This window comes from Leucopleurus acutus (assembly GCF_964270905.1).
Source record: "Leucopleurus acutus genome assembly, chromosome: 16".
NCBI classification, from domain to species: Eukaryota; Metazoa; Chordata; class Mammalia; order Artiodactyla; family Delphinidae; genus Leucopleurus; species Leucopleurus acutus.
The window spans coordinates 72,354,995-72,643,352 of NC_139158.1; the positions used below are offsets into that span (position 1 = coordinate 72,354,995).

A 288,358-nucleotide genomic window follows, 5' to 3' on the forward strand; every position below is an offset into this window, starting at 1 on the left:
AAGCCTGTGCAGAATCAAACAAATCTTGGTTATGGAAGTGTAAGTCTCAATTGAATCTGATAAGAAGACTTGTAAAGCAAAGGGAAGTAATCTGGAGAGCACAAGTACCTGGAGATTTTAAAAGCTGGGCTGAAACTGCCTCCTTAGCAAGATAAAGAAGAGAAGGTTATAGAATGTTAACGTTGCTGTGACTGTAAGAAGACAATGAGAGACTTCCCTGGTGGTCCAGTGGCTAGGACTCCAAGCTCCCGATGCAGGGGGCCCGGGTTCGGTCCCTGCTCAGGGAACTAGATCCCACATGCTGCAACTAAAAGATTCCGCATGCCGTAACCAAGACCCAGTGCAGCCAAATAAATAAATATGAAAAAAAAAAAAAGACAATGAGCCAAGGGCATTATGGGAAACCAGCTGGATGGGGGCAAAAGCCACAGGTTAGATTAAAACCACACATGTACCAAACTCCTACAACAGAGCTCCCCAACCGGTCCGCGGCCTGTTAGGAACCGGGTGGCAGAGCAGGAGGTGAGTGGCTGCGAAGGAGCAAAGCTTCATCTGCTGCTCCCCATCGCTCCCCATCGCTGGCTCTCATTACCGCCTGAACCATCCTCCCCTCCACCATCTGTGGAAAAATTGTCTTCCCACAAAACCAGTCCCTGGTGCCAAAAAGGTTGGGGACCACTGTCTTACAAGATAATAGGAGCAAACCTTGGGTGTGCTAATAACTTTTTAGATACAACACCAAAGTCACGATCCTCAAAGGAAATAATCAATAAACTGGACTTCATTAAAATTAAAAACTTCTACTCTGCAAAAGACAATGTGAGGATATGAGAAGACAAGTTACAGACTGGGAGAAAATATTGGCAAACGACACATCCGATAAAGGACTGTTATCCAAACTATACAAAAACTCACCAATAAGAACACAAACAATCCAATTAAAAAGTGAGTCAATGGGCTTCCCTGGTAGCACAGTGGTTAAGAATCCACCTGCCAATGCAGGGGACATAGGTTTGAGCACGGGTCTGGGAAGATGCCACATGCCGCGGAGCAACTAAGCCCGTGAGCCACAACTACTGAGCCCGTGCGCCACAACTACTGAAACCCACGCGCCTAGAGCCTGTGCTCCACACCAAGAGAAGCCACCGCAATGAGAAGCCCGCACACCGCAAAGAAGAGTAGCCCCTGCTCGACGCAACTAGAGAAAGCCCGCACGCAGCAACAAAGACCCAACGCAGCCAAAAATAAATTAAATAAATAATTTTTTTTAGAAGTCTTTAAAAAAAGTGAGTCAAAGATCTTAACAGACACCTCACCAAAGAAGACAAATCGATGGCAAACATGCATAGGAAAATATGTTCCACATCACATGTCATCAGGGAAATGCAAATTAAAACTACACACCTCTTAGAACAGCCAAACTCCAAAACACAGACAATACCACATGCAGGTAAGGATGTGGATCAAGAGGAATTCTCATTCATGTCAAAAGAAAATGTTCCTTTCCTACTTAGTGGCTTTTCACCTCCTACTCTGCCCATATCAGATCCTAGGACTATAGGTTTTCTGGTTCATTGGTGATATAACCTCTTTTTATGCTGGAAATCCACCACTTGTGCAAGTGATTTAAGGTACAATGAGCTGCACAGATTAAACAAACAAACATGTCCTAAGCACCTATAATCTGCCATGTTCTTTTAGTTATATTTTTACTCCCAATTTACAGCTGAGGAAACTGGAGCTTCAAGAGGATAAGTGACTTGTATGATTCCACTTATTTGTTTCAAAAAACAGGAGGAACTAATTGACAGGGTTAGAACAGTAGAATGGGTAACCTTTGGAGAGAAGGGGTAGGTAGTGATTGGGAAGGAGCACAAGGGGACAACGACTTGTTGGTAATAATCGACTTCTTGACTAGGGTGTGCTTATCTGTGTGTGTTCACTTTGTGATAATTCATCCATTTGTACACTTATGATTCATGATTTTTTTCTGTTTGTTATACTGATATAAATATTGTTAAAATTTCTCAAACATACACTATTGCTAAAATGTAAACTTTAATAGATGGCTGAAATTTAAAGTTGAAGAAAGTTCTCCCAACATAGAACAAAAAGACAGAGATGGAAAAGACCAAGAGAGAGAAAATGTGAGAAAAAAACTAAACTGTGTCAGATGCAATACAGTTTAAACATTCTAAGTTTTCCCTGGATTTAAAAAATATTCATCTAGGGAGTTCCCTGGTGGTCTAGTGGTTAGGATTCAGTGCTTTCACTGCCATGGCCCGGTTTCAATTCCTGGTAGGGGAACTGAGATCCTGCAAGCTACGCAGCACAGCCAAAAAAAAAAAAATCATCTGTGAAGGAAAAAGACTCAGACCAGTATCAGATTTCTCACCAGAATTCAAAAGCCAGATGCCAATAATGCAGTATCTTGAAAATTCTAAAAGAGATTTTTCACCTAGAATTCTATTCCCAGGCAAACATAATCAAGTGTGAGAGCAAATAAAGACATGTTCAGACTTGCCAGGACAGAAATAGTTTATCTTTTTTGTAATCTGTTCATTTAAAGGATGGACAAAACATTAAAGTTCTTGATTGTAATAGTTGCAGGACAGAATATGTTAACTACATCAGTTAGGAAGTGCATGTTTAAGCTGCAGTGACAAATAACCCCCAAACACTCAGAGGCTTAGAACAACAAAGATTTATGTCTCCCTCATATTACATGTTGATTATACATTGCCGGGGTTGGGGGTTGCTGAGAGAGGGTCTTCCATATGGAATGTTGCCAGGTGTGGCAGCAGGTGGGAGAACATGGTATCTGCATCTGGGGGTTGGGGGTGGGAGGAGCTCACACCAGCCATTAAATGCTCCAAGCCTAGAAGTAGCAAAGGTCACTTCCTCCCCCAACCCATTGGCCAGAATTAGTCACATGGTAACACCAACTCAAAGGGGTGGGGAAACATAATCCTCCATGTGTCTGGAAGGAGAGACCCCAAAAGAGGGGAACTCTGGAAGTGTCTACCACAGTAAATAAAATGACGCTTTAAAAACAAAAGTGAGGCTGACAAAATGTGGAAAATAGAAACAGCGAGAGAAAAGAAACGCTGCTCATACCTTCATCTTAGAAAGTGGAGTGTCAAAAGATATGGTCTATGGGATAAAATAAGATAGAGGTTACGCTTATTGAATTTATGAAGAGAAATGAGAACGAAAAATAAGTATATAAATATCAAGCAGGTGGAGAAAGCAGGGATTATAAGCACACTTTACAGACAGTAAATATTATCTAGCTATTGTTTATAATTAGGGAGGTAATCACCAGAAAATTAAAATGATTAAAAGAGGTCGCCTCAAGGGAGTTGGGGGTGAGAGTTTGCTTTTCATGGTAAACTTTCCCGTGCTGTTTAATATGTTATCATGTATATGAATGTATTCAGGCTGTCCAGAGAAACAGAACCAGCAGGAGATACATGTGTATTGATAGATATGGATATAGATACAGATGTGTATACATCTAAGATCTGGTCTGAGTCTAGAGATCTGAGAACCTGGAGTTCCAATGTCCAAGGGCAGAAGAAGATGGAGGTCCCAGCTCCGGAGAGAGAGCAGATTCACTCTTCCTCCACCTTTTTATTCTAACTGAGCTCTCAATGGATTGGAGGATGCTCATCCCCGCAGGGGACGGCCATCTTTACTCAGTCTATTGATTCGAATGCTCATCTTTTCCAGAGACACCCTCACAGACATACCCAGAAATCATGTTTTGCCAGCTATCTGGGCATCCCTTAGCCTAGTCAAGTTGACACATAGAACGAATACATACCTGTTTATGCTCCAGTTGGGCATGTGTGGCCTGGTCTTATTGGAGGAGTCAGGCTGTGGGACCAGGATGAGAATGGACTCATGACCTGTAGCCCAGGGCCCTGCACACCACCCCTGTGGTCTCAGAAACATAACTGCATTTGGCTTTGGACATTAGAGCAAAGAGAGCCATTTGGGAGGAATTGAAACATTTCCTCCTGTACAAGTTGTTTCTTTTTATACTGGCCAGTCCAAGGTGTTCTGACAAAGGTCAAAAGTATTTATTTTCTTGGATACTCCAGGGATGAGAGTGAAACGCACGTGAGGGTGAGCCAGAGCGGGGTGGGGGGTTGGGGAGGGTTGGGAGGGAAGAAAGAGGAGTTTTGCCAACTTTGACAGCTGAAAGGACTTCTTTTTATCAGAGGAAATGGTTGGTTTGGGGGCATGGAAACAACCTCTGGTTTTCTATCAAGAACAGCAGAAATTACAACGTGGGAAAATTAAGAAATGGTTGAACAGACACATGATGTGGTCAAGGTCACTCTCCATTGGGCCCCGCCCACCTCCCCAGCCTTCTCTCCCCCTGCTCCCCACCCCCATCTGACACCTGAGCTTTGCCAGTCTGCTAGGTTCTCTAGCATGGAACTCCCCTGGACTGTTACCTCTGCCTGGACTGCCCAACCCCAGTTTCTTGGCCTGCTGAGCCTTCATGTAGGACTCAGATGGGGTACCACCTCCTCCGCAAAGACCCCCTCCCCACCCCCACTCCTCTTCTCTGCCCCATTACAGCATGTGTTTCCATCATTACACTTATCAAGCTGTGTCAAAACTACCTATCCACCCATCTGTCTCTCCCACTGGGCTGGAGATCATACAATGGACCCTCAGGCTCAGATCTGGCACTCAGACAGAATCATGGCCTGCACCGTTTGGGCCAACATCACATTTTTTAATTTTTTTGCATTCATTGCCAAAAATTAAACATTGAGAGATTTCACATTAAAATCCAGATTTCTGGCTTCTCTTGACAAATTGGAAATCCAGCAACATGGGTGCACTTCTTCACCGTTGTGATGGGGGTCCCCTTTGGATAGAGCATGGTTTCTCCATTTCTCCACAGTCCCCACCATGTCCTGTTGTCTCAGCACTGAAACCTCATATCAGAGCCATTTGTCATAAATCTTGCAATACTGGTTTTGTTTGTTTGTTTTTTACAGTGGATTAAAGAAGAAAGTAAAATATTTCTTTTACCCATGTTCCTTCCTCACACCTGGCCCACTTCCCTCATTTACATCACCAAACCAAATCCCGTGGGTACCTGAGCTCGCCACTCTTGCACAAATTGAATGGATTGTGGTAGGAATTAGGTGGGATGATTCCCAAAGGGAGATCAAGGGGAAAGGTGCTGGGCAGGCAAAAACAAGAGCTGTCCACTCAACCCCTGCCTTTAAAGTGGAGGAAACTGAGGTGCAGAGAAGTTAAGCAATTTTCTCTGAGTCACACAGCTAGGGAATGGAGGAGTTGGAATTTGAATCCTGTCTGATACTAAGTCTCAGTTTTTGTCATTGCTTTTCCCGTTTGGCTTGCAATAATTTGTTTTGTTTTGTTTTTTAAATTTAAACACACTCTATAAAATTTTTAAATATATAAAATTATAAGGAAGAAAGTAAAATCCCCTGAAATCTTATCACGCTATATAGCTACTGTTAATATTTTAATGGGCATCTTTCAGGCATGTCTTTACACTCACAGGCAACAGAAGAAATCTTTTACAGAAATCAAATAATAAATATTCCTTACTTTTTCAAAGAAAAAAATTGCACTGAATCTATAGACCCATTTGGAGGGAATTGACATCTTTACAATATTGAGTTTTCTGACCCATGAACAAGAAATATCTATTTATTTAGAACTTTCATTTCTCCCAGTGACGTTTTAAGTTTTTCAATTTACAGGTCTTGCACATATTTCTTTAAATTTATTCCTAGCTATTTGGGTTTTGTGATACAAGTAAATGGTACTTTTTTCTTTTTGATGTTATTAAACAAAGTTTTGTGTTAAATTTTTATGGTAAATAAAAATTCAGTTGACTTTTGTATACTGACTTTGTATATGGTGATTGCTAAATTTACTTTTTTTAAAATTTCATACTTCTTAATGGCTGAGTATTTAGTCCATGGATCTTTCTTTTTTATATAAATTTATTTATTTTTGGCTGCATTGGATCTTCGTTGCTGTGCGCCGGTTTTCTCTAGTTGCAGTGAGTGGGGGTTACTCTTCATCGCGGAGCAGGGGCTTCTCACTGCAGTGGCTTCTCCTGTTGTGGAGCATGGGCTTTAAGGGCTCAGGCTCAGTAGTTGTGGCGCACGGGCTTCAGTAGTTGTGGCGCACGGGCTTAGTTGCTCTGCAGCATGTGGGATCTCCCTGGACCAGGGATCAAACCCATGTCCCCTGCACTGGCAAGTGGATTCTTAACCACTGTGCCACCAGGGAAGTGCCGCTAAATTTACTTTTAATTCTAATAGCTTATTGGTAGATTTGGATTTTTTTTTTCCTCATGTGTGTAATTTCTTCCTTTCAAATCTTTTATTTTTGCACTGGCTAGGATCTCAAACACAATAATAAATAGAAATAGACATACTGGGAATCTGTTTCTTTCTTGATCTCAATGGAAATGCTTTCAGTATTTTCCCATTAAATATGGTATATGTTATTTGTAGAAAATCTTTACCATATGAAGGAAGTTCCCTTCTACTCCTAATTTCTTAAGTTTTTTTTTTAAATCATAAACTTATGTTGAATATTATCAAATGCTTTCTTTGCATCTACTGAGATGGTTGTTCTCCTTATTCTGTTAAAGTGGTAAATTGTATGAGTTCATTTTCTAATGTTAAACCAATTTTATATTCCTGGAGTAAAGTCATATTGATTGTGATGTAAAATAATAATACTTTAAATCATGGATATCCTTTTTTTAAAATTAATTTATTTTTTAATTTATTTTTGGCCATGCCCCACAGCTTGCAGGATCTTAGTTCCCTGACCAGGGATCGAACCTGTGCCCTCAGCAGTGAAAGTGCTGAGTCCTAACCAGTGGACCGCCAGAGAATTTCTGACATCCTTTTTTAATGTGATTTTTTTTCTTACCTATTCTTCTACTTCTCTTTTCCCATCCTCCATTAATCTTTCTAACTTACTCCACACCTTCTGGCTCAAGGTAACCCATGACAACAACTGATGTGAACATTTACAGACTTTTCTCCAAGTCAGTATAATCTCTCTCTCTCTCTCTTTCTCTTTCTCTCTCTCTCTCTCTCTCTCTCTCTCTCTCTCTCTCTCTCACACACACACACACACACACACACACACACACACACACACCCCTACCTATATAGAAGTTCAGCTCTTAATTCCTGCAGTTTTCACTTTAAGGGACAGTGAATCACTAATGGTGGCATCTGGGATCCAGAGACTGGTTGTTGAGAGACAGAGGGATTTCACCCATGGAGGGATCCCTTCTTGGCACCCCTAAATTGCACTGCTGGGGTGATCTTCAGGTGAGTTTATTCCCCCACGGCTCTGGAGTGAGTGAGAGTAGGCTGAGGGTGGGCACCCTTTGTCCCACCAGGATCTCAGCCGGCCTGGTCTCATGGCTTCCAGGAATGCTAGCTGGCCGGCTGCAAAGCAGAAAGAGCTACAAAGTCGTTTCTATCGGGAGCTCCTGAATCCAGGCCAGCTAACTCCTCCTCCCCACAAGCCCTCAACACCTCCTTTATGGATTTTTTTTCTTTTTTTCTCCTACTCGGCAATTTTAACCAGTCCAAGAACCAACTGCTGTGCCTTCAGATCAATAGCCCTTGGGAAGGACTGCGGATGGTCTCTGGGGAGGCACCTCAGCAGCTCCTGCAGAAGAATCATTTCCTTCCTGACTCAGTTTCACTCAAATCAAGCTTCTTCCGCTTTATTGTTTTATTAAAGCAGCCTCCATCAGGCACGTTGGCACCAAGTCAGGACCAGAACGAAATCAGTGGCTAAAACTTGTCTTTTTATCTCTCAAAATCCAGCTTTCTAGCTGGGGCTTGGAATTTTCTTTTCTTCTTTTCTTTTACTTTCCTTTTTTGTTTGTGTCTTAGTCGCCATGATGTTTTAGAAGGGATTTAAAGCTGCACTTTGGCTGGAGTAAGGTCTCAGCAAGCATGCGTTGAGGAAGGGATGAAAGAATAAATGATGGAATAATCAGCACTTGGTAAATGATTGATGAAGGAGAATCAAATGAGATGATGCATGTGAAACCGGTATGTAATCTGTGAATAGTGAGAGTTGTTAACTGAGCTGGATAGGATTTGTCCACTGGCGCCACCTGCTGGAAAGAAGTTAGCACAACAGGACCATTTCTCTTTCAGTGAGGCATGAAGACACTGGCTTCTGGAAATGCAGGCAACGGGCTGAGCAAAAATGGAATACATTTCAGCAAAATCTAACACGTGCCAGATATCGTATGATTTACAGCATTATTTCTCTTCATCCTCATTGTAACCATAAGAGGCATATACTATCATTTTTTCATCTTTAGAGATTAAAAATCTGAGGCTTATTGAGGCTTATAGTGAATGTATAATGTCTAAGGCCACATAGCTCGTGGGTATTTGGGATAAAACTCAAAACCCAGTTCCGTCTGACTTCAGAGCCTGTTGTGGGTTAGGTTCCCCAGGAATAAAACTCCGTGGAGGTATGCATGCAGGAAGATTATTACAGAGTGCTTTCAGGATCATATTCAGAGCCTGTTGCCTCAGCAGAGGCCTTAGCTGATGCCAAGGGATAAGGATGGAGCTAGGATGGCATGGAGGCAGGACTTTGGGACTCCCACTTCATCCAGTCATTGGATGTAGAACTTGGACTAGGTTGCTTTCTTCAACCAAGGGCAAATCCTCAAGAGGGACTTGATTGAGAGCTGTCAGCAGACTATGCTAGCAGCAGCTGGGGGAATATAAGTGCCTCAGTCCTGGAGTGGGGGGGTCTGGGCAGCATGCCACAGTATCCACTACAGAGCCCATGTACTTGTCCCATCTGCACTGCTGCTCAAATAGGGGGAACAGCTGACAGGTAGCCAAGGTCAATGTCATGGGTAGTGGGAGGGGGGATTTAAAGAGTGAAAATGGTTCTGCCCACCATCCACTCAGTGAACCTGTGACCCAGGCCATATCTGCCATCCAATTGCCATAATGGATGTATTTTGACCAATTCATACAGAAATAATATATAGATTATTTTATGGGTGTCAAGCTGTTAACAAAGAAGTAAAATGCAACGTTCAACTAACTGGGCGAGTGGTTGGTGATGCCTTCCTTGACCTCCTCAAATAAGAAATGGAAGAATCGAGGGCCACAAGTTGACAAATACGTTAGAGCAATTGATTTAAAAATCATTTTATGGCAAATTAAATTATTTAAAAACATTCCGCTCCCTCTCCCACACCCCCTCCATAGGAGGAGTGGAATTTGATGTTGGGGGATGCTGGCCGTGGTTGTGTACGTATATACTTCCCCACCCACTGACCTTAGGCTTGGCCATGTGACTTCCTTTTCCCAATGGGATGTTAGCAGTCATTGACACAAGCAGAGGCTTGAAATGTGCTTGCGTGGTTGGCCTTGCCCTCTAGTGCTTCTGTTATGTAGGAGAACATGCCCTGGCTGCTAGATCAGCCAGACTGCAGACTTACTTTACATGAAAGTAAATGATTGTTGTTTTATATCACTGAGTATTTTTTTACTGGAGTATAATTGCTTTACAATGTTGTGTTAGTTTCTGCTGTACGATGAAGTGAATCAGTTATATGTATACATATATCCCCTCCCTCTTGGACCTCCCTCCCCCCTCCCTGAGCCCATCCCACCCATCTAGGTCATCACAGAGCACCGAGCTGAGCTCCCTGTGCTCTACAGCAGGTCCCCACTAGCTCTCTATTTTACACATGGTAGTGTATTTATGTCAAACCTAGTCTCCCCTTTCATCCCACCCTCCCCTTCCCCCACTGTATCCACACGTCCATTCTCTACGTCTGTGTCTCTATTCCTGCCCTGCAAATAGGTTCATCAGTACTATTTTTCTAGATTCCACATACATGCGTTAACATACAATATTTGTTTTTCTCTTTCTGACTTACTTCACTCTGTATGACAGACTCTAGGTCCATCAACATCTCTACAAGTGACCCAATTTCATTCTTTTTTATGGCTGAGTAATATTCCATTATATATATATATACCACATCTTCTTGCAGCACTATTTACGATGGGCAGGACATGGAAGAAACCTAAATGTCCATCGACAGATGAATGGCTATATCACCGAGTTTTGAGTGGCTTGTTAGGCAGCCTTAGCTAATTGATACACATTTACAAAGTTGTGGAGGATAACACACATGGATGTATCGATGATAATTTTGACTGTGTATGATTTTTCTTTAAAAACTGACCTTAGTCTCCATATAGGATATAGTCATAGAGGATATGACTCCTGAGCTTAAACATGGAAAAAATGGGCCAGGCAGTATTCTGAGCATCTGTGGCAGAGACCACTAAATGTCCCCTAATAAACATCTTCACATTTATTCCTTCTACAAAGAAATGAGAAACTCCAGGGACCCCAAACTATCAGGAAACAGGGATATAATATTTGTAGAGTCCCCAAAAAGGTGACACTAGTATCTATTAAATTTGGCCATGAGGATACTGGACAAGGAAGAGTGTCCCCAAGGGAAGAGCCAGGGGTCATGGAGGTCAAAGTACAGGTACACTCCTCCTAGAAAGCAGGACCAACTCACCTGCCAGAGAAGGGTGTCTGTCCAATTCCTGGACTTTTAAAAATAGTATTTATAGATCATCTCCCTTGTGCCTAGGCACTTAGCTCCCCAAATAAAATGAAAATCTTCCCAACCTTCCTTATAGCCAAGTATGGCTATGTAACTGAGTTCTGTCCAACAAGGTGTAAATCAGGTAATCACATAGCAGATTCTAGAACCTTCATTAAGAGACCACTGGGTTGCACCCCACACCTCCACCTTTTCCCTCCTGGTCTCTTCTTTTTTCCTTCTGGTTTGGATGCAGATATAATGGCAGGAGTTGGAGCAGACATTTTGGACCCATGAGGTGAGCTTGGTCCAAATGAGCAATTAATGTAGGATGAAGGAACAAGACTAAAGGAGCCTAAGTTCCAGAAGACTTAATGGCACAAACCCCCAAATCAACCCCATTGTTTCTACAAACAGTAACAATAAGATCTCTTTCCTTCTAATTAAATGTAAGGACTATGAACTGTCAATAGTAGGATGCTGTATCAGTTAGGGTTAGGTTATTTAAACCTAAGCTGTGCTGGAAAAGACAGTCTGGGTTCCTGCATTATCAGCAGAAGTCCTCACTAATAATTAGGGCAACGCAAATTAAAAGTGCACTTTTAAGTAGCATTTTTTTTTTGTTTGCTTATCATATCGGCAAACAATTAAGTCATTTCCTGTTCTGTGGGTAAGAGAACAGGATAGATATCTTCTATTTGCTCCTCCAGGTTGGCTTTCTATTCCTTCCACCTCCTCTGTGTTCCAGGAGGCAGGCCAGGACGGGCTAGATAAATAGACTCCTTGGCTGTCTGTCACCTGCTTGAGGTCAGCCCAGTAGGAGACCAGAGGGAAAACTGATTTGAGGCATTTATTCCCTTGACTCCTTCACTATAGGGCCATATTGCTGGCTTCACCCATCTCTTTCCACATGTCTCTGCTAACTGCTCCCTCCTTTTGCTCGTTCAGGCCTAGCCTCACTGCTATCAGTCTTGGGATACTACTCTATTCTTTGTCAGTAGTCCTTTTATTAAACTTTTGAAATTCTCCTAATGAGTATGCCGTATTCGGATACAGAGAGAAAACTGGCAGTTCCTTTGGAACTATTCATGAGCTATTCATGAGCAATTCCACTTCTCTGTACCCACCCCAGAGAAACGCTTGCACATATGTACAAGGGGCAAGTACTGGGATATTGCTACAATTTTGTCTGCAGTAATAACAAATTAGAAACAACTTAAATGTTTTCAAATAGGGAAATAGCTAAATAAACCATAGTATATCCATATTACGGCATATGAATGCAGCTGTTTAAAAAGGAGATGGAGGGACTTCCCTGGTGGCCCAGTGGTTAAGAATCCACCTGCCAAGGCAAGGGACACGGGTACGAGCCCTGGTCCGGGAAGATCCTACATGCCGCAGAGCAGCTAAGCCCGTGTGCCACAACTACTGAGCTTGCGCTCTAGAGCCCACCAGCCACAACTACTGAGCCCATGTGCCACAACTACTGAAGCCCACGCGCCTAGAGCCCGTGCTCTGCAACAAGAGAAGCCACCGCAGTGAGAAGCCTGCGCACCACAATGAAGAGTAGCCCCTGCTTGCTGCAACTAGAGAAAGCCTGCGCATAGCAACAAAGACCCAACGTAGTCAAAAATAAACAAATAAATAAATAAAAAGGAGATGGGTCTATCTGTATAACATGGAAAGACTTCTAAGACATATTTTTGCATGAAGAAAGTAAAGTTCAGTATTGCAATAACTTATATTAAAATGATACCTATTTCTATAGTTTTATGTACTCTATAAAACTACAGGAAATTTTTCACTGTCCCTCTCTATGGAAGGATTATACACCCTCACTGAAGTAGGTTTGGCTATATAATTTGCTTTGACCAAGGAAATGTGGGTGAAAGAGACATGAGACTTCCAAGTGGAAGATTTAAGAGGTCCCACCATTGTTTCTTTTCTCTCTGCCTTAAGATTAGCATAACCTACCTGCTTTTTCAACCTGTGTCCAGAGATACAGCTGAAGCCAACCCATGACAAACATGTAAGGATCAATAAATAAACCTTTGTTGTTGTAAGGCACTGAGAGTTTGAAGATGTTTGTTATTGCAGCAAAACCTAACCTCCCTTGACTAATGCATGCTGCTATATAATTGATATTTGGTTACTTTCTGGGGAGGAGAACTGGCATTGAGGGTGGTGATCACAGGAGACTTTAGTTTTTATCTTTAATATTTTAGTTGTCTTACAGTGAAATATATTCATGCATCACCAGGTAATAAAAATATATTATTTAAAATGAATACAGCAGGTGTTTGCTTAAAATTAAATGCTACAAAATATCATTCTTAAAATACACACACAAACACCCAAAAAATTAATGGTTCTTTTTGCCCAGCTGGAACTCTGAAGAAAGAGACTGGAGGAGGATATTTCTGTGAACCTTCCAAGGCTAGAGGAAATACTGGAGTGTGACGATGCCTTGCCACTTCCTCAACAGGTAGAAACTTGCAAAACCTAGACCACTGTGAAACTTATTTCTGATTCAGCTATCATGAAACTGAAACACAGATTCATATTTGTTTTCATTAATGATGCCTACCTTTCCAGTGGCTTCATTTATGTGAGAGCCAAGGTGATTATGTGACCAAAATTCAACCCAGTGAGTTTGGAGAACTCTGGCCTCCTTGACACAGCCTACTCTTGTCTGGCAAAGTTAGTGAAGCTATTGGAGCTGTGTTTCTGATTACACCTATAGAACTCACTCCGTCAGGAGTTCAGCTTCTGTTTCATTAAAATGAAAGGCCAAAATTGGTTGGATGAATATCAGTTGGATGAATATCAAAGTCCTCATGTAAGTTGACATGTCATAGACTACCCCATAATTTGAACTTCTTATTCAAGCCACACAACAACCTTGCTGTCGTTGAACTCTACCTTTGAGCCAAATGTCAGTGGCCAGACTCCCTGATCCAGTGCCCAGTCCCCAGCTTCATGAGGTCAGGAAGTTACGGTGGCAGCAGCAAGAGTAGCAAATGTGACCTCTCAACCACAGCTATGGTGACTTTGAAACAAAAGTCCCCCTGATTTCAGCAACCCCAGCTCTTCCAACGAGTTTGCAAGCACCTAATTCCCTATAATAAATCCTTTTCTGCTTAAAATACCTAGAGTGGTTTCTGATCCTGTCTCCTGCACAGAACTCTAACCAAATACAGGTTGAAGGATACTATTCAGAAAGTAGACCCAAACACAAAAAGGTAAAAAAGTAAGAGAGAGGGAGAAAAAAAATAAAATTAGAAAATCATTCCAGGAGCTCAGATATCCAAATAATTGGAGTTCCAGAAAGTGAAAACATAGAAAACAGGGAGATGAAGGAAGGAAATCCTTGAAGAAATAATTCACAAAAATATTTCAGGGCTTCCCTGGTGGCGCAGTGGTTGAGAGTCCACCTGCCAATGCAGGGGACACGGGTTTGTGCCCCGGTCCGGGAACATCCCACATGCGGCGGAGCGGCTGGGCCCCTGAGCCATGGCCACTGAGCCTGCGCGTCCGGAGCCTGTGCTCCGCAACGGGAGAGGCCACAAGAGTGAAAGGTCCGCGTACCGCAAAAAAAAAAAAAAAAAAAAAAGAGGGAGGGAGGAAGAAAAAGAAGGAAAGGGAAAGGAAGGGAGGGATGGAGGTAAGGAGGCAAAAAGGAAGAAAGGAAGGAAGGAAACCCACTGGGTGACTCAAGGCCATTAATCAGAATATTAGGAACAAAAATTTCAGAATATTAGGAACAAAAAGAAACATTGGGGGAGACAAACCAGGATCTTACATTACACATTTATGTAAGAACCGATGAAATCAAAAACAAACAAAATAAAATCCAAACTTGACAACACCCAATGCTGGCATGAGTATGGAGCAGCAGGAACTCTTTCACTGCTGGTGGAAATGCAAAATGGTGCAGCCACTTTGGAAAACAACTTGGCAATTTCTCACAAAGCTAAATATAATCTTAACACATGATCTAGAAGTCATGCTCCCAGGTGTTTATCCAAATGAGTTGACAACTTGTGTCCACACAAAAACCTGCACACAGATGTGGATAGCAGCCTTATTCATAACTGTCAAAAGCTGAGTCAAGATGTCTCTTAGGAAGTGTATCAGTTTCACGGGCTGCTGTAGCAAAGTACTACAAACTGAGGGCTTAAACAACCAAATTTATTCTCTCACAGTTCTGGAGGCTACAAGTCCGAAATCAAGGTATCAGCAGGGCCATGCTGCCTCTGAGATTTCGGGTAGAATCCTTTCTTGCTTATTGCTAGTTTCTGGTGGTGGTTACGGATCCTTAACATTCCTTGGCTTATAGCTACATCACTCCAATCCCTGCCTCTGTCATCAAATGGTATTCCCCGCTGTGTGTGTCCATATGGCCACTTCCTCTTTTTATAAGGACATCAATTATATTGGATTAGGGCCCACCCTAACGACCTCATCATAACTGGATTACATCTGCAAAGACTTTTTTCCAAATAAGGTTACATTCACAGGTACCAGAGATTAGGACTTCAGCATATCTTTTTGGAGGACTTGAGCCAATCCATAACAGTAGGTGAATGGGCAAATGGTGGTACATTCATACCATGGAATATTATTCAGTGATAAAAAGACATGAGCTATCAAGCCATAAAAAGACATAGAGGAATCTTATATCATAGTATTTAGTGAAAGAATCCAGTCGGTGGAGGCTACATTACTGTATGATTCCAACTGTATGACATCTGGAAAAAGCAAAACTAAAGGAGAAGTGATTGCCAAGGGTTGAGGTGAGAGGAGAGGGTGAGAGTTGAATAGATGAAGCACAGGGGATTTTTAGGACAGTGAAACTGTTCTGTATGATACTGTCATGGTAGGTACCTAATATCCATTTGTTGAAATCCTTAGACCTGTACAATAATAATGAACCCTAATGTAAACTACGGACTTTAGTTTAAAATGTATCAATATTGGTTCATCAATTGTAACTAATGTACCACACTGATGTAAGATGTTAATAATAGGGGACATTGTGGGTGGGGAGAAATTGGGTATATGGGAACTCTCTGTACTATCTGGTTGATTTTTCTGTAAACCTAAAACTGCTCTAAAAAAATAAAGCCTATTAATTTAAAAAAATTCATTATGGAATCTAAGGCTCCAGTATCACCTCTTCAAGGGAGTCTTTCCTGCTCTCCCACCATACTCTCAAGATGGGTTAGGGGCCCTTGCCTCCGACTCCCATAATCCCCTGGCCATATATATTCCTATGGCTGCATAGGCCACATTGTATTTTAACATCTCTTTGTGTCTCTGTTAGTTAATAGCTGTGGTTTGCCGACTCCTGGCCTAGAATGCCGAGGTGGTGACAGCAGCTAATCCGTGCAACGTTAGCAGGCACCCAGGGATGCCTGGCAAAGAGCAATCCTGTTCCCTCCATGCGCTGTTGTCATTGGTGGTGTAATTACCATGAGCTCTCCGACCCTCTAGGGTATTTATTAGATGGGGCCTAAGGTCATGTTACATTAAGGTTTACTTCGACCTGAGCAGTCTCTGGATTATGGATCTTTGGTTTGCCAAAGATGGATTCCCACAGGGAAGTTTTTGCACTTGGGTCCAAATCCTATGGTTTTGATGTCAAATCCATGCTGTTTACATTACCCAACACCCTCTTTCAATTTTGCTCAAGTTAAAAGGTGGTGTATAGGGAGGGTGGGAAGGAGGGAAGAGATATGGGAACATATGTATATGTATAACTGATTCACTTTGTTATAAAGCAGAAACTAACACACCATTGTAAAGCAATTATACCCCAATAAAGATGTTAAAAAAAAAAGGTGGTGTAGTAAGAGGTCACTGGCACAGATGCCTATATGACAGACAATGTAAATGAAGAAAGCAGCCTGGGGGGGGTGGGGAGGGGACCCTGGCACTTTGACAAGTCCAGACCTGATCTAGAGTGGGCAGCCGTTCCTTGGTTTCAACCAATTGCCACACAGAAATGTGGACACAGTGTTGCCAGACAAGGCACAGACCGCAAATTTCTGTTCACAAAGAAATCTCTCAGTCTTTAAAATGTTGGCAACTAACACAAAAGATTTAGAAAGACTGAAAGCTGGCATACTGGGAGGATAAGGAATCATCCAGTTGAACTGGGGGTTTGTGTTGGGGAACAACTAGCAGGGAGAAGCTGAAGGATAAGGGCAGCTTCTGGAGAACCTTGATTGTCGCACTCAAGGAGCTTATCAATTGTCTTCTAGGTCTGAGTAATCACCAAAGGATTTAAGCAAAAGGACACAATCAGAATGGGGTTTTTCAAAGATCACTTTGGCAGTTGATGGGAGCAGGACTGAGGCTGGGGTGATGTGTTAGAAGCCATCAATAAGCTAAGTAAAGGTAAAGGAGAATTGACAAAGGCCATCTACTTTGTTTTATCTCCTACCAGGCTGTAAACTCCAAGACAGCAGGGCCCTGTCTGTCTTGTGTCTCCAGGACTAAACATAAAGCCTGGGCTTCCCTGGTGGCGCAGTGGTTGAGAGTGCGCCTGCCGATGCGGGGGACACGGGTTCGTGCCCCAGTCTGGGAAGATTCCACATGCCGCGGAGCAGCTAGGCCCGTGAGCCATGGCCGCTGAGCCTGCGCGTCCGGATCCTGTGCTCCGCAACGGGAGAGGCCACAACAGTGAGAGGCCCGCGTACCGCCAAAAAATAAAAAAAACCCTAAAGCCTGCTTAATAAATATCTATTCATTCAAAAGAATGAATGAAAGGGAAGGAGTAGAGGTGAGGCATTTTGAAAAACTGCCTTGGGAAGAGCAGTCACAGGAGTGGGGGAGCCCGTGGAGACCCGGTTCCTTTCCTTAAGCTTTCCTCTAAGATCCTGGGGAGGGGTATTCAATTAAGAGATCACACACACAGGCTTCCAAGAAAAGGCCTTCGCAGGTCCGATTCCTGGCCTCCTCAGTCCACAAAAGGAGGAAATGATCAGTACCTTGAAGGACTGAAGGGAGGGCTAAGCTTAAATTTAGGGATGAGCAACGTCTGTCCTTCCCTAAATCCAGTATTCCCAAAGTACACAGCAAAAGGGGACTGACTTCAACCTCCGACCTCGTGAAGATTACTTTTTGGGTGGGGTGGGAACCGATGACCTCGGAGACTCTGAGCATGACCCAGGCGAGTTCCAAGCCTAAGCCTCAGGCCCGCCGAACCCCAAACCTCGCCCAGTCTCCCTCGTTCCCACACGTCCCCTTTCTAGATTCCCCCTCAGCTCCGCCTCCACTCCTTCCACCTTCTCTTTCCGCTCCCCGCCCCCATTTCCGTCCCCCTACGCCCGCCTCCTCCTTGCTCCCGGCCCTGACCCCCGCCCTCCCCCGGCCGCAGCATCCCAGCTCTCAGCTCTCCTTCCTCCTCCCTCGGTCGGCGCCCCTCTAGGGCGGCCGGGGCAACCCCGTGCGCCGCTCGCCCAATGAGGAGGCGGTGCAGGGGCGGGGCTCGGGCCAGAGCGGAAGTGGTGACCGGAGCGGAAGTGGAGCCGCCGCCGCCACCGCCGCCGCCGCCGCCGATTCCGGAGCCGGGGTAGCTGCTGCCGCCGCCGCCACTGCAGCCGCCGCCGGAGGAGTGGGCTTGGGAAGGAAGCGGTCACCGCTCCTTCGCTCCGCTCTCAAGCGTCTTTGCCCCCCTGCAGTCCTCCCACGGTGAGTGCGGCGCGGTGTCCGCCTGGGGCCCCCGGGGGCCCGAGCCCAAAGCTCCCCCACCACCGGCGGCGGTGGCGACGAGGTCGACCCCGCGGGTGGGCCCTCGGGGCGGCGGCGCGCGGCCTCCTCGGCCCCGTGCGGCCGCTTGCGACGCGGGATCGGCCTCGCCGCGGCCCCTCCCTGTTTCCGGGGCCGGGCCCTTCGTTCTGGGAGAGGCCCGGGCCGCCCTCGCCGCCTGCGTCCCCGCCCGGCGGGCGGGGTGCGGCACCGTACCGGGCTGGAAGGGACATCGAGCCGCGGACCCCCGACCCTCCCTCACTACCCAGCTTCGATCCCCGCGCGACCCCTCCCTGCGCCTTGAGCGGCCAGAACCGACCCTTTCAGCCCTGTCACCCCTGCTCCTCGCTTTCCGGTTTCCATAAATGAAAATGTAACCAAATGCGGGCGAGCTCTCGATCCCCAATGCCCCTGCTCGACTCCCTCTGGATGGGTAAGGGGTTTAACCTTGGGAGAGAGCAGAGGGAAAACCCCCTCCCACTTTGCAGTAAAGCCATTTCATCATCGTTCGCTGGTTTGGGAGCCTGGCAGGACCCGAGATTCCCTGGGAGGCACAGGATTGAGGTTTGAATCAAGAAAATGCATTTGTTGGAACTGGTTATTGAGTCAGGCGCGATCCCCAGGAAAAAAAATGTCGGAAGCTGAGAATCGGAATATTTTCCCACGGTATTTACCGTCATTTAATGCCAGAGTCTTTTGTGTCCTCGCCCCAAATTCCCCCATACTGTGTGTTAGCACGTTTTTAGGACTGAAATTTTCCTGGTGGCCTCCCTGGTGGTGGCGAAGGGGTGGGAGTGATTAGGCCCCTTTTCTGCACAAGATGAGTACATCTTTGTCTACTGCAAATGGAGAACTCACGTGTAATGGGGTTTTCAAAGGTGGCAGTATTGGTAAGACAGTTCACCAACCTTTCTGTAAAAATTCCTGTCTCTTGTCCTTGTCGTCACTGCTTTTCCCTTTGGTAAGGCTACACAGCATCAGGTTCTGATTTTGCTTGCCCTGTGTGAGAGACAGAATCTGGCAAGATGTTGTTATGAACATATAAAATCTGGCGGCCACAGGAGCCAAAACAGAAAGATGAAGCACTTGGGAGAATATGAAAAATTTTCTGCATTTCTCACTCTGTCTCAATTGTTCGTATGAAACCACACACATACGCAGTTTATAGAACTAGACACATGGGTACTCAGCTTTTTGCCTTTTCATGTTAGAAATTTATATGTGTTAATGATTCTCAGTCATTTCCTTCTTGACTGCTTCTAGGGCACCCCGTTTCTTATTTAGGAATATATCAGTTGCCGGAACCCTCGTTTTTCTAGGATCTGTGTCCTTAGCACACATGGTGAGGGTAAAACCTGTCAGTTTTATTGGACTCAAGTTAGAATTTTACAGGTGATCTTCACAGTGGAATGCTTATAAACCAGTAGCAACTGCTGAATTATTTCCCAAGCCTCTCCTTTCAATGAGATGAGAAACCATTCACCCATGTTACAGATGAAGTCCTTATGAGAAATGAGATGATCTGACCTAGACCACACACCTGGTTTCCAGGTTGAATCTCCTCTTTCATCAGTAGCAAATATTTACGGCCTATCAGCCCCTGGAGTACAGCTCCTACCCTATAATCTTCTGTACATTTCCCATCATGCCGTGCTTGTGTTACGTTGGAGCCATTTTAGAACCGGAGCTCTGTGGATCAGGGAAGCAGCCTCCACAAAACCAGGCTGAGCACATTCCCCTAGTGCTAGTTCTGGAGGCAGAGTCTCCAGAGGTTTGGGCCACTGCAAAAAGTGCATTTTACCCATTTGGCTGTGGATATAGAAGCAGAAAGTGCACTGGACTTGGAGTCAGATAAGTTTGATTCTGCTCTTGCCTGCAGCATTTTATAGTAATGTGGTCTTCAGTGTGCTGCTTAATCTCTGGTTCCTGGTTTCTCTGTCTCCAGAGTTGTCAAGAGACCTTTTTACAGACTAAATTGTTAAATATAAGCTTTCGGTTTTGTGTTTTCATCACAGAGTTCACTGTTAAGGGCTTTTTTCCCCCTTGGTTGCATTCTACTTTGTATACATGTTGCTTTCAAAAAACAATACATTTTTCTGGAACAGTTTTGTGTAGAGCATCTTCAGTCTTTCTGAGCCCATTTTCTCATCTGATCAGTGCAAATGGTAATAGTCTTTGATGTATTATTGTGACAAACTCAATAATTAAAATAAGGGTGTGAGATATACCAGGTGTTTAATAAATGTTGCTTGACTACATTCCTGAATATACATATATATACACATAAGACATATGCATATATGCTATAGAGCATAGGCACATACAAAGTCCTTCCATATGATTTATTCATCAACTGATGAGGTAGCATCAAGCTGTAATAATAACAGCTACCATTTGTATGTGCCAAGCTTTGTTCTAAGCACTTTACACATTTACTGAGACTTCATAACAGCCAATGTTAGGTAAGTACTGCTAGCCCCATTTTACAGTTGCGGGAACTGAGGCACAGAGAAGTTAAATAATTTTCCTGGGGGTATACACACACCCAGCACTGGGTAAGTGCTGGAGCCAGGAATCAAACCCAGGCAGTCTGGCTCTAATGATAGATTTCTACTTGTGGTAGAACAACACATGTGTATTCTTCATGTGAATACCATCTAGTAGTTAATTTTTCTTTACCTGTATCTTATTCAAGTAAATGTGTTTGGACAGGAATTTTAGCTATTTTTGGAAATAGATATAGTATAGTTTCTTGGGGGGCGGTAGTATATTCTGGCATACAGGGAGGATACTGCTGGTGTGCATTAGGAAGCAAGCTTGTGAAAAACCCAGTTTTTCTAGTATTTGCTTCATACTAGGGAGAAGATTCATCAGCTACTTTGTGGCACACTGATTTATCCAATCCTAGGTTTTAGTAGAATTTGGTCAGGAGCAAGTATCTATATCTACGTAAGTAGAGAAAGAATTCTAAATTAAAATGTCCTATTATGCTATCCACTATTTCAGTGGCATTAAACTAAGCAGTTTTCCTTAAATGAGGGTACCATAGAGAATGAACTAAAATTTACTTGTAAAGGGAATTTAAGTTCCTAGGTTCCTACATTTTTCTAAGGACAGGTGACCGCAATTCACACTAGCTAGGAGGCAAGAAATTAGTTGTATAATAGCAATTTTTAAGCTTTAAAACAATCTTGGTCTCTACATGAATAGATCCTAGTCTTCTCTGTGTCATTATGGAGAAACTAACAGAGCTGGATTCTGAGGGGATTTTTCTAAAGGGACTACTTAATTTAGGGAGGAAAAATGGATGAAAGTACTTTCTGTTTTGTCATGTGTATGCTAAAAGCCAATCATCTTTCCGCTTTCTCTGCTAAAAGATCTTCTAACATAAGCATAATTATATGTTTCTGATACTTACAATGAGATGAAATTGATTGATGGCCTTCAGATCAAGGCATTTCCAGCAGACTGTAGGTTAGTAAGGTGACTTTAAAATAATCTGACCAGCCCTCTATTGTGTAAGTTTTTTCCTGTACTGGTTAGTTTATTTCATTGTTTTCCCTAAGAGACCCAACAATAAAAGTTATTTCTGAATGGCCTTGACCAGAGCAGAGATTGCAGGAGACAATAAAGTTGATATGAGCCCTGGCCATTGTTATTGTTTGCCCACAAAGCTCACCTTAAAGCTTGTTTGACAGTCTGATGAGTTTTTGACATATGCTGTTTTCAACTAATTTTATTTTGATTTTTAAAGCTAGATAAATTAAGTCTAATTCTCAAACCTGACTGTAATAACTTTGTATGGTTCTTCAAAAAAGTGTTCATTCTCTCTTTTCCTTAAGTAATCATTAAGAATCATATTGATCTTTAGGAGGCGGTGCTGCACAGAGGAAAGAGCGTGTACCAAATATACCTGTGTAACAGGTTATTGGGACAATGACACCTGCCCCTTAGGATACTTATGATTAAAGGAGTTGATATAAACCCCTAACTTTTTGCAGATTTAGGCAGACCGTAAATGATGGGTATTTTGTTGCTATTTACTAAACCAATAAGCTGGTGTGGCTTTTTGTATAACTAATTGGTTGGACTTTTAAATAGAGGAGTTCAAGGGCTTTTTGAAACTCAGTTTGAACCTAGAGGTGTAACAATGGGTACCTGAGAAACGATTGGTCAGAGAGCATAGTGTTGTCTCCTGACTGGAGCTGAGATGGCTTTTTTCAAAGAGTAGTCTAAGACAGAGTTTAAATATAGTCTGTATTTTATAGGTCAGAAGTGGTCTGCTTACCTCTGTCCACATAGGAAATAGCAGCCTTGTTCACTTTAAAAAACTGCATCAGTTGATCAGGTAGTTTCACATTCAGTGTGGCAGGCATTGTGCTACATGTTGGGTGCCCAAAGATAGAAGTTTGGGTTCCTACCTTAAGCTCACAATCCAATGTGGGAGCCAACAAAGACATTTACACTAAATTCTGATCAGTGCTACTTTAGAAATAGGCATATGTAAGTTAACATGTGCCTTCCTTTTAAAAGTCTTAGGGAGAGCCATCTGGATTGAAAAGAAATGAGATGTGTAGTAAGTGTCCCTTCACTGGCTGACCGTTTGTAGACTTCTGTGTGGAATGTACTGTAGCTGCCATTTTAGCGCTTACAGTGTGCAGAGACTGTGCTAAATGTTTTGCATCGTGATCTATTTTACTCCTTACAAGAACCCTCTTAGGTAGATTTGCCTATTTTAATGCATGAGAAAACTGAGATGCACAAGAGATCAGGTAATCTATGGAGTTGGTGTGTAGTACTGGTAAATTGGACTGGGTTCCATTATGTTGGTGGGCCCAAAGCCTTTGAACTTATTCACAAGGTTGACCAATTGGATTATCCTTATGAATCAGAATTAGCATATTTTAATTTTTTATTCTGTTCCATTGATCACTTCAAGCCAAGAGGTCAATTTATTGTCATGTCTGCGATTGATTCACATTGTATGAGCTTGGGCATATCACTTAACACCTCCATTGTTTCAGGTTTAATTCTGGCTAATTGGACATAATTAACAATGATATTCAACAATTGATATGAAAGAAGGAAGGGATTTTGAAGCAGAAGTGATGTTTCCCTCCACAATTCAGTGTTGGCAGGATATCAGAGCTATTGCCTTTGTATTTTAGACATGCTGTGTTTCATTTTCTAACAAAGAGCCTGCAAGCATGTGAATAGAATTAAATTTATTAAAGGACTCTGAATTTTGTGTGTAGAATGGCACACAGACCCGTTTTTAGAGCGGTGTTTTTCACTGAGTATTAAAATTCTTTGAGAGCCAGGAGTACTTCATTTTTTCGTGGTAACACCCACTAGACACCTGGCCCCACTGACTCTCTCAGTCCCTCCCACAGTAGTTTGGCATCTGCTTTTCCTTCAGCAGAGTAACTCCAGGACTGTAACTTTGACTTGACGGTGCTGTGGGTGCTGTGTCTGGGGCGGTCTGTCCGTGAATGCTCTTGAGGATTTACTGTCAGTTCCTTACCCCGTGGAACTTTTTAGCCTAGATTTTTCTTTTTTTAACATCTTTATTGGAGTACAATTGCTTTACAATGGTGTGTTAGTTCCTGCTTTATAACACAGTGAATCGGTTATACATATACATATGTTCCCATATCTCTTCCCTCTTGTGTCTCCCTCCCTCCCACCCTTAGCCTAGATTTTTAAGGTGCTCCTGTCAGTTTCCTCTCTCCAGATTCTTAACTCTTCTCAGTTCCTCATCTACTTTGGCCTGTGATTTCTTTTTCATCTAAAAAACCATACATGCACTTTATTCATACATCTGTATTTCCTGTCCCTTCCTGGAGCCCCCATTTTCTGTCCTACACAGAACCCCTCCAACCCATAAAACCAGTCAGGACCCAGCCCCTTTGAAACTAAACCTCCTCCTTTGAATTCTACCTGGTTGCTTCTTCAAGGGGAAGCTTTATAATCTTTAAGTATGTCTGCCCTCCCTTCTCATGTTCCTACCCTGAGAGTTTCAGCTCTCTGAGGGGAGGACCGTGCTATTCTGAACTCCAAACGAGAGTTCTTGGAAATACTGGTAGTTTTTTCATTTGCAGTTATTTCAACACACATTAAATTATATACATTGTATTTTTGTGATGTAGCTTAAGAGTGAGAATATATGCCTATTTATTAAGCCTTTACTTTTTTTTTTTTTTTTTTTAATTAAGCCTTTACTTTGACCAGTACTGTCTAGGCATTTTATGTATATCATCTTATTTGATAGCTATTAATGTTTCCTTTTAACATTTGAGGAAACTGAGATTTGGAGACATTATTTTAAAAATTACCTAATTTCTCTTTAGAAGCCCAGATTTGTTGTATGTAGGGCTTTCCTAAAAACAGGTCCCAGTCATATGGGTTTCATGTTGGAGCTTCAGTAATCCTGACACCTGATAATGGAATCCTCGTTTTAAATTTCTAGCAAATTATTAAACTCAATTAAAGCTCAGTATTTTAGAATTGAGCATGTTCTTTTCCTTGAAAACAAAACATAGCTGAAGTTAATACTTCTCAAGGCCACATTTCCTAAGGTCCTTTGCAGTGCTTTTTTAAAATATGGATTAGCAGTGGATAGTCATTTTTATTTTAATTTTTGTCCCTTCTTATCCTTGGATATCTCCTTCTGGCCACTGGGAAATGACCTCTCAGGATTCTGTCCTGGGCTAGAAAAATATCCCTCAAGCAAAGGGTTGAGATAGAGGGGCTAGGTTGGTTCATATATACTTTTGTTTTAGCATTCACTGTCTGACTTAGGGTTTCATTTACTTGAGGGAAATCCTGTTATTTCATGGGCAGCTTTAGAATTATTCCTCATAACATTCTTTAGGGGATATTTTACAAAAATGGAAGACTGTTGTGCAGCTCCCGCCACTCCATACCTCTGTAACAGATCTTTCTAAGACATTAAATCCCTTCTTTTGACGGCCATGTAATCTTGTGCCAGATGTGTCTTTTCAGCCACTCCGCTGTTGGATATTTAGACGGTTTCCCATTCTCCACTAAGCAGTTGCCGGTTTAATCAGCAAATGCTCCCCAGTCCTCTGAAGTGCTGCCTGCAGTGACTGAGAGATAGACGCCCGTGCTTGAGAGCATGTCAGCATCTTCCTGATCTGGGAAATCTCTTGGTCTACCGCAGGGTTAGACCTCTTGTGGCGCCTCATACATTTGTCCCCTCTGGTATTTTGACTCTGTACCGTTAGTGCCAAGCCTGATGAGGAGACTGTAGCCTTTTAAGGCTTTTTAGGAGCAAATGAAGGCCCTCTTGCCAGTGTTTTTCTTGGTGGGTCCTCAGTTCAAAAGTCTCAGGAGAAAAGTAGGCCCTGATTATAAACCATCACTACTTGGCACCTCTTAATGAAATCAGGAACTAATGAATGAAAGTGTTACAGTTGGGACTTCCCTGGTGGCGCCATGGTTAAGAATCTGCCTGCCAATGTAGGGGACACAGGTTCGAGCCCTGGTCCGAGAAGATCCCACATGCCGCGGAGCAGCTAAGCCCGTGCGACACAACTTCTGAGCCTGCGCGCCTGGAGCCTGTGAGCCACAACTGCTGAAGCCCGCGCGCCTAGAGCCCGTGCTCCGTAATGAGAAGCCACCGCAATGAGAAGCCCGCGCACTGCAATGAAGAGTAGCCCCCGCTCGCCGCAACTAGAGAAAGCCTGCGCAGCAACGAAGACCCAGTGCAGCCAAAAATAAATAAATAAATTTATAAAAGAAAGTGTTACAGTTAACAAGTGTGTCCATTCTTCAGGACGTTGAGGGGTGGAGTCTTATCAGGAATATTACATCGTAACATATTCGCTTCCTGTACAAGATTAGACTTGTTTTTCCTTCTCATGGGTTGTCTTCTTTTTTCCTTAATTCCAAGCTCACATTTATGGGCTAAAACAGTGATGTGTAGGTACTATGAGAGGAATAACAGTACTTCCAATTTGTTGTGCACTATGCACTTTTTAAAAAAGATTTCCACATTTATTATCCTTTGATTCCCTGCACCTCGTCTTCAGAGCACCTCTCCTGAGGTAGCTGCTGTTGCCTCCACTTCAGAGGTTGGAAGACTGAGATCGACCGAGCTCACACGGCTGTGTAGTGGCAGCCTCTGCGCTTACACACAGGCCTCTTGCCACACCACATACAGGTAGCCTCCCAGTAATGACCTGCTGAAAAAATTCACAGATACTTACTTGAGTATTAGTTTTATACTTGGCAAAGTTTTAGGCATTAGATGAGAAATGAATGTGAAGCTTTCCTTTGGGGACATAACATGTAACACTGTTTGTAAGTGGTATACCACTCATTACTTGGACCATAGAACATATAGAACAGAGGCCTAGAGAAGCCTGGACTGTGTAAGAGGCTACGAGTGTGTTTGGATTCGTGGGCAGGGTAGATCAGTGGGGGCTGGGATATTCAAGGAAGGCTTTCTAGCCCTAGACGGATGGATAGAGTTTACATAGGCAGGGAGTAAACGGGGGGCTTTCTAGATGAAGGGGACTACTGAAGTAATTTCAGACAGGTTTAAGCATGATGATTAAGGGTATTCGGTGATGTCCAGCCTGCAAGAAAGGTACATGTTGGAGAACAGTGGATGCGAAAGCCTAATACATACAGAGGAGCCGAATTATGAAGGACTTGGCAAGCCAGGTAAGAGTTTAGATTGGGTGGAGTAGCCAAAAGAGAGTCATCCGAAGTTGCTGAGTAAGAGTCCGGGTATGACTAAGGGTAATTTTGAAATCAGATGCAGAGGTACATGGAGTGAGGTACGGATGTAATGAGGACGTAATGTGCTTGTGAAGAATAGGTGCTTTGAATTATTTGAGAAGAGACAGAACTCTACCAGATTTGCAGCTTTAGGATCTGCTCGCTCATTCAGCGAGAATTTGTTCATGCCAGTTCTGTGCGAGGTGCTGCGGAGGGTGTGCCCTAAAGGAGTTGATGGTGTGGGAAGGGGCGTACGCGATACAGACAGATAATTGTAGTGCTGAAGAAATGTGCTGAGACATTAAGAGAAGTATAGATATTTTCAGCTCAGAGCAGTGCTGTCCAATAGACACAGGATGTGAGTCCCACGTAATTTAAAATTATCTGGTAACTGCATTTTTAAAATGGGGGGAAAGGATGAAATCAATTTTCGTAATTAAAAAAATTTAACTCCAGGGATTTTCCTGGCGGTCCAGTGGTTGGGACGCGGCGCTTTCACCGCGTGGCCCAGGTTTGATCCCTGGTTGGGGAGCTAGAATCCCGCAAGCTGTGCAGTGTGGGCCCCCCCCCCGACAAAAAAATTAACTCCATATATCCGAGACGTTTCCGTTTTAACATGTGGCCAGTGGCTGTCTGATTAGACAGCTTAGGTTAAGCGGCCTAAGAAAGGTTTCATAGAGGGGATGCCATCTGAGCCGTGCTCTGAAGAATTTTATATGCAGCATAAACGGGAAAGGACATTCCAGGCAGAGGGATGGCTTGGTGAGCACAGACACAGAGACGGAGAAGCACGTGTAAGAAAACCATTTTGGGAGAAGCCTGGGGAGATAGCTTGGAAAACCTTCACTGACAGGGGAGGAAATCTGACTCTCCTGTCAGTAGTAGGGACTGTAAAGGATTTTGAGCAGGACGTGACTTGATCAGAACTTTAAAATGGGTCTGAGAGCAGATGTGAAGGTTAAAGGTAACGAGAGGCTGAAAGCAGTGGGACTAGGGAAAGATGATGGATGGGAGGTTTATTAGGGATGTAGAAATAGGAACAATTTCATTTCTCCCTTGTCTGCTGCCTTCCTCCAAACGCTGGGTGTTGTGTAACCCATTTCCTGTTGAAATTGGTCTAGCTGCTTCAAAATCCATGTTATATAAGTCAAAAGTTATGTAAGCAGTAGGCATCAGGACATTTAGCTATGGATTCTGTTTGTTGTGAGTCGTTGGGTGTGTGTGTGTGTTTAGAGTTTTCTAAATAGATGACTGCATTCTTTAAGGCATGCGTTCAGTTTTACCATATCATCACGGTTCTCAGTCTCCAAGAGCTTTTGCAGTGATCCCAAAGAAGCCCGAAATAGTTGGCCCCAAACGAGAAAGGCCACATTTTATTTTGAGAAATAGGGCGTGTACATTTGGGAGTTCCCAAGGAGTCGTCAGGATTCTTGGGAGAGAGATGATTTAACTTTTAATGTTTGGGAAGAGAAGTCGGGGGGTTGAGGGGACCTTAGTTGAGGGGCCTGGTAGAGCCAAAGAGTTTCATGGCATCCCTTAGGGCAGTGCTAATTGCATTTCTCTATTACTCTTTTGTAATACTGCAGGGATAGCTTAGCGTTGAATTGGCTTTGACCAGGACTTTTATTAATTGGAACCTTTCCTGGGTAGAGTTGCACAGGTGCTGTTTCTGTACTTTGGAGTGGGCCACTAGGTGACTTCTAACTCTGAATTAGTCTGCAAACTGGAAAACTTCTAAAGTTCGTTGAAAGTTGGCTTCCCTCTGCCTCTCACTTTTAGGGATCATAAAGTAGGGTTGTTTAAAGATGGAGATAGTATCCTGATCAGAAAGATGTTACGATTGAGAAAGTTAGACGTATGGAGGAAGTATATAATTTTAAGAGGATGAATAGTGTATTTGCGATGGACTTTGTATTAGAGTAGGACTAGGTTGTGTTGTGTGTGGTAACTAGCAGCCCCCACATCTCAGTGGCTTCACGTTGCACGTCCAGTGCGGACCTGCAGGGGTCTCTGTACTGCATGGTCACTCACGGACTCAGGCTACAGAAACTGCTGTTTTGTGACAGCACCATCTAGATCGCATGGCTGCTGTGAGAGAAGAGGGCCTCACGTGGTTTTTTGCAGTTTCAACACCTGGAAGTAGCGTCATTTATGCTTATGTTTCCTTGGACAGAACTAACTGTATGACCCCTCCGAAGTGCAGAAGGGTTGCTGGGAAATGTAGGAGAGTGGATGGATTATTATCTCTGTTGTAGTCTCATTCTGGTGATGTGGGTGAAGTCAGACGGATCAAGGTGAGATCTGCTTCAGAGTGTAAGGTTAGAATCAGCGAGCCTTACATAGGACACAGCTATGAATATGATTTAGATAATAAGTTGTGGGAAGAAAACTCGCAGTTCTGAACTAGAGAACCAACTCTTTCTGAATTGTCTAGATTTAGGGTGTATCTTAAAATCGTCCTCCATCTAATAAAACTTTTTTTTGTGGTAGGGTCCTGTCTGTAGAATTTCTCCCTTGAAAATACAGAAATGACTTGAGGCAAAGCCACAGTCTTTTTTTTTTTTCCCCCCACAGTCTTAAATTGTGATACAATGTATAAAGTGATAAGAGAATTTGTTTTAAAAATATTGATATTCTTACCACTGTTTAAAGTAGTATTTTATCTTTTTTACACCTTAAGATATTAGTGTACTTTTACACTGTGGCACAGGTGGATGTACAATTGAAATTTAAACCAACAGTACATAAAACTAACTCTTACTGGTTAATAAATAATTTTTTAGCTACGTGCTATCCAAAAATTATTGCACTCTATTAATGGTGATTATTATAGTGGGGAATTGACTAAGATGAGGTGCATTATTTAAGAGGCATTCACTGATTGGTGTATAGAGGGTTTGGTAAAATGATAAACTGCAATCACTAAGACTTTTGTCTATTTCAGGAAAACTTGTGCAAACTCAATTATGGTTTGCACTTCTGTTGCTGTGCATCTTGGTGAATACACCCATATCTCCTGCAGCCTGTACCACGTACAGAGTTAGTGCTTGATATTTGTATATAACGTCTAGACTTTTCACAGTGCTTTCACATAGATGAGGTCATTTGCGCCTCACAGTGGCCCTTGGAGAGTTGGGAATATTCTTATTCTCCAGTTAGGAAACGGAAGCTCTCGGAGGCTGAGTGATTTGACCAAGGTCATGCCACTTGTAAGTAGCAGAGCTGGTGCTAGGTAGAGCCAAATCTGCCTGCCTCAAGTCTGTGCTCTCGTGGACAGTGTGTCCTTGTAACAAATTTAGTGCGCCGCAGAAGATGTGATAAAAATGGCTCCTGTTTTTTAGGTACCTGCTGCTTCATGGGCACTGCCAAATATAACACTGAAAGTCATACCTTTTGCTTTAACATTGATTGAAACAGTCGTCCCACTTCAGGTGTTTTTCCACATACTTTGGGGAAAAACAGCAAAACCAGATAATTCTTGAAAGAAGAAAAGGACTTATATTTAAATAAGATTCTAAAGAATTAAGCCGTCTCTGTGCACTGAGGAGGCAGATTAGGAAAGTGGAAGAAAACAACTCGAGAGAGACTTGAGTTTGAGTTCTGGCTCTCTACCACCTCCTAGCCCTGGGCACGCCACTTGCCTCCTCTGAACCTCCATTTCTTCACCTCATAGGAGGGGGCAGGATTGTTGTGAACATATCTGCCCTGTAGGACTGTTGGGAAAATTGACCAAAATAGTAAAAAAGACGATAGCAAAGTACCTAACCCTGCAGGCGTTCATGCTCGATATTACTGAGGGCATTTGGAAGTAGATGCTTCCCATTTAGGTATGTTTCCTTCCAGATGGGTTGGAAGAAGATTCATGTGTGCATTTCCTGGACCCCGAAGCCTGACATTCGCTTTCTCTCTCTTTCTCTTGCTCTTGTTCTAGGGAATGACCATGGATAAAAGTGAGCTGGTACAGAAAGCCAAACTCGCCGAGCAGGCGGAGCGCTACGATGACATGGCTGCGGCCATGAAGGCAGTCACAGAGCAGGGGCACGAGCTCTCCAACGAGGAGAGAAACCTGCTGTCTGTTGCCTACAAGAATGTGGTCGGTGCCCGTCGTTCTTCCTGGCGTGTCATCTCCAGCATCGAACAGAAAACAGAGAGGAATGAGAAGAAGCAGCAGATGGGCAAAGAGTATCGTGAGAAGATCGAGGCAGAGCTGCAGGACATCTGCAACGATGTTCTGGTAAGAGGCCGGTGTTCCTGTTCTAAACGATTTCTAATAGTATTCATTTCATGTACGAATGCGAACTCTCAAACAGCTCATGAGAGAAAGGTGTCTGAATACACTGGGAAGCTGCAAACCATTTGCAGCTAAGTTTTAAGCATACGATGTGATTTTTTTTCTTACCTCTTACCTGATCAGAGGTTGCTCGTCTCTTATGGAGTATTTTCCTCTCCCTTCCAAAGACCTCTGAAAAACAGGTACACTTGGTCAGCATCCCTCCATCTTTTCTTTAGAAGTTGAGGCCAGAGAGGCAGGATTTTTGATAGATGCAGCCACAGAGAGGCTATTCTCTGTATTAGTCTGATGGCAGTGCCATCTCCAGTAGGGGAGAGAGGAGCAGAAAGCCGACCTGCCTTTTAGCCCCTCCCCAGTCCCTGCACAGCGTGGAGTCCAGTTTTTGTCTGAAAGGTAGCCGTGTCCATCAGTTCGGGCCTGCATTCCGAAGGCAGATCAGAAGTGGTTTGGGGATTCTCCTCTCTGGTGTTTTATATAAGCCTTAGTCAGACGACTGATTCCTAACTGCTTTCCCTTGAGCCACAGTCTGGGGTTGGATGGGAGGGGTGCATATCCTAGAGCAAATCATGATCATATTGTCTTTCCCTCACATCCTGAGCCCACTGGGAACTTTCTTTTTCTTCCAGGTGAAATCAGGTAAAAATGAACAGTGAGGGCTGCTTTGAAGGGAAAAGGAATTCACACTTGTGGATCTACCTCCTCCCCTGCTGGCTGCCTCTCCGAGTTACTGCCCTTGACACCTTTCTTTTGAAAACCAGTACAAAGCTTGTCAGCCTCCAGGCAGCACTCATCCCTAACCCATAAGGAGTTACACCCTGTCTGTCTGCAAGGAGCACTAAAACGACTGCTGCCCGCGGCTCCTCCCTTTGATCGAATCCCCTTACAACTAAGCTCTTGCGTTGAGCTGCTCTTTTTGCTAGAGTCGTGGTGTAAGAGTGTCATGGCTAAATTTGTTGCCTGTTGGTAATTGGGGGTTTGTTAACGGTGCACTAATTCCTGAATGTTAGGTACATCTGGTATTCAGATGAAGTATGGCATGCATTCCAAAGGCAAGAAAGTTCCCTAATTCCTGAACTGTAGACCAGCTTTTATGAGCATCTGAAAGAATGTGAAGAAAAGCATGGTACTTACTGCCTCTTAACCAGTTTTTCAGGATGCCACATTCTAAAACAACTCTTCGAAAATATTGCTCTGTATACGAAGCTTGGACTCCTTCAGAACTGCTTTTGTTGTAAGCATAAATGTTTAAAGGAATTTATTATTAATAATAGTATTAGCTACTTTTGGAGTGCTTACTGCGTGCCAGGCAGCGTGTTAAGCACTTTGTGAACACTGGCTCATTTATCCTCATAAGTACGCTGGGAGGTGGCTAATGCTTCCCTGTGTGTAGCTGAAGAAACTGAGGCTCAGGGCGATTAGGTCGTTTGTCCAGGGTCATACAGATAGTAAGCAGCAGAGGAGGGATTTCTACCCAGGTCCGATCAATTCGAAACTTAGTTCTTGGCAGGTTTGCCCTATTATCACCTTTTTTTCTCCCAAAATGGAAAGTTTTTTTTTTTTCTCTAATTACAGAATTAATACAAGTTCATGGTTTTTTTTTTAAAAAAAAAGCACAGGGCAGAAGAGTATAAATAAGAAAATAAAAAATCACTTCTAATTCAACCACCTAGAGAACCATTATTAACATCTTGATAAATATTCTTCCAGACTTTTCCCTTAGGTATTTCTGTGCATGTACACATATCTATCTTAATATTAAAATAGGAGTCACATGGTTTTTATTATCTGCTTCCTCCCCGACCCCCCACCCCAGACTTCTTTTGGAGAACCTTTCCAAATGCCTATGTAGCATTCCATTGTATGGCTATACTTTAATCAACCCCTTATGGACGGTCAAAGTGATTTTTAATAGACAAATACTGGCATCTGTTATGACCTGGGCTAAAACTATTTAAAACCTTTGGATGAAAATTATGATTTTTTTCAATCTTCCAAAAAATTTATTTAGAAGTGGTAGTGTGTATCTTGAATCTCAAACATAGTTTTAACATCTTGTAAGTAATATTTCCAGAGTCTTAACAGAATGTGAATCACTTTTTAGGAGCTGTTGGACAAATACCTTATTCCCAATGCTACACAACCAGAAAGTAAGGTGTTCTACTTGAAAATGAAAGGCGATTATTTTAGATATCTTTCTGAGGTGGCATCTGGAGACAATAAACAAAGTAAGTAACTTTTTTTTTTAAAAGAAATTTGACCAATAATGGAGCCAGTCTTCATAATAATTTGAAGTTTTTGCTTTGTTTGTAGTCAGAATTTAAAGGACCACAGCATTGTGCTGACCAGTGTTAAACAGGGTCATGGGAGTTGACAGATGTATCTAAGGGGCACGTATGGGGGGCATTAAAAGTGTGGTGCAGTAGTGCATTTAAAGAGGTCTTTATTTTAAGGATTATTTGGTAGCTCTCTTTTAGAGGTGAAACTTTAAAATGTTTGGTAGAACGAAACCATCATAGTAAATAGAGATGCATTTCTCTTGTCGTATACATGCATTAGTGTAATGGTGACAATTATAGCTATGCCTTATTAAGTGCCTCCTGTGTGTCTCATTTATCCCTCACACAACGCTAGGAGTGTAGGTGGGAGTCTGTCCTTTTTTTCTGATAAGGAAACCAAGGCTCACAGAGGTTTTCACTTAGTCCAAACCACACACTTAATGAATAAGAGTTGGGGATTCCAGCTTTGAGTCTGACTCTGAAGTCCATGATTTTTCCATCAGAGCTCATTGTTTTCCATGTTCTATCTTGTTCAGGGTTATTTCTGTATTTCCTAACTGCTTTTGTAGACTTTGTCATCATGGTCTTTGTTTTTCCTCAAAGCATTTAATATGGTACTTGGATTAGAGTGCACATTTAACAAAGGATTGTTAATCGAATGGTAGAGACACTGACCCTCGTTTGATAGCGCATGTGCTCCAGCCCAGTTTGGTAAGATAATTTGATAGTGGATCCAGCATATGATGCAATCTGTGAAAGACCCAACCTTTCATATTTTTTATCTTTCTTATAGCCACTGTGTCAAACTCCCAGCAGGCTTACCAGGAAGCATTTGAAATTAGTAAGAAAGAAATGCAGCCTACACACCCAATTCGACTGGGCCTGGCACTTAACTTCTCCGTCTTTTACTATGAGATTCTAAACTCTCCTGAAAAGGCTTGCAGCCTGGCAAAAACGGTGAGAAAGACCCTCTGTGGTTTCTCTTTTTTTTTTTTGGCAGAATTTTTATTTTTAATTTAAATTTATTTATTTTTTATTGGGGTATAGTTGTTTTACATTGTTGTGCCCTCTGTGGTTTCTGATCACAGTAAAACTGCTTGTGCTTTTTGGTACCTTTTTTTAATTACCTGAACATAACTCATTTTCTTGGACTTTTGTGAAGATTTTTTGGGGGTGGAGTATATATCTTTTATGGAATAAATACACACCTATTGCTGCTTGACTTCTCAGTGCCTTCTGCTGATTTTTGTTTGTGTTGTTTGATTACTCTTTTGGGGCTGGGGGTGGTTGTGGACAACCCAGGGAGAAGGTAGTTTGTTGTTTTTGTCACGCTTTGGACTGTAGGCCTCCACTGTATTGTACATTGTCATCCTTGTACCAAGATTGGAGGTTATGGCTTGTAAAGGAAGGAAATCAGATCTTGTTTTCTTTGTTAACTGAATTACCTCCTGTCTTCTTTTGGTAACCCAGCTGCCTTTTCTACATATTTTTGTAGTCTTTCAATATGCACACTCTTTTAAAATTTTTTAGTTGGTAAAAATGTGTGAAATGAATGCTCAAAGTTCCATCGCTTAATTGAATCAGATTTAGTGGTGTGAACTTCTGTTCTCCATTTATCCCTTGTATCCAGACCTTTTGAGTTTCAGCTTAAAGAAAAAGGGCGGATTACTAGAAACGTCTTTGGTAATTGAAAAATCATGTGAGTTTGCTTAGAATGAGTGTGCTGGGTTAACAGTAATACCTGTTGACTTAATAGGTAAAGGTCATATCTAGGAATTTTTGTCATTTTTGGTTGACGCTTGGTAAACCAGCATCATGTGTTTGCTGACATAACTAGCAAACAAGGTAACAATGACCTAGGTTCCCCCAAAGTACTGTACAGAAAGAGAAATGATAGTCACTTGTTAGCAGAAAAACATTGGGCTAAACTAGTTCCAAGGAACCTGTGACTTCTTTGCTGAAGGCTCTTTGTTTTAGGCATTTGATGAAGCGATTGCTGAATTGGACACACTGAATGAAGAGTCTTACAAAGACAGCACCCTGATCATGCAGTTGCTTAGGGACAATCTCACTGTAAGTACTGCTGATGCCATGAGTGCTTCTGGAGGGCTTATAGCTTATTCCCATTCCTCTACCTCGTAATTCACTCTTGCCTAAGACTCAAGAGGGGATTTGTACCCTGTAAGTGTAGTTAAGTTTTTTAATTGGTTATAAGTGCCTACTGAAGTTTTGACCTTTGCCATCACTGTCTGCAGTAATATAGGAAGAATTTTAAACAGTTGAATGAGATGAGATGATACACACTGGGCCACCTCCCTGAGGAAGCTTTTAGTAGCCCTACTTTGTTTATAGCTCTGTTTTTCTTTTGCAGCTGTGGACGTCGGAAAACCAGGGAGATGAAGGAGATGCTGGGGAGGGAGAGAACTAATGTCTGTTGTGCTTTGTGATCTCTTCAGTGTCACTCTGTACCCTCCACGTATATCCCTTTGTGCGATAAAAAAAAAAAAAAAAAGAATCGTACGTCGACTTTCAGTTTTTCACAGCCTCAGCCTAGCAAAAATGGTCCATGGGATAAGCAGCTGGTATTTGTATCTAAAACTCAGATTGGTCACATAAATGCCACGGCATTCTGAAGTTTTGATTTTGATGAACATTGACAGGATTACTGTGTGTTTAATTTTTTAAAAAAAACTGAACACTGTGATTATGGGGTTTTGTAATTTAGCAGAACTCTTACTGGTAGAAAACAAAATAGACCTGAATTATGTGTAACTTTTTGGAAAGTTTAATTCAATTCAAAAACAGTCAGTGAAACACAGTTCCATTGTAAAGTTGTACAGAAAGTTATAGAGATTATATTGTGACACTGGGACTTGGAGTGAGACACCTCTCGTTTGGCATTCGAGTTTCATGGTAATTCACAGTGATTCTGCCTGTTCTGTTCAGGGCTTGTAGACACTTGACCCATTGGGGCTGTTGCCACTCAAAGGTTCATGACTGCGGATGGCCACAGTGTCTTCCTCTGAGGACAGTCGAAGCCAGAAATTAACATTCTTGGTGGCAGATACCTGGCTTAGGACACCATGCAGAGGTCCAGTGCTCACAGGCCACACGTGATTCCAGCCCCTTTCCTACAGCAGCATGTTACTGATTGGCAACTTGTGCTTCCATAGTGGAATCTGTTTTCCCTGTAACCACGAGCTCAAGAAGGAAAAAAAAAAAGCCGTGTATCTTATGAATGGCCTTATCTGTTTCCTGGGTAACATCTTTAAGAATAATGTTCTGCAGAGATTGCCTTTCACTTGAGGAGTAAGTACTCAGTCTTTAGGTTCTTCCTGGCTCGGGGCTTTAAAATTTTGAAATCTAAACATTCTTTCCCACTGTCCTTTTTGACTATTGACTTTGGTTTTCTCTTCTCTCTCTCAATTTCTGTCCTTCAGCTTCCTTACATTGTTTTCTTTGTGCATTCTCTTTCTCTTTGCCTTTTGCTCACTGTTTAGTACTAGATGAGTAGGGACAGGGGACCTGGAGGGGGTGAGGGATGTTGATGAGCACTTCGGTGAGCCAGCCTTGCTTCAGAGAGTTGAAAAGAGCTTCCGCATCTCAGCTCTGTCTTCTTCCAGTTCTCAGAACGGTGGTTGCTCTTCAGTCACACCAAGATCTGACTCAAAAAAGTATTTTTAACTATCCATGGTTTCTCCTTACATTGCAGCCAGCCCTGATGATGCTTATTAGCACCTGTCACCAGCTCTCCCAAGTGTACCCATCCTGTCAAGTTCACAGACACGTTTCAACAAGACCCTGTAATGCAGGGAAGTTGCATGAACATTGCGATGGGGAGAGTTGGGAATAGCCAGGCCTACCAGTCTCACAGTATCCCCCCCCTCCCCTGAACATTCCCCATAGCCGTAGTGTCCATCTGTTTGTCCATCTGCTGAAATGAGAAACATTCATGCACTGATTTCAAACAAACCAAAAGGAAAAAAAAGAAAAAAAAATCCCTCTCCTTTCTAGCTGAACAAAAATGTGCAGTTAATACTTGGCGCTTGAAAACGCAGTAGTGAATGTGGAACGAGCCTGTCTGTATATCTGGTAGCTCTCTCTTGCTTTGTTTTTCCTCACCAGTATTCTGCCTCACGTTTGCTTCTGTGATGGTTATATTGCCTAGCAAGCACACCTGTGGTTGTGAAAATAGTATAGCAAAAAAGAAAAAACCCCGGTTATTGATGTACTCGATTTGTGTATGTCTTTTAAACAGTTCTAGTTTCCACCTTACACGGAATAATCAGGAAAAGTGTAAAAACTCAAAAGTGAAATAAAAAATTTTATCAGTTAGTTGGCCTGTGCATTGATGTGTGGCGCCGCCTGTATCACCACCAGAACTAGCTAACTGTTCGGATCACACTTACTTAGGGCTCTGCTCCTTAAAAGGAGGGAGCAGCTTCATTTCATCCTTTAGAACCAGAAGTCGAGGGCCTGGGAAGAAATTGCCATGAATTAACACAGAGCCTGTACACCTTCCACCACAAACCATCCAGGTGTTAGGTCCTCTGTGGCTTCTAAGACTTGATATGGACTGTTAACTTAGCATCCCACTCACACAGCACCACCACCACTTCCTCTTTTTTAAAAAACTCTTGAGATGTGCCCAAGCCAGTGAGAGATGGTAGCGTAAGTCCTGGTCATCTCCAAGGTTATACGAGTCTCTCACCTGTCCTAACACTGTCTAAGACAGCCCGTGGCACCGAGATTCCTCATGGGATTTGCCCCCATCTAAAAACATCCACATTGGGAATTCCCTGGTGCTCCAGTGGTTAGGACTTTGCGCTTTCACTCACAGGGCCCAGGTTCGATCCCTGGTCAGGGAACTAAGATCCTGCAAGCCACAGGGTGCAGCCAAAAACAAATAAACAAAAACGTCCACATTCCCACAAGGATCGGGGAGGGGGTCATGACGGAGGTATTTAAGCCCCAGATTAGAATTGGTTGTTAACTTTCGTATAGGCTGGGCAGCCAGACCCATTTCTGCTCCTGGCTCCCAGGCTGTTCCACCTGTCTTGCCCAACCAGAGGTCAGTGGGAAGCTACCTGTTCTATTGAAGCAGGAACTAGGAGAGGCCCAGTGAAGTATCCGTCCACAGTGGACTGGACCAGCTTCTTTCAAAAATGACCCTACACCACAGATTGGGGCTGCAAACTGAGATTGAGGGAGGGGTCTTGGTGCTTGGTTTGGGGCCACTGCCGTGACCTTGTTCTGTTAGGCCCCTACTGTTTCCATAGAGGCTGGGCCCCAAAGAACTCGGTGAGCCTTCGTGGTGGAGCGCAGGTGGAGTGGATTCGTTGAGAAAGGTGCTCAGGATACGTTCCACGAAAAGGTCTTGGCAGTAGAAGAACCAGGGTCAAGAAAGGCCTTCGTGGTCTACAGTTCCCACACGGAGCCTTCGGCCCCAAACCACCAAGCCGGTTCGAGAAGGCTGGGACTAGATCCGGACTGTCTTGAGAGAAGGCCTCCTCTCGGGAGGGTAGGTACGCAAGTTTTGAAACAGGGCATCCTGCTCGCAATTTTCCCGTTTGCGTGTGAGACGTGCAGAGAGCCCACGCTCGCCTTTAATCCTTGTGTAAAGGGAATCCTAACTCCACGGAGAAGGGAAACGGGCGCAGGAGAACAATGACTAATGGGGATTAGAACCCAGGTCTCCTACCGTGGTATCCCCGCCCTCTCTGCGCCGCTGGCGCCGGCTCGGAGCTCCCCCCACGTACCCGCAGCCCTACCCGGGGCCAGGTGAGGGCTCTCCCCGCCTCCCATCGCGGGGGCAGAGATGCCCCCCACCTGGGGCTTCCAGAAGGCTGAGGGGTCCCAGGTGCGGGGCGGGGTCCGAGCGCGCCCGCGATTGGCGCGCGGGGCGGCGGGGGAGGTAAAGGCCAGGGGCAGAAGGGGGTGGGAAGAACCCGGCCGCCCCGCGCGCCCCCGCTGCCGGGGTGAGCGCACGTGGGCGCCGAGCGCGGGGCCGCGCGCCCACCATGAACTCCAGCGGCCCGGGTTACCCGCTCGCCTCGCTCTACGCGGGCGACCTGCACCCCGACGTGACTGAGGCCATGCTCTACGAGAAGTTCTCGCCCGCTGGCCCCATCCTGTCCATCCGTGTGTGCCGCGACGTGGCCACCCGCCGCTCGCTGGGCTACGCCTACATCAACTTCCAGCAGCCGGCCGACGGTGAGCCCCTGGGGGAGGGGGGCGGACCGACCCACCTACAGACAGGCAGACAGGCAGACAGCATCCCAGCCACCCGCGCGCGCTTTCATCTCTGGCTAATCCTGCAAAATCTTCCATTTTGCAGCCAGGGAAACTGAGGTCCAGAGATACAAGGCCTTGGAAGGGGCTCCGAAAGGCCCCGGGGACAGGAACTAGCAGTTAGTGTGCTCCTACTGTGTTTTACTGGTGCTCCGTTTTCCGGAAGAGCTGTTAAGACAGTGAAAACAGCCAAGGGCTTTGGGGTCAGCCAGACCTGGGATTAGAAAGCCGGCAGCTGTGCGGTTTTGAGCAAATGAATCATTCTGAGCTTCAGTTGCCTGTCTGCAAAAGGGGGGAGGTACCTGCTTTGTAGAGTGATTGGGAGGATGAGCAATTGAAAGCACCCGGTGAGGAAGATGCCCGAGAAGACACGGGTGATGAGCGGGGCAGCCGGGAGAGCTCAGCCTCGGGCTGTGGCCTTTCCCGGCAGCCGGACCCGAGGTCTGCACCAGGCGCCTCCACCTTCGGGAACCGAGAAAAGCTGCCTGCGCTCCAGGCTCCACGACCTGTTTCTCGGAGCTGATAGGTTTGATCAGAGCTTGTCAGCTAGGCGTTGAGTGGAGAGGAGAGAGATGAGAGCGCAGGGTTTTGTTGGAGCTCTGCCACTAGGGTGCGAGCTTGAGCAAGATTTCAGGCTTGGCATCTCTTCATCTGTAAAGTGGGGCTAAGCCTTATTACCCAGTAGCATGGAAGGAATGGAGGGCTTTGTCTATGAAGGAGCTCCAGTATCACGTGGGACATTGTAAGCCCTCGGTAAGTGCTAACCCAAGAAAAATCATAATAACTATAGCGTTCAGGTGTAAGACTCCAGAAATATAACCCAAAAAACCTGCCCCAGCCAAGTCCAAAAGCGGGTGCCTTTACTCTGAGTCTCCTGGGGGGATGGGGAGGTTCCCTGAGCTGGGAGTTTGCTGTGATGGTTCTGCCGGTTTCCCAGCAGGTGGTAGAGCTGGATTCCTGGGAGCCTTCCCCTCTGCTCTGCTTTACCCACCCACTGCCTCTTGCCATCTTCCTCCAAGCCCTGTGCAACCTGACCTTTTTGCCAGACTTCATACATGGAGAAACTGAGCTCCAGACAGCAGAAGGATTTTACCCCTGGATGTTTATGGCAGGACTAGGTGGAAAACCCAGACTTCTTGAAATTTGCCCACTGAGTATTCCACAGTTCCCCTCCAAACCCTCTGAAACCAGAGGTGTCCCTGAAGCAGGGGACAGCATACCATCTGACAGAAGGATGGGCATAGGCTGTTGTTTTTAGACATACTACTGTTTACCAGACACCTATTTTGTGCCAGGCACAAAGTACAAGGCGCCTTGCACACCTTATTTAATTTTCAGTCTGTCTGACAACCTGGAGGCAGGTGGTATTCTCTCCCTTTGTTAGATGTAGAAAGGTGGGTAATATTATCATCATCCCCTCTTTACAGGTGTAGAAGTGGGCTCAGAGAGGTGATGTTCACTTCCCCGAAAGCCATACTTCCTTGGGATCAAATCTCAACTCTGCTGCTCAGCACCTCTGAGCTTCAGTTTCCTCAAACTGCTGCCACCCTTGTCATAGGGACCCTCCTGATCTTTCCCCTTTCTGAGCCTCAGTTTGCCCTTCTGTAAAATGGGGATAGGAATTCCTGCTCACGTCATTATGGTGAAGAGTTGAAGGAGATCCTACCTGGAAGGTGGGAGGAGCACCACACACATGAATTCTTTCTGTTTATCCCTCCTGAGGCTTCAAGCTCTTATCCCAAGTGAGACCCAGACAGTGGCTCTTTTCTTTTTTCTTTTTTGGCTCAGTTCCCAACTACGCTCCTTGGGGCTCAGGGAAAGAAAATCCCCTTCACTAGCTCCTTTCTCTCCTCTTGTCCAGCGGAGCGGGCACTGGACACAATGAACTTTGAGGTGATCAAAGGCCAGCCCATCCGCATCATGTGGTCCCAACGAGACCCAGGACTTCGCAAGTCGGGTGTCGGCAACATCTTCATCAAGAACCTGGAAGACTCCATTGACAACAAGGCCTTGTACGACACCTTCTCCACCTTTGGGAACATCCTCTCTTGCAAGGTGGGTGTGCCTCTTGAGGGGGGGGGGTCTGTGTTAGACACCTGTGTGGTGGTAGAGGGATACCAAGCAGCACCTCATCGGTAAAGAGCCAGGTTCAGCAAGCACGTGAATGGTAGTTGTTCTCAGCTGTAGCGGTCACCTACGTATCAGCTGGCTCTTGCTGTGTAACCACCTCCTAACTTCATGGCTGTCAACAACTGTGATTTATTCCGCTCGTAATTCAACCGTTGGCGGTTGGGGCTGAGTTCAGCCGAGCAGTTCTTCTGCTCTTGGCTGGGTTCCTTTGTTTGCCCACTGAGAGCTGGATGGCTCTGCTTCTAGGGAGTGGGTGGTTGTCAGCTGGACCGACTCGGCTTTCCTCCCTGTGGGCTTTCATCCTCCAGCAGGCTAGCCCAGGCTATTCTCACGGCAGTAGCAGGGTCCCAGGAGACAGAGTGGAAGCTCGCCTGGCCTCTTGAGACCTAGGTTCAGAACTAGCACACTGTCATTTTGTTGCGTTCTACTGACCAAAGTAAGTCATGAGAACAGCCCGAATTCAGAATGAGAGGGCAGTAGAAATTATAGGACAAAGCAAGTAGATACAGGAAGGCCATGATGGCAATGGACCAGACCTTGTCTGTAACATTTCTCTTATAATAGAATGGAAGTTTCCTAGGAGTAGGGATCTTGTTCTTATTCACCACTGTATCCAAGTACCTGAGATGTGAAAACATAGTAGGTGCTCAATAAATATTTGTTGAGCTAATGGCTGTATCATCATTTGGGAAGGGCTGTGATCATTTCTCTGACTTTGTAGTTGAGGGTCAGGGGCCATGCAGCAGATCAGTCTGTCCTGACAGGGCTTAACCCTGGGTGTTTTGCCCGCTAGATTTTCTAAGGGTGGCTGGTCAGTTACCCTGCAGCCTTTGGCATGTCCAGCCCTCTGGGGAGGCAGCAGGGGGGATGGGGAGTGATGGCATCCTCTGTGTTAGAACTCTTCCTTGACTCCTACTATGTGCCAGGCACAGTCCTGCAGTTCTCAAGTGAGGCCTCACCACCTCCCTGTGAGTGAGGGGATATCCCTGTGACTCAGAGGGGCAAACAGACTGGAGGAGGTGCAGCAGCTGCGAAGGGCATGCCATGATAGACAGAAAGGGCTGTTTCCTGTCTTTGAGGATCAATGGAAAAGAGAGAGAGTCTTAACTGTGTGCTAGGTTCTTACAGTGGTAACAGCAGATTTATCCAGAACTTTCTATGTGCTAGATTTTCTGCATACACATCCTCACAGAATTTCCCAAAATGGCCTCTTAAGATGCAAATAGGAGGATCCCGGAGTTACCCTGGAGGGCAGAGAGGCTCAGAGTTGGGGTTACTTGTTCACAGTTATATATTATAGGGGTGGGAGGTCAGTGGCCAAGGCAGGATCTGAACCAATGGGTTTGCTGGCTTAGCTGAAGCTAACTTAACAGGGAAGAGTATGTCTGTTTCCATTATCCAGGCCTTGAGGCTTCCTCTGGGCCACTGAGGATTGGACAGAAAGTTCTGTGAGACTCGGGCAAGTCTTTGCAGGCCCAATGAAGCCCTGTTATGGGCCTGGTTAGATACAAGGCATTCAGTGTGGTCCGTTCCCCTGGTGTTTGCTTTTAGGTTTTATGAGGATGGCTGGTCAGTTACCCTATAGCCTCTGGCGTGTCCACCCTTCTGGGGAGATGGCAGGGGTAGGGGGAGAGGTTGGGAGTGATGCCTCCCTCTGTGTTAGAACTATTCCTTGCGTGCTACCAAGTGCTCTCAGGCTGGTTGGAGATGGTGAGACTTTTAGGAACAGCTGGACATTGGGCTCTGAGGGGAATGCATGGGGATCCGGGGAGTCAAAGACCCAGAAAGGAGAGTGCCCTGGGGCTGAGGAAAGGTTTCTGAGGCACTGTGGAACTCCACTAGGCTTGGGGTCACGCCACTCAAGTTCAAAGATCAGCCCAGCCTACCGAGCAGAGAGCCAGCATGACATAGTCATCCAGACCTTGGACTTCGGGGCCAAGTGTCCTGGGTTCAAATCCTGCCTCTTCCACCTCCTGGCAGTGTGGCCTTGGGCTGGTTGTTTAACCTCTCCATACCTCAGTTTCCTCTATAAAAGGGGGCAGTGGTAGAACCTACCTCTTAGGGTGGCTGTGAATGTATATTAACTCACATAATCTTCACAATATAGATAGCCCTTGAAAGAGTAGCGAGCATCTCATTAAGCATCTATAGGAATCAAATAGTTACTTCTGCTGGCTGGCCAACCTCGGACAAGTCATTTATTCCCATTTTCCCCAGTCGGGCAGCTGGGGCTCAGAGGTTAAGAACTGCCTGGAAGGGTTCTGATGACAAATATAACAGTATGTGATGCCCTTAGCAGGTGCTTGGCACAGAGTGGAACCCAGTCAATGTGATTAAATCTGAATGACAGGCCTGGGCTTGAGTTGAAAGCAGAGGGACCCTGCTTGGGGCTGGAGGGGTGCGTGTTGGGTGTGGACTTGGAAGCAGGACTTGTGAAGGGCCAATTGGAGAGCCTTAAATGCCACGTTGGTATAGTTCTGTGGATTATAGGAGCTACTGGAGATTATTTCCCAGAGGGACATGATCACAGTTACATTTTGGAAAAAGCGTCCCAGTGGTCAGCCCAGAAGCTGGGTTGGGAGGCTGGGGTGGTGGTCGAGGCAGAAAATGTCACTTAGTTGAGCCGGGGCGGTGGCGGCAGGGATGAGTGGAGCCATGGACCCCATGAGATGGTCATTAGGGGTCTTAGTGCAAGTTCAGCCAGAGGGACAGGAACTCTGTGAACTGAAGATCTTTCCCATTCGCGAGGTCTGTCCTAACTTGAGTCGAGAGCCCTACAGAATGGGGGTAGTATGTTTGTGGGTCTTTTCAAAATTTGAAACAAGTTTGCTGTTGAAATAATAGATTAATTGGTAAAGTTTAAACAACCTGGAAAGGAATAAAGTAAAAAAGCTTTTGTCGCTTTCAACTCTAGTTCCCGGAAATAATTATTAACAGTTTTGTGTGTGTCTGTTTTAAAAATTTCCCTGCCAAGATATGGAAGCAACCTAAGTGTCCATCAATGGATGAATAGATGAAGACAATGTGGTTTATATATACAGTGGAATACTACTCAGCCATAAAAAAGAATGAAATTTTGCCATTTGCAGCAATGTGGATGCACTTGGAGGGCATTATGCTAAGTGAAATAAGTCAGACAGAGAAAGACAAACACTGTATGATATCACTTATATGTGGAATCTAAAAATTACAGCAGACGAGTGAATATAATAAAAAAAGAAGCAGGCTCACGAATACAGAGGACAGATACAGAGAACAAACTAGTGGTTACCAGTGGGGAGGGGGACGAGGGGCAATATAGGGGACGGGGAGTGGGAGGTACAAACTATTGGGTTTAAGATAGGCTCCAGGGCTTCTCTGGTGGCGCGGTGGTTGAGAGTCCACCTGCCGATGCAGGGGACACGGGTTCGTGCCCCAGTCCGGGAGGATCCCACATGCCATGGAGTGGCTAGGCCCGGGAGCCGTGGCCGCTGAGCCTGTGCGTCCGGAGCCTGTGCTCCGCAGCGGGAGAGGCCACAACAGTGAGAAACCTGCATACCGCAAAAAAAAAAAAAAAAAAAAAAGATAGGCTCCAGGATGTATTGTACAACACAGGGAATCGAGCCAATATTTTGTAATCACTGTAAATGGAAAGTAACCTTTTAAAAATGGTATATAAATGAAAAATAATAATAACCATCCCACACTTTCTCTCTTCCTGCTTTCCTTCCTTCTTTCTTTCCCCTCTCTTCCTCACTTTCTCAATCTTTCTCTATTTCTTTGTCTCTCTCGCTCTCACTTTCCAAAAGTTTCCCCTAAATATATATTTCTTGTGTTAGCGGAAACACAATTGAATGTTACCAAAAAATGCCAAAAGGTTTCTCAAAAGCATAGATGCCCACTTTAACCCAAATGGGCTTGAGTTTTTCCCCCCACTTAACAGTATACCTTACAGGTAACCCTGCCAGCCGTGAAATCTACCACATTCTCTTCGACTATGCACATACAGCAGACCAAGATGAATATACTGTAATTTACTGAACCAGTCTCCTCTGGATGGATCTCGGGTTGTTTCTAACTTGCAGTTAGAAACAAAGATGCAGAAAGGGGGGAAGGTGGCTGGAATCTAATCCTTTTATCCATTGCTTTAGGAAGATCATTAAAAGCTGGTCTGTGGTATAGATGAGATCTGCGTTCAGTTTGAGGACTCTATCCCTCCTTACTGTGTGATCCTAAGCAAGTAGATTGACCCCTTTGAGCTTTCGTTTCCCATCTCTAAAATAGGGCTGTTGTGCGAGATAGGATTGTCTTCGCAGGCACAGAGCAAGCACTCAGATATTAGTCGTTATTGCCGTTGCCATTCTTGTTCTCTGTTGGATGCTCTTCATGTCCTGTTTCCCTGTGGCCCAGGTGGTGTGTGATGATCATGGCTCCCGAGGCTTTGGCTTTGTGCATTTTGAGACCCACGAGGCTGCACAGAACGCCATCAGCACCATGAACGGGATGCTGCTGAATGACCGCAAAGTGTGAGTGGTGGGATGTGGGTGGCGCCAGGGCTAAAGGAGCAGAATCACGGTACCACCAACTTAGGACCCATAGTACTGCCACCGTCTAATGGGCGCCTGGCACTGAGCAGCTGGTGGTACTCTTCCTGGCAGTATGGCCTCGGACGTGTTGCTCAATCTCCCAGGGACTCCCTTTCCTCAAGTAAAACATGGGGCTGCTGGGATGCATTAGAGGAGTTCTGAATGGCAAATGGGGCGATGCTTTAGAAATTCTAGCAGGAACAGCTAATGGCCACATCATCAGGGGACAGAGTGATTTTTGTCTGTTCTCCAACCTTCTCAGCATGGCTGTGAATTTTATTAAACCTTTTGTTTCCTGAGATCTGGGGACAGGAAGGAAGGTTGGCATATGCTTAGCCTGCCATTTTCATGCCTTTAAGTTTGGCATCATCCCCACTTCACAGATGGGAAAGTTGAGGTGCAGATGCTGGAGAGAATCTGCTCTGGCTGTTGCCTCCCCCAGTTCTGGTTCTGCCCATCAGATGGCCCAGCCCCATGCCCGAGACTGATCAGTGGAGGAAGCTTTGGGGTGGGAGATGCACCCAGAGTCATTTTGTCCAGAGTTTCTCAGGGTAGCCTCCTGTCAGTGAACCAGAACTTTGACGGGCTTTTCCCAGTTCTCCAGAAGTGTGTTTCTATCTTTGTCAGCTTTCAGTTTACCTGTTTTCCTTTGTCACTCAGTTTCCTTCAATTTTTGGTGTCAGCTATCACTCGTTTGTGCTAAATGTCTTATATCAGGGGTCCCCAACCCCCGGGCCGTGGACCGGTAGTGGTCTGCGGCCTGTTAGGAACTGGGCTGCACAGCAGGAGGTGAGTGGTGGGTGAGTGAGGGAAGCTTCATCTGCAGCTCCCCATCGATAGCATTACCGCCTGAACCATCCCCCCATTGCTCACATTACCGCCCAAATCATCCCCACCCCTGTCCGTGGAAAAATTGTCTTCCACAAAACCGGTCCCTGGTGCCAAAAAAGTTGGGAACCGCTGTTTTATAGGTACCATCAAATTTTCTTATGCTTGCTTTGTTTTTCTTAATCTAGGATACTTTCCTAGATGTGTTTATGTGGACTTGGAAATTACAATTTTTAAAATTCATAATGTATTTAAATGATTTCAGTGCCCCCCTCCCCCACCCCAGCAATACTGGCATAAACTACATCTGGTTCTCTCACAGCCACTGCACCCAGTATGTGTTAAATGAATAAGCAAATCCCTGTGATGTGAGTTTGATCCCCAGTTTTACAGGAATGAACACTGAGGCTCAGAGAGGTTAAGTAACTTGCCCAGGGTCACACAGCTTGGTAACTGCAGAGCAAGGATTCAAGTCCTTGTCTGTGTGACTCCCAGATTTGTGCTCTTATCTCCTGAGCACTCAGCTGCCTCATTTGCAGTACGAGATCCTGTGCATTTGCCCCAAGAATGAAGTCATCTTAACCTTACGCTGGAACATAGAAGCTTGGCTGTTGGAAGTGGTCAGTCCTTGGATGTATGCCATCTAAGGAGCATTGCCCTGCCCAGTCCCTTGATGAGGGGTACAGAGATCCTGGAGGCCAGCGGCAATTGACTCAAGTGACCCAGGCTTACTGGGTGGGCCGGGGCAGGGATGGGGGTGGCCGACGGCAGCCATAGGCAGCTGCCTACCCTGTTGGCGTGTCCACAGCTTCGTTGGCCACTTCAAGCCCCGACGGGAGCGGGATGCAGAGCTGGGAGCTCGGGCCATGGAGTTCACCAATATCTACGTGAAGAACCTCCACGTGGACGTGGATGAGCAGTGCCTGCAGGACCTCTTCTCCCAGTTTGGTGGGCGTGTTCCCCAAGGGAGTTGGGGATCACTTCTCTTCTACTCCCAGCTTGGGTGCCCCCTGGGGCTTCCTGAAGACTTGGGAGAAGGGAGGGGACATCTCAGGGCTTGCCCGACTCCCCTTTGAGACAGGTTGTCCTTCCTAGGGAAGATACTGAGTGTCAAGGTGATGAGGGATGACGGCGGCCACTCCCGCGGCTTTGGCTTTGTCAACTTTGAGACGCATGAGGAAGCCCAGAAGGTAGGAACCTCCCTATGGCCCTGTTTCTTGGAGGAGGTGCGGAGCCAGGACTAGGAAGAAGGGAGATCAGGAGCAGAGGGCTCCAGCTGCCTGTGGAGGAAATAGTCCCTCCCCAGCATGGGTCCACACAAGCCAGGGCCCTTCCTGCCTGGGGTGAAGGCAGACGCCTTCAGCCTCCTCCGGTTGCTTCCATAGCCTGAGCCTGTCTGGCTTTTCATAGAATATTGCAGCATGGGAGCTACTGGGGGCCTTTGAGACAGCCATTACCCTCTTGTTGAATTGATCGTGGGATTGAGGCCAGGGAGGGGGAGTGCCGTGTTATTTCTTGCTTCCGAGACTTTAAACATATTGTTTTCTCAAAACACTTCCCCTCCCCTACTCTTTAGACCAATGCTGTCCAATAGAAATATAACATGAGCCACATGTGCCGTTCAAAATTGTGCAGTAGCCACATTAAAAAGGGTTAAAAAACCCCTGCAAATTTAATAATATATTTTATTTAACTTATTCAAATTATCACTTCAATGTGATATAATGTTGATATAATTGATTGTGATGTAATATTTACATTGATAAAAATTGAGATTTTTACAGTCCCTTTTTTGTACTACGTCTTTGAAATCTGGTACCTCTAGTCCATGTCAGTTCAGACTAGCCATTTTTCAAGTATTCAGTAGCTGCATGCAACAAGTGGTTGCCATGTTGGACAGCGTAGCTGTAGATTATTGATGGCTCTCAGCTTATACTTTTCCCTCCTTTAGGAAGCCACCTCTTCCTGTCCTCAGTGCTTCTGACAAGGTGCCCCTCCTGTCTGTCTCCATCGTTAGCTCAGATCTCCACGGATAGAACTGAGGGCAGGGGCTGGGTCTCATGTCACCATTAAATCTCTAGCATTTCACTGCTGGTAGGTACCAGATACATATCTACTGAGCAAGGGAATGGTACAAGGTCTCCGCGTGAGTAATAAAGCAGGGATAATGTCCGATTTTGCCTCCCACCATGAAGCTCTTTCCGTAGCTCCTGCCCCATTAAGATCACTGGTCATGGGAGAGCTCAGCTCATAGTGGATTCTGGATGGAGACCTGGATCCTGGGGCCACCTCGATAGCAGCCACTTCTCACTGAGCACTTACCACAGGCAAGGTGCTACCTGATTTTGCAGACACTGTCCTGTCTCCTCCCACCGGTGTGGGCTCTACTGTGGTTATCAGGTTCCACCAGGTTGTAGCTAGGAGGAGAGAGCACTGGGATTAGAACCAACTCTTTCTGGCCCTGAAGTTTTGTTCTTAAGTAAAGGGCTCCTTTGAAAGGTAACTTCTTGTGTCTCCTTGGACATGTCCCACCCTCTCTGTAGACTTTGGTTGCCCCAACTCTAAAATGACAAGTTGGAGTAGAGCAGTGAAGCTGGCAGGGGAAACCGTAGACTCCAAGGTCTTGGAGACTTTGGTAATGACCTGTTTTTTGCGGTTTTCTTTAAGATTTATTTTTTATTTATTTATTTATTTTATGCTGTGTCGGGTCTTAGCTGTGGCACACAGGATCTTCGTTGAGGCATGCGGGATCTTTCGTTGCAGCACGTAGGCCCTTTGTTGTGGCGCACAGGGTCTAGAGTGTGTGGGCTCTGTAGTTTGTGGCACGCGGGCTCTAGTTGAGGCGTGCAGGCTCAGTAGTTGTGGCGCACGGGCTTAGCTGCCCCACTGGCATGTGGTGTCTTAATTCCCTGACCAGGGATCTAGCCCACGTTCCCTGCATTGTAAGGGGGATTCTTTACCACTGGACCACCAGGGAAGTTCCCTGCCAATGACCTTTAAGACTGCTACGGAGCAGGCAGTTCTTGGGCCCCCAGAGTGTTTTTACATATATTTACATATGTTTGCAAGTCTAGGTAGGGAAGCAAGTCATTATGTGAAAATATTTACTAATGAACTGACCACTTAAAAAGTCAGTTCCCTTTCAAATATTTCTCCTCCCTAACACCAATGTCTAATCCAAACCTTTGCGTCAGTACTCACAGTGGGTCTGATTTTTGCAGATAAGTCAATGCCGATTCAGTTCATTATTAGTGGATTGCAGAGAGACATTGCACGTCTGTTTTTTTTTTTTTTTTATGTGACACCAGGTTGGGTCACCGCCCCTGAACAAATTTAGTAAAAATTTCTCTCTCCCTCCCTTTTTTCTTTTATAATTTATCTTTATTTTTATAGTGGAGTATAGCTGATTTACAATGTTATGTTTCTTTCTGGTGTATAGCAACTTGATTCACTTACACAGAGACATCTATATCTACATATTCTTTTTCAGATTCTTACCAGTCTTATACATTCTTTTTCGGTGATTACAGTGTGTTGAGTCAAGTTCTATGTGCTATACAGTAGGTCCTTATGGATTAAGACATCGCACGTCTTGCAGAAGATGTAGGAATTCATGCAATCGAAGCCACTGACGGTTTGGGGTGTGGCAGGCTTAGGCCAGTTAACTGAAGAAAAGAAAACTCAAGGTTAAGAAGCAAATGTTTCTAAAGTCCTCACAGCAGAAACGGTTCTCTGTGCTGTGAAACCCAACATGAAGGACCTTGATTACGCCGTCACGCCCTTTGGAAAGAATTATGCTTGATGCTATGTTCTCATCGTCAGTGTGTAGTTACAGTTAGAACCTAAATGTTAAATCATGGGAAACTTTGCAAATTTCAATTTCACTTTTTCAGGTAGAGCCCAAATCAATTTTTTAAAATTCTATAGTTTACTCTGAAATTCTGTCCCATGTTTTTAAAAAATGGATTCACTTTAAATGGCCTGGATTCTGGTACTAATTATTCTCAGCTAACAAGGCCAGCCTGGCTTGCAGGTGGCCCCGTCTGGGCCCAGAAGATGGGACTGGAGGACAGGGCTAAGGCCAAGGCCTCATGGGGGTGGTTACCAAGCCCCCTGGCTGCCTCTTCTCTGCACAGGCTGTGATGGACATGAACGGGAGGGAGGTGAGTGGACGGCTGCTCTACGTAGGCCGGGCCCAGAAGCGGGTGGAGCGGCAGAATGAGCTGAAGCGCAGGTTCGAGCAGATGAAGCAGGACCGGCTGACCCGTTACCAGGTGAGGGACAGGCTTCCTGTGGGGCAGTTGCTTCGATGTGAAAGTGTCTGTGTGTGGGCAACCCTGAATGCGACTCCCTCCTCCAGCAATCCCGCTTCTGGGAACTTGGCTTTAGAGATGCGGGGAGTGGGGAGGGGCTGCACCTTCCAGGTGATGGACTTGCTGAGTGATGGGTGAGGTGCAGGGGTGCTGCATGAGACTGAGAACTGGAGGCTTGGTGGGCGGGGCTTCCAGTGCCCCCTTGGCCCATGTAAGCCCCTCCCCCCACCCCAAGTCATTCTGGGGCTTGGAGGGCAAGGGGCACATCTAGCAGGTATCCTTTCCTTCTAGGGCGTGAACCTGTATGTGAAGAACTTGGATGACTCCATCGATGATGAGAAACTGAGGAAAGAGTTCTCTCCCTATGGAGTGATCACCAGTGCCAAGGTGAGGGCCGGGGGCACCCACGGGGGATCGGTAGCCTTCCCCTCCCATCCTCACTGCCCACGCGCACCCCCATCCCCGCCCCGGGGCTTCCAGGGATTTGGTGCTGCGCTGCTCCTTCTGGAGTTTGGGAGCTGGGTCTGACCCCGTTGGAGTTTGTCGTCCATCTGCAGCCTTGTCTGGGCTGGAGGGGAGGAGGGTAGAAATACAGTCCCAGTCACACAGCTGGACTTGCTGGGGCTCACTGTAACCAAGGTTCATCCAACAAGCATTTATTGAGTGCCTACTGTATGCCAGAGTACAGAAATTTGTGTCTCAGAATTTCCATTGACTTTTGTTGTCTGGCCTTGGCTGGTGACATAACCCCTTTCCGGGCCTCAGTTTCCCCATTTGGAAAATGAGAGGCTTGGGCTGCATCATTCTTCACTCATTCTTCCCCACGTATTGAACAGCTACCGTGTGCCCTCCTAGCACCAGAGATGTGATGTTGGCTCTGTGACCTTGAGCAGATGTCTTCCGAGCCTCACCTATAAGATGAGGGTGGGCGGTGGGCTCCCTGGATGGTTCTGAGCCCTGGCTTCTCATTAAAATACCGTGGAGAGCTCTTAAATAGACACCCGAGTCAGAGAAACTGAATGTAGAGCTCTGGGCATCTTAATTTTAAAAGCTCCCCACGTAATTTTAAGAAGACCTAGTGTTCGTTCATTCCATACTTGAGCACCTGCTGTTTTGCCAGGCCCTGTGGGAAGCACACAGGAATAAGTCAGACGTAGTCCTTGCCCTTGAGTAACTTATAGTCTAGTGGGGAAGTCGGATGCATCACTAACTCAAATCTACTGTAGGGTGGGGTGGGGTTGGGGTAAGTGGAGGAGGCAGAGCTGCAGGAGCTCAGCAGAACAGGAAGGAGGGCTTCCTATAAGAAGTGGCAGTGGCAGCAGCGTTTGACTTGACTGTGAGGAGGTAGGGAGCTGCGGGTGGGAATGAAGGACTTTCCAAAGAGGTCAGTGTGGGTGACGGGGCTGAGGACCTGCACGTGTGGTGTGATGGTTGGGCTCTTAGGACGTGGTCTAGAAGTTCTTTTGCCTGTTGAATTCAATTTAAAATGTCCTTCAGGGAGCCTGGTATTTGGAGAAGAGGTTCTAATAATTTTTGAGTTAAGGACGTTTTCCCCAAAAAGTGACAGAAAGCTGTGGGACATGTGAATTAAGCATCAGGAAATCTGATTAAATTTATCAATCAGTAATTGATAAATCTGATTTATAAAAAGCTCTGGGCCCTCTTTCCTGGCAAATGCATACTTGGTGTAGTATTATGGTTGGAAGCTGGGATTTTAAAGTTAATCTGAAGTAGGTCTAAATCCCAGTCCTACCATTAACTACCTGTAGAGCCTGAAGGAAGTGACATTGCCATTTGGACCCTTTTTACCCCATCTGTAAAATGGGAGCAACATGATCTACTTCTAGAGGTGTCCTGAGAACTAAAAGGCCTGCAAGTGGAGCACCTGCCCACGATAAGTAGTGAAATAATGATCTAGTTGTTCACATACCTGGCATATAATTTGAGATTCACTGACCTCCTTGAGGACCCCTTGAATGAAGGGAATTGTACAAAATCTGGATTGCTTACAGTTGATGCACAGTGGGGTGGACCATCTTGTTATAAAATGGGAATTTTATATAAGTTTATATGTACTTATAAAATTTAATATATTTTCTATTTTATAAAATAGTGATTGAAATGAGATAATAGTGTTATAAGCAATTTGTAGAGATTAAGTTCATAGTAAGCTCTGCATGAGTATTTTTTATTATTTATTTTATTTATTTTCTATTTATTTAGGCTGCATTGGGTCTTAGTTGCGGCACGGGAGATCTTCACTGAGGCATGCAGGCTTCTTTCTAGTTGCGGCGTGCGGCTTTTTCTCTCTCTAGTTGTGGTGTGTGGGCTCAGGGTGCGTGGACTCTATAGGTTGTGGTACGCGGGCTCTCTTGTTGAGGCGCGGGCTCTCTAGTTGAGGCACGTGGGCTCAGTAGTTGTGGCATGTGGGCTTAGTTGCTCCGAGGCATGTGGCATCTTAGTTCCCTGATAGGGCTCGAACCTGTGTCCCCTGCATTGTAAGGTGGATTCTTTACCACTGGACCACCAGGGAAGTCCTTGCATGAGTATTAGTTGTACTAATTTTATCTTCTTTAAAACTACCTAACAGAAGTTCTTATTAATTTGCTAAGACAGTATTTTTGTGCCAAGAAAATTTGGCTGTCTCATAGAGCCTATGGACACCTTATCCCATGGAGGATATGTTTAAATGCATAAAAGAAAACTCATAAGATTACAAAAAACAATTGGATTGAAATATATTTGTTAAAATATGTTCTGCTTTATTAAGGCAGCAAACTATAAGATCTAGGGGAATTCCCTGGCAGTCCAGTGGTTAGGACTCCGTGCTCTCACTGCCGAGGGCCTGGGTTCAATTACTGGTCAGGGAAGTAGGATCCCACAGGCCACGTGGTATGGCTGAAAAAGGTAAAAAAAAAAAACTATAAGATCTAGTGAAGTAGTAATGAGCCTAAAAGATTTTGAGATCAGCAATAATTAATGCGATATGAAAATATTCTTCTTGACAAAGTCACAAGCACAGCTAATGCTACTGTATTTTTTCTTTGCCTATATTCAAAATAGAAGGAAATGCTAATGTAAAAATAAAGATGCCATTTTCCCCCCATCTGAGTTCACAGACCCCCAGAATTCTATCCATTGACCTCCCTGAGGGGATCTGTGAACGCTCAGGTCGAGGCCCCTGTATGAGTAGCAAAGTGCAGCTGAAAATCATTGATGTTAGAGCATGGGCTCTAATAGAGCAGATTTAAAATGTTCTCAGCTCAGGTCCTCATGGAGTCAGGCCAGTGTCTCAACCCTAAAAAAAGATCAAGAATCGTATATGCAATATGGATGGGATCCTTGAAGAGAAAAATGTTAGAAAGTCCAGTGAAATCCAAATGAAATCTGCAGTTCAGTTAATAGCATTGTAGATAATAATAGTATTGTACTAATCAGTCAATACTGTAGTTCTGTCCCACTGTTAACATGGTACATTTGTCAAGCTAGGTGAAAGATATACAGCAACTCTGTACTATTTTTGCAACTTTTCTATAAATCTAAAGTCATTCCACAATAGAAAGGTTATTTTAATAAAAAATTTTTTTAAAAAAAGGCTTAAGAACCTCTTCCCCAGACTCCTAAAGAACGTGGCTCTGTGCCTTGCCGAGGCAGTGGAGGTCTACCAGCACCGTACATCAGGTTTGAGTTGTGGCTAATGTATGACCCACTGCCTAGGTGAGTCATCCTTTTTTTTTTTTCCTCCATAATAGTAAGGAATTTTGTTTCTATCGCAAAGAAAATTAACACAATAAAGCACCAAAAATACAAATTCAAATTATTTTCCTATTCCATACAAATCTCTTTCATGGAGTCTCTAGGAAATATAACTCTTAAGAGCATCTTACTTTGTCCATAATTCACAAATAAAACCCGAGGAGTAGTTGAAATGCAGAGTTTTCATTATAGTGACCCCTACAGAAAGGTTTAAGATTGTAGCCTGGCCGAAGAACCCTGCCCCTAGATATTAACCTGTCCCAAACTACCATCCCACTTCCTTTTAGCCGCACAGGCGAAGGCAGATACAGTAACGATTTAAGCCGGCTTTCCATCACCGCTTAGGAAAATCTTTTCAGAAGGAAAATTTAGAGATCAAAATTAACTCTGAAATGCAGCTGTTCTCCCTAATTCTGGGGAATGGTCTAGTAAACGATGAGCAGCCCTCATTAGCAAGTGGACCGGTCTTGGACAAGTCACTCTGAGCCTCACTTCCGTCACCTGTAAAGTGGGAGTGGCCATGCCTCCCTGCTCAGGTGGCTGCACCTGTCGAGTAAGAAGGCGTGTCACATCTTCTTTATCCATTCATCCGATGATGGCATCTGGCATACTGTGGGCCTCAGTAAATGTGTGGGTGAGAGAGGACCCCCTCTTAATCGCAGTTTCTCCTGGGTACCCTCAGTACTGGGCTGGGCCCCCCAGGGGGTGGGGAGCGTGGCCCCCGGAGTCTTCCTTCTCCACCCCCAGCAGCCCTTGTCTTGTCTTGCTTTTAGGTGATGACAGAGGGTGGCCACAGCAAAGGGTTTGGCTTTGTGTGTTTTTCCTCTCCAGAAGAGGCGACGAAGGCCGTGACAGAGATGAACGGGCGCATCGTGGGGACCAAGCCACTGTACGTGGCACTGGCCCAGCGCAAGGAGGAGCGGAAGGCCATCCTGACCAACCAGTACATGCAGCGCCTCTCCACCATGCGGGCCCTGGGCAGCCCCCTCCTGGGCTCCTTCCAGCAGCCTGCCAGCTACTTCCTGCCCGCTACGCCCCAGGTGACCTCCTGTCCGCATCCCTTCCCTGACAGCCAGGTGGGGCAGGAAGATCAGAGCTTCACAGGCAGACAGAGATTCCCAACATGCTTCAGCTGGAAACTCACTCGGCAGGCGGCCGTTGTCACCCCATCTCTAACAGGGGTAATTTTGTCCCTGTCAAGCAATGCTTCCCGATCTGGGAGAGAATCGTGAATGTTATGCTGAAAGATTCTCTGCAGTCAAATACGTTGGGGAAATATTGCATTAAGCCAAAGAAGCCTTGATTTCTTTACTATGTACCTTCTTCTATCCTGATATGCCAGTAGGCACCATGACTTTCCCAAACTGGCAGAGTACGTAGCATTCCCCCAGCTTAGATGATCATTTTTGTGGGACGCCTGCTAACATCTCTCCTGTATGCTAATGTTCTAAGGGGCCTGGTTTGGGGAAGGAGCTTGTGTGACCTGGAGGGAGTAGAAAGATGTCTGTAGAAAGATGAATGGCTCCGAGGATGGGAACATTCCTCCCCCTTAGCAGTTCCTCAGGCTGGCACAAGTAACAGTGGGATTGTCGCCCTTTTATGCAGGTCACTGGGCTAGTAGTACTGATCATCAGGGGCAAGGATTGAGCCTGAGGTCTTGCCCTGAAGGGGTCAGGGCTAATGGACCTCCTGATGTGGGAAGCCGGAGCCTTAACCCCAGCTTTGTGGGTCTATAATGACCAGTCCCCTGTAGGGGACAGTGGAATTCCCATAGTGGTGTCCCTGAGGGAATGCAGTTTCTCACCTCCCCTGCTGCCAGCCCCCCTCACTCTAGGTCTTTCTGTCCCACACAGCCTCCAGCCCAGGCCCCATACTATGGCTCTGGCCCACCTGTCCAGCCTGCCCCCAGGTGGACGGCCCAGCTACCCAGACCCTCGTGTGAGTGACCCAGCCCCTGCCCTCCACATGGGTCCCGTGGGGCAGCGTGTAACACGGTGGGTTAAGGACACGAGCTTGGGGGTCAAGCCTGGCTCTGCCACTTCCCAGGGTGTTAATTTGGGTGGGTCACGTCACCTCTCTGAGCCTCGGTTTCCTTTTGTGAACGTGGGCCTGAGTGAGATGTGTGTAAATCACCAAGGACAGGGCCGAGCCCGTAAGACACACACGCAGCTGTTACCTTCAGTGAGCTCCAAAGGCTCTCCTGATTTGTGACGGTGAAAATTCCTGCAAAGCTGAGAAAATAATACTCCTTTGGCACTACTGTTGATGAATGGTCCTCCTCTAAGAGTGACGTTCACCCTGACCTGAAGCTGCCCTGGGGGACCAAGCTGTGTGGTCCTGGTACCTATGCTTCTTGGGGTCCTGGGTAGACAGAAGTTGGCTTTGTAATTGCAGATTTCCAACGCCCTCCCCTGGAGTTCTGGGTCTGCCAGTGAATTCACTCCTCTTATCTGCTGCAGAATGTTCTGGTTCCCCTTCCCATCCCCTTCCTCACCCCAGAACTGTCAGGGTGCAGCGTGCCCGCCTGATTGTCCCCCTCCACCTAAACTTTCTCCATATTCTCTATGCCGCAAGCCGCCTACCCGCCTGCGGCCTCGGTTGTCCAGCCAGCAGCCGTGTCTCGGCGCCCCTCGTTCCCCATCGGCAGTGCCAGGCAGATCTCCACCCACGTGCCGCGCCTGGTGCCCCACGCCCAGGGAGTGGGTGAGTGTGGGCAGGGCTGGGAGGAATGGAACAGAGGGCGGGTGCGGTGGTGGGTAGGGGCTTGCTCCTGGCAGGGAGTCAGAACGGGCTTCCACGGTGACCCTGCCGCTGGCCCCCTTGGAGGGCAGTGCCGGCATCTGAGGCCGTGCAGTGGGCTCCAGGGTCAGGGTCCTACCGACCCAGTTCCGGGGCTGACTCACTCTGTGGTCATGCTACCTACTGTACCTGGTATCCTCTTGTCTAAAATCTGGGTGAGGGACTTCCCTGGCGGTCCAGTGGTTAAGACTCTGAGCTTCCACTGCAAGGGGCGTGAGTTCGATCCCTGGTCGAGGAACTAAGATCCCACATGCCGCGCAGCACGGCCAAAAAAAAAAAATCCAGGTGAAAGCAGTATTCCCGTCGTGTTATGCGGGTGAAAGTGATCACACGTGCAGGGGCGCAGCACCAGATCTGAACCTAAGTACTGCGGCAGCTGTGAACAGGGGAGCAGGTTTGGGCTCCAAGGCAAGCATCCGTTCCTTCATTTGGCAGGTGTTTGCACGCCTGTGTGCTGACCCTTTACTCGATGCTGGGGATTCTGCGTGAATGCTGGTTTTGAGGTGTCATGCCTTTGGGTTGCTGTCGGCCTTACCATCCCTGCTTATCTCTTACAGCCAACATCGGTACCCAGACCACAGGGCCCGGTATGGCAGGATGCTCTTCACCAAGGGGGCCTCTCCTGACACACAGGTGTTCCTTGGCAACACACAACACCCACCGGGTAAGGCTGGCCCAGCTGCCCACTGAGTTTGGGCTCTGGGGGTGCTTGGCTCAGAACCCTGTCTAAGGTGCCGGCCCTGTCTGGGCCTTGGTTTTCTTTCTATCCTTGGCTTGTAAAGTTTCCTTTATGAACATGTACCATCAGAAGAGATATCCCCACCCACCACCCACTAACAGAGGGGAAAAAAGACCAGGATCACATTTTGTTTGTTCATCACAATTTGCTTCGCCTGGGTTATTACCCAAATTAACTTGGGTTTCCTTAGTATTTACTTAGTAAGCAGCGAGGATGTGATCACTCTGCAGAATAGAACTGAAAATATCTTCTGTAATTAAGAGCTGTGTATTTATCTCCCTGCCCCCTAAAAAACTCTCCGAGTCAGCATTTTCAGATCCTGTCTAGAATTTCTGTGGGTATACTTCAAACTATTTCTTGCAAAATGAACAAGAGGAGGCTTTAGAGAGCAAAATGGTTTTAAAGTTACCAAGATGCGAAAGGGTCAGAAATCACGCTGGGGATGCGGCCGTAAAGCTACCTGATTAAAAAGTGCTTTCTTTAGCACCAGGTGGTCAGTAACGTGTGGCTTTCACTTGACAACACGCATAGGGTTCCTAGCACCACGGAACACGTCTGCACGTCACTTTGTCGTCTAGTCCACCGTGCCCTTGTTAGGGATTCTGTCCCGCCCGATTGTCCATACCTTGCCCCCTGCTCCCCCTCTTCTAGAGCCTTCCTGGAGGCCTGTGCTCACCCGACAAGGGTAAGTGTTTTGAGGCCTTGCCCATCCATGTGGTTAAGGGATGTGTCCCCGGCACCATGTGCAGGTCCAGGAGCCTGCTGTGCGTGTCCCCGGACAGGAGCCCCTGACTGCGTCCATGCTGGCCGCAGCGCCGCTGCACGAGCAGAAGCAGATGATCGGTGAGTGGCTGGTTCCTCGACCCTGGAGCAGGAAGGGGGCGCCACCAGCCGCCTTAGCTGGTGGGAAGTGCCTTGAGTGGAGGTCAGACGTGGGGACGAGGTCCCCAGCCTCGTGCTGACCCACCTGCCGGGCGGACTTGCCCAAAGGGCCTTTACTTCCCAGGACCCTGTTCATCTTGTCTTAAGACCCTGGTCAGACCAGATGGTCCCGAGATCTCTTCCAGCTCTGCTGTTGTGTGGCTTCGACTCAGGCTGGGAGAGACCCCAGACGTGGGGAGATGAGGGGCCAGGAGGGGGAGCAGAAGGGTAGGGTCTTGGGTTTCTGCCAGGAAATGGCCTCTAAGGTGGGTGCTGTGGTACCTCACGCCTCTCGTGATGGGAAGAGGCTGTCACCGAGTTTCGTCGGTCTCCCAGTGCCCACGGCAGGGGGGAAGAACATAAACGTGTCCTGGGAAACAGGCATTGTTCCCCCTGGCCCCTGATCTCCTGTGCAGTCCATCTCCACCCCGGCCTCTGTGGCGGGCCCTGCTTAAGGAGGCCGCTACCTGCTGAACGAGTGAGCGAGCTTGCTCTGGTTCCCAGGCTCTTTCCTTCACCTACACCTCCAGGCTCTTCTCGGAAGGTCCCCAATGCCACCATGCCATTGTTTGCTCGGCTCACTTGGGGTTTTGCCACTTTACTACCCACCCCCAGAGAAAAATTCTAAATGGGCTTCATGGCGGTAGAAGGCTCTGTAAGCAGTGCCCTGGAAACATCTTCACTCCCCTTGTGGGGGAAGCCCTCCCCCACCACTGGAGGCACCTCCAGCCCCGGCTGCACCCTCCACACGTTGCCCAGATGGGCTGACCACCACCACTAGGCCCCGTCACTCGAAGTGCCCAGTGGTGGAAGGGAAGTTTATCTTGTGTGCTTGGCTCCCCTGTCCCTCCGAGAAGTCAAGTTCAGCATTATTGCATCCCGTCTAGAATTTCAATGTGATCCTTCAAGTGATTTCTTGCCAAATGAACAAGAGTAGTCTTTTTTTTTTTTTTTTTTTTGCGGTACGCGGGCCTCTCGCTGTTGTGGCCTCTCCCGTTGCGGAGCACAGGCTCCGAAAGTGCAGGCCCAGGGGCCATGGCTCACGGGCCCAGCCGCTCCACACCATGTGGGATCTTCCCGGACCGGGGCACGAACCCACGTCCCCTGCATCGGCAGGCGGACTCTCAACCACTGCGCCACCAGGGAAGCCCCAAGAGTAGTCTTTAAAACAGCAACCAGCCTTGTGTCAGGGCCTATGCAGTGTACTTTACATGTACCGTCAAATTTGATTCTTCACACTAGCCTCCAAGGCGGGGTTGGCTATGCTCACTTGGGGAAGAGGCCCCCGAGAGTGTTCAGTGACACACCTGGAGGGAGCAGTTCTGGGACAAAAACCCGATGCCCCCTCTGCTGCGTTCCACAATACCACCCCCGCCCTGGGATGCCCGGGCTGTCCGCCAGGCGTGTGCATAAGCCTCAGAGGCTCTTCCGTACAGGTGAGCGTCTCTACCCCCTCATCTACAATGTCCACACCCAGCTGGCTGGCAAGATCACGGGCATGCTGCTGGAGATCGACAACTCGGAGCTGCTGCTCCTGCTGGAGTCCCCAGAGTCCCTCAGTGCCAAGGTGGGCTGGAGCCTGCGAGGAGCGGGGAGGCCTGGGGGCAGAGGAGGGTTACGGATCAAGGCCTCTCCTAGGCGAGCTGGTAGGCTGCTGCTTAGACAGGTGAAGTGTATCTTCTTGCTGAAATCAGCTAACACCCGCAGAATGTGGAGGTGGCAGAGGGCCTTGGTGAAGGGCCGGCTACTTCAGCCCCTGCGGCCTCCCTGCAGCTCCCCAGGCAAGACTGTGCGACAGGGCGCTGTGTTCTGACCCAGCCCAAGGGTTAGGGTTCCCCCAGCCGTCTGGCAGTGTAGAAGGTGGCCGTGGGTCTCTGCCATGGAAGCCAGTGAGCACAGTCAGAGGGGGCGGCGGGGCTGGGCACGGGCCTTCTCGCGTCCGGTGGGCCAAGGCGGGAAGGCAGGGCTCTCCCAGGACCCTGCTGGAGCAGCTGCACCAACCCCTCCCCCGTGTGTCCCACAGGTCGAAGAGGCCCTGGCGGTGTTGCAGGACCACCAGGCCACGGAGCAGACCTGAGTGCACGTGCGCCGGGACCAGGTGGGTGGTGGTCAGGGGAAGGGTGCCGAAGCAGCCAAGCCCAGAAGCTGTACAGAGCTGGGGAGGGACGTTCACAGATTCCCAGAGAACGCTGTGGTGTCGCTGGCTTATCTCGGAGGCACCAAGAGGTTCAGGGGAAGCTGTGACGATCAAAGGCAAGGAGGACAGACTGCGTGATGGGAATTGGCATGGACTCCAGTGCCGCCCGCCCCGGCGGCCTCGCTCAGAATAGGCTGGCCCTCCCCCGGGCACCGCCTGGCCCCACGCAACCTGCCGGAACGCCTGGCTTGGGCTCGTCTGTGTCCTTGCTTCAAGACTGGGTGTCTGCCATGCTTTAGAAACATTTATTTTTTTCATCCCCAGAAAATGGACTCCTTACTCCCTTGGCTGACAAGAGAACCGCATTTCCTGCTCTTGGCTCTAAGGCCCTGTGAACCGTAACTTCCCAACTGGGCTGTATCTGCACTTGAGCTTTTTGTGGAATGAAGGCTGGTCACCCAGCCAGCCTCTTACGTGTTGCTTTGTGCATTAAAAGTGCTGCAAACTCCGTCTTGTCTCCCAGGAGGCCTTCTTGTGTCAGAGGGAGGTGGGCAGAGCAAAGGGTAGCCTTGACTGGGCTGGGGCTTTGGCTGTAAGAAACAGGAACAGAAACCCAAAGGCGCGCTGCGCTAACGCACACAGAGGGCGTGTAAACCGTGCACCAGACAGAGCAGAGCTGCCAGGAGCTGAGCAGGACAACCTGTAAGGGCCCCAGAGGAGCAGCCGCCACCCACCAACCGTGCGGCGGGGGGCTAAGCGGTCGTCACACAGCACTGAAGCTGCTGGTGCCCACGTGTGCACGGGGGTTCTGGGTGCCCGGCCCAAGCAGCCTGCAGGGCAGGGTCCTCTGGAAGCAGTAACCGCTTCTTCGCTCTGGGCCGGCTGACTAAGGCGTTGTGTCACAACTCCACTCTTGTAGAAAGGCTTTCGGTTACCTTCCCAGGTTGTGATTTCCAGGTTATGCCGGTCTACCTGCCTCCTGTGTTTTCATGAGGAAATCAAGCTGCTTGCCTTGCGGGCCTCAAGAAGAGAAAGTCAGTCTGTTGTGACTAGATGGCATCTCTAAACCTGCCTAAAATCGGGTGAGCGTCATGCCTGCTTGCGAGGCAGCAAGAAAAGGGGGTGCAGCTGCTCGCTTTGAAATGGTCCCCAGGCCAGGCCCCTGGAGTTTCTGTGACTCTAAAATCTGCTTCAGCCTGGAGGTCTGGTTGCTCAGAGACTCGGCCCTTGGAGGGGGCGGAAGCAGCGTGCTAACAGCTGAATGTTGCCCAGAGCCGAATGGGATGGGGGAGCAAAGGGACAATACGAACCCTGTCTGCCCGGCTTTCTGGAGTCAAACTTCTCCATTAAGATGAAAACAATTTAAGCTAAGACACAGTCCGGGCAGGCAGGGGAGGCGCCCCAGCCTCACCCATACCACACCTCGTGAGGCTGAAGGGCGCTCCCTGGCCCGGTCCTCCCAGCAGAGGCCTTCCCCAGTGCTGTTCCGTCTGCTTGGATTGCTCTTCCCTCCCCTCTTCACCTGCTGTGATCCCCACATTAGAACTTAATTCAAACTTGACTTCCTCAGGGACCCCTTTTCCTCCACGGGGTCAAACCTCCCTAGTTGAGGAAAGTGTTGCGACCACTCCTTCAGAACACTTAAGCCGGCCGCGGTTTCACTCTTGTGTGAGTAACTTCCTGCGTCCCATGGGACAGTCAGCCCTCTGAGAGCAGGGACCGTGTCTATTTACTCACCGCTGTTTCCCCAGCACTATACGTAGGGCCTGGCCCATGCAGACATTCCAGTAAATCTGATCAAAGAATGGATGAGTGCTCCATAAGCAGTCTTTTTTTTAAATTATTGCAAAGTTCCAAAATGAACCAAAACTGAAAAAGCATAAATGAAAGTACAACAGACGTTTATGTAGAAAACATTAATGCAGTAGCTTCAACACAGGGTTCAACAGAATCAGTCAGTTCAGTTCAGATTAACGTCAGCATATTACAAGGAACTAAGAAGCCTCGAGGGGTCCCTGCCTGAGACGGAAGGACACTGACTTCCAGGAGGCCTTTCTCCCTGTCTCGCCTTCCGAAGTGGCAGCCACACCTTCTGGCTCTTGAAACAGCTCAGGCGCCTCCACGCAGGGGGTGGCAGCACAGAGCCACAGACAAAGCCGGCCAAGGGCCAGGTCCTGCATCCCCACCAAAGGAGGGCTCGGCCAAAAGGCACTGGGGCTTAGAACACAGAGCGCTGTGCCAAGGACCGGGCAGGGACAGCAGCGCTGGAGACCAGCTCAACAGGCTGCTTTGGGTGTAGGCGGGTCAGGGCTTCCCGGTGCCCCCCACGCCCCAGCCCAGGTTGCTCAGGTGGACCACGGTGAGGGTGCCTGGTGACGCTGGAAGGGCAACTCGCTCTGGAGCGTGCTGGGCAGAGACAGAGCCGAGGGCTTTGCCTATGAGGACCTGTCTGTGTGACCCACTCGCTGTCTGCAGCACAGGGAGTTCGGAACAGGGAGAGACCTTTCCAACAAAATGTCTTGTTTTTGACTACACTGAGCGTAATGTGAACAGGCAAGTCCTCTTGAGGGGTGGGAGGCCACCACATCTCTGAGGGGCAGAGGAGGGTGCTTCGGAGCTTGCCCTGGGGCATGCCGGGTCCCGGGAGCAGGCACGGAGGAAGGTGGTCAGGCAGAGGTGTCCTGCTGCCCCTCTGGGTTTTCAGTTTAAGCTCCGGTTAACCTCCTGCCGCAGCTTCTGTGCGGGACCGTTCCTGGGCTCAATCTGCAGGAGGTTGTTGATGTCCGCAAAGCTGGCTTTATAGTCCTGAGAGGAGAGAGAGGGTGTGGGGATGGAGCCCTGGCCCAGGGAGACCAGGCGGGGGTGGGGACCGCTGCTGAGCCCGCAGAGGGTTTCTGCACCCCAGGCTGGAGGCCTGCCTGGAGCACCCGGGCCCCTGGACCAGAAGGCACGTGGCAGGTACGCCTCACCTTAGCCGTGCTCTGGAGGTGCCAGCACAGGCACAACTGGCTGGAGCCCTGTTGGTGCCTCCGGCCAGAACCTCTTTACCTTGAGTGCCTTGTAGGCTTGAGCCCGTCTGTAAAACGCCTTCACGTTCTTTCCGTCCAGCCTGAGGGCTTCCGTGCAGTCCTTCACGGCCTCCTTGTACTGCTTCAGCACCAGATGGCAGAGCGCCCTGAGGGGAAAGAGCGGGCCACGCAGCGGTCTGAGGAGCGCCCTGCGGCTCCCCGAACGCACCGTGCTGGGTGCTTCCTACCTCCCTCAGTCCTCACAGCCACCCAGCCCCCTTCTGCAGAGGTGACGCGGCTCAGAGGGTTGAAGGGACGCGCCAAGCTTCCACCACTACAGAGGGGCAGACCTGGGACTCAACCCGGGCTCGAATGACCCGAGATCCTGACCCTGTTCGGTGCTATTGTTCTCTCCGCCTTACACTCCCACACTGTACTCTTTCAAGCTATAAAAGGCTTCCCGAAACGCTCCCCTTGATAAAAAATTATCTACCTCAAGAAAAAAAACAAATACACAGGCTCTAAGTAAATAGCAGGCATGCTGACATGTTAGGGGTGAAATGTAAAGATGTCTACAACTTACGCATCAAAGATGATAAAGTGGATCAATAGATGGCTATAGTGACAAAGCAAATATAACAATATTCTTTTTAACTGAAGCGTACTTGATTTTATAACAATGTTTATGAATTTAATTGGGAAGTATATGGGTGTTCAATACATAATTCATTCAACTTACATTTTGAAAATTTTCACATTCTGCATCAACTGGGCGGGGGGAAAGTATATATTTGTATCTCTCTCATTCAATTTTAGTCCTTTCCCCCAAAGATAATCACTAAAAACAAAACAGATATCCATTCCACCTCACTTTTTAATGGATACGTAGTATTCACTTGTATGTACCATAATTTATTTTATTAATTCCTTATCAGTAGACATTTTTCACTGTTTCCAGTTTATAAATAAACGATGCTACCATGAACATCCTTGCGCATAAATCTTAGACGCCTATGAGGAGGGACTGCTGCATCAAAAGGTACATACATTTACATTTTTGATTATTACCAAAATGCTCTCCAAAAACCAGCTGACCCTTGAGGAACACGGGTTTGAACCACGCAGGTCCACTTATATGCAGATTTTTTTCAGTAACAAATTCTACAGTATTACACCATCTGCATTTGGTGGACTCCATGGATGCAGCAGAACCGCAGATACGAGAGGATGACTGTAAAGTATGCTGAGATTTTTTGACTGCAAGGAGGGTCAGTGCCCCCAACAGCCGCCTTGTTCAAGGGTCAAGTGTACTTAAGAACAGTTACTAACAGAGACTATTTTCCTGCAACTGTACCAACCCTGGGTCTCAACCTTTAACTTCTGCCAATATGGAAGAAAATAGCATCTGTTTTAATGTAGTTGCTTTAAATATAGGTAAAGCTGAGTGTCTTTACATAAGATTTTTAAATCTTATGAAATAAAATTTATCCAACTTCTTTCATGACTTCTGTGGGTCCCCCTCCACCACCACCAAATACCTTCCCCACTGCAAGATAATTAACCCACACACTGTTCTAGAACTTAATGGTTTTACTTTTTACATTTGAAACTGTGATCCACTTAGAATTTATTTTAAAATAAGGAGTGAGGGTAGGGATTCGGGTTCCTTTTGAACTCTCTCCAGCCAACCCAACACGATTTATTGGATAATTCCTCTTTTTTTCCCACACTTTATCATATCTAAATTCTCTTATGCTGTTATTCTTTTCCTGACAAATTATGGAATTATTACCAAGAATGTAAAAAAATTCTAGTATTTTCACTGAGATTGCATGGAACTTATAAATCAACTTAGAAAAAGCTTCTCCTTGTAACAATTTAAAAGCAGGCACAAATTCTGTGGCATTCTTCCCATTGAAGAGGTCCTATGTTCTTTCCTCTTGAATGTAGGCAGGTTCTGTGACTGTTCTGACCAACGAGTACAGAGGAACGTATGAGTCCCCGTGGTCGGCTACAGAGGTCTGTAGCGTCAGCCTGTTCTCTGGGAACACCTGCTCTTGGAGCCTTTAGCTGCTATGCGAGAAGCCAACTACCCTGAGGCCACCATGCTGTGAGGACACTCAAGCCAGCATATGCGACAAGGCTGCCAGGAGAGGAGAAGAAAGGCTCCAGCTTGCTCTACCAGTTCCACTCCCCAGCCATTTCAGTCATCCCAGCCCTGGTGCCGGATATGCAGAAGTGTTTAGATGACTCCAGTCCCAGCTACCATCTTGTTGACCCTGAATGACAGACCCGGAGTAAGAACTGCCCTTTCCGAATTCCTGGCTCACGAATCATGAGCAAAATAAAACAGCTGTTGTCAGCCACTAAGTTTTAGAATAGTAGTCCCTGATCTGAATTTGAACATAGAAGAATTCTAAGGAAACTAAAGTGTTCTCTCAATGGACTCTGGTAATTTAAAGAGTTAGCCAAATTTCTGGGAAGTAGAGGAACCACAGTATAAGCATTAGGTACTATTTGGTGACTTCCTAATATAAATGTTGCAATGAAAATGATTACATATGAACTCCAAAGATTATATTCAAGATGTGAAAAACACATAACTTTGGCCTATAAAATAAACACCCTTGGCTTTTGGTAAACAGAATGATTTTGTATCCAATCAGAAGAGTTTTCATTATGAAGGAGACAAGACAAGTGAGTGAAAAGGAACTCAGGCTTTGGAGTATAAACACCTGACTTAAATCGCAGCTCCACCATGTATTAGTTGTTTAACTTTATGATCAATTCTAAAATTAAATGATCTGGGACCATGACCTAACCTGAAGGACTAACCTGAAGGACTGCTGTGAGTACTAAATGAGACTCTTCGGAGGTCCATTCAGGGCCTGGCAAAGTGTAGGTGCCAAGTACCTGACAGTGATATCCACTCAGGTATCAACTGTACAGACAGAACCGGAGCCTAAGGTGATGCACTGGTCCATACAGATGCATATGTGCGAAGTGGAGCATTAAAATGGCATCCAGGATGTGGTATATTCCGCCACAATGGATAGGAAACTGATCTGTATAAAGTTTTCAGTCTTCTAAATTAAATTTATACAATCAATGTAATTACATTCAGTCTTCTAAATTAAAGTTATACAATCAATGTAATTACAACCAAAAGCCCAACAAGATACAGTTTGGAATTTATCACAGTGAACCTAAGGTTTAGCTAGAAGATCAAAGCTGGGAAAATAGCCAGGGATACCCTGATTAAGAAGATTAAGGAAAAGACCAGCCCTACAAGATATATTGCAAAGCAACAGTAATTAACAGTGTGGCACAGACATATTTGCATGAAAACCAGTATTTAAATAAAATCAGTATTTAAATAAAACACTGTCCTGAATGTGGTAAAAATCCAGGAAAATGGGTTAATAGAGGTCTCCAGCAACATGAGGTAATAAGCAAGGCCAGAAAGCCCACAGAAAGAGGAGTTAGAAGATGATGCTGGACTTCCCTGGTGGCGCAGTGGTTAAGAATCTGCCTGTCAATGCAGGGGACACAGGTTCGAGCCCTGGTTCAGGAAGATCCCACATGCCGCGGAGCAACTAAGCCCGTGTGCCACAACTACTGAGCCCGCGTGCCACAACTACTGAAGCCCGTGTGCCTAGAGCCCATACTCTGCAACAAGAGAAGCCACCGCAATGAGAAGCCTGCGCACCGCAACGAAGAGTAGCTCCCGCTCGCCGAAACTAGAGAAAGCCCGCGCGCAGCAACAAAGACCCAACACAGCCAAAAATAAATAAATTAAAAAAAAAAAAAAAAAGATGCTGCTGCCCAAACATGAACAAAGGGGCTGCAGCCCTTTTTCCCGAGTTAGCCTGGCTGACTGAGGCACCTGTGTCCAATTGGCCAGTAAAACCACAGATCCAAAATGCCAAAATCCATGCTTTAAAACTAAAAGTTCCCTTTTCAACTCATTTGGCAGCAAAACCTGACCTGAACTTACATGAGGCTGCTTAGTCTTTCTTTACACCATTCCATGTGATCCTGGAATTTCCGTATGTTTCACTGCAGAAACACTTAACGATTAACTTCCGCGAGATGCCCAGACCCTGCTGGAGTGTTATGGGACTCAGCATATGCACTATGATACCTTCCTAAAATCGGAAACACATTTTATCCCAAGAGTTTTGGGTAAGGAATGGTGAGCCTATAGGAGACCCAAGATTTCTGAAATAAAGAGTAATGTTGGGAAGGAGAAACAGACTCACAAGATTTATTAACGACTTATAACAAATGTTTGGATCAGATCTGGTCCCTTGCTGAATGTTTCAAGCTTCTGACAGTAAAACTAACAGATCTCACTGGAGCCAGGTTCCAATTCTGTCTCCGCCATTTACTGGCTGGGTGAGCTGAGGAAAAGCCCTTCCTGCTCTGAGCCTTGGTTTTCTCAACATTAAAACAAGATGAGCATCTACTACCAACACCTTTGAGGGCTACTGCTGAGCAGGGACTCCTACACAATAAAGAGACAGTACCCTGGCTCCCAGGCTCTCACTGTTGGTGGAAAGAATCACCGACCACTGGCAGCAGCTCAGGGCGCAGGCCCTTCTATAGCGCCGCAAGTCCAACCCCTCAGGCTAGACTGGACCCTTCTCTCTTGCTCAGGCCAGGCAATAGTTAATCCATACCCTGGGTTCTGCCCTGGTCCTCGCAGACAGGCAGTGCCGAAACTTCTAACCAGAGGGTCTTGGAGAAGCCCACGGGGTGAGAGTCGGGGAAGGTGCAGAGGCTTTGATACTTGTGTTGGGGGTGTGTCTGCATAGCAAGCCCATAGCTTTTACTCACATCCTATGTTTTCCTGGTTAATGAAAATTTGGGGGGTGGGGGGGCGAACAAAGCCCAGGCTCCCCTTGGGCACCCCTCAGTTTCTACCCTTTAAGAGAGTGAGTGCCACTGGCAACGCCTATCCCACCATGACCAGAGTGTGAATGCATGTTTTGAGCTGTAACACACAGGCATACCTCGTTTTACTGTGCTTCACAGATATTTTGCAGATATCAAAACTGAAGATTTGTGGCAACCCTGCATCGAGCAAGTCTACTGGCACCATTTTTCCAGCAGCATTTGTTCACTCATGTTGATAATTCTCACAATATTTCAAACTTTCTCATTACGATTATACTCGGTACAGTGATCTGTGATCTGTGATGTTACTACTACGACTTGCTCGCATGATGACTGGCAATTTTTAGCAATAAAGTATTGTTAAATTAAGGTACGTACGTTGTTTTTTAGACATAATGCTATTGCACATTTAACGGACTATAGTATAATGTAAACGTAACTTTTAGATGCACAGGCAAACCCCAAAACTCGTGTGACTCGAGTTATTGCGATATTTGCTTTACTGTGGTGGTCTGGAACTGACCCTGCGATATCTCCGAGGTATGCCTGTACTGACTAAATGCTGGGATGCAGAGCCCATCACAGTCTAAGAGAAGACTACGGGAGAATGTTCAGTGTCCTGAAATCTTCCCAGGCCAGCCGTGTGGAAGGTACCTGTTGCTGTACGTGGCGGATTCCAAGTTACTAAACCAGAGGCTCTCATTGTACTTCTCAATCGCTTGCTTATGGTTCCCCTTCTTTACAAGCTCATTGCCTTCCTCCTTCAGAACTCTGGCTCTCTCCACATCCCCAGCAGAAGGCACTAGATACAAATTCAGAAGAGGAAAAAACCATGGAGCAGGTGCCCAGCTGAGCTCCAGGAGATCTCTTGGGCAGCGTCTCTTCTAAGCCGTCTACAACGCTCTCTCCCCAGAGCGTTCCTGCACTGTGTAAAGCATCCTGCCTGAGTAATGAGACCCCCGATCAATGGCTTCTGGGATGTTAAACAGTTTTTCCTTTGGAAGAGATTGGGATTCCTGATATAAACATACTTTTACACACACAATGATACACAATAAAAAGTAACCCAGGTTCTGGCCTCAGCACTGCCACTCAGTAGCTGGAAGTCCTGTGTGACCTACCTAATGCTTCTGGACCTCAATTTGCTCGCCAATACATTGGGGGCAATATCTACTCCACACAGGGCTACTGTTAGGATGAAATGTGAGAAAACAGGAGAAAGTGCAGAGCACCCTAAAAACTTAAAGTAGGAGAATAAGTGAGAAAGTATTTAAATAAACAAGCATCTGGTTAAAAGGGGTGAAGATCCTGCACTTCCAGAAAAGGGCAGAGGTATCTGCTACTCCTCAGTTGTTTTGGTCTGAGCCTGTGAGTGTTCTCCCCAACTCGACACCTGCAGCTGTGCCCCAGCCTTCGGGGTGGCGGGGTGGGGAGAGGGAGAAAGGGAGAAAAAGAGAGAACAAGGTGAAATGCCAGCTGCTCCACCTGGCCTTGGGGCCCTCCACTGCACCGCCCCAGTTAATTATTCCAGCCCCAGCTCCCATATAACCTGCTTTTTCAATTTTTAAAAACTATCTTTATAAAATACTCAATACTTATGACAAGGGTAAGGTTTTAGGAATAAAACTAATACCCTTGAACTCATCCCTCACCTTAAGAAACAGAACATTTACTAAGACCTTTGAAATCCCGTGAGCCTCTCCCACAATCAATCCACCCCAGGAGGAAACCATCGTCCCCAATTCTGTGCACACCAACCCCCCCGTTTTCTTGGTTAGTTTAACTATATATACAATCGTATTTATAAACTATTTATTGTTCATGTTGTTTTAGAACTTCACATAAAGGAATACCTAATTCTATGTATTCTTTTTCCCCTCAAAATTATATTCCTGAGATTCCTCTGTGTGGATGCATACACCTGTAACTCCTTCATTCATTCCCACTGCTGCAATGCAACTGATTTATCCGTTCTACTGTTTATGGACTCTTGGGTTATTTTGCTTTTCGCTCTTACCAAATTTTTTTAATTAAAAAAATATATTTATTTATTTTTGGCTGCGTTGGGTCTTCGTTGCTGCGCGCGGGCTTTCTCTAGTTGCGGCGAGCAGGGGCTACTCTTCGTTGCGGTGCGCGGGCTTCTCGTTGCGGTGGCTTCTCTTGTTGCAGAGCACAGGCTCCAGGCACGCAGGCTTCAGTAGCTGTGGAACGCGAGCTCAGTAGTTGTGGCTCACCGGCTCTAGAGCGCAGGCTCAGTAGTTGTGAGGCACGGGCTTAGTTGCTCCGCGGCATGTGGGATCTTCCCGGACCAGGGCTCGAACCCGTGTCCCCTGAATTGGCAGGAGGATCCTTAACCACTGCGCCACCAGGGAAGTCCCTCTTACCGAATTTCTGCTCTGAACGTCCTTGTACGTGTCTCCTTGTGCACACGTGCAAGAGTTTCTCTAGAAGCAGAGCCAGTGGGTTGCAATGCGCACACATCCTCAGCTTCACCTCGGCTCTGCAACGCACCCCACGCTGCCCCATGCTTGTCCCCGCTAGCCACCAGCGATGCCCCACCACTTCATTCGCTCACTCCTTCCACTGCCTCTGCCAAAAACCCCCTTCCCTTCGCGCCTGAAGAGCTCACCCTTTCAGGCCCAGCTCAACCTGTCACCTCCAGGAGCCTTTCCCCAGCTCTCCCAAGCACACTGATGGCAGTTCCCGATTTGAATTCCTCAAACATTAGAGACTCTAAAGCACCTGTTCTTCCTCCTGTATTTTATTACTTTTTAAAATTTATTGAGATACTATTTATCTACCATAAAATTCACCATTTTAAAGTGGACAAATCACTGATTTTAGTGTATTCCCAAAGTTATGCAACCATTACCACTACCTAATTCCAGAACGTTTTCATCACCTCCAAAAGAAACCCCATACCCATTAGCAGTCCCTCCCATTCCCCTGCCCCCATCCTCGGTAACCACCAATCTACTTTCCGTCTTTTAGGATTTGCTACTGTGGACATTTCATCTAAACGGAATCATACAATATGTGCTCTTTTGTGACTTCTTTCACTTCGCATAGTGTGTTCAAGGTTCATCTGTGTTGCACCATGTATCAGAATTTCCTTCCGTTTTATGGCCAAGTGATGTTGCACTGTATGGATATACCACATTTTGTTTATCCATTCATCATCTGAGGGACATTTGGGTTGTTTCCACTTTTGGGCTGCTATGAATAATGATGCTGTGAACATTTGTGAACAAGCTTTTATGTGAACGTGTGTTCGATTCTCTAGGAGTGGGACTGCCGTCGCGTAGCTCTTAAGTGTATGTTCGTTTTAATGCATCTCATGTGAAGCCCTTTACACACATAAAGCTTTCAGCCCCGGCTTGGGACTTGAGTGAGCAGATAGGAACCTATCTCACCAACAACACGTGGTGGGGTCCAAGTCAGCTGGAAAGCCCAGCCAGAGTCCCACTAGCAATTCTCTTTCCTCTCTCCCGTGCCCTGAGAGGCTCGATGGCTCCTTCAATTCAAGATGCTGTGTATTTGATAACAATTCAGAGGGCTGGGGTAGGGGAAGTGGTGGCAGGAAAGTTTCTTTTGACACTGATTGTAAGATACCTCCTGATTTTAAAAAGTTAACTTGTTTGGGGGAGGGGAGAGGGATTACTGCATTTTTAGACTTGGGGAGATTAGTCTTACATTTAAAGGTTACCCCCAGAGGCCAACCCAGCATTTTTATAGAGGAGGAAAAGGAGGGATGGCTCCACAGCTCAGACAACAGTGCAGGCCAACCCGTACTGCTGAGGCTGCAGAGAGAAGGGGTGTAGACACAGAAGTAGCAGGCAAGGCTGGGCGGTGGTCCCTCTACTGAGCATCTCTGATGTGGCCTCCGGGGGCAGCCCGTGGAGAGAAAGGTTACTCTGTGCTACGTCAGACACTAAGCAATAGGGATCTGTTCCTTAATTCTCCATACCATGGTGTCACAGGAAAGGCTGAGGAGCTCCAAGGGGCAGAGCCCAGAGAACTCTGGACTCCAAGCCCAACCCTGTTCCTTCCATAATGCCACGTATTACTTCACCTCCCTGGGCCTTGGTTTCCCGATCTGTGCAGTCAGGAGAGTGATCCCTTCCCTGCCTGAGTCACTCTGTCATTATCAGGACCAAACAAAATGAGTTAATAGGGAGGTGAGCATTCTTTAAAATGACGGACACGTGGGTGATGACGTATCACGGGCCTGGATTCATTTAAGCTCATTTATCTATTCATGCCACAGATATTAATAAGCACCTGGTTAGAGTTCAACCTCAACTACCTCTTAAAGTAACTACCACTACATTTTTATTACCTACTGTACACTTTGTTTATCTAAGTCACTCTAACCTCAGAAGAAGCTCCTTAGGCTTCCCTCCTAGTACTCATGCCTCCTACTCCCTGCCCAATACTCACGCCTTCCTGAAACCTGGGTCTTTACAGTGGTCTCCTTCTCGGGACTCTTTCGACGCATTAATGTTTTGGCCTTCCTCCTGTATTTTAAATTGCTCTGTTTATGCGTCTCAGTCTCTCACTGAGCCGAGAGCTTCCCGAGGGCCTCTCTGGGCCACACTGCTCAGCACAGGGCCTGGGACACACCTGGCTGTGACTCCAACAAAAGAATGAAGTAAATGGTAGGTGCACTGAAGGTGTCGAGTTCATTAGCGCCCCATGTTCTCGTTCTAGGGAGGGAATTCTCCCCACGGCCAGATAGGTTTCCTCCTGGGAAGGGGAACGACTCCTGCCCTCCTGTACACCTGACGCAAGGCTCCAGCCCCGCCTCCTCTGCACCTCCCATCCTCAATACCTCACTTGCTGGGCTGGGAGGACTCCCCTGGAGCATTTTAAGAGTTTCCAGTTGCCCCTGCCTGGAGAAGGGCCTCTTGTTTTTATAGAGCTGAGGTGGACAGTCTCCTGTTTGGGGCTACCTGGCTTTGATCTCCCGTCTCTTACTCATCCTCCTCCAGGGACTCATACAGTGTGTGCGTTCCTCTAGCAATGGAGGTGGAGCAGATGGCATAGAGCTGAGCTCATCACAAAATCTCAAGCCCTGGTCACAGTGACTAGTGTAGGGAATGGCCTGTGACCACATAAGGCCAAAATGAATTAAGAAAAGAGGAGCTAGGGCTTTGGGGGAAAGAAACCCTCTCTTAGGTAGCTATCAGAAAAAGAACTCTTTCCCTCTGGGTCATGAGGCATGGCACATGGATGCGAGTCAGTGAACTGCTACAGCTGTTGTACTACTTTGGAGGGAAGACTGCCTGCAGACAAAGACGATACACATTAGAGAAGAGCGCAGACGGAAGTGCAGAGAAATGGAGCCAGAGTCTGATGATGTAGTGAGCTGCTGGAGCAAGCCATGCCTGAACCTGAACTCCAGGCCTTTTAGTTATATGGGCCAATAAATTCTCTTTATTATTTTTACCACATGAAGTTTTTCTGTTCTTTCAACCAAAAACATCCTACATGATACATCCAAATGCTGCCGGAGGAATGAGAAGGGAACTAACACCGTATACCTGTGTGCCAGGCTGGGAGCTCAACGAGCCTCATATCACCTAATCCCTACACCTGTGGGGTAGGCTTTCTCATCGCCCACTATAGAGCTGAGGAGACAATCTCTAGGAGGTTAAGGCCTTTTTGTTTTTTACTTTGTTTATAGGATTTTTAAAAGAACTCATCTTACACGAGGCCAATTTTTACAGGATTACTCTAAAGAAAGTGGCTCTGGGGAGACTGGACTCTCTCCGGGCAGGAAGTCACAGCTTACCTCTGCTCTTCGTAGCTGTGGTTTCTTTGGATTTGCTTTTAGCTGTCTCTTTGCAGTCTCCCGAAGGCATACACTCCCACCTCTTCTGAGCGGAAACAGGCACCAAGGGGATAGAGGGCAGCTTCTGGCGCCACTCGGGCCCAAAGGAGTCCATAAGAGCTCTGGTCATTCTGGAAAGGCAGGCAGGATCACAGAGAGGTTTCCAGCTGGGTCAGGAAGATATTCCTCCTCTCGTAAGCCCAAAGGAGGTATACGAGAGCCAGTTATCATCTGCCCCTGGTTTGAACCATCTCTTTGCACCCTTCTGACTCGCAGCAGGAAAGGAACAGGAGCCTGCCACCATATACGTCTTCTCAGGTCTGCCACCACGACACCCCCTCCCTGCCTGGCCCTCGCTTGTCACACTATGTTAACTTCAAAGGGATGATCTGGTGCTTGCTAAGGTAATTAAACCTGACCCCCAAGGGACCATGCATGCCCCAAGAACCACATGTTTTATATTTTCTTAATGAATCTATTACAAGGCCATGCAAAAACCTGACATTTGATTAACGCTCAGAGATTTTTTTAAAAATGCAAATCTTACGTCATTCAAATTTTAAAATCTTTCAGTGGTTCCCATTTCACTAGGCTGGCAGGGCCTGAGGCCTGGTGCCCTCCCACCCCTCCGTTTTTATCGTGTGCCACACTGCCTCTCGATCCTCACGCTCAAGCCTTTGCATGTGCTCTCCCCTCCCCCCAGAAGAATCTCCTCCACTTCCCATTCCCCACTCCCACCTTCTAGGCTCAGGGACCATGCTGGTTTTGTTAACTGATCTCCAGCACCTGGCACATTACCTGGCACCCACGAGGGCCCATTAAGTAGGTGCTGAGTGAGTACATGAAGCTGACTGTAACTTCTGCTCCTACAACAGTGTTCCTGTGTTACTAGAATGAAGAGCTCACAGACTGGTATCACTAAATACTCAGGGGCTCTAAGCCCCCAAAGCTGTTGTTCTGATCGGCCCAGCTGCTTCAAAACTCTACCCTCCTCCACCGTTCTCCCTAACCCTCCACCTTGGACTTCCTCACACCCTAAACACAAACCTACCTGCACGGGCACACAACAATTCCTATTTCTCTCCCATCAAAACAGAAGAGCCGACAGGGCCAATCCCTCCACCTCGGCTCGGGAGCCATCTTTCCCTGCCTCTCCTGGGCCGCACTCGGCCGGCACTGCCCTCTCCCGCACCTGCATTCTTTCTCTCTACCGACCCCAACGCTCAGCAGCTAGCTCCCTCCTCCCGGACGGACCCCTGACACGGCAGCTACACTGCTCTGCCCCTTCCCAGCCAGGCTCCTTAGGCCCACTGCCATTTGGCTTCGGATCCCATTGAACTGCTTCCATCAGAATCACCAGTGACTTCATTCCTAAACCCCGAGTCTACGTAAGCTCATCGAAACACCTGATCTGAATGACGTCTTCATTCCCCTGAAACGCTCCTGCCTCCGTGATGCTAAATGCTCCAGTGTCCTCCTCCCGCTCCCGCTGCTGTTCCTCTGTACGTCCCTCAAATGCTGGATTCCTCAAGCTCCTTCCTCTTCCCCCCACACACTTGCTGTGGTGCTCTGTTTTTTCCCCACAACCTCAAGCGGCCCCTATGCTGATGACCTTCGGATCTCTATGTTCAGCCCGTATTTTTCCCCCTTTGCTCTGAATGCATGTAAATGCCCAGCCGGCTTCTTGCTTCTCTGGTCTCCGCCCCACAGTCACCTCCCACTCAGGGTGTCAACCACCTGGACGCCTCCTCTCTTCTTCCCTTCCCCCCACCCTCCAACCGCCAACACTTGTTGAAATACCACCTGAGTGTCCCCTGAATTGGTCCCACTGTTCTCTATCCACCATCTCTCCTGGATTACTGCCCGCCCCATTCCTATTCTGTTCTCCTTCATGGTCGACACAGCGGGCAGCCACTCAGCTTTTCTCTCAAATCTGCTCATGCTGCCCCCCCCGCTAAAGACCCTTTCACGATGCCTCACTGTGTCTGGATTAAATCCAAGCCCCTGGACACAAGGCCCTGTGTGATCCGGCCTCACCATCTTTCCTGAACCGAGCCGCTCGCGTGCAGCACCATGAGCGGTGGACTTCTCGCAATCCGTCTAAGGCCTCCTACTCACCCACCTGGCACGCGCGGCCCGTGCTCCTTGCGGGCCCTGGCCCAGAGCACTACTCATCTCTCTGTCTCAGCTCACCTTCTCTGGACAGCCCTCTCTGGACTCCCCCGGCTGTTAGGCGCCTTCTACCACAGCACTCATCACACTGCAGGTTTGCCTATGACTGACTGCCATCCTCCTGGAGACCAGGAGCTCTACTAGGGCAGGAAGAGGTATGTCTCAGTCATCGGCCCAGGCCCTAGTGCAAAGTCTGGTACATAAGTGGCAGATTTTGTTGAATGATAGAGACTAAAAGGAAGCAGAGAGAAAACAAGTCAAGCCAGAAAGGACGCACTAAACAGATACCATGGAGTCCTGCTCAGGGTTTCTGTTAGTGTGGTGTCTGGCTTTCTAACAGCCCATGCAAAGAGGGGAAACATGACCAGCTACCCAAATGAGGGCATCTGCTCAGAAGACCAGAAAGACATTTCACCTGACGGGCCTTGCGAAGGGGTCACAGTACAATATACTGAACCATATCCACAAACAACAGCCCTACAGCCTGGGGTGACAGCTGCTTGTTCTGTGTCTTACTTTCCCCACTCTAGTTAGCTCTTTGGAGCAAGTGGGGTCTATCTCTTTTTTATATTGGTATTCCCCACTGAACCCGGCTTAAACAGAGCTCAATTAAGTACGACTGTGTGAACGCATTTGAGCATCTAGGCAAAAAAAAACCACACAAAAAACCCCAAGACCCCCACAACTCAGTAATTCTGACCCCTTAAAAACCTGCTAAAATACAACAGCAGACTGTCCTTCCACACTTTCTGCACATGCTCATTAGGAGTTTCTAAGGCTAGCCCAAAGGGATCCTCCCAGAAGACGACCAAAGCAATGGTTCCAAGCTAATCAGGGAGGACAGGACATCTCAGAGAGACCGACCACAGTGGCTCAGGCTCACCTGCTGCTGCCTTCCAAGGCTGACGTCACACTGTCATCAATCTGCAGCACGGTCAGGTAGTCCATGTAGGCCAGGGTGTACTTCTCCAGAGCCTCGTAGGCTGACGCTCGCCGCAGCAGGGGCTTCATGCCAAAGGGAACCAAGGCCAGCGCTCTAGGACAGGAGGCAGAAGTGTCATCGGGCTGCTGAGTCACCAGGGCTCCCCGCCGCAGTTCCTTCCAGATAGGGCATCTGCAGCACTCAGTACACGGGAGGTCATTTCTGACAAGACAATGCTAGATGGTGAAGTCTTAGAAGAGGGACTTTTCAACTTAGACTGAAGTGGAGTAGGGAAAGAGGGCAGAGAACCACTACTGTTGTGAAATGTGTGCGCGTGTGCATCGATTTTCATAGCTGCAATCCCCCGAAATCAAGAATAAGTGTCTTGTAGCTTTCATGCTTCTATGTTTCTATAGAGCGTGGCCAAGTGGGAATAACAAACAGGCTTTGGAGTCAGATGGGGCAGTGTCTGAATTCCACCTCGGCCACTAACCACGTGGCCCCAGGCGAATCACTCTACAGCCTCAATCCTCCACAACCCAGTTCTAGCCTGGGAAGGATGGCTGACTTACCCCACAGAGTGCTTATGAGCGCTCCACGAAGGAAACCTAGCACAGGGCCTGGGAAAACCAACTGAGCACAGGCTCCACGAGCATGCTCACCCTTCTCCTCCTCTCCCACCTATCACCAGGGCATGAATCTAAGGCAATGTCATAGGATATCAGAGCTGAGAACACATTAAGGTACATGTGCTAGCTTAGCGATGACCATGAAGGCAATCTCAGATTGGCTTGAAGAAGAAAGTATGAAAAACTGTTTAACGTCCTCTACACCTGGTCATTGCTTACTTCTTTCGAGGCTATCTATTAAGCTCCATCCCTCTTTCTTTCCCTCCCTCCCTCCCTCTCTCACCCACATCCACCCCAGAAAAAAACCTGAGCAAGCCAGTCACTAGTCTGCAACTCTACCTCATTCCCAGGTCCCAGATCTCACAAAGCCTTAATGGCCTACCTCTAACTGCCCACCCTACTCCTTTCAGCAGCAGAGCTGAGGCTCCAAAGACACAAGTCAGGGGCCACAAGGACCAAAGACAGCTTCCTATTCTCAGTGACCTGCTGACACTCAGTGACAGTTCCTAATATCTGTCGCAGAGGTAACTTGGTGGGACCAGAGAAGCCCAGCCTCCCCTCCCGAGCCCCCAGCACCCCAAAGTCAGCCCTGCCCGCTCACGAAGTGCAGTCCTTGATGCAGTCTATGCAGTTCCCGTCCTTCAAGTGGCATGCTGCTCGGTTGGAGTAGAGAACACTTTCTTTTTCTGGGTCTGAAGAACCTGCCCAAGTGGAAGCAGAAAGTGCACTATTAACAGGCTGGGAAATGGATGCCTCAGGATATCAGGAGTGCATCCACACCCTGAGCTCTCTGGGGTTTAGTAAAGGGCAGCAGAGATGACTGTAACCCCATCAGGCTTGGTGGTCTGATGGGCTGGCAAGTCTGGCAAGGGAGTGAGAACACCCAGCTTCCTGCCATTCACAGGGCATCAAGCATCTGCTCATTCACTCAGCTCAGCACTGAACGTGGTACCAGGCCAAAGATCAAAATGAAACAGCTCAAAGAAATCCACGCTGTAACTACCTGGGGTGTGTGTGTGTGTGTGTGTGTGTGTGTGTGTGTAAACCCACGTTGTAACTACCTGGGGTGTGTGTGTGTGTGTGTGTCTGTGTGTGTGTGTGTGTGTGTAAATCCATGCTGTAACTACCTGGTGTGTGTGTGTGTGTGTGTGTGTGTGTAAATCCATGCTGTAACTACCTGGTGTGTGTGTGTGTGTGTGTGTGTGTAAATCCATGTTGTAACTACCTGGTGTGTGTGTGTGTGTGTGTGTAAATCCATGTTGTAACTACCTGGGGTGTGTGTGTGTGTGTTAATTTTAGTACAAGAAGCGTGTAAATCCAATAAAGAAGAAAGAGATGAAAATGTCATAAATGCTATGATAAATCGATCGAACAAGTGTTATGGGGACACAAAAAACTAATTCTACCTTCGCAGAGAGGACTTTGCCAAGTCCTCTGGGTCTGGCAGGACTACAGAGAACTTAATCAGCAGAAGGGCTCAAGCTATGCCATGGGGAAGAAATCATTACTGCCTTTCCCTAAAGGCAGTCCTTATCCTTAGGAATCTCAGAAAGCTCAAGTCCTTTACTGTGGCCACAAGGATTTTCATTTTTAAAAATAATTTTTCAACCACTTCATACCCACTAGCATGAGCCATAATGAAAACAAAAAGTGGAAACTGTCAAGTGTTGACCCAGTGATTCCGATCCCAGGCATATACCCAGAACAGAAAACAAGCTCTCCTTTGAAAATTGTGAGACATATGGAAACCAGTATAACAGACAGTTGATATTCATCACTAAACTCAGCATACAATCTATTTGTTTCCACCTTTTTGTTTTTGATATGACTAAAGCTCCACTCATCCCCACCCTTTTCCCTTTGCCCGCTTCCCAGTCCCCCAGAGGTTGGCATAATCCTGAACTTGGTATGTCACATTCTCATGTATGTCTATCTTTATTACATAGGTATTCACAGGCAAGACACAGTATCACTTTCTTTCTTTGTTTTTGGCCATGCCGCACGGCACATGGGATCTTAGTTCCCCGACCAGGGCTCAAACCCTCACCCAGTGCAGTGGAAGCGCAGAGTCTTAACCACTGGACCGCCAGCGAAGTCCACTTCCTTTTAAAGCTTTCCCTAAGTGGCATAACCACTGGACCACCAGGGAAGTCCCTGTCCTTTTAAAGCTCTTCCTAAGTGGCATCATATTGCCTCTCCTGCAGCTTGCCTTTTTCACTAAGTATCATGTTACCATACTGATGCATGATCTCTTTCATTCAATACCAAATATAATAAAATTATCTTCTTTTTTCTCTTATTTTTGCCAGGCCCCGAGTGAGATAGCAAAGTACAGAGATAAGTAAAATACATCCTTGCCCTTAAGAAGCAAGCACAAGTATTCAAAACTTGCAATCCATCTCAAGTTACCAGAGCACGGTTGCTCAGAAAACAGCAGTGGTGTGGTGGAAAGGGCATCAGAACCTACAATCCAGCCTGCGATCCTGCACAAGTCATTCAATCCCCCTGATCACATGTGCTCACCTATCGGATGAAGGTATCATTTCACAGACTTGCTGGAAGGGTTTGTTGTATTAGGTTGCTCCCTGCTCTCCTTTCAAGATCAGGGAAACTGATCAGGGAAATCAAGGGACTTGCCCATAAATTACCTAGAAAATCAGTAGTAGGATCAGAACCAAATTCTGGTCCCCTGCTGAATCCAGACATCAGGCCACCTCTTTTTGGGGCCCAGAATAAATCCATACAAAAAGACAAGTTTTTCCAGGCCAGCTGGGGTAGGATGAAAGAAGAAGGCAGAAATATCAATACCTCACATTCCTCAACAACTTTATTAAGTTGAGATGAAGAGCTGGGCCTACAGAGAAGTGTTCTAGAAAAAAAGACAGGGCAGTGGGGCAAAAGAGTGGATTGAAACTGCAAAAATTCAAACAAAAAAGACTGAAACTTAGAGAGGATTTAGAAAAAAGTCTAGCAAAATGATTAAAAACTTGGACTTGGGAATCGGAGAGACCCACATTCAAATTCTGCCTCTGTCATGTCTTCACTGTGTCAGCCCAGAAGAGGCAATTTAACTCTTCTGGATCCCTCATCTATAAAGCGTCTTACCCATAAGTTAGTATGAAGATAAAAAGGGGTAATGTCGGGCTTCCCTGGTGGCGTAGTGGTTGAGAGTTCACCTGCTGATGCAGGGGATGCGGGTTCGTGCCCCGGTCCGGGAGGATCCCACGTGCCGCGGAGCGCCTGGGCCCATGAGCCATGGCCGCTGAGCCTGCGCGTCCGGAGCCTGTGCTCCGCAACCAGAGAGGCCACAACGGTGAGAGGCCCGCGTACCGCAAAAAAAAAAAAAAAAAAAAAAGGGGGTATTGTCTATAATGTCTAGCAGGTACTCAACAAATGCTAGCCAAGGAAATGAGAAAGAGGAGGAAGGCAAAGGGAAAGAGGTACCAACGAGGGGCTGAAAGGGGTTCCAATGAGGCTCTGGGATAAGACATTCTGGAGAGGCTTTGGGCAAAAGGCCGTTGTTGGCTGAAATGAGCCGGAGGCTGGGAGAACTGGTAACAAAAGGTTACTCCTCTGTTGAAAATCCTCCAGTAGCTTCCCATCAGGGAATAAAACCCAAACTCCTTATCATGAACTGCTATGTAAAATGCCTACACAATAAGGTTCTTCCTCTGTAACTGACCAAGTCTTACTACTTCCTCCACTGGCTCCCTGTGCTTTGGCTCCTGGAACACACGCGCTGATTCTGTCTGGGGCCTTTGAAATTACGGTTCCTTCAACCTGGAATGCTCGGCACCCAAGACTTTGTGCAGTTGGCTTCTTCTCACCATTCAGATATCACCCCAAATGTCTTCTGCAAAGAAGTTGTCTTTGACCTCCCATTCTTCATAAAGGAGCTCCCCAGTCAAACCTATCACAGCATCACATCTGTCTTCTTCAACAGCCCTGATCATTATTGCACAGTTGTTGTTTGCTATTTACTAGCTTAAGATCACACCTGTGGCTCCCTCACCAACAAGGATGTATGACCCTTGAGAGGAAGGACCTTCTCCATCTTATTATACACTCATTACATACAGGTGCTGAACAAATGTTAATTTAAGTAAAGTCTGACCCGTTGAGGAGAATGAGAGTTGCCTCAGGGATCAGAATGAGGTCTAAATATCAGAATGGGGTCCAATAGGACAATTAAAAAGCAGGCAGCTCACACACCTATCAGGATGGCCACTATCGAAAGAACAGAAAGTAAAATGTGTTGGTAAGGATGCTGAGAACTTGGAATCATTGTGCCCTGCTGGTGGGAATGTAAAATGGTACAGCTATTATGGAAAACAGTATGGAGGTTCCCTGCCCCCTCAGATTAAAAATACAATTACTATCTGATCCAGCAATCCCACTTCTGGGTATGTATGCAAAAGAATTCAAAGCAGGGCCTCAGAGATATCTGCACATTCATGTTCATCATAGCCAAGAGGTGGAAGCAATTCAAACGTCCATTAACAGATGAATGGATAAAGACAATGTGGTATATCCACACAATGGAATATTATGCAGCCATAAAAAAGAACGAAAGCCTGTCACATGCTACAACATAGATTATAATGTCATAGAGATTATTCAGTCACAAAAGACAAATACTGTATTATTCCACTCGTTTGAAGTACCTAAAGTAGTCAAAATCATTGACATGGAAAGCAGAAAGGTGGATACCAAGGGCTGGGGGGAGAGGGGGAATTAGTGTTTAGTGGGTACAGAGTTTCAGTGTTGCAAGAGGAAAAAGTTCCAGAGATTTGTTGCACAACGACGTGAATATACTTAACTCTACTGAACTCTACACTTACAGATGGTTAAGATGGTAAATTTAATGTTTTTTTAACCACTGTAAAAAATGTTAAAACATCTATTAATATGGAAATATGTTCCTGTTATGTCATTAAGTAAAAAAGAACCAGGAGGTCTTCCCTGGTGGGGCAGTGGTTAAGAATCCGCCTGCCAATGCAGGAAACACGGGTTCGAGCCCTGGGCCGGGAATATCCCACATGCCGCAGAGCTACTAAACTTGTGTGCCACAACTACTGAGCCTGCAAGCCACAACTATTGAAGCCCGCGCTCCGCGACAACAGAAGCCACCGCAATGAGAAGCCCGGGCACCACAACCAAGAGCAGCCCCCGCTCGCTGCAACTAGAGAAAAGCCGGCACGCGGCAACACAGCCAAAACTAAATAAATAAATTTAAAAAAAAATCCAACAACACACAGACACAAAGAACCAGTAATAAAACCATGTTACAGGGCTTCCCTGGTGGCGCAGTGGTTGAGAGTCCGCCTGCCGATGCAGGGGACACGGGTTCGTGCCCCGGTCTGGGAAGATCCCACATGCCGCGGAGCGGCTGGGCCCGTGAGCCATGGCCGCTGAGCCTGCGCGTCCGGAGCCTGTGCTCCGCAACGGGAGAGACCACAACAGTGAGAGGCCCGCGACCCGGGGGGGGGGGGGGGGGGAAAAAAAAAAACCATGTTACAATAATAATAATAATAAAAGTGGAAAGAAAGGCTAAGGAAGTTTCTCGTAGGATGCCCAAGCTGGGGGAAGGGGGAGGAATGGGCGGGGGATGGGAGGGCCTGGTTGGCCAGTCGGCCTCGGGGTAAGGAAGCCCTAGGCCGACAGAGCCAGAGCGACGTCTGGGTAGCTGGGGCCGGGGGAGACAAGAGGGAGAAGGAAGCCTGGCGGCGAAATGGGGGGCCGGGGTCGCACCTTGCGCCTGCAGCATCCGTAGCGCGCGGCTGTAGAGTGTGGCGGCCTCGGCGAACTGGCCATTGCGGAAGCTCAGGTTGCCGGCGGCGCGGAGCTCCTCCACAGAGTCTGGAAGTTTGGGGGCCATCCTGGCGCCGGACCGGTACTGGGGGGTGGGCCCCGATTCCCGGCGCCGAGGCGTGCCCAACCGCGTCTGGGCGGAAGCACCGGCTGCGACTATTTGGGTGCAACGGCTACACTGGCGCGGAGAGGGCGGGACGGAGCGGGGCACGGGCGGGGCCTGCGCGGGGCCTGCGCGAACCCGAGGCTCCTAGTGCCCATCCCTCTGCGCATGCTCAGTTCTGACCTAGCGCGGAGCTGCACTGGGGTCCCCGGAGATGCGCTGGACGTTTTGGCTTGCTAGAACCCTAAGGATGAAACCGTGAACAGGTCCCTACTTGCCTGGTGTTTACATTCTAGGGGGGCCTGACTTGTAGTTACCTCATGAGCAAATGAAGGCGATAATCTCATAATGTGTTTAGTGCTGTAAGGAAAGAAAACAGTAATACCATAGAAGGTGACCACTTGGAGACTTTTTAAGTAAGGGGGGTGGGGAAGGCGTCTCCGAGAGACTAATAATTGAGCCGAGACCTGAGACTATTTAGGAAATGCTGTTTCAGCCAAAGGGTTAGCAAGTGCAAAGGCACTTAGGCTGGAAACTGGCACCTAGTTATCTATAGAAACTGATTTTATAAATGAATGCAATGATTGATGTAAATCTTTCGCTGACGGAAACTATCTTATCTTCAGACTCATTTGACTTCACTCTATGCCCCACTTACAGCTCCAATTTTTTTTAAGCTGCTTGTTGCTACCTGTGCATATTAAGCTGTTTCTTTTGCTTCTTAACCTTTGCTTATGCTCTCCTCTTCCTGGAATTCTTTTCCACTTTTTTCTCTTCCGTAATCCTGACTCAACCACTAATCAACTCAGACATCATCTCCTCCATAATCTCCCTCCTCTGCTCGTATTGCTCCCGGATTTTACTCCTAATTTAGCTCTGATTCTGTGATTGTCAGTGTCGATGAAAATGAATCAATAGTCAATCTGTGAAAGAAGTGGAAAATTTTATTTGAGCCAAGTTTGAGGCTCAAACCTGGGAACAGCACCTCAGCTCTGAGAACTGTCCCCCCATTAGAAGTCAAGGCACAGTTATATAAGTTTTTTGAGACAGAGGGCAAGTGTCATTGTGACCCCCTACAAGATCAAGAAGGAATGTTATCTTTTAAGAAGTTGTCTTTATGCCAGGAGAATGTTGCTGTTTATGGTGGAGCAGGTATTTCTGCTGATGGGGAGGTTTGGTTGATGCATAATGCAGATACACAATGCTCAGTAGCGGGGAGAGAGGAGGCCAAAGGGCAGAGAAAAATTTTTATGTTCAAATTTTTGTCTTGCCATAAAATATGAATTTTATTTCACATCAGTTTACAGTTTTTCTCAGACTGTGAGGTCTTTAAAGGCAGGAAGTAGGTCTTCTTTATTTTTCTCTCCCCAGACCTAATAGGATCTGGCACCCAACATGCACTTATAAAGGTTTGTTGACAAAAACCTGGTCTCTGCCATCAGGTATTTAGTTATACAATTGACCCCTGGACAAGGAAGGAGTTAGGGACAACCAACTCCTGCACAATTGAAAATCCGTGTGTAACTTCACTTGGCCCTCCTTGTCCAAGGTTCTGCAGCCTTGGATTCAACCAACCTTGTGTTGTGTAATACTGGAGTATGTATATATATATATATATATTTGGCTGCATTGGGTCTCCATTGCTGCACGCAGGCTTTCTCTAGTGGTGGCGAGTGGGGGCTACTCTTCGTTGTGGTGCACGGGCTTCTCATTGTGGTGGCTTCTCTTGTTGTGGAGCATGGGCTCTAGGCGCGTGGGCTTCAGTAGTTGTGGCTCACAGGCTTCAGTAGTTGTGGCTCGCGGGCTCTAGAGCACAGGCTCAGTAGTTGTGGTGCATGGGCTTAGTTGCTCTGTGGCATGTGGGATCTTCCCAGACCAGGGCTCGAACCCATGTCCCCTGCGTTGGGAGGTGGATTCTTAACCACTGCACCACCAGGGAAGCCCTGTGGTACATATATATTTTAAAAAATCCGCATGGACCCATGCAGCTCAAACCCATGTTATTCAAGGGTCAACTGTAATTATTTGTGTAAACTCATAACCCAACCAGACCTTAAACATTCTGAGGGTAGGGTGGCTGTTGCATCCGAATCCCCTTGCAGTCTGAATTTTGCCTGAGATTCTCCTGGCCCTGAAAATGGATCAAGATTTCTGTAAACCAATCACAATAATCTCATTCTTTTGCCAGTGATTGGGCAAGGGGTGAGCATGTGACCCTGATCTAGCCGAGGAGATAGGAGGATGTGTGCTGGGTGCTTATGGGAAATTTTTCCTTCCCTGATAAGATAGAGACACAGGACGTCAAAACAGCCTTTTTTGCTCTTTTTCTGTTGGGTTAAGGACATGGTACCAGGAGGTGTGGCAGCCATTTTGCAATTGTGAGTCAATAAGCCCAAGTATGAAAAGCCAACATGCTGAATCAGGCCAGAGAGGAAAGATGAAATCGATGTGCTTGTGCCCCTGAACCAACCCTACAACTGCTGACTTCTGGACTTCTTAGTTATAAACAAGATATGCTGTAAGGTCAGGCCACTCAAGATGGCTGTTCTCTTGCTCTCTGTACATCCCCTGGCGGACCAGGGCCTGCTGCACCTATACCCTACTCACATGACTGACCTTCCTCCGTACTTGTCCTAGGCCCCAGCTAATCATGGCTTATCAAAGGGGTGGTGAGGGGCATGCCCCTCTGCTGGTTTCCCCAGTAACTAATGAGCCCACCTGACATCAATTCCCCTATAACTGGTAATCCCCCCCCCACCCCCCAGCAAAGACTGCCACTATGTCCTGCCTGCCGTGAACTGCACACGGGTGGGGTGTCACTCCAGGACCTTGCTTCAGGCATGTAAGCTCCCCCATCCATCAAACCATTGATGTCTCTGTTGCTGATTCCAGGTTCTTTCTTCGGTCTTGAAGCTGGGCAAGCACAGGCCTTGTAGGCCTGTGGGGTGCAGCCCAACAAATGCCACTGTGCCTTAAACCACCATTTAGATCGTTTCTTTCTTTTTCAGTTGCTTGAGGCTGAATATATTCTAAGTGGTATACCAGACAAGTACACCTGAGGCAAGTTGTATTTTCCCTAAATGGCTGAAACAGTATTTCCAGTTCTCCATGCTCCTCCAAAACCTTGCCACTCCCCTATCAAGAGATGGAATCATATGTCCACTCTCCTTGAAACTGGGTGGGTCTTTGGGGGCCCCTTCAACAGGGGAAATGACATTATGTACCTTCCAAAGCTATGCCATTGAAAGGCATTACAGCTTCCTCCTGGCTCTTTCCAGAAATATACATTAGAAGCCAGCCTTTATTCTGTGAGGAGGCTCAAGAAAAATGGAGTTGGACCCCCATCCCTGATCACCAAGTGGGCTTCCAGCCAACACTAACAGCAATTTGTCAGCCATGTGAGTGAGCCATTTTGGACAGGGATTCATCCAAATTCTGACTGCCGCTGACTGACACAATGGAGCAGAGGAATTATGAGTATAATTCTTACTTCATAGTGTCTTTTGAGGCTTAAGTGGTAGCTTAGAATTGTGCCTGGCACATAGTAGATTCTCAGTAAATGTTTTCCTCCTGTCAGGAGAATGGCTCCATTACTCCGCTTTTAACATATGGGGTCCCATACCTGGGTGACCCTGAAAGGTGGGTGATCAGGTGTTAGGTTTTGTAGATGGCATATCTTTGAGAAAAGCAGGACAATTAAAACCAGTGAGAGGCTGCTCTGGGTAACTTTCTCTGTGAGTAAATTAGGTGGAATCTTCCACTTTCTTAAACACTTGCTGATGGTGGTGGCAACTGAGGATTTATGAACTTCCACAGCTGTAACTGGATCTCTGAGTGGAGAGGAAGCTCTGTCTCTCATGCCCAACCAGAGGGTCCAAGTGGTTGTCCAGTTTGGTGGTGCAGGCTCTGGAATCAGATCCATCTGGATTTAAATCCCCAAACCTATACTTTTAGCTATGGGAGCTTCACCTCTCTGGCCTTATGAGAATAATATTACCTAACTTACAGTGTTTAAGAATATTAAATGAGTTAATAGTAGTAGAGTACCGCAAACGTGATAAGCAGTGTCAAATAATTAATAGATAAGATTGGAGATAACGTTACAGGCTTGATATAAGGATTAAATGAGATAATATATGAAAGCAAGTACATGGTAGGAGCTTAATAAACATTAGCTATTTTTATGTCCTCAAACTGACCGAAAGGTAAGGCTCTTAAAAGGATGCGGCAATTTGCAGGCTGATGCTATGTGACATCCAATGAGAGGTCATGCACGTTCCAGCCTCCACCTGGAACAAGAATTCAACCAGAAAGGAACGGTAGGAAACCACAAATACCTCCCGCGTAGAATTTGGCTTGTTAAGAATCCACAGTTCTTATCAAGCCGGTGCTTCGCAAGAAGCCTTAGTATCTCCGTCTGAGAAATGAGCGGCCGGGCCGGAGGCACAGATGGGTTCTTGGTTTCGAGACCGAGTGTCTTGGGCGAACAATGTCGCAAGAGACAAGGACGCCGTCCCGAGCTTGATTGAGGAGGCCTCCCCCGAGAGGAGGCTCCAGTGCTCCTCAGTTCCGGGTCCGCGCCTCGGCGCTCCACGTGACTCGGGTCCACACCACGTGGTCCAGGCCCGGACCTCGCGGCCCCGCCCCGCTCCCGCCCCGCGCGCCGCTTCCGGTAGGGGCGGAAAGCGGAAGTGTGGGAGGGTCTGCGGGGCGGGATCCAGGAGGTCCCGGGGGAGGATGGATCAGTGAGCGGGTCTGGGCGGCTGCCGGCAGCGCCATGGAGACGGTGCAGCTCAGGAACCCGCCGCGCCGGTGAGGGGCTGCTGGCCAAGAGGAAGGGGGTGGGGGGAGAGGGAAAGGCGGGAACTGGCAGAGGGGAGACACTGGCGTGCGAGACCCCGGAGGGGACGGACCTGCGGGGTGATCCGGCTGATGGGGCACCTGCTGAATCAGGGACCTCTGGCTGGTGGGGGTCCGGCCGAGGGGGATAAACGTGGGGCTGGTTAGAGAGATCGCTTGCTGGGGTAACATACTGGCGGAAGTGGGGGACAGGTGGGGGGAGCAGCTGCTGAGGAACGTGGGGACAAGTTAGGGAGAGCACCTGCTGAGGGCGGGGGCCGCTGGGTGAGGACTGTCCTAGAAGGGACTCACTGAGGTAGGGAGCATGCTGAAGCCAGATGAGAACCTACGAGGGGTCTGGCTAAGGGATGGGTCGGGAACTAGCAGAGAGGAGAGCTGGGCAGACTTTCTAAGGGAGGGAGTCCCACCCGAGGGGTGCAGTGGAGAGGATCTGCTGAGGGGAAAAGCTTTGCGCCTGAGGCTGAAGATGTGCCAAGGCAGGTGGACGGTCTGGCAAGGGAGGCTTCGTGGAGGAGAGCATGTAAGAAGATGGTTTTGGTCCCCACTCTAGATGATGGCGCCTTTCATCCCTGATATCCAGGGTCCTCCAAATTTTCCTCATATCCAGCACTGGGAGGTAGAGAGGGAAATAAGAGACCATTTTCAGGACGGGCAAATTGAGGCCCGGAAGAGTTGACACACAGTCCTGTATGTTGACTTCTTTGCTCTAGGTCTGGGTCACTGGACGTGGCCAGACTGTGCCCTTTTCAGGTCTGTATTGTTTTATATCAGCTCCAAATCCTCTTGCTCCCTGGAAATTGTTTTAAGTCAAGATCTGGGGGGTGGCTGATCCTGCAAAGTCTAATACCCTGAGTTGGTTGCAATTGTATCAGTGATTTGCTCTGTGGACATCAGGGTCTTCTCTCACTCTGCCACATCTGGAGAAAAATCGAGAGTAGAGACTGAGGTGCCAGTGCAGTTCGCTTCAGTTTCACAGAGACCTCTGACTTCCTGCAGCAGAATGAACTCTAAAGTAGGAAGTGTTCAGTGTGTGGGAATTCGGGGCAGTGGAGAGGTGAAGGGAAGGGATCGACAGCCTGGGCTGCGCCCTTGGCTTTGTTTGAAGGGCACAAACACTTGCAGAAGGCAAATAGCTGGTTGGGATGGACTCAGCTCACCCTACTGTAGTGTGCTGAGTCTGAAATAAAATCATTATTGCACTCATCTAGCACTTACTGGGCGCCAGACACTATTCTCAGTGCTTTCCATGCTTCTTGTTGAACCATATGAATTTGCTGATATTTGACCATTTTTGATCTATAAAAATAGAAGTTTCATATGGTTCAACTTATGGTTGACTCATTTGACCCTCACATCAATCCCATCACCTGTATCTCTATTTTACAGGTGAGGAAACTGAGGCCCAAAGAGGTTAGTGATCAGCCAAAAGTCCCACAGTTACTAAGTGACAGAGCTGAGATATCTTTTAAAATTAATTAATTAATTAATTTTTGGCTGAGTTGGGTCTTTGTTGCTGCGCACTGGCTTTCTCTAGTTGTGGCGAGCGGGGGCTACTCTTTGTTGCGGTGCGTGGGCTTCTCGTTGCGGTAGCTTCTCTTGTTGTGGAGCATGGGCTCTAGGCGCGCGGGCTTCAGTAATTGTGGCACGCGGGCTTCAGTAGTTGTGGCACGCAGGCTCTAGAGTGCAGGCTCAGTAGTTGTGGCGCACGGGCTTAGTTGCTCCGTGGCATGTGGGATCTTCCTGGACCAGGGCTCGAACCCGTGTCCCCTGCATTGGCAGGTTGATTCTTAACCACTGCGCCACCAGGGAAGCCCCAGAGCTGGGATTTTAATCCAAGCAGTCTGGTCCAGAGTGCATGCTCTTGGCTGCCTCAGTCTGATGCCTTTCTGGAAGTATCCCTGTTTCACAGGGCCTTGTGTATGTTAGCAGATATATGCTATAGCACCATAGATCCAATTATAAATGGACACTGGTTATAAATCCTTCTGAAACGTGTTCGTTCTCTCCCTGAGGCCCTGGTTTAATTGAAAAGAGAAATAGGAATCTGCGTTTTGTTTCTGCTTTTGCCTTGTGCTGTATAATCTTGGGCAAAAGAGTAAACCTTTTTGGTTTTGACACACTCATTTCCTGGGCCTTTTGGATTTTAAAAATTTTATTGAATGTGCAAGAGAAAAGCATTGCAGGGCTGAATTCTTTTTTTTTTTTTCTTTTTCAAATTATGTATAATTTTTAATCAACATACAGGAGTACAACTCCTCTCATGAAGAGGGCAAGTACTCTGTAACACCTGTAAGGTTGCTCCAAGCTTTTCTAACCTTACAGTGTGATTCTCAACCATCTTCAAGATCACTGAGATTAAATAAGTGGAGTATTAGTAAACTCTTGCTGGTCAGTATTTCAAAAAAAATCATCCAGGAGGGCTGAATACTTAAATGACTGGTGCTTTCCTGCTCACCATAGCTGGTGAACTGCCGGGACTTGCAGCCAGTTAACTTTATTATCATTTGTATCAGTTTGTTAGGCCTGCTGTGTCAGTTTCACAGACTGGGCGACTTAACAGAAATTTATTTCCTCACAGTTCTGGAGGCTAGAAGTCTGAGATCAAGCCATCAGCAGGGTTGTTTTCTGTTGAGGCCTCTCTTCACATGGTCTTCCCTCTGTAACTGTCTCTGTCCTTATCTTATGAGGACACCAGTCATGTTGGATTAGGGCCCACCCATTGACCTCATTTTTACCTTAATTACCTCTTTAAAGGCCCTGTCTCTAAATACAGTCACATTCTGAGGTACTGGGGGTTAGGACTTTAACATGAATTTGAGGGGGTTGGGAGAGGGAAACACATTAATTTTATTTTCATTAAAAAATTTCATCCATTTATCTTATATATGAGTTGTAACCCACAACAACTTCTGTGTGGAAAGAGGAATAGGTATATATAAACAAAATGGACCTTACAAGAGTTCTAAGGTGGGAGAAAGAAGTTTGGGAATTAGCCAAACCGGTGAGTAACTACTTCATAAACACCCTTATTGTGTTTGGAAAGATACAGGTGTCTTTTCAGAGATTCAGATGGCATGTGTTTCCAACAAGGGAAAGCAGTCCCAATGCAGGAAGTGTTCTTTGTGTCCTTGAGTTTGACATTTGTGTGTGACTAAGTGAATGATGATAGATTAAAGTTGACGGTTTATGTAGGAGTTTATGATTTTAAAAAGTGAGTTGCCATTACATACAAATAGTGTGGTGGAATGTGTAGAGTACATTTCTGGGATGCTGGCCGTCCACGTGGCCACCTGACTTAGGAACGGAGCATCCCCCTGTGTTGGATCCATGGAGGCTGTGTTGGCCAGGCCTGTTAAGTTATGAGCAAGCAATGAAACTACCTAGGACCTGGGGAAGTACAGCTGAGAGGGCTGAATCATCAGAGTTGGGCTGTTTGGTTATAGTGCTTCTTCCATGAAGACTCATGTAAAAAATAGCATTGAGTCCCTTATCAAAAGATTTTCCATAGAAATCTTATTTGTCGATAACACAGTAATACTTTTTCAGGGTGATATTCTTTTAGTTTTGAAACCTCACAAGGATTGCTGAGAAAGGTTTATGATTCTCATCATTGCATTCATTAATCCATTTAACAAATGTTCTTATTGACCACCTCTGGATTCAGGCACCAGAGATAAAAAGATCCCTTAAGACCGGACCCAAACCAAACAAAAACCCCACTTAGATTGTTTTAAAGAAGTATCTGAGCACTCATATAAAGTTTGTCTGTCACAGTATTATCAGAGGCCTGCAGCTGTCTCTCATGGCAGTGGCCGTTTCCTTTGTTATGTTGTGTTCTCTGTAATAGTTGAAATAGTGAGTTTTGCTTTTTGTAAACCACGAAGTCACCACTTCAAAGGAACACATTTGATCTTCCTTTATATGAACTGTTTATAAAACTGTAATTATACTTGAGAAATGAGGTATTGTCCATTGTTTAAACAGTTATAAATTCAATGCTTCACCCCCCTCTCCCCCGGGTTATGGGATGTTCATTCTAATTTCTGAGTTCATAGAAATTTCACTTCTGACATTGAAGAGGAATTTCACTTCAGTCCTTCTTGTTTTGAAACTGGGAATTTTTGTGATGTCATTGGAATTTAATTCTTAGAACCTTTTGATTTTCAAAGGTCGGTGTGGTCGTGTTTGTTAATTTTCAAGTTATGGAAGTTACTGACTTGGAGCAGTTCTCCATTTCTCTAGTCTTTGACATTTATAAAATCCTGTTAAGATTGTCTTTTTGAGATCAGCGTTTATTGGTGGATACACTTGATGCGTTGAGGTGTGTGGGTTTTTTTTTTTTTTTTTTTGTCTCTTTTTTGGCTTCTTTCATGGTTTTGCCACTTTATCTAGGAAGGTACACATTTATGTGTATGTGTATTTTTTTTTGTTCAAGTCTTTTCTTGTAAAAATTGGTATTGTCCAGCTAGTTTAAATATTTTTCTTTTCAAAGAAATTTTCAGTGGACTACTTCCATATTTCACCATTTCCTGAGCTCTCCTTTCTTTGTTGTCCTTTGTAGTTTCAGGAAACCATTGTGTAGAACCCACACACGCAACTAGTCCTTAGCAAACTCCTCTTTTAAGCCTGTTAATAATTTTCAGAGGTCTCAGAGTTTTTTTTTAAAAAACCCTACTCTTAATTTATAACCTTCCATGTTTGTCATAGTCAGAAAAATCGCAGTTATCTGGAAGTTGTGAGCAGCACCTATCTGATTTCGGGAAATAGTCAGGTATACAACTGCCCATCAGAGAGTCTTGGTGAGACTATTTGAAACTCCCAGCTGCCTGGTTAGTTTTTACTTTTGGTCACGTCTGAGTGTATACTCTCCACTTTCTGTTTCTGTGATACCTACAGAATCCACGTGTTTCGACAGAAGTGCCAAAGTCTTGCTAATGGAGGGCAAGACTCTTCTATGTCTTCCTTGGCCCCTAGTCTAAGACCATGTTTCAGTTCATAGCTAAGCTTGCATTAAACATCTTTTCTGAACAGAGAGTTATGCCATCTTAATTCATGGAATCTCAAGATTTAAATGGATTCTGAAGGTTATAGCTAATGCTTAAATCCACTCTATAACATTTCAGCCACACGAGGACTCATTTTCTGTTTAGATGCTCCAGTGATGGGAATCTAGGGACTTCTTAAGGCAGTCTAAACCATTTCGTAACAACTTTTATTGTTAGAAAATTCTTACTCCTGTGGAACTGAAGTCAGCCTCTTGGTAGCTCTTCACCCTCTGGTCCTGATTCTGCTGATCAGGGTGACCAAGGACATGTGTAACATGTCCATAGACCAGCCCTTCAGCTTCCCTTAAAGGTCTCTGAGCTTGCCTTTATGGTCATTTACCAGTGAAGACTTTGTAAAGAAATCCCTAAGATGCTAACTGTAAAATAAATAATGCATTTTGTATTCTAGTTGCTAGCAAGTAAAATGTATTTTATGTTTAAATTTCTTCGTCCACAGGCAGCTGAAAAAGTTAGATGAAGATAGTTTAACTAAACAACCAGAAGAAGTGTTTGATGTCTTAGAGAAACTTGGAGAAGGGTGAGTACACAGAAAATGTAGGTGGACTAAGTAGGTCCCAGTCTTTTTCCTGCCCCAACACCAGAAGGATGTGAACCTTTCTCGTGGCAATAATTTGGAAAGCTAAGGAAAAGAAAGGGGAATGTTGCATATCACCACTGCTCTGGGTAGTGTAGGAGGTAAATTTAATACTTGAAATGCCCTTTCCCTCTTCCCCCAATTAGTTCTATAGACAGATTTAGTGATTCCTGATCTTTTCAACACCATGGACATCTATTGTTTTCTCTCTTGTAAAATCTGTGGTTTGCATGATTTTATCTGTTTAACAGATAACACTAATTAGTTTTTACTTCATTTAAATTTTTTTTATTAATCAGACATATTTTAATTTTCTGTTCATAGCTTCTGAGAGATATGCAATAACTTGTTTCATGAAAAAAACACTGGAGGGACTTCCCTGGCGGTCCAGTGGTTAAGGCTCCACACTTCCACTGCAGGGGGCACGAGTTCCACCCCTGGTCAGGGAACTAAGATCCTGCATGCCACACAGAGCAGCGAAAAAAAAAAGGAATTCAGCATTTTATCAATAGTTAATGTAGCATTGGGAAATACAGTAAATAAGTCAAGGACTGTCACTACCTTTACATCTTTCCTAAGAGATCCAGAATTACAGATTGGGAACCAGAGGACTTCTTGAAACACAGATTGTGAATGAGTTTATAAAATACTGGTGAAATGATATTTGGTAGTAGATAGTGGCCGTCACTGGCTTTCCTGATACAATAAACGTTATATCATAAGTTTTTATACTTTTACATATATTGATACTTTTAATCTTCGTATGTTTATTTCTTTATCTTAAGGACCAAGACATTAAAATATTAGAGACACCCTTTCTTAAGTTTTTGTTGTTCATTTTTGAATAGGTAATCAAGTCACATGATCCAGAATTTTAAAAGTGTAAAAGTGTTACAATGAAAAAAATTTGCCTCCTGTCTCTCTCTCTCAGCCACCCAGAAGCAACCAGTATAGCAGTTTTTTATGTGTTCTTCAGAGGTAGTTTATGCATATATAAGCAAATAAACATGTGGGTGTGTGTTTGTGTAATTTTGTAAAATCTCTTGGGAGTACTTCTGGTTCAAGAGAAGACCTGAAATGTTAACTTATAAAAATGTCAAATTAATGTCTGTTCTTTAACATCAGCTTTTTTATGTCATTAGATTATTTTGGAGTTTAGTGTTATTTATGCCTAATATAGATATGCAATGTTAAACCCAATCCTGGATTACATGGAAAAGGTTTTCATGGATTACCTCCTTGTGAAAAACATTAGTCATCATCTTTTTGTAAGTTGGAAAAATACTCTTTGGAATCAAGCAAGAAGTCAAGCAGAGAAGGGAAGTAAAAGATGACACCACCTGCGCTGCTAAAAGACAAGTACACGATGAATCTGAAACCACAAGTTGACTTGGCATTGTTAAAGGTATGCGGGGGGGAAAAAACCCAGTCCTTCTATGTCTCCTGCTTGCCATTTTCGGCTCTAACTTGATATCCTTGGTATTTCCTCAAGGCAGTGAGTCAAAGGCCCTTAATCTAACCATGCTCACAGGTTATACTTAGAATAAGATCAAGAGTGGTAGGCATAGTTGACTATGTATGTAACTAACTTGTTTCTTTCATTTTTAATGAAGGTATATGACAGTTGTAAGAACATAGACTCTGAAGTCAGACATATTTGGGTTAAAACTTGCTCTACTGTTTATTAGTCATAATAAACAAGTGAGCTCGAGCAGATTGCTGAATATTTTGAGCTTCGCAAACCTCAACTATAAAGTGGGGATATTTGCATCTCCCTCATAGGGTTATGTTGAGTGTTTCATGAGATGGGGCTAAAGTACTTAGTACAGTGCTTGTCACCTAATAAGACCTCGTTAAATGGCAACTATTATTATTTTATTTTTAAATATATCAATTGAAGCATTTTTTCAGACCTTATCATGACAAATCAAAGTTAAGTCTTAAAGTATGTTTAGGTGTTTTTGAAGGGAGCTCTGTTTGGGTTGTTTGGTTTTGAGGAATGTCAAAAGAATACTGTAGACAGAGAGTGATCAGGAATGTAAAATAAGGAGAAACTAAGCTAATTATGATTATTTTAAATTATGTTTTAGATCTATGGATGTCTTCATTAAGGACCTTGGAAATTTCCCTGTAAAGACATCACCAGAGAGAAAACAATTAAAACTTCAGATCTTCCCATGTTATCCTCATATTGTCTTTTTAAATGATACCACAAGTGCTTGGATTTCTGTCATCCCGACTGAATGAGCCTGAACAAGCTTCATTTAATGAGCAAAATCCCAAAGGAAAACCCAAACTGTGCTTCCTTCCTAAACACAAATGGCCATGCCATCCCTAAATAGTTCTGGAAAATGAATGGATTGTGAACTCTCACTGACATGGGCCTTGTGAAATGAGCTCTGGCTAAAAGATTGTATCGGATTCCCAAGGCTGCAGCTCTTCTGCATTTCGAGGAAATCATGTGGATCTGTGGCAGAGCAGAGCCAAAGCTCCAGACCAGGATGGATGGACAGCACTTGGAAAGTGTTTTGAATTAGAGCCTAGTGCCTTTTTTTTTCCTCTTATACTTAAAGTTTTACACATTGACTCATTTAAGTTTTTAATCATAGGATAATAACAAAAACATCTTGCCCATGGTTTCATAGCTAGTGAGTGGTATTAAGACTTATGCCTGGTTAATTTGGCCTCAAATACTGTATAATTTCTATGTTTCTGCATTGACCCTTGCCTTGCATAGCTTGTGGGAAGCACTTCCATCCCCACCATCTTTGTTCTCTGCCAGTTAAAATTCATTGAGTCACTGTAGTTTTTGTTGTAGGGAATTAGGTCTTAAGGGACTTGCCTATAAGGGAGCATGACTGCTAAAGCCTTCTAAATCCTCTGTACTGTAAGTGTGATCTGTGGAATCATGAATCTTAATCGTACCTATGAGCTCTTGGAGTTTTCTTGGCTGTCCAGATAGCATAGTGAGGCGTGGAGGGTGTTCTGGTCAAGACTGCTGAGTATATGCACGTAGGAACCTCTCCATTTCAAATATATAAGAATAGTAAATGAAAAAAATGTTTTTAACATATAAGGATACATAACCAGCTATAGACCAGGGGTAGAGAAGATAGCTGTCGTCATAAGAGGAGAGTAAAGCGTGCCTTGTCCTTGTTGGGAGATTGTGGATGGGCTTCCTGTATGGAGTTGTGGTATCGTTTGCCTGTGGCCTGGGGGAAAAGCAGAGAGACTGGTCTGACTATAGGAACTGGGCCTGGACTGTATTCAGGTATGGTGTCTTGAGGGGCAAAAACCCTAAATCCTAGTGCAAGACCTGGTTTAAATTGTACAGCCTGGATGACTGAGCTAGGGGAACCATGAAACCATCCTGACATCATGAAACACTCATGACAGTGAGCACTGTGTAGAGAAGAATCATTCAAAATAAAAGGAAACCCATACAAGGAAATCCAGTGCCGTGAGATAATCAACAGACCTAACAAGTGGGAGAACTCCCACCCGAGGAAATAGAAATAATGGAGCCATCTGAAACAGGATTTAACGTTTGTTTACGATTTTCAAAAAGGTAAAAGGAGGGAATAACATCCTTAAAAGGAGAACACGAAATTATTAACATGAACAACCCCATGAAAAAGAAAAAGTTGGGAATCTTGACAATGAAAACTACAATAATTGAAGTTCTAGAGCCCAATAAATTGGATAAACAGTCAACTAGACAAGCTGAAGAGAGAATTTGTGAATTGAAAGCTAGAAGTGAGACTGATCACCAAATGCAGGACAAAGATATAGTGTTGGAAACTAGGAAGACAGCATGGATTGAGGAGGTCCAATATAGGTCCAATAGGAGCTCTAGAAGGAGATTAGGAGTAATAGAGAGGAAATAAAGAGATAATACTAAGAATTTTCCAGACTTGAATAAAGCCTTCAGATTGAAGAAGCTTATGGAGTGCCAAATAAATCAACTTCTAGTTATAGTAAAATTACAGAATGTTAAGGATAAAGAGAAATCTGAAAAGCTACAGAAAGAGAGATTACCCATGAAAAATGATAACCTGATGACAACTGACTTCTTTACAGCAATAGAAGATGAAAAACTACAGTAAACGAGCTGAGGGAAAGCTATTGTCAAAGAATTCTATATCCAGAAAAACTCGTTCCAGAATGAGGGTGAAATAAAGACCTTTTCACATGTATGGGACCTAGGGTATCAAGAATAACTTTGGATGAAGTTACAGAATACCCAACTAACAGTGGCTAACCAATAAGAGCATTTAATAACTAAGTAGCAAAAAATCGGGGTGAAAGATTCCAGAACGGCTAACTGGTTTGATAATGGTTTAGCATTTGTGTAATTCTCATAGTCTCAAGATGGCCATGTTAGTTTCAAGCATCATGCCTCACGTGATAGTAACCAAAGCAGGAAAGGAAGTGGCAGGTGAAAATGGGCCACCTTGTTTGCTTCTCTCTTACCAGGGAGGAAAGTTTTTCCTAGAGACCCTTCAGAAGAATTCCCCTTAAATTTCATTGGCTGGAACTAGGTCATATGCTTACTACTAGTTCAGTCACTGGCCAAAGGGGATAGAAATCCTGCAACTGGCTTGTACCACCATGCTTTAGCCCCAGGGACCAAGCATTTGCCACCCTCACAAGTCAGGGCGTTATCGTATCAAGGAAGAAGGGTCAGTGGTTGGATCTTCCACACATGGTCAGCAGTTGCCTTTCCCTGGCAAAAAAAAATGTTTTAGGTAACACTTAAGTATCATTATACTAGCTTTGCCAATATAAGGGATTCTGATGGAATGGAAATTTTTTGTGTGTGCTCTGCATAGATTTTTTAAAAAAGTTTTCTGTGACTTTCACATTGAAACAATCCTTGAGCGTCATTTTGTTAGCTAGAGCACTCAGCTACTTTGATGTATTAGGTGGCACTGTTATGATCTTTTTTTTCACTAAGACAGTATGAAGAAACAGGTGTGTTTGGGAAATATGAAAGACAATTTACTCATTATTTCCCTGACAGCCATCCAGAATTGCAGTGAAAATGTAATCTATGCAAGATGATATCTCATTTAACCATCACAATTGTCTCGTAGTAGTATTGTCATTTTATAGATGAGAAAATTGAGGCACAAGGTTAATAATATGTCTGTAAATGAGAGCTGATATCTAGTGGCGGTAGGACTCCAATCCTGGGTCTTTAGATTCTAAATCTACTGTTCTTTTAGCCCCCAAATTGAATAGCTACATAACCTTTTATTTATCTTGATAATAAACTCGTAAGGGAAGATAGAGCAAAAGGCAAAAAGAATTTGTATGTGCTCTGTTCACCTGATACTAGCATTTAAGAGGCTTACATTTTTAGTTTCCTTAATGTTTTAAGTATTATTGCAAATAGGAGGAGAAAGGACTAAAAGACCTCATGGGACTAGAATGAGTGCAAGAAAACCAAGACCCCCATTTTTGTACCCCAGTACAGATGTGGAAAGAATCTAGGCTTTGTATTCTGACAGACCTGGATTCATATCCTGGAATGACCACCTATTTATCACTTATGTGACCTTGGGCAAGTCATGTAACCTCTCTGAGCCTTTTCACATTTGCCTGTAAAATAGGGATGATGACCCCTTCATGACCCCCTTTTTTGTAAGGATGAACCTCAGATGATGCAATTTCTAGCAGACATCAGACATGGTAGCTACTCTATCACTGTTATTTCCTACTAATACATTCAGTAAAATTTAAATGTGAAGTTTCTAAGATGCCATTTTGTGGTAAGTTCTCTTAAGGACAGTTTTTCCCTGAAGTACTTTAGCTCTCTCAATTTTGCAAGTGTAGCTAAGTATATATGTCTTGGGCATGTAGGGATATAAATTAGAATGGGGAGTTGCTTGTGTTTTACCACTTTTTATCTCTTGGCTTGCTTTGACTTTGTAAATGTTCTCCTTCCCCCAATTATAGGTCCTATGGCAGCGTGTACAAAGCTATTCATAAAGAGACAGGTCAGATTGTTGCTATTAAGCAAGTTCCTGTGGAGTCAGACCTGCAGGAGATAATCAAAGAAATCTCTATAATGCAGCAATGTGACAGGTAAAGGCATCTGGTGTTATTTTGGAGATAACATGGTTTCGAATATGCTGTGATTATATTTAGAGTTTGACGCCTAGAATTGCATTTACTTAGATACTTTGCAAACGGAAGAGTTTAGTGGAATCACTACGAATGTTCTTTTCAGCAAAAAAAATGATGAAAAAGTTTCTGTGTTTCAGCAGCTAAACTTTCAGAGTTTCTGTTTTTGCATTGTTTTGTTTTGTTTTGTTTCAGTTTAGCCCTTTTCAAAACTAGGAAGAAGAGGCAAAGAGGCAGAAGGTGGTGGTGGCTAGCCTTTTTTTTTTTTTGATAATGATCTCTCTTACTTCCTATTGAGAAAACATTTCTACAGAGACAGCTAAGAAGAGAGAATTCAAATGGTTTTCGCTCCAGAAACCTTAGAATAGCAAGTGGACCTATAAAAAGAGAATACTTATTTATGTATTACTGTTCTGTTCCTTCCTTCACAATTTTAAGAAATGATTCCAGCTGAGAGTAGTTAAGTATTTTATTTTTGAGGAACTAAGATTTGTCAAATGCTGCAAGCAGGAAGTTGGGCCAGCAGGTGACCGCAGAGAAGCACGTGGTTTGCCCTGAAGCTCCATGACAACATGGGAGGTCACTGTGGTGGAGCAGGCTTCCTCAGTTTCGATTGGCGAGAAACACAAACTGAAGGGCAGTGGCAGCTCTAGGGAGTTGAAAGGAGAATGAGAAAGTCTTGCAGCTCGAGGCTGCCTTCATCTTTCTGAAGCTCTTTTGGTCCGCAGATCAACTCAGTACCTCCTGTTTGTAAAGCTTGTACCTTAAGGCAGGTGGGGCTACCTGCTAGGCATTTTGCCCAGGAGCCCTTAAGTCTTGTAGACTTGTGAATGCAATCACTTCTCTTCTCCCTCCCTCCCTTTCTTTTTTTCTTTATACTTTTGTGGTTACTTTGTACTGGCTAAAACACTATTTCTTGATTGGAGGGACCAGAGTAAGGTAGCAGTTTTTCTTTGCCTCTTGCATAAGATACATTACAGGAGCTCTTTCCAGTGGGCAAATTGGAACTTTGCCACTTTTGATAGACTGTGCAAGAGCTGTGTTCCAAACAGGGTGTGCAAATGTGTCTAATTAAAGATGAGGGATTTCAAAGAGCCTACTCTGTGCTAAGAAATACAAAGAGATACAGGGCAGAGTGCTGGCCCTCTTAGAGTTTATAGACTTTAATTGGACAGGACAGGCTTATAGATGAACAGGAGAATCTAGTCGACAATACAAGATTGTATAGGACATACTCCAGCAGTGAGTACCTGACAGTAATTGCCTTGTAGAGGCATTAAATACTATAGAAATTCAGGGAAGGGAGAGCAGCTGTGGTGATCTGTATCTTAAGAGGTTTATTCATCCATTTCTTCATTAATATTTATTTTGTGTATGTGTATATTTTTTTCCCTGCTGTCCTTGTCATTGGCATGTTTCCCAAGGATGAAGGGGCGTTTGAAATTTTGAGAGTTAATGCAGCTGAGTTGGTTTTAGCATCTTCCGTTACTATGTTATGCAATATTATTTAGCCCTGATAATGATCTAGCTAAAGCTGGTAGCTTCAGAGGACAAATTATTTCATTTTAAAGGGATTTTGACATTTTTCTGAAATCTGTCTTCAAGACCCAAACTTTCAAGTCTGATTCTGAATATTTTTCCTTTACAATAGATTGTAGTATGATTTTATTATTTTCCTTGTTACAAAGTATATGTGACTTCTTGGAAAAATGCAAATAAAAAAAGAAAGGAAACCACTTTTCTCTTTGGAGAGAGAATCGTTGTTAAATACTACTTGGTATACATATCCTTCCATATCTCTTTTTGGAGTTTCACGATGCTTGCTATTATGTAACCTGTGTTTTTGTTTGTTTGTTTTTTGGTAAACAGAGTGTTGTCTCCTATTATCAAGTATTCTTCTATAACGTTTTCCATGGATTCATGGTTGTTGCATTAAACGGATATATCATTATTTCTTAGAGAAACTCCCTAATGTCAGACGTTTAGATGGTATCTGAATTTTCACTTTTATAGACAGTACTGTGATGTTACCTATTTCTTTTTGAATATCTGTAATTCTTAGGATGAATTGCAGACTTACAAATGCTGGGTTGAGGGACCCACACAATTTTTACACTACTATTATTGCCCTCCAGAAATCAGTACTATTTTACATTCTCATCAAGAGGGTGCGTGTTTTAACCTTAAATATGAATAATTGACCTTTTGAGCTGAGAAATTAATTTTCATGTATTTAACATCATGAATTCATAGGGATGTTTGAAGGCTGCTCCACTAACTCATTGTCTCTCTCTAGCCCTCACGTAGTCAAATACTATGGCAGTTACTTTAAGAACACAGACTTGTGGATTGTGATGGAGTACTGTGGGGCTGGTTCTGTGTCTGATATCATTCGATTACGAAATAAAACGGTAAGTTCACCTTCTGGAATAGTAGGTATTTCCCCCTTTCCATGGTTCTTTCCCCCTCTGCTTTTTTTTTTTTTTTTTGCGGTACACGGGCCTCTCACTGTTGTGGCCTCTCCCGTTGCGGAGCGCAGGCTCAGCGGCCATGGCTCACAGGCCCAGCCACTCCGCGGCATGTGGGATCTTCCCGGACCGGGGCACGAACCCGTGTGCCCTGCATCGGCAGGCAGACTCTCAACCACTGCGCCACCAGGGAAGCCCCCGCCTCTGCTTTTTGATGTCGCTTAAATGTGGCAATTTTGATACCAACCAACCCAGTCCAGTGAAGTGCTTTGCTTATTTCTAACTGGGGACAAAAATGACAATCAAATCTTGGTTAAGCAATGAGTTCTGAGTGTTTAAATTTGGTTGGGTTTTCTCCTTCTACCCAGCGTGTTCACAGATTAGCTTCCTAGTCAGAGAAAACTCTCTGTGAAAGATGATTTGCTGTTACTGTGATTGCTGAGAGAAAAGCTAGGAGTCATGGGTTCTAGTTTGGGTTCAGTTGCTTAAACTCCTTGTTTATTCGTTCAGTAAGTATTTCTAGAACACTGGTCTAGGCCTTCGGGATCCAGTAGTAAATAAGCCAAGGACCGTGCTCTCGTGGTAGTGCATTTTCTAGTAAGGCAACAAAAAGCAAATTAGTGGTAACCAGAGAATAAATACCAGATAGAACTGCTGTGAAGACAGGGAGTGACAGTAAAGTGATAGTGGGTGCTTGGTGGGCTACTTGCGAGGAGATGGTTGAGAAACGTTTAATTGTCACTCGGGGAGGCGACATTTGAAGTAAAACGTGAATGACAAGAAGGAGCCATGAGTTCTAAAAGAACATTCTAGGTAGAATGAATTTGGCACGTTTGAGTGCTAGAGAGAAGGCCACTCCATGACTAGAGAGGAATAGGTAACGGGGAAGCTGTAGGAGGTGAGGTGAGGCAGGGGGGCAGGGCTAGATTATGTTGTGTATTATTGGCGGTGATAATGAGTTTGATTTTTTTCCATGTACAATAGGAAACAGTTGCTGGGTTCTAAGCAAGTGAGTGAGCCATCTGATATAAAAGATAACTTCTATAAACAACAAGGTCCTACTGGGTTGGCCAAAAAGTTAGGTTGGGTGTTTTTGTTTTTTTAATTTAATTTATTTTTTATACAGCAGGTTCTTATTAGTTATCTATTTTATACATATTAGTGTGTACATGTCAATCCCAATCTCCCCATTCATCACACCACCACCACTTTCCCCCCTTGGTGTCCATACGTTTGTTCTCCACATCTGAGTATCTATTTCTGCCCTGCAGACCGGTTTATCTGTACCATTTTTCTAGGTTCCACATATATGCATTAGCATACGACTCACGTTCTATTTCTGTTGGGCAGCGCTACCTTAACTGAGTAACTCAGCTGGTTAGAATAAAGAGTTAGTAAGTCATGAACTTTGTTCTTTGGCCACAGAAGGTACCCCAAACTCTTGCTTGCCACTGTGCCAATAGTGTTTGCTTGGATTTTAATGAAACCTCTGTCATTTATTAGCCCTGTGACCTTTGGCACAAATTACTTGTCTGTGCTTCACCTTCCTTATCTGTGAAACGGTGATGATAATAATAGTACCTACCTCATTCGATTTTTTTTTTTAACTTGTATTTATTTATTTATTTATTTATTTTTGGCTGTGTTGGGTCTTCGTTGCTGCACGTGGGCTTTCTCTAGTTGCAGCGAGCGGGGGCTACTCTTCGTTGCAGTGCACAGGCTTCTCATTGCAGTGGCTTCTCTCATTGTGGAGCATGGACTCTAGGTGCGCGGGCTTCAGTAGTTGCAGCACACAGGCTCAGTCGTTGTGGCTCACGGGCTGTAGAGCACAGGCTCAGTAGTTGTGGCACACGAGCTTAGTTGCTCCGCGGCATGTGGGATCTTCCCGGACCAGGGATTGAACCCGTGTCCCCTGCATTGGCAGGCGGATTCTCAACCACTGCACCACTGGGGAAGCCCTTCATTCGATTTTTATAAGGATTAAGTGAGATTATAAAAGTAGTGCGTAGCATAGATGAAATGCTTAATATTTTTTAGTTATTTTTAATATTATTAGCATAATGCCTGGCTCATAATAGATGCTTATTAAATATTTGGTGATAGTCTGATTGATTCTGTAATAGTTATTAAACAACATGGTTTCTTACATGCCTTACTATATCATTTGATTTTCATGACGATCTTGAAGAAAGGTGATTCGTCTATTTTATAGGTGGAGCAACTGAGACTAAGAGACATTAGATAACTTGCTGAAGTCACACAACTAGAAAGTAGAGCCAAGAGTAAAAACTAGGTCTTTCTAATCCCAAATTGCATACTTTTTGCACCACAGCATATTCCCTTCTAAATATGAGTTGTTTGTCAGAAGGGGACTGATTGAGAGTCTGTTGATTGAGTTTGTTTAGGACTGGGGTTGGATCAGCATAAAGTCAGCATTTCACCGATCAGATATTCTGTTAGTCTCCCGCATTCTTGCTTACGTTTACTCATCATCATTCAGCAAATATTTTTTCAGGACCTACAGTGTGCTAGGTGGCTTTCTTGGTGCTAGGGATTCAATAGTAAGCAAATCAAAGACATTTTAAAATGGAGCTTATGTTTCTAATAGGGAAGATGTCACATAAATAGGTATACAGATAATGTATAGTATGTCAGGTGGTGATAATGCTGCAACGACCAATAAGTAGGATAAGGGGATAGAAAATGGTCTAGGAATGGACGGAGCTAGCAAAGGCCTCTCTGATTTTCTGATGAGGTGACATTTGGGCAGAGACAGTGAAGTAAGGGACCAACTCATCCAGAAATCTAGTTGAAGGGCACTGCAGGCAGACAGAACAGATAAAAAGGCCCAGAAGTGGTAGTGTGTTTAGAGTGTTCAAGGAATAGCAGGGTAGCCTATGTGGCTGAAACAGGATGAGCAAGGTAGAAGGTGATAGAAGATGAAGGTAGCTGGGAGCCAGATAAGGTAAGACCTTGGTGAGGACTGGCTTTAATTCTGAGTGACTTAGAAAGGCACTGGATGATTTTGAGCAGATATGGCTTATATTTTAAACGGTTCATTATGGCTGCTGTGTGGAAAATACAATGTAAAGGGTCAAGGGCAGAAGCAACGAGACCAGTTAGGAGATTATTAGAATAGTTCTGGCAGGGCATTATGGTGGCTTGGATCTGGGTGATTACAGAGGATATAGTTGCATATATTTTGAAGATAGAGAAGAACCAAGGATGACCTCAAGGTTTTTGGCCAGAGCAACTGGAAGAATGAAATTGCGTTTTACTGAGAGAGAGAAGACCATGGGAAGAGTAGAGTAGGTGAGTGGGTGGTAAAGAAAGGGATAGGGTGGTGGTAAAAATAAAGAATTTGATTTTGACATGTTATGCTTATGATGCTTGTTAGGTAATCATTTGGAGGTGTAGTGTGGGCAAATATATGAATCTGATATTTGGGGAGAGATCTGGGCTGGAAATAAAACTTTGGGAGTGGCCAGCATAGCGATGGTATTATAAGCTGTCAAATGCTGTTCACACGTTGAATAAGATTGTATATTCTAGGAAAGGAGTTTGGGTCTTATTTTTTTTTTTCCTTTTTCAAATGTGCTGATGTAAACTAATAGCATTTTAACTTCTCATTCTTTTTTCAGTTAACAGAAGATGAAATAGCTACAATATTACAGTCAACACTTAAGGGACTGGAATACCTTCATTTTATGAGAAAAATACACCGAGATATCAAGGCAGGAAATATTTTGCTAAATACAGAAGGTCATGCCAAACTTGCAGATTTTGGGGTAGCAGGTCAGCTTACAGTAAGTAAAAATGTTACTTGTGTAGGTAACTTTCAGGTCTTTCTTGAGAAGCAGTTCCTTTTATTTATTTATTTAAAAATATAATATTTGATGTAATTGAATTGTAAAAAATTTTAAAATGTACCAATAGGTTACAAAGGAGCTGGTAGGTTATTTTAGATCCTTTCCTGGACTTCAGGTCCATAATTTAACTTTGTTTAGCTTTGATAAATATAAAAACAAAAACAGGAAATAATGGAGTAGAAGTTTAAATTCTACTGGGCTACATCATCATATTTATAAAAGGAAGAAGAATTAAATCTAAATGGCTTTCCTTGAATAAGACAGAATGTCATCTCATTCAGCCTCCAGGTAGCGGTTGGCTTTACTGAAAACACTCTCCTCATTTGGTTCCAAAATACAGACTCTTGATTTTCCTCCTACCTCAGTAGTGCATGGCAAGAAATAAACCTTGCTTTAAAACAGGAAGTCTAACATTACCTGATTTTGTAAAATCAGATAATATATGTGAAATATGTGTAGAAAAATAGAAGGAGTTCTGGACAGATATATACTAAAATTTGCAACAATGTTATCTGTCATTTTTCTTGGGTAGTAGAAAAATATATACATATATAGTTTGTTTGTTTAGAGCTGGTATTATGTACAGGTTTTATTTTTTAAAATTTTAAATCTGCCTGGAACATGTTAGGGAGTTTCATAGGTATTGCAACAGCACAAAAATTGCTTTGATATTTAAAAAAAACTCAGGAACTTATTCCATACTGTGATTTGTGGGCCCTTCCAAAGATTTTGTTGTTAGCACATAAGTAAACAGTACTAAACAGTATTATCTAAATTACAATCTTAATAAGGAAACCAAATTGAAAAAAAAATCTCCTGGTGCTGTGTAAAAGATACTACAATTTAAAATATCAATTGCATTTAGTAACTGAGACTTTTTCCACAGAAATAGAAAATAACAATCTTAAAATTCATATGGAACCACAAAAGTCCCCAAATAGCCAAAGCAGTCCTGAGAAAGGAGAACAAAGCTGGAGGTTTCACACTTTTTGATTGCAAACTCTATTACAAAGCTAAAGTAATCAAAACAGTATGGTATTGGCATAAAAATAGACACATAGACCAATGAAACAGAATCGAGAGCCCAGAAATAAACTCATGTTTATACAGTCAACTAATATTTGATAACGGAGCCAAGAATGCTCAGTGGGAAAAGATGTTCTCTCCAATAAATGATCTTGGGAAACCTAGATATTCATATGCAAAAGAATGAAACTGGACCCCTTTCTTACACCACTCACAAAAATTAACTCAAAATGGATTAAAAACCTAAATATGAGGCCTGAAACCCAAAAACTCCTAGAAGAAAGCATAGGGAAAATGCTCCTTGGCATTGGTCTTGGCAGTGATTTTTTGGATATGACAGTAAAAGCACAAACAGTGGGACGTCATTGAGATTTTGGTTGGGATTGAATTGAATTGTGTAGAGGTTGTGTTGAATCATAAATCAATTTGGAAAATATTGCCATCTTCATGATGTTATGCTTTAAAAGTCCTTTTCTGCTTCAACATTGTATAGCTATTCATCTATACTTTCCTTTAGTACTTTTTGGATTTTGTTCTTTGTATTTAAATTTTCATCCTATTTGAACTTACTTTGGTGAAAGCATAAGGTAGGAATTTAAGTGTAGAATCTTACAAATGAATAGACAGTTGCCCAGTGCTTTTTTTCCCCCCATAATCTATCCTTTGCTTGCTGATTTAAAAATGACGTTTTAATCATATCTTCAAATTATACATTTATATACATATAGGGGTGTGTGTGTGTTTGTATACCAAATCTGTTTCTGGACTTAATATTTTGCATTGCTATGCTACTATACTAATATAACTTTGTAATACGGATCTAGTTAGGTTAGTATCTACTTATTACTCTTAATGTTCAAAAAACATTTAGTTATCCAGATATCCATTTCTAATTGGAAATAAACCTTGACAACAACATTGACTGTCACCACTTGAATGGTGCAAATTTGAAGTTTCAGAGCAAAGGAAATGACTTAATCAGGAAGTTAGTTCCTTTGTTAATTTTTTACATAGGACTGACAAAGTGAGATCAATTTAAAAATATTACCTGTTGTTTGCTCCTGACTGGCATAACCTAACTTAAGTGATAGACATTTTAGAAGGAACATGGGTGATGATGATGGGAAGTCCTGTTGTCTATTTAGTTCTGTTTAAAATCCTTCTCTTCCTAAAACACAGGAATTCTAGAAAGGTTCTCTTTCATTAGGGCCATGCTATTCTGGGAAAGTATGCAAGTAGTTATTTGCCCATGTGTACTATATTCATATATTATTTAAGCCCCAAAGTAAGACTATATATATACAGTGTAATATTATATAAAATATATATATTATAAAACAGAAAATCATATTTGTACTATATGTACACACATATTTTCTCTTTTTTAAATTTTCTCTTTTTAAAATTTCCTGATTGCACATGTAATATACACTCACATAATCCAGCTGAGTGTTACAAAAGTATACGGGATGGAAAGTAAAAGTCTTTTGTAATTCTGTCTTCTAGATATGACTCTTGTTAATAGTTTGGTGTATATTACTTGGAGATTTTTTTTTCTATCCGTATAACAGCAATGTTTATTATTATTGGTTGTTGTTTTATTGTTGTTTTGATCGTTGTTTTTCTTTTACAAAGACAAGGCTGTATTATATATAATTTTGAACATAAGTTTTTTGCTTCACAATGTGTCTTGTACATTTTTTCCATGTCAGAAAAGTGTATCTAGGTCCTTTTTTTTCATTGTGTGGATATGTATTATATTTAACTTACTTCCTTTAGTTGGAAGTAAGTTGTGTTGTTTCCTTTTCTTTTTTCTCCCCCTTCTATTACAAATATTTCTACAGTACTTGTGCATATATCTTGGGGTACTTACATATAGGATACATTTCTAGAAATAGATTTGAATCAAAGGATATGGACATATAAAGTTAATAAATATTGCCAAGTTGCATACTAAAACATTGTATCAGTTTATGCTCCTATAACATTGTATTTTAGTGCCTGTATTTTAATCTATGCTATTATCAGCAATAGTTAATAGTAATCAATCTCATTTTAGTGTTTCACTAATTGATTGATTATTATTTTTTTAATTAATTAATTAATTTTTGGCTGTGTTGGGTCTTCGTTTCTGTGCGAGGGCTTTCTCTAGTTGCGGCGAGTGGGGGCCACTCTTCATCGCGGTGTGCGGGCCTCTCACTATCGCGGCCTCTCTTGTTGCGGAGCACAGGCTCCAGATGCGCAGGCTCAGTAGTTGTGGCTCATGGGCCTAGTTGCTCTGCAGCATGTGGGATCTTCCCAGGCCAGGGCTCAAACCCGTGTCCCCTGCATTAGCAGGCAGATTCTCAACCACTGCACCACCAGGGAAGCTCGATTGATTATTTTTTGTGTTTTAATAATTGATTGAGAATCTTTTATGTTTCTATGTCATTTGAATTTCTTTTGTGACTTGATCAATCATGCTTGAGTATGGTTTGTGTATGTATTTCAAGTCTAAGACATTTCTTATTGCTGGAAGGGACTCTTTTTCTCAACAGTTTTATTGCTTAGTGTTGATCTCTCTCCTTTCTATTTTAGGATACCATGGCTAAGCGAAATACAGTGATAGGAACACCATTTTGGATGGCTCCAGAAGTGATTCAGGAAATTGGGTACAACTGTGTGGCAGACATCTGGTCGTTGGGAATAACAGCCATAGAAATGGCTGAAGGAAAGCCCCCATATGCCGATATCCATCCTATGAGGGTAAGGAAATGGACAGAAAACCAGTGGGGTGGTTAGTTACCGGTGATCATTAGAAACTTAGTTAAATGACTTACTTGGTTGGGTACCAAACAATAAATGAATTAATTGTAAATAATTGATAAGTGTCAGTCTAGACTCCAGATGATGATACACTTCCACTAGTTGTAGTCACTAATGAAGTCAAGTGTAATCCACCCCTCTCCATTCTAGAGGTTGTGTATTAGTAGCCCTCTGGTAGGACGTGGGCCAGGAAATGCGTGGTTGACTTGTGCAGTGTGTATGTTTTTAATAGTTCAGCTACTCACATTTTAACATAACAACACTAACTGGAGCTGAGCAGCAGTCCTCTCCTTTATACGGGGCATGGTCTTTCCACTTTATCAGTCTCCACGATTCTCTATTCGCCAAGTATCACTTACTGCGGTGTTTTCTCTAATGTTTTTTATAGTAGTATTAAGAGGAGAGTGGACTATTTTTTTAAACTTATGTCCCTGACACCCAGTCTGATTCATTTGTTGTCTTTTTCCTGCCTGACCCTTATAGGTATTTACATGTATAAGTTCTGAGGCTCTGTACTCTCCAACTTCCATCCACCTTTAGACTATGAAGGGCCCGTAGGTTCAGTCTCCATTGAAACTCCTTCAGTGTAGCTACGCTAAGCAGTTTCCAGGCTTTCCCCACCCCTAGAACCCCTCATGATAGCACTGTTACAATACTTTGACCCTACCTTCTTCAGCGGCTCCGTAGTCTTCTCCATACCGTCCAACTCAGCCCCTCCTCTCTTCTGATTAAATAGTCCTTCTATTAATAGACTTAACAGTTATTTATTTATTAAAATTTATTTTATTTATTTATTTATTTTTGGCTGCGTTGGGTCTTTGTTGCTGCGCATGGGCTTTCTCTAGTTGCAGCGAGTGGGGGCTACTCTTTGTTGCGGTGCACGGGCTTCTCATTGCAGTGGCTTCTCTTGTTGCGGAGCACAGGCTCTAGGCACGTGGGCTTCAGTAGTTGTGGCACGTGGGCTCATTAGTTGTGGCTCGCGGGCTGTAGAGCACAGGCTTAGTAGTTGTGGTGCGTGGGCTTAGTTGCTCCATGGCATGTGGGCTCTTCCTGGACCAGGGCTCGAACCCGTGTTGCCTGCATTGGCAGGTGGATTCTTAACCACGGCGCCACCAGGGAAGCCCCCAGTTTTTAAAAAAGTATTCATGTGCCCAAAGATAAGCTCCTGTCTTTTTGGGGGGGCAGAAGTGGAGAAGGGTGGGAAGATTTACTCGTTATATTTTTAGATTTAAAGAATATAATTTAAGCTGATTATTGCAAAGAGTTTTATGGGTTTTTGTTTGTTTTTAATTAATTAATTTATTTATTTTTGGCTGTGTTGGGTCTTCATTTCTGTGCGAGGGCTTTCTCTAGTTGCGGCGAGCGGGGGCCACTCTTCATTGCGGTGTGCGGGCCTCTCACTATCATGGCCTCTCTTGTTGCGGAGCACAGGCTCCAGATGCGCAGGCTCAGTAGTTGTGGCTCATGGGCCTAGTTGCTCCGTGGCATGTGAGATCCTCCCAGACCAGGGCTCGAACCCGTGTCCCCTGCATTGGCAGGCAAACTCTCAACGACTGCGCCGCCAGGGAAGCCCCAAGAGTTTTATGTTTTTAAAAAACTGTACCTCTTTTATTGGAAACTTAATAAATAATACAGACATACCTCATTTCATTGTGCTTCACTCTGTTGAGTTTTTGACAAATTGAAGGTTTGTGGCAACCCTGTGTTGAGAAAGTCTATCAGTGCCATTTTTCTTTTTCTTTTTTTTTAAAGACTATTTTTAAAAATTAATTAGTTTATTTGTTTGGCTGAGTTGGGTCTTAGTTGCGGCATGTGAGCTCTTCGTTGCAGCGTGCGGGCTTCTCTCTAGTTGTGACACGCAGCCCTAGGGCACGCGGGCTCAGTAATTGCGGCGTGTGGGCTTAGTTGCCCCGCAGCATGTGGGATCTTAGTTCCCTGACCAGGGACCGAATCCACGTCCCCTGCATTGGAAGGCGGATCCTTAACCACTGGACCACCAGGGAAGTCCCTATCAGCGCCATTTTTCCAACAGCATTTGCTCACTTTGTGTCTCTGTGTCACATTTTGGTAATTCTCGCAGTATTTCAAACATTTTCACTATTATTATATTTGTTATAGTGATCTACTTTGAGATACCTGGATTTTTGTTGTAATTTGGATGTGCTTTAGTGGAGAAGAGAAAAATCATTTTATCAAACTCCAAATGTATTTCCAGTCATATTTTTATTGGAGCATCACTTTTATTTTGCCAATTTTTTTTTTTTTTAAACTAGGCAATCTTCATGATTCCTACCAACCCACCTCCCACATTCCGAAAGCCAGAATTGTGGTCAGATAGCTTCATGGATTTTGTGAAGCAGTGTCTCATAAAGAGCCCTGAGCAGAGAGCCACAGCCACTCAACTCCTACAGGTATGAATCACCCTGGGGTGCTGCCTCTTCCTGTTTCATTCACAGGCTGACCAAAAGATGCTGTTAACCCACCTACATGGAGATGGTAAAGAGGTATAAAATATTCCGTTTGAATGTAACTGCTTAGAAAAGACATAGAGGATAAAGTTAAATCATTGAACAAGATAATAAGAAAATACAGGGCCCTATGGAATTAGAGAACAGGAACTGACATTTATTGAGCACCTACTGTGTGCTAGATACTTTGCATGTTGTGCCATTTAATCATCACATACACCCTGTGAGAGAGGGGTATTAATTTACTTTTATAGGTGAGAAAATGAAGATTTAGAGAGTTAACTCATTTAGAGCCACTTAGCTGGTAAACAGCGAAGCCAGGATTAGAACCTAAGTCTTTTTGATCCCAAAGCAGGAGTTCCATTAAAGATACCCAGTTCTGACAGAGAACTGGGATCAATGGTAGGTGCTATTGTAGCTCAGGGTGGAAAGAGGCCACTTTGGACTAAAGATACCAGGACTGCTTTCCTGGAGGAGGTAACCTGTGTGCTTGGGCCTTGAAGGATGGGTGGGGTTTGGCAGGCAGTGTGCTTAATAGTTAGGAGCTTGGGTTCTGGAGCCTGTCCTGGGCTTTGAATCATAGCTCCCTGTTTGCTAGCTCTGTGACCTTGGGCAAGCAACATAACCTCTCTGTTACTTTAGTTTTCTTATCTATACAGTGGAGATCAAGTACCTGCCCCATAGTTGGTTGTGAAGATTAAGTGATATAATGTGTATGACTTTGAACAATGCTTTACACATATCAAAGGTAGTATATAATGGATTTGACAAATACCTGCTATTATTACTGAGCTAGGCCAATGGTTTTCAGTCATGTCAGATCCAATGCCCCCTTTTTATAACCAATGCATATATTTTTTAACATTTATATAACATTTATAATCCTTTTGGAATGAAACTCATAGATGCTAAAGTCTGTTTATGCCCAAAGTTTAAAAAGGATCAGGGTAATGTTGGTGCTATGATGGAGAAATATAAGAATAATAATTTATAATAATACAAATGTCAATATAGAAATGCTCCAGCTTTTCAAGTTATAGACATAATGAAGTAATGAGACAGCTGTATCTAGCATCATGAATGAGTTTAGATTTAAGAGCAGTAAGAAGAACAGAAACCATTCCATTCAAGAAACACAGGAAAATGAGTGTATGGACACTAACAGAAATCTAATGTTAAGTAATAACAGGGCAGACTCATTTATATATAAGAGGAGGGAAATGATCTTATAGACTTGCCCAGTGGAGAGAACAAGGAAATACGATATTCTTGCAAATGAGCTGGGTCTTATTTCCAAGAGCAGTGGCAAATTCTTTTCCTGCCTGGATGCGGTACTGATGCAGTTTTATGGACAAGATATCTTCTGTATTTCGATCGTACCACACGTTGAGGTATACTGTCCACTTCTAGGGTCCTTGCAAAGACCTTGGAGCCCATATCCTCTGGTGGGTGCTGGGGAACAGAGAATGGATTACAGATAAACACTGAGGGCAATGTCAGAATAAGTTTGGAAAACAATAGGCAATGCTCCCCCGCGCAAAAAAAAAGAATTTCCACATGTAACTTTCACAGTATAAATTTCTTACTGTGTTACAAAGGCAGACAACAAAAATGTAAGATGGTATTAACATTAAAAACTTTAAACTATTTCTATGAAGGAAAGTCAGCAATATCCCTGTGTTTCAAGTATCTTTGCAGATTGAATAATATTGGGGCCTACATCTGTTACATATTAGTGACCAGTTTTAGTATTTCTGTAGTAACTACACTTCGGCACTAGTTGGAAATGCTATAGGACATTGAATAGAAAGAACAAGCAGGAGGAGTAAACTATTCAGTGATTTCTGAACAATGTCTTTATTCCGCTTAAGCCCCCTCTCCAGAATCACCTCCCAAATTACTAGACTTTTCGCTTATCTCTTAAAGAAGTTCGTAGGCATTATTTATCAAAGTGTATATGTACTCTGAGACATTTTAAAGATATGGAGAATTTGCTGTGGTTCGTTGTTGTATAAGACTGTTGCACATGTTACGGGATTACTTGTGTCTCTGCCCCCTTTCCTATGTCCCATGTAGTTTGTGTTCTCCAAACATTGTAGCAACAAGCTCCCAAGATGTTTACAGAACTTCCTCTAGGGGGCAGTGCCAGCCTGTTGAGAATCTCCAGAGTTGGTAGAGAGAAATGGAGGAAACATTCCAGCCAAGCCAGAAAAGGTGGGCTAAGCCTGCATGCACCTGCTCACCATTATAAAGCAAGTGTGGGTTAGCTGTAGTCCAAAGCATAAAGAGAAAGATTAGATTCACTGATTGATTCAACAAAGATTGTCAAGTGCCTACTGTGTGCCAGGCAGTGTTTTGGCACTGGTACCATATAAACCGTCTTCAACTTTCTTGCTAAGCACCCATTTGTCAAGAGTGCCAAAGGAGTGTCCATACTGCGGGATTTAATTAACGAAGCCATGGACGTGAAGCTGAAACGCCAGGAAGCCCAGCAGCGGGAGGTGGACCAGGACGATGAAGAAAACTCAGTGAGTGGCAGTGGCAGGCATTGTGGTGGGCCTCGGGCGTCAGTGCTTGTTATTTCATGATTGCCAGCCAGGTAAGATGAGTTGGAGATGTGGGTTCCACCTGGAACTGGAGGCTCTTCTTGCTGACCGTGTCCTGCCTGGGACCAGGGCTTGCTAGAGGCTTGCTGGGTCTGTGTCTGTTCGTCTCCCAGTGCTTCCTCAGACACTTCCACATTTTATTCTCTTGCCTCCTTATCTTTTCTTCAGTTTAACTTTTTATTCGGGAAAGAGAATGCTCAGGTCTGAGACTGGATTTTCCCAGGCCCTTTTGGGGAGTCTAGGATCCATACTAAATATGTAGACTTTACATATGTGTGATTTTCTTTGGTTGAATAAGAGTACTGTCAATGGAGTATAAGCTTTAAAAATCGTGACCCAATGTCTTTTACACCTGTAACATATATAATATTGTACATCAATTATAGTTCAATTAAAAAAGAGTGCTCTCGGTTCTAGAGAGTTGGGTTTAGAACCCAGGTAAGCATCAAATCCAGAAATATTTGCACCAAGATAATAAGAGTAATTCAGAAAACTCAATCTTTTTTTTTTTTATTGGAGTATAATTGCTTCAAATGGTGTGTCAGCTTCCGCTCCACAACAAAGTGAATCAGCTATGCATACAGAAAACTCAATCTTTTGATCAAATTCGCCCTCATTTGAGATTTCGTCCTTTTCCAGGAGGAGGATGAAATGGATTCTGGCACGATGGTCCGAGCAGCGGGGGACGAGATGGGCACCGTCCGAGTAGCCAGCACCATGAGTGACGGGGCCAATACTATGATCGAACATGATGACACGTTGCCATCTCAGCTGGGCACCATGGTGATCAACTCAGAGGAGGAGGAAGAGGAAGGCACTATGAAAAGTAAGGCTCTGATTAAACAGACTAACTTCGCAGGCAGACGACGCACATTCCAGAGAGAGCAGATTCTCATGGTCCACATGGACTCAGTCTTGAAGCTCCTATCTGTTGTCACAGTCAAAGGAGTAAGAGTGTTGGAGAGTTGGGGCAGCAGTGGAGGGTTCGGGGAGGGAGGAAGCCGGCATGTGGAATCAGAGGCAGGAAAGCATCAACAACAAGAAGGGATTGACTTTCAAACCTGAACGGCCATTCTCTCGTTGAATGTTGTCACTTTTTCCTTCTTTTCCTTGATCTGTGGAGGTGAGCACATACATTTGTTTTTTGTTTCTTTTTTCCAAAGTGATTGTTTATTTTATTTTTGTTTAATTTATAGTGATTGTTATTGATTTAAGTGATTATGTGACTGTTTAATTTATATTGCCCAGATCAATGTATGATGGTTCCAATGGTTCTACATCTGGGCCAGCACTTGGTATGGGCAGGCTTTGTAAATGTAGACGACCTAGTAGGTGTGTAGTGGTATTTCATAGTGGTTTTAACTTACATTTTCCTAATGACTAATGCTTTTGAGCATATTTTCATGTATTTCTTGGTCATTTGCATATCTTCTTTTGCTTCTCCCTCCTCTCCTTTGTGCTTTCATTATTATACATTTTACTTCTACGTAGCACATACGTTGTTTTGATGCATAATTCAAAGTGTAGTGAAATTCTGAGCTATTTATCATACATATTATCTTCAGTCTGTTTTCACGGTACTCTGTGTGTCTAAACCAGACGTACCAATTCTCAGTCAGTCTGTTAAGGATGAATGTACAAATTGAAGAGTCCTATCCAGTCCCTTCTAGTGTAAACCCATCTCTGCTGCTTTTCTTATGCTGCTGATCATTTTTACTTGGCCTATGACTGAGGCCTATCACCTGTGCTCAGTTCCCATTGAAGAGGGCCATCCTTTCCTCTCCCTTCAGTTGTTTCCTTTCCCTTTACCCTGTGCATTACAGACCAAGCCATGGAGAAAAGGAATTTGGGAGTACAAAGTGGTAATAATAATTGAGTTCTAAACGTACAATTTAGCCTGAGCTTTGCGTAGGTTTAAAGCATTAAGTCTCTATGATCTTTTCATCATCTTTTTTTTCTTTCCTTTTACTTTATTTTTAATTAATTTTTATTGGCATATAGTTGATTTACAATGTTGTATTCATTTCTGCTGTGAATCAGTTATACATATACTTATAACCACGCTTTTTTAGATTCTTTTCCTGTATAGGTCATTACAGAGTATTGAGAAGAGTTCCCTGGGCTATACAGTAGATCCTTATTAGTTATCTATTTTATATATTGTAGTATGTATATGTCAATCCCAATCTCCCAATTTATCCCTCCCCTCTCCTTTCCCCCTTGGTAACCAAAAGTTTGTTTTCTATATCTGTGACTATTTCTGTTTGGTAAATAAGTTCATTTGTACCACTTTTTTAGATTCCACATATAAGTAATATTTTCCTTCCTTTTTTTAAAATTTAGAGTTTCTTCCTCGAAACCAGGGACTGATTGGCAAACTATGGTCCACAGGCCAAATCTGGCCTGACACCTGGTTTTAGCAATAAAGTTTTATTGGAACACAGCCATGTCCATTCATTTGCTATTGTCTATGACTGCTTTTGCACTACAAAGGCAGAGCTGAGCAGTCGTGACTGAGACCATGTGGCCCCCAAAGCCTGAAAAGTTTACTGTCTGATCCTTTACAGACAGAAAAAGTTCTCTAACCACTGCCTTAGACCAACTGCTTTGTGATTGATTAATTCATTCAATAAATTTCTCTTCAGTATCCCAGGTACTTTGCTAGATGCTGAGGATACAGCAGGGAATGAAGAAACAGTCCTTGCCCTGAAGGAAGTCACTGTCTAGTCTGTGGGACAGACCATTTAATTACACTTCAGCATATGAAATGGGCTTTAAAACAGAGGTAATCTGAGGGTGTTGGCGAAGCAGAGTGGAAGAGTATTTAATTTAGGCTGGGGATTACTGACAAATTTCTGGAGGAAAAAGGCAGGAAGGTTGGCAGTGAGTAGGGTGGGTGGAGATGTTCCAGTAGAGGGAGCCGTGTCCACAAAGTCCAAGTGGCAGTGAGTTCAGGGCAACTGCAGCTGGTTTATTGCGGCTAGAACACACGTTTCCAGGGCTTTAGATCTCAGGCAGCCCTCTTGAATTTTCACCTTCCAGGTCTGTGTATTTATAACCAACCCTTTGTTTTTGAAGGGAAAAGGTTTTCTTGTTTTCTTTTTTCTATTTTGGGGCCAAGGCTCATCATCTGTGTTTGGCTTCAGGTCAGAATTATACAAATGGTGAAAGAGTAGTAATACTGCTGATGGATGTGTAAATAGATCTAACTTTTCCGGAAGGTAGTGCATATCAAGAGTTTAAAAAATTCAAGCCTTTCACTCAGTAAATTCCACTTCTAGGAATTTGGCCCAAGAAAATAATTGAAGATATAGAGAAATTATATTCTAGCTTTACAAAAGTAAAAAGATAAATTAACATGTTAATATGTACATAGAAAAAAGACTGAAAAAACCATTCAAAAGGCCAGAGGAAAATAAACCAAATATTAAAAGTAGATAATGGGATTATAGGTATTTTAAATTTTATTTATTTTCCAAATTATTTTCTAGAGTTATTATCAGAGAAAAAAATCCCACCAGAAATACTGCCGATATCATAGTGTATCCTGTAAATTAGGACTTTGAATTCTGCATTGCCTTAAGAATCCTTTTTTTCTCCCTTCTTCCTCCTTGCACTGTTTTCTATGGCCTTAAAAATGGATATTTACAAAGAGTTTATTAAAACATTGTCACTACCTGTTAGTCTCTCTTTAAATCCTTATCGAAAATGTGTTCTTACAGTATGTTTCATTCCCTGGACTCAAGATTTGGTGTTACGTAAATTATCGAGTGAATGATACATACTAAATTTATTTTTTCTTTTGCTCTTTTAAGTAGCTAGCCCGTGTGATTTGTTAGGAAGGTTTGTTTTGCAGCAGTGAGCTGCTGACTTCTTTTTGTTGACTCAGAATGCTATATCTTCTGCTTGTTTTAAGGGCTTTAATTATGCAGATGATTATAATCCCTGTGTAACATAACTAGACTGACCCATTAACATGTGTTGTGCATGTACGTGTTATGGGAAATCCACCTTTTTAAATTTAAAGAATTAATTTTGTTCCAAATGTAATTTTCGTATTTTAAGTGCTCATTAATTCAGTGGGTTGTTTGTTCAGTTTCTGAGCTTGGATAGTTTTAGCATGTCTAATGAGAAACATGAATCTTTTATTATAGTCATGAGGGAAAAATCCATTTAAAAACCTCAACAGTCACAGCTAAGTGACGTTAAGTAAACTTAGTTCACAATCTGTTTCAGGTCTTGTAATTCAGTTTTGAGTCACAAGTTAGATAGATTCGCCACTTAATTCTGAGATCTTTACTCATTATTTTAGGAGCTATTGAAGCTTTTCATTATGGAAAATGAAAATATATAGTTACACAGAATAATATCATGACCCCTATTGACATGTAACCAGTTTCAAAAATAACTCACTGCCCATCATATTTCAGCTCTCCACCAAAGAGAATAACAAACTGAATTAATTTAAAGCAGATCTCAGACATTAGACCACTTCTTCATATCGATTTCTAAACATTTAAAGGAGACTATCTGACCGAGCTTGGCTTAGATAATAACTATCTGTGTTACATTGGACAATTCTCTTTCCTTATATGGGCCTCAGTGCCTTAATCAATAAAAATAAAGAGTTATTAATCTTCTTTATTTTCCTTGTCCCTTGTAGCTCTAATTGTTTATAAAAATGATATAACTCATGACTAATATAGAACTGAAGTTTCTACAGGTTAAAATTTGTGAAAATGAATAGGGTTTCACCTAGTACCTTAGAAAAGTTAGATATTTCAAATGCCTCTGTTCTCATTTACTGTATTAAAAATTATTTATACCAACAGTATTACAACAGTATTAATGCACTGTTACAAAAGAAAGTAGTTCACCCCTAAGTCCTCTCACTCCAGCAAAGAACTCCTTTTCTTGACCATATGCCTGTATAGTTCCTATATGGTAATAATTTGCTTAGATATTCTAATTTCTGGTTAATTTCTCCTGAATAAGCATATACATTTTTCATGTTGTTGCATAGTCCTTTTTATATTTATCACACTTAACAGTGTTTTTTGATCATTTACCCATTGCTGGGCATTTTGGTTGTTTCCAGTTTTTCACTAGAACAAATAACTCTGCAGGGAACATCCTACATACAAATTTTGCCTTCCTTTTAATGTTTCCTAGGAAAAATTTCCAGAAGTGTTTGAACAATTTAACGTGCAGGTATTGCCATATTGTCCTCCAGAAGGTTTGTACCAGTTTACCTTCCACAAGGATTAGTAGCAGCTATCAGTATCCTTAGTTTCTTCCCTTTACAGCAATTTCTGCTTTATATTTTCCATTTTTTAAAATCTCTCTGTGCCACTTTCTGGGTGTTAGCCCTGGATTCATCTTCTAATTCTATAATTCCTTTTTGAGCCATGTCTAATCAGCTGTTTGACCCAGACATTGCGATTTTTTCGGTGGCTAACATTTGCTGTGGTCACATGGCTAGTAAACGCGGGAGCTGGGAATTCAAAGAACTCCAAAGTCTATGGTCTTTTCATTCTACTGAACTTCTGATTTGTTCTGGAAGCCTACCCTTATGTTAATGGGCATTAGATCCATAATATAAAACCCATGAAAATTCATGGTAAGACTGGTGCTGGCTTTTGAGGGGATTCCAAAGATACCTTTTTTTTTCTTTTTAAGAAACAGTTGTTTTTTTTTCTTCTTTTTTTTTTTAACGTATATATGTATCTATTCTTTTTGGAATTCTCTTCCCATTTAGGTTGTTACATAATATTGAGCGGAGTTCCCTGTGCTATACAGTAGGTCCTTGTTGGTTATCCATTTTAAATATAGGAGTGTGTACATGTCAAACAATTGTTTTTTATATATAAATTATTTATTATACCCAAGAAGATAGACATTATAACTGTTAATAATAATCATTAATGATTAGGCACTTAATAGCTACCAGGTACGGTGCTTAATCCTTTATAAGCATTTCATATATTTTAATCATTACAACCGTGATGTGTGGCGTTTTCATAGCCCGCCCCCGGCCTTTTACAGAAGCAGAAACTGAATTGCAAAGAGACTAAGTAACTTGCTCGTGATTACATAGTGAGTAACAGAAGAGCCAAGACCTGAAGCCAAATACGTTTGATTTCAAAGCTCATGCTCTTAACCATTATATTATCCTGCTCCTCAGCAGAGCCCCTTTATTAAGTTGTTAAGGGACAGGACCAATGCTCATGTTACAAGGGCATCTGATGGCAAGTCTCAGCTTGCAGTGTCCCTTGCTGGTTGTTTGAGTACCTAGCCTCGCTCTGTGTCTGCCCAGGATTTCCAGACACAAAGGGCACAAGGTTTTCAAAGGGAACCTGCCTCTGATGATTTTGTTACATCTGAGGGAGTATGTTTTGGTTGTGTATATCTGAATCTACCATAAAGAATCAGATTGCGGTTGGAGGGAGGGTTAGAGTGGGGTGTGATTTGATTGCTTTATGAGAGACCCCAAGAATACCTGTCAGAACCATAGAGGTAAACCATGTCCACACTACTTTGAAAACCCGTGCCTGGATAAGCTATCAGTTTGGGGATTTTGGAAGGCTTCTCCTGTTTGTCTGTGTCACTGGGTTTTTTTGCATTAGGACCACAGAAGAACTTTGCCCTCACTATTTGAAGGGCACATTCCTGAGGTGACTTGAGAGGTTCTGTGTCAGTGTCAGGGTTCTTGTACTTTCTCTGGGCCGGCAGAGGGAGCTCTGTCATAGGTTATGAGTTTAAATGGTGTTCCCACTTGTGTCCACAAATCCCCTTTCTATGGAAGGCTTCATTCTAGATCAAGACTGTTATTTATTTATATTTTAACATCTATTTTAAGTAACCACAGCAGCACTAGGGCAATGTCTTTATTTTAGGTAGGAGATTGGATACCTCATACTTGGCAAAGTTCAGATAAGACTGAAGTCAGTTAGAACGTCTCAAAATAGTTTAAACTTTTCCTTTCTCTTCCCACATTTCTCAGTAGACCTTAACCAGAACTGATGTTTTCTTTCTGCAGCGTGGTACCACGCATATAGTTTTGAACCTATCATCAGCTAAAATGGCCCTAACAAAGTAATTGAATACATTAAAAAAAATAAAACTTAAAATTCTTGTGCAGAACTGACTTGGGAAAAGTTATTATTTTTTTGTTGTTGTTTTTGTTTTTTTGCGGTACGCAGGCCTCTCACTGTTGCGGCCTCTCCCGTTGCGGAGCACAGGCTCCGGACGCGCAGGCTCAGCAGCCATGGCTCACGGGCCCAGCCGCTCCGCGGCATGTGGGATCTTCCCGGACCAGGGCACGAACCCGTGTCCCCCGCATTGGCAGGTGGACTCTCAACCACTGCGCCACCAGGGAAGCCCGGGAAAAGTTATTTTATGTATCAAAATAAACATTAACGATGACAGTTTATAGCTTTTCTTGTGTAGCCTCTTTAGTTTTCGTTTAATTTATTTCCATGTTGACTATACAAGTCTGATGCTTACTTTGCGAGTAGCCTTTGCCCTTTTTCTTTTCTTTTTCTTTCTTTTTTTGTTATTGGTTTGCAGTGTTTCTTTATATGTTGGATACTAATTTTTTATTAGTTATGTGCATTGTAAATATTTTCTCCCAGCTTGTGACTTGCGCTTTTAATTTTTCAGGATATTTTCTTAGAAAGCAACTTTTGTTTTCATGAAGTCACATTGGTCTGAATTTTCTTATACTGTATGTTTTTTGTGCCTTCTTTAAGAATTCTTAATAATATATTTAAAAAATTTTTGTTTTATATTGGAGTATAGTTGACTTACAATGTTGTGTTAGTTTCAGGTGTACAGCAAAGTGATTCAGTTATACATATAAATATATCTCTTCTTTTTCAGATTCTTTTCCCATATAGATTATTACAGAATATTGAGTAGAGTTCCCTGTGCTATACAGTAGGTCCTTGTTGATTATTTTATATATAGTAGTGTGTATATGTTAATCCCAAACTCCTAATTTATCCCTGCTCCCTACCTTTTCCCTTTGGTAACCAAGAAATTCTTAATAATATCGTAATAACTTTATATGGTGATAGATATTTACTAGACTTATTGTGGTGATCATTTCATAATGTATGCAAATGTCAAATCATTATGTAATACACCTGAAGCTAACATAATATTGTATGTTGACAATATTTCAATTAAAAAAAGAAATTCTTTCCTACCCAAATGTCTTAGAAACAGTCTCCAGTTTTTTTTTCTAAAGGTTATAAAGTTTTACTGTTCACATTTAGGACTTTATTTAATATATCAGGAATTTTTTTTTAGTTTACAGTATGAACTGTAGTCATCTTATTTTATTCCTTCCATCTGAAAGACTCACTTTCTCCCTCCATTCAGATCTTTGGTCCTGTTACCTTCTCAGGCCTTCCTTGACCATCTATCAAAAATAAATTCCCCTTCCCCTTTTTATTTTTCTTTCAACACAGATTACTCTTGAAATTTATATCATTATTCTTCCATGTAAATTTTAGCATCGGGGGCTTCCCTGGTGGCTCAGTGGTTAAGAATCTGCCTGCCAATGCAGGGGACACGGGTTCGAGCCCTGGTCTGGGAAGGTCCCACATGCCGCGGAGCAACTAAGCCCGCGAGCCACAACTACTGAGCCCGTGTGCCACAACTATTGAAGCCCGCATGCCTAGAGCCCATGCTCCACAACAAGAGAAGCCACTGCAATGAGAAGCCAGCTCACCACAACCAAGAGTAACCCCCACTCGCTGAAACTAGGGAAAGCCTGCGTGCAGCAATGAAGACCCAACGCAGCCAAAAATAAATAAAATAAATAAATTTATAAATTTTAGCATTGGTGTATCAAATTTTGTAAAATACCACTGGGATTTTGACTGAATTGCATTGAATACACAGATTAATTAGGCAGAATTGCCATCTTTATGGTGTTAATTCTTTCTGTTCATGAACATGGTTTATCTTTCCATCTGTTTGGCTTATATCTTCTTTTCGTAGATAACTTTATAATTATATCTATAAAGATGTTTTAGACCTTTTGTTAAATTAATTTTTATGGATTTTTTTTGTTCTAATAGGTTTTCTGGAGTTTTTTTTTTTTTTTATGAAAACAGTCTGTGAATTAGTTTTTCCTTTTGATCTTTATACTTATATATTTTTCTATCTTACTAAGACCTGCAATAATAGAGGTGGTAATGGGCATTCTTGTCTTATTCCTTATCTTAAAGAAAATTCTTCTAATAATTTACCATCAAGTTTGATTTTGTAGTAGGTTTGGTGTAGGTACCCATTATCAGGTCTATTTCTAGTTTAAGAGATGTCTTTTCTAATCAAAATTGTTGTTAAATTTTATTCTTTGATTTTTGAGTTGAACCCTTAGCTGTTTAATTTTCTTGCTTACTAATGTATTCAGGTAACGTAATTTTTTCTCTAAGTTCAGTTTTCACTGCATCCCATAAGTTTCATATGTGGCACGTTGTAAATACTTTTTCCCAGCTTGTGATGCTTTGTGCTTATTACATATTTCTTTTTTAACCCATGAATTATTCAGAAGTGCTTTTTAAAAACCAAATTGTATGAATTTTTTTAACTGCTTATTTTTAACTTTCAATTTCAGAGAATTGTGGCTAAAGATCACAGTCTGTGTGATACCAGGTTTTTTTTTTTAAGATTTTTTGATGTGGACCATTTTAAAAGTCTTTATTGAATTTGTTACAATATTGCTTCTGTTTTATGTTCTGGTTTTTTGGCTGCTAGGCATGTGGGATCTTAGCTCCCCAACCAGGGATCAAAGCCACACCCCCTGCATTGGAAGGTGAAGTCTTAACCACTGGACCGCCAGGGAAGTCCCCGATACCAGTTTTTTGATGTTTTCTTGCGACATTTGTGGCCTAATATGTCAGTAATTTTTAAGTGTTGTTTGTGTGCCTTAGAATGTGTGTTTTCTAATTGTTTGTAGGAATCTATATATATACAGTAGATTTAGCTTGTTAATTGTCTTCAAATATAGCTATTCCCCACTAATTTTTGATACTTGATCTTTTGGTTTCTGAGGGAGATATGTTAAAATTGTTACTCTGTGGTTGTGATTTGTCAATTCTTGTTAATTCTGAGATATTTTGGGGGGGAGGACTTTTATATTTTGAGGTTACATTGTCTGATGCATATAGATTTAGAATTGTTAACTCTTCCTGGGAATTGTTCCTTTTATATTTGACTTTCACACCTTCCCTGAGATATGGGTCCACTAGTTATGAGCTTCCTGCCATACAGAATGAGGAAGTTCAAGTTAAAAGTTCAGCATCTTGTCTAAAGTCACCCTAGATGACAAACCTTTGACTTCTAGTCCTCATTGCTACTGTGGTGGAGGGCTTCTTGTTAAATATTGTGAAAAGCCTGCCTTTCTTGTCTTTTGACACCAGTTTCTAGGATCTTCAAACCTAAGGCTTTTGTGATGTTGGTGTTTGGATTATCAAGACTCATAGCTGTGATAATAGACAAGGTTTTATAGCTAGGTAGATGGACTGAAGTATGATAATGCAAATGTGATAAAATGTTAACATTTGAGGAATCTGGGTGAAGGTTATCTGGATAGTCTTTGTAACATTGGAAGGTTTTGTATATCTGATATGTCAGCATAAAACATTACATGATTTTTAATTCATGATTTTCAGTTTTTAGAAATAAACCTCAAGAGGCTAACTTGGGATAGTTCATAAATTTGAAAGAGTTTTACTTAAGAGTTGCCTAATAAAATAGTATCTTGAGGTTGTTCGTTTTTACTGATTCAGCTATTACATGTCATTAATATTGACAGAAATTTGTGCTTTAGAAAACCAAGCATATCACACAGGTTTAGGAAAATGTTAATTTTTTTAATTAGTAATCCTTTTATTGAAAAAAATTATATTGTGTCCATTTTTTAAATTGAGGTATAGGTATTTTATAATGTGTTTCAAGTATACAGCAAAGTGATTCAGTTATATTAATTATTAATAATGTCATTCAAAGTAGTATGTTGGACACTGAATATCATTAGTAGTGCTATGAAAAGAATGAAATTTTGTGCATATTGCCATCCGTGTATTTTATATTAAATTATATGTGGGGTTTTTGTTGGTGTGTCTTAATATGCAGAAAAATTATTTCACCATTTCATTATCAAGCGAACATTTTTTTTTGAAAGGAAGAGAATTTCTCCTGTTTTAGTTGATCATTATCAAATAAGATATTTAGCAGCAAAAGTGAGAACTTCTATAAGTAGAGAAAGAATCCAAGCTTTCAAAACCTATTAAAAATAGGTTGTCAAATAAACTACATTATTATACTTTAATAATACTTTAAATATCAAGTGTCTTTGAAAACAACAAAAAAACTTCTTTTTTCAGAGGCAGAGATAACAAAAAAATCCTGGAGCAACTGATCCCGAATTGCATAAATTTGTAGTTTAGCAGTTAAATGCTTTTGCCCCAAATGAGGAAATGACAAGTCAAAGGATGGCCACTTAAAATATGTACCTCATCTACTAAAGATTAGACAGGCAACAGGTCTCCCTTCCAAGACTCATTGGCTATGATATGGTTTTCTTGTCCTCACTGCCTTCCCAAGAGATACATGGCAGCCGGTCCCCCCTCCTTATCTCATGGCTTATTAGGCCACCGGGGATGCAGAACTTGGACCACTGAATTGAAAGATTGTTTCCACTGACTCAAGCCTTTTAAATTAGATTCAGTGAACTAGAGGGAGTGAGTGGATGATTTCTATTTCAAACTTAAATTTCTAATTGTATTCTAATGAATCTCTTTGAAATAGAATCTTAAAGCATCGTGGCGTAATTAAGTTAGAGCAACTCAGAACCATGTTTTGGGTAAACTGCTGTGATAGTATTATGTGTTAAAAACGTTATGTATTTATAGTTTCCCAGAAAGTCCTAGGTCTCACGAAGGCCCCTATTGTTCCTGTGAGTTTTCTCATGTTAAAACCAAAGTCCAGGATCTTGTTAAAATGATTTTATTTCAACACCATCGGTCAGATGCTAATTTCAGAGCTGTGTAAGATGGAAATTCTTGACTCACAGCCTATCTTCTTTCCACCTGCAGTTTTTTGAAGGGGATTGTTATAACAGTGACTCCCTTGTGTGTTCTCTATCTCATTCTCTCTAACTCAGATTATAACATTTGCAAGGACAGTTACTAGGACGTAAAGTACTACAGGTATTTTAATGCTTCTTTTACTACAATAACCTTACTGTCTGATTTCAGATCCCCTCAGGATGTTTAAAACTATCATCAGAGAATATTAAGTGTCCATGTATCTTTGCCACTCACTGTCAGCATCATATGAGAATTTCAGATAGCATTGGTGTGCTTATATGTACCAAAGCTAAAACTTAAAACGTAGTTTGGTTAGAAACATCTCTCTCAATAAGGGTAGGAGAAAGAAAAAGGAGTAGCGGAAAGAACATTAACTTTTGGAATCAGAGTCTTTGATTTGAAACTTGGCTCAGAATTTTATAAACTTTGTCAGCTTTGACAAGCTATTTCCTTTTTTTTTTTTTTTTTTTGCAGTACGTGGGCCTCTCACTGCCGCGGCCCCTCCCACTGCGGAGCACAGGCTCCAGACGCGCAGGCCCAGCGGCCATGGCTCACGGGCCCAGCCGCTCCGCGGCATGTGGGATCCTCCTGGACCGGGGCACGAACCCGTGTCCCCCGCATCGGCAGGCGGACTCTCAACCACTGCGCCACCAGGGAAACCCCAGCTATTTCCTTTTTTGAGCCTCAGTTTCCTACCCTGAAAAAGTGAAGCATAAAAGTTCCTATTTTGTCAGGTTGTTAAGATGATAGGAGATAGACATGGAAAACGCTTAGCATAGAAATGCTTAAAAATGGTAAGTAGTATAGTAAGTATATAGTAAATAATGGGTCTTTTAGTGTATGACAGTGGGTTTTTTTCATTGGACCTAAAAATTCCTTCAACCTGAGCTACATTTCTACATCCTAACTCCTTTTCTCTTGCTGGTCATGTTTTTTACTTTTTTTTTAGTTTGTACCCTTGGTATTAACAGGTGTTTTGTAAGTTCCACTTCTGTGTCTAAGCACTGGCATGAAGATGGTTGATCTAAAGGAAGGTCACTTGTCAGTTTCAGTAATATTTTTAAAATCTGCTGAGGAGAGAGAGAGAGATTGATTCACATTCCTTGGTAACAGGATAACACGTTTTGAGAATCTGTTAAGCAGTAGCTCAGAATATAAGATGGTAGATTATAAAGAAGGCTAGACTTTGAATCTACGTGAGCCTTCCTTTGTGAAGTTTCAAACTGTTATCTTAAAACTGTGAAATTTATTACTGACTGGATTTTTTTTTTCCATCCCTGAAAGATAATCAGTGGGGTTCACTGTGCATTTATCAGAATCTCCCTCTAGGGTGGGATTTACAGCAGAAGAGCAGAGATCTTGGTCCTCAGACTTTTCTCACAGTTACACAGATAATTCAAGGTCATCCTGCCAGAGTGGAGCTAAGTCCTAATTGTTTGTGCAGTTTTTCTAATTATGTCCAGATGCTGGGCTCACTTTTATCTTTGGAAACCGTTAACATTCTTGATTCTTTTGGGATAAGCCAAAAAGCACAGACATGTGGTGCCTGAAAATTCATTCAAACCACCTGCCAGACCACATGTTAGGATATGAAAGTACCAGATCTCAGTGTGACATGGCTGAAAGGCTCAAGGCCTGCCTTTTGAGGAAGATAAGGTGCTGCTCCATTAGAGTTAAATTGGTAAAAGGAGCGCCAAGAATAGCCATGGGGGAAATCTATTTTCCAAAAGAGAGCAGTAGCGTGGTAGTGATGAAGAATAAAGGAAAAAGTCCAAAAGATATACTTTGGCTCTTATACCTAAGAAGCAGATAAATCGGTTTTGATCAGTTAGGGGAATATATTTTTCTGGTGCTCTAAGCTGCTCTGACCTGCTTACTCTTGCTCAGCAAGAAAATGGAGATACATTTTGATGAATTTAAATGAGTCCCAAAGAAAAAGTAGATGATTCTCTTAAGTGTTTATGCTCTAAAAAAAATATCAGCTTGGAACCAGTATTTGTTAAAAATAAATATTTAATACCCACCAAAAAGTATTTATTAGGTAGTCACTATGTGCCGTTACTGTGTAGTGTACAAAAACCAAATGACATGTTTACTGCTGACCAGGAATTTGTAGATTAAAAGGGGAAGATGACATTTGTCATTAATATGTATGGAGTGCCTACTGTACTATTACTGTTCTTTCTAATTCCTTACATGCCTGGAACATTACTCCGGGTGCCTCAGATAGTGGTATTTGATGTTGACATAACTTAGTTGAGGAGACAGGGCCTCTACATATAAAGGTGGTAATATAATAATAAGACAAATGCTGGGTAAGTGGTTCAGAAAAATGTTGAAGGATTTGTGAGAACTTAGATATACAGAAAAGCTGGGGACGATATTCCAGGCAGGTACAGAGTCAGAAAGGAGGGGATATATGTTGAACATTCAGTTTGGCTGAAGTGGGTGTTGACCAGATACTGGAGGACCTTGAATGCCAAAGTAAGAAGTTTGAACTTGACTTTGTTGGTAATAGGGTAATAGAAAGACATTTTGATCAGAAAAGTGATGTAACAAAGTGGTTTTTTAGGACAGTCAGTTGGATGATATGAAGTTTGAAAAGACTGGAAACTGTGAGGCCAATTAGGAAATTGTTGCAATAACCAAGGTATGGGTCGTTCTCACCGGTAAACCTTTTGTATGTATCTTTTTAGGTGTGCTGCCTCTATTGCTCTAGTTAGTAACCCCTTGAAATCTGGATTTAGATCCCTTCGAATAGACATATGGTAGCACACTAGACTTAAAGATCCAGAGCTTCATTGCCCAGAAGTCAAGTCAGTTTACACAGAGGCAGAGTTACCAAAACTGGTTCCTGGAAGAGTTATTCAAAAGTTAGACTCTGGGGAACCTTATGACTCATGGTTCTGGCAATTCTTAGTGGTTTCAAAGAACATTCAAAGGAATATTTATGGCCACATACAGAAACTTGGATAGTAACTTGTGTAATTAAATGAATTAATACATGTAAAGCACTTAGATGCCCAGTCACAAAACCAAAACCAAAACCACACACATAATAAATGTTAGATTAAAAAACAAAACAAACAACCTTATGATAAGGCATATTATTCCAAGCCGGAGGAAAACATGTGAGAGATTATTTGAGTTGTTTTCTTGCAAGTATTCATGCTTGAAACAGAGAAGAAAATGTAGACTTTTCCGAGTTCTCTACTTTGAACAGGTAGAAAAGAGTTATTGTAGAAATTAAGGAAAGAGTAGGTTGACCATTGTGGTTTACTTGGTGACAGTCTTGAAAATGAACATTTAAAATGGAAGGGCATAAAGTTTAATGTCTAGTGGTTGGTCATTCCAAAGGAAAAGATGGGCCTCAGTCTTTGGTCAAGCTCCTGGCCAATTATGACTACCTTGGCATTGTGTTATAGTTCATGTGAATCCAGAAATAAAAGTAAATAGTAGAGAAAAGGGATCTTTCTGTTTTTTAAAAAAAAATTATTGAAATGTAATTCACTCGTTTAAAGCATACAATTCAGTGTTTTTTAGTATATTTATAGAGTTATGCAACCATCACCACAGTCTAATTTTTTTAATTTATTATTTTTAATTGAGATATAATTCACATATAAAATTCACCATTTTAAGGTACAGTTCTGTTGTTTTTAAAAATATATTAGCAGGGTTGTGCAATCATAACCACTGTCAAATTCCAGACATTTTCATCATCCCCCAAATAAACCACAATCCTGTTAGCAGTCACTTCTCATTACCCTTTCCTCCATCCCCAGGCAGCCATTAACATGCTTTCTGTCTCTAAGGATTTGCCTATTCTGAACATTTTATATAAATGGAATTATGTAAAATGTGGTCTTTGTATTCGGCTTCTTTCACTTAGTTTAATGTTTTCAAGGTTTATCAGTGTTACAGCATATATCAGTACTTCACTTCTTTTTATGGCTGAATAATATTCCATTGTAAGGATATACCCGATTTGTTTACAATCTAGTTTTAGAACTTTAAAAAAATTTATTTATTTGGCTGCGCCAGGTCTTAGTCGCGGCACACGGGATCTTCGTTTGCAGTGCATGGGCTTCTCTCTAGTTGTGGCACGTGGGCTCAGTAGTTGTGGCATGCGGGCTCTCTAGTTGTGGCATACGAGCTCTAGAGTGCACGGGCTCAGCAATTGTTGCGTGTGGGCTTAGTTGCCCCACGGCATGTGGGATCTTAGTTCCCCGACCAGGGATTGAACCCATGTCCCCTGCATTGGAAGCCGGATTCTTAACCACTGGACCACCAGGGAAGTCCCACATAGCATTCTTCAAAGAAAAATAAATATAAGATACAGTTGCTTATGAATTTGCCCCTTTGTGGACTTTGACAGATTGTCCATTTAGCTTGCCAGATGCTGCTTACAAAGAAGAACGGGCCAGTCATAGTACAGGAATTCATGCATTCCCTGCATCAGATAAAAGAATCAGAGCAAGACATGGTGTTTTCAAAGTTCGACTTTTCTGCTGAGTTCATTCTCCCAACGGCTTCAGGTTTCTGGTATTATCATTCAGTGGAACGTCTTCATTTCCTGGGATATGTCTGAAAAAAAATACCCTGGCTCACATTGAAACAGAAAGCCCACCAGCCAGCAGAAGCCCTGGGGACAGCATTGCCTTTAGTCAGCTGGGAATGATTCTCTCACACTTTTCAGCACCGCTTGATGGTCTCGCTCAGGAGTGCCGAAAGAAGAGTCCAGGGATAAGGTTACTGGGAAAATTTCATTCCCCTAGTCTTTCTATGCTCAACCTAACGGCAGTTCGGATATGTCAAGAATTCTCATTTTGATTTTAGACAATTTGCAATATGGAAGGCAGCTCACCAGCCTTAAAGCCTGATGATCAGGGTTCAGATCCTATCCTTGTATAACCGTAAGCAAATTTCTCATCTAGAAAGTGGAAATAATAGTACATACCTCAAAAGATGGGAGGATGAAACGAAATGAAACATTGTTGTAGCACTTGGTAAGTGCCAACAAGCACAGATCCTCCTCCCTCCTACTTTATTTACATGGTGTTCATGAAGTGTGGATGGCAACATCCTGTGGAAGCATCTGGTGGAAAACCTGAAACTTAGAAAGTATTCAATCAATGTTAGTTGAATTTGAAACCTGAGTTCCTAAAGACTGGAACTCTTTTTGTAGATATAGGTTGGTGTGTGTGGGTGTGATGGAGAGAGATTGAGACAGATCTCAGATACTGTATCAGTTAGTTTTTTCTGTGTAGCAACCCACCTCAAAACCTAGTGGTCAGGGACTTCCTTGGTGGTGCAGTGGTTAGGAATCCGCCTGCCAATGCAGGGGACACGGGTTCGAGCCCTGCTCCAGGAAGTGGAGCAACTAAACCTGTGCGCCACAGCTGTTGAGCCTGCATGCCACAACTGCTGAAGCCTGCGTGCCTAGAGCCCATGCTCTGCAACAAGAGAAGCCACCGCAATGAGAAGCCTGTGCACAGCAACGAAGACCCAAAACAGCCAAAAATAAATAAGTAAATTAAAAAAAAAAAAAACTAGTGGTCAGCTGGAGCTGGCTGACTCCTGAAGGCCTCAGCTAAGACCACCTGGTCAAGGCCTCTCTCCACATAGTATTCTGCCATCTAGCATGCCCACTAGGTTTATTTACATGGTAATAGGATGTGCAAGCACTTTTCAAGTCCCTGCTTGCAATAAATTTGCTATTGCAGTGGCCATAGCAAGTCACACGGCCAGGCCTAGAGTCACTGTAGGAGGGCACTAGTAAAGGGCGAGGATACCAAGGCTACTTGGAATTATGGAGGCCGTTTTTGCAAATATGCTATTGTAGATACTAATTGTGATAGTAATGCAGATCTGTTTACTGAAAATTATTATCAGTCTATAAAGTCAAACTGTGAACAGGTGCTCTAATTAATTACAGTGTTATTAGGAAAATGTAGGTCACAATAGAAGTGCTATTTCCTCCAATAAACTAAGTACAGTGGTGAAGCGCCCTCACATATAAGGAATCATTGTGGTGTAAACAGTTAACTTCTGGAATCACTAAATACAGGGATCAAAAATACACCTGTTTTTGAATGCATGTTGTTTCTTGCCAGTTGAGGTGTCTTCCCCTCTCAGTTGATTCATTCACTTCTTCAGCTTTAGTTATATAAAACACTTTAATAACCTATATCTATTGATGATATTTTTATTACAGTTTTGGGCCAAGGAGAATTTAGTCACCTCTTCCATCTATTTTTAAAAAGCCCCCCAAACACCACTAACAACAACGAAAAGAAACTCAAAGAATCAGAGACAGTCTTGTCACAAATATTTGTTGAGTAGGTCTGGCCTTTGGTTTATGTCCACGCACATCTAATTTGTGGCATATTTTAGATTAGAGACGATCAAGTGTCATCATCCCTCTGGAGTAAGAATTCCTTTTGAATGTTTATCAGTACCTAGGCAGAAATATGTTGTCGTAAGACAGTGTCAAGTGATAGTATCATGGAACTTTCACAGCTGCAATGGGACACTAGAAATAATATGGTTCATGGCTTCTTTTTTAGATTGGAACCTATGGTTTAATCAAGATCCTATAGTCAGGACCAGAATCTAGATCGTTGAACCCCAGGTTAGGGATTTTTGTAGTGTATTGTGCTGCCTCCAAAATCAGTTTTAGCTATTCTGTAATCCTGTGCACGTAACCATTTAACTAATCATTTCACTATAATTAAGTTTCTTATATGTGTGTCCATTTTACTTCTGGGTTATACCTGAATGTGTGATTAGATTAAAAACTTCTCTTATTACAAAATTCACTATAGTTTTGGGAACATTGATTTCTAATAAATATTAGGTATAATCAGGTCCCTGATATTGATATCAAAAGGTGAAACGAAAGGCATTTTAGATAGAGTTTCTTATTTGTGACCCTTAGTTGTTGAGAGGGACAAAGAATATTAGGTATTTTAACTCCAAAAATATTAGAGATCTTTAAGTGAGTTGCAAAGGGCTGTTGTTATCAAATATAGAGGAATTCAAATATGTAGAAAGCAAATGTTCTCATTTTCTCATCTAACCAGTGATAGAAATTAGACAAACAATTATACTCTAGCTTAAGAGATGTTTCTTTGATCTTTATGACATAGTTTAGATTTAGACCATAGAAATGTTATTGTTAGTGTTTCATCTCCAGTTTAAAGACTTGAATTTCTAAAATCCACCTGTATTGCAACTGAAGGGAATTACTGAGGCATCATAGAAGTATATTGTACCAATTATACAATTTTTATTGTTGGATATGATGTTTTTTTTAAAATTATGTCTTTATGGTTTTTGTAACAGTTCCACAAAAGAACGTATTTTAAATTATCTGTTATTTCTCTCTAGAAGTTACCATTTTTATTGATGAACACATTTCAGTCATTTCTTTGTGCATTTATAGAGAAGGCTGTGTAAACAGACATGAAATGACAAGTAATGAGGAGAGATTGATGCATGATATATACAACTTACCCTCAAATATTGTGTGTATCTTCAAAAAAAGGAGATATTCTGTTTTGTGTGTATTTCCTAAGAAAGAGGATAAAGTTGTTCCTTGGTATAGGTGGGGGATTGTTTCCAGGACCCACCATGGGTACCAGAATCCACAGATGCTTGCAGATGCTCAGGTCCCTTATATGAAGCAGCATAGAATTTGCATATAACCTTCACATATCTTCCTGTATACTTTAAATCATCTCTAGATTACTTATAATACCTAATACAATGTAAATGTTATGTAAATAGTTGTAAATATAATATAACTGACATGTAAATAGTTGCTGGCTTGGAGCAAATTCTAGTTTTGCTTTTTGGAACTTTCTGGATTTTTTTTTTTTTTTAATATTTTCGAGTCCTGGTTGGTTGAATCCACAGATGCAGAACCTGCAGATACAGAGTCAACTGTACCCTCTTTTATTACCACAATACAGTTGTCAGGTGGTGATTTTTCTAAAGAAGAGCTTCTCCCTTCTCTCCTAACCCCCTTCACTTTTAGACTATTACTCTGAGCTCATGGACTCTTTTTATTCAGTGTTTTTTGTTTTGTTTTGTTTTGTTTTTGATGCTCAGTGTCCCAGAATTTACCGGTGGGAGCCTCTCAAGGTGGCTTCTGTGTCCTGTTGATATGTCCGCGTCAGTTTGTGAGTACTTGTTTCTTTTGGCACAGAAAGATATTCCAGGCTCGCTTTGTACTTTTCCTGCCCTAGACCTGGAATCAGCTATTTCTCTTAAGAAGGCTTAGCTCCTTGTGGTGGGGAATGGTATTTGGAAACCAAAATCTGAGTGCTCATTGCTAATGGGGTAGCCATCGCTTCAAGACCTTTTAATAAAAAAGGCTCAGCAAAAATTTTTTTAATAAATCATGAGTTCATGTTGATACCTCGGTTTAAATTCAACACACCAGCATTTTTTGTACCTTCTTCAGTTTCATATTTTGATAATTAAATATTGCCAGATCCCCTTCATAGGGCTTGTACTACTTTGCATCCAAATTCAGCAACGTATGAGAGTGCCTGTGTTGCCACATCCTTACCAGCAGATAGGGTATTATCAAGCTTTTGACTTTTGCCAAATTGAAATGTAAGAAATCGCATCTCCAAGTAATTTTGATTTGAATTTCTCTCATGAGTGAACCTACACGTTTTTTTCATGTTTAAGGACTAATTGGGTATCTTTGTGTGTATACTATCTTTAGCCCATGTTTCTGCCTTTTTTTGGGTCTTCTTTTCCTTAATTTTTGGAATTCTTTATATATTTGGGAGATCTTCCTAAGACATAAAGAACTCTAAAATTTATTTTTAAAAGAAAATTTTTTTAAAACCTTTATGGTTACTTGTTGCCAATATTCGAGTTCGTCATTTGTCTTTCATCTTGGCTTATAGTGAATGTGTGCTTAATTTTTATTTTGTAATTTATTTTATTTTTGGCCATGCGTCAGGTCTTAGTTGCAGCAGATGGGATCTTCGTTGAGGCATGCATGATCTTCCGTTGCGGTGTGCAGGCTCTCCCTTGTGGTGCGTGGGCTTCTCTCTAATTGTGGCACACAGGCTTAGTTGCCCTGCGGCATGTGGGATCTTAGTTCCCCGACCACGGTTCGAACCCATGTCCCCTGCATTGGAAGGTGGATTCTTAACCACTGGACCACCAGGGAAGTCCCTATTTGTGCTTATTAATTTTTAAAAATCTGTGATATTTCCTTCACACAAAGAAAACATCCTTTTTGTTTTTTTAATTGCATCTGGGTTTTTGTCATGGTATGTTAAAAAGCCTTTTTCCTCATTCAGGTTTTAAACACATTGCATTCACACATGTTTTCTTCTAGTACTTATGGTTTCCATTTTTACAGTTAGAGCTCTTATCCATTTGGAGTTTTCCTGGTTGAAGGTATGAGGTGTGGATACAATTTAATCTTTTTTCAAACAGCTTTCCCGTTGTTTGGATATCCATTTGGGCTTTCTACTTTGTTTCTAGACTTTCTGTTCTCTTCAGCTGGTCTGAACCTAGTATCTGGTCCGGATTTGTTTTATGGCTGCACCGTGTGGCATCTTAGTTCCCCAACCAGGGATCGAATCCACACCCCCTGCATTGGGAGCGTGAAGTCTTAACCACTGGACTGCCAGGGAAGTCGCAGAATATTTTGTATAAAAGTACACTGCATACTGCGTATTTCAGCCATCTATAGCACTGTCACAGCTGCTCGGCTCAGGAGGCCCTCTAAACACCCCTTCTGATGTGTAGGATTATGGGTAGGCTTGCTACAGAGTTGTCTCCAAGCCAACCTTCTCCTCTGGTGGTCCCAGAGGAAGGCACTGATCAAAAGGACTTTCCATCCGAACTTGTCAGGAAATCCAAAACACCCCCATTTTTACAAGTTTTATTTTGTTGCATTTCCTTCAGAACTGTATTATGAAATAATACCTTAAATTTAATTTAAAAAGTAAACAAAATAAGCGTGAAAAGCACTTAACATCGTACCTAGAACAGACAAAACAAAACAGACATTCAGCACATAATTGTTGACTGGTCCTAGCACATATTGTGTTTGATCCCTAATAAATGAGGGGACAACAGTGAAGTAAGCTATTGGCAGCATCTGGAAGTGGGCAAATCTGAGATTGGCTGCTGTTGAACTTGGCAGTGGTGATGGTGAGTAAGATGACAAATATCTGAGAGGCAGTCAGGGCGCTGGCTCGAAACTGGGACTAGGCAGATGTCAAGAGATAAGACTGCCTGGAACAAGGGTTCTTGGAGAGGAAACACTTGCTGTTCTTTATCTCCTGGACCGTTACCCATTCACTTCTTAAGGCTCTGAACCTTCTGGTCTTTTTTTCTGGTTGCTGGGGGAAAAGGCAGTATAAATCCACATGTTCATGCAAAGTACTGAAAAAAAAACTTCTCTACTTCCCAGTATAAGACTGCCGTGAAATAGGTGCATTCAGCTAACTAGGTTTTTAAGTCATGCCAGGTAAAGTTATTCTTTTGGTGATTGTTACTAGTTCTAACTAGTAACTGCTGTATTCTGCTCTCATATGGTAACTGCTGTTACATAACTACTGATTCTGCTCTGCTATATAGCTACCCTGCTATGTGACTGCTAACCTAAGCCCTTCTACCAGTCTTCCCTGACCACCCATCTGGCAAGATTTCTTCATCTCCTGGGCACATGTAACTCTTACAATCAGTTCTATCTATTTAATATTTATCCTATACTGTCTTCTTTTAAAAAATATTTAAAAGAATTAAATAAAATCACCTATAATCCTACTATCAGAGACAAATCCTGTTAACATTTTGGTATATTTTTTTCTAGTCTTTTTTTTTTCTCCTACGTGTATGGTTTTACAGAGTTGAGATTGTACTGTATATATAATATCTTATTTTTTTCTCCTTTATCATAAACCATTTGTAAATAGTATTTTAAAAGTTATATAGGGCTTCCCTGGTGGCGCAGTGGTTGAGAGTCCGCCTGCCGATGCAGGGGATGCAGGTTCGTGCCCCGGTCCGGGAAGATCCCACATGCCGCGGAGCGGCTGGGCCCGTGAGCCATGGCCGCTGAGCCTGCGCCTCTGGAGCCTGTGCTCCGCAACGGGAGAGGCCACAACAGTGAAAGGCCCGCGTACGGCCAAGAAAAAAAAAAAAAAAGTTATATAATATTTCATGGAGTGGGTTGTGATTTACTTAGATTTTCTTTTTCATGCCTATTTTTCTCATTATTCAAATTAGATTATGATTTTGCCAAGGGAAATCAATCACTATGATATCATCCCCCCTTCCTGACTCTAATTCCTGTAGAGCATATTATATATGTAAATGATTAATAAACATTTTGGCTTGCTTCTCAGTTTTCGGTCTAAATGTTATAGGAACTCTTTGCTATAGGGGATCCAAAAAGTATTACTTGTAGCTGATGTAGAGTTATTGCATCACCAAGTCTTCCCATTTAGAAAAAGGGACCCTGGGGGGCGCTATGAATCCTCTGAAATTCTATGAAAAGTATTTTGAGTGAGCATTTGTGCTTTTTCCTATAGTTTTCACTAGAATCTTGAAGGACTCTTTATCTAACAAAAAGCCACTGATTCCATGACCTTAGCCCATCTGGAGACAGATCCATTTACTAAACTTATCTGAAATCTGAGATACTGTATTTCATCTTTTGTTTTTCTTGGTTTTCAGGAAGGGATGAGACCATGCAGCCTGCAAGACCATCTTTCCTTGAATACTTTGAACAAAAAGAAAAGGAAAATCAAATCAACAGCTTTGGCAAGAGTGTCCCTGGCCCACTGAAGAACTCTTCAGATTGGAAAGTTCCACAGGATGGAGACTATGAGTTCGTAAGTAGACTTGGAAGCAGATGGTCATGTCTGCGGGGGAAAGTTGTTTGAAATATCACACATCCAATTCTGTCATTTCACTGAAAGTGCAAAGTGCTTGAGCATTTTATTGTGCAGCTCACAGCTCCTCTAAACGCGCCTGGCGGCAGCTCCTAGGCTAAGAGCCTCAGGAGTCTGAGACAACATTTTGACTGACATTTGAGCTGTTCTGAGGGCCCCCAATTAATTAGTGGCATCTTTTTTGGTTTAGTAATTATTTATTCACTTGCCATTTTTCCTTTTATTGAGTTTGAATTTGTTAATGGTAAAAGAAATATTTAGTCATCCAGTGAAGATGCACTGTCTTTACTGGTTTATCTGGGATTGTGATTTTATATTTAAGAATTAGACTGGAGGGCAGTTAGCGCTATTTTGTAGTGTCTTTGTTGTTTGGCTAACCATTATCCTAATTTCAGTCTCTCTGAGAGGATTATTCTGGATTTTGTCCGAGGCTGGATATTACATAATTCCAAAGTTTCATAGGAAAAACAGGGTGTGTATTTCCTCTTTCTGCTGTGGAACATTTCTCCCTCAACCACGGACACTTGTTAATGTTCACAGAGATTTAATGTGTAGAGGCAGTAAAAAAAAAAAAATCTGCAAAAAAAAGAAAGCTAAGGAGTCTGCATTCCTTTTCTAGAAAAGGATTTTCTCTTTAGGAGTATTTAATTTTTACACTCTTAAATTCTGTCATAATTCTGTTGTTTATAAGAACTTAGTTTGCACATTAGATTTGGATTTGGGGAGGCTCTCTAGTCCTGGCTTTCTCCTATCCTACTGACCGGTCTAGAGGAAATGATGTCATTCTTCCATAACATAATTTCTGCTTTTGTTGAATAGCAGGAATGTCATAGTTTATACAACTAATGATAGAGATCTTTTGAGGACCAGAATAATTCACCTGAGGTTGTTTAACCGATTAGTCCCTGAACCCATGTTAGGACCCAGGTTCATTTGTTTTATCATCTGTTTGTTCACTCATTTATTTGTTAGCTCTTTGAGTGCCAGTATGTGCTGGACACTCTTCTAGGGATATAGTAGTGAACAGAAGAGTCAAAAACTCATCCCTCTTGGAGGCTTCATTTTAGAAGAAGGAAAATAAGGAAGTAAAATGTTTAGTGTGTCAGATAGTGGTAAGTGTTGTAGCAAGTTTGAAGCAGGGAAAGGGAAGGAGAGGGAGAGGGAGGGAGTGTGTGTGTGTGTGTAAATTTGTAGCAATTTAAAATAATGAGTTAAGGAAGTTCTCATTGGTAAGAAGATGAGAGAGTGAACTTCGTGACTACCCAGAGAAAGAGCTTTCCAGGCAGCTGGAATAGCAAATGTAAAGGTCCTGAGGCAGGAACTTGCTTAGTGTGTTTGCAGAACAGTGAAGTGAATAGTATGTTTGGAATGGCATCAAGGGGATGTGTTGTAGCAGGAAATGAGATCAGAGATGTAATGGGGAGTCAGACAATGTTAGGGCTTTTGTGTAATAATGACTTTAGCTTTTAGTCTGAGTGAAATGGAAAGCTACTGGCAAGATGTGACTTGATCCTACTTATGTTTTGAAAACATTATATTGGTTGCTATATTAATGCACTACAGGAAGACTAGATTTTGTGAACACAGGTGTAGTGTTGTTACCTACTATATAGAAGAGGCCAAATATGGGGCACGTCTGCTGCCATTCCTCTCTTCCAGGTCTTTGGCATTCATATTTTCCACTGAGTCAGGATTCACCTTCAGAATCCTTCTTAACACAGTGTTCCAGGCTGACACTGTTAATCAGAGTAGACTCAGAGATTTGAATCTTCATGTTTGCGATTCCATGTTGCCTCTGTAGTTGTCGTGGACATCTTTGTAAGGACTGATTTTCTCAGTTTAGTGAGTCTTTAGGTAAAGATGAAACAACTTCTGGGTACCAAATCACATCACCATTGTGATAGAATGCTTAAGAATCCTCAAATCTGTATTCCCAGGTCTAGTTAATGATGCTGAGATTCCAGTCACTTTAAGCTAATCATTAATTTGGGATCAGCAGTTCCAGTGTTTGAAGAATTCACTTCTCTCTGCCATAGCCTTCCCATACTAAGATCATTGCCAGAGAACTTATTTTGATAGGCAAGCTACTTATGCAAAGGGGCTTTAGTAGGCCTTTAGAGAGAGAGCTTTTTTTCTGGGAAGGAGATGACTGTTGGAGGGAGTGGGCCCATGAGCACAGTGACTAGGTTAGCACATTGCCCAACCTGTATTATTCCTGGCTGGTGCAGGAGAAAGGTCCTGAGACTTATCAGAGGTTATAAACTGGCATCATCCAGCCCACCGTTTTTGTGTGTCCTCCACAGTGTTTAAAAGTCTTAAATTAGTTGCCTATGTTTAAAAATCGAGAGCTTCTACATGAAATGTCGGCACTCCAGCTTCTTTTGAAAGCTTGGAAGAGCTGACCATGAAAGACCTGCATTTTTGGTTGATGGCTGTCGGAGCTGAGTAGCAGCTGCCTCTTTGGGTCTGACCTCTCTAGTTCTCCTCAAGATCTGATCGACTTCACTCACTTGTATTAAGTATCTAACCTGTCTGGCATTTTTAGGACATTTGATCTGGGGACTCGTGCTCTAAATCATTTGGATTTGTATATGTCCACAGTGTGTCTGAGCCAACCCATCCTGACATATAAAATTTTATTCTAATTTTACCTTGAAAATTTCAGGGGAATTTATTTTAAAATTCTCTTTTAAGAGAATTTCAAGATAAACAATGAAAGACAGTTGAGGTGGAGTATGTATGAGCTACTACACCAAAAAGTTCCAAAGAGCAGATGAAAACTATTTTTAATGCCTTGATATTCTTGCTGTATCACCTTCAGCCCAAATCAAGCATTTAAAATAGTAGTCTCAAAGAGTGTTTCCCAAAGTGATTCCCAGGCCAGCAGTATCAGCATCACCTGGAAACCTGTTGGAAATGGTTTCTCAGGCCACACCCGAGACACACTAAATCAGAATCTCTGGAGACAGTGCCCAGTAATCTGTGTTTTAACCTACCTTATGCATGATCCGAACCTGCTAAATTCACATAAATTTCTTCTTTCTTTCCTGTTAGGTACTATAGAAATTCTAAAATCACATGTATTCATATTTTATTAACATTGTATGACTTTAAAATTTCCTTTTTACTCCCCTTTTGAGTCTCCTGTACTCTTATTGGAGGTACCAAAGCAGTACCGAAAATCAGGAAAATGTACATTTGAAAGTGACATCTGGCATAGAAGGAACCAGTTTGTTGAGTGAACAAAGTGTTCTGAGTAACCTCACTAAGCTTGAAGAAGGATGTGTGTCAGACTAGCCGTCCTGTTCCCCCCAGCCGTCTCTTAGAGACTTTCTGATTTCCCAGCGGGCAATATTTAGTTATAAAGAAGATATTCTCTTTCTTCCTGTGAAGACAATTGCTATTTTGAAATGAAACTTTTTGCCCAAAATGGCAAATGGGAAGTAACTAAATCATCAACAGTGGCAGAACTTGATACTGACAAAAAACTTCATATTTTCATCTGAAACTGAATTCTTGTTGCATTTCTAAAATTGAATTGCCTTATTTGCCAAATTGAAAAAACAACAAAGATTTCCTTTAATTTTTGAGGCATATTAAAGTGTAAATAAAAAGTGCTTGCAAATGCAGTATTCTCTCCAATTAGTATTTCATAGTCTATAAACAGATGCATTTTTGGAAATGAATGTTGCTTTTATGAGAATTCAAACCCTCCCATTTTGCCATCGTAAAGCCACAAAAAGCTGTCAACTTAAACCCACTTTGGCTCATAGATCTTCCAAAAACACACTGTAATATTTTCGTCTAAGAAGGCTTAGTACCAAGAGGGTGAACAAGACAGACAAGACCCAGGCTCTCCTGGAGTTGACTGTGGTGAGGGGAACAGACCTTAAGTCAGGTAGTATACCAGTTCAGGTAATAGTGGCTATTTAAAAAAAAAAGCACAGTAAGAGATAGTGTGAGAGAAGGCCTTGCAGAGAGATGGGACATTCAGCAAGACCTGAATAAAGAGGGGAAGCCAGGCATGGGAAGGGGGAGGGAAGAAGTACAAAGTCTGAAGCAGGACACGGTGAGTGTATGTAAGGAGCAGAATGACACACAGGGTAGCAGTCCATCATAAACACATCAGTAATCCCAATACACACGAATGCATTAAAATCACTGCACTCGTGAATGTGGAGACTCTGGAGAAAATAATAGTCTGGATAAAATAACTCTGGATAAAAATAACAGTCAAAATTCAGCGAAATACTGTTTATAAGAGATATAGCTAAAAGAAAATATCACCAAAAAGTTTAAAACAGAGGAATGGAAAAAGATACGGTAGGCAAATATTCCTAAAAGAAAGTCGGTGAAACAATATTAATATCAGATAAGATAGAATCCAAGACAAAGGAACATTGCCTGGGAAAGGGGCATATTTTGAGTTGCTAAAAGGTGTGCTTGATCCAGAGGACAAAAGTCATGAACCTATACAAAGCATATATATTTATCCCAAACCAATAGAAATACAAGGAGCAACGAGAAAACTGCAGTCATAGTTGATGGCTTACGTATTCTTCTCTCAAAATTTGATATTTCTGTTAGATAAAAAACCAGAACTAACACAATGAACACGGTTGATGAAACAGAAAATAGGAACACTTTTCAAATATTCGTGAAAATTTTAAAACATATATGGAATATTCACAAAATTTGACTATGTTTTAAAGTGCTTGAAAAAAATCTCAGTACAGAAGTCATCCAGGCCACATTCACCAACTATAATAAATAAAATTGGAAATTAACAAGAATAAAGTAGCCAAAGCCACTTTATTACACTTGGAAATGTAAAAGTATATTTCTGAATAATTCTTGTTTTAAAGATAAAATCAAAACAGAAATTATAAAATGTTGAGAAATGAATTATAAGAACTGCACAAAATCCAGATCACTGTCATTTAAACCTGTGGGATGAAGCAAAAACGGTATTCATAGGAAGATTCATAGCCTTAATTGTATTTTCTTTTTAGAATACAAGAAAGATTGTAAATAAGACAAAAATAAAGGTAAAAGCAGAATTTAATGAAATAGAAAACAAAATTTGGGTCAGTAAAACCAAAAGTAGGTTCTTTGAAAGGAACCGACATTTGGCAGAATTGATCAAATTAAAAAGGAAGAAGATACCCTAAACTATAGTAGAGGAAAGGGGAGAGAATGTTACTAGAGATAGAACAATGTAAGAATGGGAAGAGAATATTATTGTTTAAAATTTTATATCATTATATTTGAGAACCTAGATAACTAGATGTTTAAACATTATACCATAGTTAGTTCCCATATGGAAGTGTAATTGCGTAAAAATATCCAAGATACTTTTGAAAAAGAAGACAATGAGGTTGGATTTATATGTACAACACCACAATAACAAAAGCATTGCGATATTGCCAGAAGAAAACACAGATCAATGGTTAAGAGGATAGAGCTGAGAAATATACCTGTGTATATTATAGGAATTTATTATATAATAATGATAAAATGCAGAATAATGCAAGCTGTGTGATACCATTTGTGTAAATTTTAAAAAAACTGCAAACCATGCTACATATTTCTGTTACGTACACATGCAACTGTATAGATAAAAAAGATAGGATATAAAACTACTTGATAAGAGTCACTGCCTTTGAGGAGAAGAACTTCAGTTTTAACTTTTTAAAGTGGGAATGTATTACAATATTAACATATTACTCGCTTAAATTAAAAAAAAAATAGAGTGAGGTATGTTTTTTTTAAATTCTATCAATACTTAGATTTCCCTGGTTTTAGTCTAAATGGAATTAGCCAGAGCTTCTGCAGACCTAGATGAACCACAGTACTTTTCAGTCTTACTAACTTTGCAAGGATTGCTGATTATCAGCTCTTGGTATATTAGGTTTTGGAGTAAGTTCCCTATTTATTCAAATAAAGTTGTCTCCAGATTTCTTATGACTTATTTTTTAAAAAGAGTTGGTAATAGCTGGCCCCCACTTACTAATTCAACCTCTGTACACTGAAGTCCTCTTTGTGTGAACAGCCAAGACTGTAAGATCCTTGACGGCTGGGATTTTTACTCATCTCTGTATTCCTAACACCTTGCAATTGCCTAGCTTATTGTTAGTACATACTTTTCAGTTAAACTCAGAGGCAGTCTCTGGATTAATTCAACATATTTAGTCACTACCCTGAGAAAGTACATAGCGTAGCAGAAAAGACAATCAAATAATTTTGATACCTTGTGCTAATAATAGCTTACATTTATTGAGAACTTACTTTGTGCCAGGCATTGGTGTAAGATTCTTTAAGTATATTAGCTCAGTCCTTATAACCATCCCAGGAGGTAGGCAATATTATTGCCATTTTATGGATGAGAACACTGAGTCTTAAAGGGAGTAAGTACTTGAATAAAGTTATACAGATAGTAAATGGCACAGCAGGGATTTGGCTCTACAGCCTAGACTCTTAACCACCTACACTTTATGGCCTCTCTCTAGGCTATTCTGGTAAATTCTGTCCATAAAGTACATATAAAAACGTGTAGTAGGAGCCCAGAAGAGAGAGCAAGAACTTCAGTACAAAGAACCCCAGGGGAGGCATCAAGAGTCTCATTTGAAGTGTATTTTGGGTTTTTTTGTTCGTTTTTTGTTTTTTTAAATTCAATTAATTAATTTTTGGCTGCATTGGGTCTTCGTTGCTGCGTGGGGGCTACTCTTGGTTAAAGTGCACGGGCTTCTCGTTGCGGTGGCTTCTTTTGTTGTGGAGCATGGGCTTTAGGCGTGCAGGCTCAGTAGTTGTGGCTCACGGGCTCTAGAGCGCAGGCTCAGTAGTTGTGGCGCATGGGCTTAGTTGCTCCGCAGCATGTGGGATCTTCCTGGACCAGGGCTCAAACCCGTGTTCTCAACCACTGCGCCACTAGGGAAGCCCTTGAAGTGTGTTTTGAAAGATGAATAGGAATTCTCGAGCTAGAGAAGGGGGGAAAGGACATGGTAGGCACAGAGAAAGAGAGAGGGAAGTGTGTGTGTGGAGGCATTAAGGAGTGTGGAATGGCCAGGAAGTCCTAAGTAATGGTGTTTGGAATCTAGGGGCGTGGGTGTGCGAGGAAGGGGGGAGGGGGCGATGGTGAGCCCTTCAGGTGAAGTAAATTAGTGCCCAGTGTGCCCTTATTTTGGGGGGGGGAATATTTAGTACACTTATAGATTTTTCCTTGATGTATCAGAGAAATTAAAAATAGAATCCTAATGCAGCACAAAGAGCTAAGCTAACATCCCCCTGAAGTTGTGTGATAATGGGTCCATCAGGATATAAAACCACCGAACTGTTAACTCAAAATTAATTTGATAAAAGTAACAGAACCTGAACAAGATTGATTGTTTGGGTTGCGTGGATAGTTACAAGCCATTCAGATGGCTTTTTGTGGTAGGGAAGGATAAACTTTAGCACTGAGTTTTTCCCTGGAGGCAAAAAGCCTATGATTTTATGAGACTTTATCGTAACCATTCTTTCCTAGATCAGGGCTCCAAACAAGATTTATTTGGGGGCTTCCCTGGTGGCGCAGTGGTTGAGAGTCCGCCTGCCGTTGCATGGGACATGGGTTCGTGCCCCCGTCCGGGAAGATCCCACATGCAGCGGAGCGGCTGGGCCCGTGAGCCATGGCTGCTGAGCCTGCGCGTCCGGAGCCTGTGCTCCGCAACGGGAGAGGCCACAGCAGTGAGAGGCCCGCGTACCGCAAAAAAAAAAAAAAAAGGATTTATTTGGGTTTTTATTATGAAGCTTTACTGAATTGTCAGGGCATAATCAATTACTCATTTTTTATTAGATGACACTTTTTGCTTTTGGCTGTACACTTTAGAAAGTAGACATTTGGTGGGAGATGAGAATTATTGCTACCTTATTTATAATTTAAACTTACGATTGATATGGTGGCAGAAACGTTTTATTTACTCATGTTTACATTACTACTCTTAAGGGTGCATCTTATGCTTTCAGGGAACCCAAGTATCTACAACTTGAAACTTTATCTGCCGTTTTGTAGAAACAAAAGAAACACTCCCCAAACGTCTGTCTTTTATTGTCCATTTATTTCAAGATGAGTTTTAAAAATGCACATCCTTAAATATCCCAGCCTCCATTAGTAAGATAGAATGTAATGAATTCCCATCACTCAGCTATAACAATCATCAACTCGTGGCTATTTTTATTTTATCTAATCCTCCTCTGCTGCTGTTCACCACTCCTACCACATGGTTATTCTGAAGCAAATCCCAGGCATATTTCATTTTAAATATTTCCATACATACCTATAAAAGAGTAAAGATCCCTTTACAAAAACGTAACCACAATACCATCATCATACCTTTAAAAATTAAGAATAATAATTCTTTAATCCCATAAAATGCCTTGTCGATGTTCAGTTTTCCCCAGTCATCTCATGCTATTTTCTCATGTGCTTTCTGATTTTAGATATTGCTTTTTATTGTTTCACTTTATAGTTATACAAACTAATTCGTTCCAAAGGCAAACTACAAAACAAAGTTATTCAGATTTGGCTTCTGTCCCTATTCCCTCTGCTTTGTTTCCTCCTTTTTTGTTGTTTCATCTTGGTTATATGTATGCAGTCATCCCTCAGCATCCGTGGGGCATTGGTTCCAGGAGCTGCAACACATGGCAAAATCGGAGGATGCTGAAGTCCCATAGTTGGCCCTCTGTGCCTGTGAGTTCTGCATCTGTGGATTCAGCCAACTGTGGATGATCCGTGGAGGGCCAACTGTATACAAATACATGTATGTTTGTACTCCCATTCATAGGTAAGAAGTGTGCTATACACACTTTAATCTGCCTGTCTGTTTTCACTTAACTGTATGTCCTAGGAATCACTCCACAGCAGTATATAGGGATATTCATTACTTTTTTTCCTGATGCTTAGTATTCTGTTGTGAAGATGTACAGTAGTTTATTCAGCCAGTCCTCCGTTGATAGACAAGCAGGTTGTTTGTAGTGGTTTTAAGGTTGATCACTTCATAAACCTATTCATAAACAGAGATTGAAACTTTTTATAATTGCTACCTTTGTTTTTTAACGTAGCTGTAGCCTCTCAGTTTTGAGAAGCAAGTTACATACTTTAAGTCTCTGTAGCTTTTTTTTTTCTTTTTTGTAGTTATGTTGTCTTTTGTTTCACTAGCAATGAGTAGATTGATTCAGTGGTATCCCTGTGCTACAATCTGGTGCTGGCTATATAAACTAACTAGGCTCTGATTTAGTCATAAACCCTGTGTCACAGGAGTGTGTGTAATCATATCCCCGCAAACATTGTTAGATGCTCCAGGTATCCAAATGTTGCCAGGTTGCTATTAAGAACCAAAAGAATCCCTGGAGGCCTGGGATTCCTAATTGCTGTAATCAGAACCTGAAATTTCTTAAGTTTGAATCTCATTACAACTGAAGCCAGATTTGGGTCAGTTACTTTAATTTTGCTAAATTTGAAGTCAGAAAAGAAAAAGAAAAACAACTCTAAGTTTAGTATTATTTACTCATCATCAATCAGAAGCTTCCAAACATTTTGAAATGTAAATTAGTTATTAATCTAGAAAGCAGAGTTTTCCATTTTCAGTTGAGGTGAGTGTAAATTATTTTTCTTACTGCCGAATCCACAGCCATGACATTGAATTGTTGTCTCATTTACCTAGACCTATCTTTTTTCACTCTTCTTCCTTTGAGCTGTCAGATTCTTTCTTCAGTCTTTCTTCTTCGCTTCCCCTCCCTTTTTTTTTCTCACACGGACTCTCGGCAGGTCAGTAATCTATATTCCTGGGACATGAAATGTTGAGAAGACAGGGAAAAGGTTTATGCCAGTTTTCTCTCCCCCATCCAAAGGCAGGATCTCTATTAGAGTTTTGAAAGTAGTATTTGCTTTTGTAGCCTAGTACCTCTGAAAGAAAAATGATGATGTAGGACTCTTCTCATTCCTCGAGATGCAGTACTTATATCATTTCCCTCCCCAAATGTCACCATATTTACTTAAAAATCCCGATGCTTCATCACTCAAGCGAAATACAGCAGAACTGAGCATCTTTTGTCTTTGATGACATGTTCACTCCAAGCACCAATAATTCTGAATGGAAGGCGTGTCTCTTTTTCTTTCTTCATCTCACTATTGGAGTTCGATGCTGATGTTACTGAGATTTTGAGCTGCCAGTGTAAGGAAGAAGAGGTATTGAGAAGATGATTCAGTGAGGAGAAGGCTGATTGATGGCAATTTACTGTATTGTAAAGGCACAACTCATTGTGTGTATTGATTGTTCTCTACGTCCAAGTTTTTGTAAAGGAAAATATGAGAGTTCACATTTATTTAGAGGGTCTTATAAGGTTGTAGTCGGGTCTATTTCTAAGGACATATATTATGCCTGTGTGTACTAAGTGACTGCTGTTTTGGTTGAGGTGGTATGTATGCCTGGGTAGTTTAGATCACTACAGTCAGACTGTTAGGTTTCTCATCCTGACTTTACCATTTATTGAGTACTTTAGGGCCAGTTTCTTCTCCCTGTGCCTCAGTTTCCTCACTGTAAAATGGAGATAATACTGCTACCTATAGGATAGATTTTGTGTGTGAGTGAGAATTAAGTGTGGTAATGCATATAAAGTGCCTTCAACATAATAGGCATTTCATAAACGTTAACTTCCCCTCCCTTCTCCCTTCCTTTCCTGAAGCACCGTCGATGAAGTAAATTTCAGTAACCTAAACCCCTTTCCCCACTGATTTGCCGTTGACTTTCATTATAAAACCAGAGGTACATTCCCGAAGAAAACTTGCTCCCAAAGAGGCTGATTTAAAACTGCTCTAAAAGACAGGAATCAGAACTATTACAGCTGGAAATTGATTACCCAAAGTGGTCATGGGTATCATTTTTAGAACTTCTCAATGCTTTCTTTTTTTTATTATTTTATTTATTTATTTATTTTACATCTTTATTGGAGTATAATTGCTTTACAGTGTTGTGTTAGTTTCTGCTGTATAACAAAGTGAATCAGCTATACGTATACATATATCCCCATATCCCCTCCCTCTTGCATCTCCCTCCTACCCTCCCTATCCCACCCCTCTAGGTGGTCACACAGCACCGAGCTGATCTCAGTGCTTTCTTGCTTTCCCTTACTTCTCTGTTCCATATGGCTTTCCTTTGTACCCACCCCCCATTTCATAAACTATTAACATTACTGATATTTTTCAAATCACACTGACTACTTCCACTGCAGCACACACTTTTCACCAATAGATGCCACCCTCTCACTTCTTGTGTGCCCAGCTTCCTGGGTAGAATGATTTCCTTGTGATACAGAGAGGTTGCCAGCTGTGTAAAATTAATGATAACATTCCTTCATCAACCTGAAAGTTGGACGTTGCTTGAAAATAGGTGTACCTTGTAACTTAGACCAGTAGAATGAACATCAGATTATGTCAGAAGAGGGTTGAACGGCCCTGGCTTTAGCCGGGAGCTGGGATGAGTGACTTTTCTCTTTCAGGTTTGTGTTTCAGGTTTGCGGTATGTAAAAATCAAGCATAATTCCGACTGTCCTGCTTTTCCTCCATGGTTAGAGGAAGGATCAAATGAAACGTCAGTTGGGGTTATTTGAACCAAGTTTATTTTTAGAACGATGATAGAATTCTGTTAGCCGAGGATTGTAAAGCTGTTTATGTTTGCTTTTGGTTCATTGTGTATTAGTATTGTGGCTTATTTTATTATTATTTTACCTTTGTAAAAAAAAGAATTAGATCTTTGAACAAGAACCGGTAATCCAGAGACAAAGCCAAAGGAGCCGTTAAGCCCGTTAAGCCCAGACTCCTGGAATGCAGTCTGTTTGCTGATGACAGTAATGCCATCACATTAGGTTAATACAGCATTTAATATAGTTAAAGGTGCATTCGTATTTTCCTCTTTAACTTGGTGATTCGTACAGTGTACCTGTGAGAGGGGCAAGAGGAGAGTCTTATCCCATTTATAGTTTGAGGATCTGAAATCCAGACATAAAAAAAAGGCAACTTTCCTCCTTTAATGCCAGAATCAAGTCTAGAACCCAAATCCCCAGGTTGCTTCCTGTCTCTGTTAACTCTTGGGTATATTCTCACAGGAAAAACAAAACAAACTGTGCGCTCCAGTGACATACTAGATACTTATTTAACTTTACAAAGCAGGTGAAAGAATCTTCTTTCAGAAAATACGTGACGGGGGTTCTAGTGACCAGGAAGAATGGTTTCAGGTTTATCGAGTCTTAATGGGAATTTTGTAATAGTAAGAGAGTACTTATTATCGACCCGAATGATTTTTTTCATGCTTATTCAGAACACAGTGTAGATTGACAGGCTTTGCATTTCATCAATTATTTACATAAGTAATTCCCCTTGTCGGAACAATGTAATTTTTACCTTCTTTTGATGTTCTTTATTATTTACTTTGTAACCGTGGGTTTTACAGTTGTTGTGATGTTGTTCAGGAAAAGTCATGCTCACTATAAAAAGGCATTATTATTTTAAGAACACTTTGAGTTTTGACCAAATATAACCTCTGTGAAAACAAAGGTATCAATTGTAGAGGAGTCTTAATGGCTACAGCAAACACTTGATATGCCCTCTGGTGATATCTCTGTCACAAGGTGCCTATCGGTCTCATTCAGGCACTTATTCCCGAAATTTTCCCCCCTCATACCCTGTTATCTATTCAATATTAGCTTTTCTGTAAATTTACTCTTCTTACCTTAGTGGTAGACATTGAATATTTTTAGTAATCTTTTTTATTAATTTTTTTAAAAAAATTTATACAATTTTTAAAGGTTCTACTTCATTTACAGTTATTAAAATATTGGCTGTATGCCCTGTGTTTTACAGTACATCCTTGTAGCCTGTCTTACACCCAGATGGTTTGTACCTCCCACTCCAGTAATCTTCATATTGCTTGCTCGTTATCTTGTCTTCTTTTCCCTCCCACCTTCTGTATTTATTTTATTATTATTATTTGTGTGTGTGTGATAAGAACTCTTTATTAACATAAGAGCGACCCTACTGGCAAATTTTTACGTATATACAATACAGGATTGTTTGCTGTAAGCACCGTGCAGCATGGTAGATCTCTAAGACTTATTCATCTTGTATACCTGAACTTGGTACCCTCTGACTAATACCTCCCCATTTCGCCATTTGTCTTATTTTAAATTTTACTGGCAGGGACACTTGCTCTTTTCAAGTTGTAGAATTTGAGAAGAACTGATGAAAATAGCAGTTACTGGGTGCTAACCGTGTGTTGGGTTCCTGCAGAAGTCTTGTCCCGTTTGCCTCTCACAGCATCCTGGCGCAGAAGCTCCCACTCGTTGACAGAGAGGCTCAGAGACTCTGACTTATGGGTACCCGCCCGCCCATCCCCCCACGGCACGTGATTCATGGGTGACGAAGCTAGGCTTTCGATTTAAGTTTTCTGATGGTCAAGACCATAGTTTTTCTCAGAATAACACACTTCTGTGGTGAGAAGTGTCACACACGTGCTGATGGTGAGTGATCATCTGATTCAGGGGCTGAATTGTCTTTCCCTGAGGGGCCCAGCACTTGGCAAATCGCCGTGGTACACAGGTACTCAGAATGTGTCATCTGATTACGTTGTTCGAACCCATTGTGCCTTCTCTGACAACCTTTCCAAATCTCTTCATATTTTCTTCCTGTGATATCCATTCATCCGTGTGTATAGGAGCATGCTAATCACCTTGTAAAATTGTTAGATGTGAAATTTAAGTTTTGTTCCCCTTCTGTAGTACGTGTTAGTAGAAAACATTGATTGGAACAGCAGTGTGGGGAATCCCCTAGATCAGAGTTGGATGAAGAATGCAAAGCATCTAGCAAAGTGCCTGGCATTCCTGCTCTATAATTAATATGTTGGTTCCTTTCAGAGCGAGAGCTTGGATATCATTAAAGAGAGCAGTGGGCTGGTAATCAGATCTCGGTTCTGATAGTAACTAGCTTTGTGTCCTTACGCAAGCCACCTAATCTTTCTGGGGCTCTCGTTTTTTCATCTACTAAGTAAAAGTGAGATGAAAAAGTCTTCAAGAGCCCTCAAGTTCTCTCAGCCTTTGTTCACTAATCTTTAAAATGGAGACAATGCATACCTGTCAGAGGGTTTATTTGAGCTGGAAAGAGATAGCCTGTGTAAAGCACATAAAAGATGCTCAGTGTATGGAATTTTTTTTTCCTCTGTCCTTTTACAATGTGGGGAGGTGCTCTGGACACCCTGGAGACCAAAATGAGCACAGTAGGCAGGATAACATGCTGCCAAGAGCTGGATTCAGTCCTGGCTTCACTGTTGAGGGGATCTTTAACTCTAGGCCAGTCCCTTAACCTAGAATGAAGATACTAATCATACTTACCTCAGGCTTATTGAGAAGATTAAATTAGAAAAGGCTTTTAAAGTGTTTAACAGAGTGCCTGACCCATAGTAGGCATTTGGTAAATTTTGTATTCGTATGTAAGACTTAGGTGGGAGAGATGAACTACCAGGGCAAAAGAGTTAAAAATGACGAGGTAGGTCGCCCCAGACAAGAGAGGCAGGAGGCAAGCCCAAAGCTCATTTCACAGCTCTGTCGAGGGCCCTGCTGCTGTGGCTCCCCCCTCCTAGTTAAGTGGTGTTTGCTTCAAAGTATTTATTTAACACCTGAAATGAGCTTAATTCTATTGAGGCTTTCTTGTTCATGGGGTTTAAATATCAAACTTACTGATTCCTACAGATGTTGTATGTTTTCTCTGATGAGATTTCTCCCCTTCTGTGCCTACCTGGGAGCTGTAGGACCTGGAAAGTCCTCACATCGGTGTTCTTTTTCAAAACAGTTTTGATCCGGATGGGTGTGCTTGTTGGTATAAAATAGCTCGTGTGTGTGTGAAAGAGAGAGAGAGAAAGAGAAAATGAGATGAGAAAGACGCAAGACAGACCAATAGAGAGCCATATCTGGGAGCCATCACCTGTCGAGTGCTCCTGCCTGTATAGCTGAATTCGCATTGCACACATCGGATTAGAGGGTGGCCAGCTGCTGGAAGAAGAGCAAACTCGTATCTACTTTTTTTTTTTTTTTTTGCGGTACGCGAGCCTCTCACTGTTGTGGCCTCTCCCGTTGCTGAGCACAGGCTCCGGATGCGCAGGCTCAGTGGCCATGGCTCACGGGCCCAGCCGCTCCGCGGCATGTGGGATCCTCCCGGACCGGGGCACGAACCCGTGTCCCCTGCATCAGCAGGCGGACTCTCAACCACTGCGCCACCAGGGAGGCCCATCGTATCTACTTTATAGACTCACCAATCACTTCCATTTGCTCTTTACTTAACACAGTCATAGTAAAGACTATTCTAGGATTTTGTAGCCTTCAAATATGGATGTATCCCTTTAAAAAATCTTATCTATATTCCTTTTTTTAAAACTAGACTTTTTATTTTGAGATAACTGTAGATTCACATGTAGCTGTAAGAAATAATACAGAGAGATCCTGTGTACTCTATACCCAGTTGCCCCATTGGCAACATCTTGCAAAATCATAGCATAGTTTCACAACCAGGATATTGACATTCATCCGTCAAGAGTGAAAGAACAGTTCCATCACCTCAAGGATTCCTCCTGTTGGCTTTTATAGGTACACCCTCCCACCCCATTTCCTAACACGTGGCAACGACAAATCTGTTCTCCATTTGGTGTATCTGAGAGTTTAAAAAATCTTGGGGGAGCAGTGTCTAAAATGAAGTAAATCGAGGAGTTGGTTGTCTTCTCCCAAGTGTTATCATTCCCAGATACGGCAGGACCAAGCATAAAGTTGTTTTCACTGGGAAGAAATGTTCCATTCCAGATTCAGATGGACATTTTCTACTTTTGACATGCTGCTGAGACTGTAATTATAAACTACAACCATTCTAGGATGGATTTAAACCAGTTCCTGGGATGAATTAAGACCTTGTGATAAAATACCATATATCATCTGTCACATTATCTGTGGCAACCCTTCTCTGTGCCAGATTGGTTAATGAGGGCAACAGCTGCCCAGAAGTTTATTGCTGAAGGAATGCTTAACAGTGGTACTGTGAGCTCAGCACTTTACGCGAGAATTTTCAGAAATCGCGCTTGAGTTCCCGGAATTTGATCAGTTTTACGTACAGTTATATAGAAGGTATGTGATTTGGAGGAGTTTGCCTTCTTTCATTCGCACGACCTCTCCTCCCATCTCAGTTTTTTTCTTGTGGAAAATGAAAATCCCACGGGATAAGCCTTATTCCCTGACTACTGGCCTTCCACCCATCCGTGCCTTCCCCTTCTCCTGGCTACCTTCTGTTCCTGGGCCTGTTCAACGAGGCAGAATGACCGTAGCCTCAAGGAAACGTGTAGACTAGATGACCTTTAAGGTTTTGTCTTATCCTGGGAGCCAATGATGCTGCATCAATGAACTCTTCTGTAGCTCCTCCAGTGTGATGGGTAGGTGAGCATCCCGCATTCACAGCGAGGGGAGAGACCAGGCTGTAGTATGTACGCCGTGGCCGTGGATTACACATCTAACCCTGAGGGGCCATGGGGACTGGGGAAAGGAGAGCCAGTTTGGCTGTGGCACACATAATTTTTACAATTTGAATTACCGAAAAGGGTCTGAGCTCTCCAGTTCACCACGGACTGCACCACTTCCTGTTTCCCTGTATCAAAACTGGCCCATTGAGCTCATTTACCTTGCCTGTGCCGGCCCCTAAAAACAGCTGCGTTTATGACGTCTGATTTAAGCAATCCCCAAATCGTGGACCTTTAGGTGGCTTCCGGCTTTTTAATATTAAACATTGTTTTAATGAGCCACCTTTGCACAATACGTAGGTCCTTAGAGTTAACCCCTGCAAGTAGAACACTTGGGTCAAACTTTATAAATTTAAGATTGTGATACCGATGGTCAAATCCCCCTGTCGTTTTGGTGTCTGAATTGTCAGTTTGTGTTATTTATCTAATTATCCTTGGAATTCTTATTTTCCTATTGATTTCAAAGAGTTCTTCATATATCAAGTGAGATTATGAACCTTTAAAGATATTTTCCCAGTTTTTAAAAACTTTATATAACGTGTCTAACTGTCCAGGTAGTTTTAGTTTTATGTGTTTTGATTTAGCAGCTTTTCCTCTATGGTTTCTGGAACTTAATGCCATGTTTAGAAGTTTTTCAGATCCCAACATTATAAAAATATTAACCCTTACTTTCTTTTAGAATGTTTCTTTCTTTTCATTTTCATTATTTATCCTCTCTGGAATGTGTCTTGGTGTAAAGAGTAAGGTTGCAATCCAGCTTCATCTTTTTCTAAACAGTTAGCCAATTTTACCTCCAACCAATGATTTTTAATATACCTGGTGAATTTGGAATCACCAAATCTTGAAGGCTTCTAATATTTAAAAGTGGCTTGTTTTTACAGGTAGCAAGTTTCCACTTCAGACTTTGAGTTTAAATATTTTTCTGCTTTTACAACCTCTGGAAAGGAGCTGTGAACAGAACACCAGATTGGTTTTGGCATTAACTTTAAAGCATCTCAAATAGGCTGATTCTACAGAATTTGATCCAAAGCATTTCTATGCCTTGATGCTTTTTTTGCCAAGCAAAATTGATTATTTCTGACCAAAAGGCCTTCAGTGCTGGGCTGAAAAAGGAGTCAGGGGTCCTCTTAGGCTGGTTGCAGGTTATATAATTTGGCATCAAGTACAGTGCTTTTTCTTTTTCTCCTAAGTTTCTTTCTATAGCCTCCAATGGTCAGTGATCCTTGTTGCCGGGGACTTTATATGTGGGGGGCAAATTCAGACCCTCTCTAAGTCCTAGTAATTATAACTTTAAAATGCTTTTATTTTTTTCTTGGAAGTTTGATGAATAGGTATCTGAGGTCTTTCTTTGACAGTGATTCCCAGCTTTCTCTTGTATTGTAGAATTTAGCTGTGGGTTGAATTTGTTGTAATGGTATATTTTCACCTGCAATGATGATTCACTCTTTCACATCGGTTCTCTTTATAGCTTTAATTAGAAATGCTTTTAGTTCTTCTAGTTTGAAACTTACTTGAGTATCTTAGTGTCTTGGCAGGTTCCTCCTTTGTAGTCATAGTCTCCTAAATTATGATAGTGTCTTTTAAAGATTTTATCATCGATGCTTGTTTTTAGGTTCACCTTGCAGGCAAAAAGGCAGATTCTGCTGCTGTGGTCGAAAGACAGTGTAGGTCTGGGTTAAAACCACCAGTCTTAGAGAAGAAAATTTCTTCTACTGTTCCTCCACCCCCAGCAATAGTCACAGTTCACATTTTAAAGTATTTGTTTCCATATTTCTTTTACTTAAATTGTTGTACACAGCTGAGATCATTCTGTATATATAATATGGCATCTTGATTTTTTTTTCACTTAACATATCAGACATTTTCTCATAGCATTAGAAACACCTATAAAATTATCATTCTGATGGTTACGTAATAGTCCATCACATCATGTTATTATTATTATTATTTTTTTGCTGCATTGGGTCTTTGTTGCTGCGTGCGGGCTTTCTCTAGTTGTGGTGAGCAGGGGCTACTCTTCTTTGCGGTGCGCGGGCTTCTCAACTGCTGTGGCTTCTCTTGTTGCGGAGCAAGGGCTCTAGGCGCATGGGCTTCAGTAGTTGTGGCATGTGGGCTCAGTAGTTGTGGCTCGCAGGCTCTAGAGCACAGGCTCAGTAGTTGTGGCGCATGGGCTTAGTTGCTCTGCAGTGTGTGGGATCTTCCTGGACCAGGGCTGGAACCTGTGTCCCCTGCATTGGCAGGCAGATTCTTAACCACTGTGCCACCAGGGAAGCCCCACATCATGTTATTTTGATTGACTTCCTCATTCTCCTTTTATTTGGTGTTTAGTATTGGGAGCTCTTTTGGTTGGAGCGAGGTTGCTCTGAGATCATTCACACTTACTAAGCCAGGCTTTCTCTTCTTGTCAGTGAGAGGTTTAGGAGTTGAGGCTTTGTGTTTGCTTTTTTTGTTTTGTTTTGTTTTTTCATTAACTTTGTCTTTTTTTACTCTTTTTATGTATAATTTTATTTATTTTTAATTTTTAAATTTTTTTAAGAGCCTTATTGGAGTATAATTGCTTTACAATGGTGTGTTAGTTTCTGCTTTATAACAAATTGAATCAGCTATACATATACATATATCCCCATATCTCCTCCCTCTTGCGTCTCCCTCCCACACTCCCTATCCCACCCCTCTAGGTGGACACAAAGCACCAAGCTGATCTCCTATGTGCTATGTGGCTGCTTCCCACTAGCTAGCTGGGACATATATACAGTACCAAATGTGTTTGCTTTGTTGTTGGTATTTTGTCTGTGGAGTGTGTGAATGAAGCCAGGATTTTAAACCTCAGATGCTACTCTCTCTGTCTCTGGCCACCATCTTTCCATCCTGGACTAACTCCATGCTTGTTTACTTGTTAACCTTTCTTTGATGAGTTTCTTTTCATAATCCTGTGCTGGAAGAAAGGTGAATGGAGACCATGATTAGTACTCTGGTCTCCGATGCTGCAGTGCCTTGTGAGTACCCAGGAGCCAGCCAGGATAAACACCAGTTGCACATTAATGGTCTTTACTAGGGTAACCACGCCGAGTGGTTCCTGGTGAGAAGACTGTCCTAAATTGTTCCTGACAAGGTATACTGTTTTTGTTTCAGATTTCTTATTTTTCCTGTAAAGCCGGGCTTTGAGGCTGAATTAATTTGTACTTGGGAATATAATGAGATCTTGTACTTTTACTGTCAGAAAACCAGCCAAGAATATCAGTCAGAAAAAGAAATATGTATCCAGAATTGCCAGGGCAACCTGCTGTTTAGATATGCTTTCTGAGAAACCACATGGCAGATGAATGTCGTCTTTGTCCCGAGCCACAGCAGCCTTGTTCTGCTGGGGAATCGAGCAGCCAAGGGAGGCTTGGATTTTAACTCAGTTATTGAAATGACACCAAGAACAAGGCCTTAGTGCCGCAGCGCGTGACCCCAGAGGGTTGTTTAGAGCGATATCAGCCTGCGTGAGCTTGACACTGGTTTTCATTGCCTTTGTTTGGTTCTGAGGCAACCTGATCTGTGGCTGCTTGGCTCCTTCTTTCAAGTACATTCTTCGTGGCCGGTTACTCTCTGTTTTTACAGTGTAGGATGGTTTTTAGCTCAACCACATGGTGAGCCAGAGAACAGAGTCCATACCATGGGCTTTGTGAATTTGGGTAGCAGCAGTGTGAATAGGAGTAAGAAATAATTTAGATCTGGATGGCTTAGAACAGAAGAGCAGAGGGACTTCCTTGGTGGTCCAGTGGTTAAGACTCCACACTCCCAATGCAGGGGGCCTGGGTTTGATCCCTGGTCAGGGAACTAGATCCCACATGCCGCGACTAGAGAGCCCGTGTGCCACAACTAAGACCCGGCGCAGCCAAATAAATAAATAAACATTAAAAAAAAAAAAAGAACAGATGAGCAGAAACGGATCCTAAGACCTGCAAGCAGTATCTTGACAACTCAGGTCCTAGGAAGGGCTGTCCCGAGGTCACTTCCACCTGGCTTCACTGAAAGCACAGGTAACAAATGGCGTATGTCTTGAATTCCTAGAAGCCATCGCCTCTCTCAGTAAGCTCTCGTGGCATTGTGTCAGTCAGAGAGTGCTGGGCTTTCAGAATGGACAGGGGCCTTAAAGGGCGTGTGTTCTAGTCCTGCTACGTCTCCAACAAGAGACATTGTCCAGCGTTTTCTTGACCACTTCTGGTCATCTCTGAGAAGGGGGGATTCCACAGTTGGGAAATAGTACATACCACTGCTTTCAAAGGTCTGCCTGAAGATACTTTGTTTTTTGATTTCAGCCAAAATTTGTCCTTAGGGATCTTCTACCCTCATGTTTATTTTGATTATTCCTCACAGAAACTTTCCAGAAGGTTAGTTGGGATTATCTAGCTTTTCCATTTTACAGATGGAGACAGAGTACATTATCCTGCAGACCTCAAATTCTCCATCTAAAGAATCAGGTTAACAATTAGAGCTGTAAGAGTTAATGAAGATCAAATGAGATAATACACAAAAAGTACTCGATGTAGTGACCTGCTAATAGTGAGTAATAAATGTTGGGTTGTTTTTTTTTGCGGTACGCGGGCCTCTCACTGCTGTGGCCTCTCCCGTTGCGGAGCACAGGCTCCGGATGCGCAGGCTCAGCGGCCATGGCTCACGGGCCCAGCTGCTCCGCGGCATGTGGGATCTTCCCGGACCAGGGCACAAACCTGTGTCCCCTGCATCAGCAGGCGGACTCTCAACCACTGAGCCACCAAGGAAGCCCAATAAATGTCTTTAAAATGCTGGCTTATATTATCGTAATTGTAACTATAATCATTATACAACAAGTTCCTTAAATCCTACCCTCTCACCAAGGCAACCCCAGGGGGGGCTTCTGCGTATCCTTCTGTCCTACCTTTCTGTATGCTTTCTTGATTTACCAGGAATAGCATTGTTAGTATTATAAGAAGGTGGGATTAGTATTATAACAATGCTTCTGGCCCCCGGAGATTTCCCTTCTTCCACAGGAGGAAGCTTCAGGAGTTGTATCAGTAGTCTGCCTTGTTGGGAGAACTGGAAATTGAGTTCACTTTTTTTTTCCTGCTTATAGGGGAAGGAACTTTGCTCAGGAATATCATGGTTATCTCTGTGTTCAAAGACTGCTTCATCCTCTATGTCTCTATTAGTTAAGTATACATTTTTTCCTTTCTCCTTGTGGTCCAGATTTCTTAGTCCATCGTCTTTTTGGTTTTATTCCGCGTAAATCTAGGGTTTTCCCCCCCCCTAGAAATCTTGATTGCATATAAGTTTTTAAATTTTTTGGCATCAAGTTTTGGATTTTAAAATTTGTAGAATATGTAGTTCCAGCTTGGTTTCATTCCTAGTGTTTGTTTCTTCTTTTTTTTTTCTTTATCAAATTTATCAGAAGTTTTCTGGGCTTTTTTGTTTTGTGTTGTTTAGTCATTTGAAAGATTCAGCTTTTGGTTTTATTGATCCTTGCCATTGAGCATTAGCTTTTGAATTCATAAATGTATATTACCTTTATCTACTTTCTTTGGGTTTATTCTGGGTTTTTTCCTTCTCTACTTGGATAATTAGGCTTAATAATTTTAAATCATCTCTCTTTTCTAATCTATGCATGTAAGGCTCTAAAATTCCCTTTAAGTATTACTTGAACTACCTTCCACAATTTTTTATATGTAGTTTTTGCTTTATAAAGTCAAGTTTATTGAGGTTAAATTTATATACCGTAAAATTGGCTTATTAAATTAGTGTACAGTTTGCTGAGTTGTGACGGATGTGTACAGTTGTGTAAACACAACCATAATGAGGATATAGAACATTTCCATCACCCCCAAGAGTTCCCTCATGCTGTTTTTTGTTCTGCTAGTTTTTTCTTTTCTACGATGTCTGTGCATGGAGTCAGTCGTTCAGGGCATAATCTTCTGTGGAGGGTTCTTTCATTTAGTGTGCTGTTTTGCAGTTCATCGGTGTTGTCGCACGTACCTGGAGTTGTTCCTTTGACTGCTGAGTAGTTTCGATTGTTTGGCTAAACCACAATTTGTTTATCTAGTCACCATTAGTACAGGTTTCAGTGGGAGGAAATAAGAGTATTTTAATCCTACACTTGGACTGTAAATAAACATTCTCGACTATTCTGCATTTGAAATTGCCTGGGCATTTTTCAAATTGAAATTTTTCTTCGGGGTTTGGCATTTTGGACGTTTTTCCATTAGTGGGCAAGCACGTGCTCATGTGTGTCCTCACTGGCACCCTGTCTCCCTGTAGCAGTCTGGGTCCAGTCAGGAGATACAAACCACATTGTAGGTTAAACGGGGGAGGTTTACTACAAGGAGTTATTAATCTAAAAAAAAGACAGAAATAGAACAGAGTCACAGATACAGAAAACACACATGGTTACCGGGGGAAAGGGGGGGAGGGATAAACTGGGAGATTGGGATTGACATATACACACTACTATATGTAAAATAGATAACTAATAAGGACCTACTGTATAGCACAGGGAACTCTACTCAATACTCTATAATGGCCTAAAAAAGAGTGGATATATGTATACATATAACTGAGTCACTTGGCTGTACACCTGAAACTAACACAACATTGTAAATCAACTATCCTCCAATAAAAATTTTAAAAAAATACAAGGAGTTATTACCTATGATACAAGAGGAGCTGTAAGGTATAGGGAAACTCTCTATGGTTCCCTAGGGCTGACGGAGTGTCCCCAAGGAAGGACAAACTACCAGGGGTTCAGACTTCAATAGAGGAGGTGGGGTTCAGCCCGTGGCCTAGCAGAGGAGTTTGCCGGTTTGGCCAGACCTGAGCTGGCCCAAAGGCTCTGGGCAGACCATCCATGGCCCTCTGGAGTGCAGGCAAGGAGCAGCCAGTGCCATGGACGTGCATGGAGGGTCTGGGTACCGGTGGGGCCAGGAGACCTTCAGAGCCTGCAAACCTCGTGGGAGCTCTGGTGTCCACGTCGACAGGACTGCTGAAGCATTATTACCAGGCTGAGGCTGCAAGGTCACACAGGAACCAGGTTCTGGGCCGTGGCTGGGCCACACGCCACCAACTGTCCTCACATCCACACTGCTGGCCCCAGTGCTGGACGCTCAGGGGAGCTGCCTCCTCCCTGCACTGTCCCCCCAGCCTGTCCTGAGAAAAACATCACGTACACTTCAAAGGAGAAGCGCTCAACATGCATGTTTATCACAGAGCATTACACAGAGAAGGGTGCACTCAGAGCTGAGAGGTAATAAATTGGTAACTGATACACTCTCCCTGTTCTTTTTGAAAGAAATACTATCAAGTCAAAAGCAGTACTAACTATATACTTGTGCTATGAACAGTCAGATATACTTGTGCTATGAACAGTCAGACATTTCGCAAGGGGAAAGGTTTTAAGAAAATTGGAACTTACAAAGACTATGTTTATAGACAGATATAAACATCACCTTAATCATGAAATATACGTTCCCATGGTGTATTACCATATACATCGTCTTATTATCACCATTCTCCCCTCTCCCTCTCATTATAGTTTCCAAATTTTATGCCAGACCCCAGGTCGAAGACAGTTTCTTTCTTCATGATGCTTGCTCACTATAGAAAACATATAGGATACAAATTGTAAAGAACAGTTTCATACCAGAGAAGCTCAGTGTTTTTAACTCTGAGCTCGGATGAGCTTACTACTGCTAGGAATGTGGTGATCATTGTTCCTGAGCCAAAAAACTAGGACACATGGTCTTTACAAAGAATGTTTTCTGGTTTGTGAACTGATACACATTTGAAAAGTATTACCATGGCATAAATTAAATCACATTTGATTATCCATACTGATTAAACATTGGTTGAAAAGAATAAAGAACTATCTCAAAGTATCTAGGACACATACATACTAATGCTCTTATTTTTCTAAGTTTCTTAAAAAAAGATGACTTTATACAGAAGTCTTAAATCAGAAAAAGAAAAGGCAAATGGTAAAAATCCATATTTAGCAGTTTTGTGGTTTGGGCAGAGTAAGTCTGACACACCCCTCTATCTAGACCTAATTTTTTCTTTTTGACACTGTAAGGAATTTAGGTCCCAAAACCTGATGGCCGTTGCAGAAAGATGCTGACGTGCCTTGCAGATAGAACTTACCTGCTTTTGCTGCAGATTTTTTTTTTTCTCAAAGGCTATTGTGAGAATACTTCTCTTGGGGGACTTAGGTTGTAAATCTCTGACCCTTCATTACATGGGAGTGCCCAGCAGTAAGGCTTATAGAGGTTTTATATGCTTTCCAGAAATCGAGTGCTGTTCATTACTCAGAGAGTTTGTACTTTCCTTCTTGACTAGTTTTCTGTAAACGTTTTGTTCTTTTAGTGTATTTAGACTGGATCCTATTTATGTTTGAAGATACCTTTTAATACTACCTTTATTAAATAAAGTGAGATTAATTTGTATTTCAGCCTTCCGATTTTGCTTGGGATTCTTTGGGCTTCTTCTTATTTGGTAAGATAAGAGAGAAAATAGCCTGGACTTTTTGTTACCTTGGAAATTTCCAGCCCAAGAAAGTGTGCAGAGGCACAACTTATAAGGATTCTTGTGTGATTAGCTAGCCCTTTTCCCGAATTATTCAGCTACATTAAAACTGCAGCTTGGTGCAGTTGGCGTTTTAGGTTTTCATATCCTCTGAAAGATTAATATCCCGCAAGAACGATGATACTGTTGATGTCTCCCTTTAGTGCTTTCACATATCGGGAGCATCATATTCAGCTCTATTCCTCTACTTTGCCTCCTTTAGACATTGACAGTTATTTTAGGACGTTTAATTATTCTAGGAGGCTATGTGTTTGCTAACTTCCTGAAAATTTTCCTCTCATAATTTGGCTTCCTTAAGTGTGAGATCTATAAACCAATTTAGAGCTACTCTTAAAATAGAATTTTTCTTCCAGAGCAATCCTCAGCAGTCAAGACCAGCGTGGATTTTCCTGTCCGTTCTCCCTTGTAACTTTATTGCAGTCATTACACTGGTCGAGCCGTTCATTTGACTTTGGCACGCATGAGTCAGTTTGGAATAACTGACATAACCTTATTTAACACACTTATATTATGCTCTTAGGCTTATTTATTGATTACATATTTTCAAAGCTTCCGAAAAGCCCGGTGTCTTACTAGTCATTGAGGGAAGCCAATAAAAAGTCAGTATCATTTTCAAGCAAAGGCTTCAAGATTGAAGGATCTATTTCTTTATTAAATATTCATTGAGAACTGTTTTCTGCTGTCCTGACTCTCTGAAAATATATTAAAGGTTGTTCCTACTCTTAAATAGCTCCCACTTTAGTAAAAGGAAAAGGGAGTTGGGGAGAGAGAGGAGTGGGAGCTTGAGCGGGGCTGCAGGGTCGAATGGGCATCTCCTAATCCGAAGACAGGGAGGATTCTGTTCTGCAGAAGCATGGAGGCATGAAAAACCATGGCACCCAAAGGAATTTTGAGTAGCTATTAGTAATATTGATAAGTGAACTCGTAAATCCTTTCATTTACTTAACCTAATTTTATTAGCTCCCTGTACCTTATATGTGATAGTTACTTGAAATAACAAGATTTGCATTTCATTTTTGAAAATTCTACAATTCAGACTTTCCCTGAATTAGAGTGAGTACCCCTTCTTTGCACTATAAATATATTAAAAGGCAAGCTCTTTCTCTCAGAGACTCTGACCACAGAGATACTTCCTTCTCTCAACTGTAGTACATGTTGCCTTGACACAGAGTTGGGTTGGCTTTGCACTCAGACATGCAAGAGCTCATATCCTAACCCAGCCACTTAACATTTGCTGGCTCTGGGGTCAGGGGAACAATTCCTGTATCTCTCTAAGTCTCAGTTTCCATCTCTGTAAAATGGATACCACTACTTATTTCGTGGACTCTTCTGAGGATTACATGAGATGCATGTAAAGTGCTGAGCACAATGCCTACCTAGCACATAGCACTCAGTTCAGAGTAGCTCTAATTAGCAGTCATTGGACACTTAGTAATGCCTCATACTGTAGCTTGGTTTCATGACTTATCTACCTCGTTTATTTCTACTTCTAGTGTGAAAGGACCCTGCCATACCCTTTCTGTCCCATACACACCCTTACTTGGCCCACACCCCTCAATCATCCCTACTCCTGCCCAGTTCAGGCCAAGCACAGGTGTCTGACAGAGCCAGTACTCACTGCATCTTTATAATTAAAGATGTAATGTTAAATATTAGCAGTGCAATGCCTCTTGAGGTCCATTATTCTTTTATATTTGCGGTATGAAATTTCTTTTTGGGTTCTTGCTGTGGAAAGCCAGAATCATGATTGCAGTGAAAAATCTGGGTTTGGTCAAAACTTGACTATCTTTGGCCAACGGCTATTATAAAACTCACAGACAAAACCAAACTGAAACAACAACAAAAAGCAGGTGCCTTGTGATTTTCAGAATAAGTTGTAAAAGTTCACGCCAGAACAGAGTTGGAGTAAATTCTAGGCATGTAAAAGTACTTCTTCAAAAATTCATTTTGTCACGGAAGTTTAAGGATGACTTTCAGTAAATCACAAATAACCAAGAGAATGCAAGTACTATTCTTTCTTTCCCCCTTCCTTCCTTCCCTTCTTTTTTTTATTATGTTTTATCTCCATAGAGTTTGCTTTGTTTTATTTATTTATTTATTTATTTATTTATGGCTGCGTTGGGTCTTCGTTGCCGCGCGCGGGCTTTCTCTAGTTGCGGTGAGCGGGGTCTACTCTTTGTTGTGGTGCACGGGCTTCTCATGGCGGTGGCTTCTCTTGTTGCAGAGCATGGACTGTAGGTACGTGGGCTTCAGCAGTTGTGGCGCGTGAGCTCAGTAGTTGTGGCTCACGGGCTCTAGAGCACAGGCTCAGTAGTTGTGGCGCATGGACCTAGTTGCTCCGAGGCATGTGGGATCTTCCCGGATCAGGGTTCGAACCCGTGTCCCCTGCATTGGCAGGCGAATTCTTAACCACTGCGCCACCAGGGGAGTCCCGTTCCTTTCTTTCTTCCTCCCTTCCTTCCTTCCTTCCTCCCTTCCTCCCTCCCTCCCTCCCTCCCTACCTTCCTCCCTCCCTCCCTCCCTTCCTTCCTTTCTTTCTTTTTCTTTCTTTCTTTTCTCTCCTTCCCTCCTTCTCTCTTTCTCTCTCTCTCTTTCTCTATCTCTCTCCTTCTCTCTCTCTTTCCCTCTCGCTCTCTTTTGCTGCACCACTTGTGGGATCTTAGCTCCCCGACCAGGGATTGAATCCACACCCTCGGTAGTGAAAGCTCAGAGTCCTAACCATTGGACCGCCAAGGAATTCCCTATTCTTCATATTATAGTAAAACCCCATTATTTAAAGAAAAAAACCCTTTTGCTTTTTGTCTTTTTGTTTATACCATTTATCAAATTACATCCTTCATACGCACACAGACACACACACATACACACACGATTCATACTGAACCCCCTCTGGGTAGGGGGCTCTCTGGATGCAGTCTTCAGGTTGTCTGAGGCCAATCTTCTGACCCCTGTTGGAGCTCTTGTCATTATATCACTGTGCCTGCTTGAAGCCAGATGTCTTTGTTTTACCTATGCTTAAAGTCTACATTTCATTCCAGTCATCTTGATAAATATTTTATACACGTGCAGTCATGTTTGCTTTGACTGGAATTCTGGTAACCGTTCCATGTATTGATTTGAAGTCATCGTAAGCTCAGAATGGGATTGAAGTAATAATTCACTGATAACAGTTTTGCCACTTTTCTTCCTTATTGGAGAAGCATGAGGAAGAGTTTATAAGGGACTGATGGAAACATGATTTGGCATGACCACAATTTGAATCAGAGGAAATCTCTCATTAAAATTCTCACAAGGCTTATTTAAGGAGCAAGATCTTTTGAAATCGAGTAATCTAGTGCTTACTTAATCCACACCAGCTGTGATTTGGGTGTCAGCGTCCTTGCTTTTCTGCTTGGCTATCTTCTCACTCATCTGCTGAGAGGTGACTGCATCACTGGAGAGTCTTATCTTACTGGAGTCACCTCTCCCCAGTCTTGAATCCACCCCTAGATAAAGATAAGGTCACATCAAGAAAGGGAACGTATCTTTTTTTTTTTTTTTTTTTTTTTTGCGGTACGCGGGCCTCTCACTGCTGCGGCCTCTCCCGTTGCGGAGCACAGGCTCCGGACGCGCAGGCTCAGCGGCCATGGCTCACGGGCCCAGCCGCTCCGCGGCACGTGGGATCTTCCCGGACCGGGGCACGAACCCGCGTCCCCTGCACCGGCAGGCGGACTCTCAACCACTGCGCCACCAGGGAAGCCCTGAATTTTTTTTTAGGGACGTATCATGACACCATTCTCGTGATAGACTTCTGAGGTAAGAGTTTCTGGCAGCAGCGGAGCAGGACTTTGAAATAGGTCTAAATCCTATACCTTGGATTGTTTGTTCACCATGGGCCTCGTTGCCAAGGCAGGATGAAACTCTCCTGTATGTTCTGATGTGTTCAGTTTAGCTTGACCCTGCTGATTCAAGATGGGCTCACTGTCAGTGTAATTCCTGTGACTTGTTGCTTGTGATGAAACACCAGCCAGATCTTCTCAGTTGTTCTCTAGGCCACTTGTGCAACTGACATGGACACGCCATCATTCAGAATCTCAGGGTTGCTAAGGCCATTTGAGAAGAAATCACTTCCCATCAGCCTTCTGGCTCTGTCCTAATGCCGGCAATCTGAGGACCTTGCTGTCGTCTGGCCCAGAAGAAACAAGCCAGGTCCATCTGATTCGGGGTTTCTCACACAGAGTTCACTAGAGACGCCTCTGTGAGTGGGCGTGTGTCCTGCACCACACTGTGAGCTCATCACGTTCAGCTCTTACAGCAGCAGCAGCAGCTATTTATATTAGTTCCTCCATTTGCCAAGAAAGGACTTAAGGCGACAGCTTCCATTGATCTACTTTCTTCCTGCGCACCAGGCGCTCTGTTTTATACTTTACCAACACCTCTAAGCCTCACAACTTCCCTTGTAGGTGAAATACTTTTGTCCTCCATTGAAGAAGCAGGCAGGTGCGGCACACATTAAAGACTTGCCCAGGGCCATCCAGCTCCCAAAGGCAGGGCACCCGTGGAACCAGGGCCATCTGACTCAAAGCCACTGCTCTGCCCCTAAACCCAGCTGCTCCTCCAGCAGCCTTTCTAGATAAGACGGGCTTGCTTGCTTGCGGGAGAGGGCTTGCTTGAGTTCTCTGAGGAGTTCACATCTGAGCTAAGGCCAAAAGGATAAGGAAGAACTGGCGACAAGCCATCCAGGCAGGAGGATCATTAACTGCATAGCTGTTGAGGCCAGAAAAGTGTGGCCTGTCTGACGATCTGAAATAAAGCATAGCTAGAGGGTCCTGAGCAGCAGCAGTCATGAAGTTGGAGGGGATGATAGGCCAGAGACGTAGGGCCATTGTAGCCCCTGGTGAGTTGTTGGATTTTATTCTAAATGCAGTAGGCAACATACGGGCGGCTCATTTCTGTATTTTTAATTGTTTGTTGCTGGGAGATGATGGTGGCCTGAATTGAGGGCTTGGAGGCAGAGATGAGAAAAGTGGTTGGATTTGAGTTATACCAGTATTTCAGAGACTAGATCGAAGGACTGTATGTGGTCAAGGGGGTGGTGACAGAAAGGGGAAAATCGGGGATGATTTTGAGCACCTGGGAGGATGGGGGTACCATTCCTGAGATGGGGAATACCAGGGGGTAAGGAGAAGAGGTTTGGGGATGAGGGAGGATGGGACTCAAGAGTTTTAGTTTGGATGTGTTAAGGGACGGAGGTAGCCAGTAGGATCTGATCAGGGTGTGTGAGTCTGGAGTTCAGAGGAGAACTCTGGTCTAGAGATGGAATTGTGGGAATCACAGTGTAGAGAGGATGTTTCCGTCCTAGGGTTTAGATGAGACACTAAATGGTGATGTTCCCTTTAGCTAGTGAAAGCCGCTCAAGCTGCCTGTGTGGCTGATATGAGCATTTACTCCATCAGGATGCTGGCTGCAGCGAACTGTGGAACCACAGCTGTTCTACTGCAGGATATACATTTGAAATTTATTTATGCCACCAAGGACCAGGAAGGTGAAATGCTACACTTGGCGCCAGAAAACCATTCTCTGAGCTTGTTTTCAGAAAAATCCATATCTGGATGGTGTGACTGGCTGGCTGTGTTCTAATAGGTCAGTTGTAACTTAAGCCCCAAGGGCCTTAGGGCAAGTAAATTAGCCTGAAGGTAGCTGAGATAAAGCCAGCGTGCTTGTTGTTGCCCCCAGATTAGGATCAAGGGCAAAAGAGCTGCATAGAAATTGGAAACCTAGAAGAAGCCTTGACCAGAGACAGGCAGCGATTACTTTGTGAGAATTTCACTGCCAGGAAAAGGAGAAGGAAGGTGTAGGATCACGCTGATCCAATTGAGGGCTTATACGAAATGCCTGAATAGCTTCTTAGCACCTGAAGTCCTGCGCCTCCCCTCCCAGGGGGCCTGATCCAGTAGCTCTGGCTGGGGGCTCAGGAGTCGGTATTTTCAACAAGTGATTCTGATGCAGGTGATCCGTGGATCGTACTTTGAGAACCACTGAGTTTCAGGAGCCCTTTGAGATCATCTAGGCAGCCCTCTCTTACAAGTGGGGAAACTGAGGCCTAGGGAGGAGGTGGTGCTTGCCTGAAGTGGCAGGACAAGTTGGCAAGCTAGTGCAGTTCCACCGACTTCCGTTTCTTCATCTTGCAGTTAAGTCTTTATCCAAATGGACGGGTCAGAAGCAAGCCTCCCGTTCCAACTCCCAGCTCGCCTTCCTTCACTGTATTTCTTTTCTTTTCTTTTCTGTAACACCTTCTAATCTAAGAGTCATTTACTCATTTACTGTGTTAATTGTCATATGTCTGTCTCGCCTCACTAAGATGTAAGCTTCGTCAGGGCAACGATTTGGGGAGCTTTTTGTTTTTCTTCCCACTGAAGGATCCTATGTGCCTTCAGTACACAGTGCCTGGCCTAGAGTAGGTATTCAGTGAATATTTGATGAATGGTTGGATGAAAACTATTTTGTTAAACTATACAGACGTTAACGGGCTTTGTGGGAAAGTGCCAGCCCTTAGGCATTGTTAACCCAAAATAGAGTAGAATGTTCTCTTTCTCGCTCCTTTGACTCTGGTTCGGATCCGAGGTTACAGGAACAGCTTATTGATGAGAGATTAATTAGCGACTTCCCAATAATATTAATAATAACGATAATATAACAGCAACAACAATAACGGTGATTTTTATCTTTTTTTGCGGTGCGCGGGCCTCTCACTGTTGTGGCCTCTCTCGTTGTGGAGCACAGGCTCCGGACGCGCAGGCTCAGCGGCCATGGCTCACGGGCCCAGCCGCTCCGCGGCATGTGGGATCCTCCCGGACTGGGGCATGAACCCGTGTCCCCTGCATCGGCAGGCGGACTCTCAACCACTGCGCCACCAGGGAAACCCTACAATAACGGTTATTAATAACAACAGGGATAGCTATCATTTATGGCATGTTTACTGTCCACCAAATACATACGACATGAAGTCCTACACTAAGAGCGCCACACCTATTATGAACTCGTCCAATTCTCTTTTCACCCCAAGGGTGGAGGAACTGAGATTGTCTGTTTTCCAGAGGAGAAAAGTGAGGCTCAAAGAGGGCAAGTTATTTGTCCAAGGTTACACAGCCAGTGCAGTTAGGATCTGTCCTTAACCACCAGGTACATTCAGTATTCGGTTTGGGGTGTCCTCTCTTTGGAGAAGGAATCGAAAAAGCTAAAGACGAGGCAGGCATCACCCTCCGGGGTGTCCCTGCACCAAGGACACCAGCCTCCAGGATGGTGTCAAACCACACAGGCTGGAAGGCAAGATGGATTGTTTTAGCCCGACTTTCCAGCACTTCCACACCCTCTCAAGTCTTTCCATTCTCACATTACAAAGAACCTTCCGTCTTGAACTGTGAGGCTTTTCTCACTTCTGAGACCACCTCCCTGAAGCGGACCAAGGGACATTCCCATGGTGACAGGTCACTAAGCCATTTCTAGGGAGGCCACTGCAGTGCTTCCCTCTAAAGGGAAGAGGGGGACAGAAAGAGGCTCCTTCACCCACCTTTCGATACCCTTTCCCTGGTGAGGCTTCAGGAAGGAGCTGAGGGAGCCAGTGATTCTATAAATCTCCTGTGATACTTGAGTGAGCCTTTTGAGCTCCTGAAACACTGTGCCTGTTACACTGGCTGTGAGCTCACAGAATTTCTCACCACCTGCTGTGGAGAATGTCGGCATTCATTCCCGCCCCTGCCAGCCTGGCCTGGCCTCGCTCGGATGCAGTGAACACTCCACACATACGGCAATGGCCACAAGGCCACTTGCCCGACAGCTGCAGACACAGGTGGAAGATGGGCCCCCCTGGGCTGTAGCCAAGGTTGTGTGTTGTCACACTCATTGCCGTCTTTAAGCACACAGGGCACCAGGCGCTGTGCCGACCACCCGACAGCCACGGTCTTATTTGATTCTTATAATAAACACGATGAGGCCCTGTGGCCCTACTTCTGTAGATGAGGAAGCCCTGGAACAATCGGTCCCTGGCGTGAGTCTCACAGCATCTGCAGAGGCAGAGCCACGTTTCCAACACAGGTTGAGTTGGTTCTCAAACCCGTGCTTTTGTGAGTCTGCCTGTCCCCAGCGCTGGTTAAGAGCAGGGCCTCTGGGTTTGAATCTTGACTCTGCCACGTCTCGGCCGTGAGACACTGGGCAAATCACTGAGCCACCCTCTTCCTTGGCTTGTTCTTCTGTGACATAGGGATAATAATATACTGAAATCACAGGATTGTCATGAGGATTAAATTAATTGACGTATAATGTATGCCAAGCACTTGGTGTCTGGCGCATGGAGAGCGTTGTGTAGGTGCTTGCCTTTAGTATTAACTTAGATATCAGGGCCTCTTTTTCCTTTCTGCAGGACGGAAACTTCATCTCAGAAGTTTCAGGGCTTCTCCAGCTAGCCCCCCGTCCCACCACCCCCACAGAGGGCTTGTGTCTGTATTCCCAAGACACTTAGGTAGATCATCCGTGTAAAGTGCTCACTTAGAGTGGTGCTCCCAGTAAGTGCTAGCGGTGACAAGGATGACAGTGCCGAGACTCTGGGGTGTGGGGAGACGGGGGCCGGGGGAGAGCATCTGATCCTCCGCGAGCATCTGTCCTCCCTGGTGTAGGGTCCCGAAGGAGACATGGCCACCGTGCAGATGCCCACGTCACGGGTAGGACGAGAGCCAGGAGGCAGTCATTATGCTGCATATACCAAGTTACTCTTACTTTAGTGCCCTAACAATGAATCCAATGTAATTAATTTACAAGAGAGGGGAGATGAAAGTCTCATTCATTAAGTTCCTGGTCAAGGAACAGTAAATCAAAGAGATTAACACTTAGAGCTCTTCCCAGGGGAATTCCTTGGCGGTCTAATGGTCAGGACTCTGCACTTTCACCGCTGAGGGCGCGAGTTCAATCCCTGATCAGGGAAGTAAGATCCCACAAGCCGCATGGCACGGCCAAAAAAAAAGAACTCTTCCTGGGATAAGTTGTCTCAAAAAGCCACTGACCTGGATCTTGTCATGACTATACTTTCTACCTCTCTTGTAGCTGAAGAGTTGGACAGTAGAGGACCTTCAGAAGAGGCTCTTGGCCCTGGACCCCATGATGGAGCAGGAGATTGAAGAGATCCGGCAGAAGTACCAGTCGAAGCGGCAGCCCATCCTGGATGCCATTGAGGCCAAGAAGCGGCGGCAGCAAAACTTCTGAGGGAGGCCAGGCCGGCAGGGCCCCAGGCCGACGGCGAGCTCTGGCTCGCTCGCCCCTCCAGCTGCCTCCATCATCTCTCCAGCCCCTCTGTGAACTCAGGAACGTGCGCCAGTGGCCAGGGCTGCCGTGCCGGTCAGCGCGCCGCCCTGATGTGTGCATTTAAACTGGGCAGTTATATCATTTCAGAGGATTCATGTGGGCGCTTTGAAACTCAGAGTTTTCAACCCCAGAAACAGAGACTCCTAGTTGAGTGAGAGCTGGGAAAGTGTCCCATTGTCTTTTGTTTTTCTTCTCCCAGTAGCTTTCAGTGGTTCTTTCTGGAAGACTTTAAAAAATATATATAAATATGCATATATATATAAATTATAACTAGATTCCCCACATGGCGTGGTGGCATCTCTGTATAGGTACAGTTTTAAACAGTTGCCTCTTTTCTGTAAGATTATGGTACTATGGGACATGAGGGCAGAGGACACCAGGAGACTGCTGGGGGCACTCCACCCCCTGGAGCCAACCCCACCCTTTTGCAGGGCTGCACTGACAGATTAGGTTGGGGCCTGTTCCTTTACCACGCTTTCAGCCTTGTGCAGGCCATCCTGCTTCTGGAGCTATCAGTGATGCCCAAGGGAAAGCCTTGAGCACTGGTGTTTACTTTCTGAGTCCCGGGAGAAGCCTGGCACGCTCCTTGCAAGACTGGCCTTTGCAGTTTCAACGCCTTTCATCCATCTCCACTCTCCCAACTGCCTAGAGTCACAGCAAAGACACTGCCCAGTGCCTTAAGAGGAGACGTGATCCAGCAAGGGGACAGGCCTGCCAGGAACTCCTAGCAAAGTGGAGCTGTGTTCAGTCTGCAAAAGGGAAAAGGTTTTTGAAGTTCTCATCATCCATGTGAAGGTTACACACGTGGCATTTTGCTCCACGTTCCTTACAGACAGGGGTAGAGGGCATTGCTTTTGAGACCCACATTCCAACATGTGACTGTTTTCTTTTTCATTTTACTGCTACGGGGTCTGGAAAGGGTAAATGAATATCAGACTAAGATTTGTTCTCCAGGAGACTCAACCCAGACCCGTAAAATGCCAGAGCTGGAAGGGACCATGGACACCATCTGGTCTAACAGAGGCTTAGAGAGGAGAAGTGACATGGCCCAAATCACAAAGCAAATTAAAGTAAGAGCTGGAATTGGACTTTGGGGCTCCTCACTCCTGCTTCACTGAACCAAGCAGCCCCTTCTTGGAGGGAAGACACTTGTGTCAGTTTTGGTGAAGTTGTTTCAGGGAATCCTGCTAATGGAAACTTGCTCTTGCTTTGTCTCTTCAGTAGGGGACTAGCTGTGAAGAGATTCCCAAGGGGAGCCAGATCGTTCAGTTTCAGCCATTCCATGAGCTCCACAGCATCTGCCGGACAGCAGACAGGCATCACGCGGGCAGATGTAGGGCCTAAAGCAGATCACAGGGCTTTGCAACAGACAGCACTGAGCCATCCGTCTGGAGCCTTGGTTCAAGGCCACATGTCACTTAGTCACACAGCCAAGAGCAGACAGTTGGGAAAGACAACTGTCTTTTTGTTTTCTAGTACCTCCTCCCCTCAGATAGGGGAGCTGTGACTAGGTCGCACCTAAGGATACTGTAATTTGATTCCATTATTGCTTTTGCTACCCAAACCTGGGGATCAGTGGAGAGTCAGGGAATGTTCCTCTTCTGTGGCTGGATTCTGTTCTTTACAATTACAGCAAAAGTTACCTTTTTTTAAAATGCAAGAGGTTGTTGTCGGTCTGCAGGGCTTGGCCAGCTAAGCAGCCTTGTGGCAGGTACAGACAACAGAGGACAATTCGAGGATCCCGCTACAATAATAAACGGCAGCTAGCGACCATGACCACTTATTATACGCCAGGCACTGCGCTAGGTAGGTAGGCTCTTTGTGGCAGCTCCAAACTTCCCAATAACTCTGTGAATTAAGTGCTTTATCTCCATTTCATAGATGAAGAAACAGGTTCAGAGAGAAAAAAGTTCTTTCCCAAAGTGGTACAGGTGGTAAGTGGTAGAATCAGGATTCATAGCATCACCATGTGGGACCAGTATTTACAGGGAAAAGGAAAGTCACAAGTCGTCTTTTTTTTTTTTTTTTAATTTTATTCAAGTATAGTTGATTTACGATGTGTTCATTTCTGCTGTACAGCAAAGTGATTCAGTTATACATATATATACCTTTTTTTTCACATTCTCTTCCATTATGGTTTATCACAGGATATTGAATATAGTTCCCTGTTTATCCAACAAGTCTTTGCAAAAATGAAATGACCACTTTTCTTGCACAGACTAAAAAACTCTAGCTGGCATTCTCAGGTTGGGAAACCACTGAATTAGTAGTCAAGTCTGACAGCCAAGTGAGTTTTAAAACCCTAAGTATGGAGCATGAATTTTCCTACACCATCTGCTGTGCTAATTAACAGTCCTGCCTCAGTCTCTCTCTCTTTCTCTCTCTTTTTTTTTTAAAGGATTTTGCACTTGGCCAGACAAGAGGGGAATGCCCATTATTCTCCCTTCCTAAGCTAGAGCCAAGTAAAAGAAGATTCAGTTTTCCCCCATTAATATTCTTGGGAGATGAATCTCTGAGGTTTATTTTGTTTCAAGCATGTGTGCATCCAGAATGCTGGTCCAACAAAGTACATTGCTTTCCAGTCCAGCTAGGCAGAGCCCTTTGGCCAGAAGTCAGTTTATTTTGGATGAGATGGATTTCCTGACAAGGTGTGTTTGTTTTCTTGTGACAGGAAGGCAGAGAAGCAAATCCTAGTCATTTTTTTCCTTGAATACTAAATTCAGGATAGGTCAGCTGGCTTCCGTTGAGCCCTGAGTGTCAGTCATTGCTTGAGCATTTGCGACTCAAGCTTCCAGGGGACTCTGGGCCTCTCACTTGTTCTCTCCTAGGAAACAATGACCCAGACCTAACTGTGTCTTTTAAAAATCTCAGATTCTCCAGGAATATCTTTATTGCTTCCTCACCAGTAATTTTGAAGCAAATTTCCATTTTTCTTTTTCCTTGTCCCTTCTCCCAACCACCAATTGGATGGACGGATGGATTGGTGGACGAGTGTTTGACTTGATGGATACATGGTTAAATAGATAGATAGACGGACACACAGACAGACCCAGTACTCCAAAGCAACTTAAGAACTATAGCCTTGACTCCTCCAGACTGTAGGTTCTGATCCAGGAAACATTTATTTAGCACCTGCTGCCAGAGATGTATTATTTATACCATTTAAAATTCAGTTGTGCTTACCAATATCAGGAATGAGAGAGGTGACATCATTACAGATCCTACAGATATTAAAAGGCTAATAACAACTTTATGAATAACTTTATGCTAATAAATTCAACAACTTAAATAAAATGGACAAATTCCTTGAAAGATACAAAGTACGTACCATACCTCACTCAAGAAGAAGATGATCTGAATAACCCTTTATCTATGAAAACTTAATGGCTCTGGGTGATACACGTATTACTGTCCTCGTTTGACAGATAAGGAAACCGAGGCTCAAGAGAGGTAGAGTCTGTTGCTCAAGGTCAGGTAGCTAGAATACGGCAGAGCCAGAATTCAAATCCAGGTCTTCTGATCCTCATTCCAGTGCCCTTTCTAGCATACCACGTTGCCTCTAAAGATTGCAGCTCCTTTTTTACCGGAAAATTGTTCCTGCCCAGTCCACATCCTCTCACCCCATCCTTTCTTAAGCACTATGTCTGTATTTTCACCAGGATTACAGTCATTGTATTTGGAATCCATGTTCTTTTTTGTGTTTGGAAAAAGAAAATCTCTTCTACCAGCTTGCACTCAGACCAACTTGGAAAAAAAAAAAAGCTTAAATGCTGTTGCAGACGTACAACTTAAAAATGTGAAGTTTGTAGCTTTAACTTTTTGTAACAAAAACTAATAACACTGGCTTAAGAGCCGACTTGAAATGCTATTTTATAAAGTTTGGATGTAAATAACCAATCGAGGTCAGCAGTTTGTATATGTATGAGACATAGCTTCCTCCACTGCCTTTTTTTAAAAAAATTGAGATGCTTCCTATGTGCTTTTATGTTAGAATTGTTGTTCTCCCTCCTTCCTCCTTCCTCCACCTTGTCACCTTTGTTTTAAATAAACTGTCATTTGGACCAGAGTCTATCCTCTTTTTAGAAATGAGAGCCTCCATCTATAGCCTGGATGGTGGTATTGTGAAACTTTGTGACATCGACTCTGTGGTGTGTTTATTCTGGAATCCAAAGCCAGGGGAGAGGTAGGTGGCGTAGGAAGTAAACTTTTGTTGGACACCTACTGTGTGCCAGGCACTGAGCTGGTTGTCAGGGAGTTAAAGATGAACTAGGCACAGCTCTTGCAGGCCACCTGGGGAGTCGGTTCAGCCCACAAGCATATAACATTGGAAATACTATGGTAGAAGAAAGTACATAACCTGTGGACACAGGAGGGAGCAACAGTTGGTTCTGCTAGGATGTCCAAGGAAGCTTTTCTGGAGGAGGTAATACATCCTGAACTTTAAAAATGAGGAAGAGACGGCCAGGTGGAGAAGGGGTGAGAAGTGAGGGAGATGAGGCATCCTGGGCAGAGGGACCAGCCTATACAGAGGGTCTGGTGTGAGAGTCTGGACATAGGATCACCTTGGCATCCTTCATCTCTGTCTGTCATTGATGAAGCCAGGCCATGCACTGCCCAGCATTCAGAGGGGATCGGCTGGGTCCTGCCCATCCTTATCCAGAAACAATTCCCTAGCCTGAGCCTGGGTTCTCTTAGTCTTAAAAATTTACTCCAGGGCTTCCCTGGTGGCGCAGTGGTTGAGAGTCCGCCTGCCGATGCAGGGGACACGGGTTCGTTCCCCGATCCGGGAAGATCCCACATGCCGCGGGGCGGCTGGGCCCGTGAGCCGTGGCTGCTGAGCCTGCGCATCCGGAGCCTGTGCTCCGCAACGGGAGAGGCCACAACAGTGAGAGGCCCGCGTACCGCAAAAAAAAAAAAAAGAAAGAAAGAAAGAGGCCGTGGGAGATGTGACACACACAGAGGAGAAGGCAACGTGATGACAAAGGCAGAGACTGGAGGGAGGAAGCCACGTGCCAGGAAATGCTAGCAGCTGACAGAAGCTAGAAGAGGCAAGGAGAGGACTCTACCCTGGAGCTTCTGGAGGGAATGTGGCCCTGCTCACACTTTGATTTTGGAATCTGGCCCCCAGAACTGTGAGAGAAATAAATTTCTCTTGTTTCAAGTTTGTTTCATCGTTTGTGGCAATCGGTTACAGCAGCCACAGGAAACGATACACCTTCCAATAACTTAATTTTTTTTCTTAAGGAAGTCAGTTTCTGTTGCTTGCAAACAAAGAACTCTAACTGTAACCGTTGTTCATCATTTCACTTATTTATTCTAATGAATTACCCTTTTTGATTAACTTAGTAACCTGCTGGATTCCTATCACTTACAACCTGCCTAATCCAAGACTGGAACCCGAGAATGTGGATTCTGAGTCACTCCACGTATCACCCACCATCCCCAGTCACCCAGAAAGCACGCCAGGCAGCCAGCTTCACACAGGCAGAAACAGGCCCCTGGGCCCAGTCTCTCTATTTGCAGAATGGTTTTCACTGATACACGGGAGTGGGAGTGAGTCGTTGCCTTTCTACCAGGGCCACACACAGCCTCATGATGGATGCAGGTCAGATGATTTTTCCCTGAGCTTTCCTCACACCAGCTCTAGGGACTCAAAGTCTGGAAGCTATCTGGCTCCTTGGTGTATGTCCAGCAAGACCACAAGGGTGGTGCATGCAGCCCTTCTGGTCTCTGTGCTCCGACCTGAGCAGAGCTGAGCCTAGAAGTTAGGAGGTGAGTGTGCAGGAGGGCTGGGGTGTGTGTGTGGTGAATTCATAGGCGACCCCTTGGCTTGGCTCCAGTCTCTGCTCCAATCTGGAGACTCAGAATCCACCCACATGTAGGGGCCTCCTATGTACCAGGCCCTGTGTATGCCACAGGCCTTTGCACATGCTGTTCCCTCTGCTTGAAACGCTTCCAGGCACCCTCATTGCCTAATTAGGTATTTATCCCTAGGATGAGATAGTCACTTGCTCAGCAAAGTCTTCTCTGACCTCGGTTAACGGTCCCTGCTCCATTACATGCTTATAGTTCCCTTTACTTCATAAAGCTATTACACACTTATGGGGTTATTGAATTAAAATCCATCTCCCCCACTAGCCTGTACGCTTCATGAGTATAGGAATATATATTTTGTTCCCCACTGTATCTCTGAAACCTAGTAAGCAGCTGATAAATAGGAGGCCAGGTGGGTAAAGTAAATCTGAGAAGTGGCGGGGCTCACACCGTGGGGTCTGTGTGTATGAGGAGGTGGGTGGGAGGGGGACGCTGTGGGGAACTGGAGAGCCTGCGCTTCGCCCAAAGGCATTTGAATTTTAAAAAATACACTCAGCCAAACAAAACACGTCTGCAGGCCACACGTGAAGCCCCAGCTTATGCCTCTTCTCAAAGATGTTTGTTGAATGAATGAGTAAAGAATTTACAAGGAAGTCATTTTTATTTTTTTATTTTATTTTTTTAAAGTTTTTTTGATGGGGACCATTTTTAAACGAATTTGTTACAATGTTGCTTCTGTTTTCTGTTTTGGTTTTTTGGCCACGAGGCATGTGGGATCCTAGCTCCCCGGTCAAACCCGCACCCCCTGCATTGCAAGGCAAAGTCTTAACTACTGGACCGCCAGGGAAGTCCTAGGAAGTCATTTTTAAATCCTCAAAGAGCAAGGAGGAGGAGAGAGGCAAACTGAAAGGATCTCCTTTGCGGTCTTGTCTCTGTCCTCTTAAGGACAAGGTCTCTCTATTTCCTCTTTCTCCTCAGTGCTCCACATGTAGTAGGCTGTACAAATTGGTTGATCTATTCAACGTTGACTAAATACCTGCTCCACGCAAAGCCAGGTTCAACCAGACCGTGTCTTCCATCTTGGAGCTCAGTGTGGTGGGACAGAGCTACAGTCCGGCAATGACATGATAGCGATGGCTGTCCCAGCCACAGTATGTGGAAAGGGCTGCAGGACTTTCTCAGCAAATAGAGGATTCAGCAGGCGAGTATAAAACATGTGGCCCCAGCAAGGATGAGAGGGCTGGACCTGGCCACAAGGGACAGGAGGCTCAAGCGTTTGCCCGGATGGTGACCCAAGGTAGGGCTGGAAGTCTGCGTCATGGGCAGAAGGGAACTGCCAAGATCAGCCTGGGGGGATCTAGGGAAGGGGCGACAGGTGTCGATGCGTGGCAGCTCCTTGCCACCAACACTTCAGAGCTGAGCTGGCTTTAAATCAGTGCTCCATTTGGCTTTCATCTCCCTCTGGGGCACAGATTGTGACCATCTAATAGATGGGCTGAACTGTGGAAATGGAGTAGGTCCTAGCATAGCTGGTCTAGACCTCAGGCCTCAGGCCAGGGCCCCTTCAGATTTTCTGTATCTTAAGCCAGCCCCGGGAGGAAGCTTCAGGACTATTGTTTAGCAAGTCTTGCCCATCCACTAGCCTCCTACCTAGTCCTTCCTTTAAGACCTCATCTTTGAAAGCTGACTCCTGTTGGAAGCTCCTGGAAAAGAACCACAGCTGAGGTCCAGGAGCCTACATCTGAATCCCCTGCCTGGTCCTTTCCCTAGCTCTAACAGAAGGTTCTAACTCTATGAACCAACTCTGGGGGTTCCATGAACCCCCTACAACCACATGCAAATTTTGTGAGGGCAGAAGAAAGACCAGTGGAAGGAACATTGCCTTGGCAGAGACCCACGAGCTGGGATTCCAACCCTGGCTCCACCACTTCTAGTTGTGCGGCATCTGGGCAAGTCATTGTGCCTCTCTGAGCCTGTTTCCTCATCTGGGAAATGGGGACGATTCCCATCCTCCAACAGAGGGCCAATGTGACATGGCTAACAGACAGAAGGCGCTCAGGAATTGTTAGCGTCCTTTTGACTTTCCCTCTTTGGCTCATGCCTGCACTGTGGGTGGCTTGGAGGTTCGTCTAGAAAGGTCTCTGGGGTGCTCCCCAGGCTCACAGAATCTAGGGTAACACTATGCTGCTCTGCGCCTTTGGAGGAAAGGACCCGGCCTCCAGGTGTCATTTCTGAAGCCAGAGTGAGTGATACTGAGAGGCCATGCCACCAGGAAGAACTTAAGCAGGGGAGGAATCTCTGCTCTGTTTCAGCTCACTGCAGGGGTGTGGGAAGGGGGGCACGGAGCCCTGGTTTTAATAAACCTGAGAGTTTGGAGGCCCACTAGTGGCCTCCAGGTCTTCAGATCTTCCCTCCTGGGAGGTCTCTCGGGAGGTCTCCAGAGACGCCTCCGACACTCCGTCAACGCTGCTCAGCAAGTCCTCAAACTCCCAGTGGTCACTGTTGCGCACGGCAGCCTCCAGGGCCTTCTGGCGTCGGTAGAAGTGGGAGAACTTGTTGAAGATGATGGTGATGGGGAGCGCCACCACCAGGATGCCCCCGAGGATGCAGCCCGACGCTGCCAGCTTGCCGGCCACTGTCACCGGCACCACATCCCCATAGCCCACGGTGGTCATGCTCACCGTGCCCCACCACCAGCAGGCCGGGATGGTGTCAAAGCCCACATCCTCCTCCTTCTCGGCTGTGTAGGCCACGCAGGAGAACACAGACACACCCACGGCCAGGTACAGCAGCAAGATGCCCACCTCACGGTAGCTGTGCTGGAAGAGAATGCAGGAAGTCAGAGTTGGTGAACTTACAGACCCGGTATTGGGCACATGGGGAAACTGAGGCCCAGTGAGTAGAAGGGGCAGGTCCAAAGTCACAGAGCAAAGTGGAGCTGGTGCCAACACCCAGGTGCCCTGCCTGCACACTAACGTCGTTCAACTACAGTAGCCAGCAAATCGCCCTGAGACTGAACACAGGCCTGATTTCTGTTGTCCAAAGTGCCTGCCTGCTAAACCATGGCTGTTTCTTCTAATGCAGGGGCCACTGGTGGGGCCAGCCAGTTGATGGAAAGCTGGTGATTTTTACACTGTTGCAGAACCAAGAGAGAACCACAGTTTCTATGCCACAATGTAAAGAGTTGGTTTCATGTCCTTTTGACTGGTCTATCCCATTTCTTAAGTACAAAAGTATTTTCTGCCTCTCGAGGAAGCTAAGAGGATATGTAAGTTCCCTGGACCACCCACTGGATGCACTAGCCTGTGGGTGTGTATACTTGTTCTGCCCCCAACGCCTTATGGCCCTGATGCTCGAATAAGGCAGTTCTGTCCCCCAAGGGACACGTGGCAACGTCTAGAGACATTTTTGGTCGTCACAGCTGGGAGAGGTGCGCTACTGGCATCTAGTGGGTAGAGGCCAGAGACGCTGCTAATCACCCTACAATGCACAGGACAGCACCCCGCAACCCGACAAAGAATTATCTGGCCCCAAATGCCAGTAGTGCTGAGGCTGAGAACCCCTAGTCTGGAACAGGGCCTCCCAAACTATAAGGTGCAGAGAAATCATGTAGGGGGAACTAACTGAGTAGGTCTGGGGTAGGGCCACAGGTTTTGCAAACTCCCAGGTGATTAGGAAGCTGCTGCTGGCCAGGGGCCTGGCTTTGAGTAGCAAGGCTCTCATCCAAAGTCTTACACCCGTGCCTTGGACGCTGCAGCTTTGATCAGCACGCTTCTCCTTCCCTGCAGAAAAAGCTAGCAGCATCAGGCCCTGGCTTCCTGCATGGTGGAGGCAAGGCAGAGTTCTAGGGCGGACTGTCCCTGGAGAAATGCTCAGTTCAGGGGTCTGGCTAATGGAATTCCCTCTACCTGCCCTAGCAGTCTGCCCAGGTCGCCCTGCCTGCACCCAGCATCCTGGCTGTCCTGCCATGAGAGCACGCAAACGGCTTTCCTAAGCCACGGGTGGAAGGGGTCTTCCAGCACCTTTTAGGGATTCTTAACAGGGTTGCATGGAGCTTTGGGAGAAAGCGGTGCTAGGGTCAGGACCAGGTGGATGCTTCTCTGGGCTGTACCACTTACTTGCTGAGGAACCTCTGACAAGTCCTGCCACCTCTTGGAGCCTCAGTTTCCACATCTGCAAAGTAGTCACAAAAATACTTGCCCCTGTTTAAACCTCTCACAGGATCCCCTATTCCCACGGGAAAAAGACCAAAATTGCGGGCCAAGAGTTGACGACCCTTCAGTGCCCTGTGCCCCACTCACCTCTCCAACCTCCTCAGTGGGCACACCCTTCCCTCCATGTCCCCCTCCCGGCATCATCCTTTTCCCTCTCCAGGCCTTCTTCCAAGCTGTTCACGTTGCCTCCCTCCCAAAACCAGGCTAATTTCACCCCCTTGAGGGTAAGCTTGCCAGGGCAGTGATTCACCCCCAGTGCAGGCCCTGACACGGGGCGGGTGCTCCACAAATTGCAACCAGGCTTTAAAAAGGCCACCCTCCAACCTCAGCTTCTTCATCTACGGGAAGGGAATAAATAATAGCATGTTCCTGAGGAAGCTGTCCTGAGGATGAAATCGATGATGGATGTGAAATTGGCACAGAGTTAGCAGCAGTCAGTAAGTGTTAGCTCTGGGGCTATTGCTAGACTTAGCCTATGAAGGGTGACCTATGGTACCCGTGCTCCCTGATAATGGCAGCACAAAGGCTCAGCAGAGAAGCCAGTGAGCATCCTGCTTGGCATGTTTTTGTGATGTTTGACAGACAGATCCAAAGTAACCTTTGTCTTGTTTTTGTTATTGTTGTTTGTTTTTGTCTTTTGGTTTGGTTTTGGAAAGAAAGACAAGCAAAGCTCTGCCTCGGTTTTCCGTTTCTCTCCTGGGAAACAGGTTAACAGAAAGACCCTTCTTACAGGGCTATTGGGAAGGTAGGACTGGATGTGAAATGCACACCTGGTGTCTAGCCCCGTGTGTCTGGACACCACAGGCTTGGAAGTTCCCCTGCTAACCTGCCCCATGGTTACACCCGCCTCCCCGAAACCCCTAACCCTACCTTGAGCGTTGCACCCAGCGAGCGCAGCCCAGTGGAGTGGCGCGCCAACTTGAGCACGCGGAAGATGCGCATGAGACGGAACACCTGCACCACCTTGCCCAAGTCGCCCAGCTCCTCGCCACCCGCTCCGCCCCGGTCTCGGAGTGCCACGCCAGCCAGCAGCGTGAGATAGAAGGGCAGCACGGACACGATGTCGATGAGGTTGAGCGGGTGGCAGAAGAAGTTGCGCGTGCTGGGCGCTAGCAGGAGGCGCGACGACACCTCGAAGCTGAACCAGGCGATGCAGAAGTACTCGAGGTGCCGCAGCACCGGGTCGTCGCGCAAGCCTTCCGCACTGCGGCCCGCGGCCACCGCGGCCACGGCGGCCGCTGCCTCGCGGGCCTGGTACTCGGGCAGGCTGTGAATGCACATGGCGGCGATGGAGGCGAGCACCACGCCGATGGAGACGCAGCTGAAGAGCTTGCTGGGCAGCGAGTAGCCCGGGTTCTCCATGGTGAGCCAGAGGCGGCGGCGCAGGCGGCCGCAGCGCACCGCCCGGTAGTGCGCTAGCTCTCGCTGCACGTCAGAGATCTCTTCGGGGCACGGGCCCACGCTGCTCAGCGTGTCGCTGTCCTCGTCCCAGACGCGCGGTCGTGCCACGCGCCGCTCCAGGTAGCGCGCACGGCAGCACGTGGCCAGCGCGCTCTCGCCCAGGCCCCAGTAGTCGGCCTCCTGGCCGAAGGCGAAGACGCACTGCTCGTCGAGCACGTGCAGGCGGCCGGTGCGGTAGAAGTGCAGCAGGCTCAGGAAGAAGCCCGGGTGCCGATCGAAGTAGAACTCGCGCGCCGCCGCATCGTAGTCGTCGCACAGGCGTCGCGCCTGCTCCTCCGACGCCGCGGCCTGCAGGCGGCCCAGACGCGTGCCCGGGAACCGCGCCAGGGCGCGGGCGCTCAGCCGCCGCCGCACGCCGCCCACGTTCACGCGCAGCGCCTCGTCGCTTCGCCGCCAGGGCACCCGGGCTCCGGGCCCCGGGCACTCGCTCACCATGGCTGCCGCGCGCTGGCCTGCGGACAGGGGATGGGCACACTGAAGGGGGCGTTCCCGGACGGCCTCCCTTCCACGAAGACCAGGTCTAAATCCCTTCCCTGCTCCATCCCCAGCCAGGGGCGTTGGAGGCGCTATGTGAAGCGTCTGGTACGCCGTAGGCACACAGTGTCAAGTGCCCTCCGGACTCAAGAGTCAAACTTGGGTTTGAATATCCCTCACTCCCCACTCCCCCACTGGGGTCCTTGGCCAAATCACTGAGAACTCCCCCCACCCCTTCACTTTCATAAAGTGGATGCTGAGATGTCCCTTGGAGGACTATGAAAGCTGTAGGACGGCAGGATGTCCTGACCCCCGGTGGCCGCTCATTCAGGACGTCTCCTTGCCCAGACTGGGATTTTCGCATTCCAGAGGCTTCCTATGGGACCGTGCTCAAGCTGGCACTCTGAAGCTGGGTTTCCTCCTCTACACAGCGGGATAGTGAGCATTACTATCTAGGGTCGTTGAGAGAATCCGTTTAGACCAGAAGTTCTTAAGGTGTGTTCCCTGGACGAGCAGCTTCACCGTCACCTGGGAGTTTGTCAGAGATGCAGCGTACTCTCAGCCTGCTCTGGACTTGCTGAATCAGAAACTCAGGGGATGCGGTTCAGCAGTCTGTGTTTCAGCGAGCTTGGAGGGTGATTCTGATGCCTGGTCAAGGTTGAGAGCCATTCGCTTAGCCTATTTAAAGCATCTGTAGCGTCAGCCTGATTGAATTTTGGCACTCTTGTGTGACCATAAGCAAGTCATGTCACCTCTCTGAGCTTCTGTCAAGTGGAGCTAAACATATCCACCTCCAAGTGTGGTTAGAAAGATGAAATGACCTTGAGCAGGCCTGGCTCCCAGAAGGGGTGTCATAAGTCATGCAGCTGTTTGTCTCCTGGAGTCAGGCAAACCTGGGTTTAGAGCCACCCTTGGTGCACCTGGAGCCTTGAGGAAGATGCTTTTCTCTAGGTCTCAATTTCTGGCACGATGCACAGTTCGCAATGCGGACAGTAGCACCTGCTGCCAAGGAAGGCTGGAGGATTAAGGTAGGCTATGGAAGTGCTCGGCCTTAGTAGATGCTCAGGAAATGTTAGATCCTTCCGCTGCTTACTGTCTCCAATTTCTGCTGGAATTGAGGGCTAGTGACTCACCTCCTGACCCTCAGAAATCTCATCTGTGCTGTGGGTTCAGTAATGCCTGCTTCCCTTGGGTGGACGGGGGACTGAGTGTGTATCAAGCAGCCGGCCCGGTGCCTGGCAGGGAGCGAGCAGGGTGCCCTTCACTTACCCTGGGCTTGGTGTTTAAGGGGGTCAGGGTTTCGTCCTTAGCTCTGTCACCTGTGTGGCCTCTGGCCAGTCTCCCCCAGCTCTCGGTTTTAGCCCCCTTATCTCCAGAATGGGGATAGCAGCACTTCTGGTGAAGGGTTATTGTGAGTGTGTGTGCAAAGCCCCCGGAACACGGTGGGTGCTCAATAAATGTCAACCCCTTGCACTTCCCTCATCAGATGTAGGCTCAGATTCTGAGTGTGCCACTTACTAACTGTTGACCTTGAGCAGAATCATGCCCCTCTCTGAACTTCGGTTTCCTCATCTGTAAACTGGGGAACATCATACCTCCCATAAGAAATTTTGAGGATTAAATGAGGTAAATTGTTTATCGGCAGCACAGTCCCTGGCACATAATTTGTGCACAATAAATACATATGTGATGCAGCTCCCCGCCTTCCCCCCTGCTTGGACTTGGTGTCGAAAGATGGAGTTTCTAATCTAGTTCCATCAACCATTAGGTGCAGGACTGTGGGCAAATCGCTTTCTCTTTTTTTCTGGAACTCACCTCCCTGCTCTATGAAATGGGATGATTAATTTAACAAACCTTCCCTGCCTAGAATCTGAGGATCAGTAAGAAAGATTAAGTGATTTGCTCAAATTACCCCGCTAGCGCATGGCACAGCTGAGGTTGGAAACTAGGCTTTTTGAGTCAAGACTCTCTCCACACATTTATTTTGAGCACCTACTGTGTGCTGGTAATTTCGCTGGGCTCCAGACACACTTCGCGGGGTTAATCCCTCCACCAACCCTGCCAGGGAGGTTTTCGAATCCCATTGTGATGATGAGCAGACACGACAGCCCAAGCCCGGCCAGCCCCACATTGCTCCCTCCTGGGTCGGGGTTGGTGGGGGGGTGTCTCATAGCGGGGACACGGACACCAGGACCCAGGGCAACCTGACCTCCCATTCTCGCAGCCCCCGCCCCTTCCCCGGACCTTGCCTCCCCCCCACCCCCAGGGAGGTCCCTTACCTGTCGCGGCCCCTGTAGGGCGTCCGCCGGCCGCGTGGTCCCGGAAGGTGCCGAGGTTGGGGAGCCGCTGGCCGCGCCCGATGTCTCTGCCCGGAGGCCCCGCTGACTCCTCCTTCCCCGTTTTCCTCCGTCTGTCCCGGTGGCTGAGGCCGCATCGATCGCTGCCCGAGGAAGGAGGGAGGCCGCGGGCTGTCGGAGGCGGGGGTTTCTATTCCTGACTCAGTTGGGGAGAGGGGGGATGTCTGGAGACGGGACCCAGCCAGGGCATCCCCCCACAAGTCAGGGGCCAGGGGATGAGGGGTAATTTAAGGGGCGGGGGTCCCTCTAGAGAGGGATTTTGACCGGAGCTTCTCTGACAAAGGAACAACAACAACGGCAGCAGCAGTAATAATAGCTTCCTTAACTGAGTCCTTAGTATGGGCCAGGCACCGGGCTTCAGGTGACTTATCTAAGTTATTCCTGACACAAACGACATGCACAGCGTCTTCTGTTACCCATTTCACAGACAAGCCCCAGTCATTTGCTCAGGGTACTTAGCTAGGAGTTGTGGACCTGGGATTGGAACTCACATCTTCCAAGATTTCCGCAGGGAAATCTTGAAACAGATCAATCCTGAAACAGATCATTTTGCCCCTGAAGTTCAGTGTCATCACCTGCCCATAGATTCCTGATTCGTGGTGCCAAGGGTAAGAGAGAACTCTGCCAAAGAGTTCTGTCAAGGTTGTGTAAACCACAAGCATTTATTAAGCACCTACTGTGTGCCTGGTTGGGGAGAGGGTCCTGAAGATTAGGACCTGGATACAGGAAAGGATCCCTACTTTACAAATATGGCTAATAATAATGATTTATCTATTGAGCTCTTACCTTGGGCCCAGTATTCTACAAACCTCATCTCTTAAACTGCAAATATATCTGTGGCGTAGGTGCTATCATTGATATTATTCCAATCTCACAGATAAGAAATGTAAGGCTTTGAGAGGTGAGGTGACTTGCTCAAGGTCATACGGTTGACTTCTGAGTCCTCTAGACCATCACTGTCCAATAGATGTAATGTAAGCCACATACAGAATTTAAAATTTTCTTATAGCAACATTTAAAAGCAGTAAAAAGAAATGGGTGAAGTTAGTCTTAATAATGTATTTTATTTAACCAAAATATTATAATTTCAACATGGAATCAATAAAGAAATTATTAACGAGATATTTTACATTTTCATTTTTGTGCTAAGTCTTCAAAATCCAGGGTATTCGTTTGTTTGTTTGTTTTTTAAATAAATTTATTTTACTTATTTATTTATTTTTGGCTGCATTGGGTCCTCGCCACCGCGAGTGGGGCCCCCTCCATCTGCGGCAAGCGGGATCCACTCTCTGTTAAGGTACACAAGCCTCTCACTGTGGTGCACCCCCCCGTTGCGGAGCGCGGGCCCTAGGCGCACAGGGTTCAGTAGTTGCAGCACATGGGCTCAGTAGTTGTGGCTCATGGGCTCTAGAACGCAGGCTCAGTAGCCACGGTGCACGGGCCCAGCCACTCCACGACATGTGGGACCCTCCCGGACCAGAGCTTGAACCCGTGTCCCCTGCATTGGCAGGTGGACCCTCAACCACTGCGCCGCCAGGGAAGCCCCAGGGTATTCGTTTTTTATTGCTGTGTAACAAATTACCACAAACGTAGCAACTTAAGGCAATACAGAATTTATCATCTCATAGTTTCTGTGGGTCAAAAGTCTGGGTGTGGCATGGCTAGATTCTCTACTCAGGGTCTTACTAGGTTGCAGTTAAGGTGTCAGCCGAGGTGGTGGTTCTCACCTGGGTTTGGGCTTCTCTTCCAGCTCACAGATTGTTGGCGGAATTTGTTTCCCTGTGGTTGTAGAACTGACCTCCCTCTTTCCCTGCTTGCTGTCTGCTGGGGATACTCTCAGCTCCTAAAGGCTGCCTGCGGTTCCTGGCCACGTGGGCCCACAGGCAGTTGCAACATGGATGTTTAAATTCTCCCAGGCAAACCGGAGTGCTGCGTGAGCAGCCAGAGAAGATGTTCTGCTTTTAAAGGACTCCACTGCTTCGGCCGGGCCCATCCAGGACAGTCTTCCTTTTACCTACTCTCAAAGAGGAGGAGAGTATACAGGGGCAAGGGTCACTGGGAATCATCTTAGAATTCTGCCTACTACATTCACCTACAGTAAATCCCAATTTGGGTTAATCACATTTCACGTGCACAGTAGCCACTCGTGGCTAGTGACTGCCACATTGGACAGTGCATCTCTGGGCTGTGCCACTTCAGTTCTTCCCTCAAAATAAGAGATTATGCCTACAGCCCGTGCTCTGCAACAAGAGAAGCCACCGCAATGAGAAGCCCACGCACCGCAACGAAGAGTAGCCCCTGCTCTCCGCAACTAGAGAAAGCCCGTGTGTAGCAACAAAGACCCAACACAGCCAAAAATAAATAAAAATTTAAAAAAAAAGAGGTTAGAGCAGGAAGATGCTCTTGTCTGATTCCCTCATTTTACCAATGAATAAACGGAGGCCTCCTAGGGAGGAAACAAATTTTTAAAATTTAATTTACTTTAATAAATTGAAGTATAATGTTCTTATAGTGAAGTGCGTAAATCTTAAGTTACAGCTGAATGATTTTTTTTTACATATCTATGCATCTGTGTGGCAGCCACCCAGGTCAAAATATAGAATGCCACCAGCATCCCAGTAACCTGCGGGTGGGCAAATATATCTAACTGGGGACATTACTGTTGGTGTCATACTTGGTGAATTCTTACTAAAACTCAACGTCTTGGCTTGACTCCCCCTCCTTCAGGAAGTCTTCGCTGGTCTCCAGGCTGAGTTAGGTCCCTCCTGGCCTCCCGTGGTCCCCTGGATTCCTCCAGTCTGATGCATAACATAAGCTCTAGCTAGGGCTCTGTCTCAGCCTCCAGTGTGGGAGCTCCGTGAAGGCACAGCCTAGAGCCTGTACTAAGTGCTCAGCAAATATTTCGTGGATGAGGGAGGGAGGGAGGAAAGCGAGATTGGAGTTTGAAGGCCCAGGCTCCCGGACACAGGTGTCCAGCCTCCCACCGGATTTTCCAGAAGGGCCGTGGAGACAAGCAGTGGAGATGCAGCTGGATGGGCAGGAATTTGGTAGCTGAGGACAGAACTGACACTGCAAGAGACCAAAGCACAGACCTTATGGAACAGTAGTAAGTTAGGCAGGAAGCTAAGCAGGTGACTCTAGACTGGTCTGTATAGTTGCTGCCACCTGTAGCCAGAGAAGCCGTGACCTGTGATCTGCTGCCTGCAGCTGTTCCAGGCAACTAGCTCTGAACTCAAAGCCTCAGGACATGGGGCCCTTGGCAGCCAAATCCTAACTGGCTCGTGTGGGAGTCTCTTCCTCCTGATGCCTTTCAGGAAAGGAACCCAGGGCAATGAGCGGCACACCGTCAGACTCAGGCTCTGAGCACCTAGAATTAAAGCTGGTCACTCATGCTTCTTGGGTCTTGGGTCTTGTAATCCCCATTTTTCAGATGTGGAAACTGAGTCTTTAGCGCCAGAAGGAATTTTCAAATTCCTTCTTTTCAATAATTACAGAATGTAATTATTGTGGTCAATAAGGTTGTAAGCTTTGATGTCAGACTCCTCGGGGTTGAATCCCGGCTCTACTAGTTATAAGCTGTACAACCTTGGCCAGATTAACCTCTTTGTGCCTCAGTTTCCTCGTACATGGCATGGGCAAAAATGATAAAGCCTACATAGTAAAGCTGTGAGGACTTAATGAGATTATACAGGTAAAGTAATGAAAATGCCACCTGGTCCAGGGTACGTGCACCGTGATTTTAACTGTGGCTGATTTTATCAGTATCTGAGGAGGAACATGATACGGTTCAGTTCTGGCTGTTTCATGTCTTAGATCAAAGCTCGGATCCTTCATTGTCAAATGGGAATAACGATACCCACCTTTCTTGGCTTATCGGGTGGATGAAATGATCTTTTAAAGTGTGAAGCATACAGTGGGCGTTCACTAGAGAATAATAATCATTATCTGAATTAGATAAGGTCTTAGTGTGATAAATCTGTAAGGAACAACCCCCAAATCTCACTGACTTCCTATCACAAACATTTATTTCCCTCTCACAAGTTTGAAGATTGGCTGGGACACCTCAAGTTCAGGCCTGCCCCTCCCCACCAGGTATCTTTCATCTGAGACCAGTGGCTTCTAGGCAAGTTCTTCTCATGGTAGAGGGTGGAAGCCCCAAGAAGCCTGGTGCCTTGCCTCGAAACTGGCACACTGTCACCTGCACCCATGTCCCATCAGCCAAAGCAAGTTCCAGGGCCAAGCCCCAGATCACTAGGCAGGGGATGTATACTTTCCTCCACAAAAGCCAGGGTCAGGCTGGGGAGGGAAGGGGAGACTATGGGCAAAGAATACAATGTACTGTATTCTCTGCGTTAACCACATGAGTTTATAGATGGGCAAACTGAGGCCCAGAAAGAGGAAGGGAAATACCCAAGCTCATAGACAGTCAGTGACTCCCTGATTGTCCTCCATCTTCTCCCCTCCCAGGTCTCACCTTGTATCCATATAATTAGCATTTGCTACTTTTGAGTCAACCGTTCAACCATTTGAATCCCGTGAGAAGGACTGTGGCAGTGAGGAAGTAGAATCCTTGCATCTTCCAACAGGGCCAACAGAAGCCCAGAGCAGTGACTCACCTGTGATGACACCGCAAGGTCAAAGGAACAAGGGGAGAAGACCCAGGATCCCCAACTTCATCCCCAGATTCTATCAGGGCACAAATGGAGACCCAGCAGATAAAGCAGGGAGGAATCTGCTCGCCTCCTTTCCCACCCCAAAGTGAGTCCTGGGGAAGAGGGAGAGTCAGAAATCCAGCTCTCTGGGTCCAGGAATGTCCCTTGGGGTGGCTCTCATTCCCTCATGGACACCCCCACTCATTAAGTCCTGACTATGACCAGGCCCCCAAGAAATAGAGGCCAATGAGGTATCGTCCAGTGATGGAGACTGACCCACCCATAAATAATGTGTATATACGCTTATATGTCTCTCTGTTCACAACACATATGCTATACACTTATGCATATATGACTGTGTATGTATAATTATGTGTGTAGGCATGTGTTTATAACTTATTTGACTATGTGTATATGTCCCAGGTCATACATCCCAGTTCATTATACATGTATGTGTATGTCATTTACACACAACCACACAGATCTATTCACATAACCATTGAAAACATTGGTCAGTCACTTACTGTTTACCAGGGACTGTGCAGGCTTTTTACGTCCGAGATGCCCAGATGTTTGAGGGGTGGGAGTAAGGGGGGCGGGAGGAGGTGTCTTTTAAACAGAGGTGTTTGGGCTTTCACAGACAACACTGTGTCTGTCTCCATTGTCTGAAATCCTACTGAGTCCCGGGTCGATGTCTCATGGGAGAGAATCAGGGGAGAAAGGGGCGTGTGAATTAGGGGGAAACCAGCGTGTCCCATTGAGCCGTGACACAGGTCCGACGTGGGCTCAGGTTCTGCGGGCGCCAGCTCTCACCTCTGTGCAGCTGGGCTGGGTTTTGGGGTGTCCTCTCCCAGTGCCCCCAGAAGCTCTCCTGAAGTGCCCACTTAGGCTGCACTTACTGGCTGCCAGCACCTTGTTCCTCAAGACATTGTTTGCTCCTAGGAGAGTCATGCGACCTCATTTTCCAAGGAGTAAGTTGGGAGAGTGAGTTTGCCTGATTCCAAAGACCTGCATCCAAATGCCACCTGTGACACTAACTCAGAGTCCTGTCCTTGGCCTTGCACAAGTGGTTTCCCGCTGAGCCTCAGTTTCCTTATCTCTAAAATGGGACTAAAGATAGTCCTGACCTCACAACACGGCAATGAGAGGAACGTGGTGATGGTGCCTGAATCACAACCAGCGCGGCCCTGGCCTTGGAACTCGCCAGCATCCTTCCCTCGTCAGCCTGGGGGCCTCTGGGCACTCTCCTTCCCAAAGCCGCTCACAGCTCTGAGGAAGGCTCGAGGGGCAGGGAGGATGCAGAGAACTGCTCCCCAGGGCCCTGTGGAGGAGGGAACCTGCCCCCACGACTGTCTCTTTCCCCCAAAGCAGGGCCAGGGCTGCCCGGGTGTATGTAGGTCAGAGTGTTACAGCCCCAGAAGGGATGGAGGTGGAGGCATCGCCCGAGCTGGGAGGCACCTGTGTAGCTACCCCAGCAGCCCCAGCCTCCCGCGCCTGTTGACAGGTCAGACCCAGCCTTTTGGAGGAGGCGGAGGAGAAGACAGGTAGGGGTAAAGCTTCCTCCAGACAGATCCCAGATCCCAGAAACCACACCCCCTAGTCAACTCTGGAGGCCCTTACACAGATTGGGCTGGGAGACAGAGAAGGCTGGAGAATGACAGAAACAAGATGGACAGGGGGCCAGACCAGGCCTAGTTGGCCACAGAAGGTGACAGAAAGAGTCGTCTCCCTGCCATGCGAACCCACAGATCCAGACACCTCCATGGAGACAACCAAAGAGCAGGGACCTCCGGTCCATCTCCTCCCCTCCCCAGAGGCACTGGGAGACGCGTGTTCTCACATGGACAGGCACACAGGCTCAGGCACACATGTATGCGGTCGTTCCTAAGGATACATGTGCAGATGCAAACCACGCAGACAAGCAGGCACAAAGATACACGTGTACATAGAGACAGACACAGGTGTGTAAACACCATCTTACACTCAAATGTGTAGACAGGCACAGACAAGCACAAGGAAACTGGCAGGAGGACATTTACAGCCACACACAGGCAGGCTTACAGGCACAAAGCTAAACAGACAAAAGGCAAGCTGCTGGAAGCACTAAGAAACAGGCACACTCCACACACACACACACACACACACACACACTGCACTGCTTGCTTTCCCCCAAACCCTTATTCTCCCCTACGCGGTAGAAACCACCTCTATGCCTGGAGCAGAGGAACCTGCCCATACTCCCTCCCTTCCTCCTGCCCAAGGTAGCAGGCAGCTGGCTCCCCAAAGCCAGGAGGGCCACCAGGAGAAGGAGGCTGTGGGCCCTCATGTTTCTGTTGCCAACACCTAATGAGGTGGAACCCAGAGGCCCCTAAATTAACATCTGCAGCCTCAGGGAGGCTAGAGCAACTGAGTCAGGGGAGGAAGGAGAGGGGCTGGCTGGAGTGGCATGTGTCTGCCTCATCCTGGCCTCACCCCCTGCTCAAGAGCCTCTGTGCAAGGGTGCTTGTGCAAGAACTGATGGTGGGTGGGACAGGCCCTGGGCGCCTGGGGCTAGGATCCAGTCCTGCCTGTATCACCGACTTGGGCTGTGATTTGGAGAAGCCTTGTTCCTCTTCGGACCTCAGTTTTTCTCATCTGTATAAAGAGCGAGGATTGTTGAGTCAGATGCTCCCTTTCCTGGTTCTCTAAGACTTTGAAGCCCCAGCAATGACTTAGGCAGAGATGAAAGTCAGCTCTGAATGGCCAGGAGGGGTTTGCAGAGTTCTGGGTGCTTAGCAAGCATTCGAGTTAGGGTCAGAGCTCTCTGCTGGAGAAGGCTGGCCCAGGCTGGCACGGTGACTGAGGCCAGCCCTGGCCTCCCCTCTTGGGCTCCCGTGGATGGGAGAGTGAGACCTCCCCACCTTCGGTAAGGTCACCTTCAGTGGCATCTGGTAGAACTGCCCTCCGCCTGGGGCTGACGGAGCTGTCGGGGCTGGATGGGGCAAGGGTTTAGGTTGGGCTGCGGTCGCTGGTCACAGCAGATGGAGGTGGCCTCTGGGACCCGTTCTCTGGCCCTAAGGGATCCTGAGCAAAAAATCGTCTCAGCCAAGGCCCCCACCGTACGTTTCGCATCATCTCGCTCCTGCGTTTGGTGGAAGAGAGACAACTAGGGCTCAGGGTCCTAAGGGGCCCCAAGTAGAAACCCCACTGAACCTTAGTAACTTACCAGGACCGGATGAGATCAAGACCATCTTCCCCACCCTCCCATTGGAAAGATAAGGAAACTGTAGGCTGTCAATGGGAGGGGACTGGCTCAAGGACACAAAGTTAATTTCTAACTAGGCTGGGACATCTGTCATCACCTCTCCATGAACCCCATCCAGGTCCTTGGAAGTGAGGCAGTACCTCATGTGACCCTGAGAAAGGAAGAGCATGTTCCAGTCCAGGACAGCTCCCACATTCAGGAAGTTCTTTCTTGGGTTTAACTTGAATCCCTCATGCTATCTTCTAAGCTCTCAGGAAAAGAGGAGCCCTGTCGTCTATGATCTGATGTGACTTTTGGAATTCTAGCATCCCCTTGGCAACTTTATTTAGAAGGAGAATTTTATGAGGCTAATTTTTCTTCCTGATTACAAACTACATGTACATTGAAGAAATGCTTTTCCGATTAAGATGATTTTGTAGACATTTTCCAGTGTCATGAAGTGTCCTCCAATATCATCATTTCTAATGGTTATATGGTATTTTGTAAGATTGATATGCCAAAACATATATAATTAGTTCCTTATTGTGAAACACGTAAGTTTCCATTTTTTAGCTTTCATACATAAAGCTGTGAAACAATCTCTATACATACATTTTGAGTCACATCTCTATTTTCTTAGGGTAAATTTGTCAAAGTGAAAATGTACAAGTACAAACTTCCAGTTATAAAATATATAAGTCCTGGGGATGTAATGTACAGCATGGTGACTATAGTTAATAATACTGTATTAGATATTTGAAAGTTGCTAAGACAGTAGATTTTGAAAGTTCTCATCACAAGAAAAAATTTTGTAACTATGTATGGCAACAGATGTTAAGCTTTATTATGGTGGTCAATTTCACAATCTATACAAATAGCAAATCATTATGTGGTACACCTAAAAGTAATATAATATGTCAATTATACCTCAATATAAAACAACTGGTAGAAATGTAAATTGATACAGCCACTATGGAGAACAGTATGGAGGTTCCTTAAAAAACTACAAATAAAACTACCGTACGACCCAGCAATCCCACTACTGGGCATGTACCCTGAGAAAACCATAATTCAAAAAGAGTCATGTACCAAAATGTTCATTGCAGCTCTATTTACAATAGCCAGGACATGGAAGCAACCTGAGTGTCCATCAACAGATGAATGGATAAAGAAGATGTGGTACATATATACAATGGAATATTACTCAGCCATAAAAAGAAACGAAATTGAGCTATTTGTAATGAGGTGGATAGACCTAGAGTCTGTCATATAGAATGAAGTAAGTCAGAAAGAGAAAAACAAATACTGTATGCTAACACATATATATGGAATCGAAGAAGAAGAAGAAAAAAAAGGTCATGAAGAACCTAGGAGTAAGATGGGAATAAAGACACAGACCTACTAGAGAATGGACTTGAGGATATGGGGAGGGGGAAGGGTAAGCTGTGACAAAGTGAGAGAGTGGCATGGACATATATACACTACCAAACGTAAGGTAGATAGCTAGTGGGAAGCAGCCGCATAGCACAGGGAGATCAGCTCGGTGGTTTGTGACCACCTAGAAGGGTGGGATAGGGAGGGTGGGAGGGTGGGAGACACAAGAGGGAAGAGATATGGGAACATATGTATATGTATAACTCATTCACTTTGTTATAAAGCAGAAACTAACACACCATTGTAAAGCAATTATACTCTAATAAAGATGTTAAAAAAAAAAAAGCAAAGGAAATTTGTAAATCTGTCACTACAGCTACTCTATCAGGCATGAATACCTTGCACATTTTGCAAAATACCTTTTAATCTTGCATCAAAAACGCAGTTTTTATGTGGATGTAGGATTGCTATAAGAAAGGCATACCTGTAGATTGTCCTAGTATCATTTAGTGAATGATTCATACTTTTGCCATTGATTGGAAATCAGAACTTTATAAAAACTCAAGTTTTATATGTAACAGGGTCTGTGTTTGGGGTTTCTGTTCTTCTTCATTGACTGTTTATTCTTGTGCCATCATTGCTTTGGTAATTGTAGCTTCACAATACATTTTAGTGACTGGTGGTACCCATTACCCTTCATTAATCTTCATTAATCTAATTGTCTATGTCACAAGTGTTTCATTCTTTCATGTGGACCTAACAATCATTTTTTTAAATTTCAAAACTAAATTCATTGTTTTTTGTTAAACATTTTATCATAAAAATTTTCACACACACACAAAAAAAACAGCAAATACTTTTCTGAGGCCGTGTATACGTATCAGCCAGATTCAATAATCAACATTTCTCCCAGCTTTGTTGATATATTAATTGACATATAACATTGTGTAAGTTTAAGGTGCACAATGTGATGATTTGGTACACATATATATTACATATCACCATAATAAGGTTAGTTAACACATTCTTTTTTAAAAAATTTATTTTATTGATTTAACAGTTGATTTACAATGTTGTGTTAGTTTCTGCTGTACAGAAAAGTGATTCAGTTATACATATATCTACATTCTTTTTCATATTCTTTTCCATTATGGTTTATCACAGGATATTGAATATAGTTTCCTGTGCTATATAGTAGGACCTTGTTGTTTATCCATTCTATATATAATATTTTGCATCTGCTAATCCCAAACTCCCAGTCCATCCCTCCACTGCTTTCCCCCCCAGCAACCACAAGTCTGTTCTCTATGTCTGTGAGTCTGTTTCTGTTTTGTAGATAGGTTCATTTGGGTCATTTTATATTCCACATAGAAGTGATAGCTTATGGTATTTGTCTTTCTCTTTCTGACTTACTTCACTTAGTATGATAATCTCTAGGCCCATCTATGTTGCTGCAAATGGCATTATTTCACTCTTTCTTATGGCTGAGTAATATTCCATTATATATATATATATCTCACATCTTCTTTATCCATTCTTCTGTCAATAGACATTTAGGTTGTTTCCATATCTTGGCTATTGTGAATAGTGCTGCTGTGAACATAGAGGTGCATGTATCTTTTTGAATTAGAATTTTGTCCAGATATATGCCCAGGACTGGGATTGCTGGATCATATGGTAACTCTTGTTTCGTTTTTTAAGGACCCTCCTTACTGCTTTCCATAGTGGCTGCACCAATTTACATTCCCACCAACAGTGAACACATTCTTTAACTCACACAATTACCATTCTGTGGTAGTTGTTATGGTGAGAACATTGTTTTTTTCTTTTGTATCTGGGGTGATGAATGTTAACTAAACTTATTGTGGCAATCATTTCATGATATATGTAAGTCAAATCATTACACTGTACACCTTAAACTTACAGAGAGTGCTGTGTGTCAGTGATCTCAGTAGAACTGAGAGGGAAAAGAGTGAGCAAACTCCAGCAAGAACAACAAAAAAAGCTCTAGTCTTAGCAACCGTCAAGTGGACAATACAGTATTGACAGCTAAAGTCATCATGCTGTACATTACACCTCTGGAACTTATAAGTCTCAGCAATTAACATTTGACAACACTTCCTTCTCGTATAGCCCACTCCTTTTCTGGCTGAAGTATTTTAAAGTAAATCCATTGCATCTCTCATTTTTATCCTTCAATACTTCAGTTTGCATCTCAAAGAAATAAGGACATGTTCTCATGTAATCACAATACCGTTGTCATACCTAACACAATTAACAGTATTTCCTTAACATCATCTAATAGTCTATTTTTCTCACCATCTCAGAAAGGACTTGGTACACTTTGTTTGTTTGAATGGAATCCAAACAAGTCACACACATCGAGTTGGTTGTATGTCTCTTTTCTTTTAATCTCAAACATTTCTTCAACTTGTACTTCTCTTCCTTCCCATCCTCCTCTTCCTGCTTCATGTTATTTATTTGTTGAACGAAACAGAGGAATTTTTCTTTAGAGTATCCCATGTTACTTCCCTGTGATATCTTTCAACTTACTCCTCTATCCTTCGTATTTCCTGTAGATGAGTTTTGTTGAGGTTCAAGTTCGGTATTTTGACAAGAACACATCACAGCCATGCCGTGTGTTTGTATTGCAACATCTCAGGAGGAAGACTTTTAGTGCAGTGAAGATAGATGAATGCTTTTTAGGTGAAATCCCCTCATACTCTCTTTGTAAAGTGGTGCTTTCCTACTTACAAACTGCAGATAAACTGTGAGGTGAAGACTTGGCCCCCCTGTAAATATCCAGTCCCAGTCAAACTTTTACCAAATGATTTTAGAAGCCATGGATAATCATCACCTGAATCAATTACTTTATTAGAGGTTGGAAAACCCACTGGGTTTTGATTTTGATTATATTTAAGGTATAAATGATGTTGGCCAAGAAGGACATCTTGACCTTGTAGAGGCTTCCTGTTTGGGGAAGAGCATATCTTTTTAGAATCTTTTTTTTCCTCATTATGGAAAATTTCAAAATCAATGTATTCATATCTTTTTAAATGTCATTTAGTAAAATTTTGTAGGTTTTTTTCAGAAAATTTCTGTACATTTCTAGATGCATTTATTCGTAGGTATTTTATGTATTTTGATAATGCTCAATAGTAACTTTTTTTACTCATATTTTTTATCTAGTTTTTGCTAGTATTTAATAATATGAATTATCCCTACTTAATTACCAAGAGAAATTTGAGAGGTTTTTTTTTGAATTTTATTCTATTTTTTTTTAGAGCAGGTTCTTATTAGTTATCCATTTTATACATATTAGTGTATATATGTCAATCCCAATCTCCCAATTCATCCCACCATGAGCACCACCACCACCACCCACCCTGTCGCTTTCCCCCCTTGGTGTCCATACGTTTGTTCTCTACATCTGTGTCTCAGTTTCTGCCCTGCACACTGGTTCAGCTGTAACATTTTTCTAGGTTCCACATATATGCATTAATATACAATATTTGTTTTTCACTTTCTGACTTACTTCACTCTGTATGACAGTCTTTATATTCATCCACGTCTCTACAAATGACTCAGTTTTGTTCCTTTTTATGGCTGAGTAATATTCGATTGTGTATATGTGCCACATCTTCTTTATCCATTCGTCTGTTAATGGGCTTCCATGACCTTGCTATTGTAAATAGTGCTGCAGTGAACATTGGGGTGCATGTGTCTTTTTGAATTATGGTTTTCTCTGGGTATATGCCCAGTAGTGGGATTGCTGGGTCATATGGTAATTCTACTTTTAGTTTTTTAAGGAACCTCCATACTGTTCTCCATAGTGGCTGTATCAATTTACATTCCCACCAACAGTGCAAGAGGGTTCCCTTTTCTCCACACCCTCTCCAGCATTTGTTGTTTATAGATTTTCTGATGATGCCCATTCTAACTGGTGTGAGGTGATACCTCACTGTAGTTTTGACTTGCCTTTCTCTAATAATTAGTGATGTTGAGCAGCTTTTCATGTGCTTCTTGGCCATCTGTATGTCTTCTTTGGAGAAATGTCTATTTAGGTCTTCTGCCCATTTTTGGATTGGGTTGTTTTTTTTTTAATATTGAACTGCATAAGCTATTTATATATTTTGGAGATTAATCCTTTGTCCATTGATTCATTTGCAAATATTTTCTCCCATTCTGAGGGTTCCTTTTTCGTCTTGTTTGTAGTTTCCATTGCTTTGCAAAAGCTTTTAAGTTTTATTAGGTCCCATTTGTTTATTTTTGTTTTTATTTCCATTACTCTAGGAGGTGGAGCAAAAAAGATCTTGCTGTGATTTATGTCGGAGAGTGTTCTTCCTGTGTTTTCCTCTAAGAGTTTTATAGTGTCCAGTCTTACATGTAGGTCTCTAATCCATTTTGAGTTTATTTTTCTGTATGGTATTAAGGAGTGTTCTAATTTCATTCTTTTACACGTAGCTGTCCAGTTGTCCCAGCACCACTTATTGAAGAGACTGTCTTTTCTCCATTGTATATCCTTGCCTCCTTTGTCATAGATTAGTTGACCATAGGTGTGTGGGTTTATCTCTGGGCTTTCTATCCTGTTCCATTGATCTATATTTCTGTTTTTGTGCCAGCACCATATTGTCTTGATTACTGTAGCTTTGTAGTGTAGTCTGAAGTCAGGGAGTCTGATTCCTCCAGATCCATGTTTTTCCCTCAAGACTGATTTGGCTGTTCGGGGTCTTTTGTGTCTCCATACAAATTTTAAGATTTTTTTGTTCTAGTTCTATAAAAAATGCCATTGGTAATTTGATAGGGATTGCATTGAATCTGTAGATTGCCTTTGGTAGTATAGTCATTTTCACAATATTGATTCTTCCAATCCAAGAACATGGTATATCTCTCCATCTGTTTGGATCATCTTTAATTTCTTTCATCAGTGTCTTATAGTTTTCTGCATACAGGTCTTTGGTCTCCCTAGGTAGGTTTATTCCTAGGTATTTCATTCTTTTTGTTGCAATGGTAAATGGGAGTGATTCCTTAATTTCTCTTTCAGACTTTTCATCATTAGTGTATAGGAATGCAAGAGATTTCTGTGCATTAATTTTGTATACTGCAACTTTACCAAATTCATTGATTAGCTCTAGTAGTTTTCTGGTGGCATTTTTAGGATTCTTATGTATAGTATCATGTCATCTACAGTGACAGTTTTCCTCCTTCTTTTTCAATTTGTATTCCTTTTATTTCTTTTTCTTCTCTGATTGCCATGGCTAGGACTTCAAAAACTATGTTGAGTAATAGTGGTAAGAGTGGACATCCTTGTCTTGTTCCTGATCTTAGAGGAAATGCTTTCAGTTTTTCACCACTGAGAATGATGTTTGCTGTGGGTTTGTAATATATGGCCTTTATTATTTTGAGGTAGGTTCCCTCTATGCCCACTTTCTGGAGAGTTTTTATCATAAATGGGTGTTGAATTTTGTCAAAAGCTTTTTCTGCATCTATTGAAATGATCATATGGTTTTTCTTCTTCAATTTGTTAATATGGTGTATCACATTGATTGATTTGCATATATTGAAGTATGCTTGCATCCCTGGGATAAATACCACTTGATCATGGTGTATGATCCTTTTAATGTGCTGCTGGATTCTGTTTGCTAGTATTTTGTTGAGGATTTTTGCATCTATATTCATCAGTGATATTGATCTGTAATTTTCTTTTTTTGTAGTAACTTTGTCTGGTTTTGGTATCAGGGTGATGGTGGTCTCATAGAATGAGTTTGGGAATGTTCCTTCCTCTGCAATTTTTTGGAAGAGTTTGAGAAGAATGAGTGTTAGCTCTTCTCTAAATTTGCAAATTTTACTTGCATTCACAATGTGAGCTTTTAATATGTAGACTCAAATCTATTATTTCAGAGATATTTTCCTCAATTATAGTTTTAAATAATTCTTCTATTTTGTTGTTTTGATTTTCTTCTTTGTGGGACTTGATTTATGTGTCTGGTGAATCACCATTGACTTTTTAATATTTAAGACTCTCTCTGTATTTTTAAGCTACTTCTTTATTTTTATTTCATGTTCTTTGCTTTTCTTATGTTTTCCATTTTCTTCCTTACTTTACTTAGTCCTTATTTATGAAATATTTTTGTCCTTTTCTTCAATTTCTCTACTGTCTTTCAGATTCCATTTCACATCTCCCTGCTATTTTGCTATCTCTTCTTTGAGTTTCTGTATTTCTGCTTTACGATGGTTCCTCATACCTTTAATTTGCTTTACTAGTTTTAAACATTTATTTTAGAATATCAGTTTTTCTCAGCTTTGTGGTGACATTTTACTGGGGATTTTAAAAATCCTGTTTTAAATGCTTTTAAGCTTTGCTACTCATTTCTGTTTTTTAAAAAAGAGTATTTTTGTATGGTCTATGATTTCTAAATTTCTTTCTTATTTTAATATCAGTAGATTTTCATGGACCAGTTATTGAAAGGAATATCTTACTGGAGTTGGATGGGTTGGAGGTTAGAATAGTTTCCTTAGCTTCTTAGCTCAAGGGCTCCCTCCTCTGTTGCTACAATAACGGACAGTTTTCTTAATACACGTGTGGACTTCTTTGATTGTTAAGTACTCATCTGAAATAGGAGGGCTTCCGCCATCAGTCATGGCCACTAAGAGATATTACTCCAACATTTCAAGGTAATAACCTCTCTCAATACTCCATATTCTTTTTCCCCGATGCATTTTATTTTATCTTTCTTTTTTTTTTTTTTTTTATCTCCCAGCACTTGTGTCCGACCTTTCTTGTTCTCAGACCCGTTCACTTCAACTCCCACGCAAGGTGGGTGCTTTGCCTTCTGAGAGGTGAATATTTGCTGATGTTTGGAAGTGTAAGTGTGGGAGGGTGCAGGGGTATGGCAGGTACCTGCAGTGTCTTCATCAACAAGCATTTCAACTGATCCCAGAATGCCTTCCTGCAGGGGTTGTAAAGCAATTGCCTATTTTTTCCCAGACTCTTTCACATCCAGGATTTCACGTGTGATTTGGGTTCTTACAGTGAAATGTGCTCGTACAATAGCTGAAGTTCTTTTTCTGCTTGAACTACCTAGAGTGATTTCTTTTGACTGCATCAGAATAACGCATTATTATATTTTTACATTATGACACATAATTTAAGCATCTCTTCTTAACACTTGCATTAATGATTACATGTATATAGGGACTTCCCTGGTGGTCCAGTGGGTAAGACTCAGTGCTCCCAATGCAAGGGACCTGGGTTCGATCCCTGGTCTTGGAAATAGGTCCCACATGCGTGCCACAACTAAGAATCTACATGCCGCAACTAGGAAGATCACAAGCCGCAGCTATAAGACCCCACATGTCGCAACAAAGACCCCGTGCAGCCAAAATACATAAATAAATTAAATAAATATTTTTAAAAAGTGATTACATGTATATAATCACTTCTTTAGATACAACTCTCAATTAGCCTTTCTCCACTCACATGGTTGCTTAAGTTCTTTATTCTTTATGAATTTTAATTTTCTTTATTTGATATGTTCAGATCACTTTTGCTGTGATGAAATAAAATTCATATTTTCAGGCAGGACAAGAAAAAATTAAACATAAAATTCTCTCTCTGCATTCGTTTGGGTCTCTTCCCTCCCTCCCTGATAAGCAGTGTGCATCTGCATTACACATTAACCAAACCTCCTCAAAGATAAGAGTGTCTGTTTGACCATAAAGAAAATTTTTTCCCCTTTCTTTTGACACTAGCAGTGCAACTTCTTAAAAGAATAGCATTCTTTCCCAACTCTGTAGTGGTCATGGACTTGCTGCTCTCTTTGTATGTGCTTACCCGGACTATGTATCGTTGGTGAACTTTGTGTAAAGTATCAGTATGTCATTTTGATGTATGATCCTTTGTCTCGAAAATGTATATGACTGTGCCTTCAACTTCCATCTGGTGGAACAGTTTCTCAGAGCTTCCTGAGAGTCTGTATTCCGGATTATAATTCTCAGTTTGGCTCAAATAAAATTCCCTCTTTTCTTCTTCTTCTTTTTTTTTTTTTTTTAGTACTTGGGCCTCTCACTGTTGTGGCCTCTTCCGTTGCGGAGCACAGGCTCTGGACGCGCAGGCTCAGCGGCCATGGCTCACGGGCCCAGCCGCTTCGAGGTATGTGGGATCCTCCCAGACCGGGGCACGAACCAGTGTCCCCTGCATCGGCAGGAGGACTCTCAACCACTGCGCCACCAGGGAGCCCCCCTCTTTTCTTCTTAACTTGACTGTTAACTGAAGTTTCGTCGACAGTTGTGACAAGCAAAAAAATTAGAAACTAATACATATAAAGGAAAAACTACTCATACTTGTCCCCTCCCATCATCATCATGTAACCAATGTTCACAGCAGTGTGTATTCCTTCAAACTCTTTTCCTTTTTCATACATAAATATTGTCAGGAGTTCTATATTCGACTGAAATATTATCAAAACACATATATTACTCTCCTACTTTTTTTTTCTGTTGGTAAGATTTCATGGACATTTATACTTATAAATGTAATAGGATCACATCAGACTTGTTGAGTTCTTTGGTAAAGCGATATTTATTTATTTATTTGTTTGTTTTTATTTGCCTTCTTCTTCCTTCTATACTACCTTTTTAACCTGTATCCTCCTATCAACCACTCAGGGAATGTATATTAATATTATGATGTGCAGCCTTCTTAAAATAACCAAAGTGATATTTGTTTACTACAGCCAAGTTGAAAACATACTCTCATTATGTGCAATCATCTGTTTTTGGACTCTCTATTCTGTTTCATTTACATATCTATCATTGTTGTAATACCACTTTATCATAATTATTACAGCTTTAAAATAAACCTTGATATTTCCTATATCAAGTCTTATTAAATTATTCTTCAAGAGTATCTTGGCTATCTTGTCTTTTGCACTTTTTGTATGCATTTTAGAATTATATTGCCTTTTTTTTTTTTTGGTTTACTTTTACAAAAACCTTTCTGGGGGTTTGATAGCATTGAGACTAAAAATCAGTTTGAAGAGAATTGGCATCCTTATCATATTCAGTCTTCCAATCCATGAACATGGTATACCTTTCTGATTTGAGGATGTTAAAAAATGTCTCTCACTAAAGTTTTCTAATTTCCTCTGTAGTGGTTCTGCACAAAATTTATTACATTTATTCATAAGCTCTTCATATTTTATATAATTATATATATCAATAAAATTTCATTTACTGATTTGTATTGTTGATGTATAGAGTACCATTGATTTTTGTATAGTTCCTTTGTATGTGTCTGTCATAATAAACTCTCATTGATTCTAACAATTTATCTGTAGATTTGTCTGGAATTTTTTGAACACAGTTGCATCATCTTTGAATAATGACAGTTTTGTTTTTTCTTTCCAATACTTACTTGCACCTTTTATTTCTTCTACTTGTCTGATGCTATAGAATAGGGTATCCCACATAATATTGAACAGAATTGGGAATAGTTCCTGATTTTATAAGGAGAGGTTAAAACCTTTCACATTTGTGTATGATGTTTGCTATGGGGTAGTTTTTATCACTTTAAAAGAATTATTCTTCATTCCTAATTTGCTATTTTTATATTGCAACTGCATCTTGAATTTTATTGCATGCTGCTCTATATCTAAGCTTATATTTTTTCTTTAATCTGTTAGTGTGGTGAATTACATTAATTGAGTTTCTAGCATTAAACTACCTTTGATAGCTAAGATAAATTAAAATTAGTCACAAAAAATTGTCCTTTTTGCATATTACTGCATTCAGGTGGTAAGTGACTTATTTAGGATTTTTGTGTTCATGAATCTATGTTCTATGAGTGAGACTGGCTTAGAATCTTCCTTTTTCATAGTATCCTTGTTGAGAATTTTATTTATTTATTTATTTGTTTATTTTTATTATTATTTTTTGTGGTATGCGGGCCTCTCACTGTTGTGGCCTCTCCTGCTGCAGAGCACAAGCTCCGGACGCGCAGGCCCAGTGGCCATGGCCCACATGCCCAGCCGCCCCGTGGCATGCGGGATCCTCCCGGACCAGGGCACGAACGCGTGCCCCCTGCATCGGCAGGTGGACTCGCAACCACTGCGCCACCAGGGAAGCCCCAAGAATTTTATTTTTTAACAGCTTTACTGAGCTATAATTGACACAAATTCTTATTAAGTTCTGGTATCAAGATTATGTTTACTTCATAAAACATGCTGGAAATTGTATCTTATTTTCTATTTATATCATATTAGAATTAGTTGTTCCTTGGTTGCCTTTTCTTATGAAGAAATCTGATCCTAATGCTTCTTTTTGGTCAAATAATTGTTGACTGTTGATTCCATCTCTAGGATAGTTACAATATTATTCAGATTTTCTACTTTTTCTGGTGTCTGTTTCAATTTAGAAAGTTATTTTTTTCTATGATCCCTTTTGTATAATTTAGATTTTTTTTTTTTGGCACATGAATTGAAAGAAAATAATGAACCAATTTCACCAGTTTAAGGATATCATGAAGCAGAAATGCAGAAGTCCAGAGCAGAAGTAACCAAACAACAGGAGGCAATATCTAGATAAGAGGAGGAAAGGGTGCCACCCTGAGCTGTTTTGTGCAGGTCTAAGAATGAGTTAAAATTTTTATTTAGGCGGAGGAGGGGGACGCGGTGAGGGGGGTGGTGGTCAGCTTTGGTGTATGTGTTGGCCAGTTCTGAAATCTCCTTGAAAGATCCCTACATTGAGGAAGATCAAAGCAACAGTCTTTGTCAACTGGGAAATGGACCGTTTGAGTTCCTTTAGCATGTTTCACTCGAGGATTTGAGTACAAGAAACATCAAAGTGATCACACTTACGAAATAAGGACCTCAGATTTTCCTGTTCTTGACCCCAGCTGGACTGCTCAAGAAGAAATGGCCCTTTTAGAAGCTGTGATGGACTGCAGCTTTGGAAATTGACAGGATGTAGCCAATCAAATGTGCACCAAGACCAAGGAGGAGTGAAGCATTTCATCAGTAACCATCTGTTTGCATCTACCCTGCTGAACCTGAAGCAAGCAGAGGAGGCAAAAACTGCTGACACAGCCATTCCATTTCACTCTACAGATGACCCTCCCCGACCTACCTTTGACTCCTTGCTTTCTCGGCACATGGCAGATTTCAATGAGGAATTTGACAATTATTCAGAAGAGGACTTGAGAGACATTGATTTTGTTGAAGATGACTCGGACATTTTACACACTCTGAAGATGGCTGTTGTAGATATCTATCATTCTAGGTTAAAGGAGAGACAAAGGAGAAAAAAAATTATAAGAGACCATGGATCAATCAACCTTAGAAAATTTCAGTTAATGGAACGGCGGTATCCCAAGCTAGTCCAAGAGCCTTCAGAAACAATGAGGCGATTTGCAAGGATAGTGGCGCCGGTGGAGCATGACAAGTTCATTGAAAGCCATGCATTGGAATTCGAACTCCGAAGGGAAATCAAGAGGCTCCAGAAATACAGGACAGCAGGCATTACCAATTTTTGTAGTGCCAGAACCTAGGATCACCTCAGAAAGACTCCAGAAGAGGAACGTCTCAAACGCCCTATGCTCCCAGAGGTTCTCCAGTACATCCAGGACCGTAGCGCCTGCCAGCAGTGGCTCCGCCGGCAGGCTGACGTTGATTCTGGCCTGAGTCCTTCCATACCAATGGCTTCGAATTCAGGTAGACGAAGTTCACCACCCTTGAACCTCACTGGCCTCCCTGGCACAGAGAAGTTGAATGAAAAAGAAAAGGAGCTCTGTCAGATGGTGAGGTTGTTCCCAGGAGCCTATTTAGAATACAAATCTGCTCTACTGAACGAATGTAACAAGCAAGGAGGCTTGAGACTGGCACAGGCAAGAACACTCATCAAGATAGACGTGAACAAAACATGGGAAATCTATGATTTCCTCATCTGAGAAGGACACATCACTGAAGCCTGAGGCTCTCTGGGCCTAGTGGGCCAAAGGACAGTACGGGCATTCTGGAGTTTGTCTCTGAGCTGAATTCTCCTTGTAAAAAGAGGGGAAGAAACAAAGGAAACCTTAACTTGTATGAATGTCTACTTTCTTCTCCACCCTGCTTTAAAATACTCCTGTTGTTGGTACTGTGCTGCAGAGTTACGTGCTAGATAAGCTATTATTAATTGTGTGCGGGCATTCTTTCCTAACACCTCTTGTAACGAAAACAAGAACCATGGTACCTCACATCACAGTGTTGGTAGAAATAGAACTAAACCAGTCTTTAGTCCAGGAGTCCAGCTCAGATCCTTGTACTTGCTTGGGAGGTTGGTTTGCTGATTATCTGTTTTGCCTTCAAACATTACAGACAGATTTAAAATAAAGAGGTTATAGAGAGAGAAAGCTTTCTTCTTATGTCTGAGGATTTTTTTTAAGCTGACAACTTATGTTTATGAGCAAAGAGGAGGAAAATCTCCCCATGATGGTCTTGTCCCAAACTGCATCTTCAACTTTAATGTCTGGCTTTGTAACTTGCAGTCTGGCTGTCTAATCTGCAGTAGACTTTTGAGGAGGCGGCACCGGATATAAAATGTCTCTGTTAGTTTTAGAATTAATGGATTAAAATGTTTTGCTACTTAATTTGTGGGTGTGTCAAATATTCTGGTAACTAAAGCACACTTAGGGTGTTGGATGCACACCTCATCATGCTGCACTGTCTCTGCTAACATGTGTGTCCTGAGCTCACCCTGTTCTCACCCTTGGCTTCCCTGGGTGCCAGACCCCTGTGGATGGAGGTGATGCAATTAACCTCAGTGTTGCTTAGATTAAGACTTAAACCCTAATTTCTCAATGGTGAAAGGCTAGCCTACAATAAGGAGTTACTTGTAAAACAAAAGGAAAGCCTTTTCATATATGGAACTCACTAGATATGAGGGTGAGTGACCCCACCATATCTGAAACTTGGTCCTCAAATCTTTCTGCACAATAAGAAGCCAAACCCTGAGTCAGGGTTTTCCCTTTTCTGTTAGAAGCAAAGTTGTATAGAAATACTTCAGAATCCACACAAATTACCTCCAGTAGCTGACTGATTCTTTAATTCCTTCAACATTCAAAATATCTAATTCACATATTACATGCTTTGTTGGAAGTATCTGCTCAAACTTCTTGACTGATGTAAATATGCATGCAGTTTGCTAATAGATTTCATCTATGGGGTAACAAATGAAATGGAAACTCTTAGGATCTGAGGGAAACAGAATAAAAGACTTCAGTGTTTAAAAAAAATATTTTAGGGCTTCCCTGGTGGCGCAGTGGTTGAGAGTCCGCCTGCCGATGCAGGAGACACGGGTTCGTGACCCGGTCTGGGAAGATGCCACATGCCGCGGAGTGGCTGGGCCCGTGAGCCATGGCCGCTGAGCCTACGCGTCCGGAGCCTGTGCTCTGCAACGGGAGAGGCTACAACAGTGAGGGGCCCGCGTATCGCAAAAAAAAAAAAATTATTTATAAACTGTATCACAGACAAAGGACCTTTCTCTATAATAGATAAAGAGTGCTTAGAAATTAAGAAGAAAAAGGTTAATGACTATATAGAAAAATGAGCAAAAGAAATGAAGTTTTCAGGTAAAGAAATAGAAGTGGCTTTTAAAATATGAAGAAATGCTTGAAATAATTCATGATAGAGAAATGCTAACTAAACACTTCAGCAATGTATCACTTCTCACCCATCAGATTGATAAAAATCTCAAAGATTTTGCTCATGTTCAATTTTACTAGCTGATCCAAATTTACTTTCAAATCGGTTGCATGAATATATACTCTCACTAGTAATGTGTGAGGGTTTCTTTTCTCTACAGATCAACAAGAAAAAGATAGACCACCCAATTAGAAATGAGCAAGATGCTTGAATTAACAGAAAATTAGAAAATCCAAGGAAGTGTTGCCTCTGTGGAGGATGGAGAGGGAAGAAATTGGATAGGAGTAAAGGCTAATAGGGTAATAGGCTGTAGAGTAAATAGTCTCCTTTTTCACCTGGCACGTGAGTACAGGCTTCCATTGTAATGCTTTAATTCTTTAAAGAATATAGGTATGTTCTACACAATTCTTTTGTTTGTATAGCTTACTTTGCAGTGAGCTTTTTAAAATTTTTTTTTAAAGTAGCCTGCAGACTCTAATGTTCTGACATTTGTTTATATCTCCTTAGTGTTTCAGCATTGGTAGGCATGTGGTCCGAGTCCAAAGAGACAAAGGTGAAGATTTAAACAACTGGCTTACTATAAAATAATTAGTTTGCTTCAATCGCTCTCTCACCCAGAACTCAACTGTCATTTCCACAATTCAGGTTCTGTCCCTGACAACACCCAACTCCTGGGTATTCATTTTTATTACTCTGAACTATGGTAGCAATGACAAAATACCTTCTCAGACTAGCTTAGGCAGAAAGCCAATTTATTGGGTCATAACTGAACTAGGGGAAGGGTGTGGGAAGAGCTGCTCTCAAGATAAAGGGGAATGAAGGGCTGGTTTGTGCCTTCCGATTCCTCTCTCACCATCATTTCTCTGATTTTCTAAGTGAATTAGTTTCCTTTTTCTTGCACAGTTAACCTACTCCCAGACTGGAACCATAGCTTCTGGAGTTCCCAGGCTCATCTCTACCACCTTTACCAAAAGGAGGGACTTCCCCCTTCCCCTAGTGTCTATTCAAATAAAGGACATCAGTAGACCTGAGACACACACACACACACACACACACACACACGCACCCTGCTGTGACTGGGGGTCAGGCTTTCATGATCAGCAGTCCCCATTAGATTCCTAAGTTGATGGTACAAAGAAACAAGAGTTCTTCAGAAGAAACAGCATGCTGTTCTAAGAAGGAGGAAGCCATGTTGGATGTATGCACTGTAGATGTCCACCTTATAGATGATTCATATTTTCTTCCTTTTATTTTATGGGTGTTTTCTCTCTTCTGACTGTGATTTCAAGGGCATCATGCCATTCCAGATGTCAAATTCCACCTTCCCTGTTACTTTCTTGGGGCATTTCAGAGACTACCTGTGAAATGGAAAAGTACACTGATTAGTCATTAGACGTCCAAGGCAAACATGCCTTTGAGAGTTTTTCTTGGGGTTAGGGGAGAATGAAAGAAAAGCCCAGCTTGATGCTGGGAGGGGTAAACTGTTAGGGTAGGTCTGGGTGGGTCTTGCAGGAACAGGGAGTAACTGGGGAACACCTTGGCTATGAAAACTGAACACCAGACCTACCACTGACTTGTTAAATGACCATGGGTGATTCCTTTCTCTTCTTTGGGCTCCATATTCTTTCTATTCTAAGTATGAAGAATTTGGCTGTAATGGTGCCCAAGGGGAGCCAGCCCTGCTTCTTTGTGAGAAAGTGAGGTAGCTATTGGGGCTATGAGAGATGATGCAACAATAACTGCCATTTCTCCCTTAAATAATCCTTGGGGAAGGGCCCAAGGTGCTTCCCAGGATGGAGGTGGATATTTCCTGGTAGAACTAAGAAAATGCACCACTTGTCCCTTGTGAAACCACAGACACACCCTTGGCACCCGGCCAAGCTGGAGCTGCATAAAACTAGGTTTGGCCTCAGCTCTTAGCCATTCACCTTCCTGACAACATGAAGTCCAGAAACTTCTTGATCCTGGTGGTAGTGCTTCTTGTCCTTGGGACGCTGGTGGCAAAGGCAGCTGTCGTAAGAGGTGAATAGGGAAGTGGCCTGGGTGGGGCTGGGTTGGGTTGAGGAGAGGATGTTGGGGGCAGCCTGGGTACTGACAGGGGGTACTTCCAGAGCAGCAGGCAGGGCTAGAGCCCACTCTTCAGCCTGGACAGTAGGTTTCCAGCGTATCCAGAGAAGTAGGAAGTTGCCTACTAGACTCTACATGCTTTCCACCCCAGGACTGAGATATCAGGGCTGTTTGTGGAAGGAGTGTTGTTACATGACCTTGGCCTCAAGTGTTGATACTTGGACAGAACGTTCAATGAAGTGAGGGGTCCCAGGAATCTGGTCGCTGGGTGTGGGGTCTGTCCCCTGCCTGTCTGCCCCGTAAGATCACCTGTCATCAGTCCTCTAAGAGAAGGTTAAGAACCAACAGGGCCTCAAAAATCATGTAGTTTGAAGACCCCTATTTTCCAAAGGAGGACATTGAGACCTAGGGAGGGGTGAGGATTTGTCAAGACAGTCTCCAGAGCCAGGATGGAGCTCAGGTCTCCTGGTAGGTGTCTCACGGCTCCTTTCCTTTCCATTAAGTTTCCTCAGAGATGTCAAAGTGACACCTCTGAAAGACACTTCAGTCTGGCATATCCTCGTGAGGGCCCTAAGACCCAGAATGGAGGGTGAGGAGAAGAAATGGACACCCGAGGAACCCCGGTCCCAGCCTTCCAAGAGCACAGACCCCAGCTAGCCCTGGTGACCCTCCGCTATCTCAAGTCACATTTTGAGGGACACTGCAGTGAACAGTGGCTGGACCTGGAGGAAAGACTAGATAGTTAAAGCAGGTACACTGTTCTAAATGTGGGGATATTTCTTTGTTGTCCTAAAGGTCAAGGCACTACGAAAGGCAATGTTCTGATCAAAGGACAAGATCCAGTCGAAGGTCAAGATCCAGTCGAAGGTCAAGATCCAGTCGAAGGTCAAGAAGATCCAGTCGAAGGTCAAGATCTAGTCGAAGGTCAAGATCCAGTCGAAGGTCAAGAAGATCCAGTCGGATTCCGCCAGTCCACTAAGAGTGGCTCCTGCCCCAGGGTTCTGTTCCAGTGCGGCTTTAAACATCCCATTAACAAATGTGTGACAGATGCTCAATGCCCGGGGCTCAAGAAGTGCTGTGTGAGCTATTGCGGGAATGCCTGTGTGTATCCCAAGTGAGGTGAGAACTGGGTGGAGGAAGAGGTGACCTGTGAAGGCACAGAAAGGCTGAGAGGTGGAGAGTGATCCTAGGTTGGTGGGGGAGAGGACATGGGGAGGTGATGGAGAGACCGAGGGGTCTCGTCCTGAGAGGGATGACAAGTGGACTTGGTCCTGCCTCCCACTGCCTCTGAGTCTTTGACCTGCTGAATCACATCTCTGATTCTCTTTTCTCCTACCAGGTAGAGTCTGTTCTTGCTGCACCTGTGAAGTCCCCAGGGATGCAGATCCTGGTGCCTGTAGCACTACCCTCTCCCGCACTGCCCATTCTTCCTTTCATCCGGGTGCCCAAACCTGGGATGCCTCTCTCATGGACTTTCCAATAAAAGACCATTTTCTACTCCATTTGTTTCTGGCTCCTATGACTTCTGGGCCCCTGGAAGCTCTGGGGAGATGGGTGTGGAGTTGGGACTTCCAGTCCCCAGTGGCGAGTGGAGAGGGACCCACGGCAGATGTTACTGTTGTGTGAAGCAGAGCGGGGGCAGGAACGAAAGGCCCATTCCTAGGGTTCACTGTAGAAATCCAATAATCAACCCAAGAACTGCAGCCTCTATTTCACCAGGAAATGGAAACCTAGACATTTTGCCTTTGGTCTTGGACCGGGGAAATAAAACCTAAAACCTTTCCAATTGACGCCTACTTCTGACCTGGCTATGATCAACCATGTCAGTGTGACTAGCCAACCCTTGTGGCTAAATCTATAGCTCCCTCCTTCTTTTCCTTTCATGTTTCCCAGGGATCTATGTCCTCCCAAGAAGACATAGAAACACATGCTGGGAAATCCCTGCTCATGAAGCATTTCTCCTATTCATGCCTGAGGTGCCTCCAATAACACATAATTCCTTTGGGTTAAGCGATATCCTCTCCCAGCTTTCTATTTGAAGATGTGAACGAGGATGCAAGACACACTGAGTCCCTGATCCTTTCTTGTGATCGCTGATTAATGTTCTCTGGAGATGTACCAGTTGGGGTAGAGCAGACTCGAGGAGTGAAGACAGCAGAAGGGTATATGTTGGGCAAACTTGGATGACCTCGTGGCTCTGCTGTTGGCTCACCTGCCCCACTGTCCTTGCACAATGAAGTTCTCAGGGAAGGTCAAAGCCACAGGGGGAGGAGCATTTGGGGTGAAGTGGGCAGAGCACAGGCTTAGGCGTCAGGAGACCCGAGTTCTAGCCCCAGCCTCCTCCCCAGTTGTTGGATGACCTCAGACAAATCTCTGAGCCTCAGTTGTCTACTCATTCTGAGGGGGGTTGAATGAAATCATTCTGGAAATATAATGAATGTCAGTTCAGCCCTGACATTATGGCCCTGAAACACCTCTTCTTTCTGTGTGTGTGTTGGGTTCCTGCTAGAGGGGAGGTGGGGAGCAGAGGCTTTGTTGAGGGTGAGAGAACAGAGAGCCCGCTGCCCCTTCGTCCCTCCCAGGGGCCTACAAGCCAGGGTTTTCCTCTCATTCTCCAGGGGATGGACTGGACTGCACATCTTGGAGCACAGGTGAGAGCAGTGGCTAAACTTCTGGCCTGACAAACATGTAATACACCATTGGTGGTAAGAACAGTTTCTGTGTTTTAGTGTTTTCTCTGTTCCAGATCCTGTACTAAATATGTTATCTGTATTGTCTTATTTATTTTTCATTAGAACTCTCTCAGATGGGTAGTATACACATCTTTAATTTTGTTAAGAGTTTGAAGCCCATGAAAGCTTCACTTAATCACCCAAAGACACACAGTGAGTATGTGATGATAAATCCTATTTAAAAATTAAGCTAAATCCTATTTTTATTTTTAATTTTTTTGGCTGCACCATGTGGTTTATAAGATCTTAGTTCCCCAACCAGGGACTGAACCCCAGCCCACGGCAGTGAAAGCGCTGAGTCCTAACCACTGGACTGCCAGGGAATTCCCATAAATCCTATTTTTATTATAAACTAGCAATAACCAGAAAATGGAATGGAAGAAAATTCCCACTTATAATATCAACACAATTAAACCGCTCAACAAATAAACTTAATGAGAGACAGGCAGAACTTTAAAAAAGAAATGTAAACAAGTGTTCATGTAGCACATAAAAAAGTCTTGAATAAATAATTAACATGCTCCCGAATGTGAAGATTCTGTATGGTGAAGATAGCAGTATTTACCCCTTCGATTTTGTCTCTTTTGCCCCAGCTTTATTTATTTATTATTATTTTAAAATAAATTTATTTATTTATTTATTTTGGGCTGCGTTGGGTCTTCCTTGCTGTGCACAGCCTTCTTGTAGTTGTGGCGAACGGGGGCTACTCTTCGTTGCGGTGCGTGGGCTTCTCATTGTGGTGGCTTCTCTTGTTGCAGAGCATGGGCTCTAGGCGTGTGGGCTTCAGTAGTTGCTGTGCGTGGGCTCAGTAGTGGTGGCGTGCTGACTTCAGTAGTTGTGGCTCGCAGGGTCTAGAGCACAGGCTCAGTAGTTGTGGCGCACGGGCTTAGTTGCTCCATGGCATGTGGGATCTTCCTAGACCAGGGCTTGAACGCGTGTCCCCTGCATTGGCAGCCGGATTCTTAACCACTGCGCCACCAGGGAAGCCCCCTCCCCCCACCTTTAATGAGATAAAAATTGACATATAACATGAATGTTTGAGGTGTACAATGTGGTGATTTGATACATGTATACCCTGCAAAATGTTTACCACAGTAAGAATAGTTAAATCCTTCACGTCATGTAATTATAATTTTGTTTTTGCTGTTGTTATGATGAAAATATTAAAGTGCTACTTTCATAGCAACTTTCAAGGATAAAATACTTTTGTCCCTGCACACCCTCCCTTGGTGATTTTGGCACCGGATTTACAAAACAATCCAAGCAAGGGGTTAGGGACAAAGAAAAGTCTGTGGGTAGATGTACTTTCCCCCCCCACGCTTTTTTTTAACATCTTTATTGGGGTATAATTGCTTTACAATGGTGTGTTAGTTTCTGCTTTATAACAAGGTGAATCAGTTATACATATACATATGTCCCCATATCTCTTCCCTCTTGCAACTCCCTCCCTCCCAGCCTCCCTATCCCACTCCTCTAGGTGGTCACAAAGCACCAAGCTGATCTCCCTGTGCTATGCGGCTGCTTCCCACTAGCTATCTATTTTACGTTTGGTAGTGTATATATGTCCATGCCATTCTCTCACTTTGTCACAGCTTACACTTCCCCTTCCCCGTATCCTCAAGTCCATTCTCTAGCAGGTCTGCATCTTTATTCCTGTCTTGCCCCTAGGTTCTTCTGACCATTATTTTTCTTTTTTTTTTTTAGATTCCATATATATGTGTTAGCATATGGTATTTGTTTTTCTCTTTCTGACTTACTTCACTCTGTATGACAGTCTCTAGGTCCATTCACCTCACTACAAATAACTCAGTTTCGTTCCTTTTTATGGCTGAGTAATATTCCATTGTATATATGTGCCACATCTTCTTTATCCATTCATCTGTCGATGGACACTTAGGTGGCTTCCATGTCCTGGCTATTGTAAATAGAGCTGCAATGGACATTTTGGTACATGACTCTTTTTGAATTATGGTTTTCTCAGGGTATATGCCCAGTAGTGGGATTGCTGGGTCTTATGGTAGTTCTATTTTTAGTTTTTTAAGGAACCTCCATACTGTTCTCCATAGTGGCTGTATCAATTTACATTCCCACCAACAGTTCAAGATGGTTCCCTTTTCTCCACACCCTCTCCAGCAGTTATTGTTTGTAGATTTTTTGATGATGGTCATTCTGACCGGTGTGAGATGACATATCATTGTAGTTTTGATTTGCATTTATCTAATGATTAATGATGTTAAACATTCTTTCATGTGTTTGTTGGCAATCTGTATATCTTCTTTGGAGAAATGTCTATTTAGGTCTTCTGCCCATTTTTGGATTGGGTTGTTTGTTTTTTTGATATTGAGCTGCATGAGTTGCTTGTATATTTTGGAGATTAATCCTTTGTCAGTTGTTTCATTTGCAAATGTTTTCTCCCATTCTGAGGGATGTCTTTTGGTCTTGTTTATGGTTTCCTTTGCTGTGCAAAAGCTTTTAAGTTTCATAAGGTCCCATTTGTTTATTTTTGTTTTTATTTCCATTTCTCTAGGAGGTGGGTCAAAAAGGATCTTGCTGTGATTTATGTCATGGAGTGTTCTGCCTATGTTTTCCTCTAAGAGTTTGATGGTGTCTGGCGTTACATTTAGGTCTTCAATCCATTTTGAGTTTATTTTTGTGTATGGTGTTAGGGAGTATTCTAATTTCATTCTTTTACATGTAGCTGTCCAGTTTTCCCAGCACCACTTATTGAAGAGACTGTCTTTTCTCCACTGTATATTCTTGCCTCCTTTATCAAAGATAAAGTGACCATATGTGCATGGGTTTATCTCTGGGCTTTCTATCCTGTTCCATTGATCTATATTTCTGTTTTTGTGCCAGTACCATATTGTCTTGATTACTGTAGCTTTGTAGTGTAGTCTGAAATCAGGGAGTCTGATTCCTCCAGATCCATGTTTTTCTCTCAAGACAATTTGGCTGTTCGGGGTCTTTTGTGTCTCCATACAAATTTTAAGATTTTTTTGTTCTAGTTCTATAAAAAATGCCATTGGTAATTTGATAGGGATTGCATTGAATCTGTAGATTGCCTTTGGTAGTATAGTCATTTTCACAATATTGATTCTTCCAATCCAAGAACATGGTATATCTCTCCATCTGTTTGGATCATCTTTAATTTCTTTCATCAGTGTCTTATAGTTTTCTGCATACAGGTCTTTGGTCTCCCTAGGTAGGTTTATTCCTAGGTATTTCATTCTTTTTGTTGCAATGGTAAATGGGAGTGATTCCTTAATTTCTCTTTCAGACTTTTCATCATTAATGTATAGGAATGCAAGAGATTTCTGTGCATTAATTTTGTATACTGCAACTTTACCAAATTCATTGATTAGCTCTAGTAGTTTTCTGGTGGCATTTTTAGGATTCTCTATGTATAGTATCATGTCATCTACAAACAGTGACAGTTTTACTCCTTCTTTTTCAATTTGTATTCCTTTTATTTCTTTTTCTTCTCTGATTGCCGTGGCTAGGACTTCCAAAATTATGTTGAGTAATGGTGGTAAGAGTGGACATCCTTGTCTTGTTCCTGATCTTAGAGGAAATGCTTTCAGTTTTTCACCACTGAGAATGATGTTTGCTGTGGGTTTGTAATATATGGCCTTTATTATTTTGAGGTAGGTTCCCTCTATGCCCACTTTCTGGAGAGTTTTTATCATAAATGGGTGTTGAATTTTGTCAAAAGCTTTTTCTGCATCTATTGTAATGATCATATGGTTTTTCTTCTTCAATTTGTTAATATGGTGTATCACATTGATTGATTTGCATATATTGAAGTATGCTTGCATCCCTGGGATAAATACCACTTGATCATGGTGTATGATCCTTTTAATGTGCTGCTGGATTCTGTTTGCTAGTATTTTGTTGAGGATTTTTGCATCTATATTCATCAGTGATATTGATCTGTAATTTTCTTTTTTTGTAGTAACTGTCTGGTTTTGGTATCAGGGTGATGGTGGCCTCATAGAATGAGTTTGGGAATGTTCCTTCCTCTGCAATTTTTTGGAAGAGTTTGAGAAGGATGGGTGTTAGCTCTTCTCTAAATTTGCAAATTTTACTTGCATTCACAATGTGAGCTTTTAATATGTAGATTCAAATCTATTATTTCGGAGATATTTTCCTCAATTATAGTTTTAAATAATTCTTCGATTTTGTTGTTTTGATTTTCTTCTTTGTGGGACTTGATTTATGTGTCTGGTGAATCTCCATTGACTTTTTAATATTTAAGACTCTCTCTGTATTTTTAAGCTACTTCTTTATTTTTATTTCATGTTCTTTGCTTTTCTTATGTTTTCCATTTTCTTCCTTACTTTACTTAGTCCTTATTTATGAAATGGTTTTGTCCTTTTCTTCAATTTCTCTACTGTCTTTCAGATTCCATTTCACATCTCCCTGCTATTTTGTTATCTCTTCTTTGAGTTTCTGTATTTCTGCTTTATGATGGTTCCTCATACCTTTAGTTTGCTTTACTAATTTTAAACATTTATTTTAGAATATCAGTTTTTCTCAGCTTTGTGGTGACATTTTACTGGGGATTTTAAAAATCCTGTTTTAAATGCTTTTAAGCTTTGCTACTCATTTCTGGTTTTTAAAAAGGAGTATTTTTGTATGGTCTATGATTTCTAAATTTCTTTCTTATTTTAAAATCAGTAGATTTTCATGGACCAGTTATTGAAAGGAATATCTTACTGGAGTTGGATGGGTTGGAGGTTAGAATAGTTTCCTTAGTTTCTTAGCTCAAGAGCTCCCTCCTCTGTTGCTACAATAACGGACAGTTTTCTTAATACACGTGTGGACTTCTTTGATTGTTAAGTACTCATCTGAAATAGGAGGGCTTCCGCCATCAGCCATGGCCACTAAGAGATATTACACCAACATTTCAAGGTAATAACCTCTCTCAATACTCCATATTCTTTTTCCCCGATGCATTTTCTTTTATCTTTCTTTTTTTTTTTTAATCTCCCAACACTTGTGTCCGACCTTTCTTGTTCTCAGACCCGTTCACTTCAACTCCCACGCAAGGTGGGTGCTTTGCCTTCTGAGAGGTGAATATTTGCTGATGTTTGGAAGTGTAAGTGTGGGAGGGTGCAGGGGTATGGCAGGTACCTGCAGTGTCTTCATCAACAAGCATTTCAACTGATCCCAGAATGCCTTCCTGCAGGGGTTGTAAAGCAATTGCCTATTTTTTCCCAGACTCTTTCACATCCAGGATTTCACGTGTGATTTGGGTTCTTACAGTGAAATGTGCTCGTACAATAGCTGAAGTTCTTTTTCTGCTTGAACTACCTAGAGTGATTTCTTTTGACTGCATCAGAATAACGCATTATTATATTTTTACATTATGACACATAATTTAAGCATCTCTTCTTAACACTTGCATTAATGATTACATGTATATAGGGACTTCCCTGGTGGTCCAGTGGGTAAGACTCAGTGCTCCCAATGCAAGGGACCTGGGTTCGATCCCTGGTCTTGGAAATAGGTCCCACATGCGTGCCACAACTAAGAATCTACATGCCGCAACTAGGAAGATCACAAGCCGCAGCTATAAGACCCCACATGTCGCAACAAAGACCCCGTGCAGCCAAAATACATAAATAAATTAAATAAATATTTTTAAAAAGTGATTACATGTATATAATCACTTCTTTAGATACAACTCTCAATTAGCCTTTCTCCACTCACATGGTTGCTTAAGTTCTTTATTCTTTATGGATTTTAATTTTCTTTATTTGATATGTTCAGATCACTTTTGCTGTGATGAAATAAAATTCATATTTTCAGGCAGGACAAGAAAAAATTAAACATAAAATTCTCTCTCTGCATTCATTTGGGTCTCTTCCCTCCCTCCCTGATAAGCAGTGTGCATCTGCATTACACATTAACCAAACCTCCTCAAAGATAAGAGTGTCTGTTTGACCATAAAGATAATTTTTTCCCCTTTCTTTTGACACTAGCAGTGCAACTTCTTAAAAGAATAGCATTCTTTCCCAACTCTGTAGTGGTCATGGACTTGCTGCTCTCTTTGTATGTGCTTACCCGGACTATGTATCGTTGGTGAACTTTGTGTAAAGTATCAGTATGTCATTTTGATGTATGATCCTTTGTCTCGAAAATGTATATGACTGTGCCTTCAACTTCCATCTGGTGGAACAGTTTCTCAGAGCTTCCTGAGAGTCTGTATTCCAGATTATAATTCTCAGTTTGGCTCAAATAAAATTCCCTCTTTTCTTCTTCTTTTTTTTTTTTTTTTTTTCAGTACTTGGGCCTCTCACTGTTGTGGCCTCTTCCGTTGCGGAGCACAGGCTCTGGACGCGCAGGCTCAGCGGCCATGGTCACGGGCCCAGCCGCTCCGAGGCATGTGGGATCCTCCCAGACCGGGGCACGAGCCAGTGTCCCCTGCATCGGCAGGCGGACTCTCAACCACGGCGACACCAGGGAAGCCCCCCTCTTTTCTTCTTAACTTGACTGTTAACTGAAGTTTCGTCGACAGTTGTGACAAGCAAAAAAATTAGAAACTAATACATATAAAGGAAAAACTACTCATACTTGTCCCCTCCCGTCATCATCATGTAACCAATGTTCACAGCAGTGTATATTCCTTCAAACCCTTTTCCTTTTTCATACATAAATATTGTCAGGAGTTCTATATTCGACTGAAATATTATCAAAACACATATATTACTCTTCTTTTTTTTTTCTGTTGGTAAGATTTCATGGACATTTATATTTATAAATGTAATAGGATCACATCAGACTTGATGAGTTCTTTGGTAAAGCAATATTTATTTATTTATTTGTTTGTTTTTATTTGCCTTCTCCTTCCTTCTATCCTACCTTTTTAACCTGTATCCTCCTATCAACCACTCAGGGAATGTATATTAATATTATGATGTGCAGCCTTCTTAATATAACCAAAGTGATATTTGTTTACTACAGCCAAGTTGAAAACATACTCTCATTATGTGCAATCATCTGTTTTTGGACTCTCTATTCTGTTTCATTTACATATCTATCATTGTTGTAATACCACTTTATCATAATTATTACAGCTTTAAAATAAACCTTGATATTTCCTATATCAAGTCTTATTAAATTATTCTTCTTCAAGAGTATCTTGGCTATCTTGTCTTTTGCACTTTTTGTATGCATTTTAGAATTATATTGCCTTTTTTTTTTTTTTTTTTGGTTTACTTTTACAAAAACCTTTCTGGGGGTTTGATAGCATTGAGACTAAAAATCAGTTTGAAGAGAATTGGCATCCTTATCATATTCAGTCTTCCAATCCATGAACATGGTATACCTTTCTGATTTGAGGATGTTAAAAAATGTCTCTCACTAAAGTTTTCTAATTTCCTCTGTAGTGGTTCTGCACAAAATTTATTACATTTATTCATAAGCTCTTCATATTTTATATAATTATATATATCAATAAAATTTCATTTACTGATTTGTATTGTTGATGTATAGAGTACCATTGATTTTTGTATAGTTCCTTTGTATGTGTCTGTCATAATAAACTCTCATTGATTCTAACAATTTATCTGTAGATTTGTCTGGAATTTTTTGAACACAGTTGCATCATCTTTGAATAATGACAGTTTTGTTTTTTCTTTCCAATACTTACTTGCACCTTTTATTTCTTCTACTTGTCTGATGCTATAGAATAGGGTATCCCACATAATATTGAACAGAATTGGGAATAGTTCCTGATTTTATAAGGAGAGGTTAAAACCTTTCACATTTGTGTATGATGTTTGCTATGGGGTAGTTTTTATCACTTTAAAAGAATTATTCTTCATTCCTAATTTGCTATTTTTATATTGCAACTGCATCTTGAATTTTATTGCATGCGGCTCTATATCTAAGCTTATATTTTTTCTTTAATCTTTTAGTGTGGTGAATTACATTAATTGAGTTTCTAGCATTAAACTACCTTTGATAGCTAAGATAAATTAAAATTAGTCACAAAAAATTGTCCTTTTTGCATATTACTGCATTCAGGTGGTAAGTGACTTATTTAGGATTTTTGTGTTCATGAATCTATGTTCTATGAGTGAGACTGGCTTAGAATCTTCCTTTTTCATAGTATCCTTGTTGAGAATTTTATTTATTTATTTATTTGTTTATTTTTATTATTATTTTTTGTGGTATGCGGGCCTCTCACTGTTGTGGCCTCTCCTGCTGTGGAGCACAAGCTCCAGACGCGCAGGCCCAGTGGCCATGGCCCACGGGCCCAGCCGCCCCGTGGCATGCGGGATCCTCCCGGACCAGGGCACGAACCCGTGTCCCCTGCATCGGCAGGTGGACTCGCAACCACTGTGCCACCAGGGAAGCCCCAAGAATTTTATTTCTTAACAACTTTATTGAGCTATAATTGACACAAATTCTTATTAAGTTCTGGTATCAAGATTATGTTTACTTCATAAAACGTGCTGGAAATTGTATCTTATTTTCTATTTATATCATATTAGAATTAGTTGTTCCTTGATTGCCTTTTCTTATGAAGAAATCTGATCCTAATGCTTCTTTTTGGTCAAATAATTGTTGACTGTTGATTCCATCTCTAGGATAGTTACAATATTATTCAGATTTTCTACTTTTTCTGGTGTCTGTTTCAATTTAGAAAGTTTTTTTTTCTATGATCCCTTTTGTATCATTTAGATTTTTTTTTTTTGGCACATGAATTGAAAGAAAATAATGAACCAATTTCACCAGTTTAAGGATATCATGAAGCAGAAATGCAGAAGTCCAGAGCAGAAGTAACCAAACAACAGGAGGCAATATCTAGATAAGAGGAGGAAAGGGTGCCACCCTGAGCTGTTTTGTGCAGGTCTAAGAATGAGTTAAAATTTTTATTTAGGCAGAGGAGGGGGACGCGGTGAGGGGGGTGGTGGTCAGCTTTGGTGTATGTGTTGGCCAGTTCTGAAATCTCCTTGAAAGATTCCTACCTTGAGGAAGATCAAAGCAACAGTCTTTGCCAACTGGGAAATGGACCGTTTGAGTTCCTTTAGCATGTTTCACTCGAGGATTTGAGTACAAGAAACATCAAAGTGATCACACTTACGAAATAATGACCTCAGATTTTCCTGTTCTTGACCCCAGCTGGACTGCTCAAGAAGAAATGGCCCTTTTAGAAGCTGTGATGGACTGCGGCTTTGGAAATTGACAGGATGTAGCCAATCAAATGTGCACCAAGACCAAGGAGGAGTGAAGCATTTCATCAGTAACCATCTGTTTGCATCTACCCTGCTGAACCTGAAGCAAGCAGAGGAGGCAAAAACTGCTGACACAGCCATTCCATTTCACTCTACAGATGACCCTCCCCGACCTACCTTTGACTCCTTGCTTTCTCGGCACATGGCAGATTTCAATGAGGAATTTGACAATTATTCAGAAGAGGACTTGAGAGACATTGATTTTGTTGAAGATGACTCGGACATTTTACACACTCTGAAGATGGCTGTTGTAGATATCTATCATTCTAGGTTAAAGGAGAGACAAAGGAGAAAAAAAATTATAAGAGACCATGGATCAATCAACCTTAGAAAATTTCAGTTAATGGAACAGCGGTATCCCAAGCTAGTCCAAGAGCCTTCAGAAACAATGAGGCGATTTGCAAGGATAGTGGCGCCGGTGGAGCATGACAAGTTCATTGAAAGCCATGCATTGGAATTCGAACTCCGAAGGGAAATCAAGAGGCTCCAGAAATACAGGACAGCAGGCATTACCAATTTTTGTAGTGCCAGAACCTAGGATCACCTCAGAAAGACTCCAGAAGAGGAACGTCTCAAACGCCCTATGCTCCCAGAGGTTCTCCAGTACATCCAGGACCGTAGCGCCTGCCAGCAGTGGCTCCGCCGGCAGGCTGACGTTGATTCTGGCCTGAGTCCTTCCGTACCAATGGCTTCGAATTCAGGTAGACGAAGTTCACCACCCTTGAACCTCACTGGCCTCCCTGGCACAGAGAAGTTGAATGAAAAAGAGAAGGAGCTCTGTCAGATGGTGAGGTTGTTCCCAGGAGCCTATTTGGAATACAAATCTGCTCTACTGAACGAATGTAACAAGCAAGGAGGCTTGAGACTGGCACAGACAAGAACACTCATCAAGACAGACGTGAACGAAACATGGGAAATCTATGATTTCTTCATCTGAGAAGGACACATCACTGAAGCCTGAGGCTCTCTGGGCCTAGTGGGCCAAAGGACAGTACGGGCATTCTGGAGTTTGTCTCTGAGCTGAATTCTCCTTGTAAAAAGAGGGGAAGAAACAAAGGAAACCTTAACTTGTATGAATGTCTACTTTCTTCTCCACCCTGCTTTAAAATACTCCTGTTGTTGGTGCTGTGCTGCAGAGTTACGTGCTGGATAAGCTATTATTAATCGTGTGCGGGCATTCTTTCCTAACACCTCTTGTAACGAAAACAAGAACCATGGTACCTCACATCACAGTGTTGGTAGAAATAGAACTAAACCAGTCTTTAGTCCCAGGAGTCCAGCTCAGATCCTTGTACTTGCTTTGGGGGTTGGTTTGCTGATTATCTGTTTTGCCTTCAAACATTACAGACAGATTTAAAATAAAGAGGTTATAGAGAGAGAAAGCTTTCTTCTTATGTCTGAGGATTTTTTTTAAGCTGACAACTTATGTTTATGAGCAAAGAGGAGGAAAATCTCCCCATGATGGTCTTGTCCCAAACTGCATCTTCAACTTTAATGTCTGGCTTTGTAACTTGCAGTCTGGCTGTCTAATCTGCAGTAGACTTTTGAGGAGGCGGCACCGGATATAAAATGTCTCTGTTAGTTTTAGAATTAATGGATTAAAATGTTTTGCTACTTAATTTGTGGGTGTGTCAAATATTCTGGTAACTAAAGCACACTTAGGGTGTTGGATGCACACCTCATCATGCTGCACTGTCTCTGCTAACATGTGTGTCCTGAGCTCACCCTGTTCTCACCCTTGGCTTCCCTGGGTGCCAGACCCCTGTGGATGGAGGTGATGCAATTAACCTCAGTGTTGCTTAGATTAAGACCTAAACCCTAATTTCTCAATGGTGAAAGGCTAGCCTACAATAAGGAGTTACTTGTAAAACAAAAGGAAAGCCTTTTCATATATGGAACTCACTAGATATGAGGGTGAGTGACCCCACCATATCTGAAACTTGGTCCTCAAATCTTTCTGCACAATAAGAAGCCAAACCCTGAGTCAGGGTTTTCCCTTTTCTGTTAGAAGCAAAGTTGTATAGAAATACTTCAGAATCCGCACAAATTACCTCCAGTAGCTGACTGATTCTTTAATTCCTTCAACATTCAAAATATCTAATTCACATATTACATGCTTTGTTGGAAGTATCTGCTCAAACTTCTTGACTGATGTAAATATGCATGCAGTTTGCTAATAGATTTCATTTATGGGGTAACAAATGAAATGGAAACTCTTAGGATCTGAGGGAAACAGAATAAAAGACTTCAGTGTTTAAAAAAAATTTTTTAGGGCTTCCCTGGTGGCGCAGTGGTTGAGAGTTCGCCTGCTGATGCAGGAGACACGGGTTCGTGCCCCAGTCTGGGAAGATGCCACATGCCGCGGAGCTGCTGGGCCCGTGAGCCATGGCCGCTGAGCCTGCGCGTCCGGAGCCTGTGCTCTGCAACGGGAGAGGCCACAACAGTGAGGGGCCCGCGTATCGCAAAAAAAAAAATTATTTATAAACTGTATCACAGACAAAGGACCTTTCTCTATAATAGATAAAGAGTGTTTAGAAATTAAGAAGAAAAAGGTTAATGACTATATAGGAAAATGAGCAAAAGAAATGAAGTTTTCAGGTAAAGAAATAGAAGTGGCTTTTAAAATATGAAGAAATGCTTGAAATAATTCATGATAGAGAAATGCTAACTAAACACTTCAGCAATGTATCACTTCTCACCCATCAGATTGATAAAAATCTCAAAGATTTTGCTCATGTTCAATTTTACTAGCTGATCCAAATTTACTTTCAAATCGGTTGCATGAATATATACTCTCACTAGTAATGTGTGAGGGTTTCTTTTCTCTACAGATCAACAAGAAAAAGATAGACCACCCAATTAGAAATGAGCAAGATGCTTGAATTAACAGAAAATTAGAAAATCCAAGAAAGTGTTGCCTCTGTGGAGGATGGAGAGGGAAGAAATTGGATAGGAGTAAAGGCTAATAGGGTAATAGGCTGTAGAGTAAATAGTCTCCTTTCTCACCTGGCACGTGAGTACAGGCTTCCATTGTAATGCTTTAATTCTTTAAAGAATATAGGTATGTTCTACACAATTCTTTTGTTTGTATAGCTTACTTTGCAGTGAGCTTTTTAAAAATTTTTTTTTAAAGTAGCCTGCAGACTCTAATGTTCTGACATTTGTTTATATCTCCTTAGTGTTTCAGCATTGGTAGGCATGTGGTCCGAGTCCAAAGAGACAGAGGTGAAGATTTAAACAACTGGCTTACTATAAAATAATTAGTTTGCTTCAATCGCTGTCTCACCCAGAGCTCAACTGTCATTTCCACAATTCAGGTTCTGTCCCTGACAACACCCAACTCACCCAACAACACCCAATTCATTTTTATTACTCTGAACTATGGTAGCAAAATACAAAAATACAAAAAACTATGGTAGCAAAATACAAAATACCTTCTCAGACTAGCTTAGGCAGAAAGCCAATTTATTGGGTCATAACTGAACTAGGGGAAGGGTGTGGGAAGAGCTGCTCTCAAGATAAAGAGGAATGAAGGGCTGGTTTGTGCCTTCCGATTCCTCTCTCGCCATCATTTCTCTGATTTTCTAAGTGAATTAGTTTCCTTTTTCTTGCACAGTTAACCTACTCCCAGACTGGAACCATAGCTTCTGGAGTTCCCAGGCTCATCTCTACCACCTTTACCAAAAGGAGGGACTTCCCCCCTTCCCCTTAGTGTCTATTCAAATAAAGGACATCAGTAGACCTGAGACACACACACACACACACACACACACACAGACACACGCACCCTGCTGTGACTGGGGGTCAGGCTTTCATGATCAGCAGTCCCCATTAGATTCCTAAGTTGATGGTACAAAGAAACAAGAGTTCTTCAGAAGAAACAGCATGCTGTTCTAAGAAGGAGGAAGCCATGTTGGATGTATGCACTGTAGATGTCCACCTTATAGATGATTTATATTTTCTTCCTTTTATTTTATGGGTGTTTTCTCTCTTCTGACTGTGATTTCAAGGGCATCATGCCATTCCAGATGTCAAATTCCACCTTCCCTGTTACTTTCTTGGGGCATTTCAGAGACTACCTGTGAAATGGAAAAGTACACTGATTAGTCATTAGACGTCCAAGGCAAACATGCCTTTGAGAGTTTTTCTTGGGGTTAGGGGAGAATGAAAGAAAAGCCCAGCTTGATGCTGGGAGGGGTAAACTGTTAGGGTAGGTCTGGGTGGGTCTTGCAGGAACAGGGAGTAACTGGGGAACACCTTGGCTATGAAAACTGAACACCAGACCTACCACTGACTTGTTAAATGACCATGGGTGATTCCTTTCTCTTCTTTGGGCTCCATATTCTTTCTATTCTAAGTATGAGGAATTTGGCTGTAATGGTGCCCAAGGGGAGCCAGCCCTGCTTCTTTGTGAGAAAGTGAGGTAACTATTGGGGCTATGAGAGATGATGCAGCAGTAACTGCCATTTCTCCCTGTAAATAATCCTTGGGGAAGGGCCCAAGGTGCTTTCCAGGATGGAGGTGGATATTTCCTGGTAGAACTAAGAAAATGCACCCCTTGTCCCTTGTGAAACCACAGACACACCCTTGGCACCCGGCCAAGCTGGAGCTGCATAAAACTAGGTTTGGCCTCAGCTCTTAGCCATTCACCTTCCTGACAACATGAAGTCCAGAAACTTCTTGATCCTGGTGGTAGTGCTTCTTGTCCTTGGGACGCTGGTGGCAAAGGCAGCTGTCGTAAGAGGTGAATAGGGAAGTGGCCTGGGTGGGGCTGGGTTGGGTTGAGGAGAGGATGTTGGGGGCAGCCTGGGTACTGACAGGGGGTACTTCCAGAGCAGCAGGCAGGGCTAGAGCCCACTCTTCAGCCTGGACAGTAGGTTTCCAGCGTATCCAGAGAAGTAGGAAGTTGCCTACTAGACTCTACATGCTTTCCACCCCAGGACTGAGATATCAGGGCTGTTTGTGGAAGGAGTGTTGTTACATGACCTTGGCCTTAAGTGTTGATACTTGGACAGAACGTTCAATGAAGTGAGGGGTCCCAGGAATCTGGTCGCTGGGTGTGGGGTCTGTCCCCTGCCTGTCTGCCCCGTAAAATCACCTGTCATCAGTCCTCTAAGAGAAGGTTAAGAACCAACAGGGCCTCAGAAATCATGTAGTTTGAAGACCCCTATTTTCCAAAGGAGGACATTGAGACCTAGGGAGGGGTGAGGATTTGTCAAGACAGTCTCCAGAGCCAGGATGGAGCTCAGGTCTCCTGGTAAGTGTCTCACGGCTCCTTTCCTTTCCATTAAGTTTCCTCAGAGATGCCAAAGTGACACCTCTGAAAGACACTTCAGTCTGGCATATCCTCGTGAGGGCCCTAAGACCCAGAATGGAGGGTGAGGGGAAGAAATGGACACCCGAGGAACCCCGGTCCCAGCCTTCCAAGAGCACAGACCCCAGCTAGCCCTTGAGATAGCTCCCCTATCTCAAGTCACATTTTGAGGGACACTGCAGTGAACAGTGGCTGGACCTGGAGGAAAGACTAGATAGTTAAAGCAGGTACACTGTTCTAAATGTGGGGATATTTCTTTGTTGTCCTAAAGGTCAAGGCACTACGAAAGGCAATGTTCTGATCAAAGGACAAGATCCAGTCGAAGGTCAAGATCCAGTCGAAGGTCAAGATCCAGTCAAAGGTCAAGATCCAGTCAAAGGTCAAGAAGATCCAGCCATATTCTCATGGTTCACTAGGCGTGGCTCCTGCCCCAGTGTTCCGTTCCAGTGCCCCATATTAAATCCCACTAACGAATGTATGACAGATGCTCATTGCGCGGCGGACAAGAAGTGCTGTGTGGGCTATTGCGGGAATGTCTGTGTGTATCCCAAGTGAGGTGAGAACTGGGTGGAGGAAGAGGTGACCTGTGAAGGCACAGAAAGGCTGAGAGGTGGAGAGTGATCCTAGGTTGGTGGGGGAGAGGACATGGGGAGGTGATGGAGAGACCGAGGGGTCTCGTCCTGAGAGGGATGACAAGTGGACTTGGTCCTGCCTCCCACTGCCTCTGAGTCTTTGACCTGCTGAATCACATCTCTGATTCTCTTTTCTCCTACCAGGTAGAGTCTGTTCTTGCTGCACCTGTGAAGTCCCCAGGGATGCAGATCCTGGTGCCTGTAGCACTACCCTCTCCCGCACTGCCCATTCTTCCTTTCATCCGGGTGCCCAAACCTGGGATGCCTCTCTCATGGACTTTCCAATAAAAGACCACTTTCTACTCCATTTGTTTCTGGCTCCTATGACTTCTGGGCCCCTGGAAGCTCTGGGGAGATGGGTGTGGAGTTGGGACTTCCAGTCCCCAGTGGCGAGTGGAGAGGGACCCACGGCAGATGTTACTGTTGTGTGAAGCAGAGCGGGGGCAGGAACGAAAGGCCCATTCCTAGGGTTCACTGTAGAAATCCAATAATCAACCCAAGAACTGCAGCCTCTATTTCACCAGGAAATGGAAACCTAGACATTTTGCCTTTGGCCTTGGACCAGGGAAATAAAACCTAAAACCTTCCCAATTGACCCCTACTTCTGACCTGGCTATGATCAACCCTGTCAGTGTGACTAGCCAACCCTTGTGGCTAAATCTATAGCTCCCTCCTTCTTTTCCTTTCATGTTTCCCAGGGATCTATGTCCTCCCAAGAAGACATAGAAACACATGCTGGGAAATCCCTGCTCATGAAGCATTTCTCCTATTCATGCCTGAGGTGCCTCCAATAACACATAATTCCTTTGGGTTAAGCGATATCCTCTCCCAGCTTTCTATTTGAAGATGTGAACGAGGATGCAAGACACACTGAGTCCCTGATCCTTTCTTGTGATCGCTGAATAATGTTCTCTGGAGATGTACAAGTTGGGGTAGAGCAGACTCGAGGAGTGAAGACAGCAGAAGGGTGTATGTTGGGCAAACTTGGATGACCTCGTGGCTCTGCTGTTGGCTCACCTGCCCCACTGTCCGTGGACAATGAAGTTCTCGGGGAAGGTCAAAGCCACAGGGGGAGGAGCATTTGGGGTGAAGTGGGCAGAGCACAGGCTTGGGCGTCAGGAGACCCGAGTTCTAGCCCCAGCCTCCTCCCCAGTTGTTGGATGACCTCAGACAAATCTCTGAGCCTCAGTTGTCTACTCATTCTGAGGGGGGTTGAATGAAATCATTCTGGAAATATAATAATGAATGTCAGTTCAGCCCTGACATTATGGCCCTGAAACACCTCTTCTTTCTGTGTGTGTGTTGGGTTCCTGCTAGAGGGGAGGTGGGGAGCAGAGGCTTTGTTGGGGGTGAGAGAACAGAGAGCCCGCTGTCCCTTGGTCCCTCCCAGGGGCCTACAAGCCAGGGTTTTCCTCTCATTCTCCAGGGGATGGACTGGACTGCTCATCTTGGAGCACAGGTGAGAGCAGTGGCTAAACTTCTGGCCTGACAAACACGTAATACACCATTGGTGGTAAGAACGGTTTCTGTGTTTTAGTGTTTTCTCTGTTCCAGATCCTGTACTAAATATGTTATCTGTATTGTCTTATTTATTTTTCATTAGAACTCTCTCAGATGGGTAGTATACACATCTTTAATTTTGTTAAGAGTTTGAAGCCCATGAAAGCTTCACTTAATCACCCAAAGACACACAGTGAGTATGTGATGATAAATCCTATTTAAAAATTAAGCTAAATCCTATTTTTATTTTTAATTTTTTTGGCTGCACCATGTGGTTTATAAGATCTTAGTTCCCCAACCAGGGACTGAACCCCAGCCCACGGCAGTGAAAGCGCTGAGTCCTAACCACTGGACTGCCAGGGAATTCCCATAAATCCTATTTTTATTATAAACTAGCAATAACCAGAAAATGGAATGGAAGAAAATTCCCACTTATAATATCAACACAATTAAACCGCTCAACAAATAAACTTAATGAGAGACAGGCAGAACTTTAAAAAAGAAATGTAAACAAGTGTTCATGTAGCACATAAAAAAGTCTTGAATAAATAATTAACATGCTCCCGAATGTGAAGATTCTGTATGGTGAAGATAGCAGTATTTACCCCTTCGATTTTGTCTCTTTTGCCCCAGCTTTATTTATTTATTATTATTTTAAAATAAATTTATTTATTTATTTATTTTGGGCTGCGTTGGGTCTTCCTTGCTGTGCACAGCCTTCTTGTAGTTGTGGCGAACGGGGGCTACTCTTCGTTGCGGTGCGTGGGCTTCTCATTGTGGTGGCTTCTCTTGTTGCAGAGCATGGGCTCTAGGCGTGTGGGCTTCAGTAGTTGCTGTGCGTGGGCTCAGTAGTGGTGGCGTGCGGACTTCAGTAGTTGTGGCTCGCAGGGTCTAGAGCACAGACTCAGTAGTTGTGGCGCACGGGCTTAGTTGCTCCATGGCATGTGGGATCTTCCTAGACCTGGGCTTGAACGCGTGTCCCCTGCATTGGCAGCCGGATTCTTAACCACTGCGCCACCAGGGAAGCCCCCTCCCCCCACCTTTAATGAGATAAAAATTGACATATAACATGAATGTTTGAGGTGTACAATGTGGTGATTTGATACATGTATACCCTGCAAAATGTTTACCACAGTAAGAATAGTTAAATCCTTCACGTCATGTAATTATAATTTTGTTTTTGCTGTTGTTATGATGAAAATATTAAAGTGCTACTTTCATAGCAACTTTCAAGGATAAAATACTTTTGTCCCTGCACACCCTCCCTTGGTGATTTTGGCACCGGATTTACAAAACAATCCAAGCAAGGGGTTAGGGACAAAGAAAAGTCTGTGGGTAGATGTACTTTCCCCCCCACGCTTTTTTTTAACATCTTTATTGGGGTATAATTGCTTTACAATGGTGTGTTAGTTTCTGCTTTATAACAAGGTGAATCAGTTATACATATACATATGTCCCCATATCTCTTCCCTCTTGCAACTCCCTCCCTCCCAGCCTCCCTATCCCACTCCTCTAGGTGGTCACAAAGCACCAAGCTGATCTCCCTGTGCTATGCGGCTGCTTCCCACTAGCTATCTATTTTACGTTTGGTAGTGTATATATGTCCATGCCATTCTCTCACTTTGTCACAGCTTACACTTCCCCTTCCCCGTATCCTCAAGTCCATTTTCTAGCAGGTCTGCATCTTTATTCCTGTCTTGCCCCTAGGTTCTTCTGACCATTATTTTTCTTTTTTTTTTTTTAGATTCCATATATATGTGTTAGCATATGGTATTTGTTTTTCTCTTTCTGACTTACTTCACTCTGTATGACAGTCTCTAGGTCCATTCACCTCACTACAAATAACTCAGTTTCGTTCCTTTTTATGGCTGAGTAATATTCCATTGTATATATGTGCCACATCTTCTTTATCCATTCATCTGTCGATGGACACTTAGGTGGCTTCCATGTCCTGGCTATTGTAAATAGAGCTGCAATGGACATTTTGGTACATGACTCTTTTTGAATTATGGTTTTCTCAGGGTATATGCCCAGTAGTGGGATTGCTGGGTCTTATGGTAGTTCTATTTTTAGTTTTTTAAGGAACCTCCATACTGTTCTCCATAGTGGCTGTATCAATTTACATTCCCACCAACAGTTCAAGATGGTTCCCTTTTCTCCACACCCTCTCCAGCAGTTATTGTTTGTAGATTTTTTGATGATGGTCATTCTGACTGGTGTGAGATGACATATCATTGTAGTTTTGATTTGCATTTATCTAATGATTAATGATGTTAAACATTCTTTCATGTGTTTGTTGGCAATCTGTATATCTTCTTTGGAGAAATGTCTATTTAGGTCTTCTGCCCATTTTTGGATTGGGTTGTTTGTTTTTTTGATATTGAGCTGCATGAGTTGCTTGTATATTTTGGAGATTAATCCTTTGTCAGTTGTTTCATTTGCAAATGTTTTCTCCCATTCTGAGGGATGTCTTTTGGTCTTGTTTATGGTTTCCTTTGCTGTGCAAAAGCTTTTAAGTTTCATAAGGTCCCATTTGTTTATTTTTGTTTTTATTTCCATTTCTCTAGGAGGTGGGTCAAAAAGGATCTTGCTGTGATTTATGTCATGGAGTGTTCTGCCTATGTTTTCCTCTAAGAGTTTGATGGTGTCTGGCGTTACATTTAGGTCTTCAATCCATTTTGAGTTTATTTTTGTGTATGGTGTTAGGGAGTATTCTAATTTCATTCTTTTACATGTAGCTGTCCAGTTTTCCCAGCACCACTTATTGAAGAGACTGTCTTTTCTCCACTGTATATTCTTGCCTCCTTTATCAAAGATAAAGTGACCATATGTGCATGGGTTTATCTCTGGGCTTTCTATCCTGTTCCATTGATCTATATTTCTGTTTTTGTGCCAGTACCATATTGTCTTGATTACTGTAGCTTTGTAGTGTAGTCTGAAGTCAGGGAGTCTGATTCCTCCAGATCCATGTTTTTCCCTCAAGACAATTTGGCTGTTTGGGGTCTTTTGTGTCTCCATACAAATTTTAAGATTTTTTTGTTCTAGTTCTATAAAAAATGCCATTGGTAATTTGATAGGGATTGCATTGAATCTGTAGATTGCCTTTGGTAGTATAGTCATTTTCACAATATTGATTCTTCCAATCCAAGAACATGGTATATCTCTCCATCTGTTTGGATCATCTTTAATTTCTTTCATCAGTGTCTTATAGTTTTCTGCATACAGGTCTTTGGTCTCCCTAGGTAGGTTTATTCCTAGGTATTTCATTCTTTTTGTTGCAATGGTAAATGGGAGTGATTCCTTAATTTCTCTTTCAGACTTTTCATCATTAGTGTATAGGAATGCAAGAGATTTCTGTGCATTAATTTTGTATCCTGCTACTTTACCAAATTCATTGATTAGCTCTAGTAGTTTTCTGGTGGCATTTTTAGGATTCTCTATGTATAGTATCATGTCATCTACAAACAGTGACAGTTTTACTCCTTCTTTTTCAATTTGTATTCCTTTTATTTCTTTTTCTTCTCTGATTGCTGTGGCTAGGACTTCCAAAATTATGTTGAGTAATGGTGGTAAGAGTGGACATCCTTGTCTTGTTCCTGATCTTAGAGGAAATGCTTTCAGTTTTTCACCACTGAGAATGATGTTTGCTGTGGATTTGTAATATATGGCCTTTATTATTTTGAGGTAGGTTCCCTCTATGCCCACTTTCTGGAGAGTTTTTATCATAAATGGGTGTTGAATTTTGTCAAAAGCTTTTTCTGCATCTATTGAAATGATCATATGGTTTTTCTTCTTCAATTTGTTAAAATGGTGTATCACATTGATTGATTTGCATATATTGAAGTATGCTTGCATCCCTGGGATAAATACCCCTTGATCATGGTGTATGATCCTTTTAATGTGCTGCTGGATTCTGTTTGCTAGTATTTTGTTGAGGATTTTTGCATCTATATTCATCAGTGATATTGATCTGTAATTTTCTTTTCTTGTAGTAACTTTGTCTGGTTTTGGTATCAGGGTGATGGTGGCCTCATAGAATGAGTTTGGGAATGCTCCTTCCTCTGCAATTTTTTGGAAGAGTTTGAGAAGGATGGGTGTTAGCTCTTCTTTAAATTTGCAAATTTTACTTGCATTCACAATGTGAGCTTTTAATATGTAGACTCAAATCTTTTATTTCAGAGATATTTTCCTCAATTATAGTTTTAAATAATTCTTCTATTTTGTTGTTTTGATTTTCTTCTTTGTGGGACTTGATTTATGTGTCTGGTGAATCTCCATTGACTTTTTAATATTTAAGACTCTCTCTGTATTTTTAAGCTACTTCTTCATTTTTATTTCATGTTCTTTGCTTTTCTTATGTTTTCCATTTTCTTCCTTACTTTACTTAGTCCTTATTTATGAAATGTTTTTGTCCTTTTCTTCAATTTCTCTACTGTCTTTCAGATTCCATTTCACATCTCCCTGCTATTTTGCTATCTCTTCTTTGAGTTTCTGTATTTCTTCTTTATGATGGTTCCTCATACCTTGAATTTGCTTTACTAATTTTAAACATTTATTTTAGAATATCAGTTTTTCTCAGTTTTGTGGTGACATTGTACTGGGGATTTTAAAAATCCTGTTTTAAATGCTTTTAAGCTTTGCTACTCATTTCTGTTTTTTAAAAAGGAGTATTTTTGTATGGTCTATGATTTCTAAATTTCTTTCTTATTTTAAAATCAGTAGATTTTCATGGACCAGTTATTGAAAGGAATATCTTACTGGAGTGGGATGGGTTGGAGGTTAGAATAGTTTCCTTAATTTCTTAGCTCAAGGGCTCCCTCCTCTGTTGCTACAATAACGGACAGTTTTCTTAATACACGTGTGGACTTCTTTGATTGTTAAGTACTCATCTGAAATAGGAGGGCTTCCGCCATCAGCCATGGCCACTAAGAGATATTACACCAACATTTCAAGGTAATAACCTCTCTCAGTACTCCATATTCTTTTTCCCCGATGCATTTTCTTTTATCTTTCTTTTTTTTTTTTTAATCTCCCAACACTTGTGTCCGACCTTTCTTGTTCTCAGACCCGTTCACTTCAACGCCCATGCAAGGTGGGTGCTTTGTCTTCTGGGAGGTGAATATTTGCTGATGTTTGGAAGTGTAAGTGTGGGAGGGTGCAGGAGTATGGCAGGTACCTGCAGTGTCTTCATCAACAAGCATTTCAACTGATCCCAGAATGCCTTCCTGCAGGGGTTGTAAAGCAAATGCCTATTTTTTCCCAGACTCTTTCACATCCAGGATTTCACGTGTGATTTGGGTTCTTACAGTGAAATGTGCTCGTACAATAGCTGAAGTTCTTTTTCTGCTTGAACTACCTAGAGTGATTTCTTTTGACTGCATCAGAATAACGCATTATTATATTTTTACATTATGACACATAATTTAAGCATCTCTTCTTAACACTTGCATTAATGATTACATGTATATAGGGACTTCCCTGGTGGTCCAGTGGGTAAGACTCAGTGCTCCCAATGCAAGGGACCTGGGTTCGATCCCTGGTCTGGGAAATAGGTCCCACATGCGTGCCACAACTAAGAATCTACATGCCTCAACTAAGAAGCTCACAAGCCGCAGCTATAAGACCCCACATGTCGCAACAAAGACCCTGTGCAGCCAAAATACATAAATAAATTAAATAAATATTTTTAAAAAGTGATTACATGTATATAATCACTTCTTTAGATACAACTCTCAATTAGCCTTTCTCCACTCACATGGTTGCTTAAGTTCTTTATTCTTTATGAATTTTAATTTTCTTTATTTGATATGATCAGATCACTTTTGCTGTGATGAAATAAAATTCATATTTTCAGGCAGGACAAGAAAAAATTAAACATAAAATTCTCTCTCTGCATTCGTTTGGGTCTCTTCCCTCCCTCCCTAATAAGCAGTGTGCATCTGCATTACACATTAACCAAACCTCCTCAAAGATAAGAGTGTCTGTTTGACCATAAAGATAATTTTTTCCCCTTTCTTTTGACACTAGCAGTGCAACTTCTTAAAAGAATAGCATTCTTTCCCAACTCTGTAGTGGTCATGGACTTGCTGCTCTCTTTGTATGTGCTTACGCAGACTATGTATCGTTGGTGAACTTTGTGTAAAGTATCAATATGTCATTTTGATGTATGATCCTTTGTCTCGAAAATGTATATGACTGTGCCTTCAACTTCCACCTGGTGGAACAGTTTCTCAGAGCTTCCTGAGAGTCTGTATTCCGGATTATAATTCTCAGTTTGGCTCAAATAAAATTCCCTTTTCTTCTTTTTTTTTTTTTTTCCAGTACTTGGGCCTCTCACTGTTGTGGCCTCTTCCGTTGCGGAGCACAGGCTCTGGACGCGCAGGCTCAGCAGCCATGGCTCACAGGCCCAGCCGCTCCGAGGCATGTGGGATCCTCCCAGACCGGGGCACGAATCAGTGTCCCCTGCATCGGCAGGAGGACTCTCAACCACTGCGCCACCAGGGAGCCCCCCTCTTTTCTTCTTAACTTGACTGTTAACTGAAGTTTCGTCGACAGTTGTGACAAGCAAAAAAATTAGAAACTAATACATATAAAGGAAAAACTACTCATACTTGTCCCCTCCCATCATCATCATGTAACTAATGTTCACAGCAGAGTGTATTCCTTCAAACTCTTTTCCTTTTTCATACATAAACATTGTCAGGAGTTCTATATTCGACTGAAATATTATCAAAACACATATATTACTCTCCTACTTTTTTTTTCTGTTGGTAAGATTTCATGGACATTTATACTTATAAATGTAATAGGATCACATCAGACTTGATGAGTTCTTTGGTAAAGCAATATTTATTTATTTATTTGTTTGTTTTTATTTGCCTTCTTCTTCCTTCTATCCTACCTTTTTAACCTGTATCCTCCTATCAACCACTCAGGGAATGTATATTAATATTATGATGTGCAGCCTTCTTAATATAACCAAAGTGATATTTGTTTACTACAGCCTAGTTGAAAACATACTCTCATTATGTGCAATCATCTGTTTTTGGACTCTCTATTCTGTTTCATTTACATATCTATCATTGTTGTAATACCACTTTATCATAATTATTACAGCTTTAAAATAAACCTTGATATTTCCTATATCAAGTCTTATTAAATTATTCTTCTTCAAGAGTATCTTGGCTATCTTGTCTTTTGCACTTTTTGTATGCATTTTAGAATTATATTGCATTTTTTTTTTTTTGGTTTACTTTTACAAAAACCTTTCTGGGGGTTTGATAGCATTGAGACTAAAAATCAGTTTGAAGAGAATTGGCATCCTTATCATATTCAGTCTTCCAATCCATGAACATAGTATACCTTTCTGATTTGAGGATGTTAAAAAATGTCTCTCACTAAAGTTTTCTAATTTCCTCTGTAGTGGTTCTGCACAAAATTTATTACATTTATTCATAAGCTCTTCATATTTTATATAATTATATATATCAATAAAATTTCATTTACTGATTTGTATTGTTGATGTATAGAGTACCATTGATTTTTGTATAGTTCCTTTGTATGTGTCTGTCATAATATACTCTCATTGATTCTAACAATTTATCTGTAGATTTGTCTGGAATTTTTTGAACACAGTTGCATCATCTTTGAATAATGACAGTTTTGTTTTTTCTTTCCAATACTTACTTGCACCTTTTATTTCTTCTACTTGTCTGATGCTATAGAATAGGGTATCCCACATAATATTGAACAGAATTGGGAATAGTTCCTGATTTTATAAGGAGAGGTTAAAACCTTTCACATTTGTGTATGATGTTTGCTATGGGGTAGTTTTTATCACTTTAAAAGAATTATTCTTCATTCCTAATTTGCTATTTTTATATTGCAACTGCATCTTGAATTTTATTGCATGCTGCTCTATACCTAAGCTTATATTTTTTCTTTAATCTGTTAGTGTGGTGAATTACATTAATTGAGTTTCTAGCATTAAACTACCTTTGATAGCTAAGATAAATTAAAATTAGTCACAAAAAATTGTCCTTTTTGCATATTACTGCATTCAGGTGGTAAGTGACTTATTTAGGATTTTTGTGTTCATGAATCTATGTTCTATGAGTGAGACTGGCTTAGAATCTTCCTTTTTCATAGTATCCTTGTTGAGAATTTTATTTATTTATTTATTTGTTTATTTTTATTATTATTTTTTGTGGTATGCGGGCCTCTCACTGTTGTGGCCTCTCCTGCTGCAGAGCACAAGCTCCGGACGCGCAGGCCCAGTGGCCATGGCCCACATGCCCAGCCGCCCCGTGGCATGCGGGATCCTCCCGGACCAGGGCACGAACGCGTGCCCCCTGCATCGGCAGGTGGACTCGCAACCACTGCGCCACCAGGGAAGCCCCAAGAATTTTATTTTTTAACAGCTTTACTGAGCTATAATTGACACAAATTCTTATTAAGTTCTGGTATCAAGATTATGTTTACTTCATAAAACATGCTGGAAATTGTATCTTATTTTCTATTTATATCATATTAGAATTAGTTGTTCCTTGATTGCCTTTTCTTATGAAGAAATCTGATCCTAATGCTTCTTTTTGGTCAAATAATTGTTGACTGTTGATTCCATCTCTAGGATAGTTACAATATTATTCAGATTTTCTACTTTTTCTGGTGTCTGTTTCAATTTAGAAAGTTATTTTTTTCTATGATCCCTTTTGTATAATTTAGATTTTTTTTTTTTTGGAACATGAATTGAAAGAAAATAATGAACCAATTTCACCAGTTTAAGGATATCATGAAGCAGAAATGCAGAAGTCCAGAGCAGAAGTAACCAAACAACAGGAGGCAATATCTAGATAAGAGGAGGAAAGGGTGCTGCAGAGTTACGTGCTAGATAAGCTATTATTAATTGTGTGCGGGCATTCTTTCCTAACACCTCTTGTAATGAAAACAAGAACCATGGTACCTCACATCACAGTGTTGGTAGAAATAGAACTAAACCAGTCTTTAGTCCCAGGAGTCCAGCTCAGATCCTTGTACTTGTTTGGGAGGTTGGTTTGCTGATTATCTGTTTTGCCTTCAAACATTACAGACAGATTTAAAATAAAGAGGTTATAGAGAGAGAAAGCTTTCTTCTTATGTCTGAGGATTTTTTTTAAGCTGACAACTTATGTTTATGAGCAAAGAGGAGGAAAATCTCCCCATGATGGTCTTGTCCCAAACTGCATCTTCAACTTTAATGTCTGGCTTTGTAACTTGCAGTCTGGCTGTCTAATCTGCAGTAGACTTTTGAGGAGGCGGCACCGGATATAAAATGTCTCTGTTAGTTTTAGAATTAATGGATTAAAATGTTTTGCTACTTAATTTGTGGGTGTGTCAAATATTCTGGTAACTAAAGCACACTTAGGGTGTTGGATGCACACCTCATCATGCTGCACTGTCTCTGCTAACATGTGTGTCCTGGGCTCACCCTGTTCTCACCCTTGGCTTCCCTGGGTGCCAGACCCCTGTGGATGGAGGTGATGCAATTAACCTCAGTGTTGCTTAGATTAAGACTTAAACCCTAATTTCTCAATGGTGAAAGGCTAGCCTACAATAAGGAGTTACTTGTAAAACAAAAGGAAAGCCTTTTCATATATGGAACTCACTAGATATGAGGGTGAGTGACCCCACCATATCTGAAACTTGGTCCTCAAATCTTTCTGCACAATAAGAAGCCAAACCCTGAGTCAGGGTTTTCCCTTTTCTGTTAGAAGCAAAGTTGTATAGAAATACTTCAGAATCCGCACAAATTACCTCCAGTAGCTGACTGATTCTTTAATTCCTTCAACATTCAAAATATCTAATTCACATATTACATGCTTTGTTGGAAGTATCTGCTCAAACTTCTTGACTGATGTAAATATGCATGCAGTTTGCTAATAGATTTCATCTATGGGGTAACAAATGAAATGGAAACTCTTAGGATCTGAGGGAAACAGAATAAAAGACTTCAGTGTTTAAAAAAAATATTTTAGGGCTTCCCTGGTGGCGCAGTGGTTGAGAGTCCGCCTGCCGATGCAGGAGACACGGGTTCGTGACCCGGTCTGGGAAGATGCCACATGCCGCGGAGTGGCTGGGCCCGTGAGCCATGGCCGCTGAGCCTACGCGTCCGGAGCCTGTGCTCTGCAACGGGAGAGGCTACAACAGTGAGGGGCCCGCGTATCGCAAAAAAAAAAAAATTATTTATAAACTGTATCACAGACAAAGGACCTTTCTCTATAATAGATAAAGAGTGCTTAGAAATTAAGAAGAAAAAGGTTAATGACTATATAGGAAAATGAGCAAAAGAAATGAAGTTTTCAGGTAAAGAAATAGAAGTGGCTTTTAAAATATGAAGAAATGCTTGAAATAATTCATGATAGAGAAATGCTAACTAAACACTTCAGCAATGTATCACTTCTCACCCATCAGATTGATAAAAATCTCAAAGATTTTGCTCATGTTCAATTTTACTAGCTGATCCAAATTTACTTTCAAATCGGTTGCATGAATATATACTCTCACTAGTAATGTGTGAGGGTTTCTTTTCTCTACAGATCAACAAGAAAAAGATAGACCACCCAATTAGAAATGAGCAAGATGCTTGAATTAACAGAAAATTAGAAAATCCAAGAAAGTGTTGCCTCTGTGGAGGATGGAGAGGGAAGAAATTGGATAGGAGTAAAGGCTAATAGGGTAATAGGCTGTAGAGTAAATAGTCTCCTTTTTCACCTGGCACGTGAGTACAGGCTTCCATTGTAATGCTTTAATTCTTTAAAGAATATAGGTATGTTCTACACAATTCTTTTGTTTGTATAGCTTACTTTGCAGTGAGCTTTTTAAAATTTTTTTTTAAAGTAGCCTGCAGACTCTAATGTTCTGACATTTGTTTATATCTCCTTAGTGTTTCAGCATTGGTAGGCATGTGGTCCGAGTCCAAAGAGACAAAGGTGAAGATTTAAACAACTGGCTTACTATAAAATAATTAGTTTGCTTCAATCGCTCTCTCACCCAGAGCTCAACTGTCATTTCCACAATTCAGGTTCTGTCCCTGACAACACCCAACTCCTGGGTATTCATTTTTATTACTCTGAACTATGGTAGCAATGACAAAATACCTTCTCAGACTAGCTTAGGCAGAAAGCCAATTTATTGGGTCATAACTGAACTAGGGGAAGGGTGTGGGAAGAGCTGCTCTCAAGATAAAGGGGAATGAAGGGCTGGTTTGTGCCTTCCGATTCCTCTCTCACCATCATTTCTCTGATTTTCTAAGTGAATTAGTTTCCTTTTTCTTGCACAGTTAACCTACTCCCAGACTGGAACCATAGCTTCTGGAGTTCCCAGGCTCATCTCTACCACCTTTACCAAAAGGAGGGACTTCCCCCTTCCCCTTAGTGTCTATTCAAATAAAGGACATCAGTAGACCTGAGACACACGCACACATACACACACACACACGCACCCTGCTGTGACTGGGGGTCAGGCTTTCATGATCAGCAGTCCCCATTAGATTCCTAAGTTGATGGTACAAAGAAACAAGAGTTCTTCAGAAGAAACAACATGCTGTTCTAAGAAGGAGGAAGCCATGTTGGATGTATGCACTGTAGATGTCCACCTTATAGATGATTTATATTTTCTTCCTTTTATTTTATGGGTGTTTTCTCTCTTCTGACTGTGATTTCAAGGGCATCATGCCTTTCCAGATGTCAAATTCCACCTTCCCTGTTACTTTCTTGGGGCATTTCAGAGACTACCTGTGAAATGGAAAAGTACACTGATTAGTCATTAGACGTCCAAGGCAAACATGCCTTTGAGAGTTTTTCTTGGGGTTAGGGGAGAATGAAAGAAAAGCCCAGCTTGATGCTGGGAGGGGTAAACTGTTAGGGTAGGTCTGGGTGGGTCTTGCAGGAACAGGGAGTAACTGGGGAACACCTTGGCTATGAAAACTGAACACCAGACCTACCACTGACTTGTTAGATGACCATGGGTGATTCCTTTCTCTTCTTTGGGCTCCATATTCTTTCTATTCTAAGTATGAAGAATTTGGCTGTAATGGTGCCCAAGGGGAGCCAGCCCTGCTTCTTTGTGAGAAAGTGAGGTAGCTATTGGGGCTATGAGAGATGATGCAACAGTAACTGCCATTTCTCCCTGTAAATAATCCTTGGGGAAGGGCCCAAGGTGCTTTCCAGGATGGAGGTGGATATTTCCTGGTAGAACTAAGAAAATGCACCACTTGTCCCTTGTGAAACCACAGACACACCCTTGGCACCCGGCCAAGCTGGAGCTGCATAAAACTAGGTTTGGCCTCAGCTCTTAGCCATTCACCTTCCTGACAACATGAAGTCCAGAAACTTCTTGATCCTGGTGGTAGTGCTTCTTGTCCTTGGGACGCTGGTGGCAAAGGCAGCTGTCGTAAGAGGTGAATAGGGAAGTGGCCTGGGTGGGGCTGGGTTGGGTTGAGGAGAGGATGTTGGGGGCAGCCTGGGTACTGACAGGGGGTACTTCCAGAGCAGCAGGCAGGGCTAGAGCCCACTCTTCAGCCTGGACAGTAGGTTTCCAGCGTATCCAGAGAAGTAGGAAGTTGCCTACTAGACTCTACATGCTTTCCACCCCAGGACTGAGATATCAGGGCTGTTTGTGGAAGGAGTGTTGTTACATGACCTTGGCCTCAAGTGTTGATACTTGGACAGAACATTCAATGAAGTGAGGGGTCCCAGGAATCTGGTCGCTGGGTGTGGGGTCTGTCCCCTGCCTGTCTGCCCCGTAAAATCACCTGTCATCAGTCCTCTAAGAGAAGGTTAAGAACCAACAGGGCCTCAAAAATCATGTAGTTTGAAGACCCCTATTTTCCAAAGGAGGACATTGAGACTTAGGGAGGGGTGAGGATTTGTCAAGACAGTCTCCAGAGCCAGGATGGAGCTCAGGTCTCCTGGTAAGTGTCTCACGGCTCCTTTCCTTTCCATTAAGTTTCCTCAGAGATGCCAAAGTGACACCTCTGAAAGACACTTCAGTCTGGCATATCCTCGTGAGGACCCTAAGACCCAGAATGGAGGGTGAGGGGAAGAAATGGACACCCGAGGAACCCCGGTCCCAGCCTTCCAAGAGCACAGACCCCAGCTAGCCCTTGAGATAGCTCCCCTATCTCAAGTCACATTTTGAGGGACACTGCAGTGAACAGTGGCTGGACCTGGAGGAAAGACTAGATAGTTAAAGCAGGTACACTGTTCTAAATGTGGGGATATTTCTTTGTTGTCCTAAAGGTCAAGGCACTACGAAAGGCAATGTTCTGATCAAAGGACAAGATCCAGTCGAAGGTCAAGATCCAGTCGAAGGTCAAGATCCAGTCGAAGATCAAGAAGATCCAGTCGAAGGTCAGATCCAGTCGAAGGTCAAGATCCAGTCGAAGGTCAAGAAGATCCAGTCGAAAGTCAAGATCGAGTCAAAGGTCAAGATCAAGTCGAAGGTCAAGATCCAGTCGAAGGTCAAGAAGATCCAGTCAGATTCCGACGGTTCACTAAGCGTGGCTCCTGCCCCAAGGTTCTGTTCCAGTGCACCATGTTAAATCCCCCTAACAAATGTCTGAGAGATGCTCATTGCCGGGGGGCAAAGAAGTGCTGTGTGAGCTATTGCGGGAATGCCTGTGTGAATCCCCGGTGAGGTGAGAACTGGGTGGAGGAAGAGGTGGCCTGTGAAGGCACAGAAAGGCTGAGAGGTGGAGAGTGATCCTAGGTTGGTGGGGGAGAGGACATGGGGAGGTGATGGAGAGACCGAGGGGTCCCGTCCTGAGAGGGATGACAAGTGGACTTGGTCCTGCCTCCCACTGCCTCTGAGTCTTTGACCTGCTGAATCACATCTCTGATTCTCTTTTCTCCTACCAGGTAGAGTCTGTTCTTGCTGCACCTGTGAAGTCCCCAGGGATGCAGATCCTGGTGCCTGTAGCACTACCCTCTCCCGCACTGCCCATTCTTCCTTTCATCTGGGTGCCCAAACCTGGGATGCCTCTCTCATGGACTTTCCAATAAAAGACCACTTTCTACTCCATTTGTTTCTGGCTCCTATGACTTCTGGGCCCCTGGAAGCTCTGGGGAGATGGGTGTGGAGTTGGGACTTCCAGTCCCCAGTGGCGAGTGGAGAGGGACCCACGGCAGATGTTACTGTTGTGTGAAGGAGAGCGGGGGCAGGAATGAAAGGCCCATTCCTAGGGTTCACTGTAGAAATCCAATAATCAACCCAAGAACTGCAGCCTCTATTTCACCAGGAAATGGAAACCTAGACATTTTGCCTTTGGCCTTGGACCAGGGAAATAAAACCTAAAACCTTCCCAATTGACCCCTACTTCTGACCTGGCTATGATCAATCCTGTCAGTGTGACTAGCCAACCCTTGTGGCTAAATCTATAGCTCCCTCCTTCTTTTCCTTTCATGTTTCCCAGGGATCTATGTCCTCCCAAGAAGACATAGAAACACATGCTGGGAAATCCCTGCTCATGAAGCATTTCTCCTATTCATGCCTGAGGTGCCTCCAATAACACATAATTCCTTTGGGTTAAGCGGTATCCTCTCCCAGCTTTCTATTTGAAGATGTGAATGAGGATGCAAGACACACTGAGTCCCTGATCCTTTCTTGTGATCGCTGAATAATGTTCTCTGGAGATGTACAAGTTGGGGTAGAGCAGACTCGAGGAGTGAAGACAGCAGAAGGGTATATGTTGGGCAAACTTGGATGACCTCGTGGCTCTGCTGTTGGCTCACCTGCCCCACTGTCCTTGGGCAATGAAGTTCTCAGGGAAGGTCAAAGCCACAGGGGGAGGAGCATTTGGGGTGAAGTGGGCAGAGCACAGGCTTAGGCGTCAGGAGACCCGAGTTCTAGCCCCAGCCTCCTCCCCAGTTGTTGGATGACCTCAGACAAATCTCTGAGCCTCAGTTGTCTACTCATTCTGAGGGGGGTTGAATGAAATCATTCTGGAAATATAATAATGAATGTCAGTTCAGCCCTGACATTATGGCCCTGAAACACCTCTTCTTTCTGTGTGTGTGTTGGGTTCCTGCTAGAGGGGAGGTGGGGAGCAGAGGCTTTGTTGGGGGTGAGAGAACAGAGAGCCCGCTGTCCCTTGGTCCCTCCCAGGGGCCTACAAGCCAGGGTTTTCCTCTCATTCTCCAGGGGATGGACTGGACTGCGCATCTTGGAGCACAGGTGAGAGCAGTGGCTAAACTTCTGGCCTGACAAACACGTAATACACCATTGGTGGTAAGAACGGTTTCTGTGTTTTAGTGTTTTCTCTGTTCCAGGTCCTGTACTAAATATGTTATCTGTATTGTCTTATTTATTTTTCATTAGAACTCTCTCAGATGGGTAGTATACACATCTTTAATTTTGTTAAGAGTTTGAAGCCCATGAAAGCTTCACTTAATCACCCAAAGACAGTGAGTATGTGATGATAAATCCTTTTTAAAAATTAAGCTAAATCCTATTTTTATTTTTAATTTTTTTGGCTGCACCATGTGGTTTATAAGATCTTAGTTCCCCAACCAGGGATTGAACCCCAGCCCACGGCAGTGAAAGCGCTGAGTCCTAACCACTGGACTGCCAGGGAATTCCCATAAATCCTATTTTTATTATAGACTAGCAATAATCAGAAAATGGAATGGAAGAAAATTCCCACTTATAATATCAACACAATTAAACCGCTCAACAAATAAACTTAATGAGAGACAGGCAGAACTTTAAAAAAGAAATGTAAACAAGTGTTCATGTAGCACATAAAAAAGTCTTGAATAAATAATTAACATGCTCCCGAATGTGAAGATTCTGTATGGTGAAGATAGCAGTATTTACCCCTTCGATTTTGTCTCTTTGCCCCAGCTTTATTTAGTTATTATTATTTTAAAATAAATTTATTTATTTTGGGCTGCGTTGGGTCTTCCTTGCTGTGCACAGCCTTCTTGTAGTTGTGGCGAACGGGGGCTACTCTTCGTTGCGGTGCGTGGGCTTCTCATTATGGTGGCTTCTCTTGTTGCAGAGCATGGGCTCTAGGCATGTGGGCTTCAGTAGTTGCTGTGCGTGGGCTCAGTAGTGGTGGCGTGCAGACTTCAGTAGTTGTGGCTCGCAGGGTCTAGAGCACAGGCTCAGTAGTTGTGGCGCACGGGCTTAGTTGCTCCGTGGCATGTGGGATCTTCCTAGACCAGGGCTTGAACGCGTGTCCCCTGCATTGGCAGCCGGATTCTTAACCACAGCACCACAAGGGAAGCCCCCCTCCCCCCACCTTTAATGAGATAAAAATTGACATATAACATGAATGTTTGAGGTGTACAATGTGGTGATTTGATACATGTATACCCTGCAAAATGTTTACCACAATAAGAATAGTTAAATCCTTCACGTCATGTAATTACAATTTTGTTTTTGCTGTTGTTATGATGAAAATATTAAAGCTCTACTTTCATAGCAACTTTCAAGGATAAAATACTTTTGTCCCTGCACACCCTCCCTTGGTGATTTTGGCACCGGATTTACAAAACAATCCAAGCAAGGGGTTAGGGACAAAGAAAAGTCTGTGGGTAGATGTACTTTCCCCCCCCAACCCTTTTTTTTTAACATCTTTATTGGGGTATAATTGCTTTACAATGGTGTGTTAGTTTCTGCTTTATAACAAGGTGAATCAGTTATACATACACATATGTCCCCATATCTCTTCCCTCTTGCAACTCCCTCCCTCCCACCCTCCCTATCCCACTCCTCTAGGTGGTCACAAAGCACCAAGCTGATCTCCCTGTGCTATGCGGCTGCTTCCCACTAGCTATCTATTTTATGTTTGGTAGTGTATATATGTCCATACCATTCTCTCACTTTGTCCCAGCTTACCCTTCCCCCTCCCTGTGTCCTCAAGTCCATTCTCTAGTAGGTCTGCATCTTTATTCCTGTCTTGCCCCTAGGTTCTTCTGACCATTATTTTTCTTTTTTTTTTTTTTTTAGATTCCATATATATGTGTTAGCATATGGTATTTGTTTTTCTCTTTCTGACTTACTTCACTCTTTATGACAGTCTCTAGGTCCATCCACCTCACTACAAATAACTCAGTTTCGTTCCTTTTTATGGCTGAGTAATATTCCATTGTACATACGTGCCACATCTTTTTTATCCATTCATCTGTCGATGGGCACTTAGGTGGCTTCCATGTCCTGGCTATTGTAAATAGAGCTGCAATGGACATTTTGGTACATGACTCTTTTTGAATTATGGTTTTCTCAGGGTATATGCCGAGTAGTGGGATTGCTGGGTCATATGGTAGTTCTATTTGTAGTTTTTTAAGGAACCTCCATACTGTTCTCCATAGTGGCTGTATCAATTTACATTCCCACCAACAGTTCAAGACGGTTCCCTTTTCTCCACACCCTCTCCAGCAGTTATTGTTTGTAGATTTTTTGATGATGGTCATTCTGACCGGTGTGAGATGACATATCATTGTAGTTTTGATTTGCATTTCTCTAATGATTAATGATGTTGAACATTCTTTCATGTGTTTGTTGACAATCTGTATATCTTCTTTGGAGAAATGTCTATTTAGGTCTTCTGCCCATTTTTGGATTGGGTTGTTTGTTTTTTTGATATTGAGCTGCATGAGTTGCTTGTATATTTTGGAGATTAATCCTTTGTCAGTTGCTTCATTTGCAAATGTTTTCTCCCATTCTAAGGGATGTCTTTTGGTCTTGTTTATGGTTTCCTTTGCTGTGCAAAACTTTTAAGTTTCATAAGGTCCCATTTGTTTATTTTTGTTTTTATTTCCATTACTCTAGGAGGTGGGTCAAAAAGGATCTTGCTGTGATTTATGTCATGGAGTGTTATGCCTATGTTTTCCTCTAAGAGTTTGAAGGTGTCTGGGTAGTAGAGTCATTTTCACAATGTTGATTCTTCCAATCCAAGAACATGATATATCTCTCCATCTATTTGTATCATCTTTAATTTCTTTCATCAGTGTCTTATAATTTTATGCATGCAGGTCTTTTGTCTGCTTAGGTAGGTTTATTCCTAGATATTTTACTCTTTTTGTTGCAGTGGTAAATGGGAGTGTTTTTTTAATTTCACTTTCAGATTTTTCATCATTGTTTTATATCAATTTTATGGAGAGAAATTTAGGAAGAAATGCCTTTCATAATTTCACTCAGCAAATCAGGGCCACCAAGATCTGGTTCCCTGTTTCCTAGACCAGTGTTCATTCTACCTTCCCATGGAACTGGCTATTTTGATTAAATTGTTACAAATGTAAATTTCTCTGATTCCAGCTGATGCCTAAACAGTTGTCTCCTGGCAGCTGGAGCCCACTAGTATTTTTAATCATTTATAGTGTCAAGGGGAGTTATTAATTCAAAGAAATAAGGGGTTCATGGCATGATAAGGGGCCCATTTTGGGAGACATGACTTTGGACCAGGTATCCATTGGTCCCATGTCCTCATTTGGGCCAGGTTCTGCTCATCTGGGAATCTGTACCTGGGCAGGGAAGAGAGTCTTTTCATCCCCATTCAGACATCCAGCCTCACATTCCATCCAGGTACCCCCTGTTCTCTGATTCCCTTCCGGATTTCAGAAGCAGGCAATACTGTGTTGTCACCCAGACCTCTGTTCTGATCCACTTAGACTCAGAAAAGTTCCACACACTCTCTGAACCTCACTGACACCATCGGTAAAAGAGAAGGCCAGAGCACATGGAGGTTTTCAAACTCTTTGCACTAAAACTCCACAAACGACCTAGAACCTAATACAGGCATATCTGACCACGTGAGTAACTCTGGGGAGGAAGTCAGGGGGAGGGTAAGAAAGTTGATGTGTTACTTCCAGGCACTATTAAGGTCACACACACACAAAAAGCCCTTTGAGCTACTCACAGTGGCTTGGTGAGAAGAACAGACATCAAACGTTCAGTGCCAGTGGAAGGATTCATATTCCTGCTCCCTACTTCCACCCACTGGATCCAGTATCCGCCAAACTTGAGCGCCCCCCTGAGGCTGGGAGCCCTCTGCCCGTCTCTGAGGTTTCATGCTCAGTCCCGGGGGCAGAACAACTGAGTAGTCACTGCAAAGTTTACAGAGAACTCTAAGTACTTCTTATGCCCTATCTAGAACAGGAGCAAGGACACGACACTCTCTTCCCACTGGACATATGTGTCATCCTTCTCAGGGGTGCCAGTCCTCGGAGGCAAAAACATGCACCCACTGGTTATCAGCTCTTGGCAATTCCTTGATCACACAGCCTTCCATCTAGTTAGAACAGACAGTACGCTCTGAGATTATCATGAACCGCTTCTTTACATTGAACATGAAAAACCTGAGGCCCAGAGAGGATGATGAATGGCTTCCCACAGAGTGCTCCCCCGGCCATGCCGGGTCCAAAATCAAAATGCAGAGCTAACTTCTTAATAAGGTCACGTTGATGGTTTCACACGATTTGGATCTTGAAGGGTGGTCCCTAAGATGAGATCGATATTCTTGAGTGATGGAACAGTACAAGGAAATACGTCGATGGAAAAGTACAGTTAATGGGGAAGTTGGTTCATATGGAAGCAATTTGGCCAAGATGATCCTCTACAAATCTGTCAAGTCAGCTCTTCTCAATGTCAAGGCAGTTATTCTCAATGTCAAGGCAGTTATTCTCAATGGGGTCTTCACCCACTTATTCTTATTCTTCCTTTTCCATGGTCTCAACTCCCTGTGTTTTCTACTTTTATCTCACAATATTCAGAAAAATGGCTCTGATAGAATCTTTCAGCCTCTTTCATTGTGGAAGGGACTGATGGAGCCCTTGGCAACAATCTCTCCAGCTCCCTCATTTTACAGTTGATAGAACTGAAGCCCAGAGAAGGGAAAGAATTATCCAAAATTTTTAGCGAACTAAATATGTTTCAGTAAAATGCAGTGGAAACAAAATGTTTTTTGAACTGGTGTTTTATGATCAATGAGATGGTACATCTTTCATATCGATTCAGGTGTTAACACTTATTTTTTTCCCTCTGTGAACTGCCTTTTCATGCACTTGTTGCCTTTTTTATTTAGCTGTTTTGATAAGTTTAATTGCTTTGTCACAGCTCTTCCTTTTAAATTTATTTAATTTATTTAAAAACTTAGGGCTTCCCTGGTGGCGCAGTGGTTGAGAGTCGGCCTGCCGATGCAGGGGACACGGGTTCGTGCCCTGGTCCGGGAGGATTCCACATGCCGCGGAGCAGCTGGGCCCGTGAGCCATGGCCACTGGGCCTGCGCGTCTAGAGCCTGTGCTCCGCAACAGGAGGGGCCACAACAGTGAAAGGCCCCCGTACCGCAAAAAAATAAAAATAAAATAAATAAAAATAAAACTTATTGAAGTATAGATGATTTACAATGTTGTGTTAATTTCTGCTATACAACAAAGTGACTCAGTTATACTCAGCTATATATATTCTTTTTCATATTCTTTTCCATTATGATTTATCACAGGATATTGAATATAGTTCCCTGTGCTATACAATAAGACCTTGTTGTTTATCCATCCTATATATAATAGTTTGCATCTGCTAATGCCAAACTCCCAATTCATTCCACACCCACTGCCCTCCCCCTTGGCAACCACAAGTCTGTTCTCTATGTCTGTGAGTCTGTTTCTGTTTCACAGATATGTTAATTAGTGTCATATTTTAGATTCCACATACAAGTGATAGCATACGGTATTTGTCTTTCTCTTTCTGACTTAGCTCACTTAGTATGATAATCTCCATCCATGTTGCTGCAAATTTCATTCTTTTTTATGGCTGAGTAATATTCCATTGTACATATATATACCACATCTTCTTTTATCCATTCACCTGTCAATGGACATTTAGGTTGTTTCTATTGCCTTGGCTATTGTAAATAGTGCTGCTATGAACATAGGGGTTCACGTATCTTTGAATTATCGTTTCGTCTGGGTACCTGCCAGGAGTGGGATTGCTGGATCATATGGCAACTCCATTTATGGTTTTTTGAGGAACTTCCATACTGTTTTCCATGGTGGCTGCACCAATTTACATTCCCACCAACAGTGTAAGAGGGTTCCCTCTTCTCCACACCCTCTCCAACATTTATTATTTGTAGAATTTTTAATCTTGGCCATTCTGACTGGTGTGAGGTGGTACTTCACTGTAGTTTTGATTAGCAAAATTGAAATATATTTGACATATAACACTGTGTAAATTTAAGGTGTGCCACATGTTAATTTGTTACACATATATTGAAATATGATTGCCATTGTAGTGATAATTAGCACCTCCATCATGTTACATAATTATCTTACTTTTTTAGTGGATGTAATAATTACGTTCTAGTCTCTTAGCAAGTTTGATGATTATAATACAATATTTTTGTATATATTCACTCTACTGTGCATTAGATCTTTAGAACTTATTTACTACTCTTTACAAGTTTTTACCCTTAAATAACATCTCTCTTATCCCCCCTGTACCTTAGTAACCACCAATTTGCTCTGTTTATATGAGTTTGGCTTTTTTAGATTCCATATATAAGTGATATGATACAATACTCATCTTTCCCTGTCTGACTTTTCTCACTTAGCATAATGTGTTCAGGGTCTATCCATGTTGTTGTAAATGGCAGGCTTTCCTTCTTTTTCATGGCTGAATAATATGCCATTGTATACATGTATTTACATATACCACACCTTCTTTATCCATTCATCTGTTATGGGCACTCAGGTTGTTTCCATTCCTTGGCTATTGTGATAAATGCTGCTATAAAAGTGGGAGTTTATATAGTATTTGTCTTTCTCTGACTTATTTCACCTAGCATCGTGTCCTCAAGATTCATCCATGTTGTCACAAATGGCAAGATTTCATATATATAACATTTATATATATGAATAATAAAAATGAACTATTGAAAAATCTGGAATTTAACGTAAAGAACTAAAAAAGGACAGAGTAAAACAAAGGACAACTAAAGGAAGATAATGATAAAGATAAAATCATAAAATTTCTAAAGTCAAGAATAGGAAAACAGTAAATCTAATTAATAAATCAAAATCCTATTTAAAAAAATTACAAAACAGTGAAACCACGAGCTACTTAACCTAGATTTAAAAAGGAAGAAAATATAAAATGAAAGGAAGCAGAAATAAATATAATTAAGTATAATGGTGGAAAGCACCACGGTATGAGAAAAAAAATGATGCTGAGACTACTTTGCAGACTGGCTTCTTTTCTCACCCTTTTGGCTGCCCTCCTGGTCCCATGGTCCTGAGGACGAGGGGTCTGCGAGAGGGATGAGGCAGCTGGGCGACACCCACGTGCTTGCTGTTTGGGTGAGTTTCTATCTTTCCTGAAATACAATCGAGCTGTTATTTTCACGGCTCGTGGTAAGCAATGTCTCAGTTTTACTAATTGGGGCTGCAGACAAAGTTCATGATATGTAGAATACAGACCCTTTCAGTAGCTGCTCTGCCAAACCAATCAGACAGAAGTTTTCTGAACTTGAACTACATCTCAGAGAGGACAGGCCAGGCAGAACTGGAAGACAGCAGTGAAGAGGCACAGAGGAAAAGCACGGCATCTTGGTAGTACCTTCCCTGTGTGACCGTGGAAGGACAAGTGCCACCACCGTGGCCTGAGAAGGGTGTGGTGATGCTCAGGAAAGAGGGTTTGGGTCACACCACCAGGTAAGCCACGGAGAGTCGCGTTGATGGTAGCTGAGGTCAAGGAGACTAGAATGGGGTGACGAGAACAGGGGTGATGTTGATGAGCAGTTGCAGCCCTGACACCAATCGCAGGGGCTGGGGCTGTAGTTTGCCCCACTGATCTTCATCCTCTATGGTTTCCTGCAGGAAGAAAGCCCACCAGAGCTGTTCCCAAACGCGTACGAAGATGTGAATCCCCGCAGCAGAAGGAGATGTGCAGCTCAGACCCCCTTCAGGAAGCACCTCGCCACCCAGCTTCGAGGAGTGTGTTAGCTGATCATGGACAGCAAGTGCTTCTCAGCCACAACCTGGTAATTGAGCTGAGGTCACACGATACCCAGGGGACCCCTGGTCAGGGACAGAGTAAGGCTGTGGTTCAAGGGTCTCTCTTTTCTGCCTAAGGGAGGACCTTTCTAATGGAAAATCCTTGCTCCAAAGCTTCCCCAATGGGCTGGCAGGGATGAGGTCAGGTCAGCACAGTGATGTTCCTGGTACCTAGTCCTGCTTCCACTCCTTCCCTTTCACAGGTGTTACTTTGCCATGAAACTTGTGCTCCTAACTCTGTCTCAGCTCCTGCTCCCCTGAGAATGCAATCTGCAAAACGTGGCTCATGGAATTATCAGGATTCAGGCTCAGGGCATTGTGAGAATGAGTGTCGAGACAGCGTGATCACAGCCAACAACAGCTCAACGACTGTGTGATGTGGACACCTGTGCTGTGGTCCTGGACACTCACCGCAGCCACCAATGCCCCTGGTTGGGTGCTGCTGTGGATGACAATACTGCCTTGCCCTGGGAAAGGCTGCCCCTCGGTCCTCGCTGCTTTGGGCCACTCAGTGGAGATCTAAGTGTCAGGTGGGAGCATCACATTTGCCAAGCATCTTAGCGCAGCCCGAGGTATCAGAGTGAAGGAAAGTGACCCTTTGCAATGGGAAGCCAGGATGTCCATCAAGAGTCAAATATGAACTCAAAAGGGAGGTACCAAAAGGTAGTGGGCAGTCAACAAACGTCAAATACCCTCCATGAAACTCCAGAGACTTTTCACATTGGCAGCTACAAGGAGAACAGCACAAATGTTGCCACCTCTGAAACAGAAGGCCACACTCCCTAGTCACCATGGAAATGTCCCTGGGAAAGTGCCTTCTCTTATCGGACCAGACAGCAAGACACCTCTTCTATCAGTTTCTCTATGAGCAGTAATTTCTTTCACAAGGTCACTTTTAATGGACCTGAATCATTTTTCTGCCCCTATTTTAATCCCAGGTTATCTTCCCAGCTTTTCCACACTAGATGGTACTTGGTCTTCCCTAGTCTGCAGCTGAGTGTTTTTAGATACTAAGGCACTAATTCTTCAATAATACTTGTCCCAGAGTTGTTTCCTCCTGAATCACACTAGAGCACCCCACCGCTGCCTCCGGTCAGAATGATGTCACATCTTGTCCAGCCAACATTGCCAAAGCCTTGGACATCCGTCGCGCTTCTCTCCCTGGAAGTAAGATGCTGCAGCCATTGGCTGCCAGGAGAAATCCTCGCTTCTTCCTTTCTCTGTGTCTGCTTCTAACAATCACTAGTCCTCACATCCATGATGGCGTTTGTGCTTGGGTTCTTAAAACAAGCACTCCTGCATATGTGGTGGCTGAAAAGAAGGAAGAGGGAACAGGCATCTGGACTTTCCAGCTTCCACGGGGAATGTGGCCTCAGCCCCCCACTCCCAAGACTGACCTGGTCCGATACTCCCCCATTATAGGAAGGGTGTGTGTATGCTTAGAAGTCAAGACATGAAAGTTGTCTAAAGCATTCTCATTCCCGCTGTGAGCATGGGAGCCGCTACTCTGCAGCCTCCTCTTCGTTCTGTGCTCTGGTCCCAGCTTCTGGCCTGTAGTTTAACCAGCTGTTAAAAGGAAAGGGGATTGGATGGAACAGGAGGTCTCCAACATTCTCTAAACCACCTACTGCCTCATCACACTCTGCACGTCATGGTGAGGAAAGAACAGGGATCACGGGAAAGGTGAGAACTTCTGGGGCTGCATGATATTAGTGAAATCATCAAGAGATGCTCGCTGAAGTTCCCAGAACGGGCAGTGCAGCCAGAAAACTTGTGGTTAATTGGGAACAGCTCAACTGCTTCAAATCTGACTTAAAGGTACACTAGTTAGCCCGTAGTTGAGTTTTTTGCTCTCATGGAGCGGCAGCTTCCTCCTAATTGCTTACCACCAAAATCTCCACTGTTTTTTAAATTTTTAAAATAAATTTATTTATTTTATTTGTTTATTTTTGGCTGTGTTGGGTCTTCGTTGCTGCATGCGGGCTTTCTCTAGTTACGGGCGAGGGCTACATTTTGTTGCGGTGTGTGAACTTCAAATTGCGGCGGCTTCTCTTGTTGCGGAGCACGGGCTCTAGGCCCGTGGGCTTCAATAATTGTGGCGCATGGGCTCAGTAGTTGTGGCTCGTGGGCTCTAGAGCACAGGCTCAGTAGTTGTGGCCACTGGCTTAGTTGCTCCATGGCATGTGGATCTTCCTGGACCAGGGCTCAAACCCATGTTCCCTGCATTGGCAGGCGGACTCTTAACCACTGCGCCACCAGGGAAGCCCCTCTCCATTGTTTTTAAGAGTATCTTCCAGCTTGAACTTTCCCACTCTGTTCCCCAAAAAGTGGGTTCCTTTGGGGAGAGCTTTAGAGCTTTCTGTTGTTAAAGACTGCCTCTTAACCTGGGCAAAATCTCTGAGCTATGTCTATGGAGCTGTGATGGAGATAGTGGTTCACTTCTCTGGAGGTGACACCCCTGTTTTACAGACAGGGTTCTGTGCATGGGCAGTAGCCTCTGGTCTTACAGACATTCATTTCCTGGCATGAAAACTCCACCCGACGAATGAGCCATTCCAAGGGCTGCTGTGGCCTCAGCATTCTTGACCTTCAGTCTGTGGGGTAGAGCCTCAACCCTACGAGTGGGGTTGGGGTGGAAGAATGGAGCCCCCTATCTCTTGGCCACACTCAGCTGGAATTTAGGTCCTGAAACGTAGAGCTGGGGGCCGGGGGAGTTTGAGATATATTGGCAGCTTATATCTCCTGGGGAGATATAATCCTTGATAAGGACGTGGGAGAATGAAATCTTGCATTTGTGACAACATGGATGGAACTAGAGTGTATTATGCTAAGTGAAATAAATCAGACGGAGAATGACAAATACCCTATGATTTCACTAATATGTGGACTCTAAGTAATAAAACAAATGAACAAACAAACAAAACAAGAACAAACACATAGATGGAGAGAACAGATCAGTGGTTACCAGAGGGGAAGCTGGTTGGGGGGAGGGTGAAATGGGTGAAGGGGATCAATTATATAGTGATGAATGGTAACTAGACTTATGCTGGTGATCCCTTTGTGGTGTATACAAATATCAAATTATAATTTATATAATGCCCAAAAGTTTGCTATATAACAAATTTACCTCGATAAAAAAAGAACTTTCATTTGGAGCTCAACTCTAAATTTTTTAAAAGGGCATGTGCAGTGCTGTGGAAAACCAATTGAATGAGATCTGTTGTTCTTATTGTAAAATGCCTAAAATTGCAGCAAATATCTCTAATAAAATCTTCTTTAAAGAAGGAAAGAAAGAGAGAGCGAGAAAGAGAGAGAAAGGCAGGTGAGAAGTTGGGGGACAGAGTTGCTATGCTAGGGAGTCATCTTTTTCCTCAGCATCTCTCTGCCTCCCCCCGGGTACCAGCTCCCCTATGTGCAGCCATAGATCTGTTTCTCACCATGGCTTAAGATAGATACTCTCTTTGCCACCAAGCAAGTGGGAACAACACACACTTTTACAGGAGTGCAGAAAGAGTTAGAAGGGTTATTTGGCTTGGGGTTCACATTCCGAAATGACCTCAAGTTAGACTTTTGACCTTAGTAACAAACAAAGTTTATACAAAGTAATGGAGACATAAAGGCAGGCATTAAAGTAGAAAACATTCATTAGACCACTTAAACTTACGCAGTGCCCAATGCATGATATTCTCCATATTATTTTGCTAATAGCTTACTATCTGGCCTTGTCTTTGTACCTGGGTGGGCTCCAAAAGTTAATTTGTTCAAAGTAAACTCTTCAAATGTACGCATTTCTGAAATCTGTTGGGAGGGTTGGGGTTAAATTGTCCTGGATACAAAGTGAGAAGGGGGGAGTTTGTCAGACCTGATAAATACTCTGGCAAAGACAATTCCCTCCCATTGCTTCCGAATCCACTGCATAAAGCAAGAATTAGTAAGGGCCAGGCCAGCCCTGCCACTCCCTGAAGAAGAGTGAGGACTTGTGGGCTTTCAGAAGTTACACCCCAGAGGTTATTACAGTGCCTTTTTCAGGGGTGAGAGCGCTGATACCTCCTGGTCAAATTCAGGCGCTTTTGACCCTGGGCCCTAGGAACTACAGCTCCCCCTGCTGGCGGTTGCCTGCCAGCGTCGATATCAACCGAGATCTAGTAGCCTCCACGTTCACCCACACGCTTTTCTCGCATCATGAAGCCGAGCCGCCTCCCGGCGCCCACTGTGGTCTTCCTCTTGCTCTTTCTCCACATGGCACAGCCTGGATTCCGCAAGGGTGCGTGGTGGGCGTGGAGGTCCTAGGTGTGGTTGGGCGGGGGGAGAGGGGACGCTTCCTCCTCCGAGGAATCCATGAGACAAGCTGGCGCTGATGCCCCGGTGTTCCCACCTCACCCCGTGGAGTTTTTCCCCCAGCTATCAGGAAACCTGGCTATTGCCCAGATTTTTTTCTTTCCTGCCCTTTCGTCTTCTTACCTCTGTGCCGGCGCGATAGAGGTTGCAGTGGGTCCAAGAGGTGTTGTGCGTACAACGGCAGACGTCAGTGTGCGGAGCCATGGCCGACTTTGGACTGAGGTGAGAAGCCCCATCTACCCCGCTTCACTTTGCCCCTGAAACGTTCCAGAAGAACCAGGTGTCCCAGAGGGAGTGGAGGACTCTCGGTGCCCTTAGAAATCATTGAGATAAGAGCTTTTAAATTGAGATCGGCCCTGAACCTTGCCTCAAGGACAGTAAAGAAAGAGGCCCAGCAGACCTCCTTCCTCAGAAAATACAATTTTTTTCGTGTTATGGGCCTCATTCTTCTGTGAATTGATGAGGAAGTTTGGATAAGATAAGCGGCTCAACCGTTAGTGAATTTTTATCATGACTGTTTTCCATGGCCATTGTTTTTTCTAACGGCTCGTATTAAGGAAGCACTTTCCTCTTCACATTTAAACGGTCAGGTAAGGGATTCTGAGATTATAATTCTTTAGCATGGCTCACCTAGAATTCCTGAACCCTGATTCCTCGGAAGCACATCTTAGCACCCTTGGGAGGAGAGTACCTAGCAAGATTCAGACCACAGTGGTCTTGGGACTCAATCCGTGTTCCCCCCACGGTTTGCATCTTTCTGTATCTGCTTCTCTCTCCTCTCCTCAGGTAGAAACCCCTCCTTCACCAGGCTTGAGAAAGTGCTGGGGAGCCCAGTCTCAGACGTGGATAACTGAGCTCCAGTGCTTCCCTGCTTACCTCATTCCCAAGACTTCCTTTTATCAAGAGTTAAATGCTTCTTCATATGAAAATGACACAAAGAGATAAAGTGTTATGTATTTAAAACTACGTGAAAATCTATGACTCCTGAGTCTGTCTCCTCTCCCCCGCCCCCTTTCTCTGTCTTCAGCCTTTGGTGGGGGACACTTTAGGGTTTGTAAAAAAGAATGGGGCTACTGTTTCACATTTAGTCTTGACCAGTTCCTGCGCTTCTGTTTTTCTGATAGGTTTGTTTTTTTTTTAAGATGTTGGGGGTAGGAGTTTATTAATTAATTTATTTATTTTTGCTGTGTTGGGTCTTCATTTCTGTGTGAGGGCTTTCTTTAGTTGTGGCAAGCGGGGGCCACTCTTCATCGCGGTGCGGGGGCCTCTCACTATCGCGGCCTCTCCTGTTGCAGAGCACAGGCTCCAGACGCGCAGGCTCAGTAGTTGTGGCTCACGGGCCCAGTTGCTCCGCGGCATGCGGGATCTTCCCAGACCAGGGCTCGAACCCGTGTCCCCTGCATTAGCAAGCAGATTCTCAACCACTGCGCCACTAGGGAAGCCCTCTGATAGGTTTTTAATGTCTCCTGACACTCAGATTCTCTGTTCATTAAATTCCAAGGGCATTTTTGAGTCATGGTTTCTGTGTTTGGATGCTATGAAAGACGTACAGTCTTATCCTGAGGCTGAAGGGCAAGTCTCTTTGCTCCATTGTCTCTGGTTCAGCTGCTGTTGGCCTTTCCACTTGTGGGAGTAGTATGATCGAGGACTAGGTTTGGGACTTTGGGGTTGGAAATGGAGCAGGACATGGCCTTAGTTCTAGGCTACTTTAGGGTCTAAAATTTAGGCCATTATAAATCAGGAAAAGGAAGTCCTGTCTGAGGCCCTGCTTAGCAACCTTGAACTTACTTTGGGGTTTAAGACCCTTTACCTAATAATGAAGTGTTATCTAGTCATGCATTTCCTCACTTTCTGCTGTGTGATTCCGTCTTGATTCGGGATCACACAGGAATTTCAGGTCTTGGAGTGTGGTCTTCAAAGAAATGTAGTTTTCTTTGACACGTGCATCTTACATTTTTGAAGAACTGCTGATTTCCTAGAATGTTTTAAGTTGACGTATATTTTTCATCAGGCAAGTGATAAAATTTTTGGTGTATGATGAATATGGTCATTTAAATAGAATGGGAAAAATAAATTAATTAATTAAATGGGGACCTCACTCTTTTTAATGGTTTCTAATGGACTCCAATTACCCTCTTCATTTGATAGTAATATCTGTAAAAACAGATATCTAATCTTCTTCTGCCTCTCTGCTTCCTTTCCCTTCATTGCCTGAACAATTCAAACCAAAACAAATAGGTGAGTGGGTGAGCTTGGGTCCTCTGGAAGGCAGATGTCAGAATATGATTAGATCACCAAGAGTGTATGGGGAAAAGGCCTGTGAGAGGTAAATGGGTGACAAGGAGATGAGGATGGCCATCAGACCAGATGCAGGGCTGACTCCTAGTGACGGAGGAGGGAAGGACGGAGGGTTTAGGAGGGAGAGTCTCAGAATATAGTGCAATATTAAGAAAGTGTTGGCCTGGCTGAAAGAGAGTGCTGGAACTGAAGTCACCTACCAGGAGTCCCATGTCTCTCGGAAAGGGCAGAGAAGGAGGGGCGTCTGGCTAGCTTGGGGGTGAGCTCCTCTTTCTTTCCACGGGTGGGGCTCAATCCAGTCCTTCCATTGGGCATCCCAGGAGAGAAGACCCTGACAAATAGGGACCAAGTTCTCTGTGAGGACTTCATCTGGGAGTGTGTCTGGACCACCTGAAATGACCCTTTGGCTGCACAGCTCTGTCTGCCACATTCTTTGTGTGTGTGTGTCTCTCCACCTCCTTGTCTCTCTCTTATACTTCGTCTCCCTCTCATTCTCCACATCTCCTTTGTTCTCTTGCTCTTCATCTCATTTACCCTCTGTATCTGTCTGCCTTTCTTTTTTTTTTTTTTTTTTTTATGCGTTACACGGGCCTCTCACTGTTGTGGCCTCTCCCGTTGCGGAGCACAGGCTCCGGACGCGCAGGCTCAGCGGCCATGGCTCACGGGCCCAGCCGTTCCGCGGCACGTGGGATCTTCCCGGACCAGGGGCACGAACCCGCGTCCCCTGCATCGGCAGGCGGACTCTCAACCACTGCGCCACCAGGGAAGCCCAGTCTGCCTTTCTTTTCATTTCTGGTTCATTACTATCTTGCTGTCTCTGTCTCTTTCTCTGTCTGCCTGTCCTTCTCTCTCTCTCGATGTTTGTCAAATGTTTTTATGTGTAGTGTATGCTTTATTTTCTCCTCTTTCTGTCATACTTTGTTCCGTTGTGTCTGTATCTTTCTCTGGGCCAGGAACACCTGAATGGGGACGCCGCACATCCCCTCATGAGCCAGCGATGTCTCATGGCCCCTTGTCAGGCTGTCCTTAGCACCCACCCCTTGCCTACCTCATGGTCATGACTGCTCCCCTACAGCCTTCCTTTGGTTTCTGGGGACTCCTTTCATCCTCCTGGGAAGATAGTGTCTTGGGCCCTTGTCAAATCCACCTCCTTCCTTGTCTGTGTTGTTTCTCTTGAGGAAGAGAAAGTTGAAACCTGCCCTGCACCCGCCATAACACCCTACTGGGGCCAAAGTCTATCAGCCCCCGCTGTGCCAGGAGGACCCGCAGTGTTCGGAGAAGAAGAAATGCCGCCCTCGTAGGCTGCATGAAGGGCAGGAATCCTACAGATGTTCTAAATCTGTGAGAGGGTTTTATCTGCAAGGAAGGCGCAGAGACTGAGATGCAGGGCCTCTAGAGGGTCTTGGGATGCTGATGGGGGCTCCCTCTCGATCTGGCTGGGGACGAGGGCTAGCCGGGTCTTTGTCACTGCCAACTTTGTAAATCTTATTGGTCGCTTGATCAGATAGTGGAACCAACCGTCAGCCAGACTGGAGATGAGCCACCAGTCAGTCCAGCAGGGGGCGCACTGGATTAAAGGAATGGGGCCTGCCTTCATGAGATGCTTAGGCCTCGGTTTGGGGGTTGGGGGCGGCTGGCTTCCGTGGAGCAGGGTAAGGCTGTGCAGGCTCTGGTTCTGGACAGCAGGAGGGTCTCAAGCTCTGGACCTGCTCTCTGAAGGTGAGGTGAAGCCTGGGAAGTGTTCAGTGGTGAAAGGCACTTGGAAGATGCCCAACCCTCCAAACTCGCAAAAATGATGCTCGGCGTCGCCACAGCCCGCAGTGCTGCAAGGGCAAGTATAGGAAGTGGTGTATTGTCCCTAAGGAAGTAAGAAGACGGCCAGGCTCAGATCTCAGACCCACCTGCCACCACTCTCCCTCAATGTGGCCTAAGTCCCCTGGAGCTCTGCCCTCTGTGGCAGGGGGGCTGCCTCAGCAGAACCTCTGCCCTTCAACACCATCTCCCACTGTCTTCTGGGTACGAAACCTCAGAGGACCACACTGGCAGTGCTTCTATGCCTGACCTCTCACCTAGGCCCCAGGAGGGAGAGGGCCTGGAGAAGCTTAGAGAAGCAGCCCTGGCTCAGGGCTCATGAGACCTCGGTCTGAATGTCAGCTTTGCCTCTGACTGACATATTGCCTCGGGAGGGTGACCGTACCTCTCTGACACAGTTGAATGAAAGCCGAGAAATGGACCCTCACATATATGATCCATTAATGTTTGATAGGGGAGCCAAGAATGCTCAGTGGGGAGAGGATGGTCTTTTCAATAAATGGCGCTGGGAAAACTGGACACCCACACGCAAAAGAAAGAAATTGAACCGCTATCTACACCACTCACAGAAATTAGTTTGAAATGGAGTTAGGACTTACACTTAAGACCTGAAATCATTAAGCTACTAGGAAAAAACATAGAGAAAACGCTCCTTGACATCAGTCTTGGCAATGATTTTTTGCACACAACACCGAAATCAGAGCAACCAAAGCAAAAGTCAATAAGTGGGACTACATCAAACTAAAAAGCTGCCCAGCAAAGTCAACAATCGACAAAATGAAAAGGCAACTTACGGGATGAAAGAAAATATTTTCACATCGTATATCTGACACGGGGGCTAATATCCAAAATCTATAAGGAATTCATATAATCAATAGCAAAAATAAAACCAAACCATCCAATTAAAAAATGGACAGAAGACTTGAATAGTCTTTTTTCCAAAGAAGACATACAAATGGCAAGTACATGGAAAGGAACCCAACATCACTAATCATCATGGAAATGCAAACCAAAGCCACAATGAGATATTGCCTCACATCTGTTACAATGGCCACCATAAAAAGACAAGAAATAACAAGTATTGTTGAGAAAAGGGAACCCTCATGCACTGTTGGCAGCAATGTAAATTGGTGCAGTCACTATGAAAAACAATACGGAGGTTCTTCAAAAAATTAAAAACAGAACTACCATATGATCCAGCAATCTCACTTCTGGGTATATATCCAAAGGAGATAAAATCACTATCTAGAAAACATATCTGTACTCCCATGCTCATTGCAGCAACATTCACAGTAGCCAAGACACGAAAACAACCTAAATATTCACTGACAGATGAATGGATGAAGAAGTGGTACACATACATGATGGAATATTGTCCAGCCAAAAAAAAGAAAGAAGGAAATTTTGCCACGTGTAACAACATGAATGGACCTAGAGGGCGTTATGCTAAGTAAAATAAGTCAGACAAAGAAAGACAAATATCTCACTTAAACGTGGGATCTAAAAACATCGAACTCACAGAAACAGAGCTTAGAATGGTGGTTGCCAGAGGCTGAGTGGTAGGGGAAATGGGCGATGGTCAAAGAGTACAAACTTCCAGTCAAAAGATGAATAAGTTACCCCCAAAAGATGAATAATTTTCAGGGATCGATGTACAGCATGGTGATTACAGTTAACAAAACTATTGTACACTTGAAAGTTGCTATGAAAGTAGAGCTTTAAGGTTCTCACTGTAATAAAATGGTAAAATTACAATAAAATGGTAATTATGTGAGATAAAGAACGTGCTAACTAACCTTATTGTGGTAAGCATTTTACAGTATATAAGGGTATCAAATTATCCCATTGTACACCTTAAACTTACACAATGTTTTATGTCAATTATACCTCAATAAAGCTGGAGGGAAAATCAAAATTACATAAAAAGATGCAGTCATAGAAGTCTTTTCCCATCCCTATCCTTCACTCCACTTCCACCCAACCCTTATAGGTAACAATTTTATTCCTTTCTGGTTTATCTTTCTTATATTTTCATTTTATATATATATATATATATATATATATATATATATATATTCTTATTTGGATTTGTTTCTTACATGAAGGATATCTTACTTTATACATCGCTGTCACTAAACAATATAACTGACAATTACTCCATCTCAGCTCTTAGAGAACTTCCTCATTCTGTAGTGCCCCAATATTCTATTGTGTGGGTATATCACAGTTTACTCATCCCATTTCCTTGTCCTGCACAGATAAGCAATCCTTTGCCATTATGAATGACGTTACAAATTATGTTAGCGTGATGGTTGACATATGTTTTCAGGGTAGATTCCTAGAAGCTAGACTGTTGAAAGGATAAAAACATGTAGTTTTGTTAAACATTTGCTCAGTTCCCATCCCCAGGAACTGCAGTATTTTGGATTCCTACCAGCTATGTCTGAGAAAGATTATTTCTTCATAGCCTTGTTGATGGAGTTTGTTGTCAAGCTCTTGAATTTTTGCTAGTCTGGCAGGCAGGAAACAGGATAGTTTCAATGTGTAGTTTTCTATTCATATACCAATACCACAGTGCTTTAACTATAGGGGCATTATAGTGTCTTCTAACATATGGTAAGGCTAGTCTTTTTGATGATTTTCTTTTTTAGGGGTTTCCTACTTTTATATGAAGTTTAGAATCAACTCCTCAAAAATTATTGGTACTTTATTGACATTATATTAACGAAGAAATTTGACATTTTTATTATGCTGTAATCACTCCATCCAACAACAAGGGATGTCTTCCCATTTAAGTATACTTTTGAGTCTTTGAGAAATATTTTAAAATTTTGATATTTTCCCATGGCATTTATTTCTAGTGTTTAAGTGTTTTGTTGTATTGTAAATGGGACGTTCTCTTACATTAAATCTTCTAACTTCTTGTTTATGTGTAAGAACATCAGTGATTTTTGATGCTAATATAAAATATTTTAAATGATTTTATCATTTATACACATTAGATTTAACATGGAATCTCTCGGCTTTTATAGATACACGATCATGTTATCTACAATGATAATTTTATTTCTAATTTTTAAAATCCTGTGCAATACATTGGCTATTTCTTCCAATACAATATGAAATAGTAGTGAAGTTAGTGGACATCCTCACCTTCTCCTTAATCTTAATGGAAAAGCCTTTGAGATTCTCTATTGAGAAGGTGTTAGTGCATTTTTTAGTTTATCAAATGCACATATGGTTTTTAAAAATAATAAATGGGGCTTCCCTGTTGGCGCAGTGGTTGAGAGTCCGCCTGCCGATGCAGAGGACACGGGTTCGTGCCCCGGTCCGGGAAGATCCTACATGCCACGGAGTGGCTGGGCCCGTGAGCCATGGCCACTGAGCCTGCACATTTGGAGCCTGTGCTCTGCAACGGGAGAGGCCACAACAGTGAGAGGCCCGCGTAGCGCAAAAAAAAAAAAAAAAAAAAAAGGACCAGAGGAACCAGAGGTTGTGCAAGGAACAGAGGAGAAGAGATACTGCTGCAACATGAATGATAGTTTTTAAAAAGGACAATCAAAGAATGAGAATAATGACAGATGAGGTTAAAAATTCTAAAAAGAGTGGGGGAAAATAAATATGAGGAAACCATTCAGAGACTAGAATTACAAGTTAGAGAGATGGAAATAAGATGGAAAAATAAGAAATTTAGAGAATCAATCACTGAGATCAAATCTGGCTAATGAAACTTTCTGAAAAGGAATCACAAAAATGGTGGTGGTAAAATTATTAAAGAAATTATTTTAAAAAAAAGAAATTATAAAACATCCCAGAATTGAAATGCTTAGTGAGTACCCAGTTCACAAACATAAAACAAAACAAAACAAAACAAAACAAAAACCACCTACATTAAGGCTAATCATTGTGAAACAGTACATCAAGGATAAAGAGAAGATTCTATAAGCTATGAGATGGGTGAGAAAGAGAGTCACATCGCATTCAAAGGATGGGGAATCAGGATGGCATTTGACTTCTCAGTAGGAACACCAGAAGTCAGAACAAAAACAATATTCTCAAATTTTTGAGTGAAATTATTTATAATCTTATTCTAAGCCAAAATATCAACCAAGTGTGAAGGTAAAATACAGATGTTTCCCAAAGTGCAATGTCTCAAAATATTTTCTTCCTAGGTACCATTCCTCAGGAATCTACTGGAGAATGTGCTCCAATAAAATGCAGGATGTAACAACAAAGAGAGAGAGAGAGAGAGAGAGAGAGATGAAATCCAGGAATAATATAGGAAAGGAGCCAAGATAATAATTGCCAGGATCATGGCAAAGAAAAGCCCAAAACTGGAGCAAAAGAATGGAACACTCCTGGAGAGGCATCTCATAGAAAACAAAATGGAAATGACTAATGGGCCGAATAATGGCTCCCACAGACGCTCACATCCTAATCCATGGAAGCTATGAATGCTCCCTTATACGGCAAAAGGAGCTTTGCAGATGTGGTCAAATTAAGGATATTGATTATTGATATGGGAAGATTATCCTGTATAATCTGAATGAACCTAAACGTCATCACAAGTATCCTTGTAAAAGGGGGGCAGAGAGAGATTTGACAACTGAAGAAAAATTAGGAGATGTGACAATGGACTCCCTGGATCACTCATACCAGTAATCCTCAGCTTCACCACATGGGCAATAATCCGTCTGCAGATTCCTCACCAATGATACCATATGCTGGGCAGTGCCCAGGGAGAAGAGACACCGCCCTGGCCTCTGTTGCATCACTTGGGAATTCTATAGACATCTCATATTCCAAAGAGAAGGTCCTGCCCAGAAAAAGTAGTTCCCGCTGGATCTAGGTGTCCACTTCAGTTGGGAGTTAGTCAGTTGGTGACCCAGTCAGTCATTTAGACAATCTGTCCGTCAGTGCCACATGCCACCAGCCACCAGCACTGCTTGCGGGGACCCTAAAGGAATCGGTTGCTCTTCCAGGAGGTGTGTGGACCTCTGTTTGGGGTCTGAGATGTGGAAAGGGTTGAATTCTTTGCTAAAGCACAGACTCAGGGCTGGGGTTTTGCAGCATGAGGAGATCAGGACCTCCTGTAACCTGCACCTCTGCCTTGTCCAGTTGAGGCGGAGCCTGGGAAATGCCCAGGAGTGTCTGGCAAGGGCAGGAGACTCTATCCGCTTCACCAATGTAAGAAGGACAGTTAGTGCCGGGGTAATAACCTCGAGGGCCACAAGGGCAAGTGTGGGCACATGTGTGTTACCTCGTGAAAGCTAAAGAGGAGATCCAGGCTTATTTCAACGTCCCCAATCCATCTTCCACTTGGTCCAGACCCACAGGAAGGGGCTCTCTGCCTTTTTCCCTCTGCTAGGCTTCCCTGTCCTTCAGTATCATCCCCACTCCCAGTCCTTCAGCAAGAGCCCCCCCAGAGTCAACATCTCAGGTGTGTTCTCTTAGGAGCAAACTTAAGCCAAGGGCTCGAGAGCACCCAGGAGAAACTCGTAAGGGGTTGAGGGGAAGAAGCAAAGCAATGGCATGATTTCAGAGGAAGTCCCAGCCTCAGCCTGATCCCACAGGGATCTTTGAAGCATTAAAAACAGGGATTTTTTACATTTTTTACAAACTCCCATACTGGTCAGACATTGCCTAGGAGCTGAGGCGAGATCACATAAAGTCCCAGGCATTTTGGTTCTTCCTCTGGGCAAAGTCTCAGAGTGAGTCCTTAGCAGCAAAACACTAATCTGGGTCATAGCCATATAGAGACAATCAAAGGTATTGAAGGAACCTGGGCATGGCAGCAACAGTGTTCAACGCAGCCAGTCACCTGGGGCAGTGCTCCCATCTCAGACATTTTTGGCATGAGCCCTGGAAGAGAGAGCAGCTTTGATGGGTCAGGAGGTAGCTTTCAGACTACAACCTGCAGCCCTGCTCTATCAGTTAAGGAGAAGGTTGGAAGGTGTCTTGTGGAGCCAAGCAACTGCAGAAGGTCCTCCTGCCGAGATGAATGTCAACAACAGCCAGTGCAGAAGTGTTTCTAAATGTTGCAACGTCCTGTGTAGGCAAGCAATGTATTTACCCCATAGAGGGCAAGGAGGAAGTCCAAGCTCAGATCAAAGTCCTTCGATCCAGTTGGCCTCAGTATCCCGGTACCCCAGACCTATGGCGAGTGGCCGCCTGCCTAGTTATTTCTGGCAGAGCCTTTGCAAGGCCTACCTGCAATTAACACCACCCTTGCCCCAGGCAAGGTTTCCCACAGGGTTACCTGGCACGGTGCTTTCTCCCCTCCGAAGGCCCTGGAAGGAAGGTCATCTTAGACTGGAAAAGAAGCAGGCAGCTGTGGTCCAGGGCACAGGAACCTTGAAGTGGAATAAAAACTGCTTCTTGTTTACAGTATGATTATGGAGGATGACTGTATCTCTTTGAACCTCAGTTTTTCCCTCTGCAAAATGGACATGACCACATTCATCCGTATGACATCCTACACAGGGCTTTGTCATCCATAAAGTGCTGTGGGCACTGATTTCCTCCTCTAGGTTCTGGGTGATTAAAGCCCAGCAGCACCACCAGAGTTGGGGGCCCCTCAAGACTCCTCCAGCCAGTGTCCTGACTTTCCTTATGAGAATCCTGAGTCAGTGAATAGCTAGGATTGACCCCAAGACCAGGGATCCTTTCATTTTGCCACGTCGTGCCTCTTCTTTCCTGCCCCAAGTGGTCTTGGAACTTGACGGCCAGAGGTCCCCCTTAAGGTGGAGGATCTGGAGGTAAGGTGGCTGTCCCACAGTGGAAGCTGTCATCGAATGTTCTTTCTGCAGACGGATTATTGCCCATGTGGTGAAGCTGAGGATTCCTGGTATGAGTGATCCAGGGAGTCCGTTCCTACGAAACCTGTAATACCGGGCATTCCAAACTGAAGCCTCGGTTCTACCATGAATACTTCCTCTGTGTCTGGTCTTTTGTGTAGCCCTGACACCCAAAAAAGAGCTGAGCACAGAAAATGTGTTTTGATCAGAGAATGAATAAAAAGCACATGGTTCTCTCTACATACCCAGCATCTGTGATTCATAGAGTCTGCCCTGGTAGCTGGGAGTGGGTGTTAACATAGAGCCTCTCTCCTATAGCGTGAATCCTAGTACCAGTGGGCATGCTCTTCCCCTAAGCTATGCATACTGTCGGCAAGCAAAATTTGCCACCCCAAATCGTGCCTCTTTGGCATGAAGATTAATTTAGGCTGATTATTTTTAAGGCCCAAAAGACTCAGGAAGAACCTTTGACCTTCCCTCTAATTGCCTAAAAGACATGTAGATAACATTTTTTTTTTAGATTTCACATATAAGCAATATCATATGATATTTGTCTTTGTCTGACTTACTTCACTTAGTATGATAATCTCTAGGTCCATCCATGTTGCTGCAAATGGCGTTATTTCATTCTATTTTATAGCTGAGTAGTATTCCATTTTATATATATATATATATATATATATATATATATATACCATATCTTTAAAAAAAATGATACAAATGAACGTATATACAAAACAGAAATAGATCCACAGACATAGAAAACAAACTTATGGTTACCAAAGGGAAAAGAGGGGGAGGGATAAATTAGGAGTTTGGAATTAACATTTGCACACTACTATATATAAAATAGATAACCAACAAGGACCTACTGTATAGCACAGGGAACTATACTCAATACTTTGTAATAGCCTATAAGGGAAAAGAATCTGAAAAAGAGTAGACATAGATACATGCATAACTAAATCATTACTTTGATGCACACTCAAAACTGACACAACATTGTAAATCAACTATACTTAAATAAGTAAATAAATAAAATTTTAAAAATAAATAAAAGAAATGTAGATAGAGGACCTGTTCCAGGAAGGGAGATATCACCGGAGAAAACTGTAGTATGAACTAAGTGTGTAGACAGGGAGGAACCTAGCAAGATCTGTTTCTTTTTTTTTAAGTTCCTCTATGTGTCCATTATTTCTGTACGGCCCAGCAAACATTTGTTTACCAAACATTTGCTTCTCCATCTCCATATGAATTGCTTTTCTCCTCTTTGAAATTCCAAACTGCTGTCCCCAACATCCTTCCTCCTTTGTCTTTAGCTGAACATGGTATTTAAGGTGAGGGCTTCAGTCATTCTGGCGAGTTACTCAGTTTTCCTGGGTCTCTCCCATGTGTACGTGTTATTAAGCTTTTGTTTGATTTTCACCTGTTAATCTGCCTCATGTCAATTTAATTCATAGACTAGCCGGAAGAACCTAGAAAGGGTGGAGAAAACTTTCTTCCTCCCTGACAATACTTAAAATTCAAATTGCTTTTAGGTTTTTCCTTTTGGCAAGGCTAGGTTGTTCTTGTAGAAAAAAACAAGCAATTCTGCCAAGTGGATGAACCGATTTTCCCTTCTGCCAGCAATATATGTCTCTGTTTCCCCACAGCTTAATAATACATTGTCAGACTGTAAAACTCTGGCCAATCTGATATCTGAAAATGGATATCTTATTTCAGTTTGCATACATGATTATATGAGACCAAATACATATCCAAGCGCACACATAATCATGTACTTCGTGCTGCATTAACAAACAATTGTGAAGTCTCAATGGCATAACATTGTACAAGTTTATATCCACAGACTCAACAGAATTATGGGGATGTTTGCGAGGACATTCCAACCTTACGTAAATTTCAAAAGATCCATCTGGGAAGAGCTGGAGAGGAAGAAAACCCTGCAGGAAGAAATTCACCTGTGAAGCTCATTTCTGATGGGAGGAGATCTGATGGCCACAGTTGTCATCCAGTAGATGACGGGTAGAGAAAGGGTGTGGTTGATGTTATCCTCCCTTGTTTTCACCATGTTTCCCAGTTTCTATCTTTTGGCCCAATTTGGCAGGTTTCAGCCCTGCTGCCCACCACCAACTTGTTGGCATGAGACCACTATCTCAAGTAGCCAGCCTCATGGCGAAGTGGTCCTCCATTCCCCTTAGAGATTGTTGGAATATTTCAGAGAACCTTTTCCAAATGTGTGAAAGGAACACTGTAAAAATTTGGACACAGATGACTGTCCCCAAGGACTAGCATGAACTGGGAGGGAGGGATTGGAGCGTGGCTAATAGCGCTTCCTTCATGGGTTCACTCAATGAATCATTTATTGTTTCATTCATTCAACACACATATCATATGTCAGGTTCCCAAACTGTATAGCAATCGTCATCCTTCTGACGACAATTGCAGTCTACACAGGCCTGTTACTGAGCTAGATGCTGGGATTTATCTTTGGTTGAGTTCTCCTGGAAGCAGACCCTGAGGCAATAATTTGAGGACAAATAATTTACTTGGGAAGTGATCCAGAAGCATGTTTCAGAGAATGGGTTTGTGAGATGGGGAATGGATGGAAGCCAAAAAGTGTGCAGTGCTGAGAAGTTTACTGCTGTGGGCAACTGGGGCTCATCCTGTTGGAAAACTCTGGAAGACTTTATAGAACTTGCCTTAGAATTTCCCACCCTGGATGAGAGAGAGGAGGTATTTATCCTCCAACTCCAATCTGTCATTTGCTGATGGCTGCTCCCTGAAACCCCTCAGACAGAGTATCGCAGGATTATAGCAGATGCCACTGGCATGTACTGGAGTGGAGAGTGCCCTGGGACTATGGACAGGGCACAGAAGGGTTAATAGCTATAAGATCTAATCATCAAAAATAGCCAAAAATTTTGGCTGAAATCAAGACCTTAATTAAAAAATACTTTATTGCTAAAAAATGCTTAGAAAAAAAAACAAAAGAGACTTACTGTAAAGCTACATGTCTTAATCCACTCAGACTGCTATAAAAAAAATAACATAAACTGGCTTGATTTAACAACAGAAACTTATCTCTCGCTGTTCTGGAGCCTGGGAAGTCCAAACTCAAGGCACCGGCAGATTTGGTGTCTGGAGAGATTCCTCTTCCTGGTTTGTAGATGGCCACCTTCTTGCTGTATCCTGCCAGAGGGAGAAAGGTCATCTCTCTCATATCTTTTCTTATAAATGCACCAATCCCATTCATAAGTGCTCTACCCTCATGACCTCATCACCTCCCAAAGGCCCCAATTCCTGATACCACAACATTGGGGGTTAGGGCTTCAACACAGGAATTTTGAGGGAACACAAACATTCAGCCCACAGCACTATAGTAATGAAGACATTGTGGTATTGACAAAAGGATACACACATAGATCAATGGACAGTGCAGAAATAGATTCACACATACGTAGCCAATTGACTGTTGACAAAAGTGCAAAGGGAATTCATTGGAGAAATAATAGTCTTTTTAACAAATGATGCCGGAACAATTGGACTCCCATATACAAAAATATGAATCTTGATCCATACTTCCACATCATTTGTAAAAACTAACTCAAAATGGATCATAGACATAAATGCAAAAAGTAAAACTATAAAACCTGCAGAAGAAAACATAAGGAGAAAATCTTTGCGACCTTGGGTTATGCAATAATTTCTCAGATATAACACCAAAAGCATGATGAAGAAAATATTAAGTGGGCTGTCATCAAAATTAAACACTTCTGCTCTTTGAGAAAACACTGTTAAGTAAATGAAAAGACAGGCCACCAAGGGCTCCCATTTCAGAGTCTTTCATATAAAAGAACCCTATTGTGAGCAGAATAATGCTTAGTGCTTTGCCTGGGTGATTGTACATCTTCATGGGGAGCTATGTGAGATAACAGGCTCTCTTTTTAAATACTTTTCACTTTTGTCAAAGTTATACGTGCAAATAGACTAAAGAGTCACATAGTTTACAAAGCATGTTGTGAAGCATAGAGGTTGCTTACCACCACCCTCCCCCTAGAGGGGACCGCTTTTAGTTTATCATCTTGACACTTGTATCCCTGTCTCTAAGTAACATTCATTATTGTAATAATAATGTTACATCTCGACTTTTCAGTTTTAGATATAATCCATTGACTTCCCAGGACTGAAAATGAGATTTTTGTCCACCTCTTTGCTCCCTACACCTCCAGCACTTCCACTCCCCTCCCTCCCATCAATGTTATATGATAATTGTGATTTCATCAGCACTACTGTTTACAGTATTATGACTATGTAAACACTTGTTACAGTTGAACTATGTAGTAAACCAAACCACTTTTCCCTTCTGGCACAGCTTTTTAATTTTCTCTGATGTGAAAAAATTGTCTGGTTTTGCGTTTGCTTGGTTTTCTATGTATGTATTGCCTAGTCAACCACAAATCCCCCAAATCGCCTCTCCATGTATTCATATGTGTGTGTATTTATATCATATTCATAGATGTTCTATTAATTTCACCTTCCAGAAGATGAATTTCCTGGAGCCCTCTGACTCCCTCCAATCTGGGCTGGTAGCTCTGTATTGTTTTTCTTATTTATTTATTTATTTTTGGCTGCACTGGGTCTTCGTTGCTGTGCGTGGGCCCCCTCCAGTTGCAGCAAGAAGGGGTCAACCCTCACCGCAGCACGCGGGCCCCTCCCGCTGCGGAGCATGGGCTCCAGGCTCGCAGGCCCCAGTAGCTATGGCACACGGGCTTCAGCAATTGTGGCACATGGGCCCAGCCACTCCACAGCATGTGGGATCCTCCCGGACCAGGGCTCGAACCCGTGTCCCCTGCATTGGCAGGCAGACTCTCAACAACTGCACCACCAGGAAAGTCCCTTTTTTTCCTTTTTTAAATAGCAAATTTGTAATGCTTTTATTTTTTCTCCTTAAATTTCTTTAAAAAAATTTTTTGTTGTTGAAGTAGCATTGATGTACAATATTATATAATTTACAGGTGTATAATATAGTGGTTCACAATTTTTAAGGTTTATACTTCATTTACAGTTATTGTAAAATATTGGCTCTATTCCCCAGGTTGTACAGTATATCCTTGTAGCTTATTTTATGCATAATAGTTTGTACCTCTTAGTCCCCTCCCCCTATATTGCCCCTCCCCCCTCCCTTCTGTCCACTGGTAACCTCTAGTTTGTTCTGTCTGTATTTCTGGCACTCAACTGTCATGCTGTTATTTTCTGTCACCATCATCATGGGGGCGCTCTTCTTTTCTGCTCCTACGTTCTATTTTCTGTATTTCATGCATTTTTTCCTTGGTTTCATCTTAATAGGCTTTCTTTTGCTGTTCAGAATTGTCCCATATGAATTTCTCGCCATGTAGCCAATGTCCAATAAATGTCCACTATAATCATGAAAAAGCAGTGGGGGTAATTCTAGGGTGTGGGAGAATTTTTTGAGCATGTTAACTAACACTCCTTTTTTTTTTTTGCGGTACGCGGGCCTCTCACTGCTGCGGCCTCTCCCGTTGCGGAGCACAGGCTCCGGACGCGCAGGCTCAGCGGCCATGGCTCATGGACCCAGCCGCTCCGTGGCACATGGGATCTTCTGGACAGGGGCACGAACCCGCGTCCCCTGCATCGGCAGGCGAACTCTCAACCACTGCACCACCAATGAAGCCCTAACACTCCTTTTTTAACTTGCTATTCAGCTGACTGCTGAGAAGAGCCCTGTTGGTTTATCTCAGGAAATGTGGCTTAAATGTGATTGGCTTCACATTAATTTCACTTCCAACCACAGTGCTAAGGGGTAGTGTGTTCATCCTTCAATGTCCTTCCACCCTTTTCAACTCAAGTCCCCCTCTGTGATCTAGTCAGTTACTATTATTCCTACTTCACAGCTGGGAAGGCTGAGGCCCAAAGAGGTTTTGCTTGCTGTCTCTTCTTCACCTGTCATTCAGCAAGGATTCTCTGTGTGGCTGGCACTGCAGGTATTACATCGAAACAAGTCAGGAGAAAGCAAGAGAAAATGTCACCTGCCATTCAGGGAAGAGAGTGACGCTGGGTAATCTGGCAACAAATGTGGCAACGCCCAAGAGTCCCAGAGTGTGGGAAAGTCAGGGCACTTAGAGACGTCCCAGCTAGCCGATTGCTTCAGGCTTCTAAGAAGCTCCTTTTTTTTTTTTTAAATTAATTTATTTAATTTTTGGTTGCGTTAGGTCTTCGTTGCAACAAATGTGGCAACGCCCAAGAGTCCCAGAGTGTGGGAAAAAGTCAGGGCACTTAGAGACGTCCCAGCTAGCTGATTGCTTCAGGTTTCTAAGAAGCTCCTTTTTTTTTTTTTTAATTTATTTACCTTATTTTTGGCTGCGTTGGGTCTTCGTTGCTGCGTGGGCTTTCTCTAGTTGGGGGGGGCTACTCTTCATTGCAGTGCTTGGGCTTCTCATTGTGGTGGCTTCTCTTGTTGCAGAGCATGGGCTCTAGGCGTGTGGGCTTCAGTAGCTGTGGTGCAAGGGCTTAGTTGCTTCGCGGCATGTGGGATATTCCCAGACCAGGGCTCGAACCCATGTCCCCTGCATTGGCAGACAGATTCTTAACCACTGTGCCACCAGGGAAGCCCCTAAGAAGCTCCTTTGTAATGCCCTGTTCTGCCCTCTTTGCCCCCTCCCCTATTCCACCCTAAAGGTGGGTGGTCCTCTAGCTTGTTCCTGAATGGCTTCCTGACCAGCCTGGTGACACCTCCCCCTCCAAGTCCTACATTTCCCTTCCTAGGCCTCACACTCTTGCCTAAGGGCAGAAACAGCCAGCAACACTCGGGATGACGTGGTCCCTGTCCTCACCTGAATGTTGGGCTTATGAAATAGCAGCTGGGAGGGCTCAGGGCAGTTCTGGCAGGACCACACTCGTAGGAGCGGGTATAAAGGGTAAAGCCAGCACTGGCTACCACAGCTCCACCTGCCCTCAGGATGAAGCCTAGCAGCCTTACCGTCTTCCTGGTGATATTTGCCTTTGGATTCCTGACGCCCTGGGTTGTGGAAGGTGGTCTCAGAGGTGAGTTGGACTCTCTCAGGCCATACGCAGGTGCCTGAGTCAGTGATAGCTCAAAGTGGGAATAGCCTCTTCCTTGTAGCCTGGGGGCTGACCTTGAAGTCACCATTCCAATGGTCGGGCCTATGGCCCCTAATTTCAAGCATCTCTCTGAGGACTTCAACTTAGGGAGTTCCTGCACATCCAGAAATTTACCTTTCACCAGATGGACCTGTTTACCCCAGCCCCTGTATTTCTTATTTTTCTTTCTCTATGGCTCCTTCTTTACTGTTTTGTTTGTTTTTTTAATCTCTCTTTTTCTCTGTCACATGATTTTGGTCACTATCTTTTTTAATTTTCCAAATTGGTGTCTTTTTCTCTTAATGTTTCTTATTTTAACAGTCATTCTCTCTTTCTCTATCTCCTTCCCAGTAGATCTGTTCTCTTTTATTTAATCTCTGATGAGTGGCCTCTCCTGGAATCACTGTCCTGTGCTGCCTCCCTGCCAGGCAAACCCGGGCAAGGGATACCTGACCATGAGCTCTAGTTAGCACTTACTGGACCTGGCCTATACTGACTTGCAATGGCTGATTGTAAAATCTTCAAGACTTTTGCGAGCTAGTTGATGTCACATTGGTAGCTTGAAATTAGCCATGATGGGAATATTTACACCACGCAAATTGGCAAACTCTACAAAGTCTCCCTCTTAAAACATCTAGTAACACACCACCATCTATACCTTCTTTCTTGTGCCATTGACTCCCTCCTGGCTGAGTGGTTGGCTGAGCTAGGCACTGCCCCACACCTGCCTTGAAACTAGAATCCTAACAGTTCCCTTTATTCCTTTGGGGTCAGCCACCTGGGTTAGGTTTTCTCTCCTCTCCTGGGAAGCTGATTCCTTCTCCAGGATTGTGGTCATGACTCAGCATCAGCTTCTTCTTCCTCCTTTGTTCTTACCTTTCAGAAAAATGTAAACCTGGAGCCTGCCCCTTCCTACGCCTTGTGAAGTGCATTGGCTATGAACCCTCTGAATGCCAGAATGACTGGCAGTGTCCACGAAGGCAAAAATGCTGCTCCAACGCTTGTGGCCGCAAATGCATGGATCCTGTATTCGCGGAAGACTCAGGTGAGAAAGTAGAGTCTTGGAAATGGGGACCACGGAGATTTGAGCTTGAGGACACGCATCCTGAGGAAGTAGAGAGTGCTCCTCTGAACTGGGATGGAGGCTGGGATAGACCCAGGGATCCTCCACCCCCAGCTCTGTATGCTCAGGTAGACAGTGGGTCAATTCGTGAGCCAGTCAGCCAGCTGGCCAATCAGTTAATGAATCAGTCTGTCTGTCAGACACATACAACACTGGTTAGGGTCCCCTTGGTGGGAAGGAGTCTCCTTTAGGACATACACTGGCCTCAGTTTTGGTCCTGAGGTTGGGGAAGAACTGATTTCCATGCACAGGGTGGAGATGGGGTTGGGAGTTTGGGTGATGTGCTAAGGGGTGAAGCCTCTGAGTTGTGACTTTGTTTTTACCAGTTAAGTTCACTCCTGGGAAGTGTCCAGTGGTTACTGGCCAGTGTAAGAGACCCAACCCTCATAAACAACTGCCTGAATGACAGCCACTGCCCGAAGGGTCTCCAGTGTTGCAGGGGGGTGTGTGGGAATTCATGTGTACAGCCGGTTAAAGATAAGGAGAAGACCTGGCAAGATCCACACCCCCCTGTATCCTAATATGGTCTCAACCTCCTGGTGCCCTTGCATGTGAAGGAGGATGTTTGAGGTCTCCCAATACTGCCCCCTCCCCCAAGCAGATCCTCTGCCCTTCAACACCCTTCACCCCTTAGAGTTCCTTAGACAAGAAGTGCCAGGGGGCACCTGTGACAGGTAATGCTGGGTCTTGGGAAGGAAGGCTTCTTGGAATAAGCCAGGAGGAAGGAGCATGTTACAAGGGGCAAAGGTTCTATCTTTTAATATCATCTCTGCCTCTGACTGACTGTGTGCCTATGAGCAACTGACTGTATCTTTCTTAGCCTCAGTTTCCCCATCTGTAAAATGGACACAATTATATCTACTGAGATACTGAATGTAAAAGTGCTTTTTAAGACTTAAAGTGCTGTGTGCATTGAGAGAGTGTTGCTATGGTTATGGCTTCGATTGGCTGGGTTATCTGGAACCAAAGGAAAGTCTAATAAGATGCATAGATGTAGATCTGGCCCAATGCCCTGATTTTACCAGAGGGGAGACTGCAGCAGAGAGCCAGTGAAAAGCCTGGATTCTTTTCTTGATTCCTAGATCAAAGACTGGCACTGTTTCAACAATTCCAGCACCATTCTCTCTCTTTACGTATCCCAAAGGACTTAGGGCCTGGTGGCAGAAGGACCCTCTTGGTAGGAAGGATATAAGGATCACTTAAATTGTTCCTGTGCTGAGGATCCGCTTTATTTTCTTTCCACAGAGTTAAATGTGCCAGCGCCATTTGCATACAATTAGCACTTCCTGGTCTGTGTGATTTGGGGATTACCTTTTTCCGCCAAGCCTGGAAAAAAATGAGAGCACCTTGGTGAAGATGTGGTTCTGTGACCAATACCTCCTTGGGGGCCAAGATTTGGCCTGTTTTATCTATGTATTCCCAGCATCCAACATGAAGCTTGGCACACGACAGGAGATGTCTGCTGATTAGTAAATAAATAAATGTACCAGGTTTTCTCTGCGTTTCTGTCTTCCTTGACTCATTGTGTCTGGTCTAGGATATGAGGTGTGAGATGAAGAATAAAATATCTGCATGTGTGGGATTTCTCCCAAAACCTATAAAGTAGAAAAAAGAAAGTGTTTTGGATCTAAGCAGATATGGGTTTAAATCCTGCATCCATAGATTACTGGCTATGTAATTTTGGGCAATGACTTTGTTCCACTGAGCCTTAGTTTTGTCATCTATAACATGGAAACGGTAACAACAATGCCAATTTCATAAAGTTATGAGGATTAGAGGTGATAACATGTGAAAGGAATAGCTCAGTGATTGTCACATACTAGGGGTTCAATAAATGCTAGACTTACCTCAGGGTAAGCAAGGCACAAGGAGTTAAGAAAATGGTTGAATTTGATGACATCAGTATCAAAACTGACAAACACAAGAGTTGAAAGATAAATGATAGCTTAGAGGTAAATATTTGGAATGATTATCACAGACAAATAAACAGAATGAAAACTATGTGAAGAATTTTTGCAAATAAGTAAGAAAAACAACCTACCTCTTAGGATAAATGAACTACGAATAGAATGGACGATCAAATAAGAGATTATTATTGTAACAGATGGTATATAGACATATAAAGAGCTTCATCCTCACTAGTTACAAGGAAAAAGCCAGTTAAAACAACCGAACACCATTTTTCATCGGTCAGAATGGCAAGAATTAAAAGTCTACAATATAAACACTCAGAGGCTCTTAATAGTTTGCTGATGGAAGTGTAAATGGGTACAACCACTTAGAAGAGTGATTTGGTTATGCCTAATAAAACTGAAAATTCACATAAGATATCATTTAGCAATTATCTTTCCAGAGACATAGGAGAGACAAAATACCTGCCAATGGGAACCTAACACATGTATTAGGATGTTTAGTATAAGATTGTTCCAAAGAGTCGGAGATCGAGACCAGTCAAGATGGCTCTCATTTGTGAAATGGTTAAATTTTCATACTTCGATACGCTTGCTATGCTATAGAAAAATAAAAATAAATTTATATGAATCAACATGGAGAAATATCACAGAAAACTTATTGGGAAAATCAGACTGGTGATATAAATGTGTAGTATGAAGTATTCATATACGTTTTAAAATTACACATAAAATACCAAGCTGGTTATGGGTATATACCAAAGAATACACACCAAATGCAGGACGATGCCTTCCTACCCAGAAGAGGAAGTAAAAATGGGACTGGTAGTGCTGAATATGGAAAGTGATGATTTATCTTCAAGATTTAATACTTGAACAAAATAATGCCATTTGCAGCAACATGGATGGACCTGGAGATTGTCATACTGAGTGAAGTAAGTCAGACAAAGACAAATATCATATGATATCGCTTATATGTGGAATCTAAGAAAAGGGTACAAACAAACTTATTTACAAAACAGAAATTGAGTCACAGATGTAGGAAACAAACTTACGGTTACCAAGGGGGAAAGGGCGGGGGAGGGATAAGTTGGGAGGTTGGGACTGACATATACACACTACTGTATATAAAATAGATAACTAATAAGAACCTACTGTATAGCACAGGGAACTCTATTCAATACTCTGTAAAGACCTATATGGGAATAGAATCTAAAAAAGAGTGGATATACGTGTATGTATTGATATAACTGACTTTGCTGTACAGCAGAAACTAACACAACATTGTAAATCAACAATTCTCTAATAAAAAATTAATTCATAAAAAAAGGATTTAATACTTGAAAACAAAATGAATATATAATGTCCCCACTCTAGGTACTTCTAGGATAAAACATATCTTTCTCAAAAAACCCAAAACAAACAAACAAAAAAAACCTTTCTCTCTTTTTTTTTCTTCCAAAAGCCACACCCAACAACGTGGAGAGCAAAAAACGAAAACTCAAAAACCATCTTGGGTGAAACTAGAAATCGTTTGTACCCACTGGCTACAATATAGAACTGGAAATCAAATTCTTAAATTGCAGAAAGGTGAAAGCTAATGGTTTGCAGCAGGAGATATTTATGGGAAGCCCTGCAGAATGTTTAAAAGGCTCTGAAATTAAGAGTGGGAAAGAGAGGGAGATTGTTTCAAGGGAGGTGTGCTGTTTTAATATCTGTACAAAGAACAATTAGACTCCCAGGTCTATGCCCATACCTTGGGCAACTCCTAAAGAAGTTAGAGGCTTTGGTCTCTGTAGAAATTGAAAGGGAGGAACCCTGGGTTCAGCCATCCCTGGCACGGGGAAGGAACTGAGACATGGTGCAGAGAATGAGAAGGATCGAAAAGCTCTTGTGAATAGTAAGGTCTCCCAGCAGTCTTCCACTCCGGCTAGAACTTACTGTCAACTAGCTTATCTAAAATCAAATATTTGGACGACAAAGTTAATTTTGCTCTGAGACCCTCCCAAGGTCTATATGGAGGAATCCCATCTTATTGCATGTGGTCCATTAATTCTGCCTTATTGTTTTAAAAGAGCGTCTGCCCGGGCTTCCCTGGTGGCGCAGTGGTTGAGAGTCCGCCTGCCGATGCAGGGGACACGGGTTCGTGCCGCGGTCCGGGAAGATCCCACATGCCGCGGAGCGGCCGGAGCCTGTGCTCCGCAACGGGAGAAGCCACAACAGTGAGAGGCCCGCGTACCGCAAAAAAAAAAAAAAAAAAAAAAGAGCCTCTGCCCTTCCAATCCTCTTGGTAAGTTTTGAACCCATCCTTCACTGACTGACGGGGTTCTGTGCTCAAATCACTTCTTCCTAGTCACTTGATTTCTCCCTTTTTAAGAAGATTGGGGGATGGGGGGATTTTCTTTCATCCTGACTCTTCAAATAGCTCTTCTTTTAGGGAAGTTAGCTTGAGGGGGTATCTCTTACTTCCAACCAAAACAAGCCTTGACTCAGTCTCTCAAAGAACAGGCAACGTGGGTGTTGAGAAACCACTTGATCAGGTTTCAGGAACAGAGGTTGATTCCCAATTTTGCTGCTGACTCATTCTGTGACATTGGCCATGTTCCTTGACTCCTTTGTATAATAAAGGGATGATCCAGTTGAACTGTAAGATTCCACTTTGCTCTGCTGTTTTACGAATTAATGATTCATAGAAGCACCTTTGAGGGAAAGCCCCAGTGGTATGGGCCACGTTCTTGAGTTGGATGAACTCCCTGTGTCTACAGGTTCCCCTCTTTATCTTTCAGCCTCATCTTCTCCAGCTGTTGTGGTCAGCTTCCAGGGCACCTCCTTACCTGGTGATTGTGACTTATGAGGGTCCCAATGAGTCTAATAACACCGTCTCAGTGTACAGATGGGAAAACTTAGGCCCAAAGAGAAGATGTGCCCAAGATCATAGAGTAAGTCGCTGGTAGATCTCAATATCTTTATCTCCAAGCCCCATATTCTTTTTCTTTATTTCGAGTTAATTGTTTTCAGATTACGTAGTGGATACTGTAGTCGGCCGTCAGATCCCTTTAGGATGAAGGCCGCCGAGCCATTAGGTGCTGGGGTGTTGCTGGCTGCTGACACTGAGAGCTGAGTCCCTCCCTGGGAATTTCCCTGGGCCATAGTGAGCTGTTTCAACCAAGGTTACACCCATTCCCAGGGGCAACCCGTATCCACAGACTGGCTGATGTTGGGGTACAAAGACTCAGCTCCATAGTTTGATTAGGAGCACCTCTGAAGGACCCTCCCAGCTCCAGAGCTCCCCAGGGGATTGGCTGAGCCTTTGTTGCAATGAATCACAAGTCCACTTCTTTTTCTCCCCAGCTGTGTTTCTCTTACTTCTCACAGGTGTTGCTTCTCAGAATACTCCCCAGAAAACCTCCTACACATAAACATCTGCCCCTAAGACCGCTTCCCAGGAAATGTGACCTAAGGAAGATTATACAAGGTAATCATTGCCAAAAAACAATATTAATATGATAAACTGCTCTGCTAAAGACAATGTTAAGAGAATGAGAAGACAAGCCACAGACTGGGGACAAATGTTTGCAAAAAAACACACATGATAAAGGACTGTTATCCAAAATAAACAAAGGACTCCTAAAACTGAACAATAAGAAAATAAACAAGCAACTCACTTTAAAAATGTGCCGGACTTCCCTGGTGGCGCAGTGGTTAAGAATTCGCCTGCCAGCGCAGGGGACATGGGTTCGAGCCCTGGTCTGGGACGATCTCACATGCCTCAGGGCAACTAAGCCCTCGCACCACAACTACTGAGCTTGTGCTCTAGAGCCTGTGAGCCACGACTACTGAGCCCATGCACCACAACTACTGAAGCCCGCACGCCTAGAGCCTGTGCTCCACAACAAGAGAAGCCACCACAATGAGAAGCCTGTGTACTTCAAGGAAGAGTAGCCCCTGCTCGCCGTAACTAGAGAAAGCCCGCACACAGCAACAAAGACCCAAAGCAGCCAAAAATAAATACATAAATTTAAATTTAAAAAAAATAAAATTAAAAAATAAAAATGTGCCAAAGACCTTAATAGACATCTCACCAAAGAAGACAGATGGCAAATAAGCATATAAAAAGATGCTCCACCTCGCACGTCATCAGGGAAATGCAAACAGGAAAAACAGTGAGATACCACTACACACCTATTAGAATGACCAAAATCTGGAACACTGACAACAGCAAATGCTGACGAGGTTGTGGAGCAACAGGAACTCCCATACATCACTGGTGGGAATGCAAAATGGTACAGCCACTTTGGAAGCCAATTTGGTAGTTTCTTACAAAACTAAACTTACACTTACCACACAATCCAGCAATCATGCTCCTTGGCATTTACCCAAAGGAGTAGGAAACATATGTCTACACAAAAAACTGCACACAGATGTGTATAACAGCTTTATTCATAATTGCCAAAACTTGCACGCAACCAAAATGTTCTTTAGTTAGCGAATAAATAAATTGTGGTGCATCCAGACAATGGAGTATTATTTGGCTCTAAAAAGAAATAAGCTATCAAGCCATGGAAAGACATGGAGGACTTAAACACCTATGAATTACTAAGTGAAAGAAGCCAATCTGAAAAGGCTAAATGCTGTGTGATTCCAGCTATACGACATTCTGGAAAAGGCAAAACTATGGAGACAGTAAAAAGATCAGTGGTTGCCAGAGATTGGGAAGGGGGAGATGAATGGGCAGAGCACAGAGGATTTTTAGGGCAGTGAATACTCTGTATGATATTATAATGATGGCTATATGTCATTATACATTTGTGCAAACCCATAGAATGTACAACACCAGGAGGGAACCCTACTGTAAATGATGGACTTTGGGTGATTATGATGTGTCAGTGTAGGTTCATTGGCTGTAACAGGTGCACCACTCTGGTGAGGGATGTTGGTAATAGGGGAGACTATGCATGTGTGGTGGCAGGGAGTGTATGGGAAATCTCTCTACCTTGTTAATTTTGCTGTGAACCTGAAACTGGTCTAAAAACATTAAGTCTTTAAAAAAAGAATTGGAGAAACAAGGAATTTCTGGACTCCTTAAATATTATTAAACTCATTGATAAGAGTTTCATTTTTAAAAAGCGATCATTGTCAAAAAATTGGAGAAGTAGAAAAAAAGAACCCTATCACCGCTTCTTCAGCATGTGTGTAA

The 288,358-nt window shown here is 43.4% G+C and overlaps 6 protein-coding genes and 3 pseudogenes across 9 annotated transcripts; 7 read left to right on the plus strand and 2 right to left on the minus strand.

The window, feature by feature from the left end:
• The first annotated feature begins 18,196 nt into the window (after positions 1-18,196).
• YWHAB (tyrosine 3-monooxygenase/tryptophan 5-monooxygenase activation protein beta) lies at positions 18,197-38,059 on the plus strand. Its single transcript, XM_082858014.1, has 6 exons — positions 18,197-18,352; positions 31,089-31,391; positions 33,550-33,673; positions 34,518-34,681; positions 35,702-35,797; positions 36,096-38,059. Exons 2-6 carry the CDS (start codon positions 31,092-31,094, stop codon positions 36,150-36,152), a joined length of 741 nt encoding a protein of 246 aa, XP_082714140.1. The 5' UTR covers positions 18,197-18,352; positions 31,089-31,091; the 3' UTR covers positions 36,153-38,059.
• Positions 38,060-39,744: 1,685 nt separating this feature from the next.
• PABPC1L (poly(A) binding protein cytoplasmic 1 like) lies at positions 39,745-62,143 on the plus strand (the record flags this gene model as incomplete). Its single annotated transcript, XM_082857161.1, has 14 exons — positions 39,745-39,937; positions 41,877-42,070; positions 46,535-46,650; positions 48,347-48,541; positions 48,620-48,728; positions 51,675-51,812; positions 52,143-52,238; positions 56,381-56,647; positions 57,461-57,545; positions 58,182-58,310; positions 58,964-59,070; positions 59,895-59,988; positions 61,503-61,633; positions 62,090-62,143. 14 exons carry the CDS (start codon positions 39,745-39,747, stop codon positions 62,141-62,143), a joined length of 1,908 nt encoding a protein of 635 aa, XP_082713287.1.
• A 2,145-nt stretch (positions 62,144-64,288) lies between these two features.
• Positions 64,289-85,604, minus strand: TOMM34 (translocase of outer mitochondrial membrane 34). Its single transcript, XM_082856266.1, has 7 exons — positions 85,418-85,604; positions 80,268-80,367; positions 78,999-79,151; positions 75,905-76,074; positions 70,765-70,912; positions 65,252-65,378; positions 64,289-65,008 (listed from the first exon to the last, which is right to left on the minus strand). The coding sequence occupies exons 1-7, from the start codon at positions 85,542-85,544 to the stop codon at positions 64,904-64,906; spliced, it is 930 nt and encodes a 309-aa protein (XP_082712392.1). The 5' UTR covers positions 85,545-85,604; the 3' UTR covers positions 64,289-64,903.
• A 4,713-nt stretch (positions 85,605-90,317) lies between these two features.
• On the plus strand, positions 90,318-180,041 carry STK4 (serine/threonine kinase 4). The gene is made up of 11 exons (XM_082856298.1): positions 90,318-90,392; positions 95,943-96,023; positions 102,042-102,170; positions 104,506-104,620; positions 108,319-108,483; positions 112,150-112,317; positions 114,651-114,788; positions 117,245-117,373; positions 118,091-118,277; positions 141,274-141,431; positions 175,736-180,041. The coding sequence occupies exons 1-11, from the start codon at positions 90,358-90,360 to the stop codon at positions 175,892-175,894; spliced, it is 1,464 nt and encodes a 487-aa protein (XP_082712424.1). The 5' UTR covers positions 90,318-90,357; the 3' UTR covers positions 175,895-180,041.
• A 4,120-nt stretch (positions 180,042-184,161) lies between these two features.
• KCNS1 (potassium voltage-gated channel modifier subfamily S member 1) lies at positions 184,162-188,040 on the minus strand (the record flags this gene model as incomplete). Its single annotated transcript, XM_082856299.1, has 2 exons — positions 186,892-188,040; positions 184,162-184,626 (listed from the first exon to the last, which is right to left on the minus strand). Exons 1-2 carry the CDS (start codon positions 187,915-187,917, stop codon positions 184,162-184,164), a joined length of 1,491 nt encoding a protein of 496 aa, XP_082712425.1. The 5' UTR covers positions 187,918-188,040.
• Positions 188,041-196,069: 8,029 nt separating this feature from the next.
• On the plus strand, positions 196,070-211,530 carry LOC309973546 (transcriptional adapter 2-alpha-like; annotated as a pseudogene). The gene is made up of 2 exons: positions 196,070-196,469; positions 210,366-211,530. The product of its transcript is annotated as a transcriptional adapter 2-alpha-like (transcript).
• A 4,873-nt stretch (positions 211,531-216,403) lies between these two features.
• LOC309973547 (transcriptional adapter 2-alpha-like) lies at positions 216,404-228,246 on the plus strand (annotated as a pseudogene). The gene is made up of 2 exons: positions 216,404-216,422; positions 227,082-228,246. The product of its transcript is annotated as a transcriptional adapter 2-alpha-like (transcript).
• Positions 228,247-247,085: 18,839 nt separating this feature from the next.
• PI3 (peptidase inhibitor 3) lies at positions 247,086-248,405 on the plus strand (the record flags this gene model as incomplete). Its single annotated transcript, XM_082857836.1, has 4 exons — positions 247,086-247,160; positions 247,716-247,801; positions 247,965-248,154; positions 248,268-248,405. 4 exons carry the CDS (start codon positions 247,086-247,088, stop codon positions 248,403-248,405), a joined length of 489 nt encoding a protein of 162 aa, XP_082713962.1.
• A 31,581-nt stretch (positions 248,406-279,986) lies between these two features.
• On the plus strand, positions 279,987-281,772 carry LOC309973550 (antileukoproteinase-like; annotated as a pseudogene). Its single transcript has 3 exons — positions 279,987-280,101; positions 281,012-281,173; positions 281,578-281,772. The product of its transcript is annotated as an antileukoproteinase-like (transcript).
• The last annotated feature ends 6,586 nt before the right edge of the window (positions 281,773-288,358 follow it).

Excerpts from the sequence above, each read along its gene's own strand:
- STK4 (XM_082856298.1), top strand. The coding sequence starts at position 90,358 with ATGGAGACGGTGCAGCTCAGGAACCCGCCGCGCCG. Across the intron at positions 108,484-112,149 it reads GGGTAGCAGGTCAGCTTACA|GATACCATGGCTAAGCGAAA; the intron begins GTAAGTAAAAAT and ends TTTCTATTTTAG. Across the intron at positions 117,374-118,090 it reads AGGACGATGAAGAAAACTCA|GAGGAGGATGAAATGGATTC; the intron begins GTGAGTGGCAGT and ends GTCCTTTTCCAG.
- TOMM34 (XM_082856266.1), bottom strand. The coding sequence starts at position 85,544 with ATGGCCCCCAAACTTCCAGACTCTGTGGAGGAGCTCCGCGCCGCCGGC. Across the intron at positions 65,379-70,764 it reads TCCGCCACGTACAGCAACAG|GGCGCTCTGCCATCTGGTGC; the intron begins GTACCTTCCACA and ends CTTTCCCCTCAG. Across the intron at positions 65,009-65,251 it reads AAGCCTACAAGGCACTCAAG|GACTATAAAGCCAGCTTTGC; the intron begins GTAAAGAGGTTC and ends CTCTCCTCTCAG.
- YWHAB (XM_082858014.1), top strand. The coding sequence starts at position 31,092 with ATGACCATGGATAAAAGTGAGCTGGTACAGAAAGCCAAACTCGCCGAG. Across the intron at positions 33,674-34,517 it reads ATCTGGAGACAATAAACAAA|CCACTGTGTCAAACTCCCAG; the intron begins GTAAGTAACTTT and ends TCTTTCTTATAG. Across the intron at positions 34,682-35,701 it reads CTTGCAGCCTGGCAAAAACG|GCATTTGATGAAGCGATTGC; the intron begins GTGAGAAAGACC and ends TCTTTGTTTTAG.